The sequence below is a fragment of the Aspergillus ibericus genome (assembly GCF_003184845.1).
Source record: "Aspergillus ibericus CBS 121593 unplaced genomic scaffold BO80scaffold_35, whole genome shotgun sequence".
NCBI classification, from domain to species: domain Eukaryota; kingdom Fungi; phylum Ascomycota; class Eurotiomycetes; order Eurotiales; family Aspergillaceae; genus Aspergillus; species Aspergillus ibericus.
The window spans coordinates 1-248208 of NW_020292133.1; the positions used below are offsets into that span (position 1 = coordinate 1).

At 49.9% G+C, this 248208-nt stretch overlaps 92 protein-coding genes and 1 non-coding gene across 93 annotated transcripts; 41 read left to right on the plus strand and 52 right to left on the minus strand.

The window, feature by feature from the left end:
* Positions 1 to 2: 2 nt before the first annotated feature.
* On the minus strand, positions 3 to 1691 carry BO80DRAFT_479593 (FAD-binding domain-containing protein; the record flags this gene model as incomplete). The annotated part of the gene is made up of 3 exons (XM_025723304.1): positions 1120 to 1691; positions 557 to 1058; positions 3 to 468 (listed from the first exon to the last, which is right to left on the minus strand). Exons 1-3 carry the CDS (start codon positions 1625 to 1627, stop codon positions 3 to 5), a joined length of 1476 nt encoding a protein of 491 aa, XP_025572767.1. The 5' UTR covers positions 1628 to 1691.
* A 569-nt stretch (positions 1692 to 2260) lies between these two features.
* On the minus strand, positions 2261 to 3455 carry BO80DRAFT_361413 (zinc-binding alcohol dehydrogenase family protein; the record flags this gene model as incomplete). The annotated part of the gene is made up of 2 exons (XM_025716009.1): positions 2261 to 2792; positions 2848 to 3455. 2 exons carry the CDS (start codon positions 3453 to 3455, stop codon positions 2261 to 2263), a joined length of 1140 nt encoding a protein of 379 aa, XP_025572768.1.
* A 1048-nt stretch (positions 3456 to 4503) lies between these two features.
* BO80DRAFT_156692 (CFEM domain-containing protein) lies at positions 4504 to 6053 on the minus strand. Its single transcript, XM_025713830.1, has 4 exons — positions 5577 to 6053; positions 5330 to 5517; positions 5046 to 5271; positions 4504 to 4995 (listed from the first exon to the last, which is right to left on the minus strand). Exons 1-4 carry the CDS (start codon positions 5655 to 5657, stop codon positions 4714 to 4716), a joined length of 777 nt encoding a protein of 258 aa, XP_025572769.1. The 5' UTR covers positions 5658 to 6053; the 3' UTR covers positions 4504 to 4713.
* Positions 6054 to 7622: 1569 nt separating this feature from the next.
* Positions 7623 to 9641, minus strand: frdA (putative FAD dependent oxidoreductase). The gene has a single exon (XM_025713829.1). The coding sequence runs from the start codon at positions 9348 to 9350 to the stop codon at positions 7893 to 7895; it is 1458 nt and encodes a 485-aa protein (XP_025572770.1). The 5' UTR covers positions 9351 to 9641; the 3' UTR covers positions 7623 to 7892.
* A 6425-nt stretch (positions 9642 to 16066) lies between these two features.
* On the plus strand, positions 16067 to 17209 carry BO80DRAFT_427289 (class I SAM-dependent methyltransferase). The gene has a single exon (XM_025719969.1). It carries the CDS (start codon positions 16159 to 16161, stop codon positions 17125 to 17127), a length of 969 nt encoding a protein of 322 aa, XP_025572771.1. The 5' UTR covers positions 16067 to 16158; the 3' UTR covers positions 17128 to 17209.
* A 232-nt stretch (positions 17210 to 17441) lies between these two features.
* On the plus strand, positions 17442 to 18343 carry BO80DRAFT_495480 (HAD family hydrolase; the record flags this gene model as incomplete). The annotated part of the gene is made up of 4 exons (XM_025723948.1): positions 17442 to 17560; positions 17614 to 17635; positions 17688 to 17797; positions 17853 to 18343. The coding sequence occupies exons 1-4, from the start codon at positions 17464 to 17466 to the stop codon at positions 18341 to 18343; spliced, it is 720 nt and encodes a 239-aa protein (XP_025572772.1). The 5' UTR covers positions 17442 to 17463.
* Positions 18344 to 19018: 675 nt separating this feature from the next.
* BO80DRAFT_427290 (translation initiation factor eIF2B subunit gamma) lies at positions 19019 to 21462 on the minus strand. Its single transcript, XM_025719970.1, has 2 exons — positions 20838 to 21462; positions 19019 to 20754 (listed from the first exon to the last, which is right to left on the minus strand). The coding sequence occupies exons 1-2, from the start codon at positions 21016 to 21018 to the stop codon at positions 19346 to 19348; spliced, it is 1590 nt and encodes a 529-aa protein (XP_025572773.1). The 5' UTR covers positions 21019 to 21462; the 3' UTR covers positions 19019 to 19345.
* Positions 21463 to 22201: 739 nt separating this feature from the next.
* BO80DRAFT_361369 (MDR family MFS transporter) lies at positions 22202 to 24170 on the plus strand (the record flags this gene model as incomplete). Its single annotated transcript, XM_025716005.1, has 6 exons — positions 22202 to 22438; positions 22501 to 22828; positions 22878 to 22949; positions 23000 to 23506; positions 23558 to 23718; positions 23778 to 24170. The coding sequence occupies 6 exons, from the start codon at positions 22202 to 22204 to the stop codon at positions 24168 to 24170; spliced, it is 1698 nt and encodes a 565-aa protein (XP_025572774.1).
* Positions 24171 to 24496: 326 nt separating this feature from the next.
* Positions 24497 to 25917, minus strand: BO80DRAFT_427291 (uncharacterized protein). The gene is made up of 2 exons (XM_025719971.1): positions 25072 to 25917; positions 24497 to 25009 (listed from the first exon to the last, which is right to left on the minus strand). Exons 1-2 carry the CDS (start codon positions 25854 to 25856, stop codon positions 24796 to 24798), a joined length of 999 nt encoding a protein of 332 aa, XP_025572775.1. The 5' UTR covers positions 25857 to 25917; the 3' UTR covers positions 24497 to 24795.
* Positions 25918 to 26066: 149 nt separating this feature from the next.
* BO80DRAFT_503946 (uncharacterized protein) lies at positions 26067 to 27154 on the plus strand. The gene is made up of 3 exons (XM_025724405.1): positions 26067 to 26557; positions 26610 to 26838; positions 26893 to 27154. The coding sequence occupies exons 1-3, from the start codon at positions 26187 to 26189 to the stop codon at positions 27094 to 27096; spliced, it is 804 nt and encodes a 267-aa protein (XP_025572776.1). The 5' UTR covers positions 26067 to 26186; the 3' UTR covers positions 27097 to 27154.
* A 565-nt stretch (positions 27155 to 27719) lies between these two features.
* Positions 27720 to 28883, minus strand: BO80DRAFT_361507 (uncharacterized protein; the record flags this gene model as incomplete). Its single annotated transcript, XM_025716016.1, has 2 exons — positions 27720 to 27933; positions 27988 to 28883. 2 exons carry the CDS (start codon positions 28881 to 28883, stop codon positions 27720 to 27722), a joined length of 1110 nt encoding a protein of 369 aa, XP_025572777.1.
* A 686-nt stretch (positions 28884 to 29569) lies between these two features.
* On the plus strand, positions 29570 to 30732 carry BO80DRAFT_387289 (uncharacterized protein). Its single transcript, XM_025717046.1, has 3 exons — positions 29570 to 30053; positions 30110 to 30338; positions 30395 to 30732. The coding sequence occupies exons 1-3, from the start codon at positions 29683 to 29685 to the stop codon at positions 30584 to 30586; spliced, it is 792 nt and encodes a 263-aa protein (XP_025572778.1). The 5' UTR covers positions 29570 to 29682; the 3' UTR covers positions 30587 to 30732.
* Positions 30733 to 30773: 41 nt separating this feature from the next.
* Positions 30774 to 32026, minus strand: BO80DRAFT_466901 (zinc-dependent alcohol dehydrogenase family protein; the record flags this gene model as incomplete). The annotated part of the gene is made up of 3 exons (XM_025722810.1): positions 31803 to 32026; positions 31696 to 31736; positions 30774 to 31629 (listed from the first exon to the last, which is right to left on the minus strand). Exons 1-3 carry the CDS (start codon positions 31968 to 31970, stop codon positions 30774 to 30776), a joined length of 1065 nt encoding a protein of 354 aa, XP_025572779.1. The 5' UTR covers positions 31971 to 32026.
* A 484-nt stretch (positions 32027 to 32510) lies between these two features.
* On the minus strand, positions 32511 to 33173 carry BO80DRAFT_361419 (cupin domain-containing protein; the record flags this gene model as incomplete). The annotated part of the gene is made up of 2 exons (XM_025716010.1): positions 32511 to 32825; positions 32874 to 33173. The coding sequence occupies 2 exons, from the start codon at positions 33171 to 33173 to the stop codon at positions 32511 to 32513; spliced, it is 615 nt and encodes a 204-aa protein (XP_025572780.1).
* Positions 33174 to 35637: 2464 nt separating this feature from the next.
* BO80DRAFT_156929 (putative 3-hydroxyacyl-CoA dehydrogenase) lies at positions 35638 to 37000 on the plus strand. The gene is made up of 3 exons (XM_025713832.1): positions 35638 to 35946; positions 36007 to 36341; positions 36393 to 37000. Exons 1-3 carry the CDS (start codon positions 35835 to 35837, stop codon positions 36930 to 36932), a joined length of 987 nt encoding a protein of 328 aa, XP_025572781.1. The 5' UTR covers positions 35638 to 35834; the 3' UTR covers positions 36933 to 37000.
* A 304-nt stretch (positions 37001 to 37304) lies between these two features.
* BO80DRAFT_412306 (putative cytochrome P450 monooxygenase) lies at positions 37305 to 39125 on the minus strand (the record flags this gene model as incomplete). Its single annotated transcript, XM_025718015.1, has 3 exons — positions 37305 to 37750; positions 37808 to 38806; positions 38853 to 39125. 3 exons carry the CDS (start codon positions 39123 to 39125, stop codon positions 37646 to 37648), a joined length of 1377 nt encoding a protein of 458 aa, XP_025572782.1. The 3' UTR covers positions 37305 to 37645.
* Positions 39126 to 40008: 883 nt separating this feature from the next.
* On the plus strand, positions 40009 to 42521 carry BO80DRAFT_361383 (transcription factor domain-containing protein; the record flags this gene model as incomplete). The annotated part of the gene is made up of 10 exons (XM_025716007.1): positions 40009 to 40088; positions 40147 to 40275; positions 40343 to 40386; positions 40445 to 40585; positions 40640 to 41148; positions 41202 to 41326; positions 41375 to 41450; positions 41500 to 41584; positions 41637 to 42008; positions 42061 to 42521. 10 exons carry the CDS (start codon positions 40009 to 40011, stop codon positions 42519 to 42521), a joined length of 2022 nt encoding a protein of 673 aa, XP_025572783.1.
* Positions 42522 to 43453: 932 nt separating this feature from the next.
* On the plus strand, positions 43454 to 47564 carry BO80DRAFT_466906 (5-oxoprolinase). The gene is made up of 2 exons (XM_025722811.1): positions 43454 to 46098; positions 46146 to 47564. The coding sequence occupies exons 1-2, from the start codon at positions 43582 to 43584 to the stop codon at positions 47466 to 47468; spliced, it is 3840 nt and encodes a 1279-aa protein (XP_025572784.1). The 5' UTR covers positions 43454 to 43581; the 3' UTR covers positions 47469 to 47564.
* Positions 47565 to 47788: 224 nt separating this feature from the next.
* On the plus strand, positions 47789 to 49768 carry BO80DRAFT_427300 (beta-lactamase/transpeptidase-like protein). Its single transcript, XM_025719972.1, has 2 exons — positions 47789 to 48012; positions 48082 to 49768. The coding sequence occupies exons 1-2, from the start codon at positions 47884 to 47886 to the stop codon at positions 49501 to 49503; spliced, it is 1551 nt and encodes a 516-aa protein (XP_025572785.1). The 5' UTR covers positions 47789 to 47883; the 3' UTR covers positions 49504 to 49768.
* On the plus strand, positions 49621 to 50952 carry BO80DRAFT_479633 (uncharacterized protein). The gene is made up of 4 exons (XM_025723305.1): positions 49621 to 50045; positions 50183 to 50217; positions 50298 to 50556; positions 50604 to 50952. Exons 1-4 carry the CDS (start codon positions 49838 to 49840, stop codon positions 50879 to 50881), a joined length of 780 nt encoding a protein of 259 aa, XP_025572786.1. The 5' UTR covers positions 49621 to 49837; the 3' UTR covers positions 50882 to 50952.
* A 1089-nt stretch (positions 50953 to 52041) lies between these two features.
* Positions 52042 to 52970, minus strand: BO80DRAFT_457288 (uncharacterized protein; the record flags this gene model as incomplete). Its single annotated transcript, XM_025722222.1, has 2 exons — positions 52042 to 52631; positions 52709 to 52970. The coding sequence occupies 2 exons, from the start codon at positions 52968 to 52970 to the stop codon at positions 52042 to 52044; spliced, it is 852 nt and encodes a 283-aa protein (XP_025572787.1).
* Positions 52971 to 54583: 1613 nt separating this feature from the next.
* BO80DRAFT_479643 (DUF3405 domain-containing protein) lies at positions 54584 to 56931 on the plus strand (the record flags this gene model as incomplete). The annotated part of the gene is made up of 6 exons (XM_025723306.1): positions 54584 to 54634; positions 54701 to 54747; positions 54818 to 55077; positions 55140 to 55677; positions 55735 to 56572; positions 56644 to 56931. The coding sequence occupies 6 exons, from the start codon at positions 54584 to 54586 to the stop codon at positions 56770 to 56772; spliced, it is 1863 nt and encodes a 620-aa protein (XP_025572788.1). The 3' UTR covers positions 56773 to 56931.
* A 705-nt stretch (positions 56932 to 57636) lies between these two features.
* Positions 57637 to 60086, minus strand: BO80DRAFT_157194 (putative MFS monosaccharide transporter). Its single transcript, XM_025713833.1, has 8 exons — positions 59711 to 60086; positions 59607 to 59659; positions 59288 to 59560; positions 59163 to 59240; positions 58719 to 59114; positions 58323 to 58668; positions 58191 to 58276; positions 57637 to 58140 (listed from the first exon to the last, which is right to left on the minus strand). The coding sequence occupies exons 1-8, from the start codon at positions 59853 to 59855 to the stop codon at positions 57811 to 57813; spliced, it is 1707 nt and encodes a 568-aa protein (XP_025572789.1). The 5' UTR covers positions 59856 to 60086; the 3' UTR covers positions 57637 to 57810.
* Positions 60087 to 62155: 2069 nt separating this feature from the next.
* On the minus strand, positions 62156 to 63913 carry BO80DRAFT_466910 (glycosyltransferase family 2 protein; the record flags this gene model as incomplete). Its single annotated transcript, XM_025722812.1, has 6 exons — positions 63713 to 63913; positions 63413 to 63654; positions 63024 to 63347; positions 62740 to 62970; positions 62490 to 62674; positions 62156 to 62426 (listed from the first exon to the last, which is right to left on the minus strand). The coding sequence occupies exons 1-6, from the start codon at positions 63834 to 63836 to the stop codon at positions 62156 to 62158; spliced, it is 1377 nt and encodes a 458-aa protein (XP_025572790.1). The 5' UTR covers positions 63837 to 63913.
* A 566-nt stretch (positions 63914 to 64479) lies between these two features.
* Positions 64480 to 65833, plus strand: BO80DRAFT_466911 (uncharacterized protein; the record flags this gene model as incomplete). Its single annotated transcript, XM_025722813.1, has 3 exons — positions 64480 to 64519; positions 64572 to 64933; positions 65023 to 65833. 3 exons carry the CDS (start codon positions 64480 to 64482, stop codon positions 65758 to 65760), a joined length of 1140 nt encoding a protein of 379 aa, XP_025572791.1. The 3' UTR covers positions 65761 to 65833.
* A 186-nt stretch (positions 65834 to 66019) lies between these two features.
* Positions 66020 to 67225, plus strand: BO80DRAFT_479655 (NAD(P)-binding protein). The gene is made up of 3 exons (XM_025723307.1): positions 66020 to 66146; positions 66218 to 66357; positions 66437 to 67225. Exons 1-3 carry the CDS (start codon positions 66108 to 66110, stop codon positions 66789 to 66791), a joined length of 534 nt encoding a protein of 177 aa, XP_025572792.1. The 5' UTR covers positions 66020 to 66107; the 3' UTR covers positions 66792 to 67225.
* Positions 67226 to 68761: 1536 nt separating this feature from the next.
* Positions 68762 to 70202, minus strand: BO80DRAFT_387323 (PP2C family serine/threonine-protein phosphatase; the record flags this gene model as incomplete). The annotated part of the gene is made up of 3 exons (XM_025717047.1): positions 69802 to 70202; positions 68983 to 69749; positions 68762 to 68952 (listed from the first exon to the last, which is right to left on the minus strand). Coding segments are annotated over exons 1-3 (1224 nt in total), but the record flags the coding sequence as incomplete, so codon positions are not given.
* Positions 70203 to 72063: 1861 nt separating this feature from the next.
* BO80DRAFT_495496 (uncharacterized protein) lies at positions 72064 to 74100 on the minus strand. Its single transcript, XM_025723949.1, has one exon. The coding sequence runs from the start codon at positions 74038 to 74040 to the stop codon at positions 72400 to 72402; it is 1641 nt and encodes a 546-aa protein (XP_025572794.1). The 5' UTR covers positions 74041 to 74100; the 3' UTR covers positions 72064 to 72399.
* Positions 74101 to 74820: 720 nt separating this feature from the next.
* BO80DRAFT_427305 (DUF3632 domain-containing protein) lies at positions 74821 to 75965 on the minus strand. The gene is made up of 2 exons (XM_025719973.1): positions 75402 to 75965; positions 74821 to 75326 (listed from the first exon to the last, which is right to left on the minus strand). The coding sequence occupies exons 1-2, from the start codon at positions 75790 to 75792 to the stop codon at positions 74875 to 74877; spliced, it is 843 nt and encodes a 280-aa protein (XP_025572795.1). The 5' UTR covers positions 75793 to 75965; the 3' UTR covers positions 74821 to 74874.
* Positions 75966 to 76554: 589 nt separating this feature from the next.
* On the minus strand, positions 76555 to 79058 carry BO80DRAFT_457296 (uncharacterized protein; the record flags this gene model as incomplete). Its single annotated transcript, XM_025722223.1, has 6 exons — positions 76555 to 77014; positions 77054 to 77234; positions 77295 to 77400; positions 77444 to 77877; positions 78898 to 78944; positions 79003 to 79058. 6 exons carry the CDS (start codon positions 79056 to 79058, stop codon positions 76555 to 76557), a joined length of 1284 nt encoding a protein of 427 aa, XP_025572796.1.
* Positions 79059 to 80512: 1454 nt separating this feature from the next.
* BO80DRAFT_361445 (glycoside hydrolase family 71 protein) lies at positions 80513 to 81985 on the minus strand (the record flags this gene model as incomplete). The annotated part of the gene is made up of 4 exons (XM_025716012.1): positions 80513 to 81012; positions 81066 to 81197; positions 81258 to 81789; positions 81836 to 81985. 4 exons carry the CDS (start codon positions 81983 to 81985, stop codon positions 80513 to 80515), a joined length of 1314 nt encoding a protein of 437 aa, XP_025572797.1.
* A 3255-nt stretch (positions 81986 to 85240) lies between these two features.
* On the minus strand, positions 85241 to 86942 carry BO80DRAFT_479659 (uncharacterized protein). The gene is made up of 6 exons (XM_025723308.1): positions 86467 to 86942; positions 86368 to 86404; positions 86245 to 86312; positions 85804 to 86183; positions 85689 to 85750; positions 85241 to 85633 (listed from the first exon to the last, which is right to left on the minus strand). The coding sequence occupies exons 1-6, from the start codon at positions 86659 to 86661 to the stop codon at positions 85287 to 85289; spliced, it is 1089 nt and encodes a 362-aa protein (XP_025572798.1). The 5' UTR covers positions 86662 to 86942; the 3' UTR covers positions 85241 to 85286.
* A 2268-nt stretch (positions 86943 to 89210) lies between these two features.
* BO80DRAFT_457300 (uncharacterized protein) lies at positions 89211 to 90030 on the plus strand (the record flags this gene model as incomplete). Its single annotated transcript, XM_025722224.1, has 2 exons — positions 89211 to 89442; positions 89507 to 90030. 2 exons carry the CDS (start codon positions 89211 to 89213, stop codon positions 90028 to 90030), a joined length of 756 nt encoding a protein of 251 aa, XP_025572799.1.
* A 220-nt stretch (positions 90031 to 90250) lies between these two features.
* On the minus strand, positions 90251 to 91453 carry BO80DRAFT_495499 (FPP/GGPP synthase family protein; the record flags this gene model as incomplete). Its single annotated transcript, XM_025723950.1, has 4 exons — positions 90251 to 90547; positions 90600 to 90768; positions 90847 to 91214; positions 91334 to 91453. 4 exons carry the CDS (start codon positions 91451 to 91453, stop codon positions 90251 to 90253), a joined length of 954 nt encoding a protein of 317 aa, XP_025572800.1.
* Positions 91454 to 92221: 768 nt separating this feature from the next.
* Positions 92222 to 94185, minus strand: BO80DRAFT_466918 (NAD(P)-binding protein; the record flags this gene model as incomplete). Its single annotated transcript, XM_025722814.1, has 6 exons — positions 93945 to 94185; positions 93784 to 93873; positions 93530 to 93723; positions 93246 to 93470; positions 92323 to 92766; positions 92222 to 92266 (listed from the first exon to the last, which is right to left on the minus strand). Exons 1-6 carry the CDS (start codon positions 94132 to 94134, stop codon positions 92222 to 92224), a joined length of 1188 nt encoding a protein of 395 aa, XP_025572801.1. The 5' UTR covers positions 94135 to 94185.
* An 867-nt stretch (positions 94186 to 95052) lies between these two features.
* On the minus strand, positions 95053 to 95981 carry BO80DRAFT_412340 (uncharacterized protein; the record flags this gene model as incomplete). The annotated part of the gene is made up of 4 exons (XM_025718016.1): positions 95758 to 95981; positions 95598 to 95681; positions 95357 to 95541; positions 95053 to 95280 (listed from the first exon to the last, which is right to left on the minus strand). The coding sequence occupies exons 1-4, from the start codon at positions 95939 to 95941 to the stop codon at positions 95053 to 95055; spliced, it is 681 nt and encodes a 226-aa protein (XP_025572802.1). The 5' UTR covers positions 95942 to 95981.
* Positions 95982 to 96358: 377 nt separating this feature from the next.
* On the minus strand, positions 96359 to 97976 carry BO80DRAFT_387337 (carboxylesterase; the record flags this gene model as incomplete). Its single annotated transcript, XM_025717048.1, has 1 exon — positions 96359 to 97976. The coding sequence occupies one exon, from the start codon at positions 97974 to 97976 to the stop codon at positions 96423 to 96425; it is 1554 nt and encodes a 517-aa protein (XP_025572803.1). The 3' UTR covers positions 96359 to 96422.
* Positions 97977 to 98929: 953 nt separating this feature from the next.
* BO80DRAFT_361347 (dihydrolipoamide succinyltransferase) lies at positions 98930 to 100402 on the plus strand (the record flags this gene model as incomplete). The annotated part of the gene is made up of 4 exons (XM_025716004.1): positions 98930 to 99574; positions 99626 to 100009; positions 100054 to 100236; positions 100286 to 100402. 4 exons carry the CDS (start codon positions 98930 to 98932, stop codon positions 100400 to 100402), a joined length of 1329 nt encoding a protein of 442 aa, XP_025572804.1.
* Positions 100403 to 101190: 788 nt separating this feature from the next.
* Positions 101191 to 102787, minus strand: BO80DRAFT_387339 (hexokinase; the record flags this gene model as incomplete). Its single annotated transcript, XM_025717049.1, has 5 exons — positions 101191 to 102009; positions 102057 to 102464; positions 102509 to 102534; positions 102581 to 102678; positions 102735 to 102787. 5 exons carry the CDS (start codon positions 102785 to 102787, stop codon positions 101191 to 101193), a joined length of 1404 nt encoding a protein of 467 aa, XP_025572805.1.
* Positions 102788 to 103334: 547 nt separating this feature from the next.
* On the minus strand, positions 103335 to 104171 carry BO80DRAFT_479676 (hemerythrin domain-containing protein; the record flags this gene model as incomplete). The annotated part of the gene is made up of 3 exons (XM_025723309.1): positions 103335 to 103629; positions 103687 to 103747; positions 103818 to 104171. The coding sequence occupies 3 exons, from the start codon at positions 104169 to 104171 to the stop codon at positions 103412 to 103414; spliced, it is 633 nt and encodes a 210-aa protein (XP_025572806.1). The 3' UTR covers positions 103335 to 103411.
* Positions 104172 to 104672: 501 nt separating this feature from the next.
* BO80DRAFT_495502 (glutathione S-transferase family protein) lies at positions 104673 to 105721 on the minus strand. Its single transcript, XM_025723951.1, has 3 exons — positions 105287 to 105721; positions 104882 to 105207; positions 104673 to 104827 (listed from the first exon to the last, which is right to left on the minus strand). The coding sequence occupies exons 1-3, from the start codon at positions 105632 to 105634 to the stop codon at positions 104719 to 104721; spliced, it is 783 nt and encodes a 260-aa protein (XP_025572807.1). The 5' UTR covers positions 105635 to 105721; the 3' UTR covers positions 104673 to 104718.
* Positions 105722 to 105977: 256 nt separating this feature from the next.
* BO80DRAFT_387347 (glycoside hydrolase family 76 protein) lies at positions 105978 to 107757 on the minus strand. The gene is made up of 3 exons (XM_025717050.1): positions 107539 to 107757; positions 106800 to 107491; positions 105978 to 106752 (listed from the first exon to the last, which is right to left on the minus strand). Exons 1-3 carry the CDS (start codon positions 107618 to 107620, stop codon positions 106171 to 106173), a joined length of 1356 nt encoding a protein of 451 aa, XP_025572808.1. The 5' UTR covers positions 107621 to 107757; the 3' UTR covers positions 105978 to 106170.
* Positions 107758 to 108750: 993 nt separating this feature from the next.
* Positions 108751 to 109904, plus strand: BO80DRAFT_157301 (Mpv17/PMP22 family protein). Its single transcript, XM_025713834.1, has 5 exons — positions 108751 to 108994; positions 109044 to 109098; positions 109152 to 109257; positions 109317 to 109622; positions 109696 to 109904. Exons 1-5 carry the CDS (start codon positions 108984 to 108986, stop codon positions 109767 to 109769), a joined length of 552 nt encoding a protein of 183 aa, XP_025572809.1. The 5' UTR covers positions 108751 to 108983; the 3' UTR covers positions 109770 to 109904.
* A 3017-nt stretch (positions 109905 to 112921) lies between these two features.
* BO80DRAFT_412356 (putative chromatin structure remodeling complex protein RSC3) lies at positions 112922 to 115113 on the minus strand (the record flags this gene model as incomplete). Its single annotated transcript, XM_025718017.1, has 4 exons — positions 114103 to 115113; positions 113642 to 114059; positions 113332 to 113596; positions 112922 to 113284 (listed from the first exon to the last, which is right to left on the minus strand). The coding sequence occupies exons 1-4, from the start codon at positions 115058 to 115060 to the stop codon at positions 112922 to 112924; spliced, it is 2004 nt and encodes a 667-aa protein (XP_025572810.1). The 5' UTR covers positions 115061 to 115113.
* Positions 115114 to 115361: 248 nt separating this feature from the next.
* On the plus strand, positions 115362 to 115905 carry BO80DRAFT_466926 (uncharacterized protein). The gene is made up of 2 exons (XM_025722815.1): positions 115362 to 115683; positions 115732 to 115905. The coding sequence occupies exons 1-2, from the start codon at positions 115473 to 115475 to the stop codon at positions 115758 to 115760; spliced, it is 240 nt and encodes a 79-aa protein (XP_025572811.1). The 5' UTR covers positions 115362 to 115472; the 3' UTR covers positions 115761 to 115905.
* A 400-nt stretch (positions 115906 to 116305) lies between these two features.
* BO80DRAFT_427313 (lysosomal protective protein precursor) lies at positions 116306 to 118604 on the minus strand. Its single transcript, XM_025719974.1, has 7 exons — positions 118430 to 118604; positions 118274 to 118386; positions 117574 to 118228; positions 117307 to 117525; positions 117207 to 117258; positions 117047 to 117155; positions 116306 to 116998 (listed from the first exon to the last, which is right to left on the minus strand). The coding sequence occupies exons 1-7, from the start codon at positions 118553 to 118555 to the stop codon at positions 116443 to 116445; spliced, it is 1830 nt and encodes a 609-aa protein (XP_025572812.1). The 5' UTR covers positions 118556 to 118604; the 3' UTR covers positions 116306 to 116442.
* A 115-nt stretch (positions 118605 to 118719) lies between these two features.
* BO80DRAFT_157544 (uncharacterized protein) lies at positions 118720 to 119452 on the minus strand. Its single transcript, XM_025713835.1, has 2 exons — positions 118981 to 119452; positions 118720 to 118917 (listed from the first exon to the last, which is right to left on the minus strand). The coding sequence occupies exons 1-2, from the start codon at positions 119281 to 119283 to the stop codon at positions 118753 to 118755; spliced, it is 468 nt and encodes a 155-aa protein (XP_025572813.1). The 5' UTR covers positions 119284 to 119452; the 3' UTR covers positions 118720 to 118752.
* Positions 119453 to 120065: 613 nt separating this feature from the next.
* BO80DRAFT_427315 (TPT-domain-containing protein) lies at positions 120066 to 121597 on the plus strand. The gene is made up of 8 exons (XM_025719975.1): positions 120066 to 120225; positions 120273 to 120340; positions 120403 to 120408; positions 120458 to 120575; positions 120624 to 120723; positions 120768 to 120918; positions 120967 to 121223; positions 121273 to 121597. Exons 1-8 carry the CDS (start codon positions 120137 to 120139, stop codon positions 121501 to 121503), a joined length of 1020 nt encoding a protein of 339 aa, XP_025572814.1. The 5' UTR covers positions 120066 to 120136; the 3' UTR covers positions 121504 to 121597.
* Positions 121598 to 121938: 341 nt separating this feature from the next.
* BO80DRAFT_457312 (DEAD/DEAH box helicase) lies at positions 121939 to 123342 on the plus strand (the record flags this gene model as incomplete). The annotated part of the gene is made up of 2 exons (XM_025722225.1): positions 121939 to 122019; positions 122077 to 123342. 2 exons carry the CDS (start codon positions 121939 to 121941, stop codon positions 123340 to 123342), a joined length of 1347 nt encoding a protein of 448 aa, XP_025572815.1.
* A 201-nt stretch (positions 123343 to 123543) lies between these two features.
* BO80DRAFT_427317 (uncharacterized protein) lies at positions 123544 to 124773 on the minus strand. Its single transcript, XM_025719976.1, has one exon. It carries the CDS (start codon positions 124475 to 124477, stop codon positions 123692 to 123694), a length of 786 nt encoding a protein of 261 aa, XP_025572816.1. The 5' UTR covers positions 124478 to 124773; the 3' UTR covers positions 123544 to 123691.
* Positions 124774 to 125507: 734 nt separating this feature from the next.
* Positions 125508 to 129116, minus strand: BO80DRAFT_412372 (glycoside hydrolase family 35 protein). The gene is made up of 7 exons (XM_025718018.1): positions 128636 to 129116; positions 128464 to 128586; positions 127726 to 128417; positions 126419 to 127680; positions 126233 to 126365; positions 126023 to 126169; positions 125508 to 125963 (listed from the first exon to the last, which is right to left on the minus strand). The coding sequence occupies exons 1-7, from the start codon at positions 128860 to 128862 to the stop codon at positions 125569 to 125571; spliced, it is 2979 nt and encodes a 992-aa protein (XP_025572817.1). The 5' UTR covers positions 128863 to 129116; the 3' UTR covers positions 125508 to 125568.
* Positions 129117 to 129758: 642 nt separating this feature from the next.
* Positions 129759 to 130893, plus strand: BO80DRAFT_466932 (uncharacterized protein). The gene is made up of 2 exons (XM_025722816.1): positions 129759 to 129987; positions 130035 to 130893. Exons 1-2 carry the CDS (start codon positions 129874 to 129876, stop codon positions 130800 to 130802), a joined length of 882 nt encoding a protein of 293 aa, XP_025572818.1. The 5' UTR covers positions 129759 to 129873; the 3' UTR covers positions 130803 to 130893.
* A 109-nt stretch (positions 130894 to 131002) lies between these two features.
* Positions 131003 to 133270, minus strand: BO80DRAFT_157564 (sugar porter family MFS transporter). Its single transcript, XM_025713836.1, has 4 exons — positions 132797 to 133270; positions 132676 to 132752; positions 131370 to 132627; positions 131003 to 131288 (listed from the first exon to the last, which is right to left on the minus strand). Exons 1-4 carry the CDS (start codon positions 133164 to 133166, stop codon positions 131098 to 131100), a joined length of 1896 nt encoding a protein of 631 aa, XP_025572819.1. The 5' UTR covers positions 133167 to 133270; the 3' UTR covers positions 131003 to 131097.
* Positions 133271 to 136264: 2994 nt separating this feature from the next.
* On the plus strand, positions 136265 to 137232 carry BO80DRAFT_157641 (uncharacterized protein). The gene is made up of 2 exons (XM_025713837.1): positions 136265 to 136646; positions 136703 to 137232. The coding sequence occupies exons 1-2, from the start codon at positions 136295 to 136297 to the stop codon at positions 136975 to 136977; spliced, it is 627 nt and encodes a 208-aa protein (XP_025572820.1). The 5' UTR covers positions 136265 to 136294; the 3' UTR covers positions 136978 to 137232.
* On the minus strand, positions 137166 to 138111 carry BO80DRAFT_466934 (UMTA methyltransferase family protein; the record flags this gene model as incomplete). Its single annotated transcript, XM_025722817.1, has 1 exon — positions 137166 to 138111. The coding sequence occupies exon 1, from the start codon at positions 138060 to 138062 to the stop codon at positions 137166 to 137168; it is 897 nt and encodes a 298-aa protein (XP_025572821.1). The 5' UTR covers positions 138063 to 138111.
* A 1520-nt stretch (positions 138112 to 139631) lies between these two features.
* On the plus strand, positions 139632 to 140909 carry BO80DRAFT_479690 (intradiol ring-cleavage dioxygenase; the record flags this gene model as incomplete). The annotated part of the gene is made up of 3 exons (XM_025723310.1): positions 139632 to 139875; positions 139919 to 140243; positions 140288 to 140909. The coding sequence occupies 3 exons, from the start codon at positions 139632 to 139634 to the stop codon at positions 140907 to 140909; spliced, it is 1191 nt and encodes a 396-aa protein (XP_025572822.1).
* A 1208-nt stretch (positions 140910 to 142117) lies between these two features.
* BO80DRAFT_427322 (uncharacterized protein) lies at positions 142118 to 143969 on the plus strand. Its single transcript, XM_025719977.1, has 4 exons — positions 142118 to 142514; positions 142563 to 142630; positions 142684 to 143437; positions 143505 to 143969. The coding sequence occupies exons 1-4, from the start codon at positions 142313 to 142315 to the stop codon at positions 143804 to 143806; spliced, it is 1326 nt and encodes a 441-aa protein (XP_025572823.1). The 5' UTR covers positions 142118 to 142312; the 3' UTR covers positions 143807 to 143969.
* A 20045-nt stretch (positions 143970 to 164014) lies between these two features.
* Positions 164015 to 164342, plus strand: BO80DRAFT_479692 (uncharacterized protein). The gene has a single exon (XM_025723311.1). It carries the CDS (start codon positions 164051 to 164053, stop codon positions 164276 to 164278), a length of 228 nt encoding a protein of 75 aa, XP_025572824.1. The 5' UTR covers positions 164015 to 164050; the 3' UTR covers positions 164279 to 164342.
* BO80DRAFT_479695 (uncharacterized protein) lies at positions 164328 to 164784 on the plus strand. The gene has a single exon (XM_025723312.1). The coding sequence runs from the start codon at positions 164341 to 164343 to the stop codon at positions 164545 to 164547; it is 207 nt and encodes a 68-aa protein (XP_025572825.1). The 5' UTR covers positions 164328 to 164340; the 3' UTR covers positions 164548 to 164784.
* A 246-nt stretch (positions 164785 to 165030) lies between these two features.
* BO80DRAFT_495516 (FAD-dependent oxidoreductase) lies at positions 165031 to 166694 on the minus strand (the record flags this gene model as incomplete). Its single annotated transcript, XM_025723952.1, has 4 exons — positions 165832 to 166694; positions 165641 to 165758; positions 165458 to 165553; positions 165031 to 165377 (listed from the first exon to the last, which is right to left on the minus strand). The coding sequence occupies exons 1-4, from the start codon at positions 166546 to 166548 to the stop codon at positions 165031 to 165033; spliced, it is 1278 nt and encodes a 425-aa protein (XP_025572826.1). The 5' UTR covers positions 166549 to 166694.
* Positions 166695 to 167441: 747 nt separating this feature from the next.
* On the minus strand, positions 167442 to 169196 carry BO80DRAFT_387386 (cytochrome P450). Its single transcript, XM_025717051.1, has 3 exons — positions 168713 to 169196; positions 168079 to 168654; positions 167442 to 168025 (listed from the first exon to the last, which is right to left on the minus strand). The coding sequence occupies exons 1-3, from the start codon at positions 169037 to 169039 to the stop codon at positions 167480 to 167482; spliced, it is 1449 nt and encodes a 482-aa protein (XP_025572827.1). The 5' UTR covers positions 169040 to 169196; the 3' UTR covers positions 167442 to 167479.
* A 287-nt stretch (positions 169197 to 169483) lies between these two features.
* BO80DRAFT_387389 (monocarboxylate transporter) lies at positions 169484 to 171351 on the plus strand. Its single transcript, XM_025717052.1, has 6 exons — positions 169484 to 169680; positions 169744 to 169841; positions 169902 to 170086; positions 170141 to 170626; positions 170713 to 170931; positions 170989 to 171351. The coding sequence occupies exons 1-6, from the start codon at positions 169509 to 169511 to the stop codon at positions 171143 to 171145; spliced, it is 1317 nt and encodes a 438-aa protein (XP_025572828.1). The 5' UTR covers positions 169484 to 169508; the 3' UTR covers positions 171146 to 171351.
* A 1082-nt stretch (positions 171352 to 172433) lies between these two features.
* On the plus strand, positions 172434 to 184334 carry BO80DRAFT_412395 (polyketide synthase; the record flags this gene model as incomplete). Its single annotated transcript, XM_025718019.1, has 4 exons — positions 172434 to 172715; positions 172795 to 174248; positions 174321 to 181545; positions 181614 to 184334. The coding sequence occupies 4 exons, from the start codon at positions 172434 to 172436 to the stop codon at positions 184332 to 184334; spliced, it is 11682 nt and encodes a 3893-aa protein (XP_025572829.1).
* Positions 184335 to 185127: 793 nt separating this feature from the next.
* On the minus strand, positions 185128 to 186654 carry BO80DRAFT_479719 (uncharacterized protein; the record flags this gene model as incomplete). The annotated part of the gene is made up of 3 exons (XM_025723313.1): positions 185128 to 186057; positions 186117 to 186319; positions 186551 to 186654. The coding sequence occupies 3 exons, from the start codon at positions 186652 to 186654 to the stop codon at positions 185192 to 185194; spliced, it is 1173 nt and encodes a 390-aa protein (XP_025572830.1). The 3' UTR covers positions 185128 to 185191.
* A 2062-nt stretch (positions 186655 to 188716) lies between these two features.
* BO80DRAFT_387395 (general substrate transporter) lies at positions 188717 to 190677 on the minus strand. The gene is made up of 4 exons (XM_025717053.1): positions 190158 to 190677; positions 189710 to 190112; positions 189240 to 189664; positions 188717 to 189188 (listed from the first exon to the last, which is right to left on the minus strand). Exons 1-4 carry the CDS (start codon positions 190641 to 190643, stop codon positions 189033 to 189035), a joined length of 1470 nt encoding a protein of 489 aa, XP_025572831.1. The 5' UTR covers positions 190644 to 190677; the 3' UTR covers positions 188717 to 189032.
* A 1551-nt stretch (positions 190678 to 192228) lies between these two features.
* Positions 192229 to 194177, plus strand: BO80DRAFT_157704 (uncharacterized protein). The gene is made up of 4 exons (XM_025713838.1): positions 192229 to 192706; positions 192755 to 193859; positions 193908 to 193976; positions 194028 to 194177. The coding sequence occupies exons 1-4, from the start codon at positions 192605 to 192607 to the stop codon at positions 194123 to 194125; spliced, it is 1374 nt and encodes a 457-aa protein (XP_025572832.1). The 5' UTR covers positions 192229 to 192604; the 3' UTR covers positions 194126 to 194177.
* A 452-nt stretch (positions 194178 to 194629) lies between these two features.
* On the plus strand, positions 194630 to 196083 carry BO80DRAFT_436907 (uncharacterized protein; the record flags this gene model as incomplete). The annotated part of the gene is made up of 4 exons (XM_025720981.1): positions 194630 to 194890; positions 194958 to 195124; positions 195192 to 195608; positions 195669 to 196083. 4 exons carry the CDS (start codon positions 194630 to 194632, stop codon positions 196081 to 196083), a joined length of 1260 nt encoding a protein of 419 aa, XP_025572833.1.
* A 165-nt stretch (positions 196084 to 196248) lies between these two features.
* On the minus strand, positions 196249 to 197025 carry BO80DRAFT_387399 (MARVEL domain-containing protein). The gene is made up of 3 exons (XM_025717054.1): positions 196882 to 197025; positions 196609 to 196830; positions 196249 to 196530 (listed from the first exon to the last, which is right to left on the minus strand). Exons 1-3 carry the CDS (start codon positions 196918 to 196920, stop codon positions 196285 to 196287), a joined length of 507 nt encoding a protein of 168 aa, XP_025572834.1. The 5' UTR covers positions 196921 to 197025; the 3' UTR covers positions 196249 to 196284.
* A 415-nt stretch (positions 197026 to 197440) lies between these two features.
* Positions 197441 to 199594, minus strand: BO80DRAFT_427326 (S53 family peptidase). The gene is made up of 5 exons (XM_025719978.1): positions 198681 to 199594; positions 198496 to 198637; positions 198354 to 198447; positions 198002 to 198305; positions 197441 to 197952 (listed from the first exon to the last, which is right to left on the minus strand). Exons 1-5 carry the CDS (start codon positions 199577 to 199579, stop codon positions 197601 to 197603), a joined length of 1791 nt encoding a protein of 596 aa, XP_025572835.1. The 5' UTR covers positions 199580 to 199594; the 3' UTR covers positions 197441 to 197600.
* A 752-nt stretch (positions 199595 to 200346) lies between these two features.
* On the minus strand, positions 200347 to 201025 carry BO80DRAFT_412408 (uncharacterized protein). The gene is made up of 4 exons (XM_025718020.1): positions 200928 to 201025; positions 200747 to 200829; positions 200651 to 200692; positions 200347 to 200593 (listed from the first exon to the last, which is right to left on the minus strand). The coding sequence occupies exons 1-4, from the start codon at positions 200994 to 200996 to the stop codon at positions 200473 to 200475; spliced, it is 315 nt and encodes a 104-aa protein (XP_025572836.1). The 5' UTR covers positions 200997 to 201025; the 3' UTR covers positions 200347 to 200472.
* Positions 201026 to 202568: 1543 nt separating this feature from the next.
* Positions 202569 to 203333, plus strand: BO80DRAFT_447388 (J domain-containing protein; the record flags this gene model as incomplete). Its single annotated transcript, XM_025721603.1, has 1 exon — positions 202569 to 203333. One exon carries the CDS (start codon positions 202569 to 202571, stop codon positions 203331 to 203333), a length of 765 nt encoding a protein of 254 aa, XP_025572837.1.
* Positions 203334 to 203976: 643 nt separating this feature from the next.
* BO80DRAFT_457331 (putative MFS transporter) lies at positions 203977 to 205673 on the minus strand (the record flags this gene model as incomplete). The annotated part of the gene is made up of 5 exons (XM_025722226.1): positions 203977 to 204263; positions 204341 to 204904; positions 204965 to 205100; positions 205194 to 205388; positions 205440 to 205673. 5 exons carry the CDS (start codon positions 205671 to 205673, stop codon positions 203977 to 203979), a joined length of 1416 nt encoding a protein of 471 aa, XP_025572838.1.
* Positions 205674 to 206146: 473 nt separating this feature from the next.
* BO80DRAFT_479729 (MFS transporter) lies at positions 206147 to 207977 on the plus strand (the record flags this gene model as incomplete). Its single annotated transcript, XM_025723314.1, has 5 exons — positions 206147 to 206332; positions 206393 to 206562; positions 206619 to 206695; positions 206753 to 207166; positions 207232 to 207977. The coding sequence occupies 5 exons, from the start codon at positions 206147 to 206149 to the stop codon at positions 207975 to 207977; spliced, it is 1593 nt and encodes a 530-aa protein (XP_025572839.1).
* A 638-nt stretch (positions 207978 to 208615) lies between these two features.
* On the minus strand, positions 208616 to 210324 carry xanG (cytochrome P450 monooxygenase xanG; the record flags this gene model as incomplete). The annotated part of the gene is made up of 4 exons (XM_025722227.1): positions 208616 to 208672; positions 208800 to 209279; positions 209334 to 209929; positions 209991 to 210324. The coding sequence occupies 4 exons, from the start codon at positions 210322 to 210324 to the stop codon at positions 208616 to 208618; spliced, it is 1467 nt and encodes a 488-aa protein (XP_025572840.1).
* A 281-nt stretch (positions 210325 to 210605) lies between these two features.
* Positions 210606 to 212366, plus strand: BO80DRAFT_479741 (isocyanide synthase family protein; the record flags this gene model as incomplete). Its single annotated transcript, XM_025723315.1, has 4 exons — positions 210606 to 210763; positions 210863 to 211284; positions 211336 to 212117; positions 212304 to 212366. The coding sequence occupies 4 exons, from the start codon at positions 210606 to 210608 to the stop codon at positions 212364 to 212366; spliced, it is 1425 nt and encodes a 474-aa protein (XP_025572841.1).
* Positions 212367 to 213052: 686 nt separating this feature from the next.
* On the plus strand, positions 213053 to 213940 carry BO80DRAFT_325665 (UbiA family prenyltransferase; the record flags this gene model as incomplete). The annotated part of the gene is made up of 1 exon (XM_025715158.1): positions 213053 to 213940. A coding segment is annotated over one exon (888 nt), but the record flags the coding sequence as incomplete, so codon positions are not given.
* A 97-nt stretch (positions 213941 to 214037) lies between these two features.
* On the minus strand, positions 214038 to 215835 carry aglA (putative alpha-galactosidase). The gene has a single exon (XM_025719979.1). It carries the CDS (start codon positions 215794 to 215796, stop codon positions 214159 to 214161), a length of 1638 nt encoding a protein of 545 aa, XP_025572843.1. The 5' UTR covers positions 215797 to 215835; the 3' UTR covers positions 214038 to 214158.
* A 1688-nt stretch (positions 215836 to 217523) lies between these two features.
* Positions 217524 to 218324, plus strand: BO80DRAFT_466947 (uncharacterized protein). Its single transcript, XM_025722818.1, has 3 exons — positions 217524 to 217816; positions 217868 to 217918; positions 217978 to 218324. The coding sequence occupies exons 1-3, from the start codon at positions 217702 to 217704 to the stop codon at positions 218298 to 218300; spliced, it is 489 nt and encodes a 162-aa protein (XP_025572844.1). The 5' UTR covers positions 217524 to 217701; the 3' UTR covers positions 218301 to 218324.
* A 60-nt stretch (positions 218325 to 218384) lies between these two features.
* On the minus strand, positions 218385 to 220888 carry BO80DRAFT_479751 (DUF3176 domain-containing protein; the record flags this gene model as incomplete). Its single annotated transcript, XM_025723316.1, has 4 exons — positions 220044 to 220888; positions 218730 to 220002; positions 218530 to 218641; positions 218385 to 218446 (listed from the first exon to the last, which is right to left on the minus strand). Exons 1-4 carry the CDS (start codon positions 220472 to 220474, stop codon positions 218385 to 218387), a joined length of 1878 nt encoding a protein of 625 aa, XP_025572845.1. The 5' UTR covers positions 220475 to 220888.
* A 2377-nt stretch (positions 220889 to 223265) lies between these two features.
* Positions 223266 to 223529, plus strand: BO80DRAFT_447397 (uncharacterized protein; the record flags this gene model as incomplete). Its single annotated transcript, XM_025721604.1, has 2 exons — positions 223266 to 223409; positions 223470 to 223529. 2 exons carry the CDS (start codon positions 223266 to 223268, stop codon positions 223527 to 223529), a joined length of 204 nt encoding a protein of 67 aa, XP_025572846.1.
* Positions 223530 to 223964: 435 nt separating this feature from the next.
* BO80DRAFT_466950 (uncharacterized protein) lies at positions 223965 to 224675 on the minus strand (the record flags this gene model as incomplete). The annotated part of the gene is made up of 1 exon (XM_025722819.1): positions 223965 to 224675. Exon 1 carries the CDS (start codon positions 224616 to 224618, stop codon positions 223965 to 223967), a length of 654 nt encoding a protein of 217 aa, XP_025572847.1. The 5' UTR covers positions 224619 to 224675.
* A 547-nt stretch (positions 224676 to 225222) lies between these two features.
* On the minus strand, positions 225223 to 225961 carry BO80DRAFT_479758 (uncharacterized protein; the record flags this gene model as incomplete). Its single annotated transcript, XM_025723317.1, has 1 exon — positions 225223 to 225961. The coding sequence occupies one exon, from the start codon at positions 225959 to 225961 to the stop codon at positions 225329 to 225331; it is 633 nt and encodes a 210-aa protein (XP_025572848.1). The 3' UTR covers positions 225223 to 225328.
* Positions 225962 to 228040: 2079 nt separating this feature from the next.
* Positions 228041 to 230264, plus strand: BO80DRAFT_495529 (glycoside hydrolase family 32 protein; the record flags this gene model as incomplete). Its single annotated transcript, XM_025723953.1, has 2 exons — positions 228041 to 230077; positions 230147 to 230264. Exons 1-2 carry the CDS (start codon positions 228327 to 228329, stop codon positions 230262 to 230264), a joined length of 1869 nt encoding a protein of 622 aa, XP_025572849.1. The 5' UTR covers positions 228041 to 228326.
* Positions 230265 to 230359: 95 nt separating this feature from the next.
* On the minus strand, positions 230360 to 231369 carry BO80DRAFT_427331 (uncharacterized protein). The gene has a single exon (XM_025719980.1). The coding sequence runs from the start codon at positions 231298 to 231300 to the stop codon at positions 230539 to 230541; it is 762 nt and encodes a 253-aa protein (XP_025572850.1). The 5' UTR covers positions 231301 to 231369; the 3' UTR covers positions 230360 to 230538.
* Positions 231370 to 231862: 493 nt separating this feature from the next.
* BO80DRAFT_466953 (uncharacterized protein) lies at positions 231863 to 232822 on the minus strand. The gene is made up of 2 exons (XM_025722820.1): positions 232409 to 232822; positions 231863 to 232345 (listed from the first exon to the last, which is right to left on the minus strand). The coding sequence occupies exons 1-2, from the start codon at positions 232567 to 232569 to the stop codon at positions 232084 to 232086; spliced, it is 423 nt and encodes a 140-aa protein (XP_025572851.1). The 5' UTR covers positions 232570 to 232822; the 3' UTR covers positions 231863 to 232083.
* Positions 232823 to 233601: 779 nt separating this feature from the next.
* Positions 233602 to 235583, plus strand: BO80DRAFT_387429 (kinase domain protein). The gene is made up of 5 exons (XM_025717055.1): positions 233602 to 233884; positions 233949 to 234286; positions 234345 to 234664; positions 234715 to 234955; positions 235009 to 235583. Exons 1-5 carry the CDS (start codon positions 233643 to 233645, stop codon positions 235197 to 235199), a joined length of 1332 nt encoding a protein of 443 aa, XP_025572852.1. The 5' UTR covers positions 233602 to 233642; the 3' UTR covers positions 235200 to 235583.
* A 923-nt stretch (positions 235584 to 236506) lies between these two features.
* Positions 236507 to 236579, plus strand: BO80DRAFT_t227. The gene has a single exon. It is a non-coding gene; the product is annotated as a tRNA-Thr (tRNA).
* A 748-nt stretch (positions 236580 to 237327) lies between these two features.
* Positions 237328 to 239215, minus strand: BO80DRAFT_427333 (histidine phosphatase family protein). The gene is made up of 4 exons (XM_025719981.1): positions 238296 to 239215; positions 238132 to 238249; positions 237978 to 238082; positions 237328 to 237929 (listed from the first exon to the last, which is right to left on the minus strand). Exons 1-4 carry the CDS (start codon positions 239074 to 239076, stop codon positions 237494 to 237496), a joined length of 1440 nt encoding a protein of 479 aa, XP_025572853.1. The 5' UTR covers positions 239077 to 239215; the 3' UTR covers positions 237328 to 237493.
* Positions 239216 to 239407: 192 nt separating this feature from the next.
* On the plus strand, positions 239408 to 239977 carry BO80DRAFT_157888 (uncharacterized protein). Its single transcript, XM_025713840.1, has one exon. The coding sequence runs from the start codon at positions 239505 to 239507 to the stop codon at positions 239859 to 239861; it is 357 nt and encodes a 118-aa protein (XP_025572854.1). The 5' UTR covers positions 239408 to 239504; the 3' UTR covers positions 239862 to 239977.
* Positions 239978 to 240646: 669 nt separating this feature from the next.
* Positions 240647 to 241074, minus strand: BO80DRAFT_427334 (uncharacterized protein). The gene has a single exon (XM_025719982.1). It carries the CDS (start codon positions 241013 to 241015, stop codon positions 240803 to 240805), a length of 213 nt encoding a protein of 70 aa, XP_025572855.1. The 5' UTR covers positions 241016 to 241074; the 3' UTR covers positions 240647 to 240802.
* BO80DRAFT_157885 (uncharacterized protein) lies at positions 240971 to 241813 on the minus strand. The gene has a single exon (XM_025713839.1). It carries the CDS (start codon positions 241677 to 241679, stop codon positions 241167 to 241169), a length of 513 nt encoding a protein of 170 aa, XP_025572856.1. The 5' UTR covers positions 241680 to 241813; the 3' UTR covers positions 240971 to 241166.
* A 1441-nt stretch (positions 241814 to 243254) lies between these two features.
* Positions 243255 to 244479, plus strand: BO80DRAFT_412442 (alpha/beta-hydrolase; the record flags this gene model as incomplete). The annotated part of the gene is made up of 4 exons (XM_025718021.1): positions 243255 to 243686; positions 243747 to 244002; positions 244058 to 244323; positions 244377 to 244479. The coding sequence occupies exons 1-4, from the start codon at positions 243547 to 243549 to the stop codon at positions 244477 to 244479; spliced, it is 765 nt and encodes a 254-aa protein (XP_025572857.1). The 5' UTR covers positions 243255 to 243546.
* A 673-nt stretch (positions 244480 to 245152) lies between these two features.
* Positions 245153 to 248081, plus strand: BO80DRAFT_427337 (uncharacterized protein). Its single transcript, XM_025719983.1, has 5 exons — positions 245153 to 245592; positions 245658 to 246312; positions 246362 to 246982; positions 247038 to 247422; positions 247475 to 248081. Exons 1-5 carry the CDS (start codon positions 245424 to 245426, stop codon positions 248075 to 248077), a joined length of 2433 nt encoding a protein of 810 aa, XP_025572858.1. The 5' UTR covers positions 245153 to 245423; the 3' UTR covers positions 248078 to 248081.
* Positions 248082 to 248208: the final 127 nt, after the last annotated feature.

Sequence of the window (248208 nt, forward strand, 5' to 3'; positions counted from 1 at the left end):
CCCTAATCAAAAAGCTTAAACCCCCCCGGCACCCCCCACTGAAACACCCCCAATGGATCATACCTCCTACTCACCTCCCTCAGCCTCTCCCTATTCTCCTCCCCGTAACTCCCAAACGGATCCTGCGACACATCCGCATAATTCAAATACTTAAACGGGATCAACAATCCCGCTTCTTCCAAGAGAGCAGTCTGCGCATCCACGATCGCTTCCTGGACAGAGAAGACCCTGTCGTCGTCGGCGGGATTATCGTACGCGATGGACACGAGGCCAATCACGAGGTCTGTTTCCCCGGGCGTGAGACCGAGGGAGTTGGTCCCGTTGGTGACGGGTTGGGGTTGCAGCATGAATTGCACCAATAGGCCTGGGATGTTGTTCAGGAGGGCGCATCCGTCTTGGTAGATTTTGATAAGTTGTTTGTAGGTGGTTGTGTTGGCGTTATGGAAGGAGTAGACGAGTTCGGTTGCTCTGAGTGTGGTCATTGGGTTAGTGATGTTGGGCTTTCGGAGGTGTAGTTCGAAGGGACATAGGGAGGGAGGAGGGGGGGGGGACATACCGCTCCGCAGACGTTGGGAGAAACGACCCAAACTTCGTAACCATCCCACTAACATTATTGAAGCTCAGATCGTTGAACGTCGGGGCCGGAAGGGAGGTAAACGGCTGATAAACCTTCGGATAAGCGACGGGTTTTGTATAGAAGAGACTATTTCCAATGGTAAAGCCTCCGTCCTCGTAGTTCACGAGGACCGCCATTTCCGCGGCGCTGTCGAAGTGGTCGGGGTTCATGAAGTTAGTGAAAGCTTTGGCTTGGGCGGCCATGGTACTGGCTGTGTAGTTGTACATGATGACGCCACCCCACATGAGGCCCTGGGGGAAGGCAGCGAGATCGAATCGCGTGATGATGCCGAAGTTGTTGGAGCCGCCTTTGAGGGCTAGCCAGAGGTCGTGGTGGGAGGATGCGCTGGCGTAGATAACGGTGCCGTTGGCGAGGACGATTTCGTAGCCGTAGATGTTGTCGCAGGAGAAACCGTGCTCGCGGGCGAGGAAGTTTAGACCGCCTGGAGGGGAGGGCAGGAGGTGAGAATCCTGATGTGGGATTTGTGGTCTGGATTTACTCACCTCCGGTTGTGAATCCACCAGCGCCAATTCCGGGAAGTCGGCCACCCATCACGGTGAGGTTGTATGGCGTAAGTTGGGGATATATATCACTGAAGACGGCTCCAGCACCGATGGAGGCTGTCTTAAGATCTGGACTAAGGGTAAGGGAGTTCATTGATCGCATGTCAACGGTGACACTCCCGTTGATATTGGCCGCTGCGCTGAACAGTGTGTGGCCGCCTCCGCGGATGGCAAATTGTGGCCGTGACGACGTGGTGCTGGCATTTTCGGTGATGATGTTGACAAAGTCTACCACTTCGGCCGTGGTTGTTGGTCTAAAGATGCAACTGGGATCCAGTTGTCTTTCGAAACTAGTGTAGTAAGAGGATAGTGACGCGGAATAGTTCTGGTTTCTGGGGTACCAGACTCGATCGGGGATTTGAGAATTGAGTGTATCACATATATTGTTATAGGCAAACACAGTCGTGGCCAGCGGGAGCAACCCCAGGAATTGAGCGAACGGTGTCATGGCGGTCACGTTCGGTGGCGTAGGTTTGGAGCAGAGAGTGAATTCCGTCAAAGGCTTGATGATGCCGCCAAGTAATCATCTGGATAGTACATAGTGTGGAATGCAGGACAATAATATACTAAGTGTTTTTCTTTTGTGGGCTTGTGGTTGCAGCTCGGCCCCTGAAGCCGAAAACTTGAAACAATCTCACATACATACGTCAGTAATGCCCGAACGCACTCACAATGTAGAAACATACCGATTCCACCGATAGCACAGCCTGATTCGGTGATCGGACATGTTTCACTAATGTGCCGAGCTGTCATCGATCTGCCCCACGTGGGAACTAACGGCGTTTCCTCTATTTTTAGGGGCCAAGCGTGATCATAAGCGACTGTCAGCCTTGCAACCGAGAGGCCAGATATGCACAGTGTTCCTGAATCGGTGGATCTTGACGGTTGACACACATACATGGCTCTCTGGCAGGGTAGTTTCTTCATGATACAAGTCAATTATTGACGACAGACATCCTAATCGCACTTTAATTACCACTATTGTAGTACTACGGTCATCTACGGACCATCTTGAGAGATAACATATTTGCAGCGTAAAAGCAATTGGCATAGACTTTCACCACTAGCTAATAATCAACAGTTACACAACAGTATAAACAAGCTTCTGACCCGACACAGCCTGGTTGCGAATAATTTCCACCCCACGCATCACTCCCTGCCAGGATCCGCTCTGCACTTTGATCGGATGGGCATCAATCAGCCCCCGGTCCAACAGCCCCTGCACCGCCGTAAATGCCCGAGCCCCAAATTCCCGGTCCTTGGGCCGCGCCTCACGCCCATACACTCCATCCAAGGGGACTTTATGTCCGAAAATAGTCAACATCATCAACCACGATGGTTGGATCGTCAGCGACCGACTCTGGGCAATGTTCTCCCGAAATGGTTCCAAAGACACGTAACGGCCCCCCGCACGGCCCATGGCAGTGTAACAGAGTTGGGTGGTGTCCGCCTGAGTCACACAGTCAAGAGCATACCCTAGTTCGTTGCTAGTGTAAGCCCGGATATCAGTCGCGCAGGTCGGGCTGCGGTAGTCGAAGACTTCTTCGGCGCCGAATCTCCGCGCCAGGTCGAAGTTGGACCTTGAGCAAGAGGCGATCGGACGAAAGCCAGCCCTGAGTTACGGTCAGAAGCCTTCATGGACAACAGAATAGAGAGTAGTTATCTCACAGCTTAAGCAGTTGAATCGCGCGCGTTCCAGTTGCTGTACTCCCGCCCGCGACCAGAACAAACTTCCTTCCGTCTTTCTCAGCGGGCCCGTCAACGATAGATTGAGAATGATGATCATGCAGCATCTCCAAAGACTCGATGGGCAGAGCCAGTTCCTGAAACAGCCCCATCATCGCAGTAGCAACACCCGTTCCGAACGATGCCGCTTCTTCGAAACTCATAGTGTCGGGGATCTTAAGCAGAATGTCCGCATACGCACCCACATACTCGGCAAAGGCCCCGATATCTGGCTTCAGTTTGTTCATGCCATGAACCACCCCAGCCACCCTATCACCGACGGCAAGGTGTTTGGTTGCCTGGACGTCAGAGCCGATGGCCACCACAGTGCCGGAGAAGTCGTGGCCGAGGACGGCGCCGGGGGCCGCGCTGTAGTCGAGCATCTTCGCATCGACGGGGTTGATGGCTACCGCGGCAGTCTTTACAATGACCATGTCTGGACCTAGAGGAGGCATGGGGACGTCGTGCTGGATCGCAAGCTTTCCCGGGCCCTGGGCCACGATGGCACTTTGCCGAGCGGGTAGGGAGATCGTTGGACAGGCTGAAGGCATGGTCGTCGGATTGCAAGTGAGGGAGTACCAGGAGGCCTTAGGTACGAATTTGTTGTGGTTAACAGAGACATTATTTTGGCTTGATTCCTTAAATATTTTTCGCCCATACTAGCAAGATGAACTGCTCACATGCATTGTCGCCGTATATTCCAGGTGCTGGTACAGTACCGTTTCTGACAAGGCGTTACAGAGCCGACTCGGAGGAATAAGCTCGCGTGAGATGGAGCTTGTAAGCACCGATTCGCAACACCGAATCCCACCGATTCACCTTGTGCATGGTAACGAGGCGTCTCTACTATAGCTGGTGGAATTAGCCTGAAGTGGTTCTGTTGTATGTTAAGGTTAGTTACGGTGACCTTCAATATATAAATTGCACCAAACTATCAGCTCTGTGTGGGGATCGAATGAACCGGCATTGATCCTTACCTATTGTAATGGACTCATTTGTTTCTGTTATCCATCCACACCTTCCTCGGTAATATGTGAGCCAGGAGCCCAAGGACTGAGCAAGATATTTGAAAACATGAAGGTAGTCTATTGAAGATTTATCCTGAAGTCCCCAAGTACCCCAGGCACTATACTAAAGCGGTGAGGATTCTGCCGTCAGTAAAATTGAACTCACCTAAAAGGTAGGCGGGGAGTGGAGCTGGCGCCCTGATGGCAACCAGAGAAGCACACATGCACGGCGTAATCCGCGCCACACATCAGCTGCTCCAATTGTAAAATAGATCTTGTTACCTTGGCTGCGAATCATATCATAACTCGTTGTGCCACTGCGCCAGCTAAGTCCCTGCATGCAATACATTGAGGCGCTGCGCCAGAACAGTGACGGTTGCCAAGCCGTGGGATCAGCCCATCACACAGACAGGGATGATCAGCTTGCGTGGATCACATCATCACTACGTTACAACAAAAGATCAGCCGTCCGAGCGTTGGCCAGAACTTATTTTATTCACTTCGACCCACAAACAATAAACCAGAGCACATGAAAAGAGTGTAATCATTCAACAAGCTGCATTGCCTAACCTTGGCCAACCATTTACCCCGTCCATGCTGCTGCTCCACGACCAGGTCCTGGACAGCGCAAATTATCTACTAGCCATTATGGTATGACCCATCTTATTAACATATACAAGCTGCAATCGAAACGTAGAAGTCGTAAAGCATGATAGTGAAACAATCCAAGTCAGGTCTTGACGGGCCCGCTTGGCGCCATGGAACCTCCAGGCTATCGCATCATCCGGGCATCGTCAATCATCTAGAGAAGGAACATAGCGGCCAGACCGAGAATTCCGACGGCTCCGCTGCCGGCAACAGCAAGCTTGGGAGCAGCGCCCGTCGAGGTCTCAGAGGACGAGGGGGCAGTTCCGGTCGCGGTGGAGGAGTCGCCAGAGCCGTTGGAAGAGCTGCCAGTCTGGGAACCGGATCCGTTGCCAGAGGAGGTGGAGCTAGAGGAAGAAGAATCGGAGGAAGAGGAGCTAGAGATGGTGCTGGTGACAGTGCTCAGAGTAGTCGCGCCGGAGGTGGTAGCACCAGTGGTCTAGGAACCGTTAGCATAATATCTTTGGCACACAAGGATAGTAATCATACCGCTTCAGTGGTAGCGCCAGAAGTGGTAGCGCCGGTCGTGGCACCGCTGGTAGCACCGCTGGTAGTAGCTCCAGAGGCAGAGCTGGTCGCGCCCGAGGAGGTACCACTGCCAGTAGCGGACGAAGCGTCACTGCCGGTGGCCGACGCGGAAGAGCCCGTGGAAGCGCCAGCACCGGAAGCACCAGTGCCAGTGCTAGTAGCACCGGTAGCCGAAGCGGAGTTTGCGCTGCCTGGTATGTAGTTAGCATCCATCTCGACATCTATAAATATGCCGACAGGGCAACATACTGGTGGTGGGGCAGGAAGCAAGAGCAGACGAGACAACAGCGCTGGCGTCGTCATTGGGGCAGGCCTGAGCAGTGCAGTCGCGGATGCCATAGCTGTAGTCGGCCTTGCTGCACAGGCAAGACAGGTCGCCGCTGGTGCAACCCAGCTCAGACGCCTTGTTGTTCATGTTGTTGACGCACATTTGCTAACACGCGCTGCTGTCAGCAAGACCTTATCAACCATTGTATCAACTGGAAAACATACAGCGCAGTCGGTGACGGAGACATCGGCGCTGACCATGCTGGCCGCGGCCAAAAGGGCGAGGGAAAGGGAGAAGGTCTTCATTGTGATGGAGTGGCTGGATGAAAGCGCAAGGAGGAGCAATCGAACAGACGTCGCGACAGAGGGTATCAAGCGATGAAAATAGACGCGAGAAGCAGATGACTAGTAGTTGCAGAGGAAGAGAGAAAAGATTGAGAGGAACAAGGAGGGAATCGGCGAGATTTAAAAGATGGCAGGAAAGAAGAGAAGGCGAGCGCAAATCCCGGCCCGGCGTGCCTTCCTGGTTTGGGTTCATTCGGAGTTCCCGTCACTTGCTCCTCTTTTTTTCTTTTTCCTTTTCTTTTCATTTTCTTTTTTTTCATTTACCATTAACAATTTTTTCTGCGTGTCTCTGATTGCTTCTGGAGACGATCAACACTGGCGCCAGTCCTCCAGGCTCCCGCTAAACCACCTACCCAGCCAACGTGGCTCAGGACACCGTCACGGGCCAATTCATGCAGTCATGGCTGCTCCACTCTAGCCTTAATCTTGGACTGGAGGAAGCCCCTCGTCTATCTACCCGACCCAGACGCCGTGGCTCACCTCGATCCACTTCATCCCCTGCGTGTCTCCCATAGGCTGCCCAAGGAGCCCGCCAGCACGGCCAGTGGCTGAGATTCGAAGCGATGGGGGATACCGTGGTGGTTGATCCCACTTTTACTCAACAATCTTGAACCCCTAGTCACATGGCGGTTTATTTTACTAACCATGGGACTGGAGCTAGGAAAAAAGCTTTAGTTTCGCTTACGGTAGTTCGTGTTGCTCTTTTACTGCTTCCCCTATCCGTACCTGTACCTAGTGAGTGGACTGACTTTGAGAACCTAGGTTGGACCAAGGACAATGCTGAAGCCAAAGCTCGGTCGCACCACCTACGTCAGGAAGGAGGGGATCCTGGATGCCCAAAAGGCCAAGCTGTGAAGACCGGGAATACAAACAAGACCAGGAAGCGGGCAGGGTCTTAGGGCCCTTGACCGACAGGATGCAGGGGATCGACGCGATGGGTCCGATCCTCACGGCCCAAGATCGTGATTTGTGCTTGGGGGCTGGCACTAAAATCAGCCCACCGCCGGTGTGGCTCATGGCCCTCTCGAGCCACATCTCGATGCCTCAGCGTCAAGGCTGGACCACTCACGGTCGGACGGGTTTTTTCTAGCGTCGAGTCGGCAGACGACCGTCGCGATTCAAGCAACCTGTGTAGCGCGATCCTGCTGGTGGCACCACAGCAACGCGGTAGCCTGGGCCGATGTGGGGAGAACCTCTGAGTTTTCCGCCACCCGCTAATTTCGATCTATTGATTTAGCCAGCGACCACTCATCGAGCAACCATGGGCGACCGCGAGGGCGGAAAAAGAGTTCCAGGAGTACGGAGTACGGCCGAAAGGAATGGATGGACCTTCCAGCCACTTGCTTTTCCACGGGGTGCATTGGCACGTAAGGGTATCTGCATCTTCGAAACACAACTAGGAATTGGAGGAGGCATTGGAGGAGGTGTTTGAGCAGCGACCGACAATTTGCGGACGAAGTTTGTATCCGTACGCTGCGCACGACAATCACAAGGCAAAGAAAGGACGCCGACCAGACTTACTCCGCTCCGTGGAGGCGACGACCTAGCCGGTCTGGGCAAGAGTAATTGTTGTTTGGCTTGTGGCGGTGCGACAACGCATCGTCTCTTTGTCTTCGTTCCCGGAATTCGCCCGAGATCGCCGACTGCCAGTCTCATACGTCATAGCTCCCTGGCCGACCGTCCATCATGGTCATCACCGCAGGCACCGAATCCTCGCAGAGGGCTGTTTTGCTGCCCCAACGTCACTTGGCTGTCCCCTTGATGTCAGGAGCTACCCCCAGCTTTGCTGTACCAATGCAGCAGCTTCCCATGATGCAATGAAGGCGACACCATCTGACGGGGTTCATGGAATCTTGGCAGAAGCTCTTCGAATGGTGTCAGTCGACCTGCCAAGACAACAGTGCGTGCATGCAGGTGCGTGCTTCGATATCGTTTAGACTTCACACATAAGTGCCGATGCAATTTGATGTCCCATATCTGTGCCTGGATCTAATAAAAGGATGTTCAACGTCTATCATCATCGTCTTAAGGCAAGGAGGCGCATTTAAAACAAGGACAATCCTGGATAACACAGTAGCCTCATGATGACAATCCTTTTAGGACAAATTGATCACCATAACACTGCAGACCACTGCACCGGCAGCTTACTACAGAGTGGAAACAACAAGCAAGAATGATGTGCAGACCCACTAGACATCACTGCGCAGAAGGTGCTAGGCCCTTATAGAATGCGGCGGCTTCATCTCCGGCGATGCGGCCGAAGACGACACACTCGAGGAGTGACGATCCTCCCAACCGATTCTGGCCATGAAGGCCTCCGGTGATCTCGCCCGCCGCCCAGAGACCCGGAATCGGCCGCCCCTGGGCATCCAGCACCTGGCTGAGCTCGTTGATCACCACCCCTCCCATCGTGAAGTGCACCACCGGCGTCACCTTGCCCACATACACCACCGACTCTGGCTTCACTTCCGTGATGGTCCAGTTTCCAAACGACTCCCGCCCAAACTCATCCTTCTTCTTCCCCGACACGACATCCACATACTCCCGCAGCGTCCCCTCCAACGCCGCCATCTCTTCTCCGAGCTCACCCACCGTCGTCTTGCGGATCAGCCCCTTCCACATATAAAACCCCAGATGCGATTCCAACGCCGCCGCGGCCCCCTCATCAAGCACCAGCTTCACATCCCACTGCCTCGCCTTGGTGGGCAGTTTTTCCGCCCGTTCCATCACCTCCCCGGTCACCTTCTCCCTTGTCTCCAATTCATTCACAAACCGTCTCCCATCTCCCAGCACTAAGATGCCCCCCTCCCCACGCAACGCTTCCGCCGCCAATATCTTGACCATGGCCTCACCATCCCCGCCCTCCACGAACCCTGTGGGATGTACCTGCACCTGCTCCATATCCACCACGGCGGCCCCAATTTCCTGCAGGAGGGGCTGCGTTCCTTCGCGTTCCTCATTCGTCGAGGGAATCCCCGCCAAATCCGGGCGATACTGGGCCAACAATCCGCGCGCATCTCCAGCAAACCCGCCACTCGCAACCACCACTGGCCCATACGCCTGCTCCACCACCGTTTGATTGCCCTCCTTGACAACTGCATACTCCACCCCCACCACCCGTCCCCCTTCCTGCCCCTCTTCCTTTAAAATCCTCGTAACCCTCCTCTCCGTCTCCATCCGGAACAACTCATCCGCACTGACCCTCCCCAATAACGTGCTCACAATATCATACCCAGGCGTCTTCTTCCCACTCCCCCGATGCGTCCTCGCGACACTATGTCCTCCTAATCTCGCCACCCTGCTCAACTCCACTCCTACCTCATCTGTAAGCCAGTATATTCCTTCTGCGGACCGTTCCGTCAACGTGGCAATAAGCCTCTCCCGTCGAGCCTTCTCCGCACCTGTAGCCGAAATATAGGGCCCGCCAGCGGAGTTGATCGTATCGGTTTGAAAAGTCGCGATACTGTCAAGGCTGGGGAGGGGTTGGAAACGTGTCGGGGCTCCGTTTATTCCAGACGAGGCTTTTATGCTGTTTCCACCGGGCTTGGGGAAACGTTCGAGCAGAAGAACGGGGATGCGGTGAGTGAGGAGTTGCGAGGTGGTGGTTAGGCCGGCAAGGCCGGACCCGATGACGATAATGGCAGAGGGGGTCATTTGGAGACGTAGTCGGTAATTTGGTCGTCGCCGTAGATCGGAATAGAAGTAAAGAGAGGGAAATGTGATGAAGATGAGATGATGAGATGATGGAGATAGGTGAGTTTTGGGTATTTGCTTAGGGGCCGGACGGGATCATACGATCCGAAGTGGTGGAGGGAGAGGAGGTGGTGGTATGTCCCTTCCGTGGTTGTACGATCAGGTCACCTCATCCTGGTGAATCGTGGCCAATAGCGGTCGGATTCTGGATCTGAGTGCCGCTGAGGACTCCTACTCATTCCGAGTCAGTCGGAAAGTGTCTGAATCTTTAGTAAGTTGCATAAATCGGGGATTTGGATGCCGGTTACTGCGTGCGAACATTACTAACACTTCAGGGAAGAATCCGGGCACCAATCAGAATGCTTCTTCTACTTTCATGCAGTCAGTCCTCACTGTGTACACCTTAGGCACCGCGAAAGCCCGATGAGTTCAAGATTTTCATTTCTAGTTTAACGCATTGTGAAATGATAGTAATAAGTAATACGGCGCAAAGATCTATCAAAGAAACACCCCCACGCATCATGAGACTCAGAGACTCCGGATCATCTTCGCCTTCTCCTTATCGGTAAATAATGCCCGTGGAGGTTATCTTCTAGTCCAACACGGGCATGGTACTCCCTGAAATCCGGCTTGCCAGAAATTCATGTGACGATCATTGCTTCTCACAAAGATGATGAAGGACACATTGCTTCACTCACAGTATTGCCAACAATATCTAGTATGGGTATCCTGTATCGGTCTGTTTCATATGTGCAATCCACGATGCAGCAAAGAAGCGTATTGTTTCACAAGAAACTTTGACACCTCAGCCCTGGATGAGTATGTAATAGTCCCGCGAAGTTGTCATCATCATCGTAATAATTGTCATATCATCCTAAAGAACCCCTATGGGATTACTAACGAATGGATCACAATCCAATTGTAAATTGTCTTCATATACGTAGTACCGAACGGCCTATCCGAGAGTCGATACATTGCCGCAAGCTCTAGTTGTGCAGGAAACCGGGTAAATAATCTCATTGATCTCTCAGACCCTGACTTCAAGACGGTTGTTTATCCGAGTGCCCAGGAGCACTGTAATCGTCTTTCCCAAGCAGCGTGTGGTGCTGCTTGGTTTTTGTTTCTTGGATTGTATAGTGGGCTCGTGGGGTGGATTGTAGGAGGGATGCATTTGTTCGGCGTGGGAGAAATTCACCAGTTCTGTGTGGTTCTTCCGGGAGTCTTTGGAGTCCGCATCTGCATGTGTAGCGGGATTGTCGAGGGTGGGATGGGTGGGTGTATATGAAGTAGTGGCTTCCTCTTTGGAACATGTATGTTGTGGTTATATATTGAGGGTGTGTAAGTCGAAGATGAAGTGAAGCGGAGTGGAATCAGACCACTCAGTCACTGGTATTGCCAAGAGCAAAGAAGACATGTCGGGCACGTCGTCGCCTTGGAACTTGATGTAGCCCCGGCTAGTGGTTTCGGGAATATGTTTGTTCGAAGAGCTCATGTAGTGGGCTGGAACGACATCTTCGACGTTGGATGTCCGCGACTCTCTATTCAGATAGAATGCTGTCGCTCGTGAATCCTTCCTCTCACCAGACTGGTTCAGCCCCCTGTTGACAGTCAAGTCGGTAGGCGAGGACCTTCGTTCTTGGTCCACATGTTACTCAAGTCCTGTGGTAGACTTATGTCCTTGTTCATCGATCGGGCGTCGTCGGATCTTTATTGATCAGTCTTCGATATCTTGCCTCTACCGGTGTCAATTGAACGCAGCCGCTCAGGCGCACCTGATGTGGGTCAGATGTATGTGCTAAGATATATCCCGTATTGCGATATGTCATATGTTGTCGGTTTGATGGATTACTTGGATTAGATACCAGCCAAGACAATTTCGCGTTCGTTGATATATACGTCAATCGTTCTGGGTCCCACCGGTAACCCTGCGCGTATTGAGATACGCGTCTTGTAAAGAGGTATTGTGTCGACCGTTATAAATCTAGGAAGTTTGACTTCCTCGTAACGTTCCAGTTTCGACTGTCCTTCTCGACAGCCGCGTTGGACAAGCGGATATTACCGCTGTATACACCGTTTAAGGTCCTGTCTTTGAGCAGCGGTCTAGTTTCGCTAGCACTTCTTCAATTGCGTGTTGCCTTTTGACCAATATGGCCGGTATGTGGTTCGGGTTTGTGTACTTATTCAGCCGTCGCAGATGTGTTCTGCAGTGCACCATGTATGCGAGACCCAAGGAAGACATAATGAGTAGAAAATGGAGTATCTCCATCGTACCCCATTGTCTTCCAGGGTTACAACTAATCAGAAGAATCCTGACTAGGATTATCCGTTCCTCTCATTGCACGTAGCGGAGACTCCTCTGCTGGATCGTCCATGACCAGTGTGACCTGCTGCTTTCTGAGACACCATGTGTGTCTGGCCATCGAATTGTATCTCAGGCATATGTAATATTGTGTAAATCGTGGCGGAATGATCCATCGAACGATGATCCGGATGAGCGCCAGGATGGTGATTTGCCATGGGAGAGAAACAGGTCTCTCAAAACCACGCCTGCAAGCCTTGGCTGTTCTCTTTCGCCCGGAGTTATGGACAGGATAACCGGAGACAACATGAAACAAGATAGTTGCTGGAATCCTTCACATCCCTTTCTGAAGGGCCGACCGGTGAAAGGTGTCACTCCGTATCGAGCTTTTAATCCCTGGAATTACTTGATAGACCGGACTGTCCTTTTATCAATCTCCTAGCGAGATTATCACGCAACCAGCTGTCATGAAGATGAAAGGTCGTGGGTTTTAGTCCACAGAGCCTGTATTCGTGACTGTGAGCAGTATCAAGGCTGCCAAAGGCATTGCTCGTATGCTTGTTTCGGGTTACCCAAGTACAAGCGTCACGATAGCGGTGGAACTTTGTTCCCTTTCCACGTTCTTGCCGACATTGCTATGGTTCATCTGGGCGAATGTCTTAGAAATTCTGCTAGACATGCTTGCGAAAGGCCCCAAGTGGACAATGGCAGAATTGGCAGAATAAATGTTTGCGCGATCGTTCGAAGCGTACGACCAGTCGAGGACTTTGCTGAAATGTCGTAGTTCCCGAGAGAGGCATTCTTCCCTCCTGATTGGCAACCTTTGTGGGAAGAGGACCATTCGTTTCATCAGAACGAGAAACAGCCATGGTACTATGGGAAGGATTTCCCTCTTCCTTAGCTGCCTCGGCAGTTCAAAGGTGTTCCTCGTCACTGAGAGTAATGTGAGTAGACAGACTTCCCTGAATCGAGATTCAAGTGCTAGTAAGATACCCCCAGCTTTTATAAGTCCCGCCGAGCGAATGTAGGAGTTCTGGGAGGGTAGAAGGCCAGCAGAATTGCGCTCGTTATAGCGATCGGACCATCGTGTACCACCACCGGAAAGAAACTCCGTTTGGGCGAAAATGGTTCCCCCCTTGCTTTTCTTCTTGCTCGGAGCTCGGAGCCAGACTATCCGTTCAAATGACTCTGCATGGTCTGTATCGGCTCTGAGATGTACGGCTACCGTAGTCACAAACAGAGAATCTACACCATGGAAGAGCGCTTCGATGGGTTGACCAGATAAATTCAAGCCAGCAAGTGTACAATTTCGCTTATCGGCGACATGACTATCAAAGCAATCATCAGCGAGGAGAACAGATCAAAGGATGGAATAACTTACACAGTGATATACAAAATGTACATCTCCCATGGCCTGTTCGAGGCCTTTGTGTTGAATTCACATTTCAATGAGCAAAAGGACGATTGGACATGCGCCCTGAAGGAAACAGTGGTTGCTCTCGTGCAACATAAACGCTTTCTTTCAAGCGAACGGGATCATTGTCCTCTTGAAATGTCGTTGCTGTTATGAACGCACATTCCGACCGCGTATCCTTTGTCCGTATAATCGACCTGTTCAAGCGCGGCCCCATTTGGTTGACTCCTTCACCTTGTCTCTCTTTAGCTGCGCCTGCAGCCAGGCTGCCTTCCACTGGAGAGTACACCGCCGCGGGCAAATGTGATGACGATAAGTATCATTGAAACAGAGAGCTATCTTTGGATCGACCGATCGTAAAAACCATTTTGTCCTGTACTTCAGTCCAAGGATAGGCCTAGCTCTGAAACTCATTGGATATGAGTCCGGCTTGTTATAGAAGTGCTCCCAAAGCTGAGATGGAAACCGGGTATCGCCAGCGCAAAGTGGACAGTAACCTGCTCAGCTTTTTCATCAAGACTTTGCTTGCGCTGTCTGGTAGAAGTTGTTGGCCAGCTTAGCGCAGAGAGATCTAGTTGATACTCTGTGCGATATCCCAGTTCTTGATAACTTCCAGGATGGTGTAGATGCTCCCGAGTGTCCTCAGGACCGTTGCAGGTTATAAAGTCTAAGGTGTTAAAGTCTTTTTGTCAAACAGTAGTCGTGGGGATGGTGAGGAGTGAGGAGTTTTGTGTTTCGTGTTAGAATGACCGAGAAAATGTTTGTTGTGAGGACCCGCATTTTAACGCACAGCGATTTGACCCTTTCCATGTGATAGATTTATGTGCATTGCCTGTTTCTATGACGATTGCAGAGTCACAAACGCTGACTCGTTAGGTTGAGCTGTCATCACGCCAGCACTGATTCTGATGTATTTCTTCGACTGCCTTCCTGCCTAGAGAAGGGGATCCACGATCCTATATAGACGCCAGGATCATGATTGCACATCATCGAGATATTGTATTTCGCTCTTCATCGTTTTGTAATATCCCAGTGTGCATCAGGTATTCCAGACCTTGTGAAAAAGCTTTTCCGGTTGATTGAAGTGGGCCAACTCGATTGTTGCTGTTGATGGTTTGCTATGGGCCCACGGTGTATGTAATATAATGACAGATCCCGCCTGGGCTGAAGAAAGCGTCGCTAGGAAACCCCATAATGAGAGCGATAGGAGCAGTTTGCTGCACCAAATACTGATGACAATATATCGTGCTCCATGAAAGACGCGGTACTGCTATAGTTGTTGCCGATATATAGTAGGCTTTGCAAAGCACATTCAAGTCATGGGTATCTGAAGCTCCGCCCCAATCTCACAGATTAGGATAAATTCGTTGCTTCTCTCTGAGATGTAGGGGGCTCAACGAAAGCCCGAGTGTCTAGTAGGCCGGACCTTGGCGGTATATGCGCGACCAGAATAGGTGCCGTTGTTCTTAAAGGTAACGATGTCCGAAAGAGTTACTTCTTTTCGATGAGAAGCGAACAAAGATTCGATCTCATGGCTGAGTGCCTTGCACCTCATCGTTTGGTGCATTAGATGATACCCTCAGAGGAATATCTGGTTGGGCGTCATGTTTTCGGCTGAGTCTTTAGCAATGCAAATCTCCTTGTACACAGCCAGCCAGCCAGGAGCCCTCAGACGGCTCGATAATAATTGGACTCAATGGAGTGAAAGGTGAAAGATAAATGACAAGTTGGGTGCCGTTTATAGAGATGTTGGTGTACAACGCTTGGGTGTCTGAGGGAAAGGGTAACGTCATCTAAGTAGCTCCAATTCACCGGTGTCTGATTGATGTTCATTACTGAGCGTGGATATATATAAGAGCCTTGATCAGGATAGGAATACCATTGTAGGCATGAGGGTGAAGAGAAATGAGAGTGGGACGATGCGACATGAGAGGGATAGGAGAGAGTAGATTGAGAGGTAAGTGTCAAAGCTGGGATGGGCCGCCTTATATAAACCTCAATCGTGAATATAGACATGGCGAATACTCTGGAGTCACGAATGGCTCAATTGTCACTACATCTGGCGAATGTCTAGCGCCTCAGCCATTGAGCAGTCACCGTCTGTCATTTGCGTGAACACGGGCTGATTATTATCTGACACTGATGCATATTTCTTTCACCCATCACTGTAGTTTGATAAGCCGTCCCTTTTAGTATTCCTTGGCCAAGGTGTCAGTTAAAGGCAATAAAGAAATAAAAAGTGATAGATAGGGCGCTGGCACTTTCTAGTGACGTGGTTTGGATTGAAGATGTGCATTTCTGAAATTTCCCAGTCTCATCTTCACCGTAGAAAAGTCGGTCAAGAAGATTCGTGAATTTCCACCAACTATTCGCCAGGTGATATGAACGGCCATGATCTGGCCAAGGGTCAGGTCGACTTCACGGAGGAGTGATCCAGAGATAGAAAGAGGAGGCTATGAATGGAATGAAGAACTGAAACTCTTTGTGGGCCGGAAGATGTAGAGGAAAAGAGGCCTATTTAATTTTGCGAACGGAGGGTCTCTCTGCCATCTAACCTTGGCAGAAGGTTAGCAACTGTAAGATTCATATTAACAATTGAGGATACCTCAATGGATCTCGTCAAGTGCAGTTAAATAAGAGATCATATGGTGTCCGGCGCTGTAAAATGCACGAGCATTATGAAAAAGAACCATAAATTCCATCGGACAATCATCCCTCCCGGGCATGTCTCCGGGGCTTTCCCATCTCTGACAAGCACCTACCACTCATAGAGCAGGTTTTATCCGCGATTCCAAGAAGCTAGCTGCAACACGGCCGTTAAAGTGGACCATTGTAAGCGCTAGCAGCCATGGCAGGCGTTAGTCTTCCATCGGCATCGGTTCCGGCCGGCACGCGACGTGTCTGCACTCTGCAACCCAATCGCTAGTCCGGTCCCGCCCCGTCTGAAGATAAAACATTCCATCTCTCCTATCCTGCGGCCAATTCGAACTTCTCCTTCGACGACAGCGTGGCCTCTATCACCCCATCTGTTAATTTGTCGGTCGCGATCATTCACAATGGCGGAATCCGAGCCCAACATTCCAATCGAGGTAGACGCCGAAGATGACATCAGCACGGGAATGTTGTCCTCGACCACATCGCTGAGTTCCAGCGTCCTGAAATACGAATTCAAACATGGCCGCCGCTATCACGCCCACCACTTGGGAAACTACCCATTCCCGAACGACCAACCCGAGCAGGATCGGCTCGATATGGTTCATCATATCTTCTACCGGCTGGTGAACAACCGACTCTTTCTGGCTCCGATCAATCCCGACGGAAAGCGCATTCTGGATATCGGCACCGGGACCGGAATCTGGGCCATTCAAATGGGTGATGACTATCCGGGCGTGGAAAAGATCGTCGGAAATGATATCAGTCCAATCCAGCCATCCTGGGTGCCGCCAAATGTCAAATTCGTCGTGGATGATGTGGAAAAGGATTGGGTGGATACTGAGCCGTATGACTACATCCACTGTCGGTATATGGCAGGGTCGATTCGGGACTGGCCGCGACTGATCCAGCAATGCTATAACAATCTCAAACCGGGTGGGTGGCTGGAGCTGCAGGAGTCCATTAACACGCTTTACTCGGAGGATGAGAGCCTCAAGCCGGATAGTTATATGGTTAAGATGATGGATGGGCTTAAAGACGCCTGCGAGACGATCGGGCAGACAATGGACCCCGCACCATCCTTCGAGACGTGGGTCAACGATGCGGGCTTTAGCACGGTGCATAAGCTCAAGTATAAGCTTCCAATTGGCAGCTGGCCGAAGGATTCACGGCTGAAAGAGTGTGGCAGCTTCATGCGGGTGAACTTTGTCGAGGGCGTCGAGGCATTTACTGCTGCGTTGTTTACGGAGGTCCTGGGGTGGAAGCATGAAGATGTAATGGAATTGAATGCCGGAGTTCGCCGCGAGTCATTGCAGAAGGACATTCATCCCATCTTTGATGTTTTGATCATTGCAGCGCAGAAGCCATTGTGAATTTTTGAGCACTCGTTATGATGGATAAATGACTGATTTATAGATGTCTGTAAATAAATGCAATAAAAATTGGGTGACATCACATCGTAGCTATAAGAAGGATTATTTTCGAGGCTGGTTATCGAGGGCTTGTCATGAACATATCTAGTAGGCACTTGTCCTCACTTATTTGGATGTGCGGTGGACACGTCGGGCCAGTTGCCGGATTCGGTTGAATTTAGGGCGGGTCGGCGGGTTTCCGCTTCGAGTAGGTTTCCGCTGCATCTATATAGCCACCGTTGGCCGATGGAAAAGCATTAGCCACAGCCATCAGACTTTCATCCTCAATATTCTACAATGTCACCAGAGAGTAACGTACCAGGGGGGACTGCGTCTCATGTGTTCGCAGGTGTCCTCCTAGACTTTGACGGCACCATCATTGATTCAACAGAGGGTAGGCATTCTCAGTTTACGTTATGACAGAGCAAACAGCCTAACACTTTGCAGCCATTGTCGAGAATTGGAGATTGTATGCTCATCAAGCACTTACCCAAAGGGTCAGGCATACTGATAACTTCCAGAGTCGCACTTGAATTGGGGGTTGACCACCAGGAGATCCTTCGTACCTCGCACGGAAGACGAAGCATTGATGTCCTGCAACAGCTAGATCCCACAAAGGCGAACTGGGAATGTACGCTTACCTTTCACCATACCATCTCGACAGTCGGCTGACAGTCATCTCGCAGATGTCAGCGCTATGGAAGGGAGAGTTCCCTTCCTGTGCAAAACCCCCGCTGTCGAGGTCCCCGGAGCCCGCAGGCTACTCGAATCATTAAACAAATACCAGATTCTCAATGCTATCGTGACATCGGGGACCAGAGCATTATTAGACGGATGGTTGAAGGTGCTCCAACTCCCACAACCACGGGAGATCACTGTGGCAGAGGATGTTAAGCTCGGAAAGCCCGATCCAGAGGGGTATTCCAAGGCAAGGACGAAGCTTTTGCTTTCGCAGAGGGAGAAAGGATGCAGGGACGTTTTAGTAATGGAAGATGCCCCGGCAGGTATCCGGGCGGGGAAGGCGGCCGAGTGTAAGGTTTTGGCTGTTGCGACGACTCATAGTGTGGAGGAATTGAAGGCTGCTGGGGCGGACTGGGTGGTCAAAGATCATCAGTCAGTGGAGGTGGAGGTGGGCCCAGACGGGAGCTTCCGGTTCAATTTTCACGGGTTGTTATAGGATTTTAGAATACTCCGTATAGACATGATAATCAGAGATGGGGGCCAGTCTTCTTTGGTTGGAAACTGTCAGCCTTGACGCATTTCACCTCAGGTAAGACAAATTAAACTTATGCTTGACCGCGACTGGAGGATTCCCTACCGTGCGGACTCGATCCTTGCACAATCCCAATGTAGCAGAACGCTGACTACAAACACGTATTAATTTGAGGTCGATCCATGAGAGGCTAATGAATGGCAAACTTCTGGGTTCTTAGTCTTCGTAGAGTCCATGGCTGCTAGGTCCTGGGTGCACGGAGGCCTCGTGATAACTGGATTGGTCTCTCGCAACTCAGGCCAAATGTATGCCGTTGCCAGCAAAACTTTACTCTATTGGCTTTTAACCCCACAAGGCCGATCAGGGTCACCGAAGTTAACAGCACAGAAAGGTCACTAGATGCTAACAATCATAAATGAAGACAACATAGTTTGATACGGTCATGGGACCCGGTAAGTAAGCACACAGATGTATATACCACCAACAAATTCGAGAAGCAACGCAAGTCTGTGCCAAGAAGTGGGATTTGCCGAGCCCGGGTTTTTTTGAGGTATGGCTTGAGTATATATAGAGGTGAATGTTTCAGGTCAAGGTATGTCCCGTAAGGCTGTCGGCCTACATTAGTAGTGGTAGGGACCGGCTCGACTGGTCCAGCTCTCAAGGCGTCTCTGTACGATATTCTGATGATTCTTTTTGTAGCCAAACTGAAAGTTCCGCCGCCGGTCCTCGGTTGCAATTTGACGTTGGGCATTTGTTTGGGTTATGATATCTTGCCCTTGGGTCAGCTGCAAACATCGTTTGGTTGTCTACAAGGCAATGGAAGGAGTCATAGAAAACCTTCATTGCCAGTCCAACGTCATGAAAAGGCTGGACCAATGAGTCCACCATGTCATTTAATCCATCTCATCATCAAGATATAGCAGGGGTATGTGAAATATATAGAGATCAAATCTATCATCAGCGGATCTAGTCGTCAAGCTCATCCATATCATCCATGTCATCGTCGCCTTCGTCCTCCAGACCCTCGAAGACCATGAATTTCTCGTTCTTCGCATCTGTTTCCTCCGGGACGACATTGGCATCCTGCACTTCACAATCCTTCAGCACGGATTCGCGGCCAATTCTGGCCCGCCGACCAATCAGACAGCCCGTTAACTGAGCCCTAGACTCAACGACAGCCCCTTCCATCAACACACAGCGAGTGAGCCGTGCGCCGCTGGAAATATGGCAGTTGGGTCCGATAACACTCTCTTTGATAACACAGGTCGGCTCCACGGTGACATTTTCAGCGAGGAGGCAGTCACTCTTGGTAACAGTGCAGCGCTGAGCCACCCCCTCGGGATAGGCGATCTTCTGGTTATGCGAGAAAGGCGATGCTGCCTGACGGCCAACCTCTTCAATTGACTCTAGCTTGGCCAACCGAAGGGAAGTTGACAGAAGGATTGCGGAGCTGTCAACCCGTCTGATAACCGGGGTCGACCCTCGTTGCACATAGGCAAGTATTTGGGGATGTTCGCTGGACTTCGAAGTCTGCGTACCAGTCTTCGTGGAGCTTATATGCTGGAGATCAACCTCTTCGTCGAGTAATTCACCATCATGACTCCGATTGTCATGTTCGCTTTGATCCTGAAAGATTTTATTCATTCCTAACTTGTCTCCTAGGCCTTTCTGCCATCCTGCCTTGGCCCAGTAGCCAATGAGATCCTCACTTACTGACTCGAGCTTCTCCTGGTGGCGCGCCAGATCCTTCACCCAGTACGGGAAGACGTAGAGATGTGCATCCCGGTAGCTGGTCAACATCTTGACCTGGGCATGTTTATCGACTAATGAATGGCGAATGAGAAAGCCTTTGTCCTTCGCCATTTTCTCCTTCACTGTATCCATGGGCATTGACATGACCAGTTTGGACAGGCCAAACCGCAGGGCCTCTGGCCCATCCACTAGGTGTGATACTGCCGGCGCCTCATCCTGTTCGAGCGGGGCGATGGCCACAAAGTCTGTGGCTTCACCTTTAACGCTCTCCTCTCGGCCTTGTGTCTGGTAATAAACGGCAAGCCCGCCGCGACGACCCCCTTGCTCACCACCCGGACCCGAATTATTACCTCCTAGAGCGCTCTGGGTGACCATCCACGCCTCAAGAATAGATTCGCCAGGAACTTCACAGATGATGTCGCAGGGAAGAAGGAGGAAATCGGTTCGAATGCAGTCCTGGACCTCGGGCAGACGGAGCAGCTCGGCAGTTCCCATGGTCATCTCGAGATCCTTCGGGGCCACTACTGATACCGAGGGTGGGGGGAGCGATGTGAGATGCGGGTTTTGCTTGAGGGCGGCCTGCAGTGGAGCGAGGGAGGACGGAGGTGTGATCAGGGTGATATCTAGGATGACCATATGAAATGCGTTAGTCCACAACAAGGAACTTCATGGAGTATAGTTTGGGACACCGATCTAAGATCCATACCAGTGATTCCTGAGCGCTTGCAAAAGTCGATTGGGTAGAATACCATGGGCCGATTGGCGACCGGAACGAGGCTCTTTGGGTACTCCTCGGGGTTCGACGTGAAGGTATTGAGAGAGACACCAGGGCCACACAGGATGAGGGCCTGGAATCCCGTCGCGGGCACGGGGGCAGAAGGTGGCATGACGACAGGTGAGGTCGGTGAGCCCTGAGAAAGGCAAAATCACCCCTGCTCACTGCGATTACTCGATCAATCACTCAAGAAAGCCCCGCGACGCGGTGCTGGGGTGGAGGGGTCTTTGGCAGAGCGCAGTGGGGCGAGGAATGTCCGAGGAAGCTCCGTGACAGCTTCGCGTTATGCAAACAGTAGGCAAGCCACTCAGATGACGCGCTGCGACCCAACCCACGGATGATCAAGGTCCTGGCAACAGTGCCAGTGGTCTTGCAATGCCATGGATTGATGCCTTGGGTTGAATTCCCCCCTCACGTGCCGATAGCGGGATGAGTCAGTCCATCGGGATCGGCAGGGCGGACGGCACATGACGACACATGACTCTCCCGTTCCCGGTGCCCGTATGGAGGACATGGAAGCTTCTTCGTTCTCTTTTCTCCATAACGTGGTGGGTGGGGTGGGGGGGGGGGGGGGGTCTCGGCCCTGCTCAGTGCTCAGTGCTCAGTGCTCAGCTCAATCTATCTAGCAGCACTCGGTACTCTTTCTTTTGTATACTCCGTGGAGAGCGATAGGTTGCGAGTTTCTTGACTATCCAACATGGCTGTCTGCCACTTAACACGTCATCTCTGGCCATGCAAGCTGGTCGCCACAGCATCACAACGCTATAGTAGAACGTGCGGCACGATCATGAACAATGCGGTGGACATAATCGAGCTTGTTCCATCAGCAGCCGCAGCAGCATCATCGCTATCGGTGGGGACATTCCGCTCCGATCCCGATCAGGGTCAACGGGCTTTATCTCCGTGTGTCCGTCCACACGGTTGTCAGAGGGGGCCAATCCTGGTGAAAAATTGCCCTCAGACAAACCAGTGCGAGAAGCCCCACCAGGCAGGGACCAACGACGATGTGTCGAGTCACAGATCATACACGTCTTCCAGACACTAGCTCTTACTCGAGGCTGCCAGCCATCGGAGACGGCTCCCAATTTCCCGTGGTCCATGTCCCCGACAAAGCGTTCTGACTGGCGAGGACGGAGCTCATAATCCCCGATTCCCGTCTTCTCGTCATTTGCCTGGTTAAGTCCGAGACTTTTTTCGATATCCCCGACCCATCCAGACTGTATTTATCTCCTTGGGCAGCTACCCATCGCTGCAATGTTTTCGTCCACCAAGTTTGAAGTCATCGGTCCTACATCATGGAATCCGCAAAGGATAGCGAAACCACACTTCCGGCGCAATCGCTCGGTGTCAACTACAAGAGTACGGTCCAAGATGCGCAACTACCGGTGGGCGAAAGACCCCAGGAAACCTCCGATTCGAAGCCCAATGAGAATGAGCCCAAATGGATTCACGGGATCGCCCTAGCGATGGTGATCAGTGCCGTCACACTGGTGGTGTTTCTGATGTTGCTAGACGTGTCGATTGTGTCGACGGTAAGTTCACTGCAGTACCGATTCGGGTCGTCTACCATGACTTGTCCGTACTGACTGCTCAGGCAATCCCGCATATCACCAGTGAATTCCATTCTCTCGATGATGTCGCCTGGTACGGTAGCGCGTATACGATAGCCAGTGCCTCCCTCCAGCCCCTCACTGGCAAATTCTATAGCAATTTCCAACAAAAATGGACCTTCCTCAGCTTCTTCGCCGTGTTCGAGCTGGGATCGCTCATCTGCGGTGTCGCTACCTCATCAAAGATGCTGATCGTTGGGCGAGCAGTGGCTGGAATGGGGTCTTCAGGCATGGTGAACGGTGCGCTTAACATCATAGCCAGTTCTCTTCCGATGCATCGAAGACCTACATTCATGGGCATCATGATGGGAAGTGAGTATTTTGCTTCAGCACCGAAGGATGCATTCTAACCCAGTGGCAGTTTCACAACTTGGAATGGTACTTGGCCCGCTCATTGGCGGTGCATTTACTACGTATTCGACTTGGCGATGGTGTAAGTGGCCGTTTTGATCCCTATTGGACAACAAGATCTAACCCGGGCAGGCTTCTATATCAATCTGCCTATTGGAGGGCTTGTCGCCATTCTACTTGTCTTCACCACCATCCCTGAGCCGCCCGGCAAGCCAAAGGTCGGAGATGTTTTTCGCTGGGTTATCGTGAAGAAGTTCGACCTATTTGGATTCATTCTCTTCGCACCCGCTGCCATTATGTTGTTATTGGCCCTGCAATGGGGCGGAAGCAAATTCGCTTGGAAGAGTTCCACCATCATTGGGCTGTTTTGCGGTTCCGCTGCGACCTTTTTTGTCTTCGGTCTCTGGGAGCGGCGTATGGGCGCTGAAGCAATGATCCCAGGAAAGATGGTGAAACAACGAATCATCTGGTGTAGCTGCCTGGCGATGGGCACGATGTTTGGGATGACCATGATTTTGGCGTATTACTTGCCAATCTACTTTCAGTCCGTGCGAGGCAAATCCGCCCTCGTCAGTGGTGTCGACTTGCTTCCCCAAATCCTCTGTCAGTTGGTGATGGCAGTGTCGTCTGGGATTCTGAGTAAGCGATGACATGTACCACTCTGATATTGACGCAGCTCACAACTTCTAGCCGGCAGACTCGGATACTACCTTCCCTGGGGCATTTTTGGTGCAACGCTGAGCTGCATCGGTTGTGGTCTCCTTTCAATGCTCTCCCCCACCACGGTTACCAGGGATTGGGCGGGATATGAGGCCCTTGTCGGGTTTGGTCGCGGCGCTGCGACTCAGGTGGTACGTATATATGTCATCTCGCTCGACTTTTCTCGCATACACTGACCTGATGTCTGCAGCCCATGATTGCGATTCAAAACGCCGTGCCCCCGAACGAGATCTCCACGGCTATGGCCATTTTGACATTCAGCCAGACCTTCGGAGGCTCCATCTTTCTCGCGGTTGGCGAAGTTATTTTCACGGCCGGACTACGGAAGAAGATCCCGGAGTATGCACCCAGCATTAACCCCGAAACCGTCATCTCCGCCGGCGCGACTGGGTTCCGGGAGGTGGTTCCAGCCAAAGATCTCCTGTCCGTGCTAGTCGCATATTCAAAAGCGATCGACGAGGTCATTTATCTCGGCACTGCACTCTGCGTTGCTCAGTTTATCTTTTCATGGGGCATGGGCTGGAAGAACATCAAAAAGGGGAAGCAAGCCAACCAGACCGCGGAGTCTAAAGAAGAGGTTTAACGACTTGATTGCATGGATTCCATCTGATAGAGTAATATTTGATTTCGCAAGCGTGTGTTGCTACTACGGATTATCTCATCTCATCATCCAGCGGCGTCCTGGCTACTCCCTGTACCGATCCATGGTTATTGCATGAGGCTCTTAATTATAACCGGAATTGAAAATATAATCAATCTGACAACTTGAATCATCATTCCTAACCTACAGTCAACAATGATCTTACTGCCCAGTCGACAAGAAAGATACCAATGAAATCAGCACCACTAGGTCTAACCGCAGACTCACAAAGAACCAAACCAAACCAATGGGCTTACTACTATGCAGCTTAATCTTGGATAGAGGTCTTCAATGGAATTTGGAGTGCGGTCTTTTTTATGGGATTAACACGCAGAAAGAGAAAGTATAATCTGTTTCCCGAATCGAAATGGGGGGCGTCTGGATAAGTGGTGTCATTTATTATGGTCGAAGGACTTCGGGCAGTTCATGACCTATCGGAGCGCGAGGAGGAAGATGCGCGACGAGATAAGCAATACTAGCTAGGAAACACATCGAAATAAACGAGAAGGGGCTGAAAAGATCAGAGCGCCCGACATACATTCCTCAAAAGATCGGACGAAAGGGCTGCCTAATAATACTGTGCCTTGAGCGTTAGTGCCAGGAGAATGGGGCCTAGTTCGGCCATTGCACTCGAGTTGTTGGTGTCCCAGGGACCGAACTGATGCATAACAAGGAAGGGGTTATTGTGGACCCCTCCTGTCTGCAGATAGGTAATGTAATCGTCATTGTATTCAGCCAAGGATATGTATATCTGTTGTCTGTCCTGGGAGATAATCAGGCGACTAGTATTCGCACGGTTAGCGCTGAGCAGGTCTACTTCCGAGTTTCCAATATGTTAACGTACGGTTTACCCCGACGTTGAAGGATTGGGGATTTGTAGTCGTCCAGTAAGCTAGCCACAATCTGGTGGCTTTCTTGTATGTGGATCTGCGCCTCCTTCCTCTGCCTAAGCACAGGCTTGACCTCTATGATAGCCTTTATATCCCCACTGCGGTCTGCAAGGTAGCCATCTGTCCTTGCCTGAAACTTCACATCTGTGAACTCCGCAGTCAGAGCCATGCGGTGCAAAGACCAGCCCACAGAAAGATTGAAGTGCAACGTCAAAGAGTCGAGAAATACCAGCAGAGCAGTGTTAACAATCTGCTCGTCTTTCGTGGGGGGGTACATAAATTCTTCATCCGCTTTGATCGGACTCCAGGATGACCAAGCCGACGGAAGCAGCGGCGAAGACATATGGGAATCTGAATCACCGTCGTCGTCAAAGTGGGGAGTTGCGAACTCGGAATCCGGTTTGCTGGGAGGGGTCTTGGTGAAGTCCGGTTGGGGCACTGGGGGCTGGGGTGCCTGCTGCCTCGAGCGAGTGTTGTGCACTTTGGGGGTGAATAGTACACCACTGCCACCAAAGTCATCTTGCTCTGTTCGAGACACTTGCAGTTGATAATGGCGTGCTAGTGCGAAGGAGCCTTCAGGAATCTGAGTGGTGAAGCTGTTGCAGTATTTCTTCCATGATGGCAGATTATCCAGCTTTGCTTTGGCGTCCGGAAGCCACTGGGTCAAGTCCAAGTACTTTAAAAGCTCAGAGCCACGGTGGATCTTCCAAATGACCCGGAGGAGTAAGAACTGGTCCATCTCCGCACGAGAGGCCGACTTCAGCTGTGTGTCATGGATGGTTCGGTTGCCGAGACCCAGACGATTGGTTTGATCCTGCCACTCCTCAGGAGATCGCGGAATGACGGCTACGAAATGGGGTCTCTGATTGGCTACGGACCCGTCACGGGGGGGACCAACCCGAAAACAGGCCCGGCGGCAGGGGCCGTGGGAAGATCACCTCTTCCTTCCCCTCGTCGTTGATAGTATAGCTGGGGATCACCCACCATCTCTCTCTCTGCTCCAGTTTCATTCCCTTTCTCTCCTTGTGCTCCGGTCCTTGGTTCCGTCTTTCACCCACCAAACGCGACCATGGATCGCATCACCGAGCCAAAAGAACGTTACAGCCTTCGCAAAGCACTGACCCTCCTGGAACGGGAGATCAAAGTGTTGAAGGATACAGATACACATATCCTTGACCAAAGCACGTTGAAACGGTACAGAATCCGGACTCTGCCTCTAAGTCTCGATGGCGATGGCTCTATGACACCCAGATTCTTCTCTCCTCTTGTCGCAGACTCCATCCCGGAGCCTACACCAGAGTATGTCGACGACGAGTACTCTGCCGATTCTGCTCTATGGTGCAGCGAGTGGGGCCGGTCCATCTACATGTACCTGGATGCGTACATCCGCAAGTTGGCACTGGAATTTCCCGACATTTGGCGCGTGTGGTCGTGCAAGGAGTAGGTTCACTACCGCCCAGAGCTGGTCGTTTGATGCTCATCATGCCTCCAGTATCGCAGACTACAATTTCGGGGACCTCTACCGGACATTCGAGCCCGCATTTGGCACGTTATTGATCTGGCACGTTGCCAAGGCCTCCCAGCCACACATCCAATGCATCATGGATAACAATATGGATGTAGGCGATGACCACTTACTCCGGGGAGAAGTGTTAACCGTCATTCGCATTATGCTGGGTCAACTCAAGCAGAAGGCCTTTGTGAACCATATGATTGCGCCGGTGAGATTTCTCCCTCCCTGTTCTTCACCCTCAATTTTCTGATCGTAATCCCAGGTCTTGCTGTTTTCCATGAACCGACGGCATCCACGCGTGCTTGAGGCCTACTTTGATGGTTATGAGCTGGTGATACGTCATACAAAGACTTATAACTTCACGTTTATGAATGTAGCAGGGTTCAAGACCTTCGCGCAATGGTGGGTGGGCAATCCGGTTGGTGATACGACCAAGAGAGGGATTCGGGCATTAAAAATCATATAAATAGAAAAATGTGTTTTTAAAATTGCTAACAGGATACTATTTATAATTATTTTTTATTAAAATTTATCTATTTAACGTAATATTGCAAAATTCTTATCTATAAATAATTTTTTAAGATCTGTTCTATTCTCTACTTGGTATAATTATTAATTTTAATTAAAGAAACTTAATCTAAGATTTATTTAAATAATAACTTTAAAGTACTACAAAAATAAAGTTTATTAGAATAAAAGATAAGATAGACCTTTTGACAGAAAATCTGGGAAGTCTGACCGCTCGGCTAAAAGATACCTGCAGGCGCTTAGTAGACCGTACAGTAGACTAAGTACCAGCAAACTCAGGTAGGACTCCAGCCGACAAGAGGTATCCATGTTGAAGTCGATTTTCTCTACTTACGGAGGGTTTGGAGCTTGGTTCATGGTCTGAAGAGTCAGGTTTTCTGATTGATAAAATGGGCATTTCGTTAAGAGGGATGGTTGGTGGGCGCGGATAAATAAAAAGACAAGGGCTGACGGGCCTTTGAAGCGAGAAGTATTACGGAATCTGCGTGATTTGATAAGACTAAATGAAAAGAATAGATACAGAACATGAAACGGCGAGACAGACGAGAAATAAGAAACGCTCTAATAATGCTCAGCATAAAGAGTAAGTGCTAGAAGGATGGGACCCAATTCAGCCATCGCACCCGAACTATTCGTGTTCCAGGGGCCAAATTGACGCATTACCAGGAAAGGGTTGTTGCGGACCTCCCCTGTTAGCAGATACGTGATGTAATCGGCGTTGTACTCGGCCAAGGAAATATAGATCTCTTGCCTGTCCTGCGATATGATAAGGCGACTGCCGAATGTTTAGTGGCGATAAAAAACGTGCGAGGTTTGAGATTTCACTTACGGTTTATTCCGACGTTGAGTAATGGGAGATCTGAAATCCGTCAGCAAACCGGCCACGATCTGGTGGCTCTCTTGGATGAGAATCTGTGGCTTTTTCTTTTGTCGAAGCATTGGCTTCACTTCTATGATGGCTTTGATATCTCCGCTGTGGTCGGACAGGTACCCATCCGTCCTGGCCTCAAACTTTGCGTTGGTGAACTCTGCTGTCAAAGCCATGCGATGTAGAGACCACCCGACAGAAAGATTGAAGTGCAAGGTAATGGAATCGAGGAAGACGAGTAGAGCTGTGTTGACAATCTGCTCATCTTTCGTTGGAGGATACATGAATTCATCGCCCGGTTTGATGGTACTCCAACGGGAGGGAGGCGACGGTGAAGAGGTACGAGGACTGATATCGGGCTCATCATCAATGCGTGGTGTTTCAAAGGCAGGGTTAGTCTGCCTGGGAGGCGTTGTGGTAAAGTCTGGTTGGCGAATTGGCAGCTGCGCGGCCTGTGTTCTTGACCGAGTCATATGTATCTTGGGGGTGAAAACGACACCACCGCCAAAATCGTCTTGTTCGGTCTGGGAAACCTGGAGTTGGTAATGACGGGCTGGCGCAAACGTGCCCTCCTGAATCGAACTGCTAAAGCTTTGGCGGTACTTTTCCCACGATGAGAGACCTTCCAACATCTGCTTGGCGACTGGCAGCCACTGATTCAAATTAACGTAGTGCAGAAATTCCGAGGAGGTATGTTCTTTCCAAAGAACCCGAAGCATCAGAAATTGCTCTCTGCTGACACGGGAGGCCGACTTTAGCTGAATGTTGTGGATGGTCTGAGTGCCCAGGCCCAGCAGATTGACTTCATCTTGCCAGTCTTTAAAGGAATCAGGGATGGCTTTAGTCGAATCGACCATGATGAATAGGAGAACAAGCTAGAAAAGGTTGAAAGCAAACGGGATATTGGGCTCAGGAGTTGGATGGGAAGTACGATGGGGGCCATTCTCCTAGGGAAACGTGACCCTTTATGCGTATCTCCAGTCCCTACCGGTCAGTTTCTCATGGGCCTCTGAGTGAATAAGCCATATTCCGAAACGCATCCCGTCGTGGTTGCCGCCTCAGCCTCGAATCTTGTCCATGTGCGAGAGCTCCTTGCATCCTATTGGGGAGAGGAGCATACGCTCAGGCCCTGACACGGAGCATCTCCCCTGTCAGTGCACACCCACTGTCTCCGAGCAGCCTTATTTTGCTCCGAGTCACCATCGTGGCGTCACTTCACATCAGCCTCTCCATCAATCATCTGTGTCGGTTGGCACCTACCCCTCCCCGAGCGCCATACCGAGCGCTTCTCCAGCCAATAGATCCAATATCTGAGAATAGTATCATGTCGCAAAGATAGATACAGTGTTTCAACCCTGGACGGATGCCGTGCATTCATAGCCGATAGAGGAGGGGAGGAGGGTGGAAAGTGATGCCGGGGAGAGAATCCGCGGCGCGTCGCTGCAGAACTGGGCTTCTGATTGGCCCAGACCCGTCGCGGGGCAACGCCGGTCGAGGCCCTGCAAATTCCGAGTCACCAGCTGCGAAGCCGCGCGTGGATCCTCTTCCATCGAGCCGACCGTTGTTATTTAAAACAGTAGATTGTCTCCCGATTCCGTACGGTCCATCCACATATAGTCTCGTTCTCCCAGCAGCAGCACTACACAAATCCTGGTCATGGAGCACATCACGGAGTCACCGGAAAGGTATAATCTCCGCAAAGCACTGACCCTGATGGAGAGGGACATCAAACGCTTAGAAGATACGGGAACACATACTCTCGGCCAAAGCACATTGAAGCGGCAGAAGATCCGAACGCTGCCTCTGTCTCTTGATGGCAATGACTCACTGATGCCGAGGTTTTTCGCCCCTTTCAAGTCTCCCAACTTTCCAGAGCCCACAGAAGAATACGTCGATAGAGAGTACAATACCAGCCGAATCACCCTTTCCAGCGAATATGGACGCTTGATCAATATCTATTTCTCGACCTACATTCGCAGGTTGATGAGCGACTTCCCTGAGATCCGGCAAACATGGTCAAGCAACCAGTGAGAGCCCCCACTTTCAAGTCCTACATATTTTTACTTTCTCACCATATCTCCAGGATCGGCGACTACAACTTCGGGGACCTTTACCGGTCATTCGAGCCGGAATTTGGCACGTTATTGATCTTCCATGTGGTTAATGGCGTGAAGCCGCATATCAAATGTATCATGCACAATGACCTAGAGGTCGATGATGATCACTTACTCCGCGGAGAAGTCTTGACCATTGTTCGCATCATGCTGGGTCAACTCAAACAGAAGGTTTATGTCAATGACATGGTTGCGCCGGTGAATCTTTCCTTTTACTCTACACTTTGTTGACACAACGCTGATTCTAATCTCAGGTTCTCCTGTTTTCCCTGAACCGCCGGCATCCGCGTGTTATCGAGGCCTACTTTGATGGTTATGAACTGGTGATACGTTATACAAAGGCTTATGACTTCACGTTTATGAATGCAGCGGGGTTCAAGATCTTTGCACAATGGTGGGTGGGCAATCCTGTCGGGGATACATCCAAGAGAGGGATTCGGGCATGATTGTCCCTAGGCGCGGTTGGGTGATAATGGCGCTTGCTAGGTGATCGTGATTTTCGTGGTCTTCAGATGGTTTAATCGGAGTTGATCTAAATTTTTAGTATCTGAGTTCGTCACTCAGACATATCATATCCTCTCATCAAATTTCTACATATCTTCAACCATCCCCAATCCATCCCCACCCTACCATCTACTCAAAATCCACCACCACCTTCCCAAAATGCCTCCCCGTCTCAAAATACCGAAACGCCTCCCTCAACTCCCCAAACCCAAACCCCCTCTCATCCACCACCGGCCTCAACCCATTCACCTCCATCGCCACATTCATCTCCTCCTGCAACTGTCGACTCCCCACCAACACCCTCCGAATCGTCGACACACTCGTACTATGCGTCCCCCCTTCCCCATCCCCATCCCCATCCCTACTAAACCCCCTCTCCGCCCGCCGTCCCACCACCGCAATCTGCCCATCAATCGCCACCGCCTTCCCCGACTGCCCCATCGTCCCCGCGCCCCCAATCTCCACAATAAAATCCGCCCCCCTTCCACGATGCGACACCCGCTTCGCCGTCTCCCCCCACTTCTCATCCTCCGTATACAGTATCACTTTATCGGCCCCTAACCTCCTCAACTTCTCCCCTTTTTCCTCCGAACTCGTTGTCGAGATCACCTCCGCACCACCCATCTTCGCAAACTGCACCGCGAAGACACTCACCCCTCCGGTACCCTGCGTGAGGACCGTATCGCCGGGTTTCAGCGCGCGAGGTCCCCCGTAGAGTGCGTTCCAGGCTGTGACGCCCGCGCAGGGGAGGGTGGCTGCTTCGCGGAAGGAGAGGTGCGAGGGGATCTCGACGCAGGATTGTTCGTTGAAGATGGCGTATTCTTGGAAGATGCCGTCGTGGGTGGCGCCTAACGAGGAGGTGAAGTTTTGCTCACGGAAGCGGCCGTATAGGTGGGTCAGGTGGAAGATGGGGGAGACGCGGGTGCCGCGCGTGAAGCGGGTTACTTTGGGGCCGGTGGTGTGGATTGTGCCGGCGGCGTCGGAGCTGGGGATGTGTTAGGTTGGTATGTTTGAGTGGATGGGGAGGGAAGGGGGAGGGGAGGGGGGTTACCCTGGGACTATACCGTCACGGGCGGTCCAGAGGTAGGTTCCCTAATAACCTGTCAGAGTGTGCTTTGTGGACGTGGCATGGATGTTAGGGAGAAGCTATGGGCTTACGGTTGTAATCATGATATCTCGATAATTCAACGACGCAGCATGGAACTTGACCAGGACTTCATAGTCCCCTGGCACCGGCATAGGAACTTCTCGGAGGTGCAGGGATTCTGCACCATTGGTCCCTTGGACTATCCACTGCTTCATCATCTTGTCAGGCATGCTTGTCATTGATTGGAAGAAAACCTGGGAGGAAACTATGGATGTGAGTTCGCAATGAAGGTGGAATGGATGGTCCTAATAGTGTACTAAGTAAAGACAGGGGATATTTATAGTGTGATCTGTAGCAACAGCTTGACCGCCACTTGAGCACGGTTATTGATCCTGTCCTGCAGTGCTTTGAAATCAACACCGACGCAATCATGTCCGGGGTTCCCTGTCGGGAGGGACAAATCATCGGCATCAATCTGATGAAGTAAATCGGCCCGGGTTCATGATTTGCCATGGCCGCTGTCGGCCCGGAGGTCTACTCCGTCTGATTGGCCTGGTAGGGCTGCGAGTGGCTGCCTTCGGTTGACGGCGCCGAGCCCTGAGGGCGCATGCTGGGACAGCAGATCATCGAAATATCTTGTAATTGGATTTGGATGTAGAATGACGTAGACACCTTTGTGCTTAGACCGCCTCTGTCGACATCCCATGAGGTATTATAGAAGTAGGTAGGTCATCATTGGGCTCGAAGATTCTCGTCGATCACATAATATTGTACAGTAATCATGGCAGCTTCACCAGGCCAATCCTCTCATTCTCAGACTTGCTTCTCTGGCTCCACTCTGGCGCTTCGTCGTCGCCTGCCTCCTCCTGCGCGTCACCCTCGGCCTTGGTCTGATGTACTGTCCGTGGATCATGTTCTGCTGGGGCGTAAATTGTAACCACCTCCAGCGGCGTGTCTCCCACGTTCAAGAACTGGTGCTGCGTGCCAGCCGGAACTATAACAACATCGTTCTGTTTAACCTCCTGCTCCTTTCCAGCTACAATCGCTTTGCCGGTGCCGTGGGTAAAGATCAAAACTTGGTCCACAGTATGAACCTATCGGTCTGTGAGTTCATTTCTTCGTTAATATTGGGAAAACCTGACCTCGTCACCGATCTCGCCATTCACAGGCACTTCCATCGCTACGAATTGCGAATAAAGACCTGTGTGCAGGACTTTGCGGAAGACACCGAAGGATCTGTTCGGTGACATCACCGCCGGCAGGTAGACCATCTCATTCTTGGGTGGTTGAGTAGTCATATTGCCGTTATACTTTGCACTCTGGTTCGAATAACTTCGAGAGGTGATGCTGGCAAGGCGGGGCACAGACAGATTGCAATTCCTGTAATAAACCCTTGAATATGGCACGAACTGCCTTCCCAGACACCTTGACAATCCGTTCATTTTTATTTGTTGCCGTTTAGGCTGTGATATGTCATCGGGCGCTGCGCACGTTGGCCATTTATAAATCGGCAGGTCTGGACACCCGGGTGGTGACGTAAAGGGCCATGCCATCATATCGAGGCGTTCATCTTCCCTGCTTCCGGATCCACCATGCAACCTTGCATCTACCATGGCTCACTGTGAATTCTCAGCAGAAATTCCAGCCTTTATGCTTGATAATAAGACGTCCTCTTCTGTGGGCCGAGTCAACGTGGAGCATACCTTCCTGGTGATACCAGCCAAAGTAGAGCCACGCCCAGGCATAAGAGGCTATCATCCTGTGAGAAGTATCAGCAGTCTATCTATTCAGGCGTATAAAGTTCCTCTAATTGGGAATTGGTGTTTTGATCGTCTCAGTACTATGACTGATTAGAGCGACCGGTTGGTGCCCTCAAATTCAGGAACCCCCGTGTCTGCCTCAGGCAGCAGGTTTCACCGATATAATTGTCCTCGGGCTATCGCTCAACGCATCGTTGACAAACAAGCAGTGATTTAAGACACATGAAAAGCAGGTCATACTGCTACACATGTCGTCTCTTCTCGCCCTATGCTCCAAAGGTAGAAAGTGGTACAATAATTGCACTGTTGGCTGTCCACCAGAGTACTCCGTACACTAGCCGCTGCTAGTGATTTAGAGAGTGGATCTGAACCCATGGCCCAGAACACCGATTCGTGGCTGGCAGATTGCCAACTCACGGTTATCGCAACGGAGACACTATGATCTCCATAGATCTGGTGGCAAATGCGTGACATGGAATGCATCGAGTTTCAGTCCAAGATCATCCGGGGAAGAATGGCTGAAAGACCTGGTGTTGGGTACATGCGATTGCGCATCGCAGCCAGTAAAGCCACGAGATGCACATCGAAATGTCGAGTCAATCCCACCGGGTACTCGGCTGACTGCTAATTCACTATTGACCTCCTCATTCAATGGATTTATATGCACATGGCGCTGGCGGAGTACGGTACTCCGTAGACCCTTCAAGTCGAGGCAAAAAGGGAAGGCTTCGTTGGTTAGCATATGACAGTCCAGACGAGTGCCTGCTGGATCAAGTTAGTGTTAAAAGTCGTAGACAAACTTGGACGCTGCTTCACCTGTGGCCACATCAAACATCCAGGAATCCGCATATTTTAAATCCACCACTCAAATGCGACTCTGACAAGTCGCTTTCATCATCGCCAGAGCTGGTGTCACTGGATGTAACTAGCCGCGATTGGGGTCAAAAAGTACGTTTTAACTCCTCAGGCGATGCGATTGGAGAGGATCTAAACACGCGAAAGCATGTTTCAATGACAGAAAGTGGGACGGAACTCAATTGCGCACAGACCACAAGATGTTTGAATGACTGGGGCCTAGGTCGACAAGGGCGAATCCCGGAGGAGTATTGCAGTAGTTCCGCAATACCTGCCGATTGTTGTTATAGGCCCTCGCCGAGTTTACAGCCTCGGATACAACCCATTCGCTTCGTGGCTGGCACGGTACACCGGTCTGCCTGCTAATTATACGCCATCCAGTCGGATCAACGATTCTCAACGCCCGCCGATTCCTTCGGTAGGCAGCCGTATATGGCACGTCCCCACGGGCTGGCTGAGGTCCATCCCTGCACTGGTCCGACGCCAATGCTCTCATGCATGGCTGCACTGGCTTCCTCTGTCTAGCCGCCATCGCCTCTGGATGGAATTAAGGAGTGTTGGCCGTGGCTTAACAAGCTCTACAGGCGCCAGGTGGCTTGCGGATGACAACGGACCGAATGTATGAACCAAAAGATTCGTGTCTCGGGGACAAACTGGACCATGGCGTTGAAAGAGGTAGAGGGGGGTGAGAGGATTTCCCGTGTGCCAGGTTAAAAGCATGTTATCGAGGCGCAGACGCAGGCCGATGTGAAGAGGAGGTATACCCCTGCTAGTGAGTGATAAGGGCCAGCTGCATCCAGCGCCGGATGGAATGGATAGTGGAAAGGGATGCTGGGATGGGGCGGGGTCGAGAGGGGGATGCAACTTCCTCAGGCAGCCACGAACCCACCCTCCGCCTATCCCCTCCCTCTCTCTTTCGCTCTCTCCCACTCTCCACGTTACTCTCTAATCATGATTCCTCTGGCAACGCTCTAAGCTATCTCACATCGCTGTTTCCAGCGTACTCCATCATGCAACTAACCCACTACTCCGGATATTCTCCGGATTCTGTCCCCTCTCCCCGCAATCGCCGATCCGCCGACCCGCAGTGGTGAGACGGCTACAGAATCTGTACTTAGTAGCAGTACAGGCTACTAGTAGTACTGTCACATCATCCAACGATACCACCCAATGACATCGGGCTATGGTGCACTTGTGCCGTTCATCTTATTCGGCGCATACTATTGTCTCCCTATATTTTCCCGACACGGGATCCACCAAACCCAGATGAGCTACCTGGGCTTCATCGGCTTGATTGGCTGCGGAGTATATGTGCTCCCCGGGTGAGTTGGTGGTTGTGCTTAATACAGGTCCCTGGGAAGTCAATCCATCGGCCGTGTTGCATAAAAGGCTCCTCGAACCCCGTGCTTCTAGCATCCAGCCGCATTTTCCCCCTCGCCTGGTTCTTCGTGTCCAATTCAGCACATTTGCGTTATCTCTGCTATCACGATGATCGCTCCAACAGGCCCCGTCCTCTCCTCGAACTCAGCCGTACCAATCACCCAATTTCATCCCACTATTACGCAGGAGGCTTTGGAAGAAAAAGTCATTATCATTGTAGGTACGTCGCCTGCTGCTTGTTTCCTCTCCCTCCCTCTCAACCTGCTCACCCCTGCAACAGGCGGCGCCAATGGCATCGGCGAGAGCCTTGTCGAACTATGCTGCCAAAATGGCGCCTACGTATGCATTGGTGACATTGACACCCCCCGTGGTGCACCCCTGAGCTTGAGATGTTGTGAAAAGTGGCCCGTCTACTCGGACCCCAATCTCCCTCCTAAGCCTCCTCGGTCAACCTTCCAAGCTGTCGACATTACGGACTATCACGCTGTTCTTAACCTGTTTGACTTTGCTTTCAAGACCTACAACCGCATTGACCATGTGGTCGTCACCGCTGGTAGTATGGAGCCAAAGGAGAATTGGTTCGACTGTACGTTGAGTCTTCAGGACATCCGCACGGTAAGCCGTCCGTAGACTTTTTCTTCCTGGTCCATCTCTAAATATGACAAGCCTCCGTCCACAAAGGACCTCGATATCAACCTCACTGGCTCCCTCTACGTCGTCCGTGTAGCTAGTGTCTACCTCCGCCACAACCGTGGCCCGGGCGTGGACCGCTCCATCATCCTCTTCTCTTGCGCCGCAGGCTTCAAGGAAACCCCCGGTGTATCTGTTTACCAGGCGGCCAAGCACGGCATCCAAGGTCTGATGCGCTCACTGCGCCCCTACTTCTGCTCACCTTACAAACATAACCTCCGCATTAATACAATCTGCCCCTGGATGACCCAGACACACCCAGCAGTCACCAAAAAGCTGTGCGATCGCTGGGAAGAGGAGGGTCTACCAATCAGCTCCGCTCTCCAGGTCGCACAAGTCACTGCTGGTGTGCTGGTGGATGACACCCTTAACGGCACTTCCATGTACGTCGAAGGTGGCCGTGCCTGGGAAATGGAGGCGAATATCACCCGTCTCGAGCCGCAGTGGTTGGGCGAGGCCCCATCCAAGACATTGACTCGGGGACAGAAAGTTTTGGAGGACGTCTGGGCCGCGTGAATCATCGAGATCTCGAATCTTCCCAACTCGCATCGTTTCTAGTATACCCGTACCACCAGCTAAAAGCCCCTTCTCTTACTAAGAAAAATAGTAAAAGACGGAAGTTTGCATATTTCATCAGTCAGACTTTGGTTTTCTATATATATTCGAGTGTACAAGCGTCACAGTGTACCAAATAATCTACCACGGAGCTGATAGCTGGACTTAAAGCCGAGAAGCGTGATCTGTTTAGTGACATAATTAATTTCCGAGTTTAGTACTTTTATGATCTTTAATTGGTTGCTGTGCTCTAAGAGGCAACTATGGCGAGCATCACCTGTTTCGGTAATGTTTCGGCCCGGACGGAAGTAGTCTTGGCACCGTTGCGCGGGACTTTTGGAGGTGGCTCCTTTATTTCCGTTTAGTGCACGGAGAATTATCTAGATCTATCTCGGGAAAGGCCCACAAGGAGACGGAAAGTAAGGTGTCAATAATTCTAAGGTAAAATGAAAAATAGCATGTGTAGAGTGGGTATCTTTGATAGAATAGAAAAAGGACAAGAGGAAGGATGGGAAGTGGAAAAGAACAGGGAAGCGGATGCGCAGAGGCTGGGAGGAATGCGACGTGGCCACATTTCAATTTGTCAACAAAGGTTTGAGCGCCATAGCCTGCGGGAATTAATGCCAGAAAATGGTAGTCTGATGATTAAACGGAATGGCTAACTAAGGAATGGCTCAAAATCCAGGAAGTCGTGGGGTGAATCCCACGATCATGGAAGGCGGGGAATCCATGCCATCATCCTTATCGTTGCTGGGCTCTGCGACATGGAAGAGTTGCAACTATTGGTGACAGTACGGTTAGTGGGTAGTTCTTAAGATGGGACTGGGGAAACCGACATTGAACTTCAGTATGATCAAGACGACGACCTTTTTCAACTCCAGCCATGCCACTTCGACTTCTGGGCAACCACGCACGCAGCGGTTGAATAGCAATAACCCGTGCTCCATGCGGCTTCGCTGTTGGGCATCTCTCGTTAGCCATCGCTCGGGTTGGAATAGGTGGACATCGTTCCCAAAAACATCGTCATCAAAGTGCAAAACACGTGCGTTGCATGCTATAGTAGTGCCCCGGTGGATTGGAAATCCCGACAGAGTAACACCTGTTAGTGTTACAATCTCTTCTTCAAAGGCGGCCGCTGATGACAGCCGCATCGACTCTTTCAGCGCAGCGTCCAGGTAGTGTAATCTATTGAGTTCCCTCCATAAAGGCAAGTCTGACAGTGATCCAACACAGAATGCTGTGTCTATCTCATTTTTGAGTCTAGCAAATATCCTCTGGCCCTTCAGAAGGAAGTAAAACAGCGATAGGAATGCACTGGCAACACCATCGGCTCCACGAGCGGCACCGCGGGATCCCTCGACGGAGCTCGAATCGCGAGTCTTTGGACGGGCTGGGAGAGCGCCAGTCCCTCGACCAGCAACTGTAGACGCAGGCAAGGGCAGTCCTGAACAAGTCGTCATGCGACGTCCGCGATCTCTTTTGAGTGCCGTCACTGGGCTGCGGATGAGCATATACTCCACCACTGAGAATGCCCTCAAGTATCGGTTGTTTGCTGCCATCTGGTCATTTACCGGTTCCTTGTTTAACAGCCCATCCGTGGTAAGGTCGGTAAGAAAGGACGAGACGAATATTCGCAGGGATGCTGTTAGGTCTAGGACTTGGTATTTTCTGATCGCCCTGATCAGCTGTTTGGCGGATAGGTCGATAAGCCCTTCGTACTGTGCTAACCCATGCGCGTATTCCCATACTGCATGTGTCATTTGAGAATTTTCGGGGCTATTCATGGGGCCGTCTGGGATAGCTAGGTGGTCTTCATACTGTGGTACTGTAACTGACTGCAAACATTAGCACGCACAATACGAATGCCAACTCCGAGCATACCTGGGTCGGGTGGTCCCGGTTTATCTGGGCAAACCGCGTGCCATCGGCAATACTGAGGTGGTTTGGACCTAAACGCACCACCATGCCATAATTTTGGTGAAGGATCGATAGGCGTTGACCGTAGCGAGGTACGTTGCGAGCGAATATGCGCCAAAGATCCGACCATGCAGCGAGCGGGGGCCCAGGGATGGCACACAAGCAACTATAATTGCGGAGGGCGCGAAGGAGTGCCAGCACGGCGAGCAGTAATACTGCGAAGACGCCTACTCCCATGTTGGAGACTGGAAGCACAGTTCATTGTCCTGGATGAGGTTCATACGATGGTATTTTGGTTATATCAAGCGGTGCGGCCACACTGTCGGGATAAACACATCATCGTGTCCCCTTTCCTGCAGCCGCAATGTCCCGAGTTGAGAAAATGAACCGGAGGCAGCCGGGGGTGAAGTCATGGCCTCCAAGGCAGACCGCGACACGTCTAAAAGGTCCCCAGGCACTTAAACAAGTGGGTTCAGGCCCCAACTTAAAACCTGTGGTGCCTGTTGGTGAATAATAGGCACAAGTCATTACGCGATAAGAACTCGTGCCCCTCAGGGGGTCCGTTGTCGGTCGGGCCGAGGTGGTGCGGCCAGGCTGCATTGACACCCCGTCAGAATCATGAATGGTGCAACATGGTGGGGTTTGGCAACGCAAGGGAGATAAGTCGTCTGATCAGACTAGAGTTATCACAGCCGCCTCTAATCACAAGATGAGGATGGAACAGTTTCCTTGAACCCAATCAAGCGGCATTTGGCTGCCACCCTAGGTAGTTGTGCTCCTCTTTTTGGCAAGGCCGATCGGAAGACGATTCAAAGGTGTGCAACTGCAATCGACCACGAGGGACCCTTAGTCTGGTGGAGTCCGATCTGGCTTTCTAGTGATCCTATCGCTCGTGTAGGGCCATTGCTTATCCCGGCCACGAACTCATTGCCGAAGCCCGACCAAGGTCATTCCACTTTCCTGGTCTCTCATTTTCCCGCGATATTGTGAACGGCGATCGGCATCTTAGTCCCTGTCCAGCATCGGGGATACTGGGCCGAAATCCAGAAGTTCACAAGCTTTGCTGTCACGGTGTGCGCTATGGTGATTGTGCCGTATCGATAGCAGCGACATACTGCCAATGGCTCAAAGAAGGGCTCGAAGTGGACTGCAGCACCGAGCTGGAGAGGATCCGAGCGGTGCGAGACGGTCCATGGTCGCGTTCGTAATCCATCAATACTTGGTTTCTGAACCAAGGTCAGCTAACATGCCTTTGCAGGTGTAATCGATGCCGCAACCGAAAGACCCGATGTGCTGGTAACCCACCATATGCGTGCGCTGCGTGCGCAGAGGTGGGCCACGAGTGTGTCTATTCGGAGGCCGAGAAGCGCGTGTCGATTCCGGAAAGGTGAGAGCCTGAGGGGAACGTGATTGCTGCCTGAGCGGCTGACCAACTTCTTCTCCTTTCCCGCCAGTTACTTTCGTCGGTTGCGGTCTCAGGCCCAGGCCAACAGTCGAGGTTTGTGAAGTCTTCTCTGGGAAACGACTTCCTTCGTCTGATTATTCTATTGACGCAGATGAGGCTCGCTCTGCGTCCTTCCCAAATCCAGCTACATCCATTCAGGGCACTTCGTATAGCGTCGAAGTGCCCCTGGAGCGAGGCGACTGGTGGTATAATGGGACAGAACATTTGTTTCTGAATCGATCCGGTGAACATCGTGAGATTCCCTGTAGCCATATATATGTTTATACATGATCTAACGTATAGACAGACTATGTTGGTGCATCTTCTACCACCCATCTGGCAAAACGTCTGAATCCTACATCAACCAATTTAGCATGGGATGTGCGACCCCTATACGATGACCCTTCCTCTCTACGCCGCTCAGTACCACGATCCCTCCCTCAACTGCCGCCGTTCGAATATGCCAAGCGGCTCTACTGGGTCCAGTATGTCTATATCGGAACAATATTCTCCCTCATCCAACCCCATGACTTCGAAGAGCGACTACACATAGTCTATAGCCAACCCCCTGATTTGCTTAATCGCGAGTCATGTCTGGTCTACTGCCAGGTATTGCTTGTCATAGCGTTCGGCCTCATGTACTCGGTCAACCAGTGGTCCGGTGATGACGGTCCTCCGGGGTTCAGATATTTCAAGCATGCACTGCGCTTTTTGCCTGACATTCACGAGGAGGGATCAATATTTTTCGTGGAGGTACTCTGCTATGTTGCTTACTACATGCAGAACCTCAATCGTCGGGATGCTGCCTTTCTATACGTATGCTTAGCGGCCTTCCGTGCTTACTTCCATAACTGATCCCAACCCCACAGATTGGTCTTGCTCTTCGCATGGCAATTTCACTGGGGCTCCATCAAGAGGTCCTAGACCCAGAAATTAGTGAGGAAGACCGTAATCGTCGTCGGCGGGCTTGGTGGTCCGTATATAGTTTGGATCGGTAAGCCTCAAGTTTCTCTCAACCACAGGCCTTGCTAATGGCCAATAGGCTACTGTCTGTCAAGTCAGGCAATCCGATTACAATCCAAGATGAGGACATTGGAACCACATGGCCGCAGCCAGTTGTAAGTTTTGAGGAGTCCCCCAGACATGCGCTTTCTCACATGCAATCAGAGCCCAACTGATGTGCTTCCTTGGCCATCGGTTGTCCTCACATACTATACCCAGCTGTCCAGGATCCTGGGTAGAATAGGAGAAGGTTTGGAGCAATACTCATTTACCCCGACAGATCCTCTAACTAAGTCATGAAGAAATTTATCGGAAGAAGCCGCGGTCTGGCTCAAACCTGCTAGCCTCAGTACAAAGCATTACCGATGAGCTTTCCGACTGGCTTCGACGAGTACCCGATCGATTGCGTATAGACTTTTCCAGGCTGAGTACACATATCAACCGCGAGTCGGTGTCAATATTCCTACACTTCTATTCTTGCGTCAACATGACCGCACGGCCCTTGGTCTTCTATGTGATCCAGCGTCGCCTCGACGCGGAAGCCGGTGGCTCTGCGACGGATGACTGGAAGGAAGGGCTGTCGCAGAATACAGTTGCGGTAATTGACAGCTGTGTGGCAGCAGCTCGGGCCACCACCCTTATAATGGATGCTGCAGCGAAGCATAACTTGGTTGGTATGCTTACTCAACCAACCGCTATCGAGAATCGTACTAACAGGATTATCAGCTACTTATGGCTACCTCGACGGAGAGTACGTCTTTTCCGCCGCTCTCCTGCTTGTAATGGTGAATGCTGCATTTCCACATAACGCAGCTAATGCGCGGGCGATGGAGATTTCAATAAGTCTGCTTCGCAGCATGGCTGATCGGGGCAATACTAATTTGGCTGCCCGCCACTCGCTACTTCTTGAGCTTCAGTCGTCCATCGGGCAAAATCGCGCAAGGAGAGAAGGCGACGCCGTCGAAGCGCCGATTACGCCCAGCAGCACACAGCAACCGACCCCGTCGAATAATGCAATTGGCCCTCCGACGAACACTACGTGGACTCCACAGCAGGACTTGCCGTCAGTGCAGGAGATCTCGTTCAACTTTGATATCAACGATGATCCGGGCCTCTGGGAGGAGGTTTTGGGCCAGATTGACATTGACATGGATACTGACTGGATTGAAAACACGTTAAAGCGGTAACAATGATACAAACGGTAGCACATGTGGTCAATACACATTCATGCACCGAGTGGAAGCCCGTCGATGTCATACCATCAGAAGTCGGAGCCGACGTGGGTTTGATAGTAATGTATGGAAATCCCCCTATTAGGCGAATTATAAGTGGTTGAGAAGGCTGCAGTGACACTTTCAAGGATTGCGAGTCAGCTTGTATTGGTACCCGAGAGGAAATCTAGTCCTTTTTCCGTGCACTTGCTCGTTCTGATCTTTGTATCTCAATGGAAGTCGTGAGATGTATTTGTCTGCAGCTCCTAGAGATGAGAAATGAATAGGCTCATATCTGCCCCAACGGGTCGAACGCCGCTCAAACGAGTCTACTGACACGACCACCTCACGATGCAAAAATGCTATCTATACCCCCGGGTAATGGGCGAATCTAGAAGCAAAATCTTAAAATACGCTGGCTGACCGCGTAGAACGGTTCATTGGTCGGCGACGGCGACTTTGGGACCGATCCTTCCAGGGGTTTATGCCGACGCTCTGTTCGGTCATCGGTCACGGCGTGGTGATGAACATCAAGAGTAATACTGGTCATAATCCGGGGTGGAGAGTGCCTTGTTGTGGCATATGCTCAGTGGCATCTGCTAAGTACACTGCCTAGTTTCACAACCATAGGCTAATTGCCAGTTCCGACTGGGTGTATACTGACTACGGAGACAAAGTAGATCATGATAGCCAGCTGAGTGGATAACAAACTGGCGGGCTTATCAAGACTTATCAGCGCCCGTTATCCGGACTTATCGACTGGCTGGTCCGGCGTCATCGGCCCGTCAACCCCGACCAGCTCGTCCGTCGGCCCGACACGTGACCATTCACCAATGAAAGGCCTCAATCAAGGCGGAAGGGCCAGTGACGACAGCGGATCTCTTATCGCGTTCCCCCCAGACTGGCCGGCTGCGGGTTATTTTAACCTGGGGAATGCCCCTCCATCATCCTCGACAGCAATCATTGATACCCCCCCATCTCTCCTCTACCACCTGTTCTTTCTCTCCCTCCTCTATTCCTCCCCTCCCTCGCCAACATGCCCGGATCAGAGAAAATCACTATCTCCATCGACCGTGGTGGTACTTTCACCGACGTGCATGCCGTTGTGCCCGGTCGCCCCGATATCATCCTCAAGCTACTGTCCGTCGATCCCGGTCACTACCAAGATGCCCCCACCGAGGGCATCCGCCAGATCCTCGAGCTTGTCACAGGGGAGTCACACCCGCGAGGTCAGCCTCTGAAGCTCGACCGTATTGGTAGTCTGCGCATGGGAACGACAGTAGCCACAAATGCTCTCCTCGAGCGCAAGGGAGCTCGCTCCGTACTCCTTACCACAAAAGGCTTCCGCGACTTACTCAAGATTGGAGACCAATCACGACCAAACATCTTCGACCTCTCAATGGCTAGACCCGGCGTGCTGCCCGAAAGAGTGGTGGAGATCAATGAACGTGTCATTCCATGCCACCCCCTCGCTGACAAAGATTGCTTTACCAATGCTCGGATAGTGGAGGGAACAACTGGCGAGAAGTTCCGGGTGGTGCAAGAGCTGGACATTGAAGAGGTTCGCCCGGTGCTACAACAGTTGAAAGAGCAGGGCTACCAATCGCTTTCAGTGGCACTTGTCCATTCTTTCGCTTACCCCGAGCACGAACGCATGATCGGCGACCTAGCTGAGAGTATGGGCTTCTCCGTCACATTGTCGTCTAAGCTGCAACCCATGATTAAGGTGGTTCCCCGGGGTATGTCTGCTGCAGCAGACGCCTATCTCACGCCTGTCATCAAAACCTACATTGACTCGATTTCGGACAGCTTCGAGGGTGGCCTGGAGAAGCAGCAAGAATGCCGCTTCGAGTTTATGCAGTCGGATGGTGGACTCGTTGACTTTCGCAGATTCAGCGGGCTGAAAGCGATTTTGTCTGGTCCGGCTGCCGGTGTGGTTGGTTTCGCCGCTACCAGCTGGGACCCGAAGGAGAAGACCCCGGTGATTGGATTCGACATGGGTGGCACATCGACTGACGTGTCGCGCTTTGATGGCCATCTCGAGCACGTTTTCGGATCCAAAGTGGCTGGTGTTCTTATCCAATCTCCTCAGCTCGACATCAACACCGTTGCCGCGGGTGGTGGTTCGATCCTGTCGTGGCGCAACGGTCTGTTTTACGTCGGGCCCGAGTCAGCATCCGCTCATCCGGGACCTGCTTGCTACCGGAAAGGCGGCCCACTGACCGTCACGGACGCCAACCTCTTCCTTGGTCGATTACTGCCGGAATACTTCCCTCATATATTCGGGCCTAACGAAGACCAACCGCTTGACCTTGAGATCACCACGAAGCTGTTTCAAGAATTAACGCAGAAGATCAACGACGAGAGGAAGGAGAAGGGTCAATCGGAGTTCACAGCAGAGGAGGTGGCACTCGGCTTCCTGAAGGTTGCGGATGAGTCGATGGCTCGTCCTATCCGCAACCTGACGGAGGCTCGTGGTTTCGAGACTGCATCCCATCACCTCGCATGCTTTGGAGGCGCTGGTGGCCAGCATGCGTGCACTGTCGCGGCGTCGTTGGGTATTTCCCGCATCATCATCCACAAGTTTTCATCAGTCCTTTCGGCGTACGGTTTAGCGCTGGCCGAGGTGGTCAAGGAATCTCAGGAGCCGGTCTCCACTGACTACTCGACCTCCCAGTCGACTCTTGAGAAGCGCTTCGGCGGCATGATTCAGGCGGCTACCGAAGACATGGAAACGCAAGGATTTTCCTCTGACCAGGTTCGCCACGAGTTGTATCTCAATTTGCGCTACGAGGGTTCAGACACCAGCCTGATGATTCTGAGACCCGAAGATGACTCCGATTTCCTCGAACAGTTCCGTGCCAGACATCGCAGAGAGTTTGGGTTCAACTCAGATAGGCCGGTTCTAGTGGATGACATCCGCGTCCGCACAATCGCTTGCTCGAAGGTGAGGACGGAAAAGAGTCCTCTGGTGCAGCTGAGGGAAGCTACCATCAAGGACGTCACAGGAGGTCCCGACAATACCTCCCAGGCATACTTTGACGGTCATTCGGAACGGATCGACACTCCTGTCTATCAGCTCAACAAGCTTGACAAGAACACCCGCGTGCATGGCCCTGCCATCATCATCGACGAGACGCAAACCGTTGTGGTGGCTCCCAATGCGGTGGCCAATATCCTGGAGACATGCATTGTTATCGACCTTGAGGAGCTCCCAGGCGATTCTGCGGCCGAGGGTGGCTCGTCAGGAATTGACCCCATCCGGCTCACTATCTTCGGTCATCGGTTTATGTCCATTGCTGAGCAGATGGGTCGTACGCTGCAAAAGACTTCAGTGTCAACTAACATCAAGGAACGCCTGGATTTTTCCTGCGCTCTGTTCTCTCCCGATGGAGGTCTTGTTGCCAATGCGCCACATGTTCCAGTGCACCTGGGCTCCATGCAGTTTGCCGTTCGCTATCAACATGAGAGGTGGCTTGGTAAGCTACAGGACGGCGATGTGTTGGTGGCAAACCACCCTAGCTCTGGTGGAACGCACTTGCCCGATATCACAGTAAGTTAATCGAATTCATTGGCAACCCATCACTGATTGTGTGCTAGGTGATTACACCTGTTTTCGACCGGCCGGGTGGCACCGAAATCATGTTCTATGTTGCCTCGCGTGGCCACCACGCTGACATCGGCGGCATCCTGCCCGGGTCGATGCCGCCTAAATCCACTGAGCTTTGGCAAGAGGGTGCTGCCATTGAAGGTGACAAGATTGTGAGCAATGGGGTTTTCGACGAGGAACGCATGATGGAACTGTTGGTACACCAGCCTGCTCAGTATGAAGGGTGCTCGGGAGCCAGATGTGTCAGTGACAACTTGTCCGACTTGAAGGCACAGATTGCTGCAAACACCCGGGGTATCTCGCTGATCCAAGCGTTATTCGCGGAATATGGGGTCGAGACGGTCCAGAAGTACATGTACGCCATTCAGGCCACGGCCGAGACAGCGGTGCGCAATCTATTGAAAGACCTTTACAAGAGGTTCGGTGGCCAGCCCTTGGAGGCGGTCGACTACATGGACGATGGCACTCCTATTAAGCTGAAGGTCACTATCAATGGCTCGGATGGATCTGCCGTCTTTGACTTTGCCGGTACTGGTCCAGAGGTGTACGGAGGATGGAATGCCCCGATCGCCATCACCCATTCGGCCATCATTTACTGCCTGCGATGCATGATTAACGCCGACATGCCCCTGAATCAGGGATGCCTTGCTCCCATCGACATCCAGGTTCCATCGCCTAGTATTCTGTCGCCCACAAAGTCTGCCGCCGTGGTCGGTGGGAATGTGGTGACCTCGCAGCGGATCACCGACGTTGTGCTCAAGGCCTTCCAAGCTTGTGCCGCGTCGCAAGGGTGCTGCAATAACCTGACTTTCGGCACGAACTCGAAGCGTGACCCCGATACAGGCGAGGTGATCCCCGGTTTTGGATACTATGAAACCATCGCAGGAGGCAGCGGTGCCGGTCCGACATGGAACGGGGAGTCGGGGATCCACGTGCACATGACCAACACACGCATCACCGACCCGGAGATTCTGGAGAAGCGTTACCCGACCCTCCTACGGCAGTTCACTCTTCGGGAGGGATCTGGTGGCAAGGGTCAGAATCCCGGTGGTGATGGTGTTATCCGAGACATCGAGTTCCTGTCCCCGATGGAAGTCTCCATCTTGTCGGAGCGACGAGTCTACCGGCCCTATGGTCTTGAAGGCGGAGGGGATGCCCAGCCTGGGCTGAACCTGTGGATCACAAAGGATGTCAATACTGGCGCGGAGCGTCAGGTGAACATTGGCGGAAAGAACACCGTCTCCATGAAGACTCATGATCGCATTATTATTAACACGGCTGGCGGGGGTGGTTGGGGTGCTGCATCTGCATGATTAATGAGTTAGGATGAGGTCGCATTGCATAGGGGATATGGACAGGAGTACTGTTGATAGTTAGAATAAACTATGTTTCATAATCAGTCATCGTCGCATCCACTAGAAATGCCATGTCGCATGTCATATCGCATGTCAGACCGGACATAGCTAATCAGGCCGCAGGATTAGCCCAGGCTACTATTGGATTCCTGCAAGCCATCGCCTCTTATCACCTAGTAGCGCCCAGACCATCCAGCCACATTGCCACTAGCAAGCTATCCTCCGGGCCACCCACGGACCCCCCGAAGCTCCCACTTCGCTGCTCCCCCGCTGCTCAACTCCCTCCTCTCTCTCTTCCGCAACCCCCGACAATCCATAAGTAATCTTACCAGGACCTCCCCCAACACCTCAATCATACCATCAACAGCACGCTATGGGCCTCCGAGAAATGATCAATCCAATAACGCCCGAATTCGACGACCTCGTCGAAAAGCTGCTCGGAAAATGGAAAATCCCGGGCCTGAGCATCGCCATCGTCCACGGCTCCAGCACCTACGCCAAGGTACATCCTACCAACTCAGCATCTCCTCCTCCCAAAAGGAATACCCAACACTAAAATCATTGAAACCAGGCATACGGAATCGCCTCGTTCCCCTCCACCCCAATGACCGTCGACTCTCTCTTCAGCACCTGCAGCACCACCAAGGCCTTCACCGCCGCCGCCCTGTCCCTCGCCATCGACGACAGCAAATCCACTCCCAACCCGATCTCCTGGTCTACACCCGTCTCCTCTCTAATTCGCGATGACTTCGTCCTCTCTACCCCCTCCGCCACAGCCCACACAACCATCGAAGATATTCTCTCTCACCGATCCGGCCTGCCGGGTCACTTCGGGGTCATGGCTTTTGCGTTTCCGGACGAGGACCTCTGCACTGCAGTCCGCAAGCTCCGCCATTTGCCTCTCGCATACCCCCCACGCACGAAATTCAACTACTGCAATCACATGTTCATGGTCGCGTCGTATCTCATCGAACAAATCAACGGGGAAGACATGGGTACAACGCTCAAAAAGCGGATCTGGGATCCCCTCGGCATGTCCGATACATATTTCTCGGTCGACGAGGTTAAAGGAATACCCACTGCATCAGAACGACTAGTGAAAGGATACACGTGGAACCCAGAAACAAACAGCTACCACGAAGAGCCGTATATGAATTACACCCCGATAACTGGCACCGGTGCAATGGTGAGTAATGTCCTTGATTACGCAAAGTGGCTCCGTGCCTTGGTATATCAGACCGGTCCCATCTCGCCAGAGGGACACACGGCGCTACGACTACCTCGGACAGTGATCGCCCAAGCGGACTGGGATAACATGCTTGCTCCGCCGGGCGCATATCATTTGTATACGATGGGCTGGTTTGTGGATTACTACCATGGGGAGCAGATATATTGGCACACTGGGAGCTGGTACGGGTTCGGAATCATGGTTGGGTTCTTGCCTGCACGAGGATTCGCGTTTGCAATGATGGGGAATACACAGAATGCCAGGATTGCGCAGTTGGAGTTGTACTTGTATCTAATTGACGGGCTGATTGGAAAGAGCGGAGACGGGGCAGCAGCTGAGAGGGAGGCACATGTGCGTAGATTAGGGGAGAAGATTCAGGAGATGGAACGAGGGTTTACGGAAAGTGTGGAGCAAGTGATTGAACGGTTATTTCCTGGATTGGAGAGGAGATTGCCCCATGCGTTGGCGTTGGGGGCGTATGCGGGGAAATATGAACATCCAGCGTATGGGGATCTGGTGTTGCGTGAGAGGGACGGGAAATTGGTTGTTGATTTGACGGATCGTGTGTTGAAGAAATGCTTGCGGTTTGAGCATGTTAGTGGGGAGTTCTTTGTGACCAAGTATTATACCCCCGGGGCGGAAGCTGTGGACCCAGACTACATGAAGGCCGAGTTTTATGTTGATGCGAAGGGGGTCGCCACGGAACTGGGGATAGATATGGAGCCTGCGTTGGGGGGGAAGATCTGGTTCAAGCGAGCCCACTAGGATATGATTCTTAGACAAGGGGTCTAGAGAGATGAATAGCTGGACGGAAGAAGATCACCAGCTACCTACACAATATTCAGCTCGGTTCTACTGGCCCGTGGAGTCTGATGGCCGAGCCAGATTATGGAGGTTCTTAACATTAACACGAAGAAACCTCCATGAGAATATAGATAAACAATCAACGGTAGGTAGACACATAGGATGATATACCAACATCAGATTGGATAGCATAGATGCTAAGCTTGTTGGTTCAAGTACAGTGCAGGCCAAGAAAATGTGAAATATTCCCTATGGCTGAGAGAGGACCGAAGCGACAGGGAGGTCAAGCCAGGGAATGCCTTTCATTACCTTTCCCACAAAACTCAAAATCAATTCCGACCTCACTTTAACATCTCATCCAACGTGTCTTCGCACGCGCAGTACTTCCCTCCCCCAACAGTTGCCTGGCAGGCATGACAATGATATCGCTGAGGTAGAGGCAAGCCTGAGAGATCGGATACTCGACGCAACGGAGATTATGAGAGACCTTGACCTCAATTCAAGTGAGTGGGATAGTGTGAATGATCCTTACGTTCTTGCAAATATATGCATGTGGATGGCTCCATCGATAAAACACAGCTTATACTGAGTCTCAGGAGAATAACCCTGAGCAAGATAAGTCATATTGCACGTTACGCAGCAGAATGCGAGCTGAATCGTAAGGCGCGAGTTAATGTATGTCACCATACCGTGGAGCATGAGTATAGGCGTACTTTAGAGTAATAACTAATAAATTCGTGTTTTTATAATTCCAGGCTGGCAAAGCTGTTATGATTATTCCAGAAGAGGCGGAATACCCGATCCTCATCCTGCGCAACCCCGACCGACTGTTCACTTATCTGCATTATTCACTCGGCATCAATTTTTCAAAGGAGATGTTGCATTTCGACACGTTCCGATTCTACACCATCCCCAATCTCCAGACTGGATCCCCGCCAACGGTGCAAAATCGATCTTGGCATTCTGGCCGGCAGACTCTATCTCAAAGTTTGGGGACTATGGCGATATTCTTGGGTCAGTTCATTCCCATGGCGAACTGTCAAGTAGAGAACGCCATTCAGGAACTACACAACGTGAGAAGGTTCCAGCTAAATTCCTAGAAGAATGGTTCGGATTGACGCGCAAAGGCCAGGACTTTTCTTCCACGCCCCTGGGCTTTATTGCTAAGGTCGAAATTTGGGTCGGGACTATCCGTTCTGCACACCAAGCACCACCATACGATCCGACACCCATGACGAAGCGACGATTCTACCTGTTCAAGTCGCAGACTGTGTCGATGATAGAGACGCAGACCAAGTTGGTGATATTGGTGACATCAGTCATATTGATAATGAGGTAGTGACATGATTATGACGCTTGTGTCGGCATGACACTTTCCCTCAATGCTGTGGCATTGATGTGGGTTTGAAGATGGCATGGTGATATCTTGTCTATTACGGAGAAAATGGGGGCGGGGGACTGGATATGTAAGCTACAACGGACATTCGGGGCTGTGATGTTTACGAAGCTCTTGATAGCCGCCTCAGCCTCAGTGGTTAGGCATAGCCGTCTTCATAGCTGAGAGTCCTCCTATGTGCTGGTTTTGTTAGCATCCTTCTCTTTGAAATGCGTATTTCTAGAAGGAAATAACACCAAGAGCAGAGTAGAAGCATGTCATCATCACAGTATAGCCAGAGTCGCCCGCAATATGTTCAGATCCCCATTTCCCCATCTTCCTCTCTGGCCGTGCTCTATCCCAAATCGTGTCACGTTCCTGTATTGACCTTATATACGACATGCCGGCTGGCCGCGGGGAAAGACCAAATGCATAGTACGAATAAAGCAGACGTCGCCACATGATCTAGAGATCATGCTCTTTACAGCTAGGCATTCCCCATTCCCTAGCCCTCTGAGCACAACGAGAGGGTATGATAAAAGAGAAAGTGGGCGTGGTACGATTTTATGGGAGGATACATACATCGCAGATGTACTAACCTCGTAGGTCTATCCGGTATCCAGTACATTGTATAGATGAATATAATGAACACACACACACACACACACACACACACACACACACACACCAAAAAAAAAAAAAAAAAAAAAAACAAGAAATAATACATACAACAGAAGGGATTCGCTGGTGGTCACCCACCCAACTACTAACCTGCCCTACTGGCCGACCGAGCGGCTGAATGGCAGAGCTGAAATAGCGGTCTTTTCTCTCTTTTAACAGCGAATCGCCCGAGATGCCAGCCCAAAGACAACCGGCAAAAAAAAAAAAACAAAAAAAAAAAAAAAAAAAAAAAAAGGGAGGCCAGCTCGCAACAGACAGGGATGAAAATAAGATCTGACGTCTGAGAAGTTCGGGAGCCAAACCATCAGACACGATCGGACGGTATACAGACTGCGACAGGTGCCCACCTTCACCAACCAACACGTCCAGCCACATCACTGAAAAGCAACCGGAGTGTTGATGGGTGACATGGTAGCATCAAAGGCGAGCATGGACATACGCCGTTATCGCCCATCCATGCCGACGGGATCAATCAGGGGCTCACTGGCCAACTCATACGGCTGCAAGTTCCCGACGAGAGGCTTTGGCCTCCGGTCCAGGCTGAGCTCGATAGGCTGCAGGCGGATCATCTGCGGCGTGCGACTTTCAAGCTGCAGGCGTTTTCTCCGCTCGAGAAACGCAAATGTGAGAATGGCCAGTGACAGGACCGCTAGCGGAACCCCGACACCCGCGCCGATTGCCACCATGGCGGAGTGGCTCACCCCGTTGTCCCTGTTGGGCTCGCCGACAGGGGCCGTCGCGGTCGGTAAGGAGGAGGTATTGTTCGTAGGGCTGGGTGTGGGAGAGGGGGAGGACGTTGCGCTAACGACCGGGCAGCTGGGGGTCTCGGTCATCGTGGTGGTGATGCTCGAATTGGCGAGAAACGCCTTTCCATTGATGGCGTAGCCGGGATGGATCTGAATCGGGGCCACGCCGTCCGCGCAACCGATGGACCGGGTCCCGGTCGCGACGATGGAGTTCGGACAGTACCACTGAACGCCGTTGACGTTGTTGAGGAGGACGATTGAACATCCGGTGTTCCAGGTTTCGGTGACTGCGGAGGAAGGTGAAAAAAGATGAGTCGATCCATCGGATCCCGGCAGGAACGCTCTACGGAGACAAAAGACTTACCACAGTGGCAGGCATCGTGACAGACGGAGGTGCTGGTCCAGTTCTGGGATGTGCAGGCTGCCCGTGCGAGAACGTAGGGCTGGGTCAGGGACATGCAGAAGCCGTTGGTCAGGCAGATGGAGGTGTCTTCGCAACAGAAGGAGTCGCCGTTCTCTGCGCAGGGGGTGTAGTTCTCGGCCAGCTTTCCACCGGGGAAGTAGCATGACGTGCAGACACCAAAAGTGAGGAACGAGAGCGTTGAGAGGAAGGCATAGAGCCACATGGTGCCGGATATTCCCATGGTCTTTCGTTGCTGGGACACCGGGAGTCGTCGTCAGTGGTATCGATCAATGCAGAACGTCTTGTCGGGAAACGTGAGTCGGATCTGGAACGATGCCTCCAGAAGAGCTGGCCATGATGGTGACGGTCCTTGCGAAGAGCAAGGTAGCGATAATGGAATATCTGCATCCGTTAATCAGCTGGAAAGTAAAATGGATGGGGAACATATGAACCCACTCGGTATGGGATTGTCTCGGGCGCTTGAGGAGCATTGAAGGATTTTTTTTTTTTTAGAGACATCGTCTGGCTGATACCCTCATGATGTAGCACTATGTGGTAAGCAGCAATCTATCGTATTCTAGCCAGGACGGCGCAGCAGTCTCGTGGCGAACACATTCAGGCACATCCCGGCTGTCATCTCCTAGGGACCAATCAGAGAACCCTCGGCAATCTCTGCAGGGCGATCCAGGACGGGCGAATCGTCTGGGACCAAACTCTCTTAGGATCTAAATTTGTCCCATCGTCGGGATCCCGATGGCTAATAGGCCAGGTGTGAGTTGGGTTGCCGGACTGAGCGTGCAATGTTGGCACTCAGGAAAGCCGGATTTCCGAACCGTCCCAGCAGCCCGGCCAATGAACTCATCATCACACCTTGAAGAGTACCATCAGCCGCGATAGGTGTCAGGTAAAAGTCTATTTCCGGGCTGACGACGACGTAGCCATCATTTATCCCCCAACGACGGCCGAACGGGAGATATCCAGCCCTTCAGGTGCCGCTGTATATAACAGCATCAAGTGAAAGACGATACAATGTGGGAACAGGCAAGGCAACACTTGTGTCCGAGCTGCAAACCGCCCCAAGTCTCATGGTTTGGCTGGAATTCCACAGTGCGGTGCTGTGCCGTGCTGCATGTACCTAGCAGAACCGGGGGCTGGCCTGATTTCATATCCGACGATGTTATACGAGCCTGTCCACGCCACCAGCTGCCTGACTCTGGAAGCATATTTGTTTTTAGATTAAGACCAGAGCGAATTCCACGCAAAGAGGAAGGGGTTCGCTGCATTCAGAGTTCACGCCACTCTCCCGTGTTGCCCATGACAAAGAAAATGCTGGCGAATGCCAGGGGAAGGACGACCAGAGCGCAACCCTGAATCAAAAAGTCTATTCTCACGGGCTATTCTAGGCCCCCATTGAAAGCGCTGTCCGAACGTGGTGGCGTGCAAGGAATAATGACATGTATCGCAACTGGAAATGAGGCCCCAAGGGAGAAGGGGGGGGGTAGTGGCATTCATTTTTATACGTTCAATCCTTGCCAGAGCCATCGCGATGTTCATCGTTATGGTCAGTATTCTGCTGTCTGTCTAGACTCTTGAGAATATTATCTACAATCAGCTAGTTATTCATCCAAGCGCCTGATTTTCTCAACGGCCACGGGCCCCCCGTTTCAAGGATGCGTGTTATACCATGGTCTTTGATGGTGAGAGATCGGTTATAGACTACTACCCCTGCTTCGATATCCCACCCATGTCGTCAAATGGCTCTTGTCAGTCACTGACTCGGGATTCCTCTATATCATATAGATCCGGCGACCGGCACTGACTCTCGCCTTACTATTGATGCTCCTGATAATAACACTGGCTCGGAGATCTGATAAGCCCCATCGGAAGGTACCGGACAGGCCCGGTGCCGTCCATGACTATGGGATCACCAAGCTGACTGGTGATTCCGAGCAGCGGATGGTAAAGACGTCACAGGAAAGATATGAAGAGGAACAAGCTCAGTATCCACGGCATGCCTTCCCTACCCTTCTAGCATGACGATAACTAACCCTCGTGACCTCTCTGCTGCAGCTTATTCACATCCTTTGCATCTACCGTGAACCGAATCGTTGTCCCGAGGAGTCACCAAAGCCCTAGCATTTCCGTCGATTCCCGCGTCCGGGATACGAGCAGCCAGATACCCTTGGTCTACCGACCCTATCCTGACTATAACAGCCGGCGGTGGAAGGAAACGCATTCGGTGCCTTTTATCCCCTGCCAAGGGCCTCGAGGAAAGCTTCTGAATGAAAGCTCGGATGATGAGGTGGGGGTCTACGTTGGAGTCCCGGAAGGTGGGTGAATGGGGACTTCTGGCATCGGGGAGGTGCAGGGATGAGAACTAATTCCCGAGCAGGCTTTCCGGCACCCATGTTCGGTTCCCATGAGGCTATCGGGTTTGATGGGGCGCTGTCCTTCGATCGCTACAGCCGATACGGGGCCTACGGGTTTGGGGAAAATGAAACCTCGGTGGCGAACTGGATCCGACCAACCAAGGTGGACTGGGATCAGGTCAACTGGGGCCAGTTGCAGAATCAATGTCTGCAACGCAACGCCGACCGCTTCCTTGCAGGCGAGAGCGGTTCTTCCCATGATCACGGGGTGGAAACCCGGACCGCTGTGCTTATCCGCACGTTCACGGACCGGGAATATACCGAGAACGATATCCAGGTCATTCGGTCCATGGTGACCGAGCTGTCACTCCAATCAGGAAGAGAGTACCAGGTCATTCTTTTTCTCCATGTCAAGGATCCCAGTGTTGCGATTCACGAGCCCGACGTATATCGCCAGGTGGTGGAGACAAGTGTTCCCCAAGAGTTCTGGGACATGACGGTGCTATGGAAGGAGCCGGCCGTGGCGGTTCGCTACCCGAACCTGGACCGCAGCATCACCGAGTATGTTTCTCCTCGTTCGCAAGTTAATCCTTCTTGGATCATGGCTCAGACCTCCAGTGTTCATCACTCCCAATGGCTTTCCGTCCAAGCCTTCGCGCTCGAGCATCCGGAATTCCACTTCATCTGGAACTGGGAACTCGACACTCGATTCACCGGCCACCACTATGAGTTTGTCGATCGGATCGCCGACTTCGCCCGCAAGCAACCACGGCGGGGGCTGTGGGAACGAAACGCACGGTTCTACATCCCGGGGGTGCACGGGGAGTATGGGACTTCCTTCCGAGCATACGTGCAAACCCAGGAAAATGAAGCCGTCTGGGGCCCATCTCCCATTGACATCCAAAACCCACCCTTCGAACCGGTAGGATCGTCACCACCCGTGCAAGAACCTCACGAGGACAACTATGAATGGGGCGTGGGCGAAGATGCCGACTTGATCACCTTCCTCCCCATCTTCCACCCCCTGGGGACCAAATGGGTCATCCGCAACGAGGTCTGGGGATATCCTGCGTCCACGACCGTCCCCCGTCGGGCGGCATTGGTGACGCACTATCGTCTCTCCCGATCACTGCTTCTCGCGATGCATGCGGAGAATCTCGCGGGACGCCACCTGGGCTCCGAATTATTCCCCGCCACCACCGCCTTTCTGCACGGACTGAAAGCAGTGTCGGTTCCACATCCGATCTACGACGACAAGGACGTCCCGGCGATGCGGGTGGACCGGTGGTTCAATTCTGGAGTCAACGGCCGCAGCGGCAGCACCGTGGATAGTCCCTTTTCGTGGGGTCGAGAGACGCGCTTTCGGGATGTGTCGTGGTATTATCGGGCGAATCTGCCCGGTCGACTGTATTGGAATTTCCTGGGGTGGGAGAAGGATGGGACGGGCGGTGCCTCCGTAAGTTTCTTCTACCTTTGGCTTTACCTGAGTGATCCGGTGATTTCGCAGCTGATGTTCCATGACTGCAGTATGAAGCTCAACACGGACGGGTCTGTCTGCCATCCATCCTCTTCCATCCGGTCAAGGACGTCCACCCGGACAGCGATAGTACGGGTTATATATTCGATGCTGAGCTGGGCGTTGAAGCTGTTGACTAGCTTGGAAAGTCCTATACATTACGAGTTGGGAGACGAGATCGGGTTCGATTGATTCAGACGAGTGATTCCGGCAGTAGAGCCAGAATACATGGGACATAGCGGAGTACCAAGTTTACTTTTATGTTCATGTTCACTGCGACAACACTCATTATACCTCTTCTGCCACCTCTCTCCCTTCTACTCAACGTAGACGATAATGACAACAAGACATGATAGGAATTAACCAACACGGAAATACTATATAGCAGTGCATTCCTGACTCAAACCAACACACCACCATCTCACCGCGACCAAAACCAAACTGCAGTAGCACCTAGTTACATAACCCCAACCACAATCCGGTAGGCCCTTCCTTTTACTTTTTTTTTCTTTTTCTCTTTCTGGATCATAATTTCAAGAACCATGTATGCCAAAAGGAGTATATCCCTTCTTAGCCCCGGGCATAGAAGGTAGAAATATGGCACGTTTCAACATATAACAATCGGATTAATCTAGACTACGGAGTACTTATCTCAGCTACCCAGGCCTCCCACTCGCTCTCCCGATCAGCTGATCAACTCACCTGCCGCCTGTCAGCAACCTACCTTAGCGTGTAACCTACATGATCAGCCCATCGCGAGAATACTCCCCGGAGAGACCCAACCTAACCGATCCACTATCCAGCCGTCCCCGGCTTTGATTCTCCGGATTCGTCCCGAAGTGTGCGGGGGACGGGAGAGCTGATTGGTCCTCTGCATGGGCGGGTCGAGCCGAAGGCGGAGGGATGGGCCAATGGCGGGATGGGATAGGGTCTGGGCGCGGAGAGGTGGTTGGTTGGGATGATGCGGATGACGAGGACTTTAACTGGACGTAGCCTAGTGTTCTGTTGTGTGCTCTGCAGGGGAATATAGCCTAAGTGGGCTTTGGGAGGTGAGATTATATTAATAGGATTGGGTATCAGCTAAGGGATTACGGCTAAAGGCTAAAGGGCGGGAGATGAATGCCTGGGGTTTCATCGTTCCGGAGTGCCACCACTTTAGCCTGACTTGTGCGGGCGGCTTATGCCGAGGGAGGATTCACAATCACATTGTCTTCGTGGACGGCTTTCTCGGGAACTTTGTCGGTAGATTCGATGATTTCGCCGTGGAGAAGTGCCGTGAGCCCGATGTCGCGGTCGATCCGCTGCCGGAGTGCCTCGTCCTCGGCTGCCATGCCCTCGGATCCGAAGAGCTCGTCCATCTCTTCCAGTGTACGTCCCTTGGTTTCGGGGACGAAGAACCACACGTAAAACACGCCGATAACGGTGACACAGCCGAAGAAGATGAAGGTACCGTAGGTAGAGGCGGCGATGAAGGGGGAAGTAGCCAGGCCAACGCCAAAATTGTTTAGCTAGATTCGTTAGACCGTCGTGCCTAGTAATAGAAGCCCGGATTACTCACCCAGTTGCTGCTACCGCCGATACTGACGCCCTTGGCACGCATGCTCAGCGGGAAGACCTCCGACACCACAATCCAAGCGCACGGACCTGCAATAGTTAGCAGGCGTAGACACCGCATTGTGAAGCTACATACCCCAGGAGTAGGCAAAGTTGATGATGAAAATCCACACGAAAGCCACCGTCGCCCATCCGGCGCTCTTGTGCTCCCCAAACGTTCCCTCGTACGAGCCAATGAGACCAGCACAGATGAAATGGCAGATCGCCATGCCAATGGCACCGGCGATCAGAATCTTCTTACGACCAATGTTGTCAACCCAGAGGACAGCAGGGATCGTGAAGACGAACTCGAAAATGCCGCCGACACCGGTCGCCAGTAGCGAGGTAGTGTTGCCGCCTAAGGCAAGATTTTCGAAGACCTGAGGCGCGTAGTAATTTATGGCATTGATCCCGTTCCATTGTTGAAAGGTCATGATCAGGCACTGTAAATGTCAGAAAGGACCTTGCTTGTTGCATAAACAGCCCGACTTACAGCAACCGTGGTCCGCTTAAACAGTGACTTGTTGGTCACTAGGGACGCATAGTCGTACAGACCCATCATGAAGCGGCTCTTGAACGATCCATCCTGGTACTGGGGATACTTCTTCTTGGCGGTTTCCTCCTCGAACATCTTAAGAGACTTGATCTCCAGGTACTCAATGCGGACCAGGATGTCGTCAGTAGGTGCATCACGCAGGCGGGCAAGTGTGTGCAAACACTCCTCATCTCGGCCTTGGTTCATGAGATGACGAGGGGACTGAGGCATGAAGAAAACCATTCCGAGAGCTAGGACGAGCGCCGGAAGGATCTGAATGCACACAGGGATTTCCCATGCCGCTTTGGACTGACCAGCACCCGTACCCCCGATGTAGTTGGTACCGTAACCGATCTGATCCTAATTAGCTCGATCTATTTCTGATGAGTGGGCGTGACATACCCAGAAGCTGACCATGATACCGAAGGTAATGGAAAGCTGCTGTACAGCGACGAGAGAGCCACGGATTTCCGGAGGGGCCTGGACGTATCAGTAACGACCACACACAGATGAAGGGTCTAACATACCAATTCCGCATTGTACAGAGGCACGATCATACTCAAGTTACCCACTCCCAGACCGGTTACGAAGCGACCTCCGAAAATGTATCCGGCGTCCTTGGTACAAGCCTGGACAATCACACCAATGCAGAAGATGAACACAGCGACGACAACAGTCTGACGACGACCAAGAGCATCGGCGAGATAACCGTTCAACAGTGTACCAACCCAAGCACCCAGCTCTAGGATAGACGTAAGCATACCCTGTTTGAGACCGGTCCGCGCTGCATATCCGTCGGTCTTGTCAAGTTAGTTAGACGTCGGGACCATAGGACGCGAAACGTACAGCTTTAATGAAAGACGACATGGTTAGAATCTCCGAGAACATTCCCTGGTTGTCTTTCAAGATGGTCAGCAAGTATCAAAAGCTTGATCACATCAACCACATACATCCATAGACAAAGCCACCCAGCGACGCGAAGAGCGCAATCGCAAAGGTCTTCTTGCTGCTCATGAGCCCACGCCATCCGACGCGGTTACCAGCGAGCTCAGCACGCCTCCCAGAGACGGCCTCAGTCCCTGCTCCCATACCCATCTTGGATGGTTGTATGGACAGTCAATCCAACTAAGAATATCAACAGCGGAGGGATGATCAACAGGAGAGAGTGAAGATCAGGGTACGACAGTGGGAAGGAGAAAGTAAATCTGACAGGAAGCATCGCGTGGGAACACGCGACATAAAAGCAATTCGCCAAGGACGCAGCCTCCGGTAGTCGTCGCATATAGCTGCAGCTTTCTTGGTTCCTTTCGCGCAGCTGTTTGAGTTTGTGCTTAGGCCGTTCCGCTTTGATAGTAGACCACTGTTGCTGGTCAACGACATCTATGTCATGCAATCTCCACGAGCTGCGTCCCAAGGGCCATGATTGGCCGCTTCATTTAGCCTGACTTTGCCCATCACTCTCCGGCTAGCTTGGTCAGGTAAGGCGTGCTAGGATCCTTTCACCCCAAGGATGCCATTCATCCCCGTGGGGCCAGTCGGATGTCATGGGGGCCGTAATTAGGCATGGTTTGTCATCGGCCTAGTTTCGGCATCAAGGAGGCCGGGATGGACTTCATCCGCCGGTTGCATACAAGCTTCGTGGCGGGCGGCCTGGCAATGGCCACGCCCGCGTGGCTTGGCAAGCGCTAGTCCGGCCGGATGATACGGTTGGAACATGAAAGATGACATTGCATGGGTTGACCGAGCGAGGTTAGAGAAGAGGGGTTTGGAAGGATCCGGTAAGTTTCGCGGGGATGGCAGAAAAGAGGGGAAGCATGGAGGGAACATCCCCAGACGATAGAGAGGAGGGGCGAGAGTATGGGGAAAGGGACAGGCAGCAACTAGATTTAGCCGGATTTGCCCGTAGCTCTGGGGTCGGTCAACGCATCGACTGGTTCAGCATCCAAACTGAAAGACGTTGGGCTCTTCCGATGGGACTGCTTGCCCATTGCTGACCAGTGAGATTCTTGCCGGTTCAGCTTCCGCGACACGTGGAATGTCACATCGCGTGTCTCTATCCATCACGGCCCCCCATGGGTAAAAGCCCCTTGCTTTTTCCACGATGTGTTGGTTGATTGGTTCACGCGGGAGGCCCAATTGATCGGCGCCTGAACCTCCCCGTCTCAGTGAGGGGTTCGTGTGACGCTGCGTGGTCTGCTTTCGGGCTCCTGCTGCTCACCACGGCATCCTTCACGCAGACGAGGGCTCGGGCCACCGTTGCTGGTAGGCCACCGAGGCTCTTGTCCCGACCTATCCAGGTATTCAAGTCCGAGGTGCTCCTGGTCGGCGCCATCCCGGTCCCACTTGTGACTCACGCGTCCTCAACTAGCCAGATATGAGACAACGGTCATGGGGCGATGAGACAGGGATGAATGTTGGCTGCAACCGTTGGATGGTCGGATGGAGGCTGTAATCATGCCATGGGGAAGAGATCTGCTCGGGGTCTCCCCATGGGGACGCCGGTGAGGGAAAGCAGGTTAGCAGCGTCGGGGGGGCCAGTGAGAGGAGGGAAGGGACGGAGAACGGAGATGGGGGAACTCATCTTGCCCCGGCATCCCCGGGTTGCCCTTCAGCTCGGGTGGGTCGGGGAGGTCCTCTCATCGTCATCGCTGATCGCAGGGTTGCCGGTGGGGAGTTCGGTCGCGACCTGGGTGACTGGCGTGCGTGACTGGCGTGACTGGTGACTGCCATGTTTGATGGTGTTTGCCTGGCGGCTCCGAGGTCGCCCATTGGCCCCGACCATGTTTATTATCCCCCTCAGTTGGATTCCATGGTCTATTTCTGTTGGAATTTTCTCCCGATCTTTAATACCACTAGCATTCTCTACATATATCTATACAGTGCTTAGTATCATGACAGAGGCCCGTGCTCAACGAATCGAGTCTGCTGTTCGGAAATGAAGCATACGGAGCGATATATATTTCCCGCGGTCGGCTTGGGATAGTAACACTGAATTGTGCTCGCCTCAGTATACGATTTGTCCCAAATAGTACTAGTAGCAACGATTATTCCTGACCTCCTGTTGCAAAATGTTGATTGGTAGTCCTGGTCTAGATACTGCATGTAGTATTACACCATCACGATGATTATACTAGACTTTATAATAAAGCCATGTAGATGTTTCTATACAGAAGAATAAGGCCGTTTGTTCACTACTCGCTATTCAAGACTAGGTCTAGACTGGATAATGGGGATTCCTGAGGTCTCATTGTTCTATTCGAGAACTTAGCTGTCATAGATGACAGTCATCTGAACCGTATAGTGCTAGCCAGCCAGTCAACACAAGTAGCCGATCCGACAGGCCTTTCTCCATTGTCAACCTAGCCAACTACTGTGGGCGTTGCTGCTTCCATAACTTAAGTTTTGTCGATGACACAGTACCCCTTCGATGGAACTACCAGTGCCGAAGCCAGCGCTACCGTTTGAAGAATGTGTGCAAAGGGCGATAGAAGCACCGACATGATGACATGATACACGATGCTTACGATGGAAATGTCGGCAACGCTGAGATCTTGCAGAACCCCCGCCACAACCAGGACGTGGAGATTCGTCGCGTCGTTAAATAACATCCAAGGCCAGTACCAGGGAGGAACCACAACGCGGACGCCAAAAAGCGCGATAATGGGGCTATATGATGGTATTAGAGGCCGAAGATTAGATCCCAGCAATTGGAAATAGAGTCGAACTCACAAGATGAAGATCCCAAGTCCACCCAATCCGGCTGCAATCAGTGCCAGTCGCACAGTGATAGTATTCACCCCCCAGATTCCGGTATACCAACGGCGACGCTGCCTCCAAAAGTCCAGAACACTGACGGGGGGTTGCTCACGGAAGAGGGCGTGTACCCATTCGAACTTGAAGCCATGTTTGGCGGCCTGCAGATTGATCGGGTGTTGTCAGTTCCTCGGGTACAGTGAGCCGGGGATCTTGCAAGACCTACGTGATAACCAAACCAGTAATCCTCGCACACGTTGTCAGTGTCCCATTTGATGGTATTTTCCACCTCGCCATTAATGAGCATCCATGAGCCATGGATCCAGCCCAGTAAGGGTCGTCGGAACGCCTTGAATGGAAGTTGAAAGCGTCCATAGTCCTCCGCCAGGCGGACGACCTCGGCTGCCGATAGGAATGTGTTCGTCCAGTGGTTGGTCGACGTGTAGTAGATGGTTCCCTGGGTATAATGATTAGACTTCTCCAACCGAAAAGGGAATAAGCGATACGTACATTGCCAAACAGCGCCGTTCCGCGCTTAATAAAGTCCAGCGAAGTGACCATGACGTGCTCATCGATCTCGGATTCCTCATCAAGATGCAGCACCCAATCCTCCTTGGATAGCTTGTATTTCTGACGGAAATGCTCCAACGCCCGCGCTTTATACATGGCCCGTTTGGAAGGGACATGCTTGGGAACCTGGTCCACCGTAATATATGAAGGCAGCTGCTGGCGAAACTCATCGCTGTTATCGTTGTCCACGAGGACATGGAAGTGGACCGAGGGATGGTTGCGCTGTGTGAGGACGTCCCAGCAGTGGGCGGATTTGATTGCGGCCTGCGAGTCACACCGGAGTCAGTCTGTGTTGCTTGTAGACATGAGGACAAGGTGAAGGATCTCACTTGCACATTGGTCCCCTTCGTGACAAGGCAGACCCTCAAAGTACCGAGGCGTCTCGTTTTGGGACCTGTAGAATATTTATACGGCTGCATAGGCAGACACAGGCCCAGAGTATTGGCATACGGAGGGATCTGGATAAAAAAGAAGAACGCAGTCAAGACAGCATGAATGGTCGCCGATCGCGTCCAGCCCTCGTCCGATACTTGAGCATAGTACCCGGTGTAGTCAACCAGCCTTCTGAGTCCTAACCAGAACGTTCTCATAAGCTCATAGACACCCAAAGCACAGAGGGAGCAGCATACCGTAAAAGGTCAGCAACAGGGTACAGGGGAACACGATATAATTGTATTGGAGGATCGAGTAGATGCGGTTAGAATGACCCCACGGAGCACGAGAGCCATTGGGACCAACCTGGTCAATCGTCATGATGAGAGTTTGTGCTTGACTCGGGAAGAACTTTGAGAATGGAGCTTGAGCAAAGGAAAAGACGACGACCAAGCTGAACGACTGAGGGTTGATATATCAACTCCCCCATTCTAGCCTTGGGGTAGTGTGTCGGGGAGAAGTCCCATAATTTTGGCAACGCCCGCATGTAGAGTTGTCATATTGGTTACGATCTCATGAGACACGTCCTTTCGAAGACATATGCAGGAGACACACCATTCAACACTATTAAAAATCATGCACGCCATGCATCTCTCAGCTTTGGCATGCAGTGTGTTAGAGAAGACAGTGTAAGAGAGGGCAACGCGAACACTCCCTGATGGAGTTATCACATTGCATACAGTTACACGAGGTATACCTCTGATGACATATGCAGGCGATATACCTTTGAGACACAACCAACAGACCATGAAGGAGATAGATCTCGGAGGAAAAGTACTGCATGAGACATGTCTTTTTGGGAAGATCCGGCCGCTCAGTGCAATTGCCTATCTAGACCCGCAAGGCCTGCAGCATCTTCATTTCCACACAGACTCGCGAGCTGATTTATAGAGTGCGACACCGCGATCAAGACTGTCGCATCCAATTACCAAGTCTTGAGGACCTTGCCCCTCTCAACTACATCATGATCCAGAATGTGGCATGTATCGGAGCCGGCTTTGTAGGTAAGAGAGGCCCATTCGTATGAACATATCTTCGGTCGCTAACTTCGTTCAGGCGGTCCGCTGGGGGTCGTAATTGCATACAAGTGCCCGAATGTCCGCGTCGTGGTGGCTGATAAGAACGAGAGTCGAATTGGGGCATGGGCAAATGGGTCACCCCCTTTATACGAGCCCGACCTGAATGAAATGCTGGCGAAGGTGCAGGGTCGCGAGGAGACTCAACAAAATCTGGAATTCGTGACCATGGTCGAAAGCGCGATCGAACAAGCGGATGTGATCTTTCTCTGCGTCGACACTCCCACCAAATCTTTTGGAACCGGTCGAGGGTGTGCAGCGGACCTGACCAACATTCAAGGAGTCGCTCATACTATCGCCCAGGTGGCGAGGGGGAAGAAAATCATCGTGGAGAAATCCACCGTGCCATGCGGCACCGGAGAAATACTCCATGATCTGCTACGCACAACGGACGTCCGCTATGGCCACTTAAACTGACAATGAATTCCCAGCTGACCATTTGCGGCTCCCCCTACGCTCAATATGAGATTCTCTCCAACCCCGAGTTCTTGGCCGAGGGATCTGCCATCGAGAACCTGCTGAGACCCAGTCGCGTGCTGATCGGGTCTGCGCAGACCGAGACCGGCAGACGAGCGGCGGATTCTCTCGCAGCGCTTTATGAGATCTGGGTTCCCCGGTCCTCGATTCTGCATATGGATCGGTGGTCGTCGGAGTTGGCCAAACTTGCCGCCAATGCGATGCTCGCCCAGCGGATCAGTAGCATCAACTCCCTGAGCGCTATTTGCGAGGTGGCCGGCGCTGGCACGGCCAATGTCGATGCCGTGTCGACAGCCTGCGGTCTTGATCCACGCATCGGGCCACACATGCTGCGCGGGGGCATCGGTTGGGGAGGAGGGTGTTTCCGAAAGGATGTTCTAGACCTTGTGTATATTGCGCGTAGCCTGCATCTTCACGACGTCGCAGCTTACTGGGAGTCGGTCATTACCATGAACGACTGGCAGCAGAGTCGGTTTGTGCAGCGCATCATCACCTGCATGCATGGAGGCATTGCCGGACGTCGGATCGCCGTGTTGGGATTCCCATTCAAGGAAAACACCTCAGATACGAAAACCTCCCCAGCGATCGGCGTGGTTCGAGGCCTTGTCGAAGAGGGTGCCAAGGTGTCGATGCCATGCAGCGTCCAAAGTATGTTTTTGACGGCCGAAACCTTCTGGACGGGGCATTCTTGACGCGGCTGGGCTGTCGATACGTCCGAGTGGGCAGCTCATCTGCTTGGGATGGTGCGGGTTGGGCCAATATGGGAGGATGATTGCTATGAGTTGGTGGCTGTTTGAAGTGCTACATGGGCTTGTATTCGGAACGTATGAAGCAGGCAACGTGACAGGTCATGTCCTGGCGAACCCGCAGTTGCCTTGATACCTTAGCCACGTGATCCTGCGTTATCTCATGCTATCCATGCTAGCTGCTATCCTCATCCCACAGGCGTTCTTTGATAAATTCGTCTTCATACACCTAGAAAGAACTCACTTCCCTTGTCTTCGTGTAGTTCTCTCTCCTACCCCCCTCTCCATCCATTATGATTCCATCATCCGGAAAATCAGTCCTTGTAACAGGCGTGAGCAACTCCTTCCTGCCCAGAATGCCCTCCGGCGCTGACCTCTGGTGACACTGTTGTAACTTTGCTAGGCTGCGGGCTTCCTCGGCTCAAATATGGTCGACTACCTGCTAGAACGGGGTGAGATGGTGATAGGGATAGACAACTACCAGACCGGATCTCCCTCGAACCTCCGCCATCTCCAAGGCCATCCGCTTTTCACAATGATTGAGTCCGTAGATCCATCCATGAGGATAACACTTCCTATTATTATGCTTTGACACGGCTAATCTCTTCTATGTCATTTCTAGCCAGAACATTCAGAGCCCTCTACCTCACCTGCCGTCACTAAAGGGCATCTACCATTTAGCCTGCCCTGCCAGCCCGCCTCAATACCAGAAAGACCCAGTTGACACCCTAGATACCGCATACCAGGAAACTCGAAATCTGCTCACTCTAGCACAGCAGCAGGGGTGCCGCATCCTCTTCTCTAGCACCTCCGAGGTTTACGGATCACCAAAGGTGCACCCGCAGCCCGAATCCTACTGGGGCCACGTCAACCCATTCGGGCCACGAGCCTGCTATGATGAGGGAAAACCGCGGAAGCCTTGGCCTGGGCATTTAAACAGCCGCCGCGATGCGTGGATGTGCGAATCGCCCGCATAGTCAATACCTACGGGCCTCGTCTCGCAGCGGGAGACGGCAGGGTGGTGTCCAACTTTGTGGCTGCCGCCTTGTCCAACAGACCTTTCGTCATCACCGGTGATGGCTCCGCTACTCGCTCGTTCCAGTACGTTGATGACTGTATCCGTGGTCTTGTCGCTTTAATGGAGATGGATGCTACCGCCGTTCCCGGGCCCGTCAATGTCGGCAATGATGCAGAGGTCACGCTGACGGAGCTTGCGGGTGTGGTGTCTCGGGTTGTAAATGAAGTTACTGGGTTGCATGGACCGCCAAGCATTGAGTATCAGACGCGACCAATTGATGATCCCCCCAGGAGACGGCCGGACCTGAGTCTTGCTAAGCGCACGCTGGGATGGGCTCCTGTTATCTCGTTGGAGGAAGGGCTGCGAAAGACAGTGCGGTGGTGGTTGGCTGAAAGCTTGGAGAACTAATCTTAATCGTATCATTTGACGCGAGGACATGTATATCCACAATATAATAAGGATTGAATTTTGTTAACACACTGAGAGGTTCAAGTCGTGCTCGCGAGATCCTATCTTCTAGCCCGATTCCCATACCATGCAGATCTATACCTTAGTCGGAATCATAGACTCCTAAGTCATAATAGAACTGCGAGCCCAAGACCCCAGTCTATAATATTCTTCTGTAATAGCTAACGACCCTAAGAGACCGAAAAATCTCATGCAGGTTTTAAATTTCCCATAACTGGTCGATCCCGCTGCTTCGAGGCCTGCCACATTCCATAGTGGCTATCATATTGCCTTGTGACCTGTAGCCTTCCGTACAACACCTGTTAATTCTTCAGACATGATCTGACACCTGCGTATATTCAATGTATAGAGTAGGTGGCAATCATTTAAGCTATATGTGCAACTAATCCTTATATCCCGCCACTTACTATACCTATTAGATAGTTCCTTTTCCGTATTTCGACCCTCTGAGTCTCTGATGAATACATAATGATCGCGAAATTCCTGAGTAGAGTATTCTCCCACCCTACCTCTTACTCCGACAGCCAAGTACCTCATCGCAAACCTGACTTCAAGTCCTGACCACCCGCCCCCTCCCCATCCCACCAACCAAACCATATCCAACATGCGCCACTCTACCTTCTCCATTTTTCGCCCTCTACAGCATGTTGCTGGGGGCGACAGCAGCCCCGATTGACCGTACGATCCCTTTTGCTCTCCTGACGCATTCCAGCAAAGGCTAATGCGTAGCTATGCACATTAGAAACCCAAGTCGCTGATTCCCCGTTGCCGAACTGCGTTGCGAACTGTGTCTACAAGGAAACCAATCCTCCTCCTAGCAGCCAACAGTCTGGGGGTCAGAGTGGTGGAGGACAGGGAGGGGTTAATCAGCTTCTTGAAGGCGGAGTGACCACAGCTTTAGGCACGCTTCTTGCTCCGGTGGAGGAAGCGCTTCGTCGGTGATGTGATGTGAAATGTCGGGTTGGTTAGAGTTGGGGGGAGATATGATGGTTGGTGTCAAAGGTGGGGAGTTTGGTGCTGTTGCGGACGGGGTGTGAAGCATCATGAGCATCACAGGCTAACCTAGCTTGGGCTATCTCAAATTGTGTGTAAGCTTTAGCCGGGATTAATTTGAGGCAATTTGGCTGGGCTGGGAAGGGAGGATGTTGTACGTGTCCCGACATTGATAAATGCATGTAATGTAATGTAATCATGTCGTCTGCTCGGATTGATTCGGGTGATTTTGGCTTGGATAAAGAAATCTCTTTTGCGATTGGATGCAGCTGTCAAAGCAATCAAAGAATGCAGCTCAAATACAACATCGGCAATATGTGCCGGGGCCTGGCAGGTTGGTAAGCACCAGCTTGAGAATGGACATTTCCCCTTGCGTGGGATTAGAAAAGACAGTGAGTGCAAGGGAAGCAGTTGAAGAGGCAAATATAAAATCCAAACAAGAACATAATTCAAACGCTAAGCACCGTCAAAAAACACAACCTGGACAGTCACATCATCCCTCATCGTCCTGCTGACCGGAGTATCCACCGTTAAAACCCCCGTGAAGAGCTGCCGTTGCAGACCACCGAACGCATTCTTCACGAGATGGGTAGCAGCATTGTCATCCTCATAAACAAACCAGTCTGGCTTGACCTTCCAGAATTCCCAGAAGGAGATTCCTTCTGCGCGATCGACGATCGCCTCACCACCACCAAATGCGACGGGTGTACCAGAACCAACTTCCGCTAGCGTACCCTCCTTGGTAGCCGTCATCCACTTGCTGACAGCCTCCACGGCGTCCTCGCTGGACAAATGGTTCCAAAGACCATCGGATGCCAGAATCAAGAACTCACCACCCTTGAGCTTGTAGCTCTTCACCTCTGGTGTGGGGTCAAGATACGGCGGGTTCTTGATACTCGCTGACGCAGGTTTGCCTGAGTACTCCTTCTCCCACTTGGTCATCGCCTCTTTGGGCCAGTTCCATCGGGCATCTCCAAAAGCTCGAGTCACAGCAATCCCAACGTAACGGGCACAGTCACCGTCGCGCTTCGTGATCAGGTCATCCTGGTCGGGGTGGAGTCCCTTGACCCGCTCCACCTCTTCTTCGTTGGTGGCTGTGTGATCATTTGACAGAGCGACAGTCTCGTAGCCGGATTCCGCTGGGCTACCGAGAACAGCGCGTGAGTCTCCGGTGTTTGCGACGTAGAGCATAGACTCAGACGGATAGTACAGCGCGAGCAGGGCACAAGAGCCAGCGTAGTTAGGGGCAAGGCGAGCTTGAACTTCAGCGTGGCTTTGTGCGCTCTCCAGGGCTGCCAGGCCGTCGGCGGAGATTTCCTCAGCGAGTGTCTTGAAAGCGGAGATAATGCTGTCTTCGATGGAGGTTTGGGGTGTTGCTGACTCGAAGTGGGTTCGCAGAGCACGTTCAACGTACGGGATCAACGCATGGGAGAGGACGATGGCAGTGTGTTGTCCCCTGTCCATATCACTTAGGACTGCCTGGAAACAGGTCTGGTAGGTCTACTTACCCATGACCATCATATACCGCCCAGCAGTGCCAGATACCACCTTTCCCCAAGTCAATCTTGCCCGAGGCCATGTAGTCCTCGATGGGGTTGTTGCTAGGGACCTGGTTGGTGTCGATGCGGGACACTCTACCAACCTCCCCGGACTGGAACGTGTAACTCGCCTCATTCTGCTTGACCTTCGCGGTAGCCTGGTTGATGTCAAGGACCGGCATGCAATTGAACTTCCAGTCTAAGCCGGGATTCTGCGAACCGGTATTGTATGCCATACTGGACTGCGTGGAAAGAGATCTCTTCGGCGATAGATTGGTAAGCCTTGTCACTCACGGATTCACTGTGCTTGCCCATTGAATTGACACGACCCCGGTGTCCCAACCGACTTCTATAAACCCAGCCAAATCCACCCATCACTGCTCCAAACTATATCACACCTCTGAACCCATATTTCGCGCATCACTCTCTTACCCCTCAATCCGCCTCATCCAAGCATCATGTGAGGACTATAGAGGTGGGTTCTATCGCGGGGCTGTGCAACCTACCCGATAAGCAAATCTAAGCTTTCCCTGGAGGACTAATTTCGAAGACTCCGGTCAGCAACTCGTGCCGTTGCTCTCATTCGATATCACTCACCTCTAATAACCATCTTATCTACACTAGCATATTAGTTCATCTAACGATTTGATCATTGGCTGCTACCACGCGCCGCCAACCCACCGCAATTTTATTAAAGTAGGGCGACCAACCGGGGAAGGGTTGGGATTGCCCACATGATCATCTGAGTTTGAGTTGATGGTTCTTGTCATGATCTGGAGGATTCTGTTGATTGTTTGGCTGTGACGAATAGTTTTGGTGGTGTGGGTTCGGTGAACATGGGTCTGTCAACCCGAGGAATGCATGTCGGACTTATCGTTAAATGCCTGCCACACTGCCAGTGGGTGCTACCAGGCAACCTTCACAGAGGGATGTCAATGTTGACATTCTTCTGATTGGAGTACAGCGTGGACTGGGTCAACGAATGCATATAATATGCTCACCCGGTTTATCCGGGCATCATATGGCATTTATACGACGAATACGCACCCAGACTCCACCCGATTACCATTGACCAACATTTGTCATCGGAATCTCATATTTGTAATATTTCACGATAGGAAGTATCTAACCATGGAACCATTCAATATACATCTCCGACCGTGCAAGATGAGCTACAAATGACGTCAAAAGACGCGTGCATAGACGACTGTAGAGAGGTAAAATGACCGAACAAATCCCTAACCAGGATGGCGAAACCACAATAATAACAATAATGACGGCTAACGAGGATAAATCCCACACACGAAAATGGTCAAACGGTGAACTAGGTTGCGACATAGACTGAACTTGTATTAGATGAAGAAACCGACTAGACCGCTAAGCACCGAGGCGCTGTCGCAGGAGCGAAGGATTCAGTCCGTGCCACAAAATGCACGCGACCACTTGCCAGACATGGCTGGGCGGGAGTCCTTATCGGAGGTTATTTTTGACTCAAAGAGGTTGTATTAATTCTAGACGAATGGTACATCGAAATCGCATGGGGCCTCTTAATCACGCAGTATTCTTTCCTGCAATTCACACAGCATGAAAGCATCTAACACTGGCAGGTCGGAGACCATAACGGCCATCGGGTAAATGGGGTTTCAGTGGAGCATCGCTACACATATGAAGTCAATACGATAATGAATCGATTGGGCTCGAATTGAAATATTGACGATTTATCTGAAAGATGAAGCAGCATGCTGGTTAGGGCAATCCATGCAAGAGGACCAACGTACGCTTTGAGGGACTTGAGGGACAAAGATGCGACCGGAGCCTCAGGCACCGATCTACTGCTCGCAGCGGATGTGCATTTATGTTGGTTCGGAATTTTGTTTGCTATGACTTTCCGGGCTTGAATTATATCCTTATGGGGCGGGCAACGCGTACCACATCCTATCTACATAGTGGTATCTGGCCCAGTTCTCCACCAAGGTCTTTGGTGCTCGGTTCCGAAAGTCCGGGAGGCACTCCATTATGGCCTTGATCTCAACTGCACATGTGTAAAGGGGAACCTCTCCGGTAAAGGACCTGTTGCCTTCGTTACTATCCCTTAAGGCCCACGGAAAAAGGCCTATAGGACTGATTCTGCCCTTAATGGGTTATGGATAACGCCTGTGCTCGGCAGTTACTCTTACGAGCCACTGACACCCACCATTGCGGCCCAGTCAGCGCCCTGGAGAAGGTCTGATAAGACGTCGCATCTCGGCTCGAATTACTCGTCGCACATGGGCCCAGGGAGTAAATGGATTTCTTTCTGGAGGGCATTCAATCTGCGTGTCCTTAAGACGAGATCAAAACAGATTTCTTCCTGTCAAGGGGCTAGAGCCTAGGACGAGCTCTGAAAATGAGACATGATCAAATCGCAGGCAAATTACTGACTAGAGCCACTAGGAGAAGGCCTAGATAACGATACAATGCTACCATCATATTAATTGCCTGCAGAATTTCAGACAATAGAGTTCCTATTGCCTTGTCACAGGTCAAATGGTAGTGATTTGTTCGTTCCCGCTAAGTAACAGAGAGAGCTCAGAGCCAGGCCTTAACCGATGTTGGAGGCCCATAAAGCTTGCTGTGAGAAACATTCCACCGGTTAACGGTGGGAGAGGCGAGAGGCCGTCCCGGCCCTCTATGTAGCGGTCGGAACACTAGCCCTTTTTTGATGTCCTCCCCGGTGAAACTTCTGGTGTGCACGGATCTCCCGTTCGTACACAGGAATTCTTTCTCACGATCTTCCGGAGCGGTGTCCCAAATCGGCAGCAAAACCACCAACCCATTGCCTTCCTCCTCATCATCCTCCGCCTCTTGCTCTATGTTGTCATCCGAGTTAAAGTAACCAGTCATCCGTCGTTGTGCATACTTGTGATTCTGCATATGTTTCCCAAAGAGGTCTGACAGGTCTAGGTTCTCTAGCTTTGGCATCGATTGCTCCAGATAACTAAATATAGGTGTCCATGACCCTGTAGTCAAACGGCACCCATGCACCTTGAATGAGCGGAGGTCAGAATGCTTCTGGAGAAAGAGCAGAATAGACTCCCCCTTAGCCGGAAATCCAGAAAAGGCACATTTTTCCAGCATCGGGAGCTGGGCTTCATGGGCGATATTGTCAATGATCCGGTCATAGCTCTTCTTGAACTCTGACCCTGATTCCACGGTACGACGGAACGTTAAATCCAGTTCTCGAAGAGCGAGCGCAGACTTCAGAAAGAGGGATGTAACACCCGGAGTTCCATGCGCGAGCGCACCACGAGGATCATCACCCAAGAACAAATGTCCCGTCGATGCATGAGGTGCTCTCACTGAGGTTGCTTTCTCGCCCTCTTCATTCAAACCATCTTCCCGATCTGATTCTTCGGTGACATCAAAATTATCCTGTATCTCCCCAGACATACTTAGCTCGAGTGATTGCAAACCCTTGGTCAACATCTCTCGCTGCGTCGAGTCAAGCCTTGATGCGTAGCTGGCAAGTTTTCCATTTGGGATACAGCACCGGCGAGTCGTGTTAAAGAGATCGAATTTCTTCACCGAGGCCCCGCTCTGCATGAACGCTGTCATAATCCATGTGAAAATATGCCAGGCGCGCGTCCAGAGAGAATACCACTCCCCGTCCTCGGGTGTTTCTCTCTTCATCCGCCCCCGGGGAACCGCACCATCCAGGTGAATAGCGCCTAACTCGCCAAACTCTTGGAACACAAGTCGCAGGAGATCAATAATCTCATCCGCTGACTCCGTGGCTCGTGCCTTCTGGTCTTCTTTCAACTTTTTCAGATCAGATTTGACTTTAGCAAGTTCTTCGCGGGTATATTTGACTTTCACCGACTTGTACTTGTGCCCAAAGATGTGCAGCTGCTCAATATATCCTTTAGCTTTCAAGTTCTTCTTCAACGGAGAAGCGTCCACGATTGTAGCCTGGAAAGTCACAGAATGGATCTTCTTTCTGAGAACAGGATTGCAAGCCAAGGCATGGAGGGAACGAAGCTTGTGCGACGAGGCGTCCAGAACAGGTTGTGGAATGGATGCTAGAAATCGGGGTCCAATGCACCTGTCGGCGAGCTTTCGGTTGGTTAGACGGAAAGCCTTGACTGAGTCGAGATCCAGATAAGTGAGGATCTTCTCAAAGAGTTCTGCAGGCAGATAATACAACGGATGAGATCCCTCTGGGCTGGACATTCTGACGAACGAGATGAAGTGAAGTAAGTGTTGGCCAGGAATTGCCGGGAGAGAAAGAGGTTGAAGTTTGGAGCCGGTCGCAGTTGGCAACCTGCTAGGCTTTATCTAGGAGCGTGGCAGCCTAATGCACTGTCTGGTATTTGTCATTTAGACGGGGATGCATAGCATTCTAGGCCCAAATGGGCAATTTGGTCATGGGATTCGGTCAGGCTGTGGAATGCTATCTCTCGGATTGCTTGGTAGCGAATAAAGCAGCTCAGGGTCTGCCCATCTGGATTTGATAGATCTGATATATCCCCATCGACCCATATGTCTATGATAAATCAAATGATTCCCACTTGACTTGGATCCACGCCTGCACACAAAACATTCGGTAGTAAGTAGGAACAATACGAAGTAGGATGTAGCATAGAACCCACTTATCTAAGAGAGTACCTATAAAAAGAGTCAATTTGGCCCCCCCATGCTAGTAGTTCCGTCTAAGATGTTCCCTTATGTAATGGCATTCTTTGGTAGAAATTGGTCCCCCCAAGAACCCTACCCACCATCCCAGTCCTGACTCTCCCAATGAGGTATTGCTACCCCGGCCAGCCTTACTAGAGCCCTAGTCGAGTCTAGCCTCAAAGTTACTTATATGAGTAGATTCCTTTTTAGGACTACTGTTCTTGGCGCTCGGCGGGGTACAATCCAGTACACCATACATCAGGTGATTTGTGTGTGTAGTACTCGTGTTGTAGCCTAGATTCTCTTAGCATTATTTATTTTGCTATGGCTTACTACCTACAGTGTATCGATGTTTGTCCAACAGGTGACACAACAGACACACCTTCTCCTTCAATCTTTACTCCCACATTCCGCTTTCTCAACCTCTACCAACGCCTTCCGGATCATCTCCAGCGTACTCGCCCGTCGGAAGCCCACCTGCGCCGCCTTCAACCCATCCTTCCAGAGCCCCCATCGGTCCATATCAAATCGTCGCGGCGGGCCAGGATCGTCATCATCCCCAAACATCCTCTGAACCTGGCAGTTTTCCCACATTCGCTGCCCCGCATACATATACCAGATACACGCTGCGCGCACAGCCTCCTCCACCCGCGCCTCATCATCCTCAAACGCCTCTCGGCACGAGTACAACCCGTATAGCGAGAAATCCATGGGATGGCCGAGCTCGTCTGCCGCGGCGGTCAGCTGCGCCATGAACGCATTGCGATTCTCCCATTCCTGGACTGCGCTGGGGGGATACTCCAACTCCGTCTGGAGATCCTCGTCAGCCTTCTGGTCGTCCTCTGCACGCGATACCTCGCAGAGTTAGCCACCGACTCAACCAACAGGGTGGGTTAAGGGAAAGGCGTCCGACGCACGGGATCTTCTATAACGGAAGCCATACCGATCAGCCAAGTACACGCTAAGGTACGGGAGATCAGTCCACAGTTTCAAGTCGACTGCCGTCGGCTGCTGGCCCGTGGCGGGGTCGATGAGTTTGATGCGTTGGAGTTGGGCGACGAACTCGATGATCTTCTGCTGCTGTGCGGCTGGAGTGAGGCTTGCGAGCTCTACGAGCGGGAACATGGTGAACCATGTGTGGTTGCCGTCGATTTCACTCGGGGGGGTTTGTTCCTCCTGGTGGAGGACCTCGCGCGCCCGGAGGAGACGTTGGACGGCCTCGGCGGGAGGGAAATCTGGGTTTTTGATTAACTCGGCGATGATTTGCCATTCTGGTCGCTCAGGGAGGTCTTCGTAGAAGTCTTCCATGATGGGAGTGGGTATAAGGTGCGATGAAAGAAGGTCAAGGACTTGATTTGAGTCCTGAAAATAGAAGGAATGGGAAAAGTCGGATGGTGGTAAGCGCTAGTCGGATAGCTTCTATGAACCATCATGCCGAGCCCATTTGGCCCCATGAGAGAGAATTGCTAGGTAAAATTCACAAATAGGTATACCCAACTTGGAATTCCTTTGGAGGTCTTAAGCCCCTTGAGGTCTCTAGTCAAGGGTAGGATGCCACCAAAGAACCAAAATATCACACTATCTCCCCCCATCGCCGCTGTTCCTGTTTCTATCTCGCAACCATCTCAGTTTCTACAACTACTGGTACAGGCCACCTTAGTCCAAACTCACCGTGACTCCGCTCATTGCTGATTCAATTTCAATTCTGCGCAAGGATGGCAGTCGCAAAAGCAGGCGCATGGTTGTGGATGTTTCTCTAGTCCACGTAGATTGTTTTCAGCGTACCACTGGCAATGCTTATAAATCAGTTGGTGGACACAATCGAATGTCTACCTCAATGTAGAATATAACAGGGAATTTAAAAGAAGGGTACAGGCCTACCCGAGTGAATTGTACGGAGGCCGGAGTTAAGCAATCCCGATAAGAAACACAAAATTAGACATGACGGGAAAAGCATTAATGGTAATACAGTAGAGGGTCACAATGGCAACCAACATCTCATACTCTATAGTATACTGAACACCAACAGATCCTAGTGATCTATAAATCAAACTCAAACCAAATGTATCATCACTCATCAACCCCAAGCCCCAAAAACGTGACACGATTACAACACTCCAAGAAATCCAGCACCTCTTCTTTTTCATGCCAAGCTTCATTATACGCTGCACTCAATGCCAATCTCCCTTTCCAAGTACCCAGAAACAACCCAATCCCGGTTCCGAGTTCTTCCCCGGTAACCCATGGATCATCCAGTTGAAAGGGTCCGTGCTCAGGCCTTATCACCTTATCTAGAATACCCATGCTGGAGATTGATACGGACGGCGTATCGTTGCGGGCTGGAATACCATGCGTGATCTCGTCAACAGGATATGGAATGGTAGACATCGCCCAAAATGCAGGAACGAGGGAAATGTGCTCATTGTCGTCTCGTATGTCGAGGTAGAAGTGGCGGATTGGGCGAGCTATGTTCATAAATTCAGACTTGGTGTCGGATTCGGTAATGGCGGTTTGTGCATCGCTATGTAAGCTTGGAACATGCATGTCGACTGTTCAGCATCGCCCGGACACAGAATAGTACACCGATACAGGATGTGCCGACGTGCTATATGGCCCTTGACAGTAGGCACGTTCATTTCTAAGACAGTAGTTGATGTAGCGGACGTTGCGCCCCTCTGTACTACGTTCCTGTTTATCGCGGACAGTAGCCGCAATAGCAGCATGGTAGGCATGAGTGACACTTAAGCCCGCTGCTCGACATTTCTCAAGCAAATGCTTCGTCTAGTCCGGGGAAATAGAGATGGCGACACGCTGGTGTTTTCCTGGGAAAGCGTTCTGCTTGTTGAATTGAGGGCTTGCGATCTCAACGTTCTCCTTGACCAAGGCATTCGTTCTTGAAATGTCTTGTAGTCGCTCCTCTTGGGTGGGTAGATAAGTTGTCCGGTATCGCAGCAGCCACACGAAGAGGTGGACTCAGGTTGACCCATTCCCCGCCAGACTGCGGGAGGCAGCAGCTGGTACGCTGCGCATAGGCCTCTGCAGCATGGGTGAATAAATTGTTGAACAGAACCAAAGTCCCAATTCCGTCAATTATATCATGATGAGCACGAAGAACAAGATTTGCACGGAATGTAGCGTCCTCTGATGAGGTCTTCAGAAGGAAGAGAGTCGGCAGTGCCGGGACAGGAGGGTCTGAATTGCACCATTCGGGTCCTGATATACCGGTGGAAATAACTTGGAATGTCGCATCGGTCCAGTCTTGCAAGGACGATGGCTCGGTAACGGTCTCATAGACCTTTGTGCCATTTTTCTCGTTCCGATCATATTCTACCCGACAGGCGACCGTAGGGTGGTCGTATCTCATTCGGATCCAGGCCGAAGCAAATCGCAGTCCTTGGCAATGATGCAGGAGACTTTACGAATGGAATGTCAGTCTTCTATTTCAATGGGGTTGGTAACTACGAGTACGGTGTCGTAGCAGCGGGAGGAGGCTCCGGATCTGGTCTGTTCAGTTACATTGTGAGCCCCTTGGAGGCGATCAAGCGGCGCACGGGCTTTTAAAAAGAAACGCTCGTTCAATATGTGCTAAACAATACCGCTATCATTGAGGAAAACAGTCCATAGTGAGTCCTCTCATCTGTCAGACTGCAACCACATCAGGAAAACTAATCAGTTCAGTCTTGCCGCCTTACTACCGTCTTCTCCTGATGTTTGCCTCGTGTTCCTGAAGAGCTGGGCCACAGAGGGAGAAGATCGAACTACCCTCCACACGGATTGGAAAGGTGATCAGGTCGTGGAGAAGATCGCATCACAGTGTTCTAACACCGTTGTCGTGACGCACTCTAACGGTATTAATTTTCTTCCTTGGGCTGACCATCCCAACGTCACTGCTATCCTGGCAGCCCACTTCCCCGGGCAAGAAGCCGGGAGCAGCATTGCCAATGTGCTCTGGGGTGACGTTAACCCCTCAGGTCATCTACCGTACACAATTGCCAGGACGCAATCAGACTATTCATTCGCTGCAATCACGAACTCTACTAGCTTGCAGAACACCACCGATCCGACGGCATGGCAGTCTGACTTCAAAGAGGGAACGCTAATTGACTACCGTACGCTTTGCTCCCTCATCCAATCTTTCAGGTAGACTAACAGCCTTTCGTACCCACAGGTCATTTTGACTACTACAATGAAACCGTTCAATATGAATTCGGGTATGGTCTTTCGTATACGACGTTTTCTATCGACAAAGAAATTGATATCACTTCTCTCCGTCACGGCAACATCTCCGCTCTTCCTCCAATCTCGCAGACCCTTCCAGACGGAAACCCCCATCTGTGGGATGAGCTTTATTCGGTCTCAGTAACGGTAACAAACACAGGAGATGTTACCGGTGCTGCTGTTCCCCAGCTCTACGTAAGCCTTCCTCCTGTGAAGAGGAACAGTCCTTCACCGGTAAATATCTTGCGCGGGTTTGAAAAGGTGCATCCCGAACATGGGGAGTCAAAGACGGTCACATACGCTTTAACCAGAAGGGACCTCAGTAACTGGGATATAGTGAAGCAGCAATGGGCCATTCCAAGTGGAAGAATAGAAGCGCATGTTGGGTTCTCGAGCAGAGACTTTCGGGCCTCTGCGTCGTTTGCTCCTATCAGTTAGAGGAACTTGTGCCTATAGGGACGGACTGGTTGCGATAAGTGCATGTCGGGGACATAGTCCAGGCGGCATTGGAAGTATCCGCGTGTCCGAATCGTCTTTCTCCACGTAGGTATAACGAGAAGATATATTCACGCTCTGATAACACGATCCAGTAATCCAAACATTTCAAGACGGATGCACACTGTCCCATGCTGTTTCCAAACCATCATGATTAAGCAGACCAGGACAAGCACGTAGATACCTACCCTACCCGGACAACCCAACCGAAGCATCTTGTCACCTTCAATTTCCCCGAAACCTAACTCTATAGTTCGAGGCATATTCCGAAGGCGGAATAGTAAGTACCATTGCGCCGCATTTCATAACTGTAAGAACTCACAAGGGAAATATTGGCTAGCCCGAGGAGCAGCTTGGCTTACTACATTTCGCTTTGATGCTTATATCCCCCGGGATATCGACATTCCAAGAAAATGAGAGTGGTGTGGTTCCCTAAACAGAATTATTATCAATCTATGAAGACCTACATAACACAATGACGACTACAGCTCAACTCTAGATGGATCATAGTAGCTTATTCGATTAAATAAAACCCAAGATACTCAACTTCTCCTTGTCAGCACTCCTCAAAACATCACTACTGAAGACCAGTCCAGAATGCCTGTCTGATCTTGTGTTGGCCCTAGCCTAGTGTTATATAATGTTGAGACATGCCATATTTTTACCTTCTATGCCCCAGGCTAAGAGGGGATATATCACTTTTGGTCTACGTGGTTCTTGACATATAACGTTGGTTCCTTTGCGTCCGGAAGCCGTCTACAGCGACAACAACCACCTCCCACGCCAATCCCAGAAAAAAGAAAATAGAAAAAAGAAAAAAAAATTGAATGGTAAGGAAACCAGTTGCAGAGAAAAAAACATACAACAGAAGGGATTCGCTGGTGGTCACCCACCCAACTACTAACCTCCCGGCGTGTGGCTTAAGTACGGCTGAGCGGACGGGAAGCCCTGTTTTCCACACCCTATGGTCGTATGTACTATCCATCTCTACGATGAAGTTTATATGCATCCGGCGGGTTGGACATGAGACTTTCGAAATATTGATTTGTTCGTGTAGTGCGGCGGGCTTCTGTGGCATAACACAACGAGCATAGTTGAAGGATCAAATACGAGAATGAATGTCATTCCCTCGTCATTTTGCTAATGATCTCCCTACATTCTGTGAGACTGATGACATGACACCTCGCTCATCGACACCGTTGCGACCGTTGTTGTCATACACCGATGTGGCTCGTGGATCTTTCAGCCAGTACAGAAACCTGTGCCTGTACCACTCTTTCCACATCCTCCGAACCAAGGTCATACCCAGTCCAGCTTACACCCCCCCAACAAACACATTAAAGTTATAATACTTCGTCCGATCCTTAACATCCAACCCCCCCTTCCCACTCAAAATCGTCTTCCCATCCCGACTCACCTCAAAGACCTGCGCACCCACCCCCATCGGCACCTTCGACGTAACAATCCCAGCCGGCACCTCAACCCTCACCGGACCATTTGATCCACTCGTCACGATCAACGTAGCCGGACTCGTCAACATCGTCGCCACAAAGATACTATCAGTGAGCATGTTGACGCCGTTCGGAGCTGGCATGGGATCCTCCGGACATGTCACCCCCTTCGGAGTGGGACGGTACCAGTACACGAGTCCGTCTTTCTCGATGGTAGGTTTACTAGCTCCGGATTTGTAGGCGGCAATGTACGGCTTGTAGAGATCGAGCCACGCGTCGTGGGGCATGTCTTTTGCCCATTGGGAGGATCCGTCGTCGCTGTGGTGGGCGGCGTAGGGGCCGATGTAGTGCGATTCGCCGTAGTCTATTCGCTGTTAACGGACCTGCTTCCTTGAAAGGGGGCTGTATGGTACATACCATTCCAGGAGATGATCTCTATCAAGCTCGGCTTGAGGGAAAGCATTTCCTCCCATCGCAGCGTGGGGAGATTCTCACAGATGAATACCCAGTTCTTGCTGTTGAAGTGTGTTGCGAACCATGGCGAAACAGCTGTCAATATTAGCGCCCATCCACATCCAACGACCAAAAAAGAAAAAAAGGTATACGAACGAGCCATATAAGTCGCCCCCGCCAAGTCCTTGACATACCTCTCATCCCAAACCGTATCCATCGGCCGATTAACAATACTATTCCCCCCATCCGTCGGCCACGCATACCACGAAAACGCCCCATCCGCTCCCCGTTGTCCATTACTCGACGCGGCAGCCGGATCCTGCAAATTCGGCACCGCATGAATGGGATGCGAGGTGCCCTGCTTCACAGGACCCCAGTTAAAGCTATCCCCGACGAAAGTACTCACCAGTGCCCCGCCCTTGTATTGCATTTGGGCCGGGTGGTTTGAGTACTTTTGCATGTATTCGGTGATCTTGGCCGTGTCGCCGTTGCTCCAGTAGGCGAAGTCGAAGGAGATGAAGACTTTGAAGTTGACTTGTTGGGCGGCTTGGTAGGCGAGAGCTAGCTGGGTGGGTGTGTATTTGTCGATGCTGGCGCAGTTGAGGGCGAAGGCGTCGATGCCGATGGATTGCGCGATGGTCATGTCGGTGATCCAGTCGGCTAGTTGGTAGTTTTCGACGATGCCGACCTGGTTTTCTTAGTATGTGCTTGGTATGGGGGGAAGGGCTACGTACCATGAAGTGAGCAAAGACATATTTTTCCAGAGCCTGGGGATCAGTGTCATCGTCGGGGTCATCGGAGGTGATATTGGCAGTGGGGATTCCCATGACTGGGAGGATGGTGCCCAACAGGACAGTCATCGCGAGGAGGGTTTTCCACAACATGATAGCGTTGATCCAGAAGTATTTCAATCCGTTTGTGAAGCCGATTGCCTATCCCAACCCCGGAAATATATAATCATCCAACTCCTCATCGGCACGTACCATTTGCCAATTCGATGTCCGCTACCCTCCATCAATCCCACCCACACTCCACGACACATCCCTCCTCATCTTCGGAAAAAGCATCCCATTTCGTGCATGATTCCGGGAACCGGTGCATCTTGCAACGTCGGAAAATAAGGCTATGTCATGCAGCGAGCCGTGTGCGACATTGATGTGGGAGTATAAACTGCCCGAAAGGTTCTTGACGGCTTTGTGTGACATCATCTCTGGGGTGTGTGACGGGTGTGCCTGGGTCACACTCGGGGGTTTGACCCGTTTAGATGGGCTTTGAGCGGGAGTTGGTGGAATGACCTGGTCACATTGTAGGTTTTCAGGGGTTTAGGCTTGAATCGGTTGTGGATAGTGAGGGGATCCAAGACGGGTCGGCGTCTGTGTTGGCTTGGGTAGAGGTAGGTCCCTTCAGCTTGTTTCTGTTTGATGATCAGGTGGTAGATTGAGGCGAGCCGTCGTAGGATTCTGAGGTTGTTGATGTCTGGGGTAGAGGTAGGCGGGATAAATATAGTATCGGAGAGGTGAGGATCTGGTGATCTTGCTAATGGTGAGGAAGTAGTGAGGTCCATCTTTCGATGTCAGATGACTTTTGGTGAGTGTAGTGATGCAATCTCGGGAATGAAGTAAATAGATTTTCGAAATATCGCGCGCGAGGACTGAGCTGTGTATAGATGTATCATGCTGGAAGTCAAAGGAGGGTCGAAGGAGTATTGAGACCTTGGGAATCTGGAAGATAATGGATCTTATTAGGATATTGACAGAATCTGACGAGGCTCAAGGCATTCGATTGCAATGTGAGGGAGAGGTCACAAAGCAAACCTGATAGTCAGCGCGAACAGACACCTAGACTGCAAGACCAACAGTTAGGCACAAGACCGTGGCCATATGATGCAAACCGAGGTCCAGAAGAGTATCCTGTCCTGCCTAAAGGCATGCGCAGTGGAAATTATCACGACAATCAATGTCACATTAGCTCATTGAGGATGAAGTCTTATCGAGCCAAACTAGGCCACGAGAATATATGGTCAGGTGACCTCCCTGCCTACCAAAAAAGTTGAAACCTGAACAAACTAGGAACCCCCTGACCGCAAAACAAATACCCGATTATCAAAAATAGACCCACTGAATGGTTAAAGGTTATTATATTCCTGGAACAAATCACACGTGGCGGTCCATGCTCCGAGAAAATGCACAAAGCTTGGCCGTATGGGGCGTCCGGAGATATTTGTTCTCGTTTCCAACTGTTGTGGGTATGTGGATGCTGTATTTCATATAGCCACAATACCCACAGTTGATGAACTGGATCTTCTTTTCATAAGATATCTAGGCCCACATCAGGCACATTAAGCTATTGTTAAGGAAGGGTTGTGGAAGGTTCGAATTGTGGAACGCGTAATCTCGACGGAATTGTTTAATATATTTACCTCTTAGGCAGATAAAATGTTTATGACTGTATGATCTGCTTCGCCTTTCAGCTACGTGCATTGGGATATTCAGGAGGTCATATTCTGCTACTGGGGTCGATCTTATTGTCAAGGACCATAACTATGGGGTTTGCTTCATATGCCCGCATCAACGGGACGGGGTGATAGTAAGGACCCATATTCATATGATACTTGGTGCAAGGATCGATAATGTAGATCGAGTGTCCTCGATTAGTCATGAAAGCACTTTATAACTAGTTATGTTGGCCTCTAATGAGTCCATGCACTAGTCATGAAGGTGGTTTATTTCGTGTATATTTTCAGACTGTATTTCAAGATGCATAGCTCTTCGAGAGCCTCCTCCTACTCCAGTGTAAGTAGGCATCAATCAATCCCCTATGTTCGTATCAATCGTGCTGCAGTTCATGGCTTTTCAACGCGAGTTCAGTCAATCCTTAATAATCTGTATGCCGTAGATCAGGTTTTGAGCCCACACAGTCACCAAAAGCCTAAAATAGGGCATAGCATAACTTCAATCTTGACAAGTCTGCTTCCTGTCATCTTATTGGGGATGTGAGTTACAAAATCCAGCGTCTGTAATGCCATTGTCGGCTGGTAAAGATCCCGTGTGAAAAGGGCGGTCTTCCTTCTACAGCCTTTGGGCAGTGGCGTAATGCAGCAATTAAAACCAGGCCCGAAAAGAGAGTCTGCTGACACTCAGACCTTCAAGTCCGACCGGTGACTGATTAACCTCCATGAGGAGGTGACGGTCGCATCATGCCATACTCAATATCGAGTGCATATATTAATCATGAAGCCCCGTTGGAGTTATATTGCTATATATTAAATCCAACGGTTTCCGCAAAAATAGACAACCTCAATATCGAGGTGTCATATCTTGAAGAGGCGATCAATCCATGCAGGGTCAAGATAACAACCGGACATCCACGAGTCAGATTCACTTTCTAGAGCCGACGGGCTGTGTCATTTGCTCACCTGCTGGACCACGGATGTTGGTCTAGCCAGTGTTTTAAGGTAAAACGGCGGGTCCAAGCCTCTTCTTGGCAGGGATAGTGTCAGGTACCTCAGGGCTGTACCCTGGTTCCCGGCAATTACTAAATGCTTAAGTCAGTCAACACGAATGTGGCAAAGTTTTCATATGGAGGGGCACACATGATACATCACACGTGTGAACGGGCTATTTTTGTTCTGTCGGGCGACAGACGGAATAGACTCAACGGGTGTTGGATGTAGATTAGAAACCGTGATAAGGTTTCGGCGAAATAGATTCCTTCAGGCATTTGGCCGTCCATGAGGTCGATTTAGGTAGTGGGTCCCGGGAAATTTCTGCCAGTGACAAGGCGGGTTCGGGCCTTACTTGGTTTAGACTCCACTGGTGCGGCCGTAGCGTGACAGGCATAGATTAACGGATTATCTGAGGGTTTCACCGAGTCAGGTCCTAACTTTCTCCTCCAATCCCCCAGGATGCAAAGGATCCACCGCCTTGACTTAAATTCCTTGGCGTCGGCGTTTCGATGTCAACTGATTCCCCTGAGCTCAATGGACGGGGAAGTGCCTGGAGTGGGATTAGAGTAGTCTGGCTAGAGCGATGAAGACCCACCGCTGCGCCGACACACCATCGGAGGAAGCGATACATCACAACAGTGAGAGAAGGAGCAGTGTGAACGAGAGTAAAATGTAGTCATAATGATCAGATTGCATAAGATATAACAAAGAAGTATAGCATAGAACTCATTTATCCGCACTCAGACGGTCTCGTTCACAGAAACATAGGTCGTCACCTGAATGCCTGGGCAGACGATGCGCTCCTGGGATTCATTCGTGGTTTCCACCTCTGCACTGCTGAGTCCTGTCACCGGTTTTAGTCTGATGCTGTGCTGCCCCCCAATAGGCATCCCGTTGTTCGTCCGACGGGTTGTGGTGCTGTACATTTTTGACGGGCCGTTAGACTCGCCCTGGGTGGAAAAGCCGAGCAGACGCTGCAGTCCTGGGAAGCGGGCAGTGATGAGCGATTTGAACGAGGGAATGCACGCAATAAAGACGGCAACCCCGACTTCGACGCAGGACCAGTTCATTGTGTTGACCAACGACCCTGACCGTATGTTAGTAGGATGTAAATAGGGATGTGAAGATTGATCGTAACGCACAGGTGTGGTCGACAGAGAAAGGGTTCATATAAGAAACTCGAATGACGGATGTCACACAAACACTATCAGTCAGGTGGTTAGCTTTGCTGCCATCTTGGATTGAAAGGCGCCATACAGAAGACCCAGACTGAACATCATTACCAAGCCCACGCGCTTTCCGACCGTCATCTTCAATCGCACCAGTTTTGGCATCGGCATCAAGAAGAGGGCCAAATCACTGGCCATTTTGATCCCAAAATTCGCATAGTAAAATGCTGTCATGTTCACACAGTGGCCCTCCACCAGCCCCGTGGCATCCCATGCTTTGTGGACCGGCCAACATTGAAATATCACAACAAGGATTTCCGAAATTGTCTCGGCGGCGATGATGGCCAGCACACACCAACAGCCGATGCGAAACTTCTTCCCGGGGAATATACTCAGGTAGAGGACGCAGAAGGAAGTCTTGATAAATCCGAGGGCGATAACGTAGGCGAGCATCGTGACGAAGTTGAGCTGCAAACCGAGTAGTCAGCGGACAGCGGCGTGGGGCTCATAGTCTTGGTAAACACCATACCCTCAGGAACATGCCCCGATCGCTCATATCGATCACACCAATATGCCTGCCAAATCCATACTTGGTCACTAAGAGAACCGTTAGGATACCTCATACCTTCGCTTGTCTGTGGCAGCTACTCACTCAACATGCAAGTAAAACACAAAACGAAGGTAAAAATCTAAACAGAATTTACATTGTCAGTGAGTGCATAGATAGACGAAGATAGCGGTAAATGCGTACCCAACTGGTCAAGCATAGCAGATCATCGAGATTGATGCCCGTGAGATAGCGCATCCGGACGAAAAGACGCACCAGCAACCCACCGGTCGCGAACACGATCAGTACCGTATTACAGGCGATGATCTCGGGAATCCGAGACTGCGCCAGATAGGCTATTCGCTCGGGGGTGAGGTCTCTCTCCCAAATCTCTTCCATGGCGAGACCGACTGGCCGTCTGCAAAGAAAGGACGGAGAAGTGAAGAAGATTACATTTGGGGGAGGGTTGGAGGGCGTGCGGAGGAATCATGACGGCCATATCGTATATATGCCCCTGTGGCCTGCAGGGCCCGGGCTTGTTTCATCCGTCAACCTCGGGCGGGGAACGGATTCGTCGACGCGTGTGAACTCCACCGGCAGATGGTGTTGCAGCTTCCAATGGAGACTTGAGGGCTGAAATTAGTCTCATTTCATGATGGCTGCAGATCCAGACCGTAGTCCACCGGACGGTTTCCACACCCCACCCGCCGATCCACTTGGATCGATAATTTCGGATTTTTCACGAACACATGGTTGTCTGACCGTTGGAGGATGAGACTCTATTGCCGGCATGATCGACTACTGTATTCGAAGCCAAGCTTACTAGATAAGTGCCCTGAATAGGAATCAGACGATCGGTCTTGCATCTGCAAAATATGGAGAATCGGTCAGCCCTGTGTAGTCAATGCGCATCTTATGTGCCCTTGTTAATTCTGTGTGCCTGTTCTTCCCGGGAGGCATGATAAACGCTCCTTTTATGGCCCAAGCCCTGGGTAGTAAGCGCAAGATGGAGCCATATGTCATGCGGTTTGTCTACCATTGATCGCGACATTTTACCTGGAAGCTCGCCGAGATCATGTATTATGCACCTAAACACTTTGCCAGAAAAATAAAAATACGCATATCGCGGAGCACCACTGACGGGTTGACATTATGTAAAGATCCTTTGATATTCGAACCCCATGTTGGTAATTCCCCAATTCGTGGAAAAGTTGCCTAGCTCCTTACTCCCCGCGTTGGACAATTGGCACGCCGATTGGCTCCAGATTCAGTCGGAATAATTATTATAAAGCAGTCGCATTCTAGCAAAAGAGTCACATGCTGATGGGCGAAGGAAGTCACTTTTCCTATTTAGGATCGACGGAGATTGAGAATTTGCTTGAGTGCTTGATAAGAGACTCTAACGGCGACCGAATGTCCCTGGAAATTGCCTGCACTCACTGGATTACCACATGTCATCCAATTCTTAGTATAAGCCATTGTTTCTGGAGACATGGAGGAAACCGTAGACTGTGCGACCTCCTGCTTGAGGAGAATCAAGATAAATTGGGTTAAGGCCCGCGAGAATAGTCTGGGCTAGACTTTTCCAAGTCTGGATACCTTCCCAGCAATATCATCTTGCCAGATATTTGTGTCGTACTCTACCTGTGGTGATATCCTTTGCATGCTTCCAATTAGCGTTGTTGTTCAGTCTAAGGACATGCCTGTTGCATTTTGTAACAGCTGCAACTCACTGAAGCTGTCTTATATGTTGTGTCTGGGCTCATTCTAGTCCATCTAAATGACGCAATTTGAGCTACGGTGGTTGATACCTTATCGACAAACATTATATATTTACCCGAGGAGGCAGGAGCTGGATTACTCGACCTCGCCTCAGCTGCCTTTATGAGGATAGCATATCATGTAAATAAGATACATCCTCTACCGAGACGAGCTTATGCCTCTCTCGGGCTGTTAACAAGGCATATGATAAATCGATACTCATGTGCACGCAAGGTCCTATGACATGTTTCAGACAAAACAGCGTTCGCCCACAAACATGAGTTGTTAAAAGCATATGAATTTTGCAGAAGATGAAGATATGAGGGATAATATAGGCTCTCAATCTCACTTTCGGTCTCTAAAGTTGGCAATTGTCTCTTAATTGAATACAAGATGGCGACCGGTGTCACAAGTGACTCAGCCACAAATCCACCACTGCTTAAGCCACAGCCACAGCCACACCCGGTTGCTGTAACAATTCTCACCGCCTGTCCATCTTGGACATGTCATCATGTGTCTCATTCTGCCAGTCTAGCCTTGGATGAAGTAGGCGGTGAGGCTGACACCATTGTCGGCAAGTCCGATTGCTGTCTAGCGAGCAAACACCTGGCCTGATACAGGATGAAAGCAATCAGTCGGCAGACTATATTCACAGTCGAGCTATCCGAACAGAATCCGTTGTTTGCTCATCCATAATGTAGGATTTCACCAAGCAGGCTTACACTAGGTCGCATCCTCCTTCCTGCATCGGATCGTCAGCTTCAGGAAAACATCCACGAGCCTCCTCTAGGCACCCTCGGATGCAGACCCTGCTCTTGATCCACTTGGGCTCATAAGACCGCCCGGAACAATGGTGCCCCGATATAACCGAGATGCTTAGTGTCAGCCATACTGCTGCTAGTTCGCACCGGCGCTCCTCTCGCGTCCATCATTGGCCTTTCGCCTGGGCACATCTCCGCAGATCCATGCCATCTGAGCTGAAGGGGATCAGCTTTTGGCCCCCAAGCCCTGCGATTGAGAAATGGTTTTTCCGGGCCCTGGTCAGCTTGAGGCTGGAGCTTAACTATCCCTGAATGTTAACTCCAGAGGCCCGTACAATTGAACCATCCTGCGCAGCCCAGAAAAGGAAACTCGACTAGTCCAACAACGCGCGACACATCACTGGCCGCACCATTCATTTCGCCCTCATGTCTTCGACCTGCCATGGCATGCATAATAGTGAGATTGAGTATATCAAAGCCGATCTTGCATGTGGTGTTACCAATTCCACCCACCCCTACGTGAACTGCTGCGTCAATGGCGACTACTGCTTGAGCAATTCCATCTGCGTTAACACCCGATCAAAAAAAGGAGATTATTATTATGCGGCCGATTGCACCGACGAGACGCTGGAAGATGCCGCCTGCGGGACGCGATGTGGTGAGTCCAATCCGATCCGCATCCAAGCCGCCCCAACAGTTGCTGACAGTGCTCCACTCCATAGGAGGTCGCAATAATGCCGAGATTGTCTACACATCCGAAGGATACTGGGCATGCTGTGAAAATGACTCCGGGACGGTGAATTGCTCCAATCCGTCCAAGGAGATCTGGGCCGCTCCCGCCCCATCGCAGCTTGCGACAATCCAATATCTTCCGCCCACGGCATCGGGTACGCCAACTTATGCGGTTGCAACCTCCACCTCCACTTCGTCGTCAACCACCACCTCATCTACCTCTACATCGTCCGCTACCGCTAGTTCATCCTCAGGTGGCTCTTCGGGCATCAGTGCTGGGGCGGCAGCCGGGATTGGTGTGGGGGCTGCAGCTGGATTTGTCCTAGTCGCGGTCATGTTAGCGCTTCTATACTTCCGCCGGCGGACTGCGTCGAATGTCCTTCCCCAAGGGGCGGCTGGATATAATGGTCTCGACGAGACGTGGTCGCAAAAGCAGCCTGCGCAGGCTGAGCCCATATATGAACTGGACCGGTCAGCGCAGCATGCCGAACTGGATGGACTGCCCAGATCGTAGTTGCAAATGAGGTCTCAGAATTCCTGTGTCTGTCGTGACACCTCTGGACATTGATGATTGGCCATGATGAGCGATGGAACATTAATGCATCCATGATGATTAAATGGGCATTGTCATCAGCCCGCAGTGTGGCTTGCGAATATTGTTTATGACGCCACCATACCTTCCATTCTTACCCCAACATACTGGGTTGAAACAACTGTACAAATCACTATGGGCCTTATTTATCTCTCCTGTACATAATACCCATAATATCCACGAATATACCCTTCTCTAATCCCGTGCTTTTGTCTATATCAGCAACATCCCTTCTCATCCTCTCAATAAACTCTTCTTCAAACTCTTCAAACACCCTCTTCATTCCCACCTCCCTAAAAACCGCCTGTACCCTCTCCACCGCCCCCGGCTCCCCACTCCCATAGCACTCCAACACCCCCCTCTGCACATTATTCACCCTCCCCAACGCCTCCACAATCAACCAACTACACTTCCCATCCTTAATATCTCTCCCCGACTCCTTCCTTAATCTGCTCCTGTCCCCCAAAACTATCCAAATAATCATCTTGCACCTGATAATAAATCCCTAACCGCAACGCAATCCTCCTCATTCTCTCCAGATTCTCCTCCGTGCCCACACCCCCAAGATACATCCCCACCACGACGGGCGCATAGATGGTATAATACGCTGTTTTCATCCTCGCAATAACCTCACACCTCCCCTCACTAATCCCATTCAATCTTCCACTTATTTCCCCCTCTCCATCCACACCCCCATTCTCCTCACTCCCAGCCCCAGAAATCAAATCAACCATCTACCCCAACCCTATCCGGAAAACCACCTCATGCAACAACTCCACAATCTGCACATACCACCTACACGTCCCCTTCAAATACCTCCTCAGTAAGTAAAATACAATACTCTGCAGCAATGCGGCATCATTGATCGCCTTCATCCCCACCCCCGGGACAGCATGCCAGGATGCCTTGCCCCGGCGGACGGTATCATGGTCTTCGATGTCGTCGGGGATGAGGAATGACGCTTGGAGGAGTTCGAGCAGCCAGCCGAGTTTCGCGGAGAGAGTGTATTCGGGGGAGGTGAGCGGGCGGGAGAGGCTGTGCGCGTGGGTGTTGGGGATGAGGAGTCCGCGGAGGTGTTTTCCGGATGTGGTGTTGTGGGTTATGTTCTGAGGATGGGTTATTTGGTATTTGGTGGGGTTGTGAGATGGGTGTGGGGTGGGTTGGATGGTTTTGGTATTTGGAGGTACGTGGGGTGTTGGGAGTGCTGGGGGTATGAGGAGAGTACCTTTTGCAGCCAGGCTAAGGCTTCAGGAGGAGTATGTATGCTTCTGGCGTAGCTGAGAGCGTCTTCGAGAACGGCGGGAAACATCGCTGCGAAGCGTTCGCGATCCATTTCCATTGGCATGGTGGGTGCGATAGGCTATGCAGAGAAGATCACATCGGTTTCAGTACCAAATTAGAGGCGATGGGAATGTGCCTGCCCTTGATTAAATATGCATACCAGATATCATATCGGATAGGCTCATGTTGACGGAAACATTATCCAGCCACGCCCCACTCCGCGGAAGTACATTCTTGGCCCGTGGGGATTTGAATTAAGGATATTCAAGGTATCGGTAATGGTGAAGCCCGTTCAATTCAAAGTTTAGGTTTGTCAGGACATGGCAGACCTTATTACCCAGTCTGTGTTACGCAAGATAGGAAGTTTATTTGGTCTTCCGGGCCCGAGGCTATTTCCATGGCTACCCGTGGAGAAATCAGGGCATGCTTCCCCAGTTCTTGTCCGCGGATACATTCTTCCCTGATGGTCGGTATTTGCTGAATGCGTGCTACCCTTGGTGTTAACCTTTATAGGCTCAGAGGGGCTCCCTTTTCATGCATATCTAGTCTCGCGACACTAATTTTATTGATGTAGGCTTTGGGGGTTTTATTGTATATCTTTAAGGTTGTTAGAGATTGGTATCTGGATGTCCATAACTTAAGTGGCTGTCCATAAGCCAGTTCCTCGGCGCAGCTTCAGGAACCGATCGTAATTCAATACCCGACCCCAAGAAACTCCCACCACAATGAGAACAAAGGACAGATATTTTCGTGAAGGGCAACTACGATGAACATCTCCCTCTCATTGCACTTCCCGGTAACAACAAATTTCGCTTGGCAAGTCAAGTTGAGCTTAATTAATTCGTACAAGGACTTTGCCCATATGTTCCTGAGCGGCCTAAATTCGACAGATAGTATCCTAAGTCGCCCCGAAAACAGATTCACGTAGCCTACCAGATATTCAAATGCTTCTTTCACTTCCTCGAAGCTGAAAACCCGCTTGTCAACAACTGGACGGATATCATTTCCCTCAAACGCTTGCACCATATCAATCAGCATAGCACGGCTGCCCACACACAGGCCTCTTATCGTGCAGACATGGCTCAAAGCCTCTAACACTCCCGGATGAGGCTTATCACTAGCTCCAAGAAAGCCAACCAAATTTATGATCCCCTCCATCTTGATACACTTCAAACTCTGCTCCAGTGTATCCATACCACCGATGTCCAGAATATAGTCCGCCCCCGCTTCATTCGGGGTGAGCTGGCGGGCAATACCCACCAAGTTTGGTTGAGATCGATAATTGAGACCATGATCGGCTCCGCGCTGCTTCAGTTGTGAAGCCTTTTCGTCGCAAGATGTGGTCACGACGACACTTGCGCCTGCGGCCTTGGCTAACTATGTACATTCTTCTTAGTATGGACTGTTGCAATGGCAGAGTAAAGGGCGCATACCTGCAACCCAAAAGCACTAACACCCCCAGTCCCCTGGACTAGTACCTACTGCCCCGCCTTTATAGACCTAAACCCATACAGGGCGTTTCAGCTTGTAATTGCCGCACATGGTAGGGTGCAGCTGTCCAAAGCATTGAGGTTCCGGGTGGGGGGCGGCGTGCATCCAAGCTACGGTAAAACTGGTTGCACCAAAGGAACAGACTGTGTAAGATATATTTCACTCCTCTGCTCATCAAGACTTTATCCAGCGGGGTATTCTAGGGGTGATTCGATTGAACTAATGGATTCGAGAAACAGCAGCAAATGATGCCCATAGCCAATGCAAACAAGCAAAACCCCGTTCTCTGCCATCCTCAAGCAATATTTTCCAGTCCTTGTGTCAAAAGCCACTGGCGATACCTCCAGCACGAAGATTCTTCAAACAGGAGGCTCCTTCGTATACCCCATCGCCCACTCCTCGCCCTCCATCTTATGAAGCGCATAACACAGCGTCGCATCCAAGTGACCCGCAAATTGGACGTGTCCCGTCTTACCGCTATCGACAATCGTCTTGTAATCGATGAACTCACCCGGCTTGGCATCACTGGGGAAGAAGTGGAGCTCGATGACAGGCTTGACAGGGACGCTTTGGTCTTTTTTAGCCACACTCTGAATACCAGGATTAGCGTATGAAGCATGATTACTCTGTTGAGTGGGGAGAAGCTCACCGATGCGCAAGGGGCAACTTCCTTCGTAGCACCATCCGTCTTCCCGAAGCCAAAAACGTAGGCGTTGCCGTTTGCGTCTTTCTCGGAAAAGTCGGGCCCGGTTTTCACGATGAAGGCACCGGGTGTTTGTGATGTTTCTTGGGTTTTTGTCAGGGTGGGGGCGCCATGGGAGTCAATTGATAACTCGAAGACGGCTATATATCATGTTAGTATACTGGTTAGCAGACTGTAAGATGTGCAGAGGAAATACATACGTGGTTTCGAGTCGTCGTCTATCCATGCCACTGCGAAATTCTCGATTTTAACCTTGCCCGTCTTGGTATCCCCATATTGGCGTCCGACATCTGTGCATGACAATCAGCTGACCTTGACATATCCACGTAATAGGTGCAATGGAGGAGACTTCATAACGTACAAGCATAAATCGGCCCCGCGGTATGAACCTCCCACCACCCATGATTTTCAACAAACTTCGATACCCATACTGGAGTCTGGAAATCTTGATAGTTATGATCAGGAGGAGGAGCAAACATGATATAGTTCTGGTCCTTGGTACTGTTGTTCAACAGCTTGAACCAGTGGACTTCGGCTTCAGGGTCGGACATTGTTGCGGTTTTCTTCAGTACTGAGACGGGGGAGAGGTATTCTTTGTGTGGTTAGGAAGAGAGCATAGACATTCGTGATGGGGTCCTTTATCCTCTTTATACCTGGCCATGATGGTTATGTTGGGGATGTGAATTCACCCCTTGCAGATGATGCCGCTTTCGTTTGGTGTTTCGCACGCATGCGGAGATCGCAGATCATGGCCGCGGATGAGGCTGGGTGCCGCTCCTTTACGTCATCCGGACACGAGGCTTGAAATGTGGAGCTGAAGGATGAGTTTATTCTCATCAAGGTCGGAAGTAGACTTAGTGGATGGGAGTTTACGATAGCGAGTAATAGTGGGTGCGACCTGGATACATGTACAATATTACCTAATCGAACACTATCTCAACCTTCTTACTGAGACCTTTTGAAAGTGTCTGGAGACCGAAGGTCTTAGAGAAACAAGATGTCGAACTTTAAACTTACGGTAAGTGACGTGTAGGTAGTTCTCGGTCACGGTTCACTGTCCTCGCAGGAATCATGCATGGAATAAAAGATGAAACCAGGATTGAAGGAGGAAAAGAGTCCGCAGAAAACTGCATCCCGAAGGCGTAACGATTTTGTAGCTACTCCAAATTATCAAGTATTCGGCGAACATGCTTTTTTTCTACAAAATGTATGAATATAAACGACACTAGATTACCTATTCGTCTCGTACCAGCCAACAAAATATTTAGGCTAAAACCATCTGCTTGATCCTCGTTTGGAACAATTTGAGTGGCGATATGATTTCCCCATTAATCACATAGACAAGGATTGGTATTAGTTCGATACTATCTAGTGTATTTTTATAAGGTCTGTTCCCGATCTTTGATGGAACAATATCCATATCTCGTTCGCCAATAGAAACAGCCGTCCTTTACAGAAGATGAACAGGCCTACTCTTGATTAGGAAGGGTGTTGTCATAAGCTGTTTCCCACGACGACGTCTTATGAATCACGGTACAAAGACTGGCATCCGGAGTATGAACTGCAAAGTCGATATGTGCAGCCTTATCCTTCAACGAATCGTAATCAATCAGACCGCCCGCCGTGCCCGAGTCGTTGTAGAAGTACAGCTGGATGATAGGGGTCACCGGCTGGTGGGTATTTGGCTTGGCAGTAATCTAGAGGGCGGGACGGTATCAGTAATGGTCATATTCACAAGCTTTGAATTATCAGGAGGTGGGGGGTGGCACTCACAGATGCGCATGGCGCAATAATATCACTTTTAGGACCGTCGCGTTTTCCAAAGACAATCACGTACGTTTTACCATTGTCTGGGAGATCTTCAATAGAAACGCTAAAGGTATTTCCCGCGTCATTGACAATTCCCAAATCCTCTAGGCCGGGATCTCCATTGCCATCGAAGCTAAGTTTGAAAACCTCTGGACATTGAGTTAGTACTTCTTGGGGAGCAGTGTGGAGCGTTTGAAGATACAACTACCTGGGCCTCCGTTAGTAATCCCCGAATCCTCCCATCCGCTGTCCTTGACTGTGATCTGGGTCCCGTCTTGGGTTCCGACACCTAACTCTGTATCAGCATAGCCCCTGCTAGGTTCTGGGTATTCTGTGTAAAGCGACATAGATTGGAAAGGATATACCAGCAAAGATAGGAGCGGTGGTGTGGACCTCCCAGGAAGTCTCGTTGCCAATGTCATCGCTGGCCTGCCAGATCGGAGTATCAAAGTCAGGAGTGGGAGGCGGAGCAAACATGATGTATTTTTGAGTCGCATCACTGTTGTTGATAACTTTGAACCAGTGGACCTCGGGCTCGTCGTCGTGCATTTTGGCGGTGTTGTTGTGTGGATTGGGCCTTTGGGCCGTGGGATTGTCAAGAGTGGATGAATGGTTTTCTGTTGAAGGATAATTGCCAGAGATTTATACTTAGTTTAAAAGCTGAATGCAACTTCTTTTTCGGGACATGTTACACTGGAATTCTCGGCAATTTCAAGTGGAATGCTGTCATTGATGACATTCTTCATCGGCTTTACAGTCGGTTGCATGCAACAGCAACTCTAGACTGTATGGCATACTGAAAACATGCGTGACACAATGCAACAAAACCAGATTTTATCAACGAAAGTGACGGCACGAGAGTTTTGCACTGAGACCAACGTTACATAACCTTCGAGATCTTGCTTCTATGTCTAACTGTTGCTGTGACTTGCATGAGCATGCAATAACCGGGTCATCTGCTAGAGAGCCACCAGATCAGCGTGTCATGACTTACCAGCTTAGCCAACGCTGATAAGCAAGCCTTCTACTTTCAAGGGAACGGATCATACGTCCCCTCCCCCCAGCAAGCTCCTTGCACCTCCATTCCAGTGACATCCTGCTCAGCCAGCCCATCAGCTCCAAACCTCTTTATAAAACCTCCATCACCCGCATTCAGTTCAAACGCCTGCCACCCCATTCGCTCGAGACCCTGAACTGGGTCCCTAGCAAACGCAAGCAAATAATCCTGCATGACCTCGCTAGTCCTCTTCTCCAGCGGCGTCCCCACTCCGCGGAAGTCCGGATACGTCCCAAAGTTCATCGTGAGATCGCTAGAATGATACGCTCCCATCCAATGGAACGGACTCACATTGGAAAAATTTCCCGCGTATTGGTAGCGATACGTCTTCCGTCCTGCGTTGTGGCGGACAATACTCGTATTGGCGGTGACGCATAGCCAGTCCTTGAGCGTTACAGCGTTCACACCAGGCTGCCACGGTCCCGCAGTAACATTGGTACTAGGAAAAGGATAGAGTGCTACTGCTTCATTGGCGCAGTTGGACATGATGGCGGGGGTATTCGCAATGAGACCCTGTGCTGCGCGAGCGGGATAGTCCGAGAAGATGATTTTCTCGTCGGCGATAGGCGTGAAAACCAATGATGGAGTGGATCCTGCATCCAAGTACTGCCCGACAAAGTTCTCGATCCGGTTGACGGAAACTTGGCGCATGCAGTCGAGTTCGGCTGCCGGATTATGAGGGAAGTCGCAACCCATGTGCTTTGCGACAAAGGTGAAGTTTGTGTGGGTGTGATCCTTGTTGTCGAGGGGTTTGAGGGCTGTTCCGGATTGGGAGAATGTCGCTCGAGCGATGAGGTTATCGTGCCAGGCGTAGGTGTGAAAGTCGGTGGAGATAGACCCCGCGGATTGCCCCCAGAGGGTGATGGCAGCGGGATCACCACCAAAGTGGTGGATATTTTCGTGGACCCATTCGAGAGCGGCGCGTTGGTCGAGAATTCCTAGGTTTTGGTCATCGAGGCCGGCTGCATTGGGGAAACCCATGATGTTGACGCGGTAGTTGATGGTGACTACAATGTGGCTTTGGGTGCGGGATACCCAGGAGGCGGGTAGTTGGTAAGGCACATTGATCCCGCCGGTTTTGAAGGCACCTCCTGTCATGAAGAGGAGAACGGGAAGGTTCGAAGTGGAGGCATTCGCGGGGGTCCAGACAGCGAGTTGAAGGCAGTCTTCGGAGCTGGCTTGGGCCATTAACCCCGCCGTGCTGTTCTCATTGCCGTCCCAGATGAAGAATTCAGGGACTATGTTGCCGAAAACGGTGGATTTGGAGGAGACATATTGGGAGCAAGCGGGAGGGAAGCTGGTCGCGTAGTGACTTTGGTTGGAGCTGGGAAGTGGTGCGGGTGGCAGCCATCGACGGGAGGCTACGGGTGGTTGTGCATAGGGAATGGACCGAAATTCACGGACTGAGGGAAACTCAGGATTAAGGAGGCCAGTGAAGATGCCGGTTCTGGTCTGAACGGTCAAGTGGCCGTTGCTTGCGGCCGCGGGAGCCACGAGGGCCGCAAGGAGGAGGACAGGCAAGATCATGATGGATCTGATATCCACGCCCCTGGACTGAATTCCTTGCCCTTTACTTTAAATACCCCGCATCAAGTCGAGCACGGACTAGGGACTCTCCTAACCGGAAGTAATCACCGGCATCGGCGTCAGCTGGACAAGAACCCTAAGACCAGCTACTGCCTAGGGTGGGTCTAGACCACCAATCTTGTCATCCTTCAAGCAAGACGACATTTCTTCAATTGCTACCATTTTGCCCCGTTCTTCAGACTGTTGGCGTGCTGATGCGGGGACTGCAGACTCGTAATGCTGCCCTGTCGATCGCGGGATATCCGGACGACCCACTCGGGAATGCGGAGGGCTCCCACTTCCGAGGTACAAATCGTGAGGACTCGGTATTTCCGATGAAAGGGCCCGTGCAAACGCTTGGCTGTTGGTTTGATTTGGTCCATATTTAAGACAAGAGGACACGATGGCACGGAACAAGAGCAATGGTGGGTCTGGCATCATCAGTCACTTATTGTAATCCAGGAAGAGTCGGCAGCTTATCATTTTCATGGGCATAGCCCAACCATCGTGTTGAGTCTTCATGTGGCGTCGGTATATGTCCATTTTCTCATTTGTCAACAACTACGATGCAAGGATTTAAGATCCCCGGGTTATGGACACGGGTGCATTCCATGATAACCATCGGGACGGAGTGAAGGCAGACAGGATGAAATAGTGTATGGTAACAGTCACCCTTCTGGTTAATATCATTCAGACCACGTGCACCGCCAGTTGTGGCCTTCACCACATTGTACGTTCTCCGTGCAAACATACCCTCGTAACACTCGCAAATAGCCGAAATAGCCGACTGGTCGGCAAGCGACCAAATGACCGGGCAACGTGCGGCTTCATGATCCCACACCAAGGATCCCATCGATCTACATTCTCTGGTTTCTCCACTCAGCGTTCGTTGAATCACAACGTTGGATCTCATCATGGCTTATCGTGCAGCATCCCGCCTCCAGGGCACATATATCCATGTTCCCCGTGCTCTCCGTACCCTCTCTTCATTACCTTCCAGTCATACATTCAGTTCACTTCCAGTCGCGTCACTCGATGTCATCTTGCAATGGAATCACCAGTCATCACAGCAGACGCGTCCTTTCAGTGCTTCGACCCTCTATGCGGAGGAAACAAGCCTCATCAGTGTTCCTGCCATGGCTGAATCCATCTCTGAGGGTGTGCTGACTACCTTCCACAAGCAGGTTGGTGATTATGTGAAACAGGATGAGGAACTCGCCTCGATCGAGACCGACAAGATTGATGTGGCTGTTAATGCCTCAGAGAGTGGAAAGATCACAAAGTTTCTTGTCAGCGAGGGAGATACCGTGACAGTTGGACAGGCCGTTGTTGAGGTTTCTGTGAAAAGCCAAGATGCTTCGCAGAATACAGAGCCTGAGCATGCTTCTGACTCTGTTGGTGAAGTGAAGGGACAGACGACTTCTTCTGAGCCTCAGCCCACCCCTGAACCTGAGCGTAAGGAGTCTGCACCTCCTCAGGTTAAACCTCAGCCAGCAGCACCTGCTGCAAGGCCCAAGGATCCTGTTCCAGCTCCCAGAACCACTCGTGCAGAGACCAAGGTATCTGCCTTTTCCATTCAATCCTTCAGCAGACACTAATGAGTAACGCAGGAGAAAATGACCCGCCTACGTCTCCGCTTCGCAGAACGTCTTAAAGAATTTCAGAACACCGCAGCCTTCTTGACCACCTTGAACGAAGTCGACATGACGAAAATAATGGAGTTTCGATCCAAGAACCAAGACGACGTACTCAAGAAGTACGGTGTCCAGCTCGGCTTCATGGGTCCAGTTGCCCGTGCCTCTGCACTCGCGTTGAAGGAGATCCCGGCTATCAATGCCTCGATTGAGAACAACGATACCATTGTTTTCAAGGACTACATTGATCTAAGCATCGCTGTTGCGACACGCAAGGGCTTAGTCACGCCGGTGTTGAGAAACGTGGAGGATATGAGTGTGGTGGAAATTGAAAAGGGGATTGCGGAGCTGGGGAAGAGGGTTGGTTTCACATCTGCTTCTGATGAAGGATACTGATTATATAGGCTCGTGACAACAAATTATCCATGCGTGACTTGGTTGGGGGTTCTTTCACAATCAGCAATAGTGGTATGTGGGGATCGCTGTTTGGAACTCCGATCATCAACATGCCGCAGACGGCGGTGTTGGGCATCTATGGCATCAAGGAGAGGCCTGTTGCTGTTAACGGACAGGTAGTGATCCGCCCGGTGAGCCTTTCTCCTAACTATTTCATGACGAGGCCTAATAAAACGCTAGATGATGTACACTGCTCTGACGTACGACCACCGACTGGTGGATGGACGTGAGGCGGTTACCTTCTTGACCTTGGTGAAGAAGTATCTCGAAGATCCGGCCACCATGTTGATTGAGTGAGATGTGCCACGAACAATGTCCCTTATGTATCATGAAAAAAACTTTCATCTTGTTGTGTGGCATCGTATTCTGCTGTTGAAAATGTTTAATATGAACTACGTTCTTAATTCTCAAGGAGCTGCTATGTCTCAGCGGCCTCCTTCGTGTTTCGTTCCTCATTGCTTTGCTACTAGATACCAAATTCTAGTATCTAATTGAGCCAAAATTGCAGTAGAGTTACCAATGCACGAAGATATTTAGGCATGGAAATATGTGGCTGATGTAAAAGTCGGTCTCCCGCCTACCGGCATCCTGGTATTTTGCCGGAAACCGATCGGCAAGAAGACACCGTGCCGACATCCTGCATCCCCTCATATGAATATACGCACAGTAACCTTGAGATAGCTGAGTAGACTTTCTTAGGATATGATGTTCTTCCAAATTCCTTCCCAGTCAGCCTATTAAGGTCAGGAGTTTTATGTTCCGTTTTCTTACACTCGCGACGGAGGTATATATCCGCTCGCTTCTCTGCCACATTCGGTTCAGAAGGTAAACAAAACGCACAACACTTGCCACATTACATCGAATCCACTCACTTAGGGGCCTTCACGGCGCTCCACGCCTCTCCTCCCACCACCACTACTCGACCATCTAACACCCCCGAGGGGGCATGATGATGAAATCACCGACTGTAACGCAGCTCAAGGCTATTGAGATAGCACATGAGAATGTCTGCAGGTATTACTAAAGGAATATTCAAAAGATGGCTCAAAGTTCCATTATCTCGTTACTCGTTAATATAAATACGCTTAATCGTGTCCAGACAACGCTGCAATCAAAGCCGCTCCGATGCCTGACCCATCCTCTGCCGGAACAAACGACACCAGATCTTCATCGTCTGGCCACTGGAGAATCTCCCGCAAAGCAGATACCGCCCGTTCCTTGAAGCGAAATAGCTTCTCGAACGTTGACCCGTCCACCCCAACCCGACCTCGTCGAATGCCCTCCTTCTTGCAGATCGCGGCAATCCCACAAGCATACAATCTCGCTGCACGCTTACAGACAACCTCCCCAAGAAGGCAACACACTCGCAGCTCCTCCAGCGTAGGCTCGATGCCAAACTCCTCATTAAGAAAACTGCGTGTCTCTGCCATTGCGCTATTCTCCGACGACCCATCCTCTTCCATCTTCGACACGCACGACGATTCCATGGCATGCATTTCCCGAAGACGGCTGAGGTCGCCTCCATCTAGGAACCCTACCTTCTCATGGAGATGGATAATAATCAGCCGAACAATCTCGCCAACGTACAGGCCTGCTACCATCTTTTCGTATGTCTGCTGACCCGGCCGCGGCGAAGCACGGTCAATTTCCAGATCGAATTGACATCGTGGAAGAACCTTGTGACTGTTGTCAAAGGCACCATATTCCGTATTGATGGCCACCAACTGCTCAGAAGGAAGATTGTGTTCTGCAATTTTCGGCACGCGTCCGCATTTTTCCATATACGCTGCATTGCAGCCCGTTCCGAAGATACTCCCGATTTTGATTTCGGGATCTTTGTACGCCGATGCGATCAACGTCCCGGTTGTATCATTGACCAAGGCAACAATATGCACCGGCACATTCTGTCGAATCAGAACTGTCTCTTATGCATCGACAAGGAACAACTTACCCTCTCTTCGAACGCAGCCTCCAGTTGCGCAACAACATCCTGTCCCTCCACCCCAGCAATATCAAACCCCTTCGTCCAGCGCTGCAACACACCATGTCGGATATGATCCTGCGTCACCGGATAGGAAAACGTAAACGCCAAGGGCAGTTTCTGGTCCGGACGAGTGAGATCATGCTCTCGCAGGAAGTCTTCTACCCGGTCGGCAATATATCCCCAGAGGTCATCCGCTTTACCGGTCTTCAATTCCTTGGGTAATTTGAACTTGCTCTGTGTGATTTCGTATCCCCCTTTTTCTTCCGTTAGGATCACCCGACAGACGCGGATATTCGTCCCGCCCATGTCGACGGTGAGGTATTGACCTGTTTCGTGTCCGGTGGGATAGCTCGTTACCCAGGTTACATTCATTGGCTGACCATTAGCCTAGTCATATAGAGTGGATAAGGCAGACATACAATATCGCTGTCAGAATGGCTGAGTCCTACAACTTGTTAGAATTTACCTGGTGACCGGGACTGGACACGAACCTTTCTCCATCTCGCGAACAAAATGATCTGTGATGCACCGGAGAGTATCTCCATCGATGGCAAACATCTCTGCAATGCGTCTAACCTCCTCCGATACCCTGTCTGGGATCCCTGCGACAATGTCAGCCTGAGAATTCAGGCAGCTGCCTACGACATACCCTGCGGGAAGTGAATGCCCGTTCCGGGGGCGCCTTGCGGTTCCTTCATTTCGAACAACGTTGAGTCTGCGGAAATAGACATACGATAGCAGTCGCACGATGCCTCCAGCTCGCTTATATAGAGAACACTGTCATTGATGTCCGCATCTGACGTATACGCTCCGTGCGTATCGGACAATGATGAAGCAATTCGGCCAGCCCAGCCAGCCGCCGGCATTGATCCCAACCAGTCATATTCACGCTTGCAATTAGCTATTACTCGGTCCGAGACCGAGGCACGGATATACAGGGTTTGCCGAATCTTCGATTGACTTCAGAGTGACGTCGGCCCGAGCGGGTCCGGAGTGGTGCAGTCCGATGCTGTACAGCAATGCAGGGCAAAACAAGCCAACTGGTTCCGTTGCTATCTGCGGCTCTAAGATAAGCTCTATGTCATGAGAATGCTCTGGAATGAAGTGGAAGAGGGTCTGATACTTCCATCGTACGACATACCCAGCCTGCATTGGCCAGAGAGATAAACATATTCTCACATTCTAGCTATTTCTCCCTTATCGTGCATGACACTGGAAATGAGAACAGCATCCTGCATATATGCAGTAACATATTGCAGGTCAATATGCCCCCTTGATCAGATGAAACTCAATATGCCAAACAACCCATACCAACAAAACTCTCAAGTCCGTCCCCTACTCCCCTCTTCCGGAAACTCCCTATACAAATCCATCAACCGATCCACCGGCGCCGCCATCAATCCCACGACCGTCTCAAACGGCGGCCGATCCGGCGCCGCGGGATGACTCCGCGTGGGAACGAATCGCTTCGTCCGATCAAACGAAGATACCATCCTCCCCGACTCGTCTTTATGTAATGTCTTCTCCAGCGCTGACATATCTCATTCTTCTTCCTCCTTGATCTTCGCTGCTAAATTGGCCCAGAGTTCTTTGATACTTGGTATAAATTCCTCTGAAGTAGGATGTAATGATTGGAATTTATAGAGGAGGTCTTGTACCTATCCCACACTCACATCAGTACTTTCATTATCTACTCTCCTGGGTCTGTAGAATAGGTGTTAGACATACAATTTTATGCTCCACTCGATCCTTCTCCGCGACCTCCCCCCCCCCCCCCCCCCGAGACAAATGCGTCTCCATGGCCGGATAAAGGACGATTTCTTCGCTGATAGAATGTGGGGCTAAGTCCCAGGTGAATTGGTTCTGCCAGCGGGCTTTCTCGTCGTTGGTTTTTGCGGTGAGGATTTGGGTGTAGGCGTGTTCCAGGGCGCGGTGGTCGGCGCGGATGGAGTCGGATATTAGGGTTTTGAGGGAGGTGGTGGTGCTAATAGCCCGGGTGAGAGTGGTTGTGGTTGTTTGGTAGAGCGGGCGGGGGAGAGTGGGGAGTCGAAGGGGGGTTGTGAGGATGCGAGAGGGGGGCATTTTGTAGATGATGTAGGGTTTGATTTGCATATGTGGTTTGTAGAGTTAGATGGGAAGGGATGCAGTGCATACTGGTTTAAATAGTTGCGATGTGGATTACACAGGAATGACGATTCGAATCTAGGAGAGGCCTTTTAGCTAGTTTATCACGTTAGAGTCATGGCCTTGTTCGGCATTCGTTGCTTGTAAAGTCAAAGAATGTGTCGGACGAATGTGAATTGATTGATATAGTTTCCGAGTGTCATGACAGCTTCATGGGTAATGGCTTGCCACTACATCTGAATCCAGTGGGCTGTTTGTATGTCAATTGCGATAAGAATTAAGATTTGGGTCATAGATATAGATCTATTCCAGTTGATGATTGGTCGATCTGAGATCGAAGCTCTGTATCAAGTTTGAGATTCGATGACTGACACTAGATCTACACGTTAGTAATGAGGTCAGTTTATGTCACTGGTACTATGCAGCTTACTCGATCTCGATAAATATGAACTCTTTTAACGACATTATCCGGAGATCATCACCAACCACATATCCAATGTCCTCCCTACGCATCCCCCCAAACCTCATACTCCGGAAAAAGCCTATCATGAATCCTCCTCGCATACTCCACCACGACCGGAAACCCCCTCACGATCCCCTGCATCTCAGGACACCTATTCCATTAGCCCCAAGTTACCCAACGCACCATCGGAAAGGAAGACACTCACGCAGTACATATCAACGCCCCCACCACAAACCCAAACAAGGTGGCATCTGCCTCACTCGGCCCGTCACCACCCAAGACCCAAAAAGGTCCGTCATCACCCCCTCGCTTCGCTCTCGCCTCAACAAGCAATGCATTAATTTCCGCCCAGATCTCCCTCTTGAATTCCCTCCGCTCTGCATCTGAGAATCGGGATATACCATGTCCGTGTAACATCTGGACTTGTTTTCGATAGATCAGATAGCCAACAATGACCTGAGCTGGATACGGTAGTGAAGCGAGGATGTGGCTGCGCATGGTGTAGTAATTATCGATCCATTTCTCGTGGCTCTTTCTACCAGTCAGTATTCCGTCCATCCCAATCCATCCCACCCCCGCAAACCAAAAGGAGATGGGGTATGGTACATACCTGCAAAAAATACGCCCTCTCCTCCAACAACGCCCTAATGCCCATATCCAGTACCTTATCCTTGGCACCCAACTTCGCATTTAAATCGCTAACCACCCCCTCCTCAATAAACCTCTGCGTGATTAATGTCGAATCCGCCATCGTGTCTACCGCCCCAGACGCATTCTGAATAGCTATGTAGGGTATTTTCCCCTTCGGCGCGGCACGAACGGATCCGGGTTCAGTGGTGTATGAAATCCCCGAGAAGCGTAACCGGGCTTCGAGTTTCGTGACGAAGGGCGACCAGGTGTAGATTGTTGTGCTGGGGAAGCCGCGGTAGAGGGTTATTTTGGGTGGTGTGGGGGACATTGTGGTGGTATATGGTGTTGAGATTATTAGGTAAGTGTGGAACTTAATACAGAGGTGGCGGTAGTGCTGGTGGTGCTGGTGGTGATATTCTTATATCGGGGTTTGTGAGGTTGCAAAAGCCGAGACACGGATTACGGGTTCTGGAGATTTTGTGGAGGGACTTGGTTGAAGGCCCGTATTAGCAGGGGGGGAATTAATTTTAGAGGTGCTCATGAGTAACCAATCAGAGTTTTAGGTCATGATAGCTTATCCTGGCTGGTTTCAGGGACATGGTTGCCTGGATGCTGCCTAAGAGTGGTTGCGGGTGGAGAAGATCAAACCCGACGCTAGATCCATCGTTGGGGCCGGATTTTAGCACGACTCAACGGGACGCGGGATCGATTCTGGAAGTCAGGGGGCTATTGGTCCTTATCAATTGCTAAGAGCACATCCCGATTTGGGTTTCGAAGTCGAAATGCAATGTAGTTAGACGCCATGCATCTATTTGGTCATAGTAATACAAGTCCGAAAGAAATCACCACTAGGCGATCAGGCGATCAGGCGATCGTAACAGCCGCAATGGCAGCAATGAGACCAACCGGTCCATACGCAAGAGCACTGGCGCCGCTCTTCAAAACCCCACTGCTTTCCGAAGCTGCACCGGCAGTAGTCGTGCCATTACCACTCACAGTACCGTTGGCCGACACAGTCTGGTTCGTCGCCGTGGCCTCCGTGGCAGGAGACTGGTCCTTGTATGCTACCAAAGTCGACGTAAAGATGCTGGTTGCACTTAATTCCTCCTCCATACCACTCCATCCATCCCAGGTGGACTGATACCAACGGACTCCACAAACCGACCCGCTATCGCCACCCGTGCACTGCTTCGCAGCCCCCACCGCAGACCCCTGCAGACGCGGAAGAATATCCGACGCAGTATACGGCGCCACAAGGCTCACAAAGGCAAGGTCGCCCGCGAGGAGACCCTTGAAGGTCAGCTCATCATCATTACAAACCTCATTAGGCTCGCACAGCACTTCCGACATAATCTCGCCGCCGTATTTCTCAGGAAAGAACGTGCTGAACGTTGTGTTGAGAAGTCCATCGAGTCCGGTCTTCCACTTGGCGGTCGCGCCGTTCGTCTATTCCCGTTAGACTGCACTCCATGCAAATCTCAAGGCCAACTTACATAGTTGTACATATACGCCGCACCGCCCAGATACAGCCCATAATTATACGACCACTGATTCTCCCCAACCGTCGAACAATTCGAATCCGTCTGCGTACTGTCCGCAACCGTCCACTTGTCCTCATCAATCAGATAAGTGACACTCCAGTCCCAGATCGTCTCGGCCCAATCCGAATACGTCTGGTTATTGGTGAACCGGGCCAGCCGAGCAGCCAGTTGAAACAAGCCACCGTTACTGACCGCGTTCTTGTAAGTGTATCCGGCTTCATACGGCCAGATCTGCCACCGGAGACCGCCAGCACAGGTATTGGTATCCCACCGCGCGGCTTGCATATCAAAGACCCGTTCCGCGAGACTCACCCAGGAGGGCATGTCATTGCCCTGAGGAAAGTCCAGCTCCGCGGCGGTCATGGCCGCCAGGCCCCAGGCCATCTGGTCGTCGTTGCCGAGGTAGGAGGACCAGTTGGAGGGCATGTAGTCGTTGTCGCCGCGTTGAAAGTACAGTCCCTGGCTGACGGCGGGGTTGTTGGACGCGTCGCCGGTAAAATACCAATACTGGATCATGGTGTCGAAGAGTGCGCCGCCCTCCCACCAGCTCGAGTTGATGTATCCTGGGATTTGCCCGGTCTGGTTGCCGGTGTAGTAGGACATGGTGTTGGAGGCGGCAATAGCGGCGGCATTTTTGACGGATTCTGTTGATTGTGAGATAGACTTCGTGTGGATTAAGTAGTGGTGGTACCTTCACTGGTAATGTCGAGGTTGATTGCTGCGCTACCGACCAAGGTGGCAGCAAAAGCTGCTAGGTAGTCGAGGCGAACCATGTTTGAACGAGCGTGGGTGGCCCCGAGTAAGCAGGCGAGTCATGTTGCTTATAAGCCTCGCTGACGGGTGTGGACCGGAGTTCGACCTGTGTTCTACTGGATCTTGCACAGCCTTAAAGAGGGGTAATGGCCCCAAGAGGGGTGGATGAGTGGAGGCAGCTCAGGGGATCGCGAACTGCTCCGGAGGCTCCGAATAGGTTAGGTTTCAGGGTCCGGGACGCTAACCGCAGCTAACAGGTACGAAGCAATTGTCATTGGTCCGTCGTGGGAGGTCATTTCGGTTATGTGGTAGTGCCCACGCCGGAAATGATGGTCAGGTCCGGTCCAGGGGTCCAAGGTGCAGCATAGTCGAGCTTTCCAGATTTCAATCAATCCTAGCTCATAATTGAAAGCGAATGTTGTTCTCAGTGTGAGTCCGTGCATAAAAATTGTTCCTGTACTGTGTTAGTAAGCATGTCTATGCGCTAGACGGGAGTCAAATGCCTCAGGAATAAATCGCTGCATCTCCTGCAGATGACTCCTGCAGCCAAAAATAGATCTATTAGTGTTTCGATTTATTAATCTCCAATGCAATACAGTGGTTGGGTCTAGCCATTAAATCAGTGGCTGTGCTTCCATTGAACTAAACTTCCTGTTGGTTAAGACAATTTAGGCTTGCAAAGTCACATGCCCACATATCTTTGATGGATCATTTGTCAGAAGATATCTGTCTGTATTACTCTGTACAGAGTATATATGAAGTGATGCGTCCACCATCACTTCAGCGGTCAGCCCAAACCTTGATCTCAAGGTAGTTTGACTACGGAAGCAATTTCCAATGAGGTGAGCCAATTGCAATATTCAAGGGCTCCTCGGAGTACAAGGAGGGATTAACTACCAAATGACAGAATCTATTGACATAGGTAAGACTGACTGCATGCCTAGCTGTGTTAGTCCGATTTACAAGTCGCGTGACTTGAAAATTCGCTAGTCACGTTCTATCCAAAATAGCTTCCATTCCCAATCTGGAAATTTACGCTAGCCCCTATATACCACCAAGGTGCCTTACATTTCACCCTACACGCTATCTTATAACTATCTTCAACCCCCCAGATAACCACCATCAACACCACAACACCACAACACTATAACACCAGAGAAAAGTAAAACACTGACATAATCCCTCCACAACCTGTTATCAGGTGGATCCACTACCCGGCGGTCTACATCCCATTACATCACCGCGGCCCGATCTCCCAAGAAGGAAATTTAGCCGCCACGCGCGCCAGCATTCCACCCCCCGAACCCAAAACAGTCACTCTTGACTTCCAAGTTCATTCACTCTTCTCATCCCATTTCAGCAATTCATCCACCAATCGATATCATGTTTGCTTGGTACGTATTCAAGATCTTTATCATGGAGAGTATGCTAATGAGGACCCAGGTACCAGAGATGTCTCGTCCAGAGACCCATGCTGACGCAGAGTCTCACGACGGCTGTATGTCTTCCATCGGGTAGTGCTATTGCTATTCATGAATCTAACAGAGATAGACCCTCTTTGCAGTTGGTGACGGCCTCGCCCAACAAGCCGTCGAAAAGCGAGGTTTCTCGAACCATGACGTTATCCGATCGGGCCGCATGGCGTTGTATGGTGGTGGTGAGTCCCCCATCCCATCCATCCCCTTTCCCCATCCCAAATCTAAGGTATGAAAATAGCAATCTTCGGCCCCGTAGCCACAAAATGGTTCCAATTCCTACAGAACCGCATCCAACTCTCCACTCCCGGGAGGACTCTTGCCGCGCGCGTCAGCGCCGATCAACTCCTCTGCGCACCCACCATGATCGGGGTCTTTTTGACTAGTATGTCCGTCATGGAGGGTGTTAAGCCGCAGGAGAAGTTGAAGCGGACGTATTGGGATGCGTTGAAGGCCAATTGGACCCTTTGGCCCATGGTCCAGGCGGGGAATCTGTGGTTGGTGCCGTTGCAGTATCGCGTGTTGGTGGTGAATGTGGTTAATATTGGTATGTTCATTCCTTTCTTTCTAATCTGGGAGAGTTTGGGGTTGTTGGGGGTTGAGTTGGCTAACTTTTCTAGGGTGGAATTGCTTTTTGAGTCTCGTGAATAGTGATCATGTGCCTGAGGGGGAGGAGCATGCACCGGGTGTTTAGTCTACGTTACGGTGGGTTGTTGTGTATGTTAGTTACTACGAAAGAACATGGTCAGTGTCATGAAGAGAGGGATATGATTGACTAGCGAGGATAGAGTGCTGAGTCGTTAATGTGGTAGCAATGTATTATGGGTTGGCCAGATATACAGTACTATATTCCGGGTTGCGTTCCAACTGAATCAATGATGTTTGTGCGATCAACTGATACTATCTATATTCGACAGTGTTATTCTGTCGGTGAGATGAACCATATGCAGAAGCCTAGTATTCACCGGTCCTTATGTGCTTTGTGTCAGGTTTGCTGATCTGGGTACCACCGCTTCCCAAGGCTGCATGTGATCGATCTCACTCCTGGATTGTCCTCAGGGAGCAGCGAAGCCCACACACACTCTTGCCCGTCTGCGATCAAATATCACATGACCATTACGAGGGCCTTGAAACCGTGGCATTTGATGGTGTGTCCTATTGGACTTTCCCCTTATTTGGGGTACCATAGTAACTGGAAGGCCAACCTGGGGAGAATGATGTTCGTTGACAGTAAGGATATGTTGTGAGCTACGGCTCATGGGGTTGAAGATGTTGGTTGTATTTGTTATCTAGGCTATGGCTGGAAGGAAGAAGAAGAATACCTTAATAATAATGGCTAAATAATTAGAATATATGATCCTTATCTACTAGCTAACTAGATATTTGAATATAGTTCTTTAGGCAAGAAAGGGTCCGTATTAAATCAAATATAAAAACCATCGACAGAGTGTTCTTGCAACAGACGTCATTGGTTGGTGCCTTGGGCGCCAATACCTTTTTGTCCACGTTGATTGCGGTCTCCGTTTTTAAATATACGCCGATTCAATGGTGCCTCAATGTGCGTCGTCAATACATAGATAGGCTCCGTCCGCTGTCAGACCCAGTTACCATAGCGAGGTCGTTATCTCACTTGAATCACTCGCAGGGCATTCCATGCGGAGACATTTTTTTTAAATGAACCGCGGAACAATGGACCAGGAAGGGATGCGCTTGGAGGAGTTAACTAAGGGACCAAGACTGGAGGGGCTAGGCAGTGCCTTGTTCCCCGCTGCCCTTGGTGATGCCTGGATTACGGAGTCAAACGTAATCCGCCATGGGGAAAAGAAATCCCGCAACCTGACGTCTTTTCATCCTACGCGGGGTTCTCTTTCAGATTACCCTGTAGAGGGTTCACCCTTCTCGGGATTCTCAGAGTAGGGAAAGTTCTGGATATTGATTGATCGGACATCGACACAAAGAAGGCGTGGTTGGTTGTCCTGGAAACACACGCTGCTTTTCTCATGTGTAACAACGCCCCTGGATTGCAAGTTGGAGATAACGTTTATCTCTAGATACCTAATCCCCTGTCATCGAGGTATCCGCGCTGACCAGCCAAAAGAACGCTATGGCTCAGGCTTGGGATAGACAGCATGCCTGCCATAGCCGGTTTTAACGACCAGCCCACGTGAGCAGCGCCTGTTCCTCTCACAGTATGAAAGGATGTTCATTGTCTGACAAGTGACAGCTCCTGGAGGCGGTGGCACAGATCACTGGCGGACTATCGCACCTACCAGTTGAGATTCTCGTCGAGATATTCAATTGCAGTGACTCGTTAGATCGAATGTGTCTCGCTCTAACGTGTAAATGGATGCTCCAGGTTTTATCGCTTGTGAGAATCCGCATACCGTCAATAGCCAAGCACAGGTTCCGGCCACCATCCACCTGTGCAGAAATATTTGATCTTTTCAGGCGAATCGCACCTCGTGATGACACTGGCCGTCCTGATAAAAGTGTCGGCCTTTGCTGCGACTGCTTGAGGCGTCGAACAAGGCGAAAACAATTCTGGGAAACGTGCAAGAAGGACTGGATGGAGGTGGGGATGAAATCTGAATATTGGGAAAGGGCGGTCAGATCTTGGTTCGTCAATTATTCTTTCCAATGTCCAGAGTGCTGGTGCAGGGAGACGTATGGCAATCGGGTCCCCAACAAGAGTGCATGAGCAACACCAGCAAGTGCATGGGCAACATCAGCACGAATGCTACCTATTCCAACAAGAATCTGTTCCCAGTCTCTAGCAGTGACGATGTGGAGTTTGAATATCACGGGATTCAGTTTGAGATCAGGGCTTTGAGATTCCAAATTACTTGTTTGGGAGCTTTAGTAAAGCTCTCTGGAGCTTTAACACACCCTTATAGTGTTGCCCGTACTTCATACCCAATATGATATGCAACTGCAGAAAGAAGCCTGCAATATTACGCACTTCTTCCACAGAAGCAGGCGGGACCGGGCTGAACCTCACCAAGAGTTTGAGTTAATGAGAAAGCATAATCCTCCCACCTAGATCGTCGATAATCAGAAAAGGGCTCTGGTGGCCTTGTTCCCGGGGTACGCGTATCCCAGGAGCCTGAGCGGCAAATAAAATACTCCCTAGACATCTTCGGCTAATACACTTCACGTAGGTACCATGTTGACACCGTAAAGCTCTGTGTACTCGTACAGTGGCATAAAATTGCCAGCAGGTATTAGAACCAAAGGAAAGTCCAATCTGTTGTGATGGTTTCGTGAATGATAATGGAACGAATCCACATGACCACACTTGGATCCTCTCTAGCTTTCATACGAATCGAGTCGATATCTCAGGTGGTTTCAAGATGATCTCGGTCGATACGGAGTACATGATTTGGTTCTAATACTGCTGGACTACCGATAGCTCCGGTGCTGTGGCTTCCTAGTTTGGCACCCTGTCGGATCGGGTTAGCGCCTTCCCGAGGTCTTCGGACCTCTTCTTGTTGGGCCTCCTGAGATTCTACATACACGTCCTTCAGTGTTTGCACACGCCGCAGTCTCTATTAAGGGAGTCAAACGCTGGCCTTCCCTTCTGATTTCTATGATACAGTACGCGACAGCTGGCAAGAACTCAATTGCTACCTGTTATTGGCTGAAGTCTAATGAGAGTCTATGAGATTTCGATCTGCAGGTCGGGGCATTGCCTCTTCCGGAGAAGCCGATCCAACTCGGGATGACGAATCGAGATGGTCCGCTCCCGCCCGATGTGGAATTCTGTTTACGCTTCATTTCTATGCTGGATTAACTACAACAATTAATGTCTTATTAGGTAAGTGTCCTGCTCATACTGCCTAGAGGTAGCTAACACCCAAACGTCAATCTCATCTCCTGCTCCCAGTCAAAGTTCTCCAGAAAGGCCATGAAATCCACATCTGCCTCGACGGCATTACTTGCTGGTATGCTGTTGGGTACGACCGACGGAGCGGGAGATAGTACCCGGTCCAAGGCTTGAGAGATGACCTGCTGACCCTTGATGCAGATCTCGTAGTCGCCTTCCTTCTGCCGAACGAAGGTTTTGAGTTGGGCTACGAAGACGCTGAGTTTTTGGATGTTGTCCGACCGAGGGAATGGCGTGGTGGATAAGAGGAGGTTGGACTGGGGCTGGGAGCGTCGGAGGAGCTCGGTGCAGAGGACTCCAGCGGCAGGGAGGCCGATGTAGCATAACTGCTTGGTGAGCGAGTCAACGTGGTCAGTTAGTGGTTCTTCCTTACATCCCAGATAATTAATGGATGGACGCGTCCGGCCCGCGTCTCCATAGACACCATGTGCAAGACGATGGTGACGATCTCTGATGCCTTGGTGACTAAGGCATCATTTCCCTTGCCGGTGCGCTTGAAGAGCGTTTGTAGCAGCAGAAACTCGTGATAGAGGAATTCCAGGTGCAGAGACGCGACATATGAGTGTTCGTTGTCTTCTGTCCATTGGAGGTACGAAGGTAGACTTCGTCGCAATTCGTCCGATTTTCGGCAGGTCTCTCTTATCTATGTTAGTATGGTGAAGTCACTGCGAAGACACACTCACTGAACTCGTTCCTCTAAGCCCTCTAGCTGGTTGCTCAGCGAGACCTCTAATACGTTTTCTTGATCAATGCTGGCCATGAGGCAACCACGAGCTTTAGCCCCCTTGTCCAGACGGCCATCCAAGTTCCATCCCGCCGAGTCTAAGCGTTGGAGGGCGGCATCTCGGGCCTCCGGCTCCGCAACGATCTCGTCGTAGGTCATGTCCAACGGGTACTGAATATTGCAATATCGCCAGCATATCCGCGGCGGTCTCCCGAGGAAGGTCGCAAATTCTTTGTCAATGGAATAGGCGCCGACCATGGTTCGTTTGCGAATCTCAGTCAGGAAGAACGGCGTCGTTGAATCTGCCTCCGGTTGGTGAAGTCCTAGTGCAAACACGGTCGTCGTGATTTCACCAAGCATTTGCCATGTTCTGTGGTCTTGATCTGTCAGCGCATGCATTCAACCGGGCGAGAGACGTACTACTACTTCCGTGCATACACGACAGGAACACTGTATGCTGGATCATGGCCCACGCAAGTGGATCGCTGAGAGTTCCTAGATGATTGCAGAACTGCAGACAGGTCTCGCTCGCTTGGATACAGATCTGCCGTAGACCTTCTTTGCTCGTCACATCGTCGGTCTGCTCCAGGCCCAGACTGTGCGGCGGTACTTGATAGGTGGAGGTACCAGTAAAGCTGAAAACAAGACTGATCATCTCCCATCGCGGGGCGGCCACCGTAAAATATTCCGACAATCCCATAGAAGAATGTGTCTCAATGGGAGTCAGAGTATTTCTGAAGAAGACCCGCGATAGATCCATCAGACGAGCATACTTGTTGGTCGAGTCCTGCGTTGCCTTGCGATAGACATCCTCCAGGGCCTTGAGGATTTCGCGCATGAGGGGGGGGCCGAGGATCCATCCTGGCGCAATGGCAAACCGCTTCTCAATGACTTCCTGATACAATGGTAAATTCTCGAGGAGGAAAAGCACCTGAGCACCCCGTGCCACCTGCTGAGGATCAATCGGCGTCGATTGACTCGACGAAGAGCGATCCACAGGGCCGAGCCCATCGCTAAAGGCCCCCGAGTAACTGGTGGGCCCTAAAAATCCCGTTCCGGAGAAAGGCAACTTGGTCGGAGTGGGAAACTGGGCTGACCCCAACACACTGACAGAAGATGACGATCCTGGAGAACCGCTGAGACTCTCCCATGTCCACGTCCTCGCAGGCACCGGCATTCCATTGGAATCATTCTTGGTTGCCTTGAATCGTGGGCCCTCGCGCGGTTTGGTCAGCGGAGCTGGGTGGTACACACAGAGGTCCGATCGACTCCGACGGACGCAGCGATTGCAGACTGGCGTTGAATGATCGCATCGGAGCTTGGACTTACGACAAGGCTCGCAGGATGATAATTGCCCGTTGCGACGGGGCGCGGACATGTTGAGGAGAGTGCAAGGGGCAAGGTGTGGTGACTCAAGTGGCTGAGGTCCGTTGAGGTCCGAGTCCGAAAGCCTGGCGAGAAGGAAGGCCAGGAAGATAAGAAGAAAATAGTGGGTAGGCAGAACCGTTAGCCAGATTAGCCTGTTGTTTGCTAGCGCTGATGGTCCCTGGAGAGAAGGCTGCAGTCCGATGGCTCGTGCGCGAGCTCCGACGGGATTCCGAGGGCCGATGCCATCTCTTCCATCTAGTATATAACTGTTCAGAAAGCATCACAGCAGCATCAATCAGCAGCATCAATCAGCAGCATCAATCAGCAGCATCAATTAGCAGCATCAATCAGCAGCACTACCTCAGATAACCCAATATCAATTGAACCATCACCTCTATCAACGGCCACCACAAACATCCATCATGCCTCTCACCCCCCTGAACAGCATCTACCGGCCCTTCAAGGCCAGATCCTTCGGCAAGATCAACCAAGACAAATACGTCAAGACCACAGACGACTCCTCATCCGTCCTCAGTGACGCGACCACAGTAGCTCCTCAAGAAAAGCCCCGGCCTGAAAAGGCCTCTGCTAAGCAGACTCCGGACAGCATTGACTACGGATCCACTCGATACGGTACGACTGTTGATATCCATATACAGAATGAAAGCTAATAGTGAATAGCTATGCGAGGAATGTCCACGCGCGCATAGTGCTGCTTTGATACTATTTACGACGGAATGATTACTTTGAGATACAATGGCGGTGCGAGGATATACATGGGGTGCTGGGATTAATGCTTAATATTGATGTACTATAGCAGGCTTTTCGATTAATGTGATGCGTTATTACCAAAACAACTAGACTTACCATTCCTTGAGCTCGACTGGGCCTTGGACCTAGAGGCATGCGTATTGTAGAGTGCTAAGCTGGAATTCAATTCCGGGGTCGAGCACCCGGAGTGCCGCGCAAGATGTCTGGAAAAGACAGCAGTCGCCGCCGTGTGTTCGAGTACCGGAATCTCTTTCTTTGCATGCTACGAGACAGCAGGCACAGTATTGCCTATTGTCGGAATTACTTCGAGTGATATTGATTGATTGTAGTCGAATTCTACGTGAAGATTGCCGATGCTGGTAGGTAAGGGCAATGTTTTTGATGGTTGACTCCAAGTTATCAGGTGGACTCTCCTTCTTTGGGCACCCTTGATTACTAGACTGCGACACGGCATTGCCTACTGCAAAAATTATTCCGGGAGAGACTGAAAGATGGTAGTCATAGTTCAGTTGAGTGAAGATACCGATGCTGTGGGTAAGAACGGTTTGATGGTACCCGAGCTAGAAGTGATGATCTAACTACCTGCTTCATAACTACTCTTCGAGGCTTTCAATGTGGCAATCACAACTCATCCCCTCCAAGGATACTGAATCCCTCTGCATCCACAACATACCAATCCTTGACCGTCGCAGTGCCGTTCGCAACTGTCTCCCAAATCTCCGGAAGACACGTCCCCGGACTCAAGATATAACACTTGGGCTCTGGCGCGATCGGCGGGATGTTCTTAATATGCCACGTATCGAGCGGTCCGGTCGTCTGGAAATCATCCCCAGCAGCCAAAAGACCAGTAGGAATATCCTTGTTGAAGGTCGCCCGCATGAAGATCTCATACGCCGCCACCGGCTGGTAGGAAGGCACCTCGTGGCCTGCTTGGTAGACGCGAGTGAAGCTGTAGTTTCCAAGCTGCCGGGTCATGCCGCTGATCCCGTCGGGAGTCAGCAGGGGCGAGTATCCAGTCTCGGAGAATTCGGCAATCCGCGAGTAGGGAACCGCCAGACTGGCCTTCTCACCACCGACCCAGTTGCAGGCGTAGTCGCGATCACCGTACATCATGTGCACTTTGACGCCACTGTCAAGGAGGTAGCCAATTGCGTCAAGGAAGCCACCCCGAACAATACTGAGAACGTTAGTGATCGGCTGGTGGGGAGCGGGACGGCAGACGTACTCATGACTGTTCACAAACTGCAGGGCCACGGTATTTGAGGCCTCGGTGAAGTTGACAGGAACACCGAGAGCAGCCAAGACAGACTCCTGCTTTAGATAACCCAACATATCTGTATCCAATTAGGATGGAATAGCCTCGAAAATGAGCTGTGGGTGCTTACGCTTTGCAGGAAATGGATCGTTGTGCGGATGGGCGATGTCGTACCAGCCGTGCTGCAGATCAATATCAGTACAACATTCTCATTAGGAGCAGACACATACATTGAACGTGTGATAGTGGGTGATGGGACCATCTGCATCACATTCCAGGGAAAGCGTTCCGCAGATTTCAGTGATGTTCTTCGAGTAAGAAGGGTCCAAGTCGCGCTCCTTCAGGGCCACTTCACAGGCCCTCGCCCGGTCGCGGCAGCCTCCTGGCCGCGTCCAGTTGTACATCAGCTCCTCGTAGAGGGGCTGATCGAAGATTTGAAGTCCATAAGTCTACAAGGTCAGATAATACACATCAACATCGGGAGAAAGCATACTTACGTTGTTGTACGGCCACGTAATGTAAGCCTCTTCTTGGATCACTATATCCATCAGGCCATTCACGATACCCAGAGTGTCGAGATGCAGATACTGTGAGCCCTCTTCGGCAGTCCCCTCAGCGATTCGGTCATTCTGCTGCTGGAAGAACCGAAAGATACCCGGGCCATAATGACCTCCATAACTCTCAGCCCAGAGACTGATGCGATCGTCATTGGGTTTGTAGTGGGGAAACTCGAAAAACCAGGTCTGGGCGAAATGCCACAAAGCGTGAGCCGCGAAGGCAGTTCCGTTGGCAGTCTGCAAGAGCTTCTGGCTCGAAAAGGTGCCGACCTGATGGGTGAGGTTGGATTGAGGAATATCGGCGGAGAAATCCCCAGGAAAGATGTTAATGTCGCTATCATCTATGATGAGAGTGCCATTCGTGGGAACATCGTATGAAAAGCCAACCTGCGTTGGCTGGTCCAAGAACAATAGGTTTACTTCATTGTTCCAGCTCCAAGGGTTGTTGATCGTGGTCTTGGAATCTGCTGCAATAGAGCAGGGGCCAAGCTCTTCCAGAAGGCCCATCAGCGAGGAACCACCCGGTCCGCCATTCAGCCAGATGGCAAGGGGGGCATTGCTGGGATCTTTGCGGGCTTCAAAGAACCAGAAGAAGCTGGACAACTCAGTCATATCCGCTCTCAATCGTCGAGAAACTTACGTGTTGATGGGATAATCTTGCACTTCTCCTGTCTCCTCGGTCAGGAAACCCGGTGGAAGGTGCACATAGCCCGAATAAGATCGGACACCTGGGGTAGTTTCGCAAATGCCAGGCTAACAATTAACACACAATCATAACATTATCATCAGTACACACCTCTTTGAAGGAAAGCGACACATTTTCATGCAGCTTGGACTGGAGCACTGTGATTCCCTCAGGTTTGGGAGGGAATTGGGCAGTGGCGAGGCCGAGGAAGCCACCAAGTACCAGACCAGCCAGCATGACGGATCTCAATGAGTCTGAACTGATCAAAAGATGCAGCCTGAGTTTGCACTCAGCTCGAGGGGATGAGCGCGAGATAAGCTGGGTGACTACGCTAGTGCTTATCGGGACCCTATCGCGGAGTCCGTCGGCCACAGCCGATGGCCACGGCGATGGCGTTTTTGGCGAACGAATGGCAACATTCCTGGCCGAAGGAATCAGGCAGCGTCATTTGCCAGCGCCAGCGCTGTGGTTGGAGCTGATGGCCATATCAAGTCTAGGTTGCACCACGCTTGGCTGCAATATATCCAGAAGCACCATTCTGGATTGGGATAGAGCAATTCCGAATTCCGAAGGACGGAGCTAAATGTCCAAAACGAAGTCTAGTGTCCATACCATTATTGTCAACTATACGGAGTAGTTTTGGTGCTCGCTGGACGGTGTACCGCTGTGAGATCCTGATGTCCGCCAGTACTCCGCATGCACGGCGATTTCTCCCGGTCGGCCAGGCTGAGACGGAAGAGTGGGGCATATTTATTCGACCGTTGAGAATTCAGCTCAAGTGCAGTTGGCGGACGCTTTAACATAAAGACCGTGGAACCTGACGGTTGGATTGTTTCAGCGTCGTTGTATTGAACCTCCAGCCTCAAGAGACGTGTTTGGCTTTTGGCTCTGGAGGCTGCGTAAGTGACCGGTCGGAGTATTGATTCTCCGCTCCACGGGGCGCCTGTTTCAACACTGCATGCCATGCATCCCGTGTTTGACAAGGCAGAGATAAATGGGACACAATGAGGCGGCGAAGTGGACTTGCAATTTCGGCTTGTTCACCTCCAGCAGGCACAGCATTGCATCACATGTACATGCTGCTTGTGGTCACAACGACGACCGCCTCCCACATTTTCTGGACTCCAGAAATAGAGGCTATCGATAAGCACCCTCCGCAGACGAGACCCTGACGAACCCTGGCCGGTGCTGCTCCACCATTGATCCGAAAAGGAGTTGAGGACTGCCTGATTGGTATGCTGTCAGTGTTTGGAGTACTGAATTCGGTTAGCGTGTAGGAGATTAAACAGTGGAAATGTCTTGAATGTGGCCTGGCGGTCGGTCATCGGAGCAACCACAGAGGCCAGAATCTGACGCTTGGAGGGGCGATGACGCGGAGGGGCGAGGCTGGGCCCAAGGGCCGCGTGGCCTGGCCGAGGTCGCTGGTGCTGCTATCTATAGCCTCCTCACTCTTATCACCGCGGCATTGATGGCAGAGTGACCACATTCTAGCTTCACCGCACTTCTGTGGAGGGATGTCAACTCTGTATTCATCATGACGGATGCATGGACCGGTGGTGATGGTTTTCCAATGATTAGTGACGGAAGAGTTGAAGACGAAGAGTGACGATCAGGAACGCAACAGACGGCTGACGACGGGCGGGGGCCCACTCCAGCCCTTCACCTGCCGCCGCTAAGCTTTTTTATTCTCCTCGCTGTCCTCTTTTCTCCTCCGTTCTCTTCTTCCCTCCCCAGCAGCATTCTGCGGAGTCTCTTCACGTCCTTTGTTGGTCTTTTTGGTCTTCTTTTCGATATCTCGTCAAATTTCTGCGCGACGCCATGGCTGCCAAATCGCAATTGCCGACCGTCAACACCCCCGTGTCGGCCGACCCTCCCAAGGCGGCCCTCCACCCAGCTTTCTACATCGCGTACGCTCGTCCGTGAAGAATGACTGTCCTCCCCTAATACCTCTTAGTACCTGGATCGCCCTCAGTTCGGGTGTCATCATCTTCAACAAGTGGATTCTTCACACTGCTGGATTTAGTGAGTGAAATCATATGCGATCGTCATCCTATGCGCATAGACTAACCATCTTGTTTACCTAGGTTTCCGTACGTCCAAACCTATCACAATGGCCAGGGCATTGACTGATGTGCTTAGCTCTCTTCCTCACCACATGGCATCTCGTCTTCGCCACCATCATGACCCGCCTCATGGCGCGGTTCACCACCTTGCTCGACTCCCGTCACCAGGTGCCCATGACCTCTCGCATCTACATGTCAGTTGGACCCTCAATCACAATCGACCGTGGCTAATGGAAGCTCAGGCGGGCCATTGTCCCCATCGGCGCATTCTTCTCTCTCAGTCTGATCTGCGGTAACCTCGCATACCTCTACCTCAGCGTGTCCTTTATCCAGATGCTCAAGGTGATTAGCTCGATCCCACGGAGGAATTTCGCTGACGTATCTAGGCCACCAACTCTGTCGCGACGCTGCTCGCAACCTGGGCCATGGGCATTGCGCCGGTGAAACTGAGCCTGCTCGGAAATATCTCATTCATTGTTCTCGGTGTTATCATCGCTTCTATTGGTGAAATCAAGTTCACCTTGATCGGATTTATCTGTGGGTTCTCTTATAGCTCCAGTACTTCACCCCACACTGACTTGCTAGGCCAATTCTTCGCGACCATCTTCGAATCCGTCCGTCTGGTCATGGTGCAGCGTCTGCTCAGTTCCGCCGAATTCAAGATGGATCCGTTGGTTTCGCTCTACTATTTCGCTCCCGCCTGCGCGGTCATGAACGGCATTATCACTGCCGTGGTCGAGCTCCCCACCCTGCACATGTCTGACATTTACCAGCTTGGCATTGGCACTTTGTTCGCCAACGCTGCCGTGGCCTTTGGACTTAACGTTGCCGTCGTTTTCTTGGTACGCTATTGTCAACTGAATTGGATAGCTTTGTCGCTAACTGTCCTAGATCGGCAAAACTTCCGCTCTTGTCCTCACCCTGTCCGGTGTCCTGAAGGATATTCTCCTTGTTGTGGCCTCGATGATGATCTTCCGCGACCCCGTCACCCCTCTCCAGGCTTTTGGATACGCCATCGCGCTTGGTGGCCTGGTTTACTACAAGCTTGGAAAGGATGGTGTGAGCAATCTTCTTGCTCAAATCCGGTATCAGCTTTGTGGCGGTGCTCGTCCTCAAAACTAGTGGTTGTGAGTAGCTTAGCTGAAAGTCATTGTGTTCCGGATTTAGAATGTACATAGAAACGGGCAGGCCCAATGTATCTTCTACTTGCTATGTCTATTCTTCCAAGGAGTGATCTCAGTGGTGCAGGTAGTGTGTGGATACGAGAAAGTCGTGTTGATGATTCCGCTGAAATGACGTGTTATGGACATGGAGAGAGTGGAATCACTGGAAGACTAATCCGAGGCCGGACCCGGGGATCCCCCGCGGCGCTAGGACCGATCTGGTATCTCCGCTGCGGAGTGCCGGGTGACATAAGCTGGACTTGCTATCCCCAGCCTTTGTTGGTTTCTACCACCCTGTTTTACTGAACCTTCTCTGGATCAAATGCTAGCCATCTAACGCATCTGCCCCATATTGGCCGTGCAGCGGCGCTAACCTGCGCGCGAAACTCTCACCATGCCGTCTCCGGTGAGGAAGACCCCTCGTCAACAGCTCTCATACCCCGTCGAAGATGTCGCTATCCCATCCGAACCGAATGTCACCAAGACACACTCGCAGCCGTCAGATACACACTCACCAGAGGAGACTACAAAGTCGTTTCGAGAGCTCGGAGTTCTAGAACAACTATGTGAGGCCTGCGATGCCCTGGGTTACAAAACAGCCACGCCCATCCAGGCGCTTTCGATCCCCCTGGCATTGGAAGGTCGTGACATAATCGCTCTCGCAGAGACTGGCAGTGGCAAAACGGCAGCATTTGTGCTTCCGATTCTGCAGGCATTGATGGATAAGCCACAGCCTCTATACTCTCTGATACTTGCACCCACCAGAGAACTCGCACTTCAGATCTCTCAAGTCGTCGAGGGCTTGGGTGCCTCTATCTCTGTCCGGTGCACATTACTGATCGGAGGAGCCGATAATGTCTCGCAGGCGATAGCGCTGGGGAAGAAACCACATGTTGTGGTTGCAACACCTGGACGTCTTCTCGACCATCTAGAAAATACAAAGGGGTTCTCGCTACGTCATTTGCAAGTGCTCGTCCTAGACGAAGCCGATAGACTGCTAGACCTAGATTTTGGCCCGATCTTGGACAAAATCCTGAAGAGATTGCCAAAGAGGACCACATATCTATTCTCTGCAACCATGTCCAGGAAAGTCGAAACGCTGCAGCGGGCGGCGCTGTCAAATCCTGTACGTGTCTCAGCGGCTACAAAGCGTCAAACAGTCTCGACGCTCCTACAGTCGTATATCTTCGTTGCTCTCAAGCATAAAGACGTTTATCTCGTTCATCTCTTGACAGAGAGATCGGGGCAGACTGCAATCATTTTTACGAGGACGGTACATGAAAATCAGAGGTTATCCACCATGCTACGCGCTCTAGGGTTTTCTGCGATCCCTATTCATGGTCAGCTGTCACAGAGTGTACGGTTAGCATCCCTGAACAAGTTTCGCACCAAATCTCGAAATATACTTGTAGCCACGGACGTGGCAGCTCGCGGACTGGATATTCCTTCGGTGGACCTTGTTGTCAACTATGATTTGCCGGGTGATAGCAAGACCTACATACATCGGGTTGGCAGAACAGCCCGTGCCGGAAAAAGCGGCGTTGCGGTCTCCTTTGTTTCACAGTACGATATCGAGCTGTGGCTCCGCATAGAGGGAGCTCTGGGCAAGAAGGTGGATGAACATCAGATACTAAAAGACGAGGTTATGACCTTGGCTGAACGAGTTGGGGAGGCCCAACGAGTTGCAGCGCGTGCAATGAAAGATATTCAGGGCAAAGGCGGCATAACAATCCCTAATTCACGACGTAATAAAAATGGCAAGCGAAGCAGAGATGACATGGATCAGGAAGAAGGTTAGATTCATGTGGAACTCCTATAGTCACGCGGTAACGGCGGATCCGAGGACTTTCTGCTAAGAACTATAACGAGCGACGCTGACTCGAAGCAAAAATGGAGACTTGCCGGGTATGCAACGTTCCAACTTCCATTGCTTTCTAAATCTACATTCTCCCAGCTGGATGCGTACTTTGCCTACTGGCCTGAAGCTGCAACAGCTGCACTAATTTCATTCTGTTGCTCCCTAATATACACTCGACGGACATTTCAGGGAGAGCATCGACTATCACACACGAGCGATTATTATCACGAGAACATGTACCTTGAAATCAATCGCACCACCAAAGTTTCTCTGGCCCGCCATTCAGTTCTTACCTCGCTTCATTAGTAGATTCCGTGTCTCCCTCATCTTCGGACTGGGGAGATTCTTCCGGATCTTCGTCTCCCTGCAATAGGTCCAGCACCTGTGAAATCCCCTTGAAAATACAGTGACTCTCTGCCAGTCCTTCCAATTCCCTTAACTTGGGCCACAGGGCCTCCGAGCTGGTATTGTCCTGATAAATAGCCAGTCTCTCCTGTGCCTCCATGGCACTGACAATCTTCATCATCGAGTCTTCCATGGTGGGATCCCACTGAAACCGCATGCGCACCTCACGGGCCAACGTATCATAGGAGAGTGCAATCGACTTGCCAATCTTGCGTAGCACCGAGAGACCATTAAACCGTGTTTGAGAATTGGCATATGGTCCGCACTGCGCGGCAATCCGTTTAATAGTCTCTATAATATCATTTTCAACTTCCCCCGCGATGTCACACTGCTTCGACCCGCTCAGACTCCGGTAGGTGACATTGAGAGTCTTCCACACTGACTTCGATTCCCAATCGAAGTTGATCACTCGACTACTTTCTTGTCGTCGGATTGCCTCAATGGTGCTCTCGAGCATGGCGCAGACGTCTGGGTGGGCTTCGGCTGCTTTGATGACAATGTTGGCGAGTTCCTCTATCTCGAGGTTGTCGACTTGCTCGCGGATTCTGCGGGCTTTCTCTTCGTTGACTGTGTGCTTCAGTTCCGGCGTCTCTTCCTCGCCAGGGAAGCGTACGTGCGCGTCTCCGGCTTCATTGGCTCGTGCCTGTTTGGAGATGTGGAAGTCTGACATGTTGTGCGAGTAGCTTGTTTGATCTTGTCCCGCTGAGCGTTATCGCTGATATATTGAGCTCCGATGGCGTCGCGCTGGGTGGGATATCTGATAGAGGGGAGGATGGATGAGAACAGACTCCCTTCCACTCGCCGTTTCAATTTTATGCCATTTTGTGGGGCCCAAACACGACTTCACCATCTTTGTATTGACTATATGTTCGACAGTATTGTCATTGTCGGGTCGCAGCTCATCGTGGTCTGAAAAAAGGTGAGCGTGGTCTAACATTCTGCCAGTTACCTTACCGCCTATTTCAGACCACGCCGAACCTGTTCTTGGGAAAAGCTCATCATGGTCAAGAATCTTAGTTTTAGACCACGATGAGCCTATAATAAGCTATATATCAGAACTTTCTAGGGTATTTAGGATTTTAGGGTATTTATGGTATTTAGGGTATTTATTAGGATATTTTATTAGGGAGTCTTTTTTTTGAATACTCTAAGCTTAGGATTAAAATGTGCATATTTTCAGTATACTGAAAATATGTAATTTTTATGAAAATTAAAGACCTCATCATGGTTAAGATGGAAAAGAGTTGTTCCGTATTTAGCGTTAGACCACGCTGAGTTTATTTCAGACCACGCTGAGCTGTAAGCCCAACAGTATAACAATACTGTTGTAATCGTACTAACAGTGACTGATTAGCTTATCTACATCCGCAGATGTGGAGCGGATTGGCATTGTGTATTGTTGAGCATCGGTAACGGTGTGTAAATTACGGGCTAGTGTGTCGCACATTTAGTCGCCGACATCTGGAGACGCGACGCGTGTTTACCGTTTGAGTAACATGTGTGTCTGCCTCAGGCACAATGTGGGGCTCTTTGGCGGCCTTCCCATCATATCAAGTGATCTCTACACAGTGACTGCCTAGGAGGGAGCATTTCACTTCTACAACACTTCTTCCTATAAGCTATCTTTGACGTCTGAGCGTACCTACTATATACTCTTCTGAAGAAGCGTGTCTGTCTCTTTACCTAAGTGATGCATAATCTCCACTCCGTCCCCCCATCCCCCTATGTTCTCAAATATATACATCCACCTCACATTCTCACTCAAGTATACTGCAACCGAGCAGTCGTCCACCCAGGTTGATAACCCAACTCTGCTCCATTAAGATCAAAGCCCGTTCCATTCCCCGCATCAAACCCACTCTCATACGCCCCATAACTGACTAACTCAATGTTCTCCAAATAGGCACCTGCATCCGTCTGCGCCCACAAGCTGAGTCCGATGGTGTTCGTGCCGCGGTTATTGATGATACCAGGTGGAATGGGGAATGTGGTCTGTGGCCCTAGCACAGGAACATATTTGCCGTATTGGTATCCGTTTATGAACAGCTGGATGCGCACGGGCTCGACTGTCGATGGAGAGGTGAATTGGATACCGACGGGGACGTCATAGTCCGAGGGGAAGTCGAGCGTGAAGGTCGTGAGGTAGAAGGCGACTCCTGCGGCATTGGATTAGATGATGTGGATGAAAGCATGCGTTTAAGGTATTCATGCTTACCAGACTTGTTCAGGCCGTCGAGAGGTGATCCATCCGTCCACCCGTCAGATGCATTGGCTTGGTATCCTGGAAGATGCCAACCTTGACGCTCGGCGAGTAAACCACCCTCGTTCATCGGTGCTCTGACGGGGTCAAGCTCATAGGCTCCTATAGCAGAAAGGGATTGCTCAGCTCGATGCTTTGAGGAACGGGAGCGTGTGGAGTTCTTACCAGCGGCACCTCCTGCATTTCCTTGGATCTTCCAACTCGTGAAGCTGCCTCCCTTGAGCGTTGCTCCAAGAAGACCGCGAGGGTTCTCCACGCCGTCACCAGTCGACGTTTCGTCGTGGCCGGTATAGTCGATCTGGCGAAGCTGTTAATCAATGACACGAGCAAGATGGTTGACTGCTGACTTACCACGACCGTGAGCAGATTGTCCGTTTGCTTCAACGTTTGATTGGAAAAGTCAAGATCCGCGGTGGATGATGTCTCGGAAGCATCGCCCTCGAAGGTGGCCACGAGATCGCCATTTAGCCAGACGTTCCAACCAAAGGCCACACCTCCTTGTGCCGTCAAGTTCGCCCCAGTCACGTTGGCGCCATCGAACCGACCGCGATAGATCTTGATACCGGTGTAGTACCCATAGTCGGATGCGAACAAAACTGGAAGACTGAGTGGGTCGACCGGGCTCAATGTGGTCGTCTTGTTGCACACCGTCCATTTGGAGTCGTCATAGGAAGACTGGAGTTCTGGTAGAGAGTCCCGAACTTTCCATCCTGTCAGAGCGGGAAGCTCAATTGTGCTGTCGGCGCCACTGATCGATCCCACAAGGCTGCCATATTCCGTCTTGTTCACAGAAACCTCCTTGCCATTCCATGTTACGCCAGTCGCGGAGGAGCCGGCAAACACTTCTACCGTCGTGGCATTGTCGTTGTCTCCTATGAGTTCCACAACGCCCCCAGATAGACTGGCGTTGCGTACCAGGTACGGACCGAGCACAAAGATTTGCTGCTCTGCCGTCACATAGGGGTCTGTCGTGGTAGGGGGCGCCCAGAATCGGAACGCAGTCTCGGTTTCCAAGAGATAGAAGATGGCCCCGTTGGAGAACTTTACGACACTAGTACCAGTACCTTGAGTGTACGAGTACGAGGTTGTCCGGTTCCCTGAGCTGCTGGTCAAATTCACTGAGGCGCCGTATTCCTCGAACGTCAGCTTGGTCGCGTTCTTGAAGGCAAAAGAGGCAGTCTGTCCAGCACGCGCATAGAGCACCACGACATCCGTGTCTCCAAAGGTGCCGTATGTTGCAATATCAGTGGAGACATAAAGGAGCGTGCTGTGTCTGAGGGGATAATCCGTTGAGATTATCTTGCTTTGGCGCCCCTGTAAGTTAATGTTCGGTAAGGTAACAGCACCAGCCGAGGTCGTCACATCCAAAGAGAACGTGAGATCTGTCTGGGAGGAGGTTGTGGCCTGCTGAACAACATAGAAGCCGGCGGTTGTGTTGGGGTTTCGCAGCACCCACGTATATGCCGATGTGGTCGATGTGTAGGAGGTACCGTTGCCCTCCATTTCTGCGCCCAGCAGACCAGATGATACCCGCGTGTACAGGCCAATGAGTTTCGCTTGGCTCATCTTGTCCCTGACCTGTCTGGTCTCGCTGAGGGGCGCACTGTAATCGTCTGCATCGGTAAGCATGGCTTTATTCTAGAAGAATAGTGACTTACATGAAGTGTACACCACGGGCGCAGCCAAGTGACCCCAGTTTGTTCCCCCGTACAGCATATATAGGTTCTGGATTGTCACCCGCTGACCAATGTTGTTCTTATAGTAGAGGTCGGCAAACTGTGGGCTCAGCTCGCTCGTGCACTGGTCATAGAATGAATCAGCACCCCAGGGAGAGTACCAACCACCTTCAAACTCGGGAAAGTACTCGGGCTGGGTGAAGCTGGTGTTCTGGAACCATTGGTAGTAGTTCCGCAAGACAGTGAATCCTGTTGAAGGATTTGTGCAACTGGTACCTCCAGGATACGAGTCTAGACCATAGACATTGACCGCACCGCCGACGTCTTCATAGTCGGTCGACCAACTACGAGACCGTTCGCCTTTCTCGTTGCTGCTGAATGGAACATCCACACCGACAGCTCGGAATGCTTCCTCGATCTGCTCCATATACTCAACCAGAGTATTGGTCGAAGAATGGGTGGTTTCCTGAAGCTCATTCTCAATTTGATTAAGAATGACCGGACCGCCGTTAGTGATGGAATTGTCCGCAATGATCTTGCCAATGCGCTCAATCCAAGGAGCCCACGCCTGGTGATAAGTCGCGTCGCTGGTTCGCAACTTGCCACCACTTCCGTCGCTGAGATATAAAGCCAGACCGCCTGCATTGAACTCGGCGTTGCAGTAAGGCCCGGCACTGATCATGTTAGTCGTGGCACGACAGGGTATGGTGATAGGCTAACCGTGCGATGATATAAATTCCGGCGTCTTTCGCATAGTCAAACAAGCGCTGAATATTGTGTGCGCCGGTCTCAAAGTCATACGTTCCATTAATCGGCGAGTGATAGTCCCAGAAGAAATATAGACTGGTTGCCATGTCAGCATTTAGCGGCTGTACGGAATGTTGCGGACAACCTAGCAGCGTTGAAACCATTCGCGCGCATCTTCTGAAAAACATCGAACCACAGCTCTGGAACCGGCAGCCTGGGGTAGTGGAATTCCCCAGAGTAGACAAAGAGGCGATTTCCATTGACAATCAAACTATAAGGATCCCAGGCAACCAGATCGGTGAGACCATCTGTGGTCGCCTGGATCTGGGCGACCAAAATCGCCCAGCATGACAGCAGGAACTGCAGCTTCATGGTAAATAAACGCTGCTCCGAGGGTGTACTGCCTTTCAAGCACTAGATCATCTCCCCCTTTATACACACCGCTGCCAATTGACTAGAGAAGTCCGCTTCCCCGCCATTATCCACGCGAGGAACGGATGGTGCGCATGGTTCGGTGCAGAATTGCACGCATATGCAGGTGCAATCACGACAGTGCCCCTGGCGATGTTCTTAGGCAGGGATTGGTGGAAGAAAACTATTAATTGCACCATCGGGTAAATTGCTCCCGATCCTGGTCACGTCAGAAGACCGCCATGCCCGGCGGGTTGCGGGGTAACCCATCTACTTCGGTCCGCTGCGGAAAACTTCCCTGTCCATGACTCCGTTGTATGTGACTATGGTTCGATGAGAGGAACAGGAGCTCGGAGGAGACCGCTTTGACCCTCTGAATCTTTAAATGTGTCTCGGTCCTCTACCTCCTCCGCCGAATCTATTAATGAAGAATTGTGAAGTACCGTCTGCTGTCCATTTGGGCTCTATGATGTAGTTACGGTCTTTGATGCCATCGAGTCGCCAACTTGCGTTATCGTGGTTTCTCAGGCTAGGGCAGCCTGGTCCGCATTGAGACATGAGATTGTGTTCAACAATGAAAGATCGGCATCAACAATTCATTTGTACATGCGAGAGTTCAAAGAAGATCACATCAACAATGAATGAGTGGCATTAAGAGGCAGACAGCCTGATACTATATATGCCATATACGGAGTACAGGCAACATGGCATGAACATGATCAGCGTGCCCACGGCAGGCAACTCAACAAATCGCAGTGGATCCGGAAAGTCGGTCAAACTTTGCGCGGACCAAGCATCCCTTTTGGGCCAGCCTCGGCTCGTGCTTATCGGAGCTTATCACTAATCGGCCCAACGCCCCTCGGCAGGTTTTTTCCGCTCCGTCTCTTCTTCGGTGCTTCTGGAAATTTGCCTGATCTTTTCATACTCTATTCGTCTTGCTGTATATACATTCGTTCATTTTTGTCGTTATCGATGGAGGCCATTCGCTCATTGGCGTGCTCCCTATGGGAGTCGGTCACTTTCTGGAAAGCCGCGGCCATCTGCTTCGCCTTGCTCAATTTGAAGACTGTCCCCATGGTGTGGCATGTACGTTGTCCTCCATCTCCAGAGAAATACAACCACTGACAAGTTAGATCCGCGTCTACCGCTACTTCTTCAAACATGGCTACCTCATCACCCCCGCCGTCGAACAGCCCGCCCGTCCCTGCACCGAGGTCCTCGAGCCGGTCAGCATCTTCTCCCGCGCCCCGATCATGGAACTCGACTTCAACATGCACAAGTCCAACTCGACCTACTTTTCCGATCTTGACGTCTCCCGTACCGCGCTCATGTCCAATATCGTCGTCAAGGGCGCCGCGCTCCTGGAAAAGCGTCTCCACGCACAAGGCAAGAAAGGATTTCTGGGCTTTATCCTCGGCAGCGTCTACACGAGCTTTAAGCGAGAGATCCCCGCGTACACCAAATACGAGGTGAAGTCGCACGTCGCCAGCTTCGATCAGAAATGGATCTACATCGTCACTTACTTCCTCAAGCCCAGCAAGAGCAAGAAGGGCCAAGACGACCCGGAGGTTCTGAAGAAGCGTCTCTACGCCGTGTCGATCAGCAAGTACGTCCTCAAGAAGGGTCGCTACACGGTCCCTCCCAAGGATGCCTTTGAGGCGGCGGGATATACCCCTTTCTTGTTCGAGACGGAAGCGAATGGTCACGCGACGGGAGTGAACGGACATGTCAATGGCGATGCGGTGCAGCGCAAGGAGACGGCCGATGGAACGTCGGATGAGTGGGAGCGGTTGAAGGCGGAGATTGATCGGGGGTTGACTGTTGTGGAACCGATTATTGCGCAGGAGGAGAAGCTCATGGAGGATTATGTGCATAAGATGACTACGCCGGGGTTTGCCTAGACTTAAGAGTATAGATGTTGATAGACTAGATAGATGTTGATAGACTAGATAGATGTTGATATATTCAATAATACAGAGTGATTGTGTTGAGATAGTATCATCCATACCTTCGATGATTATAGGTATAGTTATAACATCAGATTGAAAATCACATGACTCTGCACTCGATATAACAACTACTACATCCCATCAACCACCAACATTACCAACATTACCACAATTCCCCCCTAATATCCTCTATACCTTCCACCCCTACCTACAACACACCCTCCTGCTCATCACCATCAAAAGCACACTACTTCCTCCCCGTCCCCTCGGCACCCCCCTCCGCCAGTTCCTCGGCATGTTCATAGAACTTCGGCAAGGGCTCCAACTTCTGCCTGAGAATCCACACCCGGAAATGCCACGCCGCGTTCCTCAACTGATAGGCGGCGTGTTTGCGCGTCGACACGGAGAAGACTTGGTCGAGTTCTTCCAATGTAAGTTCTATCATCATCCATGCTGTCAGTATCCCCCATCAAGGGTAGAGTATATATCGATGTACAGTTGGAGGAGGAGGAGGCTTACCCTTCGTCTCCGGCACAAACAACAACACCAAGAACCACCCAATCACACACCATGCCGCATACCACCCGAATGCACCTTGGGGTTTAAATGCGCGTAGCAGCAACGGCCACGTGAATGATAAGATGAAGTTAAAGCACCAGGTTGTTGCCGTCGCCCAGGACATTCCTACCTCCCGTACCTGCAGAGGGAATGCTTCTGCCGAGTACGTAAACGGCACGGGACCCTCGCCGGGCGAGTAAAACACTTCGAAGAGATACATTCCCGTCGTGACCATCGCGACGCGCTTTTTACTGGTACTGTCCTCCGGATCGATCCAGAAGGAGAAGCCCGACCAGAGGAGGAAGATGGCGAGAAAGGGAAAGGTGAAGAGGAGGAGGTTTCGACGGCCCCAGGTGTCGATTGTGAAGAATGCAGGCAGGGCGAAGACCCAGTTCAGGATCCCGGTTCCCATGGATGCCAAGAGGGCTTGCTGCGTGCTATAACCGGAATTTTCGAAGATCGTGGTGCTGTAGTATGCGATCACGTTCACCCCGCAGAATTGCTGGAGAAACATGACGATCCAGGTGGCTAGAGTGGCGCGACGGTTGCGGGGGATGGTGAAGAGTTCGAGGAACATGGAGAAGAAGTTTTTGCCGGTGTTGACTTTCCGCTCGAGTTGGACTTGGATGTAAGCGTAGTACAGGTCCCGTGCGGCTTGGAGGGAGGTGGGACGGAGGGTGCGGAAGGAGGTGAAGGCTTGGGGGATGCGGTTTTGTTGGATGAGCCAGCGGGGGGATTCGGGGCAGAAGTAGACTTGGGCGCAGACGAAGAGCGGGAGAACGACGGTGGAGCCGAGCATGAGGCGCCAGGAGAGGTCTTTGGAGAGGCCCATGAAGGCGACGCCCATGATATTGCCGAGCATGATACCAAAGGCTGTCCACATTTGCCACATCATGACGAGGGCGCCGCGGATGGGGGCGGGGGAGCATTCGGCGGCGTAGACGGGGACGGTGGAGGACTTGGAACCGATGCCAAGACCGAGCACGAAGCGCGCGATGAACAGGTTCACCCAGGAGTTGGCCACGCCTTCCCAGATGGAGGCGACGGCCGCGATGAAGCAGGAGAGGAAGATGGTGCCGCGCCGGGCGAGGTAGCGGTTCAAGGGCTCGGTGAGCCAGCAGCCGATGATGGCGCAGGCGAGATAGGGCGCGCCGACGACGAGGCCAGTGAGGTAGTCTTGCATGGTTTCGGAGAAGCGAGGGGATGTGATTCCTAGTTGCTGGGCTGTGTTAGCTGGTTGAGTTAAAAGGGGTTGGGGGGGGCTTACGCTGAGGTAGATTGCTTGGGCGCCGTTGTTGACGGTCTCGTCCATTCCTTGCACTGCGGCCGCGAGGGAGCACATCGCTGAGATTGTTAGTATCAGTCTGGAGAGGATCACGATGACTTACAGGCCATAAAGTAAAGCTGCCAGGGCTGCGACCATTTGTGAGTCTGTTCCCGACGGATGACCTCTTTGTCTTCCTCCGTGAGCTCAGGAAGATCCAATGCGGCCTGTGGGTTCTGCGAGATTAGGGCACCCTTGCGAAAGTCATCGAGGTGTTCTTCCAGACCGTATTCGCGACAAAAGCTCTCCACGTCGGCGAGGAGCTGCTCCCGCGGAATACCTGCCAGGGGGTTCTCGAACACTGCATTGAGACCACCCGAGCGGCCTTCGATATCGAGGACATCGTGTCGCTGGTGCGGCTTCTCCGCGTGCTCCACACTGGTAGGGCTTTCGCTCTTGTTGACGGCTTTTTCCGTGATCTCTCCGGTATCCATGATGGCCCGTCTAGCAATCGATGGGGGAGAGCTTAGAGAATATGGGCAGCGAGAATCAGGTTATGGAGAGAAACCGGAAAGCCGACACCTTAAACTTTCTGCGCAACTGTGGCTTGGAGGCCAACAAAAACATAATTCAGCCGCAAGACGCTAGACCAGGCGGATTAACAGCACTCACCGTCGGGGGCCATCCGGGGGTGACCCCAGCTTTATTGAATGTCGCGTTGAGCCTTGTCCTCGCCAGTGGATCCCCCCCATGCAGCGGGTGAATAGTGATAGGACCAGGATTTCACCGAGCAACGCATGCAGCGAGTTGGATGGCAGGGGAGTCGATGCGGCATATACCGACCGCTACGCGTGCCAGCCGCGTCTGGTTGGATTGGAAATCCTCGACCACCAGGCTCCGTTACATCCTGCGTGCGGGCACATAACAAGCGATCAGATTGGTCAGGTTGAGCCGGGATACCCTTCCATGCCGTCATTCAGGAAGCATTGGTGCCGGTCGAGAGGGGTTGGAGCACCAAGGCTAGTCGGCGGGCGCTATGGCCCGACGGAGATGAGGAGATGAGACAGAGATAGGATGGGCATGGCAACCATGGATGGGCCAGTGGCAGCGACACAAAAGTCCGAGGGCAGATCCCCAGCTGGGGAACCCCGTGGGGATTGGTAGACATCCCCAGATGACAGGAGCAGCACTGGTCAGACCACGAGACAACCGTGGGTCAACTACACCCCACTCCCGGGCTTACAACGGGATATGATTGAGTTGGATGCCGCGCTATGGAAGGCTAACGTGAGCCGGCGGAGGTTAGCGACATTAGTGAAGTTGGAATCGGGGGGAATTCGGCCAGGATTTGGGGTTGGATTCCCCAATCCGGCGGGGACGCGCCTGAGGCCATCAGTACGGCCACGTGACCTGTCGGTGGCGGGATGCGACAGGACGGAGACCAGTGAATAATCAGAGTGAAATCCGGGTCATTGGTTGCTTATGTCGCATTGGCACCCTTGGCAGCCATTCATCTGATCGAGGAAACGTAGGTGGCGCCGATCTATCCGACGTGGCGCGCCGCCCAAAGCTTCCAACCGCTCCTGAAGCTTGCAGATGACCGCGCCCAGCCGGTTGGTCCAATCGCGGTATGGCCGTCAGCCGTGCTGGTCAAACAAACCCTCGTCGGGGTTGTCTCCCCCGGAGCGAGGTGCATTCTATCACATGAAAATGAATCTTCGCGAAAGCTTTGAACCTGAGGTTGGGTTGAACTTTCCGGGTCTTGGCATGGCGGGGCTGCCATGCGTCGGCCTTGTGAGAGGGACAGATACTCTGCGGCAGCACGCCTAACATGGCATCATGGATGAGTCAGAAGATTCCAAGCGAAGAAGGCATCAGCAGAGCCTAAACGTAGACAACCAACGGAATAGGCAAGTGGTGTTCTCATGGAGCGGTAAGCTCCAAACCAGTATCCCTGGCTTTCCACAACATCCGGGAAATGGCATGCAAGTGATAGTCGAATACAAGTGAATGGAATCTATTGAATCTATTGGCTAGGAGTCACAAGAGCCTCTCATTTTGAACTGCATGAGATGCCTAGTCCCTGGAAATTCACGGGCCAAAAGTCCCAACCGTGTCGCTCAACCGGCAGATTGACTATGGTTGGGTCTGGTCTTCCGTGTAACATTCAACAGACTGGACAGGTTACACAGAATGATTGGAGACTGAAACATATTGCAATAAGGCTACCGCCAAGGCAGGCTCTGCTGTAAGTCATCCCCAGCTAATCAATTGTGATCCATCTCAGCCACTGCCGCGAGTCAGACTGTTTTCGGCGGCCAAGAGAAGCCACGTCGATCAACATAGAATCCTCGTATTGCGGGAAGGCTCAACACGATAAGCGTGGTCGGATGTCCTGAAATTCATTCCTTGTGAATTAGGCCAAATGCATAATATTTGTTCGGTCGCCTCCGAGAGAGCTGCTTGATCAATGTCCCACTGGAGTTGAATTCTACTCGCAGTACACGAGGAATACCATATCTCGTACCTTTATGAGGTCCATAACTCATACGATCAGGGTATATCGGTCGCATAACATCGAACCATCACATCTCTCCATCCCCTCAGTGTAGAACTTTAGACAGATCGCATCCGGTCACCTCGACATTTTGACACTGCTTCACTATGCAAGTCAAGGGCCGGCGATGCGACCGATTGAAACAACCCAGTATCGTGATAGCCATTACGTGAGGTAGTAATATTCTCAAAGTTCGAGGGTTTCTTTCCTCAGTCATGAAAGAGCTGAAGCTAAATATATGGTTACAGCAGCCTGTTTGCAACACGGCTGTCGAAAGGTTAATTATCCGTAGGTCTGGTGACTGCTTTTCTGTTACTGTCTGTGGAAATTCCTGGCTGGTTAAATGTCAAGCTGTGGCTTTTGGCAATAGTTGTTATGTTATATGTTTCATTGCGCTGTCACAAATAGATGCCCTGCACTGGTAATTAATTTGGACTTGATATTGAATATTCATGCAAGTCGAGGTTCAATGATGATGTGTCACCTGTTTGACAGATGCGCCTGTCGTGATGAGACGGCAGCTTGGGAATTAGATAGGGCGCGTTATAGCTGAATGACTGTACGACCAATAGAACTGCTTGACTAACAAGTTGGAAAATCTATGTGCGTATGAATTTGAGCCGATTTGAAGCGACGAATGTCCGTGTAGAAACCCTCAAGTTTGATGAAGATCGTATGCATAACATTGAGGAGAATGGGAACTTGCTGTACTGATAGATTCCTTAAAACGTGGCCCTCTTAGAACACCAAGGATAAGCTTACAAGGGTATCACTGACATCTGATTCCTGGAAAACGAGACATTGGTTGGAATGCCTATATTCTTGTGCCCTGCTAATCCCCTGCAGGGCCTTGGTAGAGGAAACCAGGAACCAGTCGATATGACGTCTCAAGGCCTCTGATAGGGCACATCCAGGTCAATATATCAAATAACCCGCCTTCCCTAGCACCTAGGACGGAAACGATTGACAGACCTTCAATATATCTACCAGCCAAACATACCACCCCCACAAAACCCACCCATCTTCCACCTTCATCACAACCCAACCCCATAACCAACAACAACCATGTCCGCCCCCCAATTCTGGCTCTACGCCCAATCCCGCCTCAAAGACCCGACCATCAAAGACGAAGCCTTCCGCCAATGGTACCAAGACTACCACGTCCCGGACGTCCTCCAAACCGGCTCCGTCTCGCGCGGAGCATTCTACCAAGCCATCAGCCCGAATAAACCGTATCGCTGGCTCGCCGCCTACCAATGTGACGATTTGGATTTCATGCAGCCGGAGAACTTTGCGAGGATTCCCAAGACACATACCCTTCTCGGAACGACGAAGTCGTGTTTGGAGGTGGCGGATTTTGACACGAGGTTGTTTCAACAGAGTTTTGTGTTGAGGAATGGGGAGGATGGGGGGTTGGGTATGTTTTCCTGTTTGGGAGTAAGGGGGGTGGGTTGGGGCTAATGGTTGGTTCAGGGCGCGATCGGTATCTATTGACTTGTTCGTTTCATTGTGGGAGTGGTGATTTTAAGCAGCTGGAGAAGCAGTGTGTGGAGGGGGATCTGCTTCATGCGATTCCTGGGTCGCGGTGGTTGAAGATCTCGAGGCCGTTGGAGGATGAGGATACGTATCTTGGGTCGATGATTGTGCAGGCGCTAGGGGATGTGGATAAGGAGGATCTGGGACGGTTGGAGGAAGATTGGCGGTCGTATTTGGCGGACACGTTGGGGTTGCAGAGGCAGTTCTTGTAGCCGCATTGGTGGGAGCTGTTGAAGAGTCAGGATAAAATGTAGCTGGAATGACTGATACGATGTTTTCGCACTCCAAGTGCGATAACTAGATTGGGCCCTTATTTGCAGCGATAGTAACAATTCTAGACTTGTTCGAAATCAAGTATCTCGCCACTGCGAACTATCTGTTAGGCCGTCCAGACGGTCTATCACTGCATCCTTGCACCTTCTGGCCCAGCGGCATTCCTATGCACCATTGCAGCCGGCTTCTGAGCAATACACACCACCTTATTAGTGGCAAGTGCCGCACCAGCTAAAATCTCCAACGACCCCTGCTGAGCCAGTTGATAAAGATCTTTAGCCGCGTCGACCTGTCCCTTAGAGGCCAGGGTATGGGCGGTTTCTTCACACGTCACGATAAACGCCTCGTCTTCAGCCCTGAGATACTCCAGGAGCGGCCCATAATAAGTGATCTGCGTCCTGGTGAATCCCTCTTTCTCCAAGCTATCCGGGAGATGATCGACCCAGTCCTGTCGACCGTTGGCATCCCAGAACTGACCGAGTGACTCTAACGCTTCCGTTTTCACCTCCGGTCTGGCTTTAACAACCCGCATCCCTTGCAGGCTATATTCATCCCACTGGATCCATCCTCCGGGCTTCAGCATCCGGGCGACTTTGCGGATGATCGGCGATGGGTCACCGTTCTCAACCACGATGATGAGCAGCCGCAGATGCACGACATCGAATTTCCCTTCGAGCTCCGGGGGCACCTCATCATGCAGGTTCCATTCCCGCAAAGTGATATTGGCCGGGAGCCATTCGACCGCGGGCGCCTTCTCGAGCGTCATATCCAGCCCTTCCAGGAATGTATCCGGACGTTCTCTGGCCAGGTCTAACAGCCAGATGGCCGTGCCGGTGGCCACATCGGCGATGCGAGGGTTCGGGGTCCGTAGGGCTCCTGCGATCGTGGGATGGAGGTTGAAGCCCAGCGTTTGTTTCCAGAAGTAGAACATCCCGTTCAGACGGAATCCTGCGGCGCTGTCATGGCCCAGGCTGTAGCCTAGCCTGTCCGCAAGGTGAAATTCGAACTGGGAGGGTTGGCCCATCGCGGGGATCTGATCTGCGTAGTGATGGAGTGGGAGCAGTTGACAGCTCGCGCAGGGTCAGCATCCCGGACCAAGATTGAGGAGCCTATATATTGGCAGGCATCCCTGATGACATCGGTGGACTGAGATTCCCCGCCTGTAAGGCGCCCAGAAGCATTTCTCGTGTTAAAGTTTGTCACGGGACACCCCCGCCTTACCAGACACAAAGAGAGACATACTCTTTGCGGTTGCAGATGAGTAATCTACTGCCTGTCCTGACAGGAGTTCCCTCTTTGCTTTGTTTACCGTGAAATGCGCCGAGAGCAAAGTACAGCATGGCTCTACCCAGTCTTTGGCAGTGAATGCTGCAGTCTGAAGATCCAATTTGGCGATAAGGCGACTGAACTACCGTCTGGCTTCCCCGCAGTCTCATATGGAGGCCTTATAGTCCCGGGAAAGGGCCTTTGAATAGGGGTTCCCGTTGTTATACCAATCACTGCCCTCTGCGAACCATGGGAGCCAACGAGAAAATGATTCCTGGTGCAACCAGGGAGGTCTCCATCTGTCAGCGAATCGACTCATCATCATGCTGTACTGCGCCACTCACCAAAGGACGCAACGTGACAAAAACAACAATCTAACTGGCTGAACTGCAGATGTGAGATCGTGCACAAGCCGCAGGGACGGGAGGAACTCGGGATATGTGGATGCAGGAACCAGGATTACGAATGGCAGGTGCGTCATCAGCCTGAAAGGGCCGCCCGACGGATCGCCCAGTGGTAGTTAGTTAACTAGCCAAAGTGTAATGACTAAGCGGCAGCCCCGCCAGCAATCATTGCCGTTTTGGGAAGAAAAGAAGCTATCCGCAACGACTTGCGACACGTCTTGGCCTAAACACCATGCCGCGGCTGAGCACTTTCAGCGCCCCGATGTGGGCGAGTAATATCCCATTTACCTTGTGAAGTACGTCGCCAGTAGAATCACTCAGACTCTGTCGAAAACAGGCATCCAAAACCTGCCAATCCAAGGCCGAGAAAACCCCGTGCTCTCTTCACCGAAGGATTACGAATCCTGTGCACGATATAGTGCCTGGGGCAGCCTTGGCCTGACAGATGAAACCCCTAACCCTTCCGACAGAACCGCGGAAGCAACAGCCAAGCCCTGAAAATACCCCAGACCGACGGACACTGGCCGGATCCCTGATCTGATAACGTCAGAGATTCCAGGTGTACTAATTCGATGGATTTGATTCGTAGCGGATGTCGATTCCCTCCGCCCAGGGTTCATGTTTCCTTGAGCTTCCGTTCTCCGCTGCGGATCCACGTACGCGGCGCCAAGACCCTGCCCTTGGCTGGCCGGGTCTGGCGGAGGTTTAGGGCTCCTCAACTGCCGCCAGGGTACGCGATGAGTCCTGGCTACGGTATAGTAGAATCCATTGAATAGAACAAGAACGGCTGAGACGGTAGACGGCAGCTAACTGATGGGACTGATGACGCGGCTACAAAGATGCCTCAATCTGGAGGATATAAAGCGAGCAGCAGCCGCTATTGAGAGCCATCAACTCACAATCCAATCATCAAAATCATCGCAATGCACTTCTCCAAACTTCTCACTCTCACCGCGGCCACTTTGGCCTTCGCCCACCCCGGCGAGAAACATGACCACGAGGCTGTGAAGCGGGAGATTCGCCTTCGCGATGCCCTGGCTGCCCGCGGCAAGCAGGGAGTTGATTCTTGCTCCAACACCCAGCAGGCCAAGCAGGTCCAGCAGCGCACGATCTCCCGTCGGGCCAACACTGCTCGCGAGCTGCGCTCCAAGAGGGGCATCACTGCTGGTAAGTGACTACCGTCGCATTGTTACATAGCTAACTGGTTTAGCCTCCCACAAGTGGCGTCGTAACCTCGCTGCCCTCGAGAAATGGGAAGCCATCAACCACAACAAGACTGGCATCCTCGAATTCTCTCCCGAGACCTCCGAGGCCGACATCTTCGGTGCCAACACGAGCTCCATCCTGACTCCCACTATCACCGACGGACCCTACTACGTCTGGGGTGAAGTCATCCGCCAGAACGTCGTGGAAGAGCAGTACTGTGATGGTGTTGATGTCTTCCTCGAGGTGCAGTACATCGATGTCAACACCTGTCTCCCGGTCCAGGGAGCCCTCGTTGACATCTGGAATGCCAACGCCACCGGTGTCTACAGGTATGTCTTCCAAACCTTCACTCGTTCATTCACTAAGTCAGTAGTGGTATCTCCACCAGCGGCAACTACGCCGCGGACGGCTGGGACTCGACCTACCTCCGTGGTATCCAGGAAACTGACGAGGACGGTGTGGTCACTTTCTCGACCATCTTCCCCGGTCACTACGACGGTCGCGCCACCCACACTCACCTCCTGACGCACCTCAACTCCACCATCAACCGCAACAACGGCACCCTCGAGGTGGGCACCGGCAATGTCGCTCACATCGGTCAGCTGTTCTGGAACGAGGTCCTGCGCACTGCCGTCGAGAACACCTACCCTTACACCACCAACACCCAGGACGTGACCAGCAACGCGGACGACATGTGGAGTGTGCTGCAGGCCTCCAGCGACTATGATCCCTTCCCGGAGTTCCTGTACCTTGGCGACCGCATCGAGGATGGCTTGTTCGCGTGGATTCAGATTGGTATTAACACCACCGCTGACTACACTGATAACTCGTACTACAGCATTGCTGCTTACTACGATGAGACTGGTGGTCACGAGAACTCGAACAGTGCGGCCATGGGTGGTGGTTCTGGTGGCTCGGGCGGTGCGCCTTCCGATGCCATGTCTTCGGGTGCTGTTCCCACGGGTGCCATGCCTTCTGCCAGTGCTAGTGCTTGAGTGAGTCTTGGACATCCAACACCGCCAAAACATGTATCTTCTCTGTATCATTCTTGTTACCTATGTATTGAATAGCTAGACAAAGCCAGATTCAGTTGCCTTTCTCCAGAGTAGTATTAAGAAATTACAACATCTCAACACAAGCGCTCTCATCTCTCTTGAATGAGCAGAAACAATTTATGTTGGGTTTATTCTCAGCATACCCATGAATCCTCGACTTATAAATTACGATAAGACTTTGTTCCCTCCCGGATAGCCAGATCCGAATACCCGCGACCGGCCATCAGCCCTCAGCTTACCGGCCTGGAAATGAAGGATGCCTAACTGCATCCTCCATTGACTCCTGAGACATCATACAAGACCCACATCATTCACCTCCAATCAAGAACATGCCTGTTATGGCCACGTCTGCTAAGCTTTGGACTATTCACTAGCCAAAGCTTGGATGGGGAGCTAAGATTCCAGGATTTGGCCCGAAATGTTTACAGGATGACGGGCGTGTGACGGGGTCAGCTCACAGCTGCGGGCAGAGTAAAATTAGCAGCTAGGTCTTACGGTTTTTGAGACAGCTTACGTTTACCTTGCTATCTCAGATTCCCGAGTTCCTAACATGGCGATGTGGAAATTGTCAATTGGGACTTGGACGGAACAATTCTCTGCAAATGCAAAACTGCAACAAACCTCCGCGGTGGGGCCACCAACTAAACAAATCCCTCATTTCCCGCTCCACCTTCAGCCCTATCGTGAGGGGAACCTATCAATTATCCTGGTTCGGGCCTTGGAAGTTCCAGGCGAGGAAGGTCGTCCGTGCTTTCTGGCCACATGATACGCTGACAATAAATACAAGCCTTGGGTTGGGGTTGGGGTTGGGGTCTCCGGAGTCCGCTGTAGGGGATGCGCTAGTACGCGTTAGAGCATTGCCACGGATTCAGCGGATGTTTGTCGTCAACTGGACATTTTTCATGGGACTTGGTTTCCGTATAAACTTTCCTGGTCCTAGGGATGGAGGTTAGATGCATGTGTTGAGCATGAAGAAGCAGTGCTAGCCTATGCCGAAATCGGACTCATACAATTTAGCTAGTCTGCATTGATTCGTAGTCTGCTTGAAACCTCATGCATCTGCTGATCGCCGTGCGTGGCTGGCTTTATTTTCCCGCTTGCCACCTGGATCTGGAATAAAATAAGACGCGCCGCCATGTTCGTCACTGCTCAATTATCTTGCCTGAGCAAGCCGCGTCCTTCATTTTAAAATGTCAGGGTGATCTCCAGCTCCATTCAGGCGATCAATGCCTAGATACTCCTGTTGTTGAAAGAACGCACCTGCAGAGGAGAGTATGGTGCTTTTTTAATAATATCGTTTAAGCTCCAACAGGGTATTGAAACCAAGCTCCTATGTGGGCAAGATGGCACCCAAGGTACACATTGAGGTCAGCCATTTACTGGCACGAAATTCTACATACACGAATAGCACAGCAGCAAGCTCCGACAAGGCAAAACAAATCATCACTGACGGCTATCTTGGTGGTGACGTCGTCATTTCAATGGACGATGCCAAAGATACCACCGAAACTCCTGCAGAGTATCTCGTGGAGGTTATCTTTGAGGGTACAGACTACACCCAAGCCTCCTGTTCAAGACTAAATGGCAATGCAGGCAAGCTGTCCACATCCATCCATCTCAACATCTCAACCCAACTCCTTCGAATGGCCAAGAACCTCATTGTGAGAAGCTCCACTACCACCCTTCATTTCGCATCCCATCCTAACCACTTCAGCTCCTCCGCGCATCCGACATCCGCGAGCTCTCCCAAATTCAATCTCCCACCACCCGTCCACCCTCCCAGACCTTCATCCACCCCTTCCACTTCAACATTCCCCAAACGGCCGACCCTACCTCATCTAATACAGAAACCAGCGTTTCCCTCCCTCCATCCCTCTCATTGAAACCACTATCCGTCTACGACTCCAACGACCTCACTCTCCACGGCCAATGCCGTATCGAATACTGCCTGAAAGCCCGCCTCTTCGACCAAAGCGGATGCATCGCCGAAGACCAATTTCCCGTGACATTCGCGCCAGCTCACGAATGTCCCCCGCCGGTATGCATCGGCGATTTTCCTCGCGAATATACCCTTCAATCCTCTAATCGCGTTCGTGACCTCTTGTCACTGCGTGATCTATACTACCTCTCCGTCGAGACAGAAGAACCCGCCCCGCTGCACCTCAATCGCCTCAATACAGCATTCACAATCATCCCTCTAAAACTGCGATATCAATGTCTCGCCCCGTCAAAACACCATCATCATCATAATCAACCGCATACTCCCCCCGACCTCTTCGCCAAAATCCGGACAACCCTTCGCGCAACGACTTTTCTCTCCGTGACATCTCAACCCCGCGTCCCCATCCAACTCGAAGCAAACAAGCTTCACAACTTTCGTCTCCTCGGAAATACAATCAAAATCGGATCCACTCAAACTCGAAAATTAAGACTTGCATCGTGGGAACGGGAGAATACTCATCAACTCAGTAAGCCCCCCTCCCCCTTTTCCCCACACATCAAATACCAGGGACGCTAATCTGTGAATATATACAGACCAAGACCAACCAGTGATATGGGCATCAACCGCCCATCTGATATTCACTTTCGATAACGACGACTATGTTCCTCCGACATTCACCCATCCGTATGTCTCGCGACGGTATAGTCTGTTGATATCGATTGATGTGGATGGGGCTCGGGATGTGAGCTTCCAGCTTCAGGTGCCGGTGCATGTGTCGTATGATCGGGGACAGGGGGGTGTTTCGTCGTGTGAGGAGGGACGGGTATACTTGGGTGCTAGTATGGACGATGAGGATTTGTCGGGGGGGTGTGTGCTGCCGCCTTATATGGCGTAAATATTCTTTGTGGTTTGGGGGAAGGTTTGATGTTGACGGGCTTTGAAGTAGGACGGAGAAGTACGATATGCACTCACTACTAGGGGAAAGGAGGGGGTGCAGCGATACTCAGTTCATTTCTTTGCCAATCGAAAAAAAATGGGCGATAACTTCTAATCAGAAACTCATGTTCAGGGATGCGGTAGGCTAAGCTAGATCGATTAAATTAATATAAACGACATATCTAATCACTCATCACAAAAGTACGATCCTTGCAGTAGTGGAAAGTATGCCGATACAACCCCCATCCTGCATCCCGTGAATCATACACAATCCCGCGGAATTATCAGCCCCTCCACAATTATCTAGGTACTTAACTAGGGTCGCGTATCAGACGTCCGGTCGCAAGCAATACGAACCCACCATCCTTTGATCGGAAACATGGGATTTACATGTATTTCCTCTCCAGAAACACCAATCAAGAAAATTGACTAAAAATAACATGCCGACTCTGTACCTCTCTACGAAACTCTATCTACCAAGGCACACGGTACCATCTTCTGTGAGACTGAGGCATTTACGATCTGGCTGGCTGGCTGGCTGTCCGGCTAACCGGCATCGCGGGTGCTCGGCAGAATAACCCCGTACGGATGGATACACTAAGCCCTATGTCCCGGGCGGGTCCTCGCCCCGTCAGCCCTGTCGGGGCATTCGGATAGAGCCTAGGATGTTTGGCGGGTAAGATTTACAAGTTGTTACGTTACTAGTCATGCTTGGAACAATGATGAGGGGAAGTGATGTCGTTTCAGGGGGAGGTAGAGGATGGTTGTTGGGTTGGGTTGAGTGAAAATATCATCCCTGTGAGGGGTGGGGGGGGGCTGTCGCTAGGAGGTTTGTGGGAATATACGGAGTACTTGGGGTGGATTGGATTAAATCTCTGATTTTCGGATAGTTGTTGCCATGAAAACGGAAATTTATATATAGACTATTACAGAAACCATGGACAGAATCTTTGCAGGCATACCTACAAGATTTTCTAGGACGGTCGATGGCCTACTCTTTCCGTTTTAGTGCTCACCCTTCGCCGGTTTTTGCTCACTGGGTAGATCTGAGCACGCCCTGAGCAGCCTGAGGCGATCACTGAGCATGGGGTGAGCGGGAGACCGAGTGCCCTGAGCGAGTAACCTCAATAAACTGCACCCCAACTAATAATCACCCCCTTGCCCGCTTCTCCACTCGCAGTCCACTCTTTCCCGCCACGCTCCCCTAAAGCCCAACACTACCACCAGGTCTCTTTCCCCAGTAGGAAAATGATGTGATTACCACGCTGCACCAGCATGGCAAATGCTTTGGTGGATTTCCTCTGGCGATAGACTACACAAAGCCCAGAAGTTCATGTGAGGAACTCCGGTCATCTCAAGTCAAGAGATCCTCAGAGCGGCCAACTGCGCAAGCCAATTAAGACATCTCTGGCTCTTGGTTTTGAGCGAACTACTGGGTAGAAGGACATGGCCAATGTGTTCCTACAGTATCAAAACACGTAGTACTGAAGATCAATATAATCAAGTAAAAAGATTCGGTTCGAAAATTAGGACGCGGCGTTGATTAGCTGTGTCAAACCTAGCCTGGACGGTTTGATCTATACAATACAGAGGGATGTCAGATTAATTCTGATATGCGTAAACACTACAAGAAGCATCATTCTCTGCTGTCCGAAGCCTTGGCTCAAGCACAGGACAAAGTCAGAGCAACATGTAGGTATAGCTGGCGTGATGGTCGACACGCAGTACGTGCAAGTAGACGTAAGCCAAAGTTCTCACGGAAGTGATGATGTGATATCATAGTTAACCCATGGTAGTAGAGAAGGGTTGTAGATCTTAGGAAGCTCATACTGGCTCTGAGGATCCTTGCGGGTCCCCGGAGAACACTCTTTAAAGACTCACTGGCTGCATTTGTTAACTAACATCATGGAATAAAGCAACTATATTTTGAGACTATTTAGACTCGCAAAGGGCTCCCCCTTCTGGCAATCTCGGCTAGTCACTCTGAAGCGAAGGGAGTTCGATCACTTCAAACTCCTTCATCTGTCGCACTGTCGAAGAAGCCAAGAAAATGCCTACAGTACAGTACATTGAAATTCGTGGCGGACCCTCCTGGTACCATATTGGGACCTTTGTTTTGGACGCGCCCTGTCTGCCTGTTACTCTGAGTAAGTGCAACCAGTGTTGACGCGGTGAATTTTCCTCTTCTTAGCTTTGCTTATTATCATGGAATTCCGACGCGAGAGTGGTACGTCTGGCATATTCGGGACTCTGAAATCGAGTGTTGTGTCCTAGATACTTAAAAGATGCGTATGGACTCTTGTGTCGTCATTATATCGATTGGCGGCATTCATGCGCTGGCCTGTTGCGTTTAATGGCAATATGCACTCTTTAGGCTTTCCCCAGCAAACCTCGGTTGTATCACTCCACCCCAGGCGAACTACGAGTCTCGTCGAGACCAATGGTGGCATATCTGCCTGGGCCGCCTTCGTAGCCGTTCCCTTATCCGCAGGCTACAAAATATACCTGATATTCCGGCACATGTGGTACTGCTCCAGGAGTCCTTCTCGACAAGACCTACCAGAGCACTTCAGAAAGTTGGCGCGTAGTCCTCACCGGGGCTAGAAGCAGAGGCTGAACAGCGCTTGAAAGATGGAAAGGTAAGCATCACTTTCTACCCCTGCGGAAGCGACTAATAGTGAGTCCTAACGTGGTGCATGTCGAATCCATCCTAACCGTCGGCGCTGATCAGAACTCTACAGAGAATTAGACAGAGGATAACATTGTGCTCAATATGAAGATGCGAATAGTCAGCATCTCGTTCAGACTCAAGGCAGCAACGGCTAATACTGCTAATGTACTCCTGCTAAGCCCACCGAAGACGAAACAGCGAACAGAGAAGCGCCAGCGAGTGGTGGACTCCCATCATCACGCGTGGGCGACAGGTTCCTGGTTCGCGCAACTTACAAATGCGAGGGGTCACAGAAGGCTCTATGGTATGCTGCATATTGCAGACCATACCATGTGCTATCAGCTCAGAGTGCATCTAGGCCAAAGCGACCCAGCGTCGATGGTTGGAAGGCTTGATCGGATGTGCAGACATGGTATCCAGTTCAATCAGTGTTATTGGTCCAGGCACGAAGACTGGGACCAAACATGGGACATGTGTCTGGCCAACAGATTCAGAAGTTAGTGGAACCCAGTTTTGCAGCTACACTGACCCTCTATCGGTGAACCTTGAATTCACTCTCTGGTAACTGATGGTCACCTCGACCTACAAATCGCCAGTATCACTGAGACCTCCCCACTAACCCTCAGCGAACTATTCCCCTATCCGTGGATTTCAATCTGGATGAGTACGCCGATTTGTTCTTTCCGAGGCATGTGACTTCCTTGCCAAGAATTTAAGCTATTGTTGCACGTCAGCCCAATAGAGAAATTCCATAGATTTGTAGGAATCTAAGTCCTTGCAACCTTCCAGGTTAAGCGGTAGAATACGCAGTATTACAGACACGCGCACTTTGACAGATACTCCCTTGATGTAGAGAAGATGCGGATACTCCGTGCGCCGTCGCAGTTCGAGTTAAGCTGCTCGACGGAATATTTTTGGGAAGACGAGTTAGCTATTAAGGGTACGACCTTACCGGACGAGTACATATCGAAACAAGGGCTATGGACAACTAACAAGTTCGAAGGAAACCTTCGGATATCAAAGTCCATTGTATAGAAACCTTCGACCCACTCTATGCATACTATGAAGAAACAGAACTCCTACTCAGTAGGGGCCAGGTTACAGGCCCCATGATTAGGATCTACTTCCAGGGCTCGCAAACCTAAACAGATGGAGAAATACTCTCGATGGTAGGATTAACAGCACGATGTGTGTCTTGTATGGTACATGGGCGGCTACGTTTATCACGGTATTATTTGCAGATCTGAAGACTTCCGGATTGAGCTGACGTTTCACACAGATAGAAATGCGACGAAGAAGCAGCTTGTATATCGAATTGGAACGTTAAATTAGCCTTGCATCCTAGTAAGCCTCTGGATGATTCTGACAGTACGGGATACGCAAAGTAGTACGCCTTCATCAGACGATGTTGTTGACTCTTGTGATACTATTACAAGGGTGGCCCCTGGACTGTTTCGATACGCTGCGCCACAGGCACTAGACACTTTCCGTCTTGTAAGAAACATCTACACCTTGTATGAACCCGTATGTTACAGATTAACAAGACAGGCGCACACTTGTCGTTTGACCGGGCTAGATGTTGCAAAATAATAAGATGTGCCTCTCTCAAGCGAATTACGAGCGTCTGGCAATGTGGCCGCCCCTCTACATTTTGCTCTATTTCAATGATAGCTACGGAATAGGTTGTTTAAGTAAGTTGCATCTGACCGACTAGGACCGGTCAGACACTGGTTATCAGTCTTGCCCACGTTCAGCTTTATACCCCATATACTGAAAGGATCTATGTATGGGCTCGAAAGAGATACGGCAGATGTACATTAGAACCTGTGTTGATAGATCAGTGATAGTTGCCCTTTCGGCTGAGCCGCTGGGCGTTAATCCATTGTGTATAACGAGCGCGCAAACATCCGTCTCTCCTAGTCGGAAGAGAGTAAATCCCATCTTGCCCGGGCAATAAACAAGAGCCGCAGTGTATCGTGTTCGGATACGTTTACCTAGGTATTTGAAATGATTTATTATCTATACATTATTCTTAATCCTTCTATTGACTATAAAAATCGGAATTGACTAGGCTTTCTGCCCTAGCGCGATAGATGCTAAGAGGAGGAAGTATGGATATACTAAAGTAACATTAACTAGTATTAATAATCTAGATGATCCAGAATAGAGACGTGCCCGTGTTTTGAGTAGGACGGACCTAATCTATTTTTTTAAATTAATTATTCCCGTGGAATACAAAGTACCTTATGACTATTTTATTAGATTTTAGAAGAAATTGTGATCTACTATAAATCTAAAATATTATTTCTAGAAATTAGTTTACTCCTGTTAGAGTGGCAAACGGCCAGGTCAGGTCAGGTTAATAGGAAAATTTATACCTTCTATCAGATTAACAGTCAGGTTAAGGAAATTTTTATACCTGGCCGCGGTATAGCTTAAAAAGAGATAATTAACTATCTTAACTATTCTTAATATTAAGACTTACCTGCTATATCTATTTCAACTATAATATAATTAAAATATATTTAAATTAATCTTTATCTACTCTGACTATTTATATTATCGTCTATAAATATATTAAAGTAAGTATTCTTGACCTTAAAAATTAATTAAATAAAAAAGAAAGATTATTTTTATTTTATTTTTATAGAATTAATCTAAGATCATCGCTTGTATTGGTAAGAATTAGCTTTTTAAATATAAATTAATCTTATAAAAAAATATTAGTAAAGATATATATTTATAACTTTATTTTAATTATATATCTTTTATAAAGTATTTATATTATAATAATAATAGATTAAAACCTATAAATCTTCTATAGAAATAATTTTCTATATCGATAATAATTTATTTATTTCTTTTAAATATTTAAATTACTCTTTAAATATCTATTTTATATTAAAAATACTCTAATTTATTTATAAGGTTGCGACCATTTATATTATTTAATTTATTTAATTTATTTAATTTATTTAATTTATTTAAAAATTTATATTTTCTAAAAATTATAGAATATTAAAATTACTCCGTGCTATAATAATATATAAAATATAGATAAAATCTATAGAAAACTTCTATAAGACTTTCCTATATTTTTAAAGATAGAATATTTATTATATAATTTATATCTATTCTATCTTATAAACTCTAATTATCTATTTTATAAGGGATATTCTACTTACTAAATATTTACTATAAAATCTTATCTATAAATAAGATTTAATAAGCGCTTTTAATTATATATAAAAATATAATAGATTAGATTTTTTTAAAAATATATTTTAAAAAAAAATAATACTACTTTTATAAAATTTTATCTCTATCTTTTTTCTCTTTATACTACTTATATAAGTAGACTTAGTACTATAAATTAAATATAATTATTTAATTTATTTTTAAAGAATACTATTAAATTTTTTTTATATCCTAGATCTTTATAAATTAAGATAATTTATAAATAAAAATTAGTTTTTTAATTTATACCTTTTCTTCCATCTTGAATCTCAATTTTAAATATATTATAAAATATTAGAAAATTATTTTATATCTAGCTCTTTAAGAAAAGGTTTCTATTTTCTATAAATACTAATAAATAATCTTTTTTAATTAAATTTATATTCAAGCATAAAAATCACTATTTCACTTCAGTCAGGAAAAAATAGTAATAATATAAATTAATTTTTAAGAATATATATTATTTTTAGATAAAATTTTTTATATTTATTACATTATATACTTACATATTTTATAATATTTAAAAATTAATAATTTAAAGACTAATTTTATAAATTACTATCTTCGTAAGAACTATAAGAAATGAATATCTTTAAATATTTCTAAGTAAATAATTAGACAGATACTAATTAAAAAGTTTTATAAATAAATTTATATCTATTATATTCTCTACAGTATTTACTCTAAGATCTTATCTTTAGTTAGGATTTTAGGACTTATAATAAGTCTATTCTTACTAATATTAAAAAATATCTTTAGATCTTTATAATCTATAATAAAAAAATTCCTTAATTAAATTTTATATTTTCTTATTACCTGTCACCTAGTATTTTAAATTATTAAATATATTTAATTTAAATAAATAATTAATTTTACTACTTTAGTACTCTTTTAAAAACCTAGTATTCTCTATCATATATAAATTAAAGATTATCTTCTAAAATTATTAAAAAAGATATATATTTACTTATTATAAAGATTTCTAGATATTAGATAAATATTAATTATAATTAATTACTAAATTAGTCTAGATTAAAAAATATTTTTTATTTTAACTAGATATTTCCTTATAGAAAAGATAGATTATTATAAGATTTTACTAGACTTTTAACTAGTATCTAAATCTTATACTAGTAAAAATTTAATTAAAATTATTTTAAAAGTTTTATAGAAATACAAACTCACCTATTAACTATTAGGTATAACTACTAATAATATAAATAATAATAATATAAATAATAATAATATAATATTTAATTTTATTATATTATAACTCTAGACTCAGCTCAGCCAGGGTACCTATCTTTATAATATTTTAATAAATTCTAATTTTATAAAAATCATTTAAAACTAGTATTATATCTCTTATCTTATTTATATTATTTAGTTTTTTATAAATATCTTTTTTCTGAAACTTTATATTAAAACTATAAATAATACTATTAATTATATATAAAAGAATAATAATAAAAATCTAGAAGTCTCTTCTAATATTTCTTAAATAAATAAAAAGATATATATAAGAGTAATCTCCTATAAAAAATTTCTATAAAATTTTTAAAATATTTTTTTCTAAAAAATTTCTATAGAAGACTTCCATAAGATTTTATAATTTTATTTTAATTTTTAAATATAGATTTAAAAGATTATATAGTTTATAAATACTAGTTTCTAATACTAGAAGAAATTCTAGTTTATTTAATAATTAAAATCTATTTTAATATATTATTTTTTTCTTAATTATAAAACTTGATAGAATTCAACTTACTTTATAATTTATTATATTATTAAATTATATATAATTATTAAAAACTTTATCCAGTACTAAAATTATAATAATATTAATTATTTTTATCCTATTTTAATTAAATAGAAGTAATTAAAATATCTTCTTAAATTTTTATACTTATTTTTCTTTTTCACTTCCTATCTATTAGAGAATAGTAAGCTTATTATTTATAAAATTTATAATATCTATAATAAATTTTTTAATTATTTTAATTAATTAATTAATTAACTAGTACAGAAGCACGCATCTTAGAAAAAGAAAATTCTTTAAGATTTAAAAAATATATATTAGAAATTTTAAAAATATTGCTACTATACTTACTAGATTAAAAATTATATTTGAGACGGCTGTTCAACACAGCAACAAGGTCGTATTGGTGCTAACTACTCTAGAACTTTAAGTATAAGAAGAAAAAAAGGAAAATAAGAAGTATTATAAATACTTACTTAAAAAAATAGTAATAAAGTAAATAAAATAAATATAATCATATAATTCTAAATAAGGCCCTAAATAAGGCTACTATCATATTATCTCTTTATTTAGATCTAACTATTTTTAATTAGAGAAATATTATTATTATTATAATCTATAGTAAATTTATTATTCTCTACGGCTGTGATTTATATAGAAAGTTATTTAGATAATCTAGAATAATCTAGATAATAGATATAAAAATTATATAAGTAAAAAAATATATTTTTAAAATTACTAGTAGAATACTACTCGTAATTATTTTTATTAGAATTTATTTACTTAATGTGGTATTACAGAGTTCCTATCTATAAATAATTTTTTAAAATTTATTCTATTTTTTACTTAGTATAATTATTAATCTTAATTAAAAAAATTTAATTTAAGATTTATCTAGACAGCGGCTCTAGAGTACCGCGAAGGCAGAGTTTATCAAGATAAAAAATAGAATAAACTTTTATATTATTAAATAATTAAATTTAGAATGTGTAACTAATTTTTTTAGTAATAATTATTAGACTATATTAATTTTTTAATAATTTCTAGAATAATTACCTTTAATACTAGTTTCTAATATCTATATAAACCTCGTTTCTAATATTAAAATTTATAAATTAATATTATTAGTTAGTTATATAAGTTTAAATTTACTAGATAGCCTATATATCTTCCTTTATTAACTTTTATATCTATTTTATATAGTAGGTTAGGACTTGGGCTTACTATTAGTTAATAATATTTATAATAAAAATCTAGAGAAATATCTAGTTAAAGAAGATATAAAGCTTATATTTTTATTTAATTATAAAAAATAATAGTCTTATAAACTCCTAGAGTAGAATTATAAAAATAAAATTAATTAATAATAAAAGTTCTAACTAATTATTTTAATAATAATTTATGAAAAAAATAAATTTTTATACTATATACTAGTTCATAATTTCAGTTTACTTATTAATTTAAAGATAATATACTACTAAAAATTTAAATTTTACCTATAATATATGATATAACTTATTTTAAAATTCTAATATAAACTATCTTTCTTAATCTAATATAATTATATTTGGAGATCTTAATTAAAAATATATATACTTTAAAAAAAATTAGATTATATCTTATATAAATATAATCTTTATATATAATATTAAGATAATTTATTTACTTAATTAGTCTATTATAATAAATATAGTATTAAAACTATAATAGTCCTTTGGAAATATCTAAAAATCTATTAATAAATATTATTCTAGGCGGTCTAGAATTAATAAAGATTATAAAAATCCTAGAAAAAGATTCTATCTTATATTTTTCTATTTATAGATTAAATAGTTATTTAAATAATAATATATATTTTAGTTCTAAGTATTCCAGTAATATCAGTATTTTATAAGATTTAATATCTTTATTCAGCCTGGGTAAATAAATAATAGTTAATAATAAATTTTATTTAATAATTAAATATATAGATTTCCATTATTTAGAATTATTAATAAATTATTAAAAAATAAAAATTTATTTTTTAGAATATATCCTTCTTTATTACAACGGGTTTTTTCTTAGTAAGACTCTAGGAAAAAATAATTTTAATTAATTATTAAAAATTAATCTATAATTTATAGATATTCCTGTATAGGGGCGAGGACTGTTAATAATTTAGAAATTAATAAATAAAAATATACTTTATTCTCTAAATATTTTAGAAATAATAAGATTTACTTATAATATTATATTAGGACTTATTTATTACTATTTTTATAAATTAATATATTTATTAAGATATTATACTTCCCGGGGTAGAATTGGATTAAAAAATAGTATTAAAAAAAAATTTAGCCTACTATACTTAATAAATATTTAGTTTTTTAGTAGTTATGAAATATTCTAAGATTTAGTAATTAATTAAAATACTAAAATAATTTATATACTAGAGTTCTTTTAATTCTAGTTATTATTCTTTTAAAGCACGAATGATTACCAGTAACTCTTTATCATGAATATTATAATTATATTTTATAGAAAATATAATCTTAGAATAATAAATTATTAGGTACCAGATTTTATCTGTTAACTATAAAAATACTTTTATAATAATTTTATTAGTAGCGTCTATCTCAATATAAATAGAAAACATAGGATTATAGTAGGCTAGAATAAAAATTAAAATTAATATTTTTTTAAATATTTTAAAAATTTTAGTACAGTTATAATTCTAATTAAAAATAATATTTTTTTAAATTAGTTATGTTAGGGGCCGTGCTATTTTATTATAAACTTTAATAAATTTTTAATAGAAGTTATAAAAATCTAAGAATAATTAAATTTTTTATATAGTTATTAGAATTGCCTATTTAGTAATAATAATAATTTTTATTAAATCTATCTAGATATTATTAGTGGTAATAATAAACCCTAAGAATTTAATCTTTATAATATAAAACTTATATTTATAAATAATAATCTATAAGCCTGTAGTTTATAATTTTTTAAATATTAAATATATATATAACTCATGTTCAGCTATATTATTACTATAAATTAATATATTATTAATATAAATTATAATAAATTTATCTAAATACTTTATTAAAACTTTATTAATAAGTTATTAGAAGGTAGTGGGTCTATTAATAAATTTAAATAAAAATATTTAATATTTAAATAAATTATATTATATTTTAAAAATTATAAGATTTTTTAAAATAAGATCTATTCTAATCCAGTAAAAGCTTTAATATATATTAAATTTAATAAATATTTTTATATTATATAAATAATCTATTATTTTATTAATAAAAAGCAGGGGATATAAGTCCTTTTTAATTAAAATATTTAGTTTTTAATAGTCTATATAAAAATAGAAACTTTTTTTAAATTTTTAGATTATTAGAATAGAAGATACAAAAAATATAGAGCTTAATATAATAAATTCTTTAACTAAATTTTTTATAATATAATTATAGAAGGCCTACAACTCTTCTATTATTATTTTATAAAAAGAAATAGTATTTAGAAAATTTTTATTCTTTAGTTAAATCTTATAGTCATAATACTAGAATAAAAATAATATATTAGATTTCTTCTTAAAAAAAATATCTACTAGATCATAGTACTACTTAAGAAAAGTTTTTTTAATCTTATTTTTTTTATTTATATGTAAAATCTCTAGTTTCTTTATAAAAATCTTTTTAATAGTAATAAATAAGATAATAAAAATCTCTATTTCTAAATTCTTTAAATATTATTAGAAACCGGCCGCTTTAATAAAAACTATCTCTCTATAGAAAAGTTTAATTAGAATAAATTTTAATTCAGATTTTAAAATTCTAGGAAAAAAATAATATTAATAGTTTTCTCTATCTAGGTTATATTTTATCTTTATTAAAGCCTCACACGGGCTACTTTAATTAGTATAGAAAAAAATTAATAATAATTATAAAAATTTTAATTATTTATTTTTTAAGTATATTTTATAATTTTTTAAACTATATTTTATTAATATTTATAATCCACTGGGGACTACTCTAGAATAATCTAAAAAATATTTATAAAAAATCTAGTTTTTATCTTATTCTTTAATATTAGCTAGCTCAGCCAGATCAATCAATAATTCTAATAATCTAGTAAAATATTATATTTAATAAATTATATTTTTTTAAGGATAGTATCATGCCTTTCTAGATCTAATATAAAAAAAAATATTCAAAAATTAATAACTATTAATTATAAAATTTAATTAGATTATATATATTAGATTAGTAGTCCATTTTCTATTAAAACCTATAACTGGGATTGCTTTTTTTAAAAACAGTATTAAAATTTTAAAGTATTAAATTAACTTAATAATAAATTAAATATTTATTACTAAGTAAGCATTAGCTCTGGAATTAGTAAATATATAAATAAAAATAATAATACTATCTTTAAAAAATAAAATAATAATTATAAAATTATTATTATTATTTTTTAATAAATCTTATAAATCTATTATGCTTACTTGAGCTTTTAATTTATCTAAAATAAAAATTTTTCTAAATATTAATTTTTATTAACTTAAATTTCTTTATAAAAGCTTCTAGAGCTTTTACTTATATAATTTTCTTTTTAAAATATTCTCTATTTTTATAGCCGGGCTTTTTACAGTAAAAATACTTTCTATTTTTTATTAAAATTTTCTTAATTTTTAACTCTATACTTAAAATATAAGTTAAAGCTTTAAAAACAGTGTTATCAAAGTTTAAGATATTAGAAAGAATATAAGGATTATAAGATTTACTATAACTACTAATAGTAATAGTATTACTTCTAATATAATTCTTTATTAAATTTTTAATTAAGTTAGTAGAATTCATATACTCTTTTATATAGTCATTAAAAAAGTAATACTTATTATTAAAACTATATATAATAGATTTCTTTAATTTAAAAAGTAGTTTACTATATAAATTTTCTTTTTAAAAATCTTTACTAATTCTAGCTTCCACTGCGAGATAATAAAAAATAAAAATAAAAATATAAAATTTCTTTTTAATTTTTATATATAAATTTTAATATTGGTGGCGGATATTACAAATCTTATAAAAATTAATAAAAATAATTTCCAGATATTTTAGCATATTCTTAATATTATTATAAAGATTAGTTATACTTAAATAAAATTTAAATATTAAATACTTTTTTATATTACCCTCATAACAGCTAGTAATATAAACTTTATATACTATTAAAGTAATAAATTAATTTATATTAATTTTTAGTTTTTAATGTATAGCCAGTATCCAGTCTTCAAAAAAAATATTCTTTTTATTATTAAATAGAAATAAATTAGAAATCTTTATTACTCTCTTAGATTTAGAAATAGTTATACTTTAGGAATTAATTAAAATTTAATAAATAATTTATACCGTGAAGGTATCTTATTTTCTAGTAATATTATCTTATTTTTTAATAATATTATTTTATTTTTAAATAAGAATAATTATCTCCTAGCTCTATTAGTTTTATTTATTGAGGAAATTATCTCTTTTAACCTCTAAAATATTAAAAATTTTTAAAAAGATTTTAAAAATCCACTTCGGATCTTTTTTATATTAATTATTAAATTTAGTTTAATTAAATCTATCTTTCTAGTCTAGTTTATCAAGTAATATTACAGAAAGTTATTAGTTATCTTTAGAACTAGAAGTCTAGCTACTTTCTCTAGTTATTTTATTTATTTATTCAATCGGGTAGATCTTTTAGCTATTAAACATTATTAAAAATATAAGATAAGGACTGCTGATAACTTAGCAAGAATTAGCTATATATAATAATAGAAAAAAATAAAAAAAGATATTTAAAATTATAAAATGGCTGTTCAATACAGTAATAAGATTATATTAATACTAACTACTCTAGAATTTTAAGTATAAGAAGGAGAAAAGAAAAATAAGAAATATTATAAGTACTTACTTGAAGAAAACGACAGTAAAGTAAATAAAATAAACATGGTTATATAATCCTGAACAAGGCCCTGAACGAGGCTGTTGTCACAGTTAAGGTATAACAGTTAGGTATAACCACTCTAGTATCTAGATTAATTATATTAGAAATATCTTTAATAAATTAATATTAGTATTATTTAATCCCAGAATTTCTACTATATTTAGAGAATATGTACGGGCATAACTTAGTATATATAAAATATATATAAAACTTATATTAGATGTAGTAGAATTTTAGAATATTAATTAGATTTTATAATTCCTGGAAGATGCTTGACATCTTTTAAATATATATAATATATATATTAAATATATATTAGAACTAGTTACTAATTAAGCCTCTATAGTGGGCTTAAGTAGGGGTATATTATATAAATTATTAAAATTAGAAGAATAATAAAAATATTTTTTTTAATATTTAGTAGCCTACTGCTGGCGGTAATCTATTTATAATAAATATATATATAATATATATTAAGTAAATATTAATCTTACTATTTAAGTTTTATTATTTTATATATAATAAAATTTTAATTATATTAAATTAGACTAACTCCCTGAGTAACCTATTATTTATATTTTATAAATACTTAATTTATATGTTTCTTTAACCTGTGTATCATATATAGTAGGTATATAATATATATAAATTAAAAATATATTTTACTTAAGTATAGTAATAAGAAGAAAGAGTTTCTATCCTATATAATTATTTTTATTAAGTCTAGTATATTTTCTAGTATAAATCTAATTTAAATATAAGATTTTAGATAACTTAACAACAAGTCTACTAAAAATCTAAAATAATTTCTTATTTTTTAGCTAGTGCTTAAACTCAGGATATTTTGTATTTAAATATTATATATATTTAAACGCTTTCTAGATAATAGATATTTTCTATAATCTATAGATCCTATATTTAATAAGATAATTATTAAATTTCTTATAGAAATTACATTAAATATAGATCTAATAAAAAATAATAATATAAGAAAGATATTTAATCTATTTTTATTTTAGATTTAATTTATATAGATAATCATCTAAATTTATATATATTATATATTATATATACCTCCAGCTTGCTTTTTATATATATTAAATATAATAATATAAATCTTATTCTTATCTTTCTAAATATAAAAAGAATATATAAATAAGTAAGCTACATCACCAAGCATTATAAAAAAAATTTTAAATATAATTATATATATTCGGCGTGTGTCTTGATCCATGAAAAAATATATATATATAATAAAACTTATAAATTATTTAGTATAAATATAATATATTAGAAATATATATAATATATATATTTAATATCTATATTTCATGCTGAGATAGAAAAAATATTAATTATTTTTTAAATTATTTTAAATAATAAATTTATTTTAATATATTAAATATTAATAAAGGCTTTAGCTTGAGCATATATATATTATAAAATTAGAAAATAATTAATATTATTAAGAAAATAAATCTTTTTAATTTACTATTTATTACTATTCTATAACTAATTAAAACAATACTCTTTTTATATATCTAGTATATATTAGAAATATATTAAAAATATATTATAATTATTTTATTTTATTTTATAGATTTGTTCCAAGCAAGTAAGTAAATAATCTTTATTTTTAAATTAAAACTATAACTTAATCTTTAATTTAGAAATCTTAATATAATATTACTAATATAAAAAAATTAATCTGATTATAAATTATTATAAAATATAGTAATAATATAAATTATTTTATATATTTAATATATTCTAAGATATAGATTATATATATATATAATATTGTCAAGGTGCGGGCAGGCAGGGGTGGTAGGATAGCGGGTTCTGGCGGGCGAGCGGGATCTGGATGACAATAACGACTAGGATTCTAACTGGGTGGTGAGCTGGCTACTAGTCAAGCTATATACAGGTTGATAGACAAGACGTAGCTCGAAGCTACGAACGGGGTTCAGGGTGAAAAGGGCTAGGCCCTGTCAGCCATCCGGAATCGGAACATCTATATTCTGACCTATCTAGTCCTAGACTTAATTCGACAACACCTATAAAAAGAATAAAAATCTCTAGAAAAAATAAGAATCTCTAAAGTAGTAAAGAAACTTACTAATATTATAAAGAAATCTCTTAAAAAGAGTTATCTATAAGTAAACCTAATTTATTTATAGATTAGATAGTTCTTTCTCTAGTGAATTTAATTTCTTTACAGACTATCGTACTTCACGTAGTCCACCCGGCTTCTTAGCCCGTCACACAGGGGGCAGGTGGCTTTTAACCGTGTCTGGGGTCACGTGCTGGGCGGTGAGTCTCAGCAGTATCCCTCTCTTCCCGGCTTGGGAGGTTGCACCGTGACAAATATATATATAATTAAATCTGAATAATTTATATTTTTTAATAATTTTACTAATTTAATCTACAATATCCTTTAGCAGCTGTGTTGGAGGTAAAGAATAATATAAATATTTTTATTAATAAATTAGAATTAAAAAAAATCAATCTAATTTAATAGAAAATATAAATTAAATTAAATTTTATATAGTTTTTATTTAAGTTTACTAGTATTTCTAGAATAATTTTAATCTATACTAAGTTAAGATTATTCTTATATTAAATATATATATAATTCTACTATAGAATCTGTGATGAGCTATTAGTTAAATAATAAAAAAATATATAGTATTAATATTGCGGAAACTATATTAAATAAAATTTTATAAATAACTTTTATTTATTTAAATAAAGTATTAAATATTCAATATATAATACTAGACCTCTATATCTAAATTTTTAAAATAATCTAAAAATATGTACTCTATATTATTAGTAAATATAATATATATAATATTAATATATAAAATATATATCCTGTTTTTTTTAAATATAATTAGATTTTATATTATGCATGTACTTATTCTAGTATTTTAAAATTTATAATATTTTTATAATTTCTTATTTTAAAGATAAAAAAATATTAAATATAAAGATTTAATTTTTTATTTAATTAAATTATTAATTTAATTAATATGAAATCTACAGCTACCTAAAGAAAATAATTAAATAAAAAAATTAAGATTTTCTTATATATTATTATATTCTAAAATATTAAATATAAGATATTTAGTATAAATATAATATTTTATTTTATTATATATATAAGATTTATACTAGATTTTATATTTATTATTATTACTAATCTTATAAAGTAAATTTATGTTAATAATCTTAGCTCTATCTATATAATATATTATATATTAAATCTATATATTTAGTATATATACTATATAAGAGAGTATATACTTATATTTAATATTTACTGTATAAAAAGATTATTTATTAAAATTTTATTAAGATTCTTTAATTCTAGTCCTGGTAGATAAGGATTAGTTAAATAAATAAAATAAAAAATACTATTTAAATCTATAGTAGGATATTCAGGTATTAAAAAATATTTTTAAATATAAAATATTTTAATTATATAAAAATTATTACGTGCAATAACTGCATTATTCTTTTTATATTTTATATATATTTAGTATATATTTTATATAAGTTATATATATACTTATCTCAGTTAAACCGATAGAAATTAGAATAAAATCTAATAAATTAAAATTAATTTAAGATTTAGATTCTTACTCTTATATAAGATTAGAAATACTATTAGTATTAATAATAATATTATTAAATTACTGTATTTAGTTAATACTGAATATATATAAAAAAATATAAAATATATATTTTATTATTTATATTATTTAACTAGCGGATAATCTTATCTTCTATTTCTTATTGAGTTATTTTATTAGTAGATTATAGTATATGTTCAGTATATACATGGTTTAAAAAAAGACTAGTAGTATTACAGGATAGTAAGATTTAAATTTTATTATAGTTTAATATATTCTTAATATATTTTATTATAATCTAAAATTATTCTTAGCACAGCTTAACATAGTTAAAATAGAAAAGTATTGTTCCATGTTTAGTGCTAGACCACACGGAGTTTATTTCAGACCACGCCGAGCTGTAAGCCCGACTGGTGGCCTTTATTAACAAAGTTTGGCAGATTAGTCATCAGCAAAGAAAATCTATTTTCGGATATGGCCCAAGTTCAGCAAGGACGAAATAAAGGCTCCGCTACAGTCTGAGAATAGAGAGGTAGCCCGGCTTCTGATGTATTGAAACTCACATTCAGGCTTCCCCTATTATAGAATACCTTCAATTTATTTGATATATCTTTGATAGTAGCCTGTGAAGGGTGGCAATGTATCGGTCTATGTTCTAGATGACTCGTGACTTTAAGGTGTTGACTTTGGCATGGGATGGGACTAGTTGAGACATTGGCCTGTGAGCAATGACAAGTTTCTGAGTGAGGATTGCTTTTCGAATTGTGGGGAGGGGGGCGGTTTGTTGATAGTCGCAATTAGCTCTTCGCCGATCAGATTCTAGAACAAGCGAGAAGCTTTTTGTTAGTTCTACAGAATTTCAGAATTAACCAGGCACTGTCGATTTTCCCGGAAGAATGAAGCTCCTTATGAAGGCAGTTCAGTCCCCTAGGATCAGTGCCGGTTCTGTTCGGCCTTCTTTGGATTTTTTGTAGGAGACCGATTCACGTGGAATACAGAGGACGGAAGCCAGCCAATCATAGCACCCAATGTGGATTTGATGTTTCACAAAAGTATTTGCTCGAACGGACGAAGAATCCTCTGCCCGGTTTTTGGGAAATCAGTACGGTATGTTGGCAAGGGATGTCTCATGCTATCTCGTCCTGACTCGTGTTTGGAGTATTGTGCAATGCTACTAGTATATGTGAAAATCACGTTATGATTGAAAGCCTGGGCGTCAACCAACTTTGGTATGGACGGTGGCTCTTAGCTAATCTTAACCCTTGCTCCCTTGCATATGTTAAGGCTAGGAGGAAATGAACTGAAAACCAAACCCTACCTCGGTAGTGTTGAATGATGAAACCCGTCAAACTACCAACAGATTGAAATCTGCCAACTTAGTATGGAAAGAGTATGCTAAGTGAAACATGTCATCATTCGAGCTGTAGCTCAGAGCGCCCAATTCGAGCCATCTACACAGGATGCTGTTGCTGAGACTGAAGTCCAATGAGGTAAGTTTAGCCGTCACGTAAACAGCCATCTGTGAGCACTCAGTTGAAGGCCTACCTGCCGTACTGGAGGATTCGTGAAGTTCAAGGTTACAACCTGCTTCGCAGAGGAAATTCAGCTTTGAAACCGTTCCATTAGCAAGCAATCCCCCGGGTGAATGTTGCAGTGCTTGCACCTTGCTCCAGGCGAAACTCCATGGCTCGTTCCCGGTACCGCTACATAGCGTAGTGTGGACGGTTGTAGCATCTACGAAACAGTCTCCGTGGACTGGCAAAATGTCGTGCTGTGGTGCACAGGTGGCATGGTGGTATTCACAATTGTTGTGACGACCCAACCCTCTCTTCTCCCCGCGAAGTAGGTCATACCAAATAGTAAAAGATTCATTCAAGATGTAGTAAGTGGGGGCATACCGTTAGCACGGTTCGTAGTTTTGGCAGCTGGCGTGTCTGAGCTCGGCTGTATGAGTGTCTCACCATTATCTGCGGAGACGTCGGCGTTGCATGTATGAGACTATCCGCCATAGGCGAGCAATGTGACTAGGGAATGTAACTGCAGGAGATAAGAGTGATGCATGGGTAGCGAACGCTCGAGCTTGGACGTGGGTAATTTGGATGTGGTGCATCGAAGTCAGTTCGACCGGATGTGATTGGAGGAAGCTGTTCCGGGTAAACCAAGTCTGATGGTATATGGATGGCTGGCTAGCTGTACGGTTAAAAGAAGGGAAGGGTGTTAGATCCGCGGAGGGGCGTCCCTTGAACGCAAAAGCTGGAGCATTTGCCCTACGCAGAGTATTAGCCATTCTGTCTATGATAACTAACTATCTTGTCGGAGACCGTCATATAGAGGTGTCCAGACCCGAGGACGAAAGTCTACATGGAGATGGCAGCAGCTTATAAGCAGGCCTGGCCAACAAACGCTCTCTCGTCCTGGATGTTCAATCCCAACAAGACCCGCAAAGCGTTTCACCGGTTCGACAAGAGGAAGGGACCACTGGATTGAGCACATACAAGCGTCCCTTTCGCGACCGGGCAACGTAACTGTCGAAGCACTCACCGTTAGACCAAAAACGATATAGCGCGCTGGCTAGCCAGGCGACGGAGAGATATGTATCCCAACAGTTAATGTTACAGTTGACATCTAGTCTTCGGCCGACGAATGCGAATAACTTGGAAATTGGAAGGTTTGATCACGGACAACGTTGAAGTAAGCCCACTGAACGAAAGGAGAGGACTTGTGGTGTCTGGTTGGCTGGAATAATCAGCCGCCGGAATCACACTAATGCCCACGGTTTCATTGCAGTGGGCCGCACCGTATCTGCATGAGATCATAACCGACGCCTCGGACCTGCCGACCACGCAACCACTGAGCTTGTTGGCCTGGCATGACACCTCTCAAGGTAATGTGGAGCAAGTCTTTGTCTGTACCATGTACGCCCATCGCACCGCAACGCGATTAATCAAGGAGACATCCACCTTAATCGCCTGGGATTTGCGGCAGGTAAACGGCATCCGACTGAACCCGGATCGAGTGGGGAATGCTACATGTAGTCGGATGGGTGACCCTATCACTCATAGTGTGGTATTTCATACATTCCGAGATCGTCAACGACGACCTGCCGGTCCTCACACAGATGCATACATACCCATCCATTGATAAAGATGATTCATGGATCCTCCGCCTCGATCGTGCAGCAGAGAATCTCTCCACCTTGATTCATGTTTCGATTCAGCTGCAAGGGCGCAAGCCGTGGCTGGGGCCGAATACTCCCGCCGGTACTGGATCGCTTGCTAGACCTGGCGGCTCAGCCCGACCAATGGTTTGCTAGTGATACGCTTCTGGCCGACAGGCGCTGGCGAATCGTCAAGGATCGGTTTCGCCGACTGTCAATGGCGAGGGAAAGACACACATACTCGCACTGCTGATGCCTGGGGCTGGGATGTTTGCTTCCTCACGCCTTCCCCCGGTGATTCCTACACTTGCAACGTTACCTTTGCTCGGTGCAATGGATGGTCTACCGGATGTATCTGAGAGGAGCTTGTTATGGAGCTCCTAGATTGAATACATATTATCTAACGAGCCTCCTTAGCTGCACGCAATCGGAAGGACGACATTTGCGATTACACCCTGAATGGGTGCTACTAGTTGATTGTGACCATGGCTGAAATTGAATGCCGAGAATTTCACCTTTATCACCAGCGTAATCCGTGGTGGTGGCTATGATAGATGAATAGATAAATGCCAGGTACATGGAGGTGCTTGACAGCAACGTTCAGGGACACTTAAAGCGTAGATAGCTTCTACTACTCGCGGGATAGCTTTCAAAAGGGCTTATGCATTTGGAAGATTGCAGTTCAACCACCCTCCCATCCCTTCAGCCGACAGGACTTGAGCCTCGCGCACCCGATTCAAGACAGGTCCCGGTCCAACGCTTTCACGCATGGCTGATAACCATACAACCACCTCAAAGACCACGTCCAGCACCACGTCGGAGCATACGTATATGCCATGCGGCGCAGAAGTGTACCGAAAAGGGGCAGGATTCTTCCCATGTGAAAGAGCGCGAAATTGTTGGAGAAATGGACCAGATCTTTAGCGCGACTTTCACGCTGCTGACGGTATTTGTCGAGCACCTCCGAGAGATCGACCACTTTTTCGCCCTGAAAATACTCATGAAGGGTATTTCCCAGCTCCGCGGCATCCTCGATTGCCTGGCAAGCCCCCTGGCCAAAGAAGGAGGTCATTGCGTGCGCGGCTGCGCTAGGTCAGTGGTAGTTCTTCCGAGCGTAGTGTCTTCCACACAACTATTATTTTGTGCGGTCTCTAATCACTTACCGTCTCCAATGAGGGCCACTCGTCCTACTGCCATCGCTGGGAATGATGTCTCTTCGAAAACATCGCTGGCAGTGACTCGTTCGGAACGGCCGACGACTTCAAGCCCTGTTATCAGATCACCCAATCTCCACAGATGAATGAAGGGAACAGAATGCGCTGCGAGAAGAAAGGGGCCAGGCTTACTGTCTTCTACCAGGCCCGTCTCTCCAAACGGATGATAATGGTCACCATACACTCCATTGATCGTGTCGGTATCGACACTTTTCCAAACTGAGCGGCCCTCGGCCCTTAGATCCGCTCGCTATAACGAAAGACTGGTCAGCTTCAATTCAACTCTTGCCCGCTGGTTCTTGGAAGTCTCTATTTCCCCTTACCTTAACGCCAATGAACCACTGCCGCTTGTCCTTGCATGGCCAGGTGGTGAAGATACTATTATCGTATAGCATCCACGTCCCGACACCCTCCTCCTCCGAACCCAAGTGCTCTAATGGCGCCGTGTATCCACTCATATGGGTTCTTCCGGTGAATTGAATTGTGCTTTTTATTATTGCCTCGCCGCCTCTCTTCGTGAGTGCTCTGCGTGTGGCCGATCGAATGCCATCCGCTCCAACGACAATCTGCCCTGAGATTTCTCGTCCATCTGCCAACGTGACCGTCACGAGCTTCTTTTCTGCATCATCCACGACATCTACCACTTGGGCACCAAGCAGAACATGCTCTTCACCGGCACTGCGGTACAGCGCAAAATGAAAGGCGTGTCGCTCGATCTTGTACACGGGGTAGCCGAAGGTCTTCTCAATGGATTCGAAATCCAGCATGTTCCATTGCGAGCTGTTGCGGAAGATACGAACCTTGCGCAGTCGTTGGCCCTCTCGCTCGATCTCTGGTAGGAAACCAAGTTGATCCAACACACGTAGGCAGTTGGGTGCTAGTGAGATCCCCGCCCCAACAGGAGTCACTGCTGCACTACGTTCCAGGACGAGGTACCGGAGGCCGAGGCGCTTGCAGATGTTGGCTAGGGTGAGACCGCCAATACCGGCGCCTACAATGAGGACTTGGATCGTTTCATGCTTGGTGTTTGCGGACGTCATGGTTTTGGCTGTGATCCGGGGCTAGTAGGGGGGAATAGAGGGGGATGATTACACTAGAGTAAAGACCGAGTAGTGGAAAGAACAGGTGCGAGCCTTTGGGATTAACGAGAGAGTCCACGTTCTTGTTTTAAGGATCACGATTGATGTGGTGGGCTTGTGAAAATATTATGGCATAATCCCTTCGGGGATGTGGTTCTTATGTTAGTACTAGTATTAGAGATAGCCGTCCGAATTGGAATCATCTACAGGCCCACGATTTCGCCCATATCATGGCTATCGATAGTAACCTGATGGACGTGCTACTCCGCGCCGGGGAGTGAATGACACCATAGCCAACGATGTAGTAACAGACTGCGTCTTGACTTCCACGGTCATGGTGGGGACTGCATGAGTCAAGTATTATTTTTTGGTTACATCCACGGACCTATTAGTGTTTTCTTTTTATTTTTCTTCTCTTTTTTTTATTTATTTCCCCTGTTCTAGTTGTTTATTTCACATTTGCTCATTTTGTAAGTCTGCCTCCAATTTCGGTGGGTAGTAGCGCACGGACAATGGAAGCGTTGCAATATGTGTGAATAGCAACAGTCTTCATGTACGCTAGAGAAGTAGTAACCATGGGGCATGGATGAGACTCAACACCCAATGAATGGACCAAATGAATGAAAGCAGATGTACATGATTAACTCAACTGAAGTCGAACGCATAAAATCAGTGGTTTCTTTTTCAATATCCATTTGTTTGCTGGGCATCAGAGTGAACGTAGACGAAACCAGGGTTTGTAGTATAAGTCGCAGTATGAGTTCAGACTGAACCGTCTCCTTATCCTAAATTTATAGCTCTACAGGTAGAATTAATATACTGAGTGTCTTGCCTATTCATACACTCAGAATCCGCCCCTTGATATCCAGTCAACCGTAGCATGGCAGCCATTTCAAGCCCCAAGCTCACGCGGCCGAATGCGCACCGTAGCATCTCCCTCCAGCCAAGGGCTTCCCACCTTCGTAAAATCAAGTCGCGAGAAATCGGCGGGTGCTCCGTCACTACCCCACTCCATTTCGTAGTTCATCAAGAGCGCTGCGAGAAACTCGCGCGCCATGATGGCGGCAAAGTTTTCACCCGGGCAACGATGGTTTCCTGCGCCGAACTGCAGGAAGGCTGCTTCCTTCGGGCCATTCCAGGGATCGAGTCGGCCGTCAGGAAGGAGCCATCGATGTGGCTTATATTCGTGTGGATTCGGGTAAATGGCTGGGTCATGGTGTGTTAGATAGGGAGAGATGAGAACGACCGAGTTCTCCGGGACCGTATAGTCGCTCCCTTCGAGGCTGACGGGCCGTTTAGTCGTACGGAACATGTGCACCCCTGAGTATCGGCGACCTTCTTCGCGAAGGCAAGCAAGCAGTGGTGCACATTGGTGAATGTCGGACGTGGTGGCCAGGGACTCTCGAATTTCCTCTTGGTAGATGGGATGGCGGAGCAACTGCATGAAGAAGTCAGGTCCAACTTCTGCAGCAGCCATGTGGAAAGGCTTACCTCGACAATCGTCCAGGCAATGCTGGCGACGGTGCTGGTGTGTGCCGCAAACATTAGTACCACATGGTGGGATGGGTAATAATCTTCGAGCTGGGCAGTTCGGGGATCGTTTAGCGTGTAGTTGATGTAATCTAACGAGTCATGCCAAACGTCCGGTTTCAGCTGGCGAGCCGCCAGGCGTTCGCGAAAGATCTCAGCAAATCGATCGCGGGCTTTGGCTAACTGTCGCCCCGGTAGGTGTGGAACCCAGGCTGGTAAGAGCAGATTAAAGGGATGGCCTACTAGTGACTCCATCTGTTGAAGGAGGTCGTATAGCTCATCCACATGTTGGTCGTAGAAATCTTCGCCCATCATGCAGCGGACGATGACTCGATGCACAAACCGGGAGATACTCTCGAATATCTCTACGTCTGGCATCTGTGACCAGTGCTGTAGAGACTTGTGAGCTTCTTCGCCGGCCAGTCTCCCATAGCTCTGCAGCGCGGCACTTCGGTTGACGCCGCGGTTGATGGAGCCAAGAAGATTGCGGCCATGGGTGAAATAGCCTGGTTTTGCGGCCTTGTCGAGAAACATACCCTACAGAAGTAATATGAGCATGAGGGAGACGAGCTGGGAATGAGAATGAAGGGCTTACTATGCCGCCAGAGAATGACCAAGTGTCCTCCTTCATTTCCAGGAAAAACCGGTTCCATTTCTGACCTCGAAGATAAAAGATCTGCTTCACGAGGCAATCAATCCGAAAGATGGACCCGTATTTCCCCGTGGCTAGCTCGACGAACTGAACTGGGCTTGCTAGAAATCCTAAGATATCACTGAAGAAAGATGTGCCTTCATTGGCGCGGGGAGGCAATTTGGGGCTTGTACGACGAGAAGAGAAAAGCAGCAGGGCTAGTCCCAAGATCCCGAGCCATGCAAAGATAAACCTCAGCGGGAAGGATTTGTAAAGGAGAGCCTCCAGCATTTTCGCTGATATAAATAGTGAAGCGAGGTGAAGAACAGGACTTGTCGGTGTACAGCAGAACGGGGTGAAAGTGAAATCATAACATGTGGAAGGGAGGGAAGAACAGGGATAATGGGCTGTTCATCCTCAAAGCAATTCGTATTTGCCATGAGAACAGTGACCGTGAGAACCGTTTCCACCCCTCCCACCACTGGTTCGAACAAGAAAGTAATGATTGCTCTTCGCGGAGGACTGGAAGGTCCTCTGGGAAGGGTTGTATTGGGTCGCCTCTGGGAAGGGTTGCATTGACCCAATGCAACCCTCATAGATCTCTCCCCAAGGCAACAGCAGTTCTGCCCCAACAGGCGATGACCATGTCGATCTAGATCTCTTTCACGTGAACTATATATAAAATAGCAGAGATCGTCAGCCATATCTGCGTCACATTGACAGCTAGATTCGGTGGTTCTGGATAGTCGCACATCGCCAAATGACGGGAACACTCACCGGAACACTCTCAATACGGGAGACACGACCTCCGTCGAATGAGGAGAAGGCTCAATCTCCAACCCCAGCTACGAGCGTGGCAGAAGATGTCTATCCAAGATGGCGGCCGCCGTTGGTGGTGGTTGGGGGATTCCTCACGTACTTCTGCACCTATGGTCTGCTGTCTTCCCTTCTCCGCTAAGAATTGAATGGACACTTACGGTGTGCCGGCCGAACAGGTTTCATGAATGCATGGGGAACGTTTCAATTCTATTACCATGAGGTACTCCTGGCAGGCATGTCAAACAGTAAAATTGCTTGGATTGGTGCCCTACAGGTCGGGATGCCCCCTCTTGCTTGCAGAGAACGAACAGCGATCACTGATACTCAAATCTAGCTCTTCATTCTGTCGATCAGCGGACTGGTAGTTGGGCCCCTGTACGATACTTGGGGGGCCACGCGCATTTTTGCCCCTGGTGCTGTCCTATACGTTTTAGCTATCATGTTCGCCAGCGTATCGTCCCAGTATTACCAGCTAATTCTGGCACAAGGGATACTGTTGGGTCTCGGAACAGCCATGCTGTGCGTAAATCCCCTTTGCGCTGGCCCGTTGTAGCGTGTTCTAATCGGTGCCAGATTCTTTCCCACCATCACCGCCGTCTCTCAGTGGTATGGCCACTCGCGCGGATTTGCTCTGGGGATCGTCGTGTCGGGATCCTCCCTGGGCGGCATTTGCTGGCCGCTGATGCTTGAGCGACTGATCAGGCAGATTGGATTTCCCTGGGCCATGCGGACGGCTGGTTTTCTTTGCCTCGCTTTGCTGGCACCCAGTGCCTTCCTGGTTGTTTCCCGGCCCCGAATCGTGAGGGAACGGATGGATGACCAGGACCGTCGTCCTCCGAACGTGATCCACAGTCTTTTTAAGGATCTCCTGTACATTGCGTTAGTCATTGGCATGTTCTTAGTTCAGTGGGGCATGTTCATCCCATTCTTCTATCTACCCACGTACGGCAGCTCGAACGGAATGGATGCGGATGAGGCGAATAATCTTGTCTCTTACCTGAACGCCGGTTCTTTCGTGGGACGCATCGCTTCTGGTTACGTGGCCGACCTTTGTGGACGGTATGTATGCCTCAATAGAAAGAGTATCCTGGATATTGTTTCAGGGGCGTTGGCTGACGGGATTCATCCCTGCATGTACTGTACAGGCTTAACGTCACCTTCGGCTGTTCCGCCGTCTGCGCCGTGCTGGTCTTCTGTCTGCATGCCATCACTGGGAAGGGCTCGATAATTGCATTTTCAGTACTTTACGGAATCTTTTCTGGGGGACTTATTTCCCTTCAGGCCGCATGCGTGTCACAGATCACGGCCGACACGCGGATCCTTGGTCTCCGGATCGGCGCTATGATGGCTGCTTGTTCATTTGCGTACGTGGCCTGGAACCCATTCTTATTCAGTAAGCTGGGCTGACAAGACGTCTGTAGTGGGCTGACTGGAAGCCCTATCGCGGGCGCTCTTATCTCGCACGATCATGGAGCTTACGGGGATATGATCAATTTTAGCGGAATCGTCCTTTCAGCAGGTGCCATTGTCCTGGCCGGGGCGCGCGGTATGGGTGCCCCAGGGGTCAAAGCTTTCTGAGGATGGAGAATTGTTTACTGCTTTCAGTTTCTACATGTTTCGTGTGGACTATTGTGCATGGGGTCAAGTCAGCTCGTAGTGAATCTGTCCGCACACCAGGTGTGGATGCGGGACCAATGGATAGGTGCGCGTAATATGAGTCTGTTCAAGTGGTGGTCTGTCCCTTTGGGACGATTTGGGTTGAACCAGGTTAGAGATAATTGAAGCTAGTGAATGTCAAAGTAAAGTTTGGTTAGAAATACGCCCACGACAAGTCACTGTTCCATCTAACAGTCAGCCATGCATGTTCTTACAAAAGAGCCAGTGGCTGATGAGCTGTACTGCCTAAGGTAATGGATAACTATTCCCTGGGGCACTCGTCGCCCGCCCCAAGCAACGAGAGACGCACTCATCACACTGGACCGGTAAAACCAAAAGAGAGGAATTCATCATCACCGTGAAACTCACACCACCCACTGAATAGTGCGTCATACACTGACTACAGTCGTCCACGGATGCGAGGTGTGGGAGCTCACCCTCATGCTGTAACTGTAACATTGTGCATGAAAGCAAGGGGTTGGGATACTACTTGAGTCTGCGGTGACCCACTGACATTAATCTCGAGTGGACCGTGGTTTGAGCAGCGCCGTGAGAATCCGTTCATCCCACACGTTCTAAGATGCATCGGAGGGTTCCGTGTAATCTCTGTTACGGTCCCACGCGTTCTCCGCGAGACTTCTGTTATGACATAGGCTAGCTCATGGATATCCTCACTTTCCCGACAACTGACCACTGCGACGGATTCTAGAACTTCATGGTCCACTCGAGTGCTGGGGTTATTCCGTTGGAAATCCTAGTTGGGAAGGTTGAGAGCTGACATCACGGAGTTGCATTGCACCTCTATCCAACCCACCGCGAATGTTACCATATGAACAGGGGACGCTGCTGACAGGTTGAGATATCGGGATGTTTTGCCCATCCAATGAGATGTCGTCATCTGGGATAGGCAGTAGGGACTATTCGCTGACTTCCACGGATCATAGAGAAACCGAGAACGACCTAATCAGAAACAGGCGTCGACAATCAAGCTCCACCATGCAGTTGATCAGAGGCGCCCAAGAGAAATCCTTATATTTGACTGAAATCGTAGGGTGTCGTTCGTATTTCCAAGCAGCACAGCCTCACCACTGTGACCGCACTCTTAAAGACCGGGATATAACCCTCCAGCCGTCCTTGGCCAACTTCAAAAGCTAGATTAAAAGTCAACATCACCTAGTCCCAATTACCACACGTTCCACCACGTACCGCAATGTCTGCTTCAGTCCACTCGGGTAGTTTGCACTCCTCAGGGACGAACTCACCGAAGAGTGCGTCTCCTCCACGTACCTCTTCCTGGCCCAGTCCTACTTCGTCTATGAACGGACCTGACCCAGCCGTCATGGTTGGGTACAGCTGTCGTGTTGCTGGAGCGGACCGCCCAAGTAAGCTGTGGGACAATATCAATGCGCAAGTCGATATGCGCAAGGAGATCCCCTCCGATCGATTCAACATCAATACATTCTACCATCCGGATGGCACTCACAAGGGCACTGTAAGAATCACGCCATAAGATCTGCCACTCTTCTGTGTACCCCTTTCCTATTGTGCATGACGCTGACACATTTCCACAGACCAATTGCAAGTATGGGTATTTCCTCGACCAGGACATCGGGATGTTCGACCGCAGCTTTTTTCGGATCTCGCCCAAGGAGGCCGAGGCAATGGACCCACAGCAAAGACTGCTGCTCGAAGTCATCTACGAAGCATTGGAGGATGCCAGAATCCCACTGGAGGATATCTGGGGCACCCGTACCTCAGTCTTCTGCGGCTCATTCACCAATGACTACAATGCCATGACCACGAAGGACCTGGAATACTATCCAAAGTACACCGTGACTGGGACGGGCAATGCAATCCTCGCCAACCGCATCTCCTACCTCTTTAACCTCCAGGGACCGAGCGTCACCATCGACACAGCGTGCTCCTCCTCTCTAGTGTCGTTCCACCTCGGTGCAGAGACCATACGCAATGGCGAGAGTGATATATCGATCATCGCTGGATCTGCGTTACACTTCGACCCAAATATCTTTATAACAATGACTGACCTTGGCATGTTGTCACCAGAAGGACGGTGTCGTGCTTTTGATGCCCGCGGCCACGGATATGTTCGCGGTGAAGGTATCTGCGCCGTTGTACTCAAGCGTCAAAGCCAGGCAGAGCTGAATGGTGATCGCATCCATGCCGTGGTGCGTGCGTCGTCCATCAACCATGATGGTACTAAGTCTGGTATTACACTTCCTTCGAGCACTAGCCAGGAGGCCCTGATCCGAGCCACGTACGCGAAAGCCGGCCTCGACCCAGCGCATACTCCGTATGTTGAAGCTCATGGCACTGGCACTGCTCGTGGTGACCCAGCCGAAATGAGAGCTGTGCAAGCTGTCTTTAGCCCCGTGCATCGCAAAGATTCACTGTTGGTAGGCTCTGTAAAAACAAATATCGGACACACCGAGGGAGCGTCAGGCCTTGCGGGTATCATCAAATCCGCCATGGCGTTGAAACACGGAATAATACCCCCCAATATGCTCTTCAAGTACCCAAACCCCGAGATAAAGTTCGAGGAGTGGAAGGTTCAGGTGCCCACGGAAGCTACCGACTTTCCCAACTGCCCAGATGGCACACGGCGTGCTAGTGTTAATTCCTTTGGCTATGGAGGAGCGAATGCTCACGTTATTCTGGAAGCTTATCAGCCCATGCCGATGCTGACCCCTCCCCCAGTTCTCCCGGATACCTTTCTGTCGGCCGTCAAAAACCGCCCATTTTTAATCCCCCTCACTTCACACACGGAGAAGGCAGGCAGCATCTGGGCCGACAAGTTGGGCAGCTACGTGAAGGAGCAAGCGGGTAATGTAGCGGACCTGGCACGTACCCTCTCTTCGCGCCGCTCGCTCCACGCATACCGCTCGTTTGTTGTAGCCAAGTCTTGGACAGCAATCTCTGAGCAGCTTAAAGGCCCGGCACCATGGACAAAGGCTGCTGAGACACCTCGCCCGAGATTGGGATTCGTCTTTACAGGACAGGGTGCACAGTGGTTTGCGATGGGACGCCAGCTGATTCAACACTCGCCCTTGTTCCGGCAGACATTGCAGCGCTGTGATAGAATACTGCACGCTTTGCCAGATGGGCCAGGATGGTCAATTATTGAAGAGCTTTCTCGCACTGAGGAGCATTCGCGATTGACTGAGACCCGTCTTTCGCAGCCCATCTGCACGGCACTCCAGTTGGCTATCGTTGACCTCCTGCGCAGTTGGGGGATTGAGCCGACCTCCGCTGTTGGTCACTCGTCGGGTGAAATTGGTAGTGCATATGCAACGGGTATCTTATCATTTGACAACGCACTGTATGCCGCCTACTACCGAGGTTTGCATATGTCCAGTGGAGGAAGAGGATGTGCAAGTATTCATGGGGCCATGTTGGCTGTGGGGCGTGGACCAACGGAATTGACCAAGGAGCTGAAGGCATATGAAGGCCAGATCAGCCTTGCAGCGGTCAACAGTCCGTCTAGTGTCACCCTTTCTGGGGATGCGTCAGCCATCGACGCGCTACAGACTCAGCTAGAAGAGCAAAGGGTATTCACGCGGCGGCTCCAGGTGGCCCAGGCTTTCCATTCCCACCATATGTACCCTCTAGCACCGGCTTATACTGAAGCGCTTAAGAACTGTTCGGGCTTCAACGCCAGTGACTCAAAGGCACGGATGTTCTCCAGTGTCACCGGGCGTCTCGCAGATCCTAGCCGGATGGGCCCTGAATACTGGGCTGCGAACATGACCGGCTGTGTTCGTTTCTGGGATGCTCTAGTGGGCATTCTGATAGATGAAGAAGAGGAGCAAAATGTGGATATCTTGGTGGAGATCGGTCCACATCCAGCATTGCGCGGCCCTTGTCGACAGATCATGAAATCTCTTAATATGGACCTACCTTACCTGGGATCGTTGGCACGTCAGACGGCGGACTTTGACGCCCTGTTGACGTTGGCCGGACAGCTCTTCCAGCACGGATATCCAGTGGATCTGGATGCGGTCAACAGCGACCACTTCCTTGTTGAGCCAGATATCCCCTGCCAGGCACCAAGCGGCAAATTCCTGGAGGATATTCCCACATATGCTTGGGACCATGAGCGTTACTGGGCGGAAACCCGGCTGATCCGCGAGCACCGGCTGCGGCCTCACCGACATACCTTGCTGGGCGCTAAGCTGCCGGGCTGTGTGGAGCAGCGGCCAATTTGGCGCAATTACCTTCGCATTAAGGATCTGCCCTGGCTAGCTGACCATGTCGTGGATGGGAAGATTCTCTTTCCCGCGGCTGGTTATATCAGTATGGCGATTGAAGCCATGTGCAATGCGGCTGACATCGGTGCTACCCCTGACAGTAGTGTCCTACTCCGCAACATCACCATTAGATCCGCCCTAGTTCTGGACGACAGTGATATGGGAACGGAGGTTCTTGCAGAGCTGCATGCCCCTATGACCTCAGCAAAATCCCGCTCTGCGACGTGGTACGAATTCACAATCTTCTCGTATCAGGCCCAGCAAGGGTGCGTTGAGCACTGCACTGGCCAGGTCTGCTTTGGCGACGAGCCACAGGAATCGAATGCCTACGATAGTGTTCAGCAGCTCCTAAGCAAGAGCACTAGCAGCGCTCCAGCTAGTACATACTACCGTCATCTGACGGAGTTTGGATTGGCGTACGGCCATTCATTTCAGCTTCTTTCCGGTCTTATTGAATCGGGGCCCGGATTTGCAGTCGGAACGCTGGCATTTGAGCCGTTACAATATGCCACTCAAGCGGCTGGTGTCACTGTAGCACATCCTACCTTGCTTGACGCCTCCTTTCACACGATCTTCCCGGCGATGGAAGCAACATTGCAACGGCCCCTCGATGAAGCATCGGTGCCTACATTCGTGCGGTCTGTTCGAGTTCATCCAGCCATGTTTGCGGTCAAGGATGCAACTGACACTCAACGGGTAACCACTCGTACCTATACCACTCCCACTGGTCCCCGCACCGCCACGAGTGATCTTCTCATCACTTCTGATATGGGTCAGGAATTATTGACCTTTAAGGGTCTACAAGTGACGTCCCTAGGGCAATCGAGTGCAGGTGAGAGCAACCGCTCGCTGTTCTTCCGAACACGATGGCAGCCGGCCTTTGACAGCCTACCGGCAAGCTCGCCAGCCCTACACCAGGAGAATATCTCCAAGTTAGTGGATATATATACCCACCAGCACCCTAATACCAAGATATTACACTTCACCGACAGTCTGGACCGTACACATGAAGTGCTCCGTCACATCGGAGGTGGAGCCAACCAACGACGGGCGTTTGACACCATCACCCCGGTGGGACCTAATGTTTTGTCAGTAGACGACATTGAAACCTTGAAAGGTAAACGGCCGGGAAGGGTGGTGCTCGGAGAAATGGAGCCAGACAAATATGACCTAGTTATTGTTAGCCGGTCAGAACAGGATCCCAGCCATTGGGTGAAAGAGCACGGCTATATCATTGCCGATGGCTGCCAGATCAACGAGCCAGGGCTCAATCTTGTCGCTCAGGGCAATGGGGTTGGGGTTTGGAAGAAGCAGCGGACTAATCCCGTTGCCCGAGCAGAAGACTATTCAGTAGCTCTTGTGATGCCCGAGAGACCGTCTAGCAGGACGTTGCAGATTGCCGCCCGTATTGAAGAAGCTATTGAGAGTTACCCAACACAGCGCCTCACTCTACGGGATTTGGCCTACCAGACAACCATACCAGCACAGGATATCATTGTTCTGACCAGTTTAGACGAGACCGTCCTCGATCCTGCTGCTCAGGATCCTGCTCAATTTGAGGCAATAAGGACCCTCGTCATCCAGACCAAGTTGAACATTGTTTGGCTCCTCGAAGGCACGACGCATGGACCGTCAAAACCTTTAAACGGCATGCTTGTTGGGCTGATGCGAGTGGCAAAGTCCGAGAATCCGGACACCCGTCTCGTCTCATTCGATATAACACCGGGGCAAGCCGCCAACACAATTGCCGCAGGCGTCACTCGCGCTTTAGACTCAGGAAGCGGGGAAGACGAATTTTCGCTGCGGGATGGTGTCCTCTATATTCCTCGGTTGGAAAATGACGACAGCTTAAACTGCAAACTGAGTAATGGTGCCGGCTCGGGCGCGAAGATGGAGAACATCACCAGCGAGAGACCCATTCGCCTCACCGTTGGCCAGGTGGGATTGGTTGACAGCCTCGTATGGGAGGATGATCCTGAAATTCTTGACAGCGAGCTGGCGCCTGGTGATCTAGAAATCGAGGTCTGCGCGTCAGCTCTTAACTTTCGCGATGTTGCGGTAACAATGGGTATTATTGACGATTATACGCTGGGTGATGAGTGCGCCGGCGTGGTCCTACGGACTGGAAAGGATGTGAACCCCTCAGACTTCAAGCCAGGGGATCGCGTGATTGCCCTCAGACCCGGGCTGGGGGCGCACCGCTCTGTTGTCCGCAATCCCGCCTACCACTGTGCTCGGCTGGGTGAGATGCCCTTCGATCAGGCGGTCTCTCTTGGTTTAATCCTATTGACAGCCTACTATTCTTTGAACGATGTTGCTCGTTTGAAGGAAGGGGAGTCTGTCCTGATCCATGGTGCCGCTGGTGGTGTCGGTCAGATGGCTGTCCAGGTCGCCCAGCTGTATGGCGCGAAGGTCATTGCCACGGTAGGATCCCAGGCGAAACGAGACCTACTGCGCAGTCGATATGAAATCCCGGACGAGCGAATCTTTTCTTCACGTGATGCCAGCTTTGTTGAAGGTGTTATGCGCTTGACGGAGGGCAGAGGTGTGGATGTTGTTCTCAACAGTTTATCTGGAAAGCTCCTCCACGCATCCTGGAACATCATTGCACCGTTCGGTCGATTTATCGAGATAGGAAAACGTGATATTCACGAGAACTCCACTCTCCAGATGGAGCCATTCCGTCGAAATGTGCTATTTGCGTCGGTCGATCTAATCACTGTTTTTGCGAAGAACCCGGCCTTAGGAGCTCGACTCTTGCAAGAGTGCTATCAACTGGTCCACTATGGTAAAATCCAGCTCCCAGAGACTGTCCATACTCTGCCCTGGTCCAAGGCTATTGACGGATTTCGGATGCTCCAGATGGGCAAGCACATCGGAAAAGTTGTGTTCGAGCGACGTGAAGGTGACTTGGTTCCGGTGAGAGTGTCGTCCCTTAGGAACAACACAAATCGCCTTCATTCAGATAAGACATACCTACTGGTCGGTGGCCTTGGAGGCCTTGGGCGGGCCTTAGCAGAGTGGCTCTATACAAAAGGAGCGAGAAGGCTGGCGTTCCTCTCCAGATCCGGAGCTGCTCGTGGCGAGGCCCGGGCTACCGTGCAGTGGTTACAATCCCATGGTGTTGAGGTTACTGTGTTCTGCGGCGATGTGACAGATTACGGCGACGTAGAGACATGTATCCAGGGATTATCCAATCTCGGGGGTGTCTTCCAAGCCGCCATGGTTCTTCAGGATGCACCACTGGAACGTATGACCCTGCACCAGTGGCAACAATGCACGAGACCGAAAGTAGTCGGAACCCACAATCTCCACCTCGCAACTGAGGGAAAGGATTTGGACTTCTTCGTCTGCTTCTCGTCGGCTTCGGCATGCTATGGATCCAAGGGGCAGGGTAACTACTCTGCCGCAAACATGTATCTCGACACATTGATGCGCCATCGTCGAGAATTGGGGCTTCCTGGTTCGACCATGAATTGTGGGCGCATCTCTGGTGTTGGTGTAGTGGCAGAAGACACGGCACTGGAGAGACTTATGGACCAACAAGGGTACGATCCAGTCAACAAGCATGAGCTATTGTCTCAGATAGAAGAAGCTGTCTTTTCCGATCAAAGAACGATTATCTCGGATCGCGGTATCGACGCGTTTCAGACCATCACTGGTATCTCCCTGAGGCAGAAGGACAGATACTGGATCGGCAAGCCTCTGTTCCAGAATTTGTACAAAAACCATGACCAGAGTGATGACGGCGCTGCGCAGCCTGGGGAGGTCAATCTTCCTAGCCTCCTTCGGCAACTGCCAGATGACAACAGAAGAGCAGAAGCCCTGCTTGAGCGGTTCATCGGAAGACTGGTTGTCGTGTTAGGTCTGTCGGCCGAAAACATCGACACCAGCAATCCTCTGTCTCTCTATGGTCTGGATTCTTTGGTGGGCATCGAGCTACGAAACTGGTTCAATAAATCTGTTGGGGTTGATATCGCACTGTTCGATGTCGTTGGAGCCAGTTCCATCAAGGCTCTGATTGACCAGGCTGTTGCCATATTCAGCACCCAGGCTGCAGCGACGCAGTCAAGTGCGAGTGCAGATCCAACAGCCGACATAACTGGTGGCAGCTCTGGCCTTTCCAATGCTACTAGCACCCAATCCAAAGCCAGTTCGTCCCCACTTGCTGCTATTCCCAAGGTAGACCCGCTGGTACCTCTACCGCTCTCGGCATATCAGAAACGCTTGTGGTTTACGCACTGCTTTGCTGCGGACAAGTCTGTGCTCAACCTAGCTGTTCTGGTAGACATCACCGGTCAACCAGATGAGCAATGCATGCAGCAGGCCTTGCATGAGATGAAGCGCCGACATCCTATCTTGCAAACACGCTATTATGAGGGAGATGAACATGCGGAGCAGTGTATGGTCGAGACTTCTGATACAAAAATCGTGTTCGAAGACCTGTCTCAAGCAGCAAACCCACGGGATGCTTTGAACACCCTTATCACTAGTCTACAGAGGAAAGAGCTCGATATCGAAGCTGGTGAAGTCATGGACGTCACAGTAGCAAAGCTATCAGCCAGCGAGTTTGTGATGATCAACATTTTGCATCACATTGCGACAGATCACGCATGCACACGCCCACTGCTCGCACAGTTCACAGCGTTGTATAATGCGATCCGCGAGCAGAGAGACCTTGCCACGGTTCCACTTCCCACGGTCACATATGCCGACTTCACTAGTTGGCACCATCACCACCTCACCTCCGCGTCGATGTCCCCCCACATACAGTATTGGAAGGAGACTCTTGCCGACATGCCCACGTGCTCGAAGCTATTGCCTTTTGCCAAAGCTGATCGGATGCAGGGTGATCAGTATGCCAGAGCGAGCCACACCGGCTCGATAGATTCCAAGCTGCTCAAGCGCATGAAACGGATCTGCGCGCAGTCCGGTACCAATGCGTTTCACTTCCTACTCAGCGCGTTCAGGGCGTTCCTCTACCGGTATACCGAGGAGACAGATCTAACCATTGTGATCTTTGACGGCAGTCGCCCCCATGCAGAGGTCAGCGACACCCAGGGTTTCTTCGTCAACAACATCCCCATCCGGTGTCGCGGATTGCTGGACGGCGCTTTCGAAACTCTTCTCAAGGCTACGGCGTCCTGTACTTTGGAAGCAATGACGCACAATGCAGTACCGTTCGATGTCATTGTCAGCGAAACGAATGCACCCAGAAGCACCAACCATTTCCCAATTGGGCAAGTGTCAGTTAACTACCGCATGCCAGAAGAAGCTGGGTCATTCCGCACGCAGGACTTCGTGATGCGACCGAATGGGCTACGCAATATCCCGACCCCGTTCGATCTCCAACTAGACGCGCAAGAAGGAACTGATAAGCAGCTGGAGCTATCTCTAGAGTTTTCCACCACCCTATACGCTGCGGATGATGTCGCTCGGTTCTTCGACAATTTCCTGGCCTTCATGACAAGCCTCATTCGGGATCATCGGCAGCCCATTGAAGAGGTCCCACTCTGCGGTTCATTGGAAAGACAACGGTTGGAATCTGGGTTTTGGAATATCGATCTTCACCATAATTCTTGGAGGGATGACAGTATTTCTTCCCGAATTCTTGAAAGGGCACAGGCTCACCCCGACGGCATTGCCATTAGGACATCTGAAGGAGATGCCGTCACCTATGGAGAACTGGCCACGCGTGCCCGTTGCGTGGCATTCTCTCTCCAAGCTGCTCGAGTATCTCCTGGTCAATTTATTGGAGTTCTGACCCACCCTGGAGTTGATACAGTGACGGCAATGCTCGGAATTCTATTCAACCGCTGCGGCTATGTGCCCATGGACCCGACAATGCCGCTAGATCGGCTGGCATTTATCGCAGCTGACTCCGGGATCAATGTCGTCCTCTTCGATCCAGCATCTACGGAGCTTGCGGCAGGGATCCAGTCCAATACTGTGAGGAAATTCCAGGTAATGAGTATTGAGGAAGCAGCATGCACCCCAAATGAAGCCAGGGTGCAACCCCAGCTCCCCACGGACCCATGCTACATGATTTATACCTCTGTAAGTCTCCCCTTAGCTTGGCCGGCTTATGCGTACTCTCAGCCTTCGGTCTAATCTCCAACCTGCAGGGAAGCACGGGACGCCCTAAGGGCGTTGTACTCTCCCATGAGAGCGTCTTTGAAATGCTAGCAGCCATGCATGACAAGTTTGAGTTTACCACGTCTGATCGGTTTTTGCAAAACGTTTCTCCGGCATTTGACCTCTCCGTTGTCCAGATATTCTCGGCCCTGACGGCAGGCGCCCGACTCTGCATCGCTAGCCAACGCACACGGAAAGACCCGATTGCCCTCGGCGATTTTATGCGCAGCGAATCCATATCGGTAACGTACTTCACACCCAGCTTACTAGCTCTGGTTATAGAGCACAATCCGGATGCTCTTCGTACCTGTTCACACTATCGAACTTGCCTGTGCGCCGGCGAGTGGCTACCAACCCGTGTCGCAAGGGCCTTCCATGACTCAGGCTGCCTGGCGACCTTGTACAATGGCTGGGGGCCTACAGAGACGGTCGTGCAAACGACCTTCCATCAGGTCACTTGGCCGGAGGATGATCAGCACAATATCCCAATCGGACATGCCATCGGTAACAATCGTCATTATGTCGTTGATCCCGCCATGAACCCGCTGCCGCCAGGCTTCACTGGAGAGATATGCATTGGAGGGCCTCAGGTCGCGCTCGGATACCGCAACCGGCCTGATGACAACAAGAAAGAATTTTGCAGCAATCCATTTGCCTTGCCCAGTGACCACGACAAGGGATGGACCCGTCTATGCCGGACTGGTGACAGGGGACGTTTTCTACCCGATGGCCAGCTCCAATTTATCGAACGCATCTCCGGTGACAAGCAGATTAAGCTACGCGGTTACCGCATTGACTTAGGGGAGGTGGAGCATGTCCTTCACGAAGCCTCTCAGACGCCCCAGGGGCAGGGGCTGGCAAACCTTGCTGTAGTGGCTCGCACGATCGGGGAGCATAGCTCATCCTTGACGGATGATCGTCTGCTGATTGCATTCGTAACGACAAAACAGCGTGTACCACTGCCGGAACAAGGACAGTACTCTTGGTACCTGAATTCGACTTCGCAAGGTCTCCTGCCCGAGTACATGATCCCAAGTGCGTATGTGTTTCTCGACGCTCTGCCAATCACTAGCAATGGCAAAGTCGATCGGAAGCTCCTCGCCAAGTGCGACATGAATCCTACATTCCCTTCCAATCCCGCACCAGCAGCCGCCGATGGAGGAACAGGTCAGGTATCCAGAGAGCAGGAACATCAAGATGCCATGGCGGCCGTCATTCAGACCTGGAAGGATATTCTCAAGGTTGATCGACCTATTCTTCCTACGGATGATTTCTTTGAGCTGGGGGGTCAAAGCATTCTTCTCATGCGGGTTCAGTCAAAGTTACGACGCACATTCGGGGTTTCTCTTTCTCTGCCGGAAATGATCCGCACGCCCACTCCGTCGCATATCGCGGGTCTTCTCACAAGCCATTCGCGGCGCCCACAACTGATTAGCAGTGCGTCCGCTCCTGTGGAGGATGTGAGTTGGGCGGAGGAGTGTAGATTGCCGGATGAGGAGCAGTACATGATTCCGTTGGGATGCCGCCGGCCTCTTCGATCCTCCATCACAGACATTTTGTTAACAGGCTCGGAAAGCTTCAATGGCATCCACATGCTTGCTCACTTGCTTCTCCAAGATTCCCATACCACGATTCATGTCATCGGCACGCACTCCCCGCTCACCCACAGCCAGCTCATCGCCTCTTTATGTGACCATGGTCTCCTCCATCATACGATAGCTATTGAGCAGGTTTCTTCTCGTGTTCACTGTGTGTCCGGCTCCCTCTCAGAGGCATACTTGGGACTTTCTCACCAGAGCTTTCAGGCCCTGGCGCGAAGGGTCCAGAGTATTTATCACTTAGCCTCTGAAGTATCGCTGCTGAAAACGTACCAGCGCCTTAAGCGGATAAACACCACGTCTGCACTGACCCTGATTGAGTTAGCCCGGAGCGGCGGGCACTGCAGTGAGATCCACTATCTCTCTACGTGGAGCGTACCGCATTTGCAGTCGTGGAATCAGACGAAACGCTCACGGCCCGAGATCGATGTGGGTGAAACCGCCATGGGCCACTTTACGCCGCCCCCAACCAACCAATCCGGCTATTTCCAATCCCGCTGGGTCACTGAGATGCTTTTCACCGAAGCCTCCAAACGTGGCTTTCCTGTCACCATTTACCGATCCTCCGCTGTGACTGAGGCCGCACATACGGGCGTTCCCGCACCTAAGGACGACTTGGTTCGTGCTCTTCTCGTCGATATGCTCCGTCATCGGGCAATCCCGAAGACAAACGCCACTACCAACCCCTTCGTCCTTGATTTCATCCCGGTGGATTATCTTGTTCAAGCACTCGGCTACATTTCCCGCTCTGAGGAGGGTGATCGGGCATCGGGGCTACAGGTCTATCACCTTGTCAACCCGTCACCCCTTCCGCTGGATGAACTACCCCGTTTGATGGGGAAGATTACCGGCGACGGGATCACCGGCCGCAAGGTGGACTTGAACCAGTGGCTAGAGATCGTTGGCACGGGAGCTGACGAACAGGAGCAGCTCCGCTTGGAGACTCTAAAATCATATTTTAAGCTAGGGCACAATATGTTCCAGCTGGCGCGCACCAACACCGATGCCGTCTTGAAGCGAAATCAATTTATCAAATGCCCTGCAGTCAACGAGAAGTACCTTTCGCATCTATGGAAGACTAATAGTGTACGCTCAGCGATGCCGTTGAACTGAAGCTATCTTGAAATATGTCCAAATGGATATAGCATCCGGGCAGGATGTTTCTTCTCTGCCCGTGATATGAGCAGGACAAGGTCATTCTTTCAGGGAAACAGATGTATACTCAGAGCAGAAAAGACTATAAACAATCTTGTGTTATTTATTGCAGGCTAGCAATCCAAGGTAGTGAGGACTAGATGTCTAATTGTAGGTTGCTATAGTTCCTTAAAGACTTTGTCTGGTTTAACCCGAATATAATTTTCTATACGGTTGCATAAACCCGAAATCCTCTAGTACTAAAGTAAGCTACCACTTACCAGCCTCCACTGCCCCAAAAGCGTACCGCCCGCTGATTCCGCCTTACACTGATACTTATAAAACACCAGTCTATATAATCAGGAGGTGAAGGCCTTATGTCAGAGGCCATAAGATACTATCAAATTCAACAGTACCTTTCTCTGGTTGAGGTATGTTTTATTGTCAGATTGGTGAGTTCTATGAAATCATGTACTCAGGGAGTATAGAAGTACACGCATTGCCAAACGTATGTCTAGTCTCTGGGGGACGTCAGAACCAGATTTGGCTCTCACGGGCCAGGGCGAGGTTGTTTTTTTTTTATCTTCATTTTTTTGAATGTGAACTTACGTATTACGCGCTTAAAATGACCTACATACCTACACAGTTGGCAGCTCAGCTTGGTAGATAAAAGGGTGAGAACAGCTTGGCAGCAAATAAGGACTGACACAATATTCATGGAGAAGGAATGGAAACACTGGAACGCAAAACACATAATCTTTCAACTATCACGCTGCATCACTAAGTGTGCTCCTTTTCCAACGCCGAACTTCTGAGAACAATTCCTTCCACTCCTTCTAGAGGCCAGTCATTTTACCCTTGGAGCCCAATGGCATTTGGCTATGGCCACGAGGATAATAGGCATCTGCAGCGCCAAAGCCACCGAGTCTTTGTTGACCAGTATCAGAGCCGTAGCCTTTTCGGTCTACGGGCCATGGGTAAGGGTCATAGTTTGCATCCGCAAGGCCGACTCTTATAGATGATGATTCAGGGTTGCCGAAATCCAGGATGGTATATTTATCGATCAGAAATGTCTCCCCAAAGTTTCCAATAACAAAGTCATCCCATCCCAGCGCACGGACATTCAAGATCGAGTACTCTGCCTCAAAGGGATGAGGGACCACATAGTCATATGGGTGAATCGTCCATTCACGGTTGGATGCACTGAATCTGTACTTGAGAGGTTCCAACTCATCAAACGCGCTGTTGGAAAACTTGTAGAAGTCCTGCTTTGCATTGTTGGGCTGGTCTGAATCCTTAAGGCATGCTTTTGTCGCATTCACCGTCTCGATCAACTTTTTGTATCCCTCTTGCGACACAGGGGCGCCACGGCCGTAGCTGGCATGGTCAAAGACTGCGCCAGCGCTTTTATTCACAGCAAGCTCCTCGTCGCCGATTGCGAACCCAGAGAGCTCCAAAGCCCAGTAGTTATAAATAGGCGGCTGGTATATGAAATCAATATCATTTACCAGGGGGAACTTGATGACGTCGTGCCATTCGATCTCACCATGCACAAGGTCGTCTCGGTACCCTCCAAGCGTCTGAATCCCGTCAGACCCATTACAGGGGCTCGTGTTGGTGCCGTAGCAGTACAAAAATCCAGTTTGTGTGTTGTTCCAAGCACCGGCCTCATAAGCCTGGTAGAAAGGGGATTGGATAGATGCTATTGTTAGGCGTTAATCCACGTAATTGACTATGTGGTATTTATCGTTCGGTACGCACCATTCTTTATATCGTCAGAAAACGCGGGAGAGAACCCTAAGACGGCAGAAAAAGGGAACGTGATCTGTCTGGCATCGAATTGCGCATCGAATGCCTGAATGGTCGCCTTGACCTCGACGGGTCCAACTTTGACCACCTCACGGGCGATGTCGGCATCAATGGGATTCGTGAAGAAGAAGTGGTTGGGGTTCCAATGAAGGGACCTTTCAGAAGGCAGCGGTTGGAAGGTACTAGAATTTGACTGGTAAAAACGCTCTTGACTGCTATTCAGACAGTCATCTCCATTACCCGTGGAGTTTCCATAGCAGGTGGTCGTAACCACAAAGTGCCCGATCCAGGTCCAGTCAACGAAAGCCGCAAGGCTTTGTGCCGGTGACCCCATAGATATACTTGCCGTGAAGCCTGCTTGGGTCCAGTTAAGTGGCATGTTGTACGTCGCGTGGATGGCTGACTCCGTAGTTAAGGGAGCCGCAGCCGTGAGGCACACAGCTGCCATAAAGGCCAGACCCATGTCCCGACAATGATAAGGGATGGTCATGATGAATCGAAAAAGGGCCTGCTGACCCGCTTCTTACCGACAAATCGTTGCTAGATGGATTCACTGAAGTGCGTCCATCATTGCGAGTCGCCCTCCCGGAGTGATGTTTCGAAGAGACTTGATAGCGGGTACTACACCATTCATAAAGACTTCCGGATCCTGTTCAATCGCACGCTCGATGACTCATTGATACAATGATGGGAACGTTACATATAGCTTACCCATGTCACATCAATGATCCAGGCTGACTTCGATGTAACATGAACAGCGAGAGCCAGTCATTCAGAACCCCTCGCCGCGGGGTATGAGACGGCCGTTCGACACAGCAAAATGAGGTCGTATTGGTGCTAACTACTCTAGAACTTTAAGCGTAAGGAGGAGAAAAGGAAAACAGGAAGTATTATGGGCGCTCACTTAAAGAAAACGATAGTAAAATAAATGAAATAACCATGGTTATATAATCTTAAATAGAGCCGCCGTCACATCACCCTCCTGTTTAGGCCTGACTGTCCTCAGTTAGAGAAATATTATCATCTTCGTGATCCGTAGTAAATTTGTCGTTCTCCACCGCGGTGATCCATATAGGAAGTCATTTAGGCAGTCCGGGGTGGTTTGGGTAGCGGGCATGAAAGTCATGTAAATAGAAAGGTGTGATAGAACGGTCTGGATGGAGGCCTTATCTTATCGGCACCGGCCCGACTGACGTTCGGTGGCATAATAGCCCAGCTAGTGGGATCAAGGTCCTCAGGGTGACGTGCTGGGGTGGTCATAGGAGTCGTAAGGTCATCGGTAGCAGTTCCGAACCTCCCTGTTTTCTATAAGGCAACGCTCCTCAGTGTTAGACTACTGATCCTTCAAGGATCAGTCTATCTCGTGGATATAGGCTACCTTTGTCATTATCAGTGGAATCCTATGCATTTAGTGGCCAGTTCCTTACCTAGTCGACAGGCCTTCTATCCTGACAAGTAGATCCTATCACAAAAGGTATATTCTTAAAATTACTAGTAGGATATTACACACGGTCGTTTTCATCAGAACCTACCTATTTAACGTAATACTATAAAATTCTTATTTATAAATAGCTCTTTAAGATCTGTTCCATCTCCCATTCAGTATAGTTATTAATTTTAATAAAAGAGTTTAGTCTAAGATCTGCCCAGGCAGCAGCTTCAAAGTATCGCGAAGGCAGAGTTTATTGGGATAGAAGATAAGATAGACTTTTATATTATCACATAATTAAACTTAGAATGCATAATTAATTTTCTCAGTAATAGTTACCAGGCTGTACCAGTTTTCTGATAATTTCTAGAATAGTTAATCCTAGTGCTAGTTTCTAGTATCTACATAATGTCAAGGTGCGGGTAGGTAGGGGTGGTAGGATAGCGGGTTCTGGCGGGCGAGCGGGGTCTGGATAATAATAACGACTAGGATTCTGACTGGATGCTGAGCTGGCTACTGGTCAAGCTATATATAGGTTGATAGACAAGACGTAGCTCGAGGCTACGGACGGGGTTCAGGGGGTAGGTGGCTTTTAACCATGTCTGGGGTCACGTGCTAGGCGGTGAGACTCGGTAGTATTCCTCTCTTCCCGGCTTGGGAGGTTGCACCGTGACAAGAGAGGTTTTTTTTTATAGACTCATGAAATATACCCGGAAATAAAATAATACTTATAGTGTTTCTTATAGATATCTTTACCGCGCTAAAAGTTCTTTCTACCCATAGTTAATAAAGGAATCAAAATACAAATAGTAAGAGAGCAGACATATATATATATATGAGATAGGTTGAGAAAACAAAAGAAACAAGATATCAGTTACTTGATAAGCATGAAAGCGTAACAAAGACATCCTTCTTATATTTTTACTAGAGCTATTAGGAATAATCTTAATTAAGCCCAGGGAATTTTACCACTGGAAAGTCTCAGAATGACTATCAAAATTATAATTATATTAAATAGTGCATATAGATTAAAGAAGATAGGCATTATAGAGACAGTCAATTTAGTATTATCATCAAGCTAATAATATAGAATATTAAGGTATGAGCAGCTCAGAGTATATATGATTAATAACTAATCCTATCCTGAATAGATACTGAGTGCTCACAGAGCCTTGACCAGTGATGAGAAATACTCAGTAAGCGACTCCCTGAGCGCCCTCATTAAAGTGGCCCCATCCAAATAGGGAAGGTTACGTTGATTCTAGAAAATCAAGTCTGTATAGTTGCATATATAGAAATAAATGCAAAACTTTTTCAAGTTGCTTCCCCACGGAATCGCGATGGACTGCAGAAGAGAACATAGCTCGGGGCGGGGCTGGCCAAGTATCGGACGAAAGGAACCTCATCCTGAGAGAGCCTTAACAATATCACGATAGTTCTCATCTAATCATCTCGCTCGTTTCCTCCAGATTCTTCCTCGACGTCTCCGGCAGGAGAAACATTCCCCACAAAAATCCCAGAAACGCGACCACGAAGAAGAACCAGAATGTGCCCTTGGGTTGGAGGGCATCGGCTAGCATCATGGTGGGGACCGCCTAGACTCTCAGTAAGCCACCCTTCGTACGAGAAACAGGGGTGAGGCATACCTTGGTAAGCGCGAACCGATTCGCATAATGAATACACATCAGTATGCTCGTGCCGAGGGTACGCACTGATGATGGAAGCATCTCCGCATTGATCAGATACTGTACCGAGTTCCAGCCAAAGGCGTATCCGATGCCGGTCACGTAGATAGACGCGATCGCGGCAATGGCTGCTCGGTGGGCAGCCCCTGAGTGAGTGTCCACACTCAGCGAGGATGTCACAGTGAGGAAGATGGCAATGTAGAGGAGAGCAAGGAGCTGTAGAGTAATTCCGGACATGAGCGACCGCTTCCGCCCGATCTGATCAATGAAGAAGATGGCGCATATTAGCGCCGCGGCGAGTTTCACGGCGCCGAAAATGGCGGTTTTCAGGAGCTTTTCGGACTGGCCGGTTACTCCGAGCAGGGAGAAGAATTTGGGAGCGTAGGCTATTCAAGGTGAGTAAATTGTTCAGAGAGGAACGGGGGACTTACTGGTGATGGCGTTCGTTCCTGACCACTGACTGAGCAGTTGCGCGGAGAGCAGGAATAAGAGTCGGTATCTATTGGCAGCCTGTCCGAACAGCAGCTTCCACGGCTCCAGTAGTTGTAGTGACCTTCGCCCCTCTTTCGACTGTACGGCGGCTGCCTGCCTCTGGATTTCCCGTACCTCTTCCACGATGCTAGGACTATCCGAGGGGAGTCGGCGCAGCCGCCCCAGAGCACGGGCGGCTTGGTCGGTGCGGTTGGCTTTGCACAGATACCGAGGGCTTTCGACACAACCAACCGAGAAGAGCAACAGGACGCCAGCCAACATGATCTGACAGGATTGGGGGATGATCCATTGTTGGTCGCTGTAGTCGGATAGGTGGAGAGAGGCGCCATACCCTGCAAAATACTGGCCACATCAGCAAGAAGTATCGAAGATGAATATAGAACTCACTCCGATCAGGATTCCAATATACTCGGACGATGCATAGATTCCAACGAGTAGTCCTCGCCAAGCTGTGGGTGCCACTTCCGCGAGGTAAATGGGGCCGATGATACCGGCCTGTCCCATCCCCAATCCCATGATAAAGCGACCACCAATGAGCTGACTGTAGTTTCCTACCGATGTGATGACAATGATCGCACCGATAATCCAGAGCAAGCATAGCTGCCTCATTGTCCAGAGTGGTCCGATAAAGTCACTCAGCAAGAAGGCGAGAAAGGCCGCAGGCAAGCTCCCTAGATGAACCATCGAGGTAATGTTCGACAATCGATTTGCCTTGGCGGCGGCACTCAGGTCACTTGCGTCAAGACCATATTCACGAACAAATGACGGCAGGTTCACGGTAATAGCGATGAGACCCTCGTCCAGCCCTTTGGCAGCTCCTAGGAGCCCGAAGCCGATTGCGGCACAAATAATGTAGCCGGTAGGGAACCTCATTTTGCTTAAAAATCACGAGGTTCGTCAACTGTTGCGTTTGGCTTACTGCAATGTGGTGTGTGCGCCATGGTCAGCACTTATCAATGCTTGGCTGGTGGAGATTACTCGTGGGTGGACTGCATCGAATTGTTGCCTGTGGAGTGGCGGGCCGTTTATATTAACCCCCAGGGTCCCCGGCCAGGCTCCACCGTAGGGCGACCATTCATCGGCAGTGAGAATATCGGTTGGGTCCGCTGCTCAGGGGCGACTTACTAGATGTAAATAAGATAGATGATGAGATCTAGTTAGAGGCTACATATGGTAGATATAGGGGCAAGTAGCGGTCTGTATGAGATCCCTTGGAATTTAATAATTGAGTGGAGCATACGCGTTCCAATAGATGGTCAGAAACGTGGACCAAAGGCATACCTTCCGAGAATATTGAGATGATATTCTCCGACATCGTTTCTCGGCTAGAAAGTATTTGGTTCCGGCAGACAGACAGAATACTGTATAGACTACAACACAAGAGAGATCCGTGAGTCATGGGAGCGCTAGCACAGGTATTCCTGAGTTGGACTCTTAGTGGATATTCAGGCGCATGTAAGCCTATGAACATTGTAGCAATATTGGTAAGTATCTCCGCGGGGCAAGACTGACCGGTGCACAATGCAGCACAGTGGTTGCATTGAGAACCTTGGCATTAATATTACAAACCGCGCATCCTTCCAACTAGGTCATCACAGTTATCCCCCAGACGGTCAGCATACTCCTGGATTGGATCCCCCAAAGCCTACAGCAGAAGCTGCGATAAAGTCCATTGTGCCCTACAAACAAGATCCCAGTGTAGTATAGATACCAGTGAAGATCTCCTGGTTTAACAGAGATCTTGCAGGTCGGGTGGCTTTTCTTTATCCTACCTCAGATCTGGCGCCGCCTTCTGCAGACTGCTGCAGGGATAACCATAGATTGCATACCCTAACCATTTCAAGCGGATTCTCAGATCATTGATAGAATTTTGTAACGTAATTACTACTAGTGAACGCTACTCACATGACCCAAAAACAATGCATGGAACGAACATTGACCAATTCATCTTGCATGACCAACCCGCTTGGTATTACTTTCCCTTTTACACGATCTAACCAATAAGCAATATCGCCCAACAACCTTCTCCGTTTGTCTAGTCTTTAATTATACCTAGGGGCTTCAACGGGAATGGATGGCCAGAAGGCCTCCAACAGTCTAGTACTTGTTACTCATTCTAGAGCCGCGGAATTATAAAAGATGGAACTGGTCGAGATGGTTCGATCAACACACCCAGAAGGCAATCAATTGCAAACTATGTCCTCAAAACAATCTATTCAAGCATCTGCTGATAGAGGTATTTTTGTTTCGCTGTGCAATGGCTGTCCGAGCCTTTGATGGTATGAATATATTCTGGAGATCGCCAGAACCCGTCACCTTATCAATGGGCTACAGAAATTAGATGGTCACACCTTTGCTATCTGACAGCACAGACAGCTGTAGGCAAGTGCATTATATCTAAGGGCTTGATAGGAACTAGAGACCAGAGCCAACTAATCATGAGGCTACCTCAGAAAATCTCAACGTTGTGCTGTCCAAGATTCTCAACTACTCAACCAACCACACGTGGACCTCGGCTCGGGATCGGCGATTGTGGTTATCCGAGCTGATAATGTAATCAACCAATTCTGTCACCTCAAACACATCGTGCATGGGAGATAAAGGAAGAATATTAGAAAATAAGCAAGGTTCTACGTGACTACAGCCCTGAATCTTCCTCAGCGTATGACTTGCTCATTGCTTAAGGTGTCCGAGGTGCTTCTTGTGTAGAAAATCAAGTTCCGCGTTCAGACGCCACCGCATATCCCCACTTCAGGACTCGGTTTCTCAAGCTGTATCCGAGGCGAAGAGCGCATACTTTCCACTAGTTCTCATCATTCTGTTCCAGAGTCACAATGTCCACACAATCGGCAAAGCCTGCAATCGAACGGAGATCTTCGCGCAGAAGTGCAGGCAGGCCTCGGCTCACTGAACCTGGTGCTGCTAAATTGTCAGAGGTATCTCGTCTACATGAAATCGTGAATTCCACATCTGACGCCCCACAGACTCGACGAAGCCAAATTAGACGTGCTCAGAAAGGCTATCGAGAGAGAAAAGAAGCAACTGTTCAAAAAGCGCAGACGCTTGTCGCTGAGCTCGAACAGCGCCTGAGTAGAATTGGAGAGTTACTACAAGGTTATAGAATCACTCTTCAGTCGATTCTGCAAGGTAGACATCCCGGACTTGTCGATGACCTTGATAGTATCCTTGCTTTACTGCCTACAGCGCCGGCTGAGGTGATGCAAGCATCCAGCGGCGCTGAGTTTCCATCGAGGGAGATGTCAGCGTCCGTGCCACGCCTACCTGATCATGACGAATGTGTAGGCCATTGCTCCAATGACCTCTTGGCTAGTGGCCAAGCGATAATCACTCAGTCATGTGGCACATTTGATGCGTCTCCCCGATCCGATGTCACATGCTCTCTAGAAGTTGGGCAAAATAGTCAACGTTCAGCACCGGCTACCAGGAGCAAGCATGTGAGATCGGTGCAACCGATTGTTCGATCTATCGGGGCACATGACCCCTACACATATTCATACCTAGAAAGCTCTTTTACCCGAAGACTGAAACGGACCAGCTTGGAACATGCCTTTCGCATATTCAGTGACCCTCACGCTCATCCACTGGAGGTCTTCCGACTTTTCCGACTTGTTCCCTGTTTCCGAGACAGGGCCAAGATGTATCTCTTCTTCAGAGATTTGGTGAGCTCGCCACGAGGGCATTGTCTCGAAATTCTGTCGCTACCATTCTATTCGGTTGGGGGAGCAGGAACCCACTATCGGGCCGTGGACCAAGCGGGGAACCCTATCTATCCTTCGGGGGCGAGAATCCCGCGGAGGATACTGGGTATTTTACCTATGGCCGAAGCCTCTAATAGCCCACATTTCGCCGATCAATCCCAGTCCCACAGGCATCTTGAGCTTTGTGGATTCGGCGGCGAATGGTTTGATTGTCAAGATGTGGAGGGGTATCTGAGAGCTAGAGGGGTGGATATAGATGGGTCTAGCGTGCATCCACTTGTCGCCGAAGTGAATCCTGCACATGATGGTAGCAGTCATTATGTGAGTACTTTTGGCTCTTGCACTGATGATCCAGGTGTCTCCCACACTGGTAAGCTTTCCCTCCCAGCAAGAAGGCTCCAGGATTCAAAACTTATAGGGAGCGACGTCTCTGCATCGCCTCGACGATCACCACATTACGTACTCGACCTGGAGGCTTTTTCAACAGGTGAGCTATCACCCATGACCGATGTTTAAAGATTATCCATAACAAGACCAGGATTACTTCGCGGTATGGCCATTTTGGGCCGGGCGCCTGGATTCCGGCGCGCTGATGTTGAAAATACATTTCAATCGGCATTGCGGAGAAGGGTTTAACGTTGCAACTATTGATGTACGCTCCCAGTATTTGTATGTTGTATTAGAAGCGTATTGGATGATTATCCAATTTACATGATATATGCTGTTTCAATACCTCCATTTCGGGTATCTAAACGAGGTACTGCTTCTGTGGCGGATTGACACATGTTAAAACGCCCACCGATTTTTAATTTCAAAACATTGTAGCTATCTTACTTCGTTTCGATTCTTTCCCCATCCCCTGAATATAATGATTGGCCGGTAAGAGTGATCGTGGCGATCCACATCGACTACCTTAAAGGGATTACAATATCAGGTTAATCTGCCTCGAGCTCTCTTCCCAACAAATCTGACAACTTTTCAACATATAAAGATCTGTTGCCTCAGTGCTCTACATACGCTGGACAAGTCATTCAATCCTCGTCTCAGTCCACCATTGCTTATAACCATCGACCACACTTTCATCTACTTCCCATTCAAGCCTACCAACATGCCAAACCCACTCACCTGTCTCCAATCCCTATGGACCCATCACCACTGGACCATCTCCTCCTCCTCCTCCTCCTCCTCCTCCTCCTCCTCCTCCTCCTCCTCACTGCCTACATCACCACGGTCCGACTCCTTCGCTACCGCCGAAAGCAAGCAATCGAAGCCCCCTTCCTCCACGGCAAAAGACCACTATCCAGCATGACAACCCAAGAAGCCCACACCATCATCACTCAACTCCAAGAACTCGAATTTCCATACGCCTTTAGCAAAGCTCGGAGGATCGCCCTGCTCAAGGTACCATCATCATCCCATCCTCATAGTATCACCCTCTTTACAATGCTGAATCTTGGTTTTGTTTCAGGCAGGAGGCATCCCAACCATGTCCCAACTCTTCGCAGCGACCGGACAAAACAATAAACGTAATTCGGGTAAACGCGCCGTAGACACGGAGGTTCTTCTCCGGGAGGTGCAGTCGAAGCCTAGAGACTCGGATCGGTATATAATGGCTGTGGCGAGGATGAACTATCTGTATGCTGACCACCACCCACCACCTTCGTTACACTCCCAGTTACTGAAATAAATGGAACAAAACAAGACACGCCCGCTACCGCGCAGCCCACAAAATCACCGACCCCGACCTCCTCCATACCCTCGGCGACGGGCTCTCCGAGATCCTCACCGTGATTTCCCGCGACGAATGGCGTTCTCTAACCGATGTAGAGAAATGTGCTCTAGGCATATTCCACAAAAACCTCGGTGAAGATATGGATATCCCTTTTACTTCGCTTTCTTCGCATGAGGAAGGCTGGCGCGATGGATTACATTTTGCGAAGGAGTTATGTGAGTGGACGATGCGGTATGAAGAGGATGTGGCCAGGCCGGTGGAGACGAATGATCGGTATGTGAGGGTTTATGTGGATGGGGGGTTGGAGAAGGTGCCGGGTTTCGTGAGGGGGGTTGTGAGGAGGGTTTTGGCGGCGCAGGTGGATGGGGTTATGAGGGGGGCTCTGTGGTTAGTATCTCTCCCTGTTGTGAGGTGGGTTATGGGGTTATCGGTGCTGATGTCGTGTAGGCTTGAACAACCTGGTCCAGTTCTGTTGTTCATACTGGGATGTATCCGACAAACTCGAAAGGTATTCCTGCGGTATTTGTCTCTCCCACGCTTTTCTCCCGTCAAGATCGTGCATGAGACAGCAGATCCGACGACAAAGCGATACTACTTTGATCGAAAGGGTTTGCAGCCGTGGTATATGCAGCCGAGATTCTGGGCCAGATGGGGACCTGGTGCGTGGTTGGTGAGGATACTCGGAGGAAAGGTCCCAGGTTCGCGTGGAGATCGGTATCAGCCGCAGGGATATGATTTGCTGACGATTGGACCGGAGCCGCAGAGGGGTAGAGGGGTGGAGGAGATGAGGGTTGATATGGATGTTATCAAAGAGAGGGCGATTGCTACGTGTCCGTTCTCGCATGCTAAGTCTGGGTTTTGATGGGGTGTTCGCAGTTTATATGTGGTACTAGATTATAGTTTACAGAGTTTGGGATCTTGTCTTTGTTGACCTGTCCCTTTCGATGCGTTATAGTAGTAGTTAGAGTACTGTGATTAAGTGCGTGTATTACTCTCCTTCCAAACACATATATCCCACCCCCCTCACAAACAAACCATCCCCCTCACCACTCCTGTGATAAATCTAAACATACCCCCCCTTCCTCCTCCTCAAAAACACCATCCCACAAACCGCCGCACAAACCGCAAACCCCAGAAACATAAACACCATATCCGCCTTGGCCGACGTACACCGACTATTCAACTTTCCCCCACTATACCAACAGATCGTCTTCTTGCCATCTCTGAAAGACCCGCCATTGATAATGGAGTTGGTGCATGAGGTTAGCTGGTTCGAGCAGTTTGTGTTGCGGAGGTAGACTGCGTATATCTATATTTACCCTATTAGCATGTGGATACTAGTATTGGATATGATGATGGGGGGGAAGAGGGGAGAGGTGGGACGTACAATCCCCCCAGTAACAAACGCCAACGACGCTAATCCATCAATCGCCCATGAGAGGAACGTTTGGAATGACTCGATGAATATCGCTGCCGCGCCGATCAGAGACGCGAGTGTGCCCAGACCGCCGGTGAAGGCTGCGTAGCCGGTGGCACCGGGGACGGAATTAATGTGTTGGCCTTTGGCGAGGGAGATGGAGATGCCGAGGACGACGACGGAGAAGACGAGCTATATTCCTGGTGTCAGGGTTGGTTGATGGAATGGTGGGGGCAGATGTACCTGGAAGGCGCGAAGGATTGCGATTATAAGAGGGTTCATTTTGTGTACCGCAGTGTCTCAGGTGGGTATGGACTGGATAAATGCGAAGGATGGGGGGAACACGGGGGATGGCACGTACCCTCCCTTTAAAGAGGTGATGTGTACCGTTTGAGCCTCAGCCTTGTCGCCCAAGACTCTTCGCACTGGCCCCTTCGCGCTGATTCCTATTCTGGGAATCACGTCCGGCTGTGTTGAGTCGCGCGCCAATCAGATCCGTGAGGGGTTTGTTTCCAGCTTGTGGGTGCATCGCGCTAATGCAGATCTTGTAGGGGTGCTCGTGCGTGAGAATTAAGGGTTTGGTGATTCGGTGTCTGATATCTAGAGAGAGGCTTTGCAGGAGTCGGGTACTGCCGCGGGCTTGTCTTGGGTTGGGGTTCGCATGTGATTGACAGGGGTTATTGTGGTAGAGATAGTGGTTATGGGTTGGATATGAAAGGGGTTCGTGGGTTGAGTCATCCTGGCGCTTAACTAAACCAAGCGGAGATATGTCCGTGTGAAGATAAGACCGATGCAAGGATAGCCTTCTCAATGAATTATTAATTTATCATAAAGACCGGCCTCCCCAGCAGTTACTGAAGTAAGTTCATCGGTTCGGCAAGATATGGAGAACAAGGATAGCATCATCAATCGCATCACAATGATATGTCATCACATATTATACACTCATAATTCGTCTTAGGCTAGAACGACAGCACCAACTGCCTCAACTTCTCAAAGTCAGGAAGACCCAGACCAGTAACCGGGTCCCATCCCACAGTGGCATTCCAGTGCGCCCACGGAATAATGCCCGCTCCAGCAACCGCCTCGTCGCTCTGGGGGTCGATGCCGTTGCAACCAATCGACTGACCCAGGGTCACGTCAGTCAGCGCCTTGTAACCCTGGCTGTAGAGCAGAGGGTTCAAGAAGCCCAGAGCGGGCTTGCCGGCGCGCAGACGGGCATCATTCAACAGGCCGATCAAGCCAGCGAATACCGGGCTGGCTGCGGAGGTACCGCCGGATCCATACAGATCGCCATACCAGACAACCTCGTACCTGTTCCAATTAGCATATATCCTTCGTGCAGAAGACAGAGTCTACTTACGCAGGCTCATAGCTGTGGGCTGAGACATCAGGGAATCCACGACCGCTAAAGTTGGCAAAGTGCGAGTAGTAGTGCTTGGTCTCCTTGGTGATGTGGTGGGCCAGGTAGTTCTGCACGGCTTCTCTCTGGAACCAGGCCTGCTCAAAGTAGTTGCTGAAACCACCCGAGCTGGCCTCCCAGGCGATTTCAGGGGCGTACGACATCGTGCCACCGACTGCCGTCACATACGGACAGGTGGCCGGGAAGATGGGGTTGAATTGGGGGCGGTTGGTGCCGTCTCCAGCTCGGCAGCCGGATCCAATGCCTGTTTGTGTTAGTCACGGTTGGGCAGGGCATCAGATAGTAGACGTACCCTCATCTCCAGAAGACTCCAGCACACTGATACCGCGGAGACCGACAAGGCCGATCAGGTTGCACACTCGCTTGGCGTAGTATTCCGGAACAGTCTACCTCTGTCAGCTAGTATCCCTCGAATATGCTCGAGGTCAGCCTACCTGTTCATCGTCGCCATAGGAGTTGGAAATCACGTTAGGCAGCGCCGAGTTGGGCTTGGAGAGCAGATACTCGTAGTACTGGAGGTAGGGCTCGTTCTCGTTATCGGCAGCACTCGGCTCATCGGGATCGGGGATAAAAGGACTACGCGGTCAGCATCGTCAACAAATCTGGGGGTTAAACTTACGGTGTGCCAGCAGTGATAAACTCGGTCACCGGCAGAGGGTGAGAAACGCCGACCAGCAGCTCAGCATCAATGTCCGCCTCGGTCACCGAGGCCGTCGACGCATTCTGGTCATTGGTGCCGCCGTTGATCAACTGAACGGCGAATTCCTGGTGACGAACATTGAACAGGTGCTCAAACTTGGCCAGATCGGCATAGGACGCCGACTCGTTCAAAAAGCTGGAGAATCCGACCTTACTGCCGGATGAAGCGCTCGGGGTGTAGTTGCCAAAGTTGTACATTTCCTTCAAGCAAGACAGAGTGATGAGATCGGCACAGGTTGAATAGTTGTAGCGCTTGGCCACATGGTTGCCCTCGATCTTGTACGATCGCTTAGCCAGGCCAGCACTGGTCTTCTCCTTGCCAAAAAAGGTCGTCGGGGAGATGAGATCGATCGAGTCGACCAAATGATCAGGGATCGAGTACTCCGTCGTGCGCAACTTCTGGGAGTAGCCGTTCTGGTAGTAGGAAAAGGTGGTGCTCAGGAGCTCATTGGCCTTGCCGACGGTGGTCGCAAAGTTGATCAGACTACCCTGGCGGGCAATGTGAGTGATGTTGGCACTGCGCAGCCAGCTAATGACGGCCTTGTCGCTGGCCACTGGGAACAGCGTGTCCACATCTTCCTGGTCGAGCCACTGACCATACTGAGCTTCCCTGGGAGTCGAGACGGCCTTCAGCTTGGACTCGAGCTGGTCGAGGTTCTTGCGGGCTAGCGCAATAGACAGGCTGACCTGATGATCGGCACCAGCATCTTCCAGATGATGCCAGCCCGAGGGAACAGCAGCGAGTTTTTCATGGACAACGGCGTTGGTAGAGGCGGCCAAAGAGCACAGCAGAGCTGTGTAGAGACCGGAGGAACGCATGATGGAGATGGCACGAGGCTGGTCTGTCAACCTGACCCCGGAGGCAGGCGGGGATTATAAGGCGCAGGCGGAAATTAGCCGCCCTTGCTTATCGGAGGGGGCAATAACATCATCGTGCTGCTGCAAGCACACGAGAGGGCCAGGCTGGGCTAATTTAGACCGATGGGGCTTGACGAAAGGTGTGATAGGTCCAACGGTTCTGCAAACGCACCCCAGACAGGCTGTCGTGATAAGAATGGGTCGCAACCCTGATTCCGCCCCGGAGTCCGACGGCGTGCCGATCAGCGACACCGTTTGCTACCTGCCCCTCGCAAATCACGCCACTTCTGCCGGTCTTGATTTACATCTCAGAAACTATCTTGACAATTAAATGATGCTGCGCGGTTCGGAGTATTCCCGACGGAGCCATGCTCAAGACTGGAACCTCGCGTGTAAGCGATGCCCTAAACTAGCGCGGTGAACAAGCATCGGCAGCCCCATCTCCCGGCCAGATCGGCATCATCACGCCAATAGTCGGTTGGCATGGTGGGGCTCGCCTAGGCAACCAGGACATTTTTTTCGCTTCTCTCGGGGTGTCGAGGGTCCAACGATTTGGTCATCTGGCTCGTTGTTAATTTTCGATTTATGCCAGTCAGTTGTCGGCTTCCATGGCAATCTTGTTTATGATGGGGAACGACCCGGGGCAGGGAAGAATCTCTGCTTTTACATAGTATACAGTTCGACAGCCGCAGTCATCTATCACATCCTGGTCAGTGGATCATAAAATTCTAGTGAGAACCATCTCATGGTCAAATTATTGCATGTTGTAAACCCTATGGACTAGTGTTTTCCGTGCCCCACAAATTGATCATGCACCATTAAACCATCGTCCATTCAATCACATCCTTGACCCCTCAGGAAGGAAAGCAGAAGATCGCCCCACTTATCGTCCCAAGGGTCTGAATGAACCGGCTATTTTGATAGCATCCCGGGCGATACCCTCCCGTGTTGTAGCTTCCGGTACATTCAGTATTGCTGCAGCGGAAACCCATTAATTCATCATATTTTCCCCAGAATCTAGCACGTACCTACCTATACTGACGACAGCCAACAGCAATGCTAATGTTGGTAGCCCTGGTGATGTTAGTGTGGGGTTTTCTGGCGTTTTCTCCGTAGCAGGTACTATACCCGGTTTCGTTAAGTGCAATGCATGTCTCGGCGTAGATTGGCGTCGGATCCACGGAACAGACTCGGAATTCCGTCGTGCTGCCCTAGTATTTGGTTAGTTCTTGGTGGGGGTCACTCAGGCAACGGTTGGGGTCTTTCATGTGGAGGAATGGGGGGTAATGAACATTGGGGCTGAGCATACAATTTGGGTCTGGTTCTGCGCCACGACCGCGGGAATCATCGTAAGCAGAACAGCCTTGAAGGAAACCATGATGTTTTCGATCGATAGGATTGCTTCGGATGCGCGAGCTGGTTGTCAGGGCAGTGAACATACGCTGCCTTTTATATTAACGTTTACCCCTAGCCGATTTTCTTGGCCTCGTAGTATCTTTCTTCATTCACATTCCAATATTCGGGATGTCAAGTCCCCAACCGCCCGGAATGCTCGCTGATAAAGACATGGACAAAGGCATTATTTTAAGAAGCAATCTCAGCTCCTTTGCAAACGGTTCAAAGTCTAATTGTGCCGATTAATCTCTTGACTGTTCCGTCGATGAGCAGCTACCTGCAAATCGTGGGTCCATGATTGAGGAAATGCCGAGGAATGTGGGCTATCCACAAAATTGTCCTACGTGACTCATGTCAGGTGTCAAATCTGTGGGGATAGCATCGAAAGTGTTGGCGGGGGCAACGATGACCTTAATTGCACTTCGTGTAAATAAACTGTTACTTGTCGTACATAGAGTGTCTCATGTCTGCTATTCTATTCTCAGGTCGATATAAAGCGAGGTCATACAAACTGAACATAGAGAGGCACTCCGGTAGTCGGTTGTCTAGGAGAAGGTCCCGCGCCACAGGAATGTATCTCATAACCATGCCCATTTCATTTAGGTTCTATTCCTTCATGTTCCTAATGACTTCTGATCTTAACTTTTCGTGAAATATTACATTCCCGCTGTGAATTGTGGCGAACTCACCACGTTGTCAGGGAAAGCTATATCAGACTCGAGCTTATTGCATTCTAGATCCTCGCCTACATGGAACACACTAGCATAACGTCCGGCCTGCTTCGTACTAGAGCTACTGTTATTCGATCAACCCCCTGAAAACACAAGGCCATCGCATGAATAATATGCATGATTCTGATATCTTTCCTACTCGATCTATCACAACTAGCTTGACTACCTAGAACAAAAACATTTTCCCTCTTCCCACCCTCTTCCTACTTCTGCCCCGGCCTTTGCTCAGGATGTCAAAACGATTATCCTTGTCGTTATTCACTTGAGCATAGTCTAGGAAACAACCCGATTTTCAGAACTTGAGCATAAATCCTGCGGTCGGGTATGGATGCGGCATAAACAATCAGTGTAGATCGCCGGGATCCAGGTACGACTGAGGAGAAAGAGGGGTTATACGCGTGCGACTACAGAAGATGATAGACACGTTCGTCTGGCCTGAGCCGAGAGCAGAAACGTTAGTATCATTGTTCATCATGGATCTAATCGCTCGAGATATGCGCGCAAATCCGCTCACCTGCATGAGCTGTTTCATCCATGCAGCTGTTCGCTCGCTGATACATATGCTGTTGTACAAGGGGTTGCCAAAACCCCTCAAACCCTCGCAACTAATGTCGGAATGGCAGTTGATCGCGTTGCATAACCTGCATTGTCGCTAGAGTGGGTGTTCACCATCTATGTCCTTCGCGACCGTAGCGCCGTAAATACCCAAGATTGTGCTTCAACCAAGGTCCGATACTTACATGCTGTACTTCCAGCCCTCCTCGCATCTATAAGGATCAGGCCGAATCCCGCCTCCCATCATCCCCGCACTCTCACCAAAGAGTATGGAAATACGTATAACCCTCCCACTCTCCACGATCCTCACATCCAGCCACCTCTCCCTTCGTTCCCGACGCGCATCCATTCACGGCCCCTCCATCCGACCTCTCCACGGCGACGCCAACCCCAACCATACCCAACAACCCTCTTTCCCGCCCTGGCCATCACCATTAGACTTAACGCCGTACAGTATTCTCGGCCTCCACCCAAGAGACCCCTATACCAAAACCGCCTTCTACAAACTAGTCAAGCTCTACCACCCAGACCGATACCAAACCGTCCCATCTGATCTCTCCCCGACAATCCGCGAACATCGCTACCGCCTCGTCGTCGCGGCACATGAACTCCTCTCTAATCCCCAGAAACGCCTCGCGTATGACCGCTATGGGGTGGGATGGCGTGGACAGGGTCCCCCACGCACGGCTCGTGTCTCTAGACATCCCAACCATGCTACCAGCCACGGGACGGAGGGAGAGAATCTTCTCCCGCATCCGCGCCTAGTCATCCTATTCCTCGTCATCGCTTTCTTCCTCCAGAGCTGTCTATTTGTCGTCCGGGCCCAGAAGGCTGAGATGCACGCGAGGCAGGTCCATGTCCAGTCTCAGCGATTGCTGGATCGGCGTCGGAGTCGGGCTGCGGGACTGGGGGGATTAGGGATTCAAGTTGAGAGGTTTCTGCTCAAGAGAGATCCTAGTGGGTTGGGGGTGACGGGGCAGGAGGCGCTGGTTTATCGGGAGATGCTGCCTTATTGTACCTTTGGTGGGGCTTGAGATGTGCTGGGGTGGATTGCTAAGTTTAATTGTTGGTATGGAGGAGCATGCAGGACTTTACTGACTTCCCATTAACGACAGTGAGGGGATACCGGGGGTAGAGTCTGGGCAGGACACGGATACGCAGGGATGTATAGACAACTAAGATATACCTGTGCTGGACGGCAAGGACATATAACATCCCACGCCGTACTCGGCTTTTGTCTGTTTTATCATGTTGCTCGCGGCTGCCTATCAATCTTGTCTGTCCGTTCAGTGCTATGTACGATGTATCCGCAGCCACCGAACTCTGCGTCTCAACGATGACATTATACACGAGCACGAATTGTGAGCTCTTAGACAGAATCAATCAAAGATATCAGGCCTGTTCGACTTCTAGATTTAGAGCATACCTAAGTTAAATTGTTGTGTTGAGAAATCTATTAGGAGTCTTGATCTTGCGTTCTATCTGACCCATCAACTCATAGCCGCCCAGTGAAGCTCGTCCATCATGTTTCATCCAACGTCTTCCATGCCCATACATACTGACGACGGGTATAACAATATAGAGAGGAAATTTCGACTAACCTCGCAGACAGCGATACTGACCCGAAACTACCGAAACATAAATGCGAATCGCAAGCAACACGACCACCCCTCGTCATCAACTCCTCGTCATCTTCATCTCTCTCTCCCTCCGCCAACGAGGCGATTGCGTCCTTAGCACCAACAACATGCCCCCGACCCCAATCAGATTCAAAAACCCCAACCCTAGAAAACAATATCCCCATCCCATCTTCTGCATCAACGGCCCAATCACCACCGCAGCGACCGCAGCCCCGGGGCTGCGCAGCATATTCCCCAAGGCAAAGGCGCCAGCCGCTTGATGAGCCACGCACGAGGTCAAAAAGGCATTCGAGGCGACGAACATCCAGGACATGCCGAAGCCGACTGTTTGCATCAATTGTGTTAGTTGCCACTCTGCTTTTTTTCTTAGGGCTTGGGGGGTTGGGGATGAGGGTGCTGACCAAAGAAAGTCGAGATGAGCGTGGCAGCCGGATGCACAGCATCCCTTACAAAGAACCCAAACAGAATAAGCCCCGCCGAGGCGACTCCGAGACCCCAGATCTGATCACCTAGACGTGACTCAGGTGTCACCTTGTCCTCGCCGACCCTCTGGACCAGCCGCCTCCGTTGCCAGTCCGAGAACCGGCCCCCTGCCAGAGAGCCTATTACCATCGCCACGCCGACGACGACATACCCCGCGCCAACGGCACTGGTCGACCAGTGGTAGACGTCTTGGAGGGCTGTGGGGAGTTGGATGGCGATGCAGAAATAGGAGGAGTACAGCAGCGCGGTGTTCATGCAGGCGATCCCAATCGGGGGGTAGGAGAATAGACGCCAGTATCCTCGTAAGGTGGGCTTCGGAGGGAGTGGTCCTCGTTCATGCTCCGGAGCTGGCGGGCATGTCCACCGAGGAGGCCAGAGAATCCAGCTTTTGCCTTCGTAGAGACTGCCGTTGCCGACCCGGGCGCGGAGGGTTTCTGGGAGGTACAGGAGGAGGAGGAGCCATAGTGCTGTGCCAGAAATTGCTGCGGCGTGGTTACATTAGTCAGTCTCTAGACGCCAATGGCCGGAGGATGAAGACGTACTGAGAAACCCGAATATCCATCTCCAGGAGGTGTTTCCCGCGATGGCCCCTCCCAGCAAGGGCCCTATGATCGGGCCACATTGTGGTCCGAAGAGAAAGTAGGACATTGCTCGACCGCGCTTTTTGGGTTCGACGATCTGCCACCAGTCAGTGTGAGCCCTGTTAGCTTGATGACAGTCAACAGCGTCAATAGCAAGTGAAAAACAAGGGGTTTGGGGCGAGAATCTCACATCCGCCACAGTCCCCGCGCCCATCGAGACGACAGCCGATGATCCAAATGCCTGTAGGAGTCGAAGAACGATCAAGGCGCCATAGTTAGCGGGCAAGGCTGCCAGTAGGACATTCGCCCCGATGTAAATCAAGATCGAGATCAGGTATAACGGTCGTCGTCCGCGGCGGTCCGCGAAGCCGGACCAGAACAAGGGCTACTGAGTATGAGAGAATGTAAGGGATATCACGTTACAGGAACAACTCACTCCAAAAGCAAAAACGACCATAAAAACCGTGACTGTCACATCAATCTCGGTCTTGGTGACATGAAATGCATGCTCCAGGACTGGCAAGGCGGGCAGATAGATATTGCCCGCCAGAGGGCCAAAGACACCCGCAACCGTGATCAAGCCCAGAACGAGTCTCTGTCTCCCTTCCGACAGGACAGTGTATGGCTGGGGTTGCTGCTGCACTTGGGGCAGCTTGCGCTGGTCGGACATGCTGGGAATGCCTCGTCTTGGCACGAGCCCTAACCCCTATCCGATCGGTCACTCTTGAGCCTGACTCTCGCCTCGTGCAGAGTCTACTGGTCTTGTAATAGAAAGACAGATGTCACCCACAGCACAGTCATTTACTAGTTGGTCCAGTGGAATATTCCACCCCAAGTGGGGCGACCCGAAGCCCGCATGAAGCGGACCGCATCCTGCGGCTAATAATTTGCGCATATTCTCTCAGCTGCCTCCAAGGTCCTGCACGTGCTTGCCCTGGGTGAAATGGCTCAAATCACCTCAGTTGCTCGCTAGGATGCAGCTTGGCAAAGTATACATTTAGCGAAGCCTGCGTAGAGCGGTTTCCACCGCATTTGACCGGGGAGTGGCGCGTAAACCAACATCTACGCTGTCTATCAACGCACCACCGGGCGGCTCATGGACTGTTTTCAGTCCTAGTGTTAGCTACCTTTCGAGTGCCCATCATGTCCCAGAACCCTGAATCTTGTGAAGAGCGTGGATCCGTGCTCGAACACAGTACCAGCCCTAAGACTTTGGGGGCCCGGGAAGCCGTTGTCTCCGACGAGGTGGAAGCCAACGACCCGTCGCAAGGCCATGGTCGCTTCAACTCCAAGCGCGCCCTCTGGGGGTTCCTTGTTCTCTGCTTCTCGGTCAGCATCAGCCATACCATCAACGGAAGAACAATAGCAATGCTGACGAGATCTTCTCAGACCGGACCGACATCCGGAATGTCTACAACGTATGCATCCGCGGCCATCCTGTCTGCTGCCAATGCTCTAGGGCACCAAGCAGGATCCAACAAGCCGTGTTCCACCCGGGGCACCAACATCAGTTGCTTGGTGAAATTTGGTGCCGGTGAAATTGATTATGCCAGTTACACGTGAGATTTAGCAAACATCCAGAGGCATAGGGCCAGCTTGTTCCTAACAGCAGCAGATTATACCTCCGCGCCATTGCGAGGGCCACCGAGGGCGTCCTGGCTATATTCACCGCAGGTATTGCCGACTATTCTGGTACGTACTGGGAGCAATCGACTCTCCTTCAAGTCATACTTACTAAATCTGCCTCAGACTACCGCAAGACCATGATGATGTCCTCCATCTTCCTCTTTGGCGTCTTAGCCCTCCCATTCGCCGGCCTAACCGCCCAGACCTACAGCCATCTCACTGCGTTGGCCGTGCTGTACTGCTGCCTCACCACCGTCCAAGGCATCTACACCGTCATCGAAGGCTCCTACATCCCCATCTTCATGCGCTCCACCGGCTGGTTCCGAACCTCGATCGTGGGCCGCAGCGACGCCAGCCCGGAAGGCAAGATCTGGCAGAAGGGTGTCTCCGTCAGTGTCTTAGCCCTCGTCGCCAGCAATGTCGGCGCCCTCATGGCTCTAATCATCGGCGTCATCCTCGTCTACGGCCGAGGTTCCTACGTCAAAGTAGGATACTTCAATTACCTCCTCGCCATTACCATCGCCGGCTGCATCACCAGTAAGCCCCCCACCCCTTCCTCATGACCGCACCTCCCAACTAACCCTCCACCTCCATTCGGATAGTCCTATTCGCCATCCTCGGCCACATCCTCCTCCCCAACATCCAAGGAAAACCCCTAGCGCATAAACGCGACGCCCTCCCCCTCCCCCTCCGTAACTGGCTCCGCCTCCTCCGCCACGCCCCCCACTACTCCGAAGCCTTCAAGCTTTGCATCGGCTGGGTCCTGTGGAACACCGGCTACACGAACCACCTCACCCTCGTCTCCGCCTTATTCCTCGAAGTCACCGGCTTCTCCCGCAGCTCGGGCGTCTACTCCGTCTGGTCCTTCACGAGCGTGATTTTCGCCTGCACGGGTAGTCTCACTTTTCTCTTCCTCTACCCGCGCGTCCATCTCCCAGTGAAATCCTGGGCATATGTCCTCCTCACCATCAACATCCTCTGCGTCCTCTGGGGCTGTCTCGGCATCAACCCCCACGTTCCTATCGGATATAAACACCAGGTGGAATTCTGGATCGAACAGGTCCTGTTCATGTCGAGTAGTAGTGCCTTGCGGGCGTATAATCGGGCCATCTATTCATCGTTGATTCCGAAGCACGCCGAGGCGCAGTTCTTTGGGCTTGAGATTACGTTGGATTTGGCGACGGGGTGGATTAATCCCCTCGTCATGGGGGTTATTCAGGATCGGACGCATAATTTGCGCTTTCCGATGATTCCGAATTTGTTGTTGATGGTCGTGGGGTTGGGGTGTTATGTTTGGGTGGATATGGGGAGGGGGTTGATGCAGGCGAGGGTGCCGTTGGGGTTGTGAGGGGTGGAAGGGTGGGGAGAATGGTGGTTGTTGGTGTGGGATTATACTGGGGTTGTTCGTGTGGGATTCGGGGGGTGATGGGATATGGGTTTTTGGTGAGGAGTGTTTACGATGGGGTGCTGGGTAGTTACATTCTGGGGATGCACTACGGCTTAGTTACTAATTGAATACTTGGAGCCACTGTTGAGCTGGTTCGGCCAATGGTAGAGTTTGAGAAGCAGGTTAAAGAGTCAATGGGGGTAGACAGACTCCTCAGCCAGACTTGGGAATGGTATACGAGATTGGGGAGAGATCGGAATGTAACCAGCCGGAGAATACATGGGTTACTTGAGCGCCACAGCATGAGGCTGCGCGCAGAAGAGACAGAATTGTCGAGTTTACTATCAACATCACTACCAGACCGACGGCGATCGGTACATGACTGGATGAGTATATTGTCTAGGTGAGTGCAGGAGGCCAGCATAGCAATTAGGGCTGGAACCAACCCGACAACACTGCATGTGCAGCAGGCATACAGAACACTCTCCAGGCCATGCCATGGAACCAAACAAGGAGAAATTCCCTCTAGCGTTAACACACGGGCCCACTCCCCCAAGGTACGTCTCGCTTGCTCCTTCTGACCGGCTCAGCACTAGCAATCAATCCTCGCACGGACTGAACACTACTCGTAAGCCACGAGGATGGAGTGGTCCCGCCTAGAACACCGAGACGAGTCAGACCAGAACGCAAATCATGCCCAACATTCCCCCGGCAACCTATACGAACGCCGCCAGGTCTCGAGACGTTGAGCCACAGCCAGAACGGGTATGGGGGGACACTCACTGGCGCCATTTGATCCTTCCAGTCCGGATCCAACCTCCACTGCAATTGGTGGATCAATACGAATAGCATCGTTCGGATCTCCAGCATGGCAAACTTCTCTCCGAGGCACGCGCGTGCCCCACCGTGAAAGGAAATGAACGCCGCTCGGGCTTTCATCTGGCGATAGGTTTGGGAAATTTGCTCATGGGTTACGCCCCAGCGCGTGGGCTCAAAGTCGTTGGCCGTGGGCCCCCACGCCTCGGGGTCCCGGTTGGTGGCGTAGCTGTGGTAGCCGACGTAGGTGCCCGCTGGCAGGTTGAGGTGCCCTCCCAACTGAGTGGGCTGGGATACGCGGCGGTTGATTAATTGGGAGATGGGAGGGAAGAGGCGGAGACATTCAAGGATGGTGGCGGTCAGGTAGGGCAAGCGCGTCCAGTCCGGGCGTGGAACCACCAGTATGCCGGAAGACCGAATCTCCTCTCGTAATCGGGCTTGGACGTTCTATAAACATTATTAACGAGCAGTGGGCTTGGTCAATGGCATGCCGGGACCTACTGGGTACTTGGCGAGGAGGTACAGCGTCCAGATCATCAGCAGCTGAGGATTCTCCTGTCCAGCCACATACAGAACCATCAGGTTGTCGCGGAACTGCCGGTCTGTGAGTAATCCGTCTTGCCAGGCATGGATTAGGTGGGTTCCTGCACTGCCATCCCGTCCGTCACCTTGCAGGATGCTCGCCTGGAGCATGGCGGCGAATTCTCGCACCAATTGGCGCGCCCTTCGGCGGGACGGGATGATGCAGCTCAGGCGATCCAGGACCGGGAAGCTCATGTAGAGGGGTTGGAATAGGTATCGCTTCAGGGTGAGCTGGACCTGGTGGAGAGGGACTGGTTCGCGGCTCATCATTTTCTGGGCCAATTGGGGTTGGCCAAGGACGAAATGCAAAAGGTTCGCACTCGAGTACCGCTGGAGGGGCTCTTGCACAAAAACCCCACGAGGGTCCTGACCCCCCTGGAGCCCGACAAGGATGGAGCACAGCTGTCTTGCACGCTCCAGCATGGGCTCGACGTCAAATGTTCCTGTCAGGCCGGGCCCAATCACAGCGCGATATTGTCGCCATTCCTCGCCACGTGCCGAGATGATGTTGGATCCTAGAAGAAATCTGCTCAATTATGCGCTCAGGATTGGAAGGAACGGTGGTGCGACTCCTACCGAGAAATTCAGCCAGCACACTGTAGGGAATCTTCTTCTGATTGCCGCTTTTGTGGTAAATCTGTTCCTGCCTTAGTACCTCGGCCACAAATTCTGGACGTTGTACGAGCACGTTCCACTGCCCCCCGAAGAAGATTTTGACAGCTCCCTTGTCATGTAACCGTGGTGCGATGTAGCGGCGGAAGAGTCTCTCCTGGTCGACGTCCATCACCAGGGGTAACAATGTTACCCAGAACGGCACGGCTCCGATGCCATGAGGTTGACGAGGCGGGGCTAGATAGTGTTGGTACAGTCCGACCAGAGACAAGATGAGTACAAGGGCCAATGAGAACATGGCGCTGGTGGTCGAGCTAATGAGGAAGCAGCATCCGGGAGATGAAAAACACTGTGCCATTGCTTTGTCCTTGGACCTCCTTTATAGATTGGTTGCGTCAACCAAGCCTGACTGAGACTTCCATCCCGTTCCTCCGACCATTTAGAAGTGTGGGCTATAGGGCTTGCCTCACAGGGTCCAGCGGCTGCAACCCTGCAACACTAGGTAGTCAGCGCATCTATTTGTTACCCCTAATTACCCTATAACCTGACGCATCTAGGTCGGTTTATCTTCACTTACCCATGGAAGACAGCGCCTTTTACGCCCGGGCAGTGGCCTGTTACATACGATCCCACCAGGGCGACTTGCTCCGATGCCTAGGACATGATTCTGCCAGCGTGAAAGAAGTGTGGCTGACCATCCGACCATTGCTTGTCTCACGAAAGCCAACGGACTCATGGTGCGTGCTGTCCTCGGTGTTTTGCAACGGGATGCCCGTCTCTGTGTATGAGTTGCACGGGCAGCAGCAGGTTCTGGGAGTGATCGTACACGGTACCAGTGATCTGCCCGAGTTGGACGGGGTCTTTGCCCGGTTACTCCTCACACACCTGGAGCGATACGCCAGCCAACTTGCGATGCCAGCATGCTGCCATCCCGAACCGCTTGCAAGTCGTTTGGCGGATGTCTGCGAGAATGAGCTTCTTTTTCAGCCTCCCGGTTCACAGTGGCAGTCGAAGGGGAGAGTCCAGATGCTGGAGAAAATATCGTTCTTCACGGCCCGCCAACTGCCCGTCTTGATGTGCCTCCCAGCCTTTCCCTGCAAATCCTCGAACCCTGATAAAGTTGGCTGTCATGCCCCGGATCGCGGGGAAGAGTTGGCCTTGCGCCGCCTGCATCATGTCCTGCATCAGATGCAAGAAATCTACCCGCCCGGGGCATCCATCTGCATTATCAGCGATGGACACGTCTTCAGTGATTGCAGTGAGTTGTCGCCATCTAACCGAGACATATATGTAATAACCACGCATCCAGTTGGAGTCGACGACCAGCAGGTGGACGAATACGGGGCCCGACTGCAGGAACTCAACCGCGTCATTGGCGGCTCTGATTCCAACCGCATCACCTTTCTGGCCTTGCCTGACCTGCTCAGCGACTGCCCACGTTTCGACCTGCAGCCACTGCCGCATTACCTTGGCACGAAAATTTCCACCGAGTCCGAGCTCTGCCGCCAAATGTTAATGCAGGCCTGTCAGACCAGCGCTGATACACTGCGCAGTCAGATCGCGGCTCAGGATCCCTCAATCCTAGCCCTATACCGCGGCGTTTCCCGCTTCATGTTCGAGGATCTTCAGCAACAGTCAAATACCCAGGGTCTTTCACGAAATCAACGCAAAAAGCTGGCTGAAAAGGTGTCCTTCGAAATGATGCTACGCAACCAGGCCTACTCCAACCTTGTCGAGCTCTTCTTTCCCCACTTCATCCGACTTTCAATCCATTCCCATGTCAACTCCGGTCCTAAATTCGGCATCTGTCTCTTCGATCGTGCCTCGACCCGGGTGGTTGGCAGCGTGGATGATCTGGCGAGTGTGGATTTCTCTCAGGCGTCGCCGGACCTTTTACATATCCCCACTCCATGGCATAACTGCATTTTTCAGCTCGCAGGACACCCGGGTATATTAGTGACCAAGGCCAGGGTTGTACGAGACGCTATTCGATTCGGCCAGATTCTCGGCGAATGGATACCAGAGGATTTGGCAGCCGGCCGAGGGGGCTATTTTGCTCTACGCTGGCCAGATATGCCCAAGCAGGCGACGGTGATGGAGCAGGCTGTTGAGAAGCGAAGTTTGAGTCCGTATCCCGCCTTCTCGGGGAGTGAGGGAAGATCGTGTTCATGGTGGGGTCGTCTGAGAGGGTTTTGGCTATATCTTCCCTTCATCCGTAAGATGCCATCTGGGGGAAGTAATGTATAGCAGTTTTGGGAATACCTAGCGTTTGTTTAGTTATGTTGTGAACTCCCAGATATAATCAGAATGAGTGTTTATAATCACGCGGCGCAGTCATAAGCCCAAGTACAGCCGAAACGCCACCATGCATGATAAACCCAACAGGGATACGTGATAACTATTCATATCTCGATCTGACACCGGCGAAGTCGGCGAACAGAAAAGGCCTAGACCAGATACACCACTACACTAGAACAGGTGCTGATCGGATAACCCGGAATCCTTCAGCGCGTTAATGTGATAGGCAACATGAAGAAAAACAAGAGGTATATCCACTATCAAATCACGTAATCTGATTGATACGGCCACAATGAGTGAGATGTGCAGTTAGGCACTCCGCGCTAAACTATAACTGGTAAGCATTTCTGCAACTGATAGCTGTGACGCAGAATCAGGCGTCCCGCTTACCGTCACATTATGTGATTATTGACTGGAATCAAGATCTGGACAAGCTTTTGTTTATTCCTTGGGTGATGGTTGAGGTTGTTGCATTCGGATAATGTCCGTTAGACAGCGGATAGCTTAGCCGGTTGGAGTTATATATAAACCCCTGCACAATGCACCCTACCTAGTTGAAACTTGCTTCAAGAACACCTCAAACATACCCTGATAGCAAATCGTATTGCTAACCCTCTATCGCTCACAAAATGAAGAGTCTCCCCCCAACCTCACCCACCATATACACCGACCTAATCCCACCCAATATCAAAACCCAAACATCAACCCTCCTATCCCTCCTCACCACCGAATCAACAACCACCTACCACCTCCTCAAATCCAACCTCGGCGCCGGCGTCCTCCTCTACCTCTCCGCCGCCTGCACCCGACTCCTCCCACCACCCGAACTCTCCCTCTTGCCCCTACTCCAAACACTCACCAAAGTCCTCTTCATCTCCACATGTCACCAATACTCCTGGGATATCGTCAACCAACTTACCTCCGTCGACGAGGACAGGATTAATAAACCACACAGGCCGATTCCAGCTGGTCGACTTCGCTTGGCGGCAGCGAAGTGGAGATGGTTGATTAGTTGGACACTTTCCCCCGCCATCATTTATACATTTCTGAACACTCAAGCGCTGGTTATATTCCTCCTTTCGGAGGTGCTGATCGGCATATACTACGTCTATCCTCGCCTCGACCACTGGATATTCCGGAATATATTCCCCGCTCTGTGGACGTTCTTCTCGTTTCGGTTGCTGGATAGTATTATCTGTGAGACGTATCCACAGTTGTCGGCTCATCCGAAGATAGATATCATTCTCTCGCTATGGGTTCTCAGCACGATTCACATCCAGGAGTTTCATGACGTGGATGGTGATCGGAAGATAGGGCGGAGGACGCTGCCGGTGGTGTGTACTGGGTCTGGTATGAGGGTGTTGAGATGGGTAACGGCGGCGCTGATTATTGGTGGTGGGTTAGGGGTGGTTGGGTGGGGGTGGGTGCGGTTTTTGAAGACATTTCCGGCTGATTTCAGGGGAGTTGGGTTGGTGCTGACGGGGGTGTTTCATTTGTTTGGGGCGGTGGTGGTTGGTGTGAGGTGTGTGAAGAGGACGTCGCCGGATGGGGATGAGAGGACGTATAAGGTGTTTTATATTTTGACGGCGTATTGGTTGGTGTATTTTTTGTCGTTGATTAATGGGGCCATGGCTGAGGGGCTGAAATAGGGTTATGAGATCGGAATAGATGTCCTGTGTTCATTCCATTTGGCTGTACTAGACTCGCCCTGTTGTTCTGTTCGGTTCTATAGAACTGTACCATTCACGCCGGTAATGTGGACTAGCCTAGCATTTCATCTTCCACAGCCCTAAGGAAGCCATATTGGCGTGGCACTACATATGTTGGTCTATTCTTAAGCCCCCGACGACAGCTGAACACCACTCGGCAGACCGAAGACCTGGCTATTCCTTTCATCACCACACGTCTTCAACTGCACCGGCCCCTCCGTCAAACAGCCACCCGTGTTTACATTCTTCAGATTTCCTGTAACGGCATATGTCCATTTCTGAGCGTCACTCCCGCTCTTATCGCAGGCTTGCAGTTTCACCGCATCGCCATCAGCAGCCAAACATTGTCCGGTAGACGAAAGTGGACAAATGGTACCAGACGATGTGACCTGCCATATCTGCGAGGTTTGTCCGCTGCAAGACTGGAACGTGACCGAGCTTGAGCTGGCCGTTAAGCAGTGCCCTGATGCTGTGTTGAATACAAGGCCGGTTGGCACGACTGCAGAGCACGCCTTTGGTAGACTGATTCGGTAGACCACTGTTGCGTGTGTTGCTAGTTGAACAGCGATGTGACTGCTGACCTTCTGGACGCTGCCGTCCCATAGATCGTCTGCGGTGTACGTGCAGCCAGTCCTGGTGAGGCCTAGCCACTCGATCGGGACATCAGTCTTTACGGTTGTGTTCCCCCGATTCAGCACTGTGAGTAATCGGTCACCATTCGCCAGGCTCCGGGTCAATATATCCAGCGTATCGTCGCGACTGGCTAACGTAGCCTGCTGCGCCAATTCATCCTGATCCACCGTAATCAGAGCCTTATTCGACAGATAGGCCATGTCATCCTTCGACAACGCTGGTATATAAGCACTGATGATTAGCGGAGCCGAAAACGAGGCCCAGAGTGCAAAGTGCGACCGCTTTTCATCCGCCGTCAAGCCTGGATGGTCGGGGATGAGAAAGTCCGGGTCGTTAAAGTACCCTGGAGCCTGATAGCGCGCCAGAAGGGTATTATAGTGGTAATTATTCATGATGCTATCCCATGCACTGCCGGCTCCACTGTAGACAAGAATATCGGTCGAGTGTCGCGCCAGCTCTCCGCACACGGGAACCCAGTCCATCACGGTGTACCAGTCTGTGCGGTTTTCGGTGCCCGCAAAGTAGGCCGGGGCGGACTCGGAGAAGATGAGGGGATGTTCCATGCGGTCGAGAACTACGTTCCAGTGTCCGTAGCGGTGTTTGTATTCCTCTTCGAGGGTCCTGCCGTGCATCGCGTAGACGTTGCAGCCGTCGACCTTGACGTAGTCGACGCCCCAGGAGGCGAACGTGTTGGCATCCAACTCCTCGTGATGGTACGAGCCCGGGTATCCCCCGCAGGTCAGGTTGCCTGCGTCTTCGTAGATGCCAAAGTAGAATCCTTTGGTTTTGAGGTAGTTTCCGAGCCACGGGAGGCCGTGAGGGAATTTAGTCGTGTTCCATTGGAGGGATCCATTGTCGGCGCGCTGATCGGCCATCCAACAGTCATCCAGGTTGATGCGATTGTATCCGGCGTCGCGCAGACCGTTGGATGCCATTGCATCGGCTGTCTCGGTGAATAGGGTCTCGTTGAGGTCGCACATGAAGCGGGCCCAATTGTTGAACCCCATGGGCGGTGTTGGCAGGAGGCTGGGTCGCTCGATGGAGCCATACACTAGGGGTAATATGGCTGCCAGGGCCGCAGTAAGGAAGAGACCATTTGGTAGGCGATTTGTGGTGTCTTTTCTCCTCATATTGCACGACTCTGTTACTGGGTACTGTGAAGTCCCAAAAGGTGGCCCGGGACCTAGATTTCGAAAGGAATTCCCCGAGCTTTTAAGCGAGGCCAACCCTGCAAAGGCCGTCCTATTGCAAAGAGAGCTTTGCTGACAGCCCTTGTCATCCCCGCTCAGACGGAACCTTGCAGCTACTTGCATCGATGCCACGGTGCCATTGGAGCTGCAGGTCGCGGAGGCCAATTCCAATCATGTCCGTCGGCTTATCTCCCCCGCAGACGGCGAGTTGTCTCATGTTCATTGGTGCATCTGATAACAGGGAGACAGTGATGTGGCTTGGAGTGTCGTACGGTCGTAGATATACTCAATGGTTGTTTGTTACGATTATCTCGAATGCTACCTTTTGACTGCGTATCCGTCAGTAGTCTATCGATCAGGCGTACGTTTGGTTGCGCCGCACAGCTTGACAAGAAATAGCATCGAACAACTTACCCGGGAGACTTTGGGCATGAATTGCTCAGGCTGCAGCAAGTTTGCTAGTTCTGCATATCAACTATCAGTGATGGGAGCCCCCATGTCTGCCCAGTCATCCGTGTTAGCCGAGGCATGAAGCTGCCACGGTCGCTAATCGAAGTTACCCTTTCCTCAACCAGTTGAGAAGCTGAGATGGCTTCACCAGGGGCTATTACATCTGTTCGAGTGTCTTGCCGGTAGCTCTTTCGTAGCCCCGAGGAATTAGGGCTGCTGTGGGTAGGTATTGCACATCGCCTCTCAACTCTCTCGGGGGAACACACTCAGGTCGCCAAGCTATACGGTCTTGCTACGCTAGTCCACCTCCCCTGAGGCCAAGAGCATCCGGCTGTCTTGCCAATGTCGGTTGGACTTGTCTCAGAGACCCAGCAGGTCTCTTGGCCAGGGAAGCCAAGGATCTAACTCAGACACCCTCCCGTCTCATGGAGGATTTGTTGCCAGTCACAACATATCCGACACGGGTATAAGCAGCAGAGTCGGTTGTGTCTATCGTTACCACATTTGTCCTCTTTTTTTTCCCAAAGTATGAATTATACTGATGCGGAATTGCAAGTACTCTTTCTCTTTATCTCCTGCGAGAATTGTTGAATAACCCCAACACAGCCACATCTGAGTATGTCTCAGTGCAGACAATCGCTGCCTCGATCAACATCATACCACGACCGGACAAACTGCCATAAACAGCGATGGAACAAGAATACCTGAAATCCAACGTCACAAGGTCTCAGAGTGAGCTGATACCCTTGGCGTTGTGGACCTCTGCCGTCACTCCGCACGATGGATCCCAGTGACGAGGTGGCTGTTCTGGTACCACTCTGACGCACTATTCCGATCAGCCCCGATCTTCAGCCTTCTTAGAGGGGGAATTAAGGTTATTGTACAGAAGGGGTAGGCCTGGAGAAGATCATCTGAAACAACGGGCCGATCAACGGCGCGCCGGAAATAGATATATATCCCTTTGCCTCTGGAAAGGAGTATGGAAGGGAAGTTATGAGTTCAAACAATAGTCGCCTTAGCTTATTTGAATTTACATTTCCTTGCAGTTAGTTTATATATATAGATCTGTAACACTAACGATATCTGCGATGCAGATATCTATATTAGTGTTGCATCGCAGCATCAAACCCGGGGACGGCGCCACGCGGGTCACCAAGACAATGTCTCATATAGTCCGGACGATCAACCGCCCAGAACGACAATAATCTCCACTGCGTGTCCACCGTCTCATCTTTGGAATGGCTTCAGATCCCTGGTGGACGGCCACTACATAGTACCATGAGAAGAATATATAAAAGACTGACCAGCCTCCCTTGCCATCCTCATCATCAACCTCAACCAACCATCACACAAAGACTAGCATCAATCGTCTACCATTAATCTTCAACCTTCAAAATGAAGTTCTCCATCGTTGCTCTCGCCGGCCTCGCCAGCGCTGTCTCCGCTGCCACTCTCCCCGCGCGCTTCTCCCTCGTCACCGACAACAATGCCCCCGTTCTCACTGACGGCCGTATGCCTCCTTGCCCCCTACCAAGCACAATCACAATCTAACACCAACTAGAATACGCCTACATCGGCAACGACACCTCCAAATCCACCCAGAAGCTCATCCGTACGCCCCTTCTTTCCCCCCCCCCCCCCCTCTCTAAGCCCTCCACTAACCAACAACAGTAACATCCGGCACCAACGGCGCCCTCACCTACCTCGCCAAGAACGCCGTCCCGATGGCCTGGCAAAACCTGTATATCATCGAAGACAGCGTCTCGCCCATATCCTTCACCATCCCGCACTCCGGAGCCGTTCCCAAAAATGCCAACACCACGGGCTTCGGCGTGAATGAGCAGGGTCTTCTCACTCATGGTGGCAAGGCTTGGTTTGCGATTGATGGCTATGGGGATGTGCCCGCTAAGGAGGTGTATTGGTATGGGGCGCATAATTCGGAGTATATGGCTGCCAATTTGAAGGTGGTGGATTGTGAGACGGCTCAGTGTTAGATGGATGATTGGGGTGTATTAGGGGGGGGGTGGATGGTTAAAGGTGGGGTTGGGTTGGGGGGGGGGTAGTATAGGTTGTAATGTCTAAATTGAGTGCGAGTGCGCAGAATATTTCGATTGTAGGTTTACTGGGTTGTATTCGGGTGCTGAGTTTGTTGTATTTGGATGGGAATTACCGGAGATTGTGGGAATATTTTTGAGAAGGCGGAGAAAGGGGTAGATGACTTACCAACTTGAGCAAAACTCCAGCTGCTGATCTTGTATACAGGTTCTCCAGTTTGCCAAGCCGCTGCCAAGTAGTCAGAAAAGGGGTATTGGCTGCGAAGGGATGTGGTATTGCCCTGGGTAAGTAGAGTTAAAGCAGCACTAAGGCCAAGTATACCGATTGATGCATTAATATTTGTACAATGACACAGATTGCTAGCCCACCACCCCCTTCAGTTTTGCCCCCTTCATCGTCGTCTCCAACCACACATTCATCTTCCGCGACGTCTCCTCCATATGACTCAGGTCTGGACTGCGCTCGAACGCGTGCGGCGCCTCCACAGCAATATCCGAGAACAACAGCGCCAGCGGCGAGGACTTCCAGATGAACTGGTTGCGGGTACGGATCACGGTCGTGATGAGGAAAGCAAGGGTCAGCACCATCAGCACAATCGGTAGGGTTAGCCACGGCCATTGGACATGAATAAACGACTCGGTCGTCCAGGTGGTGCCCTTGAACGACGCGGCGCACACGGCAGACCGCGCGTGCGTGGTCAGCGCGGATGCCAACGACTGAAACATCGAGTTCACATCGGTATAGTTGCCCTCCACGCCGTACACCGCACGCATGGTATCCGACGACCAATACGGCCGATTGCTCACAAACAGCGACCCCTGGCCCTCGATCAGCGGTGACACGGAGTTGGACATGGCCAGCCGGCTGAGCCAGCTGACCGAGTAGGTGCAGTTGTCGCGGTTCGGGCGCTGCGTCCCGTTTACGTAGCAGGTCTCGGGCATCAGGGTGAGATCCTCAGTGATATCCGTAGCGGAGCTGTTGGATAAGGTGGCCGTGGAGGTCAACGTCTCATTGTATCGGCCCCTTTGGATGGCCGCTTCGTAGGTTCTGACGCAGAAGTATAGCGCGCACTCGGTCGCGCTGATTTGCGGCGGAACACCGTAGCCGGCGGCGCTGATCGTGGTGAAATTCAGAATGAGCGGCATGTCGTCCGTCTGCAGTCGAATCAGGTCCAGACCGGTGGTGGCGTTCATCAAGTACATCGAGCTCCATGAGGTGTGGAAGCTGAATCCGTTGGGCAGTTGGTAGTTGTAGGTTGCCATGGTACTCGTCGAGGAGGTGTTGCCCAGCGTGAGGTCCTCTGTGATATTGGCGCAGCGACTGCAGAACCCCAGCGACTGGTATGGGGCGAACGTACAGTTCCCGGTGGGACAGGTCATTGTGACCACGTTGCTGTTGGGACCTGCACTCTGGAAAAGGCCGGTGTAGATGGCTCCGGTGGTCGACAGGGGAACTTTGTTCATACCCGGACCGGACCCCTCGCCATAGTCGACATAGCTGCTGGTGTTGCAGACGCGGATGGAGGACTGGTCGGGAGCCGTAACGGGCTGGGCGGTGGTATTGATGACTTGCTGGACAAACGGGGCAATGGCTGCGGCCACCACGAGAATGAAGCACCCCATGGATACCAAGTGACTGTGTCTGTTAGTGATGCGATGTCGGAATCAATTTTGGTAACGCACCGAGGGAGAAAGCGGAACAGAACAAAGGTTGCGCTGACCGCTCCCCGACTGGCGGCGTCCAGCAAGGACAGGTCACTCAGTCGATTCCCCCGGTTGAACCATGACCACTTGAGCTGTGACAGACCCTCGGTGATAGGAAAGACCATAGCGGCCTTCATGACCGTCACCAGGAGCGAAATCAGAGCATTGAGAGTGATCCCATAGGGCCAATCCGGGATAGGCTGGCCGTCATAGTTGTAGAGGACCACGATGATGGCGACGAGGGCCGCCACGGCAAGGACACAGCTTACAATCTCCCAGGCCCACCCGGCGCCCCAGAATCCGGCCGTCCGGGGTTGCAGCAGCATGGTTGACAACGGGCGCGTGGAGGGTTCCGCCCGGTCGTCGAGATTGCGATATCCCAGATCGTACTCATCCTGGAGGGCTTTCATGCTGACGGCGGGCCGGATGCAGGGATGGCGAAGGACATCGGGAGGAAGAAGATGGTTGAGGGATGGCTCTCATATCCGACAGAAAGCAATCAAGCTTTGTGGGATGGGCCATCTTGGCCGACGATAACTCCTGCTTGAGGCAATCCCCGAGGGGGGAAATCCAGCTGCTTAGGCAGGCGGTGAGGTCATTTTGAGCCACTCTGAAACACCCCTGACCGCGTCGGGTTTAGCCCGGCAGATCGCCACCGCCCGGTTGAGAGACGATCGGCGAAGTTTTCCCCCCTCAATCTTGATTGGCCAATGGGTCGGGCAGCACCGCCACATGTCTTCCTTTTTCGGAGCAACAGTTGATCCTAAGTGCGTTCTCGTCACGGGGTACGGAGTCGAGAAGTGGACTTGCCCTCTCTGCAAATATATTCTGCCAGTCAAGCTGTATGCGTGGTGCAGACCTACAGCCCATCATGTCCTCATTCAGTACTTTCGTTGCTGGCATGTAAAAGCCGGATGTATGGTCGCACCGAGGGTTTTCTGAATCAAGATGCCGCGCGTGAGTCCAGTGTCACAAGATGCAACCAACAGCAGCTCTGTGGCTTTTCGCAGCCAGCAATGCTTGTGGACAGTAAATGGTGTTGGTCGAGACTCGGCGGCTATGGCTGCTGGCTAGGATGTAGTGGGTTGAATCAAAACATAGTGCAGGCCCGTGTCAACCCATGTATTTGCGTTGATGTAGTCGCTCAACATCATCCGCGTGCATTGTGCGTTCTTTGGTGCTTTCAGAAGCTATAGGTTGCTGAGATTCGCTGGTTCTTCGTCATTAGGCAATTTGTTGTCGTCTAGGTAGCTCAGCATTCAACTTGCCAATTCCCCCCAAACTCAGCTGGGGTGAGTCAATTCTTGTTCATCAACATTCTAAAGTTCGTCAGGAACGTACATCGACCCCAGCGCATCCCTGCCGACATGACTGTCGTTGATTCTTCTCATCTGTGCTCTTGTCAAGATGTCTGCATCCGTCGACCAGACCTTCAAATGTCCGTAATGAGTGGAAAACAACCCTCTCCTCGGCGCATCTGCAATGTTGCAAAGGAACCTAGGTTCAGAATCGCTAGCAGCAACTCGGAAAATGGACACCGACCGTGTGCACTTAGTAACACGCGCTATCCAGCTTGCATCATCCATTTAACCTGAAACCTCGATCGGATTAGGCACCAGGATAAAGCTTAGCATCGGACCAAAAAGCTTGGTCCAGAGCTGACACGTACTATGGAGGAATGCGAACCGGTGCGAGTACCGGTCGGACATGACTGCCGTTCTGGTTGCAGCTATGTCCGATGGATGATGAACCGGAGGAAGTGCAGCGCTTTGCTTTCACAGTCTTGTTACGGTAGTCGGTCCCGATAGGGCAGGATGTTTTCAGTCGATCTTGTTTGAACGGAGCCCCACGAGTTCCGTGGTAACAGATTATCTTAGGCTAGGCTGGGCATGGGCGGCAACCAGAATTTCAAGACGCCTCGCGACGCGTAAACATGATCGAGGTAGCCGTGCGATGCTGTCTAGTAGAAGACTAGGTGCTCCAAGTGGTGCTGGCTGTCGCAGGTTGACAGTGTTGATCGTACTATTCTTAACCGCCAGGAGTTTATTGTAGGAAATGCGGTCCCGCAGTTGGCAGAAGCTACTGTTATATGCCGTTGCGGGAATCTGGAATCCGGATATACTCTACCCGTACAACCATAGCAATTAGTATCTGGCGACTCACAACGACCCTTGATTAAACCCTGAAGGTTCAGGGGTAAGGTCCCTAAATTTGTCCTTACTATGGACTAGGTACTTTGATGTCAACATAATATCCTACTAATTATTCTCAGGAGGTCCAGGGGAAAGTGACTGCTGGAGAGATTGGTACATCGGCTCTGCTGATCCAGCCGGATCAATGTTGGTCCGTTGCTGACGAGGCCACCCCCCGCCCGGGTCCGATTGGAGGGTAAGCCACACTAGAGGCCACTAGTCACTCTGGGACCCAACGTAGCGCCCCCAGACCTGACCAGACTAGTCAACTTCTCGGATGTTCTCTTGCTCCCTCTCAGGAACCCGATGGCTCTTCCGCTGCTGCCTGTCCGCTCCTCAGGCCAGCTCCTGGGCTAGAACTCCCTCGGGACACTGGCCGGATTGACCCCCAGTTTTTGACATGGCCAGTTCTGCCAATCATGGCCACCGGATACTGATGATCCCTCCATCTGATGCTATTTTCTCCTGTTGCGGATGCCCCCGTTAGTTGCAACGGGCAAAGCATTTAACCACCATACTCGACAACGCTTCATGCGTGCGACCAAACCCTCCGTCTCGACAAGTCCACGCTGTGTCGAGTTGTCTACGTAAGTATCCCTCCGCCAGTTACGTACGTGTGGGCGGGCCCTGCCAGCCTGAATCGCAGGCGACGAGGCCAACCCCGATGGTTCGGCCACTAGAGGCCGATTGGGCTAAGCTTCGAGGGGCCACCTTATCGTGCCCCTGCGCCCAGCAAAAAAAACGCGAGCCATCACAAATCCGCCATGTCCGGCGGCGGCCCTCAATCTTAAATGGCGTCGATGGTGTCAATTTAGCCCGTTCCGTCAGCCCTTTTGCTCTTCTCTCCTCTTTCTTTCTTTCCTTTCCCCAGACGTCTACCCTCACACTCGTTTTTTTTTACTTGATTGCGCATTCGCATTCGATCTACGGCCGATTCAGTCCTTCCGGTACCTCGTTGCAGATTAAGACACGTCGCGCAACCTCCTATTACCAATTACCAATCCACATAATGTTTGATAACGTTCTCAGCTGGTTCCGTCCCTCCGCCCAGGAGCAGGTTCAGGAGATGTCCTGGGATCCCCTCACCCTGACCATGAACCAACCTCAAAGCCCGGCCGCTCCCACCATGGACAACATCGTGACCGACCAGCCGGTACGTGCCGCGAATTGGATGCTGACCCAAGGACGGAAAGCTAATCGGAAATTGAACCAGACTCCCGGGGAAGGCATGGAATTGCGTCTGCGTGGTGGTGATGGGCCCGAAGATGCGTGAGTGATCGTCCCTCGGCACTACTCCCCCTGCCCCGCAGGAACTGACACACCTCTCTTCTACAGTTGCTGTTTCTGCTGCCACTGCTGCAGCTGCTGTGAACGTATCGTTGGCAGTGACTGATGCCTCTCCCGCCGATTCCGCCTTCTCGAGTATACCCCTTCTGCCTCGTCGATCAAAACACCACGCCTCGCCAGGACACATTCCTTACAACTCCTTTGCCGGCCGGGTTCTAATATACGCTCCCTAAATCTCTTTCCCCTGTATAATACTTTCGTCATGAGTGCGTCGCCTACAATAGATTTCATTTCGTCTGGAGCCGATTGCCCTGCTATCATGCCTCTAGTGGCATACTGTGATAAACATAAGTCCTCCGCCCTCAAGCTAAGTTAACTTTCCATCGCTATAATGTGGCACCCGGGGTCTCCCAGGAGAGTTTCAACGATCACAAAGAGTGAGAATGACTTCATCCGACTCCTTTTCCTGGTTGACATCCCCCAAATAAACCACGTATCCATGGCCCATCCTCCCCCCCACCACTGCCGCTTGTGCCCGGTCGATCAATTCTCCCGGGGAGGAAAGCGTATCGGTCACAAAGTCTCTCACAGAAATGAAGATCTTCTCGTAACTGCGAGCATCTTTAATCTGAAGTGCCTTCATGCTGTATGATCTAGGTAACGAGTCGGATACGGTCCCGGTTGGCAGGTAACACATGTCATTGTAATCGAAGTCACATCGGTTGTTATCCCCCGACTCCCACGGCAGATTGAAATTCCGCCGAAAGAAACCGTTGAACCGGTTCAGAGGCGTCAAGCTGGGGAACAATAGGCCGAAAATAGCCAACCCACCGCCGCGGACGTAGGATCTTAATTTCTCCAGGGCGGGGCGGTTTGCGGGTAGAGTGACCCCTCCGTCGGTGACGATGACCGCCATGGGTTTCGCTTCAAGCCAGCGGATTGCTTCCTCCACCGTTTTGGCCCGCTGCAGGGGAGCCAATTCGTCCAGGCGCTTCAAAAGGGGTGCATAGGTGTCTTTGAGGGAGTCTTCGTGAGTAAGGCATAAAAGAAGGATCCCTGGGGGCCTGGGTGCCATGGTAGATGCCTTGATGGGGTTTGATCAAACGAGTGAAGTTCTGCAGAAGATCAGCAGAGAGTTAATAGATGGATATGAAGTAATATATGTTCGCGAGGAGAAGAGAAAGAAGGCAGAGGGGGAGAACACCCTTATATGGCAGAAGGGCCTGCCGTTGTCGCAAGTTTCATCGCAGAGGGAAGCTTCTCGGCGTAGCTTCCTCTGGGAGGTGAGTACCTAGGCAGGACTCTTCTACGGTGGAACACCAGGAAAGCACGATGCGACTTCACATCCATTGAGAGTGGACACCATTCACACTACTGCTTGTAAGTAGGAGGCCTATATACCACTGTGATTTGCATTCCTAATGCTGGCAGGTGATAAGTTCTAGTCGATATGAACCACTACGCATGAAACTACGAACATGATCATTGTGGATCTTGGAGGCAACATCAGTCAGTCAAATTGAATCTGATGAAACTGAGGAATAACTAGACAACATGTTCAGGCCCCTTTATAACCCCGTAGGCGCATCCCAGTGGCCAACCGGCGGTCCCTATTACATACAGAGATATCATCCACAATCATGATTGATCAGAGCTGTATGAGCATACTATGCTCAAAATCTACATTGATCATTGGTCTAATATCCATAAATAAACAACGCGATTCCAGAAACAAACATTGCCCTCGGTCGCGGCCTGTGCACTGCACATCCCAGTGAGTCTCAATCAAGAGAGCCATTGCCAATTGCACACAGACAATATCACCATGTCAAGGTCCACCTCAACACTGTCGTTCCCACAATAAATCAAGTACCCCTTGCCCAACTGCTTCCCCGCTACCACGGCCGGACACGATTCCACGGATTCCATCGGAACGACGATCTGTTCGACAGGAGCAGCGTTCTTGACGAGATGCGCCTCCAAATTATACGAGGACGCCGACACCGGCACCCGCCCGATTGGGATAGCACATTGTTGATTGAACCCGCATGTGATCTGGGAGCGACCTCCATATTCCCAGGGTGTCCCAAATCCCTGGCTAAACAGCTTGTTGAATTGATCCGCGGTTGTGGAGCGGGCAAAGTCCAGGGCGAATATCACCCACCCACCATTCTGGATGTAGGCCTTGAGCTTTTTCACCACGCCTTGGTTGGCTGGGTCGCTGATGCCCTCGTCTGTCACGACGATGCTCTTTGGGGTGTGATTCGCTAGGTATCTCAGCGCTATCCCGGTGGATGGTAGACGCACCAGATTACATTTCCTACTCATTTCGCTGATCAAGGGTTCATAATCGATATCCAGGGACTCCCTGTATGCCAGACACAGGAGTGCGATATCTTGTCGGCCTTTGGTTGCCATGATGGTCGCGCGGAATTGCTTAGCGGTATTGATTGGACGAGAAGTGATGGTTGTTCGATGGTATGCGATGCAGCGAGCAATTCAAATGATGGAAGGGAGTCGCAGCAACAATGCCTTTATATAGGCCTCGCGGGCTCATATGGCCATCAGGAGCTTTGTCCAAGAGACGGGCATCTTCACGTGTAGCAGCTTTGAACCCTCCCATTCTCTGTCCCAGATCAATGATCATCTAGACAACTACATATCTCCGGGTCTAGCCATGTTCCACTGCGGTAGTCACATTGTTGGACTGGATTTATGCGGAGAAGTACCTTAATACGGGCTTTCAGTTGACCTCAATGACTTTGTCTTTGGCTGTCAACCTTTGTTCTGGTTGTGGTTGCTGAGATGTGACATGCTGCTTTGTATCCCATTGTTCTTTACGCACCGTCCAACCGATCTTCAAAGGGGAATAGCGCCATCGTCCCCGTTCTTTCACCGGTCTCACTTGACAATCTTTACTGGTTTCAGACATCCAACTCACTTGCATGGCTGGATTTAATAGTACCTTCACTAATTGATGCTTTCAGGAAAATACCTATACGACGTGTAGCCATCGATCTTTCGCATCTGTATGCGGCTCAATGTCCGGACTCCATTGAAGCTAGATGCACGCTTACTTGTTGATCAAGGTTTCGGCGATAACGCGAATACAACCCGCTGCTACCAACCAATGGAAGAAGAAACCCTACGAGGGAACCTATCACGCCGACCAGGGGCCAAACATCGTCTCGCAGCAAGCGATCGGCGAATTTTCTGCAGCTAGATTACTCGGTAGTGGAGCTGGGTCGATCACACCGAATCCTTCAGACTGTCTCGACTACGCAATCCATAGTCGATCCCGTGTGATCGGTCTGTCACTGATATATAACAGAGGCCATGTGGGCCGATGGCTTCGATGGCTTCGAGAAGGCTAGCCGTGAGGAATGCCGATACCCCGGCTTTGACCTGATCCCTGCATGGATGGGTCATCCGCGCATTACTCGGATTTTCAACTCATTATGCGTTCAATGACTCGACTGATACATCGACAATTGGGATGTCAAGTACACTGTTAGAATCACGATCTGATTCCAAATGCGACCGGTCGGATGGGTAGCTAGCCACCCTCGGCCTCGGACTGCCGACGTGCCGTACTGATAGAGGCTGTCAGCAATCTTCAAATGACCACCTATCAGATCATCGGGAAGTGATTGGCTCTGCAGATCACTTGATGGCCTGTGCGGGGTTGGCATGCGTCCGCTGCTCATTCCCTGACAAGGTAAGCCAGATTATCTAGCATGGCACGATCTAGCCAGATGCATAAGGAACTCTTGCAGTTCCACTGTGTCGTGCCTTCGCAGCTCCACTTGTGTGATCATGATCAAGCGGCTTATGCTTTCAATCGAGATGTTGTGACATCAAAAGATCTCTGGATGGATGACTCCTGAAATTTTAAAACAACGTGAATCTCAAGATGCGGGGCATTACTCGGAGGGCTGGAATGTAAGCTGTCAGATAGCAGTACACTTAAAGAGATACCACTGCCACAGCATCAAGTGGGGTGATCCATGTGGTGCAACGAATTCAGGGGTATGAACCTATAGAATGAAAGTTTGCAGGGTCCAATCAGGGCAGCATCTCCAAAAAGCACAGTCAATATCCATTTAGCTAACATAGACGGCTGGAGGGGATTTCTTTATGCTGCCTTATTGTCGGGATGAAACGCCATAACCAGAAATCGCATCCCTTTGTGGGATAGTGCTTTGTGACGGCCAATCACGATGTTCCCAAGGTATTGTCTTTGACTAAGCCAATGTGCACTCCACGAATACGTATTGGCAGATTCTGAAACAACTCACTTAGGGTCCTTGATCTGGCATTGTCCCCGCGGGCATCATATGCAGACGGTATCATTCCACCCGCTTCTCTTGTCTTCCCAACGGGTTCCCAACCTGACCCATTTTACCTCTCAGCCGACACTCCCCCGACATACTCCTTAGGGTTAAACCAGCCCACCACAGAGCTGGCCAAGATATCAGTCCCCAGCGTGCAATTTCCCTCAGGTCACAAACCCCTCATCGCATCCGATCCGGGAAGATCGGCATCGTGATGGCCTTGGTTCGGAGGCAACGAGGGAAAACCTCGGGGAAACCTACCCTGAATCTCCCCGGAACCCTAAGCGGGCCTTCTCCGCATCTCACATTTCCCCGAGACTATGGCCCATCCAACATTCCACCTCGAACTAGTCCGCGGAGATTCCCCGACCATGCAGCAACCATGCCACTATTTAATGCCATGTTCTTCCATGGCAAGAGAATAACAGCGCCCCTCCCACGCAGCCATCATGAAGCTCCCCCCAGCCGCCGTGCTTCTGGGCACTCACTCTGCCATGCAGTCGCGGTCTTCTGTCTCCATCGACTATAATGTCGCTCCCCCCAATCTGTCTACCCTCCCCAATGGCTCCCTCTTCGACACATGGCGCCCCCGCGCTCATGTGCTTCCGCCCACCGGTCAGGTTGGTGACCCATGCATGCACTACACCGATCCCTCCACCGGCCTCTTCCACGTCGGCTACCTGCACAACAGCGAAGGCATCTCTGGCGCCACCACCGATGACCTGGCCACCTACCAGGACCTGAACCCCGAAGGCAGACAGTCCATTGTGCCCGGCGGCATCAACGATCCCATTGCCGTGTTCGATGGCTCCGTTATCCCCGCCGGCATCAACAGCCTGCCCACCCTGCTCTACACCTCCGTCTCCTTCCTCCCCATCCACTGGTCCATCCCCTACACCCGCGGCAGCGAGACTCAATCCCTTGCCGTCTCCTCCGACGGCGGCCGTAATTTCACTAAGCTCGACCAGGGCCCCGTCATCCCCGGCCCTCCCTTTGCCTACAACGTGACCGGCTTCCGTGACCCCTATGTCTTCCAGAACCCCACGCTCGACTCCCTCCTTCCCAGCCCCAACAACACCTGGTACACCGTCATCTCCGGTGGCCTGCACGGCAAAGGACCCGCTCAATTCCTCTACCGCCAATACGACCCCGACTTCCAGTACTGGGAATATCTCGGCCAATGGTGGCACGAGCCCACCAACTCGACCTGGGGCAACGGCACCTGGGCCGGCCGATGGGGCTTTAACTTCGAAACGGGCAACGTCTTCAGTCTCGACGACCAAGGCTACAACCCGGACGGTCAGATCTTCACCACCCTGGGCACCGAGGGCTCCGGCCAACCCATCGTCCCCCAACTCACCAGCATTCACGACATGCTCTGGGTCTCGGGTACCGTCGCCAACAACTCTTCCATCACCTTCACCCCCAACATGGCCGGCTTCCTCGACTGGGGCTTCTCCTCCTACGCCGCCTCGGGCAAAATCCTCCCCGCCACCTCCCAACCCTCCACCAAGAGCGGTGCCCCCGACCGCTTCATCTCCTACGTCTGGCTCTCCGGCGATCTCTTCGAACAAGCCAAGGGCTTCCCCACCGATCAGCAAAACTGGACCGGCACGCTGCTTCTCCCGCGCGAACTCCGCGTCCTCACCATCCCGAACGTCGTCGACAACGCCCTGGCCCGGGAATCCGAAGCCTCGTGGCGAGTAGTCCGCAGCAGCGCCGGGACAGTCGACCTCCAAACCCTGGGAATCTCCATCGCTCGGGAAACGAAATCCGCCCTTCTCTCGGGGACTTCTGCCACGGAACCATCCCGTACCCTAAACACCACCAGCCTCATCCCGTTCCAACACTCCCCCACTTCCAAATTCTTCGTCCTCTCGGCCCAACTTACCTTTCCTGCGTCGGCGAGGAATTCCTCCCTGCAGGGCGGATTCCAGATCCTGTCTTCGGAGCTGGAAAGCACGACGATCTATTACCAGTTCTCGAATGAGTCGATCATCGTCGATAGGAGTAATACCAGTGCTGCGGCGAAGACGACGAGTGGGATTGATAGCTCCCCTGAGTCCGGTCGACTGCGCTTGTTTGATGTGCGAGATGGGGAGAAGGAAGTGGTTGAGACGCTGGATTTGACTCTCGTGGTGGATAATTCGGTACTGGAGGTGTATGCGAATGGACGGTTTGCGTTGAGTACGTGGGTTAGGTGAGTTTCTTTCTTTCTTTTCTTTCTCGGTAACAAATGAGGGTATGGGATGTGGGCTAATCGGATCAGGTCGTGGTATGCCAATTCAACGGGCATTAGCTTCTTCCAGAATGGAGTTGGGGAGGTGAAGTTTGAGAATGTCACTGTGTCGGAGGGGTTGTATGATGCCTGGCCGGATCGGGCGTGATCCATTCCATGGTATTTGATGTTGCAAGTGGTGGCTAGTGTCTCGCCAGGTTGTACACTGTCTGCCGGGTCATGAATATATTCGTCGATGGGATGCTTCGGGGAAGTTTCTCCATTTTATACTAGTTGGATTGTTGATAAATAGATACCTAATTAGTAGTATCCTAGTATATATAGTCATGAAACGAAAGTGAAAACACGCATTCTATAAACCGACGCCATCGCTATGCCAAACAACCCATCTCAACAATCAATCCACCCTCTATCCCCATACCCTAATGAACACTCGCACTATGCGCACCACCCGATACATGTCCCACTCTCAGCGGCGGCACATCCAAATGCTCCACCTCTACCGACGGCTGACTTTCCCTGACATGTTGTATCGAGTCTGACGGCACGCGGGACGCACGATACGCCGTATGACTACCCTTGGATGCCGGACCCTCAGGCGAATACGCCTGGTGCGATGAAAGAGGCGGAGACCCCGACCCCGACCCAGACCCAGTCCCCGAGTTCGGGCTTGAAACCTGCGCCCAAGCCGGCGGCGCAAACTGTCCACTCGACGGGCGTGATCTCGATCCCGAAGGAGGTGTATTCGGCGCCATAGCAGGTCGTAATGGGAGGGGAACACTATCCCGGAATCCGTTGGGCTGGTGCTGTTGCTGGTGATGATGATGATGATGCTTCTGCAAATGTAGCACCTCATCTAACTCCTCCTCCGTCCAAGCCCGTCGGATCCGGACTTCCGTGCTCGGTTCAGAGGCATAAATATGCCCCAGGACGGACGTCCGACACCAGGATTCTGCGTCCTGAGGGGTTGTGAACCCGATGACTAGTCCGCTGGTGCTGCTGTCGCGGAGGTAGGTCATGCTTGGGGAGAGAGGGAGGTAGACGGCGCATGGTTCGTGGGTGAAGATGCGGGCTTCGCGGTTTAGGGTCTGGTAGGCGGCCGCGTGGGTGGGGGTTGTGAAGAGGAACTTGAGTTCTTGTTTTTGGAAGATGAAGTAGACGTCGAATGCGGGGTGGTTGGTCATGGTTGTAGGGTTGTGGTGTGATGGAAGGTGGTTGAAGGAGTGGAGGAGGGTTGAGGGTTGAGTGATCTGCTAGATAGATCGTGGAGGAGGGGTCATAGTAAGCACAGCTGTTCGTGATATTTATATTGTCAGATCAACCGATCAGGCGTCTGACGTCTGACCTGACAGGGTCGGGGCTGAGTGTTGGGGTGGCGCTTATCACGGCCCTATCCGCGAATCCACTTAAGTCCGAGTGGTGATGGCTCAGCCACCCCTCAGCCTTGCAGGTGTCGGGCACGCTCACGTCATCGGTCACTACTCCTAATTTGCTTTGTTCGTGTGTGCTACACAAGTCTAGCGGTCAGAGTGTGATGCGACGTCATTGGAGAGCTTGTTGAATGTTGAGGGCCTGGCTGTATTTTGTCGGGAAATGGTTATCTCAATAATTGAGTCAGCTAAAGTATATTTTTCCACAGTAATGAATGATTACACATCTATGAGCTGAAACAATATACTAGATAATGATATAGTTGATTCTTACCTTTAGCGCCTACATTCAAATGGAGGTACCCTGGGTAGAACGCTCCAACCACAGTGGATAGAGCCAACCTTACATAGCTTTCTGCCCTCGCCATAATAACTACATGGATGGATCTAATATGGAATATTCATGGAAAATATCAAGGCAAAATCATATGAAACAACCAACAAGAAGGCCAGCCAAACATGCACTAGTGACAACAAAACCCAATCATACATCTGCCTGCAGACCACATATCCAGCGCAACTAATGATGCTTATCTATCATTTCTTGCCCGTCTTAGAGGTCGACTGATTAGATCCAGACGGCGAACTAGACTTCACAGTCTCGATGCCCTCCGGCGGGAAGACTGGTGCTCCAGGTATCGGGGGAAGCTTCACGGGCTTGAATGCCGTCTCTCTGGAAAACTTGACATACCCGTTGAGGTAGGCATGCGCGGATGTAACCCGTTTACCTTCCTTGTCCAGAAGGACCACGGATCCATGGTACGGGTCGTTGCGGTTGGGGGTGGGGTGAGGATTTCCGCTATCCACATTAGCTAAACTCGTACTTCAATCCAAGGGGAAAGGCAGGAGGCAAGTGTCTTACATTACCTGCGCGCTGACAACACGAGCCCTCAACCCGGGAACTTCATCGATGGAGCGCTCGATCTGCTGGATCAACCAGTTGACGTCGATGGTTGTTCCGTAGAGACTCCAATTGAGCTGCTTCAACTGTCCGGCGGTGCTTGAAAATGCTCGCATAGCCATGATTGTTTAGCTTTCGTAGATCCAGATGTCGACAATGATCAAAGAGTATGATTCTTCAACTGTGAAAGGCTTCTTAGAGTATGAAAATAATCTGATGAGACTAGAATGATGCTCATGAGCTGTGGTATACAACTCGCTTATATACCCTCGTCAGGAGCGGTATCAACTAGGGCATCATTCACACAGCCTTGCGTTTCGTTGTGGACGGCACAGAGCGTCGACAAATCCATTGGCAGAGGAGCTACAAATTATTTTTCGAGCATGTTAGGCTCTCATGGAATCTTCGGGCCTAAAGATAAGTGCCTCGAACCAGAGCTGTTCTTGCGCATCTACTGTGACCTTGACGTACTACATCGGTTGCATTGCCGCCCTCCCTACCCATCCATCTCCATGGTTTTCTGGTCTCAGCCGTCCGGCAGACCTGGGTAATGATAGGATATAATTCGTCCCCGACACGGCTGGAGTCGAGGCTCAGCTAGAGGCTGACACAGTCCGTGTTGCAACCGGGCGCTTACCCCCTGTTGCTAAATGGGTTTCCCCCGGGGCGCCAAATTCAGGGCAGTGCCTGATTGATCATCGGTAGGCAGCAGTAGCAGTGTAAAGGACTATTGGTCACATATGCGCCCTCAGATAGCATCTGTGACAGAAACAGGAGAGACTTTCTAGGGCGTAGCCAATGAAGCGTGACCGGAGCTACTCTGGCATGCTATTATTGTTCGGCTGTCAACGTCGTACGAGGATCGAGGTGGTACTCCGACTGCCTTACCGTAGTTACCGTCAGCTTCACCCACCTCTCCCCAACGCTCTGGCCTTCTTTACGCAGCGTAGTCGTGGCCTTTGGCAAGGTATGGTCGTCTACCTCGCTGTTTTGATCGGAAGCATCCGATGGTCTCATTGGCTGACAGCCTGTTTCCCGCTAGTCTGTATCAAGAATAGTCACCTTCTGATCATCGTGCCACGTGATCACGCTCACCACCCGTGCTCGGGCTCCTTGATTCTCTCTCCTCCTCTTCTTCTTATTTGACAACTAAGCTATCACATTCCTCCGTCGAGTTGACGGAAGTAACTCTGTAATGAACACTATAAGACCGTCTGTTCCTCGTTTATCCGCTTTGCTTCGCAAGAAACCGTTTTCCATGCCTTCTCCCGGGCCACCTTTACCGCCCGGCATACTCGTTGACGAAGAGATCTCGCCAGTATACAATTCCAAGAACTTCTATCCAGCGAAGCCTGGAGAGATACTCGCCGATCGTTATCAAGCCCTAGTCAAGGTTGGCTGGGGCGTTTCATCAACAGTATGGCTCGCGCGTGATTTGTAAGGATAGCCTTCATTGAACTTTGTTCAACTTGAGGTTCTCTGTTCTCTAACAGATATACAGGCATATCGAGGAGCCAGAGAGCGTTGTAGCCCTAAAAGTCGCTAATAATAATACTAGCTCTGCTGGTCGTGAGCGCGAGATTGAAGATTATATCTCCACGGCAGACCCATCACATCGCGGTCGTTCAGTTATCCGAACATTACTAGATTCTTTTGAAACTAGAGGTCCAGAGGGTTCTCATTCGTGTCTTGTATATATGCCTATGAGGGAGCCATTATCGATGTACCAGCGGCGCTTTGACAATGAGAGGATGCCACTGCCACTTGTTAAAACATACATTCGTGCTCTTCTCATGGGACTTGATTATCTTCACAAGGAATGCAGGATCGTCCATACAGGTAGGTTGATCTCCGGCTTTGCTTCCCGTTAATAGAACTGAGCCAAGCAACTGTCTAGATCTAAAGCTCGAAAACATCATGATCTCATTCGAGGACCCAACCGTGCTAGCCAATTTCATGGACTCTCAGCTTGAACATCCCATGGCTTTCAAGATCGATTTGACAGGACGAGCCGTGTATCAGTCCCGTAGTGATTTCGGACCACTAAGAAGCCTAAGGAGTATACCACAGCTGGTTGACTTTGGCTTGGCGACCAGACTCGAGGAAGACGACGACTGGGGTGTTTGGCCTATTCAGCCAGACCACTATCGGGCGCCGGAGGTGATACTCGGTATTGGATGGCAGATGCCTGCAGATATTTGGAATCTTGGTGTTTTGGTACGTTCCCTGTTTTTCTAAAGTTGGCGCATTTACTCATCGTAAGCCAGTTGTGGGATATGATCGAAGGCAGAGAGCTATTTCAGCATATCCATGATCGAAACGGTCGGTACGATGCGAAACGACACATTGCTGAGATGATTGCTTTATTCGGGCCACCCCCTCCGGAGATCATACAAAGGTATCAATACATGCGGGAGTACTCGTGGCCGGAACCTGTCAGACGAGAAGATGACAGGGTATGTGAGACCGCGGAGGAGTACTTCTGCGGGCCGTTCTTTGATAATAATGGTATTACTCATCCCTATCTCGACGGGTTATTTTCTGACTCACAGGACGTTTAGGTCGCTTTCTCTACGAAGGCCTGATTCCTGACCGGAAGCTAGGCGACTCAGTGTCCGTCCTTGAGGGAGAAGAGAAGGAAGCGTTTCTGGATCTTGCCAGGGGAATGCTTGGTTGGCATCCTAATTTGAGAAAAGCAGCTGGCGAGCTGGCGGGTCATCCCTTCCTTCAACCAAAGGAAACACGGGCCTGATTTCTGCGAGCGTTTGCTAGCAGAATCACTCGAATTTGCGGTTGATCCCAGTTTGGCGGGCGATGCTGTCAGACAACCGGGTCTTCCTTATGATAGCCATCAATTACAGTCGGTTGATCTGTCTTTGATGGAAAATTAGCATTATATTCTCAATTGGATCCAAGACCTCAATCGGTCGTAGATCCATCAGAGTGATGATCATTGAATCTTCTGTCAATGCGGACGATATGTAAATATTCAACTAGGTCGTGACCTGCGTCCACGACGTACAGTCTCGCGCACAGCTCAAAGCATTGCGAAGTATCTTGATTCTTATGTTGAGACATGCCATATTTCTACCTTATACGCCCGGGGCTGAGAAGGGATATATTTCTTTTTTCCTACGTGGTTCTTGACATACTACAACGCATTTTCCAAAGCATCTAGTCAAAGTACTTCTAAAGGGTCTCGTTAAGCACTCCTAAAGGATTCTTCAAGGGCCTTGTCAGGCGCTCCTAAAGGGCCTCGTCAAGTACCTATAAACACAGTACTTAATTTAGATTTGTAGTCTGAATGTATGTATAGTTCTGTTTTAGAGTTATGAGTTGAAGCTATGTTCTGGGGGTCTTTGCTATCCCCCACCCACCCCCCCTCAGAAAGAACCCCTTCTTGTTCGGTTGAAGCGGTAGATAGAGACAATATTGAAAGGATGAACCAGTTCAAAGCTCAGATTTTGCACCAAACAGGAGCTAAGTCTTTGGGAAGAGACTTTACCTACAGTCGCTCAACGCTAGCATGCTTTGTAAATAACGCGGGAGCGATTGAAGCTTGTCAACACCGCCGTGCCCCCTGTTCTTTGCTGCAATTTCTCACATGATGCTCCGCAGTGCCCTTTTCACTCAAGCCAGGATTGGATCTCTGTCCTATCGGTACGTAGTGCACATGACTGCCACTTTATGCCGGCTAAACTCAAGATCCCGGCAATTTTGATGGCAACAACCCGGAGTAAAGCCCTTCGCTCTTCGGTGTCGAAGGCCATGGTTATGTAACGAGCCTATTTCAGTCAATGCCGTGCCATATTGGGAGAGTTATCCTACCATTCAAGATGTGTTCCCATACCCTTCCATGAAAGCCATTGCCGCTGGCCACTCCCATCTGCATACTCCTGCCCGGGGGACTTCGGCGTCGTGTGAGAATTGGATCTCATAGACTAACCGGTGCTGTCGCAGGTCGGGCGCCTGTAAACTGACCCTTGGGGAACCAGAGCAAACTGTTGAAATAAATTGTAACGATCATATGACCAAGCTGGTAAGCTTCATACATCAACAGCTCCTATGGCTCAGTTGGTAGAGCGCATGACTAGTAATCATGAGGTCCGCGGTTCAAATCCGCGTGGGAGCATTTCTTTTTCCTTTTCCTTTTTGCTTTATGCAAGCAGGGTAATCTCTTTCTTCTTGCTACTCGTCGCATCCATGGGCTGACACTGTCAAAATGCAGTACTTATTGATTAAAACGCATCATTTCTAATTTTTGTTGTTGTTCTTGTTACGAAGCAGAGTACACACTTTGTGCAACAATCATCCCATGCCAATCCGCTGGCCGGCCAGCATTCCACTCCCTAAACTGCTCGTTAGGCCACAGTAGTCTGTATATATCGTAGCGTCATAGTAGTAGGAATATTTACGGTGTTTCAAATTGGTGAAGAAGGCTCTTCATCTGGGTTCGAATCAGATTCGCGATGTCCTTGATGTGCTGGAGTCAATCCCTTCACGGCAATATGTATTCTTTCCATCACCTTGTTGGTTGGCGGCCCGTTTCTCAAATTCATACTTCATTTCTCACTCTGCTCGTATACTAACGTCGCGATGCATTTTGGCAAGCTAGTACGAGCCCAATCGATATACTTACAACGTATGTAAAGTCATAATACACAAACGCGACCGTGAAGAGGAAGCCGAATGATGGCCGGATGGTTATGGCGAGGCCCCACAGTTGAACCGAGGCATATCTTCAAATCCTTCGAGACATAATCCACTGCGCTGGGATTACCGGCCGAGCTTTCAGGAATGAAAGCTAGAAGAATTTGGATTTATCGAGTAGCCATTGGTCAGTGCTCCAAGCTCTCGACCGGATCATTGGTGAAATAACACTCTCAAAACCATCGATAAATATATAGCCATTATTACCATTATATACATTCACCAGACTGTGCATCCAAGACATATTAACATGGTGATCATAAGCTCGTCACATAAACATCATTCCATCACCCGGTAGCGCAGCCACCAACTCATTCACATCATCACTCATCCCATCTAATCCATAGCCTCACCCTCCTGGCAGGCAATCGGCTTAGTGCGGTAGTTCAGCTCAGTGGTGGTGTTGTAGTTCCACCAGAACGACAGGTGCTGCGGGTACGACGACGACACGTTGCAGGTGGTGGTGTAATCAGGCAGATCCTTGTTCAGGATCGAGGTGTAGTTGGCCAGCGGGCAAGAGTAGCCGGGGCCGGACTGGCAGGCGTTGAAGGGGAGCACGGCCTCGTTCAGCACCAGACGCACAAAGGTGCCCTCGTCCGACAGAGCAGTCGCCTGGCAGCTCAGACGCTCGATGGTGAGGTGTCCACCCTGGGGCACGATGTTGCCGGTTGTATAGGGGTTGCCGAAGGGAATGCGGTCCAGAGGGAGGTCCTCGTCGGGGATGAGGACGCCCAGGGCGGCGAGGATGGGGGTGATGTTGGTGTCGTGAGCACTGAGCTTGTTAGCTTATGGAATTGGTCACAGAGAGTGAGAAGCATACAAGTTGAAGAACAGGGAACCGGCTTTCTTGGGTCCCTGGTTCAGGAGGGTCAAACTAGCGTTGGCGTAGACAGCACCGACAGCAGCCATGTTCTTGTCTCCGGGGCTAAGTCGATGGTTAGTGACGGTCTTTGGGGTATGAACAAGAAACTCACCCAGCGCAGTAGTAGTAGTTCAGATCCTCAACGTAGCCGAAGCTTACCCACTCGTCCTGGGTGAAGGCGTTGATCCAGTTAGAGAAGGGGCGGGCATTGAGCTCGTAGGAGGCCATCACTGGTGGCTATTAGCTTGGGTCTGGACTTCGGCCGCGGATACATACCCATCAGGTGGTAGACATCGGTCTCAGTGAGGTTCATGCCGGGGTTCTGGGCGTTCAGACGAGCAGCAGCGATCTTGAACTGGGGCATGAGGGAGGTCAAGTTGTCACAGGTGGTCTGGTCATTATCGGTGTCGCAGCTGGGAGTCAGGCTGTCGGCACCCTGGACCTCGGACTCGGAGATGATGTTGAGGGCGGCGTTGGTCGAGTAGTTGTATCCGAAGAAGCCCTCCCCGAACTTGCGGGCCGTGCCGATAACACGACCGTATCCGCTGGAGAAGAAGGGCACAACCGACTCGCCGTCCCAAAGATGGCCGTAGCGAGCACGATACTCGGTACCCTGGGTGTAGGCGTCCAGCAGACCGGCGTAGGGACCGCTGGTCGTTTCGGCATTGTAGTAGCACTCGTTGGGGACGTAGTAGGTCCAGTCGTTCAGGAAGGCCAGGTCACCCTTGTACTCGGTAGTGTTGATGCTGTAGACCTTGGCCAGGGACTCCTCGATGCCCTGGCCGGCGGAGGGGGAGGGGTAGCGCTCGCCGTGACGCTTGATCATGATGACCTGGTCGACCTCACAGCCGGTAGGAGGGTCACGGGCGACACCGTAGGACGCCCGCTCGGAGTAGGGACCGTTACCACCATAGTGCTTGAGGATACTGTAGCCGTCGCGGAACTCCTGAGAGAACTGCTTCTCCTGGGAGGACTGGGGGGCAGCCGCGCCGTAGGAGAAGGCGGAGGCGCCGGCAGCCAGCGCACAGGTGAGGGTGATGAGAGAAGAACGCGGCATGGTGATCTGAGGGTTGGCAGACAATTGAGAGGGCCTCGGAGTTTGGGGATGACGAGCGGGGTGGGTTGTCCGAAGAGGGGGTCGTGGAGGAGCTTTTATACCCCTCCATCGGAGTGAATTTGGGGTACTGCGAATTGCCTCATGCCAGATGCGAGGGGCTAGGAAGGCCGCGGAAGAGAGCTGGCAAAGCGTCCTCCACTGACAACGGCCTGCGACAGCCCACGTGCCCAGCATCCCAAAGCGAGCAGCAACCGGACCGACGCAACAGGGCTGAGGCCACGGCCCGGTGGAGCTGCTCGCATTCGAATCACACGGCGCGAGTCGAGGCGTGGCTTTGGGCAGCTCTCCCACTGGCCGGACTCTCGGGTGGAGTGGCCACAGGCACGGACGCGGGTTGGTCAATGGCAGCAGCTTAATCACTCTAGCGCATGCACGCGGCAGGGATGAGGGGAAGCTCGATAGCGCTTATCTCCGGGGTCGCTGCAGCCGTCTTCCCACTTTCTTCCCCATCGCCTCGCTTGTCCCGTGCTTGCATAGGCGACCGAGACTCGGACGCAAACCACCCCCGAAAACGTGCAATCCGTCTTGTAGACCCGGGAGGCCAGGCAGGACCGCAGTGGGACTGCGATCAACTGCCTCTAGTACTGCCGAACTTGGGTGACAGCTCGGCGCTGCTCATCCGGATCCTGGCAACAAGCTTCCTTGGCCAAAGCTTGGTCGCGCGAGCCAAAGGCGCCAGTCCCTCCGCCACGCGGCGATATTACTGGCACACACTCGTCCCATGAATTGCGCCCGCATGCAAGGAACAGAAGCCCCGAAGAAGCTGTCGAACGCTGGACCGGGATGGGACCAGGATCAGGCAACTATGATAGCCGACGTGAGCCAATTAGTACAGAGGGTCAACGGCATGTCCTCGGGAAAAGGGACCATCTGACCCACCGTCCACTCCGCATCAGGGATGCTTGCACGTGCGAGCTAGTGCCTCTTTTGCCAGGCTACCAAGGCTTACTCCACGTCTCACGGATAGCCGGGCGATTTGTTCTGTCCGGACGCAACAGTGGATGGACTGGAGAACGTCCCCCTGGGCTTCTTGCCCCCATGTGATGGAACGAGAGGACGAGCTAACCCATATGACAAACTGTACGTGACCGCACTGTGCTCTTCTCGGATCCGAGCTTCAATCGTCGTTGGTTTATTTGGTATATGAGCCCTATCACTTGGCAGCGCAAGACATGTTCCTGCCATGTGGGTCGAGGTCTCGCTGTTATTTGCCATAACACTTTGCGCAGCAGACTCGAGGCACCGACTCCACCATAGCTTGAGCCAAGCAGCCGAATCGCCAACGGCAAAGGCTCTTGGAAGGGTGAGGTCATTACAATGGCGGCCTATCCGTTGAACCTGCTCCAGTTGGTGGCCCAATCCCGCAACAACCTCGCTTGCAGATGACTTATGGTACTACAAACCAAGCAATCAGAGGTATTTTGCCCTCCGATGTCTTCGCAGCCGGATGTGTACACAATGTAACATAGAGAAGACTTGGATGCCCACCAGAGGCGTGTTTGCCTTAAGACCCACTCGGAAGTTTACCCGCAGCCTTATGAGTCGGAAACACGATAAATATCGCACTAGAAATCCGTTGGAAAAAGTAGACACCTCAGTTGGCTCACAGACAATTGCCCTGGTCCAGGGTTATAAGTGACAGGGGTCTTGTCCCTGTTAGATATGGTCAGACTGGACGATTATCCCAGCCACACTCCACCCATGTGCATTTTGTTTCGCTAAATTGCTTGAATACACAACTTCCCCTATGTATCCGCCCGCTTTTTTGATCCTTCAAACTGACTTCTGGGATCTCTATGACCCACGCCAAGATCAATAGCATGACAACTCGCCGGTCCCTTTCAATGGGCCCATGATAGACGTAGTACTGGGTCCTCATGTTATGCGAGTCGTACTTTTTTTTTTTTTTTTCATTTTTTGGGTTTTCAATATAACTTCACGGGTTGTTGATGTCACTGAAAAGGCTGCGTCCTGGGGCTGGGCCAGTACAGGACCTTGCTGCGTGATTTCCGGGTCACTATTACTACCAACTAGCGCTTTAAATATAAGTCAATGAGCGAAGCAGACGCATTGATGTTGGCCGCGATGTCAACACTAAGATTAATGTATCTCAATTCCGCGGAGCCGGGCCGTGTCAATATGGAGCAGTACCGTTGGCCGGATGACTGAAGCAGGGTTGCATCTATGAAAGAGTTTATATGCTGCCGCAGAGCTCGGTAATACTGTAGAAATCCGGCAGGCAACATGGATCGTTCTGCAGGCGTTCTCGGTGGGTCTCGATGGGTCCAATGGCAGACCATGGCAGAGGAGCGATGCGTATGGTTTGAGAATGATGAGACAGTATCTCCTGAGGCACAAGAGGGCACGGAATTAAGGCGAGAGAAAGTAATCTGCTTGTAGGTGGTGTTACTCTGACATATGTGGACCAGGGGTGCACCGAAAGATTTGAGTACACGAACCCGACCAATGGGGTTCATTGACCGATGGTCTAACTTGCATGCACACTCGCGGCGAGGGCTTCTGAGGTCCTCACTGAACGACATCGGAGGTTAGTTGACGTACACATAGCTGTCGATGACGGTAACCTAAAGCTCGTCACTATTTTCCATGGCGCGGTAGTGCCAGAACATTATTTGTCTGCACGACACCTCCATCCTTTTGAAGGCAGTCCATGTCACCTGAAGCAAGGTGTATCCTAGGCATCGCGTCTATTGACGATTAGTGCTGCAATGCGGCCGAATTTTGAGCAGCCATCCTGTCCGTTAGTACCCTAAACCTGCAAAAGGTGCTCAACTGAACAGGGTAGATCATTCTAAGTAGCAGTTGTCGAGCGTGAAAATGTTTGGTAGACGGTACCAAAAGAGCCTTGATAAAGTATGAGAGCGCCTACTTGGCTCGACAGTTTTTGATAGTATACCTGTCGGCCCGCATACCGCCCATTGCGTTGATGGTGCCCAAGACCCAATGTACAGACTAGCTGTATGCTGACCATGGAACATGCCGCCACGAACTAGACGTCTTGACATATTTTGCCGAATCGGCGCTCAATGAAGGGATTGGCTTGTGATGCTTGCGGATGTGGTCACCTGTGCTAGAGAAAGGATTTGCCTTCCGGCGGTAGATACCGAGTGTAGAAAAAGGAGACCAGATCGGAGTGTTGGCCTCGCTGTCGGCCGGAGGCAGATTATCGTATGTTATCCCGAACCCCAGTCACAGAGATAAGGCATGAGGTATCGCCCTTCGACAATTGTAGCAGAATTCTTAGTACTTCCAACCCAGTCGCCATGTGGTTGAGATGTCGAGTGTCCATATCCCGCGACCGGCATGCTGTGAGATCCGGAACTATGAGTGGCGTCGGGGTGCCTGCGATCCCTTGGAGGGTAGCGATTGCTGCTTCCCATGTACTCATCGTAGCGAGGGCAGGGGACGCAGTTCGATTTCGGTCACGACGCGAGTTGCGATAACTCAGGGTGGATGTGATGTCAGTCGCGTAGGGAGGGGCCGGATCGCATTGGGTCTGTGGACAAAAGAGCTGGTCAGGATGCATCCCCCACCCCACTGCAACCACGGATATAGGGAAATTACCTTGCGCTTCTGGCCATTGTTACACTGACCATCAACCTCCGCTGTCAGTAGACATCCGAGGTGGAGAGTGACCGGGAAGACTGGAACATAGCAGGTCACTTGCTGCTCGCGTTTTTGCTGGAGGATAGTCCGGGATGCGCTGGATCGGAGCTTCACAATGCCGGTCGGCAGCCCCGCGCGTCTCACATGACTTCCCCCGGCCTGAGGATGGGTGCTTCTGACGGATGTCCGAATTGGGCAGCGTATCCTCCGTGCTGGTGCCTTGTTGCCTGAGGTGTCACCATCGGCCGCCCTTGGCACTTGGCAAACGGCTTGAGGACTGGCTTGCGGCAGAGTTACGGGATAATGGGACCTGAGCACTGGACTTGCAGAAAAGTCCGTTCAACGGTGTCAAGAGTAAGCAGTTACCTCCCGTTCGGCTAACCTGAGCCGGGAGCCGAGATTGAGGTTAGCGCGAGACGAACACTAGCCTGCATCCCGGTCGGGCCGTCTCCAATCGGCCTCCAACTCGGAGGCTGATGGATGGACATCCGCTCCGGATGACCCCCGAGCATGCGAGAACAGCAGGACTCGTCGCCATCGCCGCCTTCAGGTACACGGCGGGTGGTCGGAAATAAGGGAGATACGATTATCATGTTCCGATCACACGGAATTCATTCACGTAAGGCAGTGGAGGAGATGCGGGAGCATAAAGGGATATAAGATACCGGGACGAGTCCGCGGTCACAGAGCGAGCATCCAGACCACGGAGACCCTCACAGCGAACCGTCACCATCAACCCCGCCTCCCTTCCGCATCCCTTCCAATCTTATTCAATTCCCAAACATGGCCTCATACCCTCCCAGAAAGTGCTGCTTCCAGGGCGTCAAGCACGAAGGCGACGCGTCTGGCGAATTCATCACCATTGGTGACTTTGAAGTCTATAAGAAGGCTCCCGAGGGGCCCACCGAGAAGGCTATCATCCTGTCCGTTCCGCCGCACGCAGGGAAAGCGAAATTAAGCTTTGGCTGACCGAGACCCCGCAGGTTGACCGATATTCTTGGCCACCGCTTCAACAATGCCCAGTTGATCGCGGACCAGTTCGCCGCCAATGGCTACCTCGTCCTGATCCCCGATCTCTTCTATGGCGACCCCATCCCCATTGGTGGAGCTGCCGGTCTGGAGCTCCCCAAGTGGCTCCAGGGCGAATACCACGAGAAGAAGATTGCGCACACTCCCCCGGTCATCGACCCCATCTTGGAAAAGACCATTGCTGAACTGCGCACCAAGTACAACATCAAGGTAAGTTGTCTGTCCCTTCGGAACGGATTGCATCACGGAGACTGATTGCGGGAAGAAAATCGGAGCCATCGGGTACTGCTTCGGCGCCAAGTACGTTGTGCGGTTCCTGAAGCCCGACCAGGGCAAGGTGGACGTGGGCTTCCTGGCGCACCCCAGTCTGGTGGAGAAGGAGGAGTTGGAGGCCATCAAGGGCCCTCTGGCGATTGCGGCGGCCGAGAAGGACCACGTCTTTCCGGCAGAGAAGCGCCACGAGTCGGAGCAGGTCTTGGAGGCGCTGGCGCTGCCTTACGCCGTCACCCTCTATGGCGGTGTCGGACACGGGTAAGTGATGCTTGCTTTGGACAGAGTGATGAGCGCTGCTGACGCGGATCTAGATTTGCCCTTCGGGGAGACCTCAGCGACCCCAAGGTGCTGTTCGCCAAGGAGAATGCGTTCATCCAGGCTCTGCAGTGGTTTGATGAGCACCTGAAGGCATGAAGGGAAACAGATGGGGGATTGAGGGATTTAGTAGCTTAAGCAAGTAGACTAATGGATGATGACCTTACTAAATATGATTGTGATATGAACACCCCACCCAGCCGGAACCCGTTCCCCGAGGTCCTATAGGGCCGTAGTTAAGCTACGTAGGATCAAGACGCGAGATTGGACGGGAACAACGGAAGCGACAGTCGTAGGTGTATTACAGGGGAGGAAATTTCTTGGCCAGAATCCCACGGCCTAATAATCCTGGTCTGAATACCGATCGGAGAACCGGCTGGGACCATGACAAAATAAATCATTGCTATAAATATATGTACTGACTGGAAGAGAGAGGACTGTATAGAAATAAGCATGAGAGGGAATAGTACGGTGGAGATCGTAGACCACCCTTTTGTGATATCTGGGTTTGAGTCTATCACGGGCTGCACCGTAGGCGTGGTTGTGATAGACGGGCTGTAGGAGACTACACGGGACAGCATCCAGGCCACCGGAGTGGAGAGATCGGCTGTAACGGGGGCGGTGGGTAACACCGGGGCCTCCCGAGTGTGCTGCTGTCCGGGTGGGCGGCTGCCCCTTGGGACTCCGTAATCTAGACTGTGTAGGCTCAGGCTCAGCAATAAGACCAGCCCGACCGCCACCACACCCTGCCTAGCTTACTTACGAACGGTGGCTAGTTCGAGAAGAAATGCGCTCAATACGAAACCAACCAACAACAACAACGGCCGCGGCTCCTTCACAGCTTCCTCAGCACGCCGCCCGCCCGCCACGTGATCCCCGGCTTACTGGTGCGTCATTGGATTGGCGAAAACTCGCGATCGGGCGGAATCTGACACTTCTCTCCCATCTCTCATTTCCTCCCATCCCACCGGCTCATGGTCGCATGCTATCCTTCCCTATCTCCCTAATGACTGCAAAGCAGTCGAGTGCTCCTCGTTCTCGCCATGTTCCGCCACTTCCAGATGCCCCCACCCCCCAATGGGAACCCTACCCAGTCCGATGCCGCCGGGAGACCCAAGGACCGTACCCGCCGGGCATGTGAGCGATGTCGCCAGATGAAAATCAAGTGCGATGGTGCCACCACCTGCAACCATTGTCGCACCTCCTTCAATGGTGCGATCTTCCCCGCATAAAGAGCAGAGCACAGACGGAAGATCGGGCTGGGCTAACGGGCACAGACTGCGTTTATCCCGAACCACGTCGCAAACGAAAAGCTTCCCCGCATTTCGACCGCCTGCAGGAGTTGGAGAAAAGGGTCAAGGCCATGGAGGAGTCCTATCATACCATCTCGGCCGCCAAAGACTCGCCCCCGTCCGACAAGTCCTCGACTCAACCGCATCCGTCGTCAACAACCGGCGCCATCGATGCCGATACCGATCCGACAGAGTCCCGGGCTCAGGCGCGGCCAAGCCAAGGCGAAGCCCGGTTTGGTGTCTCCTCGGCCGACCGAGCTTTTATAGAGCGCCTCAAGGCGGAGCTGGGAGACTGGCCAGGTGCCGACTTCGACAGCCGACTTCGCATCAGGGAGAAACAACCCGGCGTCAAGCTCTTCCAGTCGGCCAATCCGGCGCCCCGGGTCGTCGCCCTGCCACCGCGCGAACGGGCAGAGCACTTGACTAACATCGCGTTGGATGCCAGTGTGCTGTATCATGTGGTGCATCGACCAACGTTTGACTCGGCCTTCGAATTGCTCTACAGCTTGGATCGGAGTGACTACGGGGAGGGCGAACTGCGGCACATTCCGCTGGTCTACGCCCTCATGGCCTTGGGATGTTTATTCGAGAAGGTAGTAGATGGTTCGTCGGAGAGTGGGGATGATATAACCGCGGAGAGGTGCCTTCCCTGGACCTGTTCTGGCAGGGAATAATGCTAACTGGAGTAGGACAAAGTACTTTGCGACGTGCCGTGACCTGGTTGATCTTCATGACTGCAGTGACATTGTAACCCTACAAGCGATCTTCTACATGAACCTGTTCATTCTGAGTACTGAAAGGCTCTCGCCATGCTACACGTGTCTCTCCCATGCCTTTTCTTTGGCCGTTCGCATGAACCTCCAGTTGCCAAATTCGAGAGACAACCTCATAGTCGCGGAGATCAAACGGCGGCTCTTCTGGTCGTTGCGACAACTGTTGATGGTCGTCGCATCAATGTGCGGCTATCCGCAGCCAATCCGGGCCACCGAGATCGACATTGAACAGCCCCTGGATTTGGATGATAACGACCTCAAGTCGAATAGGATATCCCAGTCCTTGCAAGACCCTGCCATGATCCGGAGTATGTCCGGGTCCGTGGCCCTTTTAAAGCTACATAATATTCTGGATCGGATTGTGCATGAGCTGTATCCGTCGGGTGGGGTGCGGAGAAAAACCAACAGTGGGTCGATGAGCCACCTGGTAAGCAATGAAATTGTCACGCAGCTTGAGGGTGAGCTGCAGAAGTGGGCTGCGTCACTACCGCTTGGCTATCGACTGGGAAGAAGTCGATATGCTCCACACCTGGAAAAGTAAGCCACCGCATGCCGGTGCCAACCCGTTGGGAAACAGGCTGACCTGCTACAGGGCCAAGTACGAGCTGTGGATGACATATTCTCACGTCCAGATTCTCCTATATCGGCCATTCCTGCATTACTTTGTCGATAACACCGAGAGCAATGGCCATGCCGAGCACGGATTCCATAAATATGCCTCGGCGTGTGTTGATGCCAGCCGTAATCTCATCCGTCTGACGGAGGACATGCATCGAGATGGGCTTCTCTACGGGGCACACTGGCGGATTGCGTACATGGTTTGCACGGCTGGGCTGTCATTAGTATACGTGGTGGTTGGCTCCAAGAGCCCCGACACCGTCAAGGCGCTGAAGGTCGACTTAAACACGGCAAAGCGTATGCTGATGTGCCTCACCCCTTACAGCTCCCATTCCCGTCGCCTTCACGTGGCATTGACGGTACGACCATCCTTGGCTCCATGGTGAACCCTAACTAACCGACGTTTTGCAGGTACTGACAGCTACATTTACCAAATCGGATCATGGGTCGCAATCTCAAAGTCCGAATGATACCGTCGAGGTGGGCTCGGAAAGGCCCAGTGCGCCGTATACAGCCGGCCTGACGGAGCACGCCTTTGACGCTACCCCCCAGAGGGACCAGAAGTACATCGGCCCTGCCGTGGATGAGACGGTAGCGTCCGATCCGAATCTCTACCCGCGCGGCATTGAGACGCATACTCCCCAGGTCAATGCGACCGAGAGCTTCCCACTTGTTGCTGTTTCCCAACCCCAAATGACACATTTGGACTCTACCCCGGTAGCGTCAGGGTATGCAGTGCCCCCGCTCCCAGCCAGTTTGCCGGGTGCACCCATGGCAACGCCGGCGCCCGAGAACGCCACCCCACATTCAGCGGAACGAGTGATGGAGGCCCTGTCCGGGGGTCCTCCCACTTATGGACCGGAGCCAGGGCTCTCGGATCAGACGTACTACTTGGAAGCGCGACCCTTCAATCTGCAACGACCCACGGAGGGTGAGGACTACCTGTTTGGGCGCGACTTTGGCGAATTCGACGGGATGACGGGAGATTTACTCAGCTTCGATTATCTTTTTTAGACCATGTTGTATTTGTTTCAGAGTGCATATGCCTTAAGATTACGACCTATAATAGCTGAACATGCTGCCGTGTGGGAGTCTACCGAACTCGTATCCATTTTTTTTTTTTTTTTTTTTTTTTTTTTTTCCCT

Coding starts and splice junctions, on each gene's coding strand:
- BO80DRAFT_427305 (XM_025719973.1), bottom strand. CDS start 75,792: ATGGAAGACTTCTACGAAGACCTCCCTGAGCGACCAGAATGGCAAATC. Junction 75,327..75,401: donor CTTCCGTTATAGAAGATCCC/GTGCGTCGGACG, acceptor TATCGCGTGCAG/AGGACGACCAGAAGGCTGAC.
- aglA (XM_025719979.1), bottom strand. CDS start 215,796: ATGAGGAGAAAAGACACCACAAATCGCCTACCAAATGGTCTCTTCCTT.
- BO80DRAFT_157641 (XM_025713837.1), top strand. CDS start 136,295: ATGTCCGCCCCCCAATTCTGGCTCTACGCCCAATCCCGCCTCAAAGAC. Junction 136,647..136,702: donor TGGGGAGGATGGGGGGTTGG/GTATGTTTTCCT, acceptor TGGTTGGTTCAG/GGCGCGATCGGTATCTATTG.
- BO80DRAFT_387389 (XM_025717052.1), top strand. CDS start 169,509: ATGACGGGAACACTCACCGGAACACTCTCAATACGGGAGACACGACCT. Junction 169,681..169,743: donor CACGTACTTCTGCACCTATG/GTCTGCTGTCTT, acceptor CCGGCCGAACAG/GTTTCATGAATGCATGGGGA. Junction 170,087..170,140: donor GGTCTCGGAACAGCCATGCT/GTGCGTAAATCC, acceptor AATCGGTGCCAG/ATTCTTTCCCACCATCACCG.
- BO80DRAFT_156692 (XM_025713830.1), bottom strand. CDS start 5,657: ATGAAGACCTTCTCCCTTTCCCTCGCCCTTTTGGCCGCGGCCAGCATG. Junction 5,518..5,576: donor TCTCCGTCACCGACTGCGCT/GTATGTTTTCCA, acceptor AGCGCGTGTTAG/CAAATGTGCGTCAACAACAT. Junction 5,272..5,329: donor TCCTGCCCCACCACCAGTAT/GTTGCCCTGTCG, acceptor CATACCAGGCAG/CGCAAACTCCGCTTCGGCTA.
- BO80DRAFT_156929 (XM_025713832.1), top strand. CDS start 35,835: ATGATCGCTCCAACAGGCCCCGTCCTCTCCTCGAACTCAGCCGTACCA. Junction 35,947..36,006: donor AAAAGTCATTATCATTGTAG/GTACGTCGCCTG, acceptor CCCCTGCAACAG/GCGGCGCCAATGGCATCGGC. Junction 36,342..36,392: donor GTCTTCAGGACATCCGCACG/GTAAGCCGTCCG, acceptor AAATATGACAAG/CCTCCGTCCACAAAGGACCT.
- BO80DRAFT_157544 (XM_025713835.1), bottom strand. CDS start 119,283: ATGGCATGCAGTGTTGAAACAGGCGCCCCGTGGAGCGGAGAATCAATA. Junction 118,918..118,980: donor GACATCAGGATCTCACAGCG/GTACACCGTCCA, acceptor TATGGACACTAG/ACTTCGTTTTGGACATTTAG.
- BO80DRAFT_427289 (XM_025719969.1), top strand. CDS start 16,159: ATGGCGGAATCCGAGCCCAACATTCCAATCGAGGTAGACGCCGAAGAT.
- BO80DRAFT_157194 (XM_025713833.1), bottom strand. CDS start 59,855: ATGGGTATGGGAGCAGGGACTGAGGCCGTCTCTGGGAGGCGTGCTGAG. Junction 59,241..59,287: donor CTCTGTACAATGCGGAATTG/GTATGTTAGACC, acceptor TGATACGTCCAG/GCCCCTCCGGAAATCCGTGG. Junction 58,141..58,190: donor TCGGCGGTAGCAGCAACTGG/GTGAGTAATCCG, acceptor TAACGAATCTAG/CTAAACAATTTTGGCGTTGG.
- BO80DRAFT_495502 (XM_025723951.1), bottom strand. CDS start 105,634: ATGTCCCCCACACCACCCAAAATAACCCTCTACCGCGGCTTCCCCAGC. Junction 105,208..105,286: donor AGAGGGCGTATTTTTTGCAG/GTATGTACCATA, acceptor ACTGGTAGAAAG/AGCCACGAGAAATGGATCGA. Junction 104,828..104,881: donor GGGGCGTTGATATGTACTGC/GTGAGTGTCTTC, acceptor CTAATGGAATAG/GTGTCCTGAGATGCAGGGGA.
- BO80DRAFT_427315 (XM_025719975.1), top strand. CDS start 120,137: ATGGCTGCCAAATCGCAATTGCCGACCGTCAACACCCCCGTGTCGGCC. Junction 120,724..120,767: donor CCTTTATCCAGATGCTCAAG/GTGATTAGCTCG, acceptor TGACGTATCTAG/GCCACCAACTCTGTCGCGAC. Junction 120,919..120,966: donor CACCTTGATCGGATTTATCT/GTGGGTTCTCTT, acceptor CTGACTTGCTAG/GCCAATTCTTCGCGACCATC.
- BO80DRAFT_157704 (XM_025713838.1), top strand. CDS start 192,605: ATGTCCACACAATCGGCAAAGCCTGCAATCGAACGGAGATCTTCGCGC. Junction 192,707..192,754: donor GTGCTGCTAAATTGTCAGAG/GTATCTCGTCTA, acceptor GACGCCCCACAG/ACTCGACGAAGCCAAATTAG. Junction 193,860..193,907: donor TCCAGGTGTCTCCCACACTG/GTAAGCTTTCCC, acceptor CAAAACTTATAG/GGAGCGACGTCTCTGCATCG.
- frdA (XM_025713829.1), bottom strand. CDS start 9,350: ATGACCCCCTCTGCCATTATCGTCATCGGGTCCGGCCTTGCCGGCCTA.
- BO80DRAFT_466906 (XM_025722811.1), top strand. CDS start 43,582: ATGCCCGGATCAGAGAAAATCACTATCTCCATCGACCGTGGTGGTACT. Junction 46,099..46,145: donor CGCACTTGCCCGATATCACA/GTAAGTTAATCG, acceptor ATTGTGTGCTAG/GTGATTACACCTGTTTTCGA.
- BO80DRAFT_479695 (XM_025723312.1), top strand. CDS start 164,341: ATGTTTCGATTCAGCTGCAAGGGCGCAAGCCGTGGCTGGGGCCGAATA.
- BO80DRAFT_157564 (XM_025713836.1), bottom strand. CDS start 133,166: ATGGATACCGGAGAGATCACGGAAAAAGCCGTCAACAAGAGCGAAAGC. Junction 132,628..132,675: donor CCCAAGCAATCTACCTCAGC/GTAAGCCCCCCC, acceptor AACACAGCCCAG/CAACTAGGAATCACATCCCC. Junction 131,289..131,369: donor GTTTGTGCCGGAGACGAAGG/GTAAGCCTCCTC, acceptor GGATGATGATAG/AACTTACATTGGAAGAACTC.
- BO80DRAFT_427300 (XM_025719972.1), top strand. CDS start 47,884: ATGGGCCTCCGAGAAATGATCAATCCAATAACGCCCGAATTCGACGAC. Junction 48,013..48,081: donor GCTCCAGCACCTACGCCAAG/GTACATCCTACC, acceptor CATTGAAACCAG/GCATACGGAATCGCCTCGTT.
- BO80DRAFT_479692 (XM_025723311.1), top strand. CDS start 164,051: ATGTACGCCCATCGCACCGCAACGCGATTAATCAAGGAGACATCCACC.
- BO80DRAFT_427313 (XM_025719974.1), bottom strand. CDS start 118,555: ATGCTGGCTGGTCTGGTACTTGGTGGCTTCCTCGGCCTCGCCACTGCC. Junction 118,387..118,429: donor TGTCGCTTTCCTTCAAAGAG/GTGTGTACTGAT, acceptor GTTAATTGTTAG/CCTGGCATTTGCGAAACTAC. Junction 118,229..118,273: donor CAAGATTATCCCATCAACAC/GTAAGTTTCTCG, acceptor TGAGTTGTCCAG/CTTCTTCTGGTTCTTTGAAG.
- BO80DRAFT_387347 (XM_025717050.1), bottom strand. CDS start 107,620: ATGGTTCGCCTCGACTACCTAGCAGCTTTTGCTGCCACCTTGGTCGGT. Junction 107,492..107,538: donor CCTCGACATTACCAGTGAAG/GTACCACCACTA, acceptor CACAATCAACAG/AATCCGTCAAAAATGCCGCC. Junction 106,753..106,799: donor CGGCGTATATGTACAACTAT/GTAAGTTGGCCT, acceptor TAACGGGAATAG/ACGAACGGCGCGACCGCCAA.
- BO80DRAFT_157888 (XM_025713840.1), top strand. CDS start 239,505: ATGCACGCGGCAGGGATGAGGGGAAGCTCGATAGCGCTTATCTCCGGG.
- BO80DRAFT_495496 (XM_025723949.1), bottom strand. CDS start 74,040: ATGTCCAGCCCAGAGGGATCTCATCCGTTGTATTATCTGCCTGCAGAA.
- BO80DRAFT_466953 (XM_025722820.1), bottom strand. CDS start 232,569: ATGGCTATGCGAGCATTTTCAAGCACCGCCGGACAGTTGAAGCAGCTC. Junction 232,346..232,408: donor GTTGTCAGCGCGCAGGTAAT/GTAAGACACTTG, acceptor TAATGTGGATAG/CGGAAATCCTCACCCCACCC.
- BO80DRAFT_427334 (XM_025719982.1), bottom strand. CDS start 241,015: ATGAGGACCCAGTACTACGTCTATCATGGGCCCATTGAAAGGGACCGG.
- BO80DRAFT_427337 (XM_025719983.1), top strand. CDS start 245,424: ATGTTCCGCCACTTCCAGATGCCCCCACCCCCCAATGGGAACCCTACC. Junction 246,313..246,361: donor GATGATATAACCGCGGAGAG/GTGCCTTCCCTG, acceptor TAACTGGAGTAG/GACAAAGTACTTTGCGACGT. Junction 246,983..247,037: donor TATGCTCCACACCTGGAAAA/GTAAGCCACCGC, acceptor GACCTGCTACAG/GGCCAAGTACGAGCTGTGGA.
- BO80DRAFT_466926 (XM_025722815.1), top strand. CDS start 115,473: ATGCCTCTCACCCCCCTGAACAGCATCTACCGGCCCTTCAAGGCCAGA. Junction 115,684..115,731: donor CTACGGATCCACTCGATACG/GTACGACTGTTG, acceptor AATAGTGAATAG/CTATGCGAGGAATGTCCACG.
- BO80DRAFT_412408 (XM_025718020.1), bottom strand. CDS start 200,996: ATGGTTTCCTTCAAGGCTGTTCTGCTTACGATGATTCCCGCGGTCGTG. Junction 200,830..200,927: donor CGCAGAACCAGACCCAAATT/GTATGCTCAGCC, acceptor ACCAAATACTAG/GGCAGCACGACGGAATTCCG. Junction 200,594..200,650: donor GTTGGCTGTCGTCAGTATAG/GTAGGTACGTGC, acceptor TTTCCGCTGCAG/CAATACTGAATGTACCGGAA.
- BO80DRAFT_479655 (XM_025723307.1), top strand. CDS start 66,108: ATGATTCCATCATCCGGAAAATCAGTCCTTGTAACAGGC. Junction 66,147..66,217: donor AATCAGTCCTTGTAACAGGC/GTGAGCAACTCC, acceptor TAACTTTGCTAG/GCTGCGGGCTTCCTCGGCTC. Junction 66,358..66,436: donor CCGCTTTTCACAATGATTGA/GTCCGTAGATCC, acceptor TGTCATTTCTAG/CCAGAACATTCAGAGCCCTC.
- BO80DRAFT_479659 (XM_025723308.1), bottom strand. CDS start 86,661: ATGGAAGAGATTTGGGAGAGAGACCTCACCCCCGAGCGAATAGCCTAT. Junction 86,184..86,244: donor ATCGGGGCATGTTCCTGAGG/GTATGGTGTTTA, acceptor CTCGGTTTGCAG/CTCAACTTCGTCACGATGCT. Junction 85,634..85,688: donor TTTCTCTGTCGACCACACCT/GTGCGTTACGAT, acceptor ACATACGGTCAG/GGTCGTTGGTCAACACAATG.
- BO80DRAFT_427290 (XM_025719970.1), bottom strand. CDS start 21,018: ATGCCACCTTCTGCCCCCGTGCCCGCGACGGGATTCCAGGCCCTCATC. Junction 20,755..20,837: donor CAAGCGCTCAGGAATCACTG/GTATGGATCTTA, acceptor TGGTCATCCTAG/ATATCACCCTGATCACACCT.
- BO80DRAFT_157885 (XM_025713839.1), bottom strand. CDS start 241,679: ATGTCGTTCAGTGAGGACCTCAGAAGCCCTCGCCGCGAGTGTGCATGC.
- BO80DRAFT_387395 (XM_025717053.1), bottom strand. CDS start 190,643: ATGAGGTTCCCTACCGGCTACATTATTTGTGCCGCAATCGGCTTCGGG. Junction 190,113..190,157: donor ATATTGGAATCCTGATCGGA/GTGAGTTCTATA, acceptor TGATGTGGCCAG/TATTTTGCAGGGTATGGCGC. Junction 189,189..189,239: donor ATCGGTTCGCGCTTACCAAG/GTATGCCTCACC, acceptor CTGAGAGTCTAG/GCGGTCCCCACCATGATGCT.
- BO80DRAFT_466947 (XM_025722818.1), top strand. CDS start 217,702: ATGAAGTTCTCCATCGTTGCTCTCGCCGGCCTCGCCAGCGCTGTCTCC. Junction 217,817..217,867: donor CCCCGTTCTCACTGACGGCC/GTATGCCTCCTT, acceptor AACACCAACTAG/AATACGCCTACATCGGCAAC. Junction 217,919..217,977: donor ATCCACCCAGAAGCTCATCC/GTACGCCCCTTC, acceptor AACCAACAACAG/TAACATCCGGCACCAACGGC.
- BO80DRAFT_479633 (XM_025723305.1), top strand. CDS start 49,838: ATGCCTTTCATTACCTTTCCCACAAAACTCAAAATCAATTCCGACCTC. Junction 50,046..50,182: donor AGACCTTGACCTCAATTCAA/GTGAGTGGGATA, acceptor CACGTTACGCAG/CAGAATGCGAGCTGAATCGT. Junction 50,557..50,603: donor GACTATGGCGATATTCTTGG/GTCAGTTCATTC, acceptor AACGCCATTCAG/GAACTACACAACGTGAGAAG.
- BO80DRAFT_466932 (XM_025722816.1), top strand. CDS start 129,874: ATGGAGGCCATTCGCTCATTGGCGTGCTCCCTATGGGAGTCGGTCACT. Junction 129,988..130,034: donor CTGTCCCCATGGTGTGGCAT/GTACGTTGTCCT, acceptor CTGACAAGTTAG/ATCCGCGTCTACCGCTACTT.
- BO80DRAFT_387386 (XM_025717051.1), bottom strand. CDS start 169,039: ATGCTGGAGGCTCTCCTTTACAAATCCTTCCCGCTGAGGTTTATCTTT. Junction 168,655..168,712: donor GGTCATTCTCTGGCGGCATA/GTAAGCCCTTCA, acceptor TTACTTCTGTAG/GGTATGTTTCTCGACAAGGC. Junction 168,026..168,078: donor TTGCCTGGACGATTGTCGAG/GTAAGCCTTTCC, acceptor TTCTTCATGCAG/TTGCTCCGCCATCCCATCTA.
- BO80DRAFT_503946 (XM_025724405.1), top strand. CDS start 26,187: ATGGATCGCATCACCGAGCCAAAAGAACGTTACAGCCTTCGCAAAGCA. Junction 26,558..26,609: donor CGCGTGTGGTCGTGCAAGGA/GTAGGTTCACTA, acceptor TCATGCCTCCAG/TATCGCAGACTACAATTTCG. Junction 26,839..26,892: donor TGAACCATATGATTGCGCCG/GTGAGATTTCTC, acceptor TCGTAATCCCAG/GTCTTGCTGTTTTCCATGAA.
- BO80DRAFT_427291 (XM_025719971.1), bottom strand. CDS start 25,856: ATGGACCAGTTCTTACTCCTCCGGGTCATTTGGAAGATCCACCGTGGC. Junction 25,010..25,071: donor CTTCAACGTCGGGGTAAACC/GTACGTTAACAT, acceptor TGCGAATACTAG/TCGCCTGATTATCTCCCAGG.
- BO80DRAFT_157301 (XM_025713834.1), top strand. Junction 109,258..109,316: donor CATGGCGTTGTATGGTGGTG/GTGAGTCCCCCA, acceptor GTATGAAAATAG/CAATCTTCGGCCCCGTAGCC. Junction 109,623..109,695: donor GGTGAATGTGGTTAATATTG/GTATGTTCATTC, acceptor TAACTTTTCTAG/GGTGGAATTGCTTTTTGAGT.
- BO80DRAFT_427331 (XM_025719980.1), bottom strand. CDS start 231,300: ATGACCAACCACCCCGCATTCGACGTCTACTTCATCTTCCAAAAACAA.
- BO80DRAFT_387289 (XM_025717046.1), top strand. CDS start 29,683: ATGGAGCACATCACGGAGTCACCGGAAAGGTATAATCTCCGCAAAGCA. Junction 30,054..30,109: donor CAAACATGGTCAAGCAACCA/GTGAGAGCCCCC, acceptor CCATATCTCCAG/GATCGGCGACTACAACTTCG. Junction 30,339..30,394: donor TCAATGACATGGTTGCGCCG/GTGAATCTTTCC, acceptor TTCTAATCTCAG/GTTCTCCTGTTTTCCCTGAA.
- BO80DRAFT_387399 (XM_025717054.1), bottom strand. CDS start 196,920: ATGAACCCTCTTATAATCGCAATCCTTCGCGCCTTCCAG. Junction 196,831..196,881: donor CAATCCTTCGCGCCTTCCAG/GTACATCTGCCC, acceptor CCAGGAATATAG/CTCGTCTTCTCCGTCGTCGT. Junction 196,531..196,608: donor CGTTTGTTACTGGGGGGATT/GTACGTCCCACC, acceptor GGGTAAATATAG/ATATACGCAGTCTACCTCCG.
- BO80DRAFT_427326 (XM_025719978.1), bottom strand. CDS start 199,579: ATGCGTTCCTCCGGTCTCTACACAGCTCTGCTGTGCTCTTTGGCCGCC. Junction 198,306..198,353: donor GGAGTCTTCTGGAGATGAGG/GTACGTCTACTA, acceptor TAACACAAACAG/GCATTGGATCCGGCTGCCGA. Junction 197,953..198,001: donor GCCCACAGCTATGAGCCTGC/GTAAGTAGACTC, acceptor TAATTGGAACAG/GTACGAGGTTGTCTGGTATG.
- BO80DRAFT_427317 (XM_025719976.1), bottom strand. CDS start 124,477: ATGTCAGACTTCCACATCTCCAAACAGGCACGAGCCAATGAAGCCGGA.
- BO80DRAFT_387429 (XM_025717055.1), top strand. CDS start 233,643: ATGAACACTATAAGACCGTCTGTTCCTCGTTTATCCGCTTTGCTTCGC. Junction 234,287..234,344: donor ATGCAGGATCGTCCATACAG/GTAGGTTGATCT, acceptor GCAACTGTCTAG/ATCTAAAGCTCGAAAACATC. Junction 234,665..234,714: donor TTTGGAATCTTGGTGTTTTG/GTACGTTCCCTG, acceptor ATCGTAAGCCAG/TTGTGGGATATGATCGAAGG.
- BO80DRAFT_427322 (XM_025719977.1), top strand. CDS start 142,313: ATGGCACCCAAGGTACACATTGAGGTCAGCCATTTACTGGCACGAAAT. Junction 142,515..142,562: donor CGTGGAGGTTATCTTTGAGG/GTACAGACTACA, acceptor ATGGCAATGCAG/GCAAGCTGTCCACATCCATC. Junction 143,438..143,504: donor GGAGAATACTCATCAACTCA/GTAAGCCCCCCT, acceptor GAATATATACAG/ACCAAGACCAACCAGTGATA.
- BO80DRAFT_427333 (XM_025719981.1), bottom strand. CDS start 239,076: ATGCCGCGTTCTTCTCTCATCACCCTCACCTGTGCGCTGGCTGCCGGC. Junction 238,250..238,295: donor CGATGTCTACCACCTGATGG/GTATGTATCCGC, acceptor AATAGCCACCAG/TGATGGCCTCCTACGAGCTC. Junction 238,083..238,131: donor AACTACTACTACTGCGCTGG/GTGAGTTTCTTG, acceptor CCATCGACTTAG/CCCCGGAGACAAGAACATGG.
- BO80DRAFT_412372 (XM_025718018.1), bottom strand. CDS start 128,862: ATGAAGCTGCAGTTCCTGCTGTCATGCTGGGCGATTTTGGTCGCCCAG. Junction 126,170..126,232: donor AAATGCAGGAGGTGCCGCTG/GTAAGAACTCCA, acceptor TTTCTGCTATAG/GAGCCTATGAGCTTGACCCC. Junction 125,964..126,022: donor CGACGGCCTGAACAAGTCTG/GTAAGCATGAAT, acceptor CCAATGCCGCAG/GAGTCGCCTTCTACCTCACG.